Here is a 286898-nt window from a genome sequence, read left to right as displayed (position 1 = left end):
ATAGGGCCTGGACTCCATCTTAGGCCTGTTCATGCTGATCATGCTCAGCCACCTTTCCAATGGACTCTGAACTCTGTGTTTAGTGCCTATGAAAACAAACAGAAGGATAAGACGCCCTCCAGACTGGGGAACCTTGAAGATCATATCTAGGTTACTCATCACCTAAGAGAAAACATACACTAATCACCTCTTCCTCCAGACATGCCATAAATTTTTCTGTATCTATCAGAGTATAACCTTGGGTTTATTGATTATTGGCTAATTGTTTGACTGTTTGAGCACATAGCACGTGAATGATGGGGTTATTGGGATTCCTTGGTTTATGTAAGTCTCAAGGAATTTGGAGTGGTGGGTTCAGACACGTACACATGGGGTATAAAAGATTTTCACAAATGCTGGTTGGGGTCCTTGGCTAAGAGGAGACTCTGCCTTGGGCCCGCCGGTGTAATAAACTGCACTCCACTATCTGCATTGTCCTTCTGAGTGAGTTTGTTTCCCGGGACGCGTGGCTACAACATCCTTACTATTCTTTCATATATGTATATATAAATACACATTAATGTTTATTTGGCTGCATCGGGTCCTAGTTGAGGCACGCGGGGCCTTCGTTGCAGCAGGCAGGCTTAGTAGTTGTGACATGCAGGCTCTCTAGTTGTGGCACATGGGCTTGGTTGCCCCACAACATACAGGATCTTAGTTCCCCAAATAAGGCTGGAATCCACATCCTGTCCATTGCAAAGCAGATTTTTAACCACTGGACCACCAGGGAAGTCCCTGTTCTTACTGTTCTTGATTGAAATGTTTGCCCTCCTTCTCCATTAACTCTCCCCAAATATCACTGAAATTCCAAATGGTTTTTGCCACTATGGAAGTGAAGAGGCACTTCATTTTAGAGAACCCACTCACTTTAGCCTCTCTTTTCAGGGAAGTCATTGGAAAAATTATACTTCAAAGGTCCCCATTACTCTAGTAAATCAGATGTGTAGGTACCAGAGTCTGTAAGTACCTAGTCTAGATATTTTAGATACAAACAAAGGAAAGTAATTCAATTATGTAAATTAAAGCTATAGATTTATGAAATTTAGGAACTGGAAGGAACGCTAGCAGTCCCTCAACCAGCGATTTCATTTTTATCAATGAGAGTGCTCAACCCAGGAGATTCATGTGAGCAAGGCCACACAGCTGGTTTCTTGCAGAATAAGCCTGGATCCCAGCACTGCTGGTTCTCTACTGTCACTCACTGATCTGAGCAAACCCAGCTCAGCAAACATCAGGACAGTTATAATTTCAAGAGCAAGGACTGCATCCATACACACACCAAGCAAAGAGAAGAATGAGATGATTCTCTGGATAATTCCTACCACAAAACTGACTCAAGTCAAAACCTAAACCAAAGATTGTGAATTGGGTACCCGAGAACTGAGCCTAGCTCATAGGTTTTTTTAGCTTAGGCCACGTGGTATTTGGGGCTCGCACAGAGTCGGACACGACTGAAGCGACTTAGCAGCAGTAGCAGCAGGTGGCACTGATGGTAAAGAACCCACTTGTCAATGCAGGAGACATAAGAGACATCGATTTGATTTCTGGGCCAGGAAGATCTCCTCCTGGAGAAGGGCATGGCAACCCACTCCAGTATTCTTGCCTGGAGAATCCCATGGACAGAGAAGCCTAGTGAGCTACAGTTCATGGGATCGCACACATTCAGACACAACTGAAGTAACTTAGCACACACACACATGGTATTTTAAGGTTTTTTAAAAATAGTTGCCAACTCATAAAAATGAGATTTCACCTCCCCGCCCCCCAAATCTATTAATATTGGGTCTGTGGTTCCTGCAACAAACAGGCTGGAGTTGAGCAGAACCACTCAGTGCCCATCCCAGTGGGCTCCATTCATCATGCAGCCTGCCTTGTTCCTGAAAGTACTTGAATTGAGGGCTCTTAGTCCAAGTAACTGAGACCTATGTGAGGCCTCGGTGCTTTTGCTGTCTGCAGGAGTTCTCCCACTCTGCATGGGACCCTGGTTAAAGAGAAAAGATGCACACCAGACAGCCAGCCAAATACTGGCGGGCAGCTGAGATCTTTGCAGGACTTTTCAGGGGATCCGACAATCAAAACGGGAACACCAGAGTGCTGGGAGAAGCAGAGTCGGGGATGGGGGGGCTTCGGGGCCTCCTTTTTGCCTCAGTTCATAAAATAAGCAGCAGATGCTGCAAGGCCGCCACAGATTTCAAAGAGAAATGGAGATGGTATGTAGCCTCAGAGCAAGAGAAACTCTTGGGAACAGCAGGCCATCTCGTGAGCTGGGGCCCTTCACCACCCCCAACCCCCTAGGTTTGAGGCGCTGGGCTTTGCTCATTTCCAGAAAGTGCCATCTAGTTTGCTCTGCAATGCAGCACTATCCTCTCTTCTAATCAATTGCTAACTGGTGACCCAGGGAAAAGAATACGCAGGACCCTAAAGGCGATTCCGAAGACTAAACAGAAGAACGCTCTGGGCACCAGACAAGCACTTTGCACTGTGTCTGGAGCCCGGAAAGAACACAAGCAGTGTTGGTACTGTTATTACTGGTGAACTCCCACAGTGCATTTTAAAAAACTGATATCGATACATCTTCGTAAAATCACAACTGCCAAAACCTGAGAAGACCATCCCTGCTTTACAGGGAAAGCAGTTTCCTCCTCCCTCAGAAGAGGCGGTGGCCCCGATTCGTGTGTGGTCCCTCAGTCTAGGGTTCCATCAATGCCCCTATTGTGTACAGCGAGGCGCACCTGTAGACTCCAGGGTCGACTTGCCCGCGGGGTGGGCCCCACTGTTATGCTAAAGACTCACCTTTCCTGGCAGTTTTGGCTCACCACTTAATAGTCAGAACTTAAGAGGCCCCTGGGTGAGGCTCAGAGACAAATGAGCCAGGAACACATGTGGGAGAGCATGATTTACATCCTTCCCCTCTTCACTGGGGTAGCCCAAGTGTGTGAGCAGTGGGATGGACAGCTCGGGTGGGAGTTCAGCACAGCTGTGAAAACAGCCCGTCCCCCTGGCGGCCCCCAGCTCTCTGGCACAAAGAAGCCATGGAGTGGCTTCAGGAAGTAGGAGCATAGGAGGAACTGCTCGTCAACAGAGAGAGGAAAACAAAGTATTCAATCATATGACCTCATCACCAACCAGGTCTTTCTTCCTTTCTTTGAAGTTAGGTGGAATTGGAATCATGTGGGTGTTAAGTAATAAAAAATAAATGTAATAGATTGAAACTGTCTAAAGATCTTGTTGTGCTGTTACCGAGTCCAAGCTCGCTCTGCTCACTGCACAACAGGCCAATGAATCGAGAAACAAGGTGTTGGGGCTAGGGAGAGACTTTAATTGGGGAGCCGGCAGACTGAGAAAGTGGCAGGCTAGTGCCTCAAAATAGCCATCTTCTTGGCGTCTGGATGCCAGGTTCTTTTATAGGTCAGAGAGAAAGAAGCAATGAGGAACTAAAGTCAAAAGGCAGAATAAAGAGGGAGATGCGGTGGGGAAGTAAAGCGAAAGAGTCTTGAGTCTTGCAAAACATCTCAAGGGAAAGGAAAGCCTTCAGAAGGGGTGTGCAATCTCTTTGATCTCTTCTATTCACAGGTGGCAGGGACAAACTGTATCTCCAGGAGCTGAACAAAGGCACTTTATTTACAGTTAAGCAGAGGGGCAGGGTCCTCCTGGCAAGCCACTGAGTATGATTATAATAATAAAAGCAAGTCAAACAGTTTCCAACTTGAAGTCAAAATTGGCTTCCTCCCTGCAACAGTGTGACATGATCACCTGTCTACTGCAAACAGGATTTGAAAGTCTAAAAACCTTAAGCTGCTGCTGTCCTGGGCAAGGCTCTGTCCAACGCTCCACCTCACTCTGGGCTCCAGCCTCCCCATCAAGTTCCTCAGTGGGACCTTCCCTTATGCCTCAGGACCTTTGCACATGGTGAATGCTCTAAAAGGCTGTAAGTTCCCTGGAGCAGCAGCTGTGTGTGTGTGTGTGTGTGTGTGTGTGTGTGTGTTTGGGGGTAACAGAGGGTGGGGGACTGGCATGGCACTTAAGGAAAAGGAGATCCAAGTGACTTCTCAGAGAAGCAGAGGAAGAATTGGAAGGAGAAAGTGTCTTTGGAGACCTGCTTCTGTCAATTGCTGAACTGTGTGACCTCAGCTCTGTAATATGGAAGATCGGATGTCCTTCAAGCCCTGCCCCTGCTCTAGCATTTGGTGACTCTAATATCAAGTGAAGAATGGCCAAGATATTCCTCTCCTAAGTCTGCACAGCCTACAGACAGACAGACATATGTTCACCAAGAGGCACATACAAATGCAGCACTGTTTATTGTAGCCCCAAATCAGGAACTGCCCGCATGTCCATAGACAGTAAAGTGGATAAATTGTGGTATATCCATACAATCGATGGAATAAAGCCACGAGAAAGAGCAAACTACTGCTCATGCACAACATGGATGATTCTCACAAACAGGACCCAAACATCTAAAAGGTATTGTTTGAATCTGCCTTTATAAAGTTCGATAACAGAAAAAACTTTTTTGTAACATTAGAAGTCAGGTTAGTAGTTACCCTAGAAAGAGAGCAATGGGGACAAAATGTGGCTTCCAGGGAATGGATGATGTTATTTCTTGATCTAGATTTTTGTTCACGGATGTGTTGACTTTGTGAAAATTTACAGAGATGCACTATTACAACTCACACAATTGCCTATAAGCAAATTAGTGAAAATTTTACTTAAAGGCACTTTCAGAATAAAATCCAAAAGACTGTCTTTAAGATCTTAGGGTAAGGACAGTTTCTAAAATAAAACACAAAGAACACAAGTCTTTAAGGAAAAATGATTAATCAATTACACAAACATTATCTAAAGAGGGAAACAGAAACAACAGCAATGAACATGCGGACAGCTTCAGTCTAAGGAATAACATCATGAATGGGTAGCATTTATTTTGTCATAAACTATGCCACACCTTTTGCAAACATTATCCTTTGAATATCCATTATACATATAATTACCCTATGAGGTCACTGCTATTATCACCCCTATTTTGCAGATGCTTAAACTGAGGCTTGGGGCTTCCCTGATAGCTGGTAAAGAATCTGCCTGCAATGCAGGAGACTTGGGTTTCATTCCTGGGTTGGGAACACCTCCTGGAGAAGGGATAGGCTATCCACTACAGTATTCTTGGGCTTCCCTGGTGGCTCAGCTGATAAAGAATCTGCCTGCAATGCGGGAGACCTGGGTTCAATTCCTGGATTGGGAAGATGCCCTGGAGAAGGGAACGGCTACTCACTCCAGTATTCTGGCCTGGAGAATTCCATGGACTGTATAGTCCATGGACTCGGAAAGAATTGGACACAACTGAGCCACTTTCACTTTCACTTCAAACTGAGGCTTGGAACTAAATTATGTGGCTACTGAGCCAGTACTTGAATTCAGGTGGGCCTGACCTCTAGGCTTACCCCACTCCCTACTCTGCCAATGAGGTTTAGGGGTCAGCTCATCAGACATCCAGGTTGTAGAGAGAGGGAGGTCACAGGTCCAGATTCCCATCCTAGTCCATTCTCAGCAGTCGTTTTGAAAAGAGCAGATGACTAGAGTTATGATGCCAAGATGCCCCTCCCCTGAGATTAGCAGCTAGGGTCCAGTCAGAACCCTCTCCCCCTGAGGGGGTAGAGTGAGTGTGAAGGATGGCATCTGGGGCTGAGAACTGAGAGGAGGTGGATGGCCTTGTCCCTTCCATTCTCACACTGGGAATCTGTGCTGATGGCTTCTGCAGTTCCTCAAGAGGAATTCTGTGTTCCAGCTCATTCTCTCCCCCCAGGTGCCGCCCCAAACTCTCAGGTTCACTCCAACCTCTGAGCACAGTCTCACAGTTTCTCCCACTTGGAAGACCTTCCCCTTCTCTTCTACTTAATTCTGCTGTCTGTCCCAGCCCAGCCCAAGCCATACCTTTCGAGTGAAGTTGGTCTCTATTAATAAAGGCCAGCCTTACCAAATAGAACTTTCTGGAGAGGAAAAATATTCATTTTGCTCAGTCCAATATGATGGTCACTAGCCACATGTGGTTACGGAGTACCTAATCTAGCTCTTACAGAGAAGTACTTACCGAGTACCTACCCATTTAATAAGTAGTAACTCCAGAGAAGCAACCTGTATGTATTCCTAATACTTTGCTCACTTGCATTTGAGTTTAGAATAAGCCCCAAGTGAAACAGTGGACCAGATGGACGGGTCATAGTGGAGGGTTCTGACAAAACATGATCCACTGGAGAAGCGAATGGCCAACCTCTTCAGTATTCTTGCCTTGAGAACACCATGAATAGTACTCTGGCTGGTATGACTTAAAAACTGAGCTAATTTTATTTAGTTTTACTTTACATGTAAATAGCCACATGTGACTAGTGGCTGCCTTGACTTAGGGTTCCCCATGTAACTCAGCAGGTAAAGAATCTGCCTGCAATACAGGAGACCCCAGTTCAATTCCTGAGTTGGGAAGATCCCCTGGAGAAGGGAACAGCTACCCACTCCAGTATTCTGGCTTGGAGAATTCCATGGACTGTATAGTCCATGGGGTTGCAAAGAATCAGACATGACTGAACAACTCTCACTTTCACTTCTTTATTCCTCAAAGAACAGAATACAATGTTGATTGGTTCTCTGAAGATTTTATTTGCCTAAGTCTTGCCATTAGCATAAAGAGGGAATTAAAAGTAGAAAAAAAATCTACTTTAACTGCCCTACTATGCCATGCGGTTGCAAAGAGTCGGACACAACAGAGTGACTAACACTTCCATTTTCATGCTCAAGCTAAGCAAGATCAGATTGGTCTCTTGCTAAAATAAGTTGTCAGAACAGGCAGAGGCAGAAGGCAAGGCCGGAGCACTTGGAACCCAGAGTAGCTGATGCTGCACTACAGGGGGAGGTGCAGGGTGGGGGCCATTCCAGGGAAGAAGCTAATAGCTCCCCTGACACACGAGCAGCGCCCAGTGTCCAGATGAGGGCCGCTTTGGTGCCAGCCAAGGACTTCAACTCCTCTGAGGCCTCCTGGGTTTCCTGGAATCCACTTCTTGCACCTCAGAAGTGGCTCGCGCTTCCAGGAACTGCCCAGGTCTGAGGCCAAGTGCAGAGATGATTGCAAAGCAACGGGACGGCAGGCCCTTCGAAGAGCCTGGTAGCAGACTGTGTGCAGAAGCCCCTCTGGTTGCTAATTAAAGGTGTCAAGCATGGCATTCCGTGAACTCCCCTTCCCTTCTCCAAGTCTCAGAAACACCCTGGGGAAATTTTCTCTCTGACTCTCTGAAGTGCTGACTGACCAGCATGTCCCAGTCCCCGTAGCTTGAACTTAGGCTCTGCCCACCTGCCTAGGGTGTCTTCCTGGGGACAAGCAGGAAGGAAGGGGGTCACAGGGGCATCAATAGCAAGAGCTAGAAAGGAGAAGGGCCTGTGAGTCCCATGAGACTGGAGGATGGAAGACACAGGGGCTAATGCCTATTGAAGAGTATTTGTCAGGTGCTGTGTCCCGAGGCCCAGGTGCTCCCAAGCTCAAACAGGAACTTTGAAACAGGTGTAGGTTGAGTAGCAAGATGGAGCTAGAAATGAAAGGGAGAGGACTGGGGAAGCTTGGACATCCTGGCAAGTAGTTTCCACATCAATCTGGGAGGTCTTTGTATGGAGTTGGAGGAGCCTCAGGACTTCCTTTGGTGGCTTCCCTGGTGGCTCAGAGGGTAAAGAATCCACCTGTAATGCAGAAGATGTGGGGTCGATCCCTGGGTCGGGAAGACTCCCTGGGAAGGAAGTGGCAACCCACTCCAGTATTCTTGCCTGGAGGATCCCATGGACAGAGGAGTCTGGTGGGCTGCAGTCCACAGGGTTGCAAAGAGTCAGACAAGACTGAGCAATGAACACTTTCACTTTTACTTCAGTACTTCCTTTAAGTGGAGGTGGAGAGGAGTACAGATACCTTCTACCACCTAGAATGCCCAAGCTACCACTTGAAGATGCCCTTGGGCTGTTCCAGGTGGAGAGGAAGAGCAGGAAGTTACCTGGGTTCCTAGACGCATTAGAGATCACTCTGGGGCACCATCAGCCCTTACCTAGTCTAGGAGAAGGAAGGATTTGGGATCTGCCATCTGTAGAAGACTCCAGCCCCACCTCCTATGCCCACACATGCCCTCCTGTCCAGAGAGAGGAACATCAAAAGGTTAAACAGCCTGAGACAAAAAGCACTAACCTGTGTAAGACCCTGTCAGGAAAAAGGTAGTCTTCTCTGAGTTTTGCCCTCACTCCCTTTGACCTTCTGAGACAGGTTTACAGGGTGAGGAGCCCTGTCACTGCCTTGTCCCCTCACTTGCCCCTCTCTCCTCGCTGGCTCTCTTCCACCCTCTGCAGACCTCCCGGCTGCCAACCTGAACAGACACTGTGGAGGCCTCATCTAACTCGGCTTCTGAGATGATTCCTGCCTCCTTCATGCACTGCTCTCCTCCAGCCCTTCTTGAAACAGTGCTCTTCTCACTTTCTCCAGCCCCTTGGGTCCCCTTTCCTTTTCCCACTTCTATAGGTATCAGGGTTCCTTCTCACTCACCCTGTACCACCCTAGATGTTGGTGCTGAACCTGCTTGCCTCCATGGTCATGTCCTTAACCACCTTATCTAAATCTCTAGCCCAGACCTGATTTTCTGGTTTTGTTTTTATTTGGTTGCTAAGTTGTATCCGACTCTTTTGTGATCCCATGTACTGTAGCCAGCCAAGCTCCTCTGTCCATTGGATTTCCCAGGTAGAAATACTGGAGAGGATTGCCATTTCCTTCTCCAGAGGATCTTCCCAACCCAGAGATCGAACCTGCATCTCCTGCATTGCAGACTAATTCTTTACCACTGAGCAACCAGGGAAACTCCGATTTTGCAGGTACTGGGTCCTTATTAACTCTCTACTCGACAATATTGCCCAAATATTCTGCAAGCACTTAAAACTCATATGCTCCAGATTAAAATTATTCTCTCCTCTCTCCTTGAAAATTGATTCTCCTGTTGTGTTTACAAATGTTCAATACCTTTCTATTCATTAACAAAAAGCCAGCCCGTAATGAGATGCATTTTATTCCCCTTACTTCTATTGACAGTACATGGAGTTCCATTCAGGCAAGAACCCTGCCCACGCTCACCCCCAACCCAGCCCATGTTATCTTTCCCACTATCTGGGGAAGAGCGAGTCAGGCAGGACCTTGCTTACCAGCATATCCCATCCTCCTGGTCACAGGGTTTGGTTCAGGAATAAGCAGTACATGTCCCAGTTTGAAATAGTGAAATGTGGGGAAAAAAAATGCCTCTGGGGAAAAAAAATGCCTCACCCTTATAAATTCCTTGGACAACTGGTTTTCTTCTGATATAAGTAAATAAGGAAATATGTAGCTCTCAGAACATTCTGGCAGCTATCCTTAGGGTGAAGCAGGACAGCCTGGAAGTCGGAGAAGAAACTGGGTCTTTGTGAAGTTCTGAATCAAGCTTCACCTAAAGGCCACCTTAGCACTGAGCTTAACAATAATTTTTTAAGACTGTTGGAGCTGGATTTTCTTTTCCTTGCGACCAAAAGCACCCTAAGCAATACAGCTAGTAATAAGTCCTCAATAATGACCTGTTGAATTGAACTGACCCCTCACAGCATATTAATTATGCATTGGCCTCCAGGCAGTGTAATGCCCTGATGCTGTTAAACTACACACATCTCTTAATGAGAGCATTTCAATGACACCAAGTGCTTGTTTAGAGATTTCCAGAAATAGGAGGCCTTGAGAAGTACCTCAATCATAACTCTGGGAGTAGCTAGTCATGTTGCCTACACATAAACCTGGTTTTCTCTCTCTGTTTCAATTTCCTGACCTCTAAAGTCAGGTGATAAAACGCACTTCCTTCTATGGCTCCTGGGTATGAAATAGTTGGGAAATCAGAGGTATTAAATTTTGTGAGATCTTCTTCCCACAGAAGTACAGGTGCTGTCTATATACAGGAGACCTTAGCCATCTTCTCACCTTTGGAGGGACAATTTCTTTCTTGGAAATGTGAGAAGAGCCTTTAGGTTGGCTCCTTATGTTGAGAAAACCTTTAATGAGGTGTCACAATCACACGTAAAACTTCAACTCTTTATGCTTGAAACAAACTTGTTAAAATACAAGAAAATCTGGAAAATGAGAGGGTTGAACTAGATCAGAGGTTTTCAATCACACTATTCTAACACACTGGTAAATCGCAAACAATTCATATTGTATGTTGTACTTTCTTACAACATGATATCATGTTACCGTAGTGAACCTCTATTGGTTTTGCCCACCCAGTTCAGTTCTCATTTCTAACAACAGCCCCTCAATTTTCCTTCAGGAAATACCGTACATCCACTCTTAGTCTACATGGTTCAGCAAGACTGACCCCACCTCCATCCCCCATCCTGCCACAGCAGAGAAAGAGGGAGGCAATATAGTCCCAGCCAATCAGCACATCCCACTGGCCAGAGCCCAGTGGGTGATTCAGGGGCAGCGGAAAGTGCTTCCAAGTCAACCCAAAGAGTCTTAATCCTAGGATTTGTGATAGGACTACAGAACTGAGAACATAAAGCTCTCTTTTCACAGAGGGTGCTAAGCTTTGAGAATACAAACCTAAGGCTGCCAGCAGCCATTTATCACTCATGAAGAGATTCTGTCTGAAAATGTCCATACAAACTAAAGTAGAACCTAGAGATGGATAAATAGTCTAAGCCCTGATTAAACTGCTGTGTCTCTGAATGCAGCAGAAGCCTCTGTGCCTGCTTATTCTTTTTCTTTTTTTTTAATATCTGTTTATTTATTTGGCTGCTCTCGGTCTTAGTTGCAACATGCAGACTCTTTAGTTGCCGTATGTGGAATCTAGTTCCTGGACCAGGGATGGAACCCAGACCCTCTGCATTTGGGAACAGGGAGTCTTAGCCACTGGACCACCAGGGAAGTTCCCTCGCATATTCTTATATGATACAGGTCATTGCATTTGATCTTTTGCTCAAGTCAGTTTGGGTTAGGCTTCTTTTACTTACAGCAATCACGAGTTTGCATCTATGGAAAAATAAATGGAAAAAAAATAAATTGAGTGAAATCAAGGTTACTCTCATAATAACACCTCTCTTGCTTACATTCTGATATGCTCTCCTGAATGAGAGAGAATGAGGTGGAGAAAGAGCCAACACAAAGGCATTTGACCTATGGTTTAGGTATCACTTGAAGTGAGAGAGCAAAAATCTGAATCTACAAAAGTAATGTGTCCTGTTCATGATCACCATTCATCTGTGGGTCTTCACAAGAGAAAGGTTGAAAAACCCTCATTGTTTTATTTCTAAAGTTCTTTCGAGTGTGTTAATGACTTTTATCATGACAGCATATTTCTGTCTGTAAGAGATATTTTGGATTTGGTTCTAGACCACGGCAATAAAGTGAATATCACAATAAACAGAGTCACGGATTTTTTGGTTTCCTGAATAGAAATATTATAGTTGTAGTATATTATAGTCTGTTAAGTGTGCAATACCATTGTCTAAAAAATGCACATACCTTAATTTAAAACTATCCTACTGCTAAAAAAAAAAGTACTAACCATCATCTGACAACACAGGGGTCGCCACAAATCTTGTTTGTAAAAAAAACGCAGCATCTGTGAAGCATAATAAACTGAAGCACAAGAAAATGAGATAAACCTGCAGAGCTTTTAGGAGTTTTCCAAAGTACTTCCCCATTCAGATCATGGGCACATTTGCTTATCCAACTACAAGAACCCAACAGCGATCATGGTACCACTTTACAGATGGGAAAACTGAACCTGAGAGAGGCAAAGTGACTTGCCTAGACCCAGAGCAGGAGAAACTAAGGTTTGCTGGTCCCAACCACCTCCTTTTCCTTTTCCTCCTCCTGTGAGGGCAAAATGAGGTCATAAATAGGAAAGCACTTGGAAAGAAGGAAACTCTATCGATGCCAGATGTATTATTATAAAGCCAAACCTAAGTACAGAATGACCTTGTTATCACCCCTACAGTGGGGATGCTTACAGATCAGGCCTGCTTAATCTCCTGGTACCCTGGGGAGAGCATCTGGGGCTTTCTCCAACAGGGTTAAGTCTTGCATGTTTCTGACATTATTTTCTGCAGTGGGAACCCATCAGGAAGAAAAGAGTGACATCCCCTTTGTTCCTTAAAAACGTCGTCTCCAAATTATGCCCAAGTCAGGCCAATCCAAACGTCAGAGGGTTATAACATCAGGATTCAAAATTTATAGACACTGTGGACATGCATGACGGTTTGTTTGGGGAAATGGATTCTTCATGTGCAAGATATATGGCACCAGATAAAACATCCTGACAAGATTACACACTTGGGGGAAGTGAAGGGTGCACGAGCATATGATTTTGCAAGTACATTGTTATGACATTTAAAAAATTCCAGAGTGAAGGCTGAGCAGATCCAGAGGTTAATGCAATGCGGGAACATGCAGCTGTGCGGGACCATGAAGAATCTTTCATTTTGAATCACAATGTGCATTTTTCATTTTCTTCTCTCTCAAATCATGGAGTTCGGTGTATTTTAAGCAAATTTGATTGGAGTATATTTAAAAGTGCACAATGTGAAAGTAACAATAAAGACTCATTTTTTGAAAATACCCTAAAATTTAAAATCTGTTCAAAATTGCAAAATTTTTAACTCAAGAGCCCGGTGAATTGGAAATTCTGCTTATTCTCTTGCCAGCTGGCCATCATGATGGCTACCATCCTCTGCCAGGAAGAGTCTTGCATCATGAGACTTGTTTTTCACTTACATGAGGTCTTAAAAAGTACAACCCGCATATAAAATGCAACTTCCTAATACTCAGATGCACTAAATGTTTTTAGAGAGCTTATTACGTACAGGCATTTAACACATCTGTTATTTTAAACTTCACAACAGCCTAAGAAGTAAATAATATCGCCCTCACTTTACAGAGAAGAAAATGGAGGCTTAGAGGATTCTAGTAACTTGCCTAAGTTTATACCAACAGGAAGAGGCAAAGCCAGAACTCACAGGCAGGGCATCTAACTCCTCCTACCACAGTCACCTCAACCCAGAAGGGACACAGAACATTCATGTGTGCGTCCACTGAACTCTAGCCTTGCACCAGGCGCTGGGCTAGGCGTTAGGTCAATGGATGCAGGGTGATGCCAGGACCAAGATTTCAGAGGGGCAGGCAGGGGTGCAAGATGTGGGGAGCAAAGTTCCAGGCTGAGTCCAGCAGGTTTCAGTATCTGGAGATTCACATGGCAGTAAGACCTGAGGGGTGGTGGTGGGAGGCTGTTCCTCCTACCAACTGACTCAACCTTCTCTTATTGAGTTCAAGAAGGTTTAGTCGTGAAGTCGTGTCTGACTCTTGTGACCCCGTGGACTGTAACCCACCAGCCTCCTCTGTCCATGGGATTTCCCAGGCAAGAATACTGAAGTGGGTTGCCATTTCCTTCTCCAGGGAATCTTCCTGACTCAGGTATTAAACTTGTATCTCCTGCATTGCAGGCAGATTCTTTACTGACTGAGCCACCAGGGAAGCCCTGAGAACTCAATAAGAGAGAACATCTGATTTGTTTACTTCATCACTGTCAATCCTCTTGTGCAAAACTTTTGTATTGATGCTTTTGAACTGTGGTGTTGGAGAAGACTCTTGAGAGTCCCTTGGACTGCAAGGAGATCCAACCAGTCCATTCTAAAGGAGATCAGCCCTGGGTGTTCTTTGGAAGGAATGATGCTGAAGCTGAAACTCCAGTACTTTGGCCACCTCATGTGAAGAGTTGACTCATTGGAAAAGATTCTGATGCTGGGAGGGATTGGGGGCAGGAGGAGAAGGGGAAAACAGAGGATGAGGTGGCTGGATGGCATCACCCACTCCATGGACATGAGTTTGAGTGAACTCCGGGAGTTGGTGATGGACAGGGAGGCCTGGCGTCCTGTGATTCATGGGATCGCAAAGAGTCAGACACGACTGAGCGAATGAACTGAACTGAACCTTATAGACTGTGGGCTGGGAACCCTTCACTGACAAATGTAAGTTGGTGCCAATACATCAGAGTAGGAGGAAAACCACACTGCTTGGGGCAAAAGGAAAGATTTCTTGGTTTTTCTCCTAGAATGGAGGCAGTTGAGCAATGATGTCTTAGGAGCAAGCTGGTAGGCCCCTGTCTGGAATGCCAACCTAAAAACAGCAGTGAAACCTCATTATAAAATCGACCCTGCAAATATGAAAGGAAAGGGAAATTTGAGATTACCAAAACTTCTCTCAGATATAGAAAAGTAAGTTTATGACAGATACTCTGATAAGCCATGTGGGTTGGGAAGAGCCACCAGGAACATGATTGTATAAAAACAGATAACTGGTTTTAAAACAACCTTTTAGGAGGATGGGTCAAGTTACACACAATATGTTTATTTTACTCAGTGAGCTGTGCATCTTCGGGACGAGAGTGGAACTGATCAGGATGACGAAGCAGAGGCTGAGTGTGCTACTCCTCCTTTGCTCTGCCCTCTTGCACCCAGGCAAGTCATTGCCTCCCCTCCACATACCCATTTGAAAAGGCATCCAATTCTTTTTATTTTATTATTGGAGTCTAATTGCTTTACAATGTTGTGTTAGTTTCTGCTGTACAATGAAGTGAATCAGCTGTATGTATACACATATTCCCTCCCTCTAAAACCTGCCTCCAGCCCTCCCATCCCACGCTTCTAGGTCATCACAGAGCGTCGAGTTAAGCTCCCTGTGCTACACAGCAGCTTCTCACTAGCTATCTATTTTATACATGGTAGTGTATACATCGGAGAAGGCAACGGCACCCCACTCCAGTACGCTTGCCTGGAAAATCCCATGGACGGAGGAGCCTGGTGGGCTGCAGTCCATGGGGTCGCTCAGAGTCGGACACGACTGAGCGACTTCACTTTCGCTTTTCACTTTCATGCATTGGAGAAGGAAATGGCATCCCACTCCAGTGTTCTTGCCTGGAGAATCCCAGGGACGGGGGAGCCTCGTGGCTGTCGTCTATGGGGTTCACACAGAGTCGGACACAACCAAAGCAACTTAGCAGCAGCAGTGTATATATGTCAATACTACTCTCCCAATTTGTCTCACCCTCCTCCTCCCACTCTGTGTCCACATGTCCATTTTCTACTTCTGCAAATTCCTGCCCTGCAAATAAGTTAATCTATATCATTTTTTAGATTCCACATATAGATTCCACATATATGTGTTAATATACAACATTTGTTTTTCTCTTTCTGACTTACTTCACTTTGTATGACAGACTCTAGGTCAATCCACACTACTACAAATGATCCCATTTGTTCCTTTTTCATGGCTGAGTAATATTCCACTGTGTGTGTGTATGTACGTGTGTGTGTATATATACATATATATATAGGGTATGTGTGTGTGTGTGTGTGTGTGTATACATCTTCATTATTCATTCATCTGTCTATGGATATTTAGGTTGCTTCATGTCCTGGCTATTGTTAACAGTGCTACAATGAACATTGGGGTGCATATGGAAAAGACATCCAATTATCAGTCTTCCCAGGGTGCCAAATTGTTAATCTGTCCATTGCATCCAAGAGCTTTTGTCTGGCTCTTGGTATAAAAAAGAAGAAAGAGAAAGAGGGAGGGGGAAGAGTGAAAACTAAAGAGGAAAGTTCAGGCTAGGTGAACTGAAGGGCTAGTGAGGCTCACCAGGGGTGGGTGGTTTAAGAATGGTGACACCTACTGTTTCATTGAAGGTTTACACTTTGTGGTTGTAAGCTCTTCCTCCATTTTTCCTCACCAATTTCTCTGTAAAGTTTCTCATGCTCATAAAGAATTTGTGTGAATGAGTGGTGTGTGTGATGTATATGTGTAAGTCAGAAAAGGGTTAAGTTTCATGTCTGATTACTGTGGAACAGAACAAAGACCATTTGAGCTGCGGAGCTTCACAGGGAAAGGAATCCATAAAAACAGCAGTTTCACTGGGAATTTAGAGCTATCTTGGGAAAGTCTTTGGATATTGATATAACAAGAAACTTAGGGTCCATTCCAGTTTCACCTAGAACTCAAGGAGAAGAGAAGCTTCAGCTAATATCTGAGTTACATACAGAAGTGCAACGAAAGCCCATCTTCAGAGAGAAAAAGGGTTGAGCAGACACAGAGACCATTTTGCTTCTTGTATTAATTAAGTAAGCTAAGCTGGAGTGACAAATACACAAAATTTTATGATTGCTCAAAAACAATAGCAATTTATTTTTTTGCTTACTCAACAGTCTGAAGACAGCTCGTTTCCATGTGATGATTAAGAAACCCAGCCTCTTTCTAGCTTGTGGTTTCACTATTCTCCAGGGTCTAGGAGCTCATCATTATCTATATCCAGGCAACAGTAAAGGAACGAAGCAAGGATGGGACATATGACCTTCTTGGCCTTGAAATGGCTTACATCACTTCCACTCCCTTTCTTTTGGCTGAACTCACTCATGTAACTGTTCTACTACATATGTAGCCCAGGAAGTATGGTCGAGCTGTGCATTCAAGAAGAAATGGATTTTTAGTAGATAGCTTCAATCTATCATGGTCCACCCTTCCAGACACTAACTATCCACTTGCACCCTTCTTTCCACATCAAGAGCCTACACTTGTGCCCTCCTCAAGAAAGACAACCAAAGCTCCATGTAGTCACTACATTCACCTCAAAGTATGGGATTCCCAAGGAGGCAATGTTTTCTCAATCATATCTGTGGGTGGCTCCTCATATGCCCATGATATATTAACTATCAATAAAAGACAAGTTATCTGGCCTGTAACACACATCCACTATAACATGATGGAATAGGACTTGATAACCTTGGCAAGACCCCAGTTCAGAAAAAGGAACGCTAGGAAAAACAGAGTCCTTGGTTAACAGCATGATGGAACCCTGCTAGGTGGATGGTATGGAGACCCTTTGGTAAGAAGGAATAAATTTCCTGCTTAGTCCTTCAATCTGCTCTTTGGGATGAATTCACTCTCTATTTTTCTCTAGGGCCCCTTTCTCCATCCTCTCAATATCCTTCCTTGCTCACTATGCTTTTGGGCCACTTCTGAAGTGCCCTCTTTGAAGACTCCACAGCGTTCATAGTCCACTTTATACTCATGCAAATTTAGGACAAAAGGGTAAGATTTGACCAATCAAAGATTATTTCATCCAGGTTTGTGACTCTTTTAGTAATACAATCCCCCCAAAAATTTTAGTCAGTTTGTCATTAATTTGCTTCTAGTAAATTCCCAAGGCCCCAAGTTCTTTCCTGAATGTGGTTCTGAGTCTCTCTAGATTTCTCCCAACTTAGGGACAGATACAGAAAGGCCATCTGAAAACCTAACTCAAGTGGAAAGGCTTGAGTAGAAACCCTTAATCTGATCTTAACTGCAGAGACTGAACTGCTATATTTAACTGAGAATTCTTAATGGGCTTTTGTCCTTTTTCCAAGTCTGGGGTTTTAATTTTTTCTTCTAATCTTATTTCTTATTGTTTGAGATCCAGAATCAAGAGGCGTTTCAGAGTTGGAGGCCTTCTTCGGTCCTTTCTATTTCTGCTTATAAACTAGTCAAGTATTGCCAGGGCTCATATTTTTCTAGTAGTAACTTGTTTTAAGTAGCAAGGAACTCAACTCTAACATACACTAACATTCTGTATCTTTCTAATGGCTTCCCCTAGAGATACAGGTTCATACTGATCTGTATTCCAAATGACTGCTGGCAACAGTTGAATATTCTGCCACTGCATTACATGGGTCATCATTTTTGCAGCTCACTCTATATTCTTGTATCTCACTGCACATCTGCTAAATGAGTGCCATATAATGTAAGTGTTTCTTACTTAGCAGTCCTTTTTGAACACCAGTTTCTGCATTACTTAAGGTAGGTAAGCTCTGTCTGCTAAGGTGCTTCAGTCGTATCCGACTCTTTGCGACCCTATGGACTGTAGCCTGCCAGGTTTCTCTGTCTATGGGATTCTCCAGGCAAGAATACTTGAGTGGTTGCCATTTTCTTCTCCAGGGGTTCTTCCCAAACCCCTGTCTCTTACATCTCCTGCATTGACAGGCAGGTTCTTTACCACTAGCGCCTCCTGGGAAGCCCAAAGGTAAAATGATTTGAGCAAAATTGAAATTGATTTCCCACTTGCCTAATAGTCTAAGGCAGGTGTTCGTGGCCATTGAATGTCTCCCCTCCACACAGTGATTCAGGAATCGGACTCCTTTATCTTGTGGTTCTGCCACTTCTGGAACTTTCTCGTCCTCTGTGTCCAATCCCAGAGTGAGGCAGGCTGGGACTCCAATATCCTCTACCAGCGTGCTCTGCACCTGGACAAACGTTTCCTTGAGCAATAAGATATAAATAAACTTTAAGAGACTAAAAATAACTGCATGCATGTGCAGTTGGGGAAATCACGAGCAATAAAATATAAAAAGACCACCACAGGCAAACTTCCATTTTTGAGATGCTGGGGGCAAAAGCAGGGTGCTGTCCATGATTGCTACACACAGAGCCACCAAGAGGTGGACAGACCACCTAAGTCACGACTCCTGCCCATCCCACAGATACACCCTGTTACCCCATTTAAGGACCCAAGTTTCTCCTCTTACGAAGCGGGCAAGGGGACCTGTTTCTTGGTTTTGCTCCCTTCAGCTGCAGCATGAACCCCAACAAAGCCTTGCCTGATCTCTATGACAGTGGGGGAGGAGTGGGGGTCCAATTGAGGGAGCAACATTAAAACATACACATTGCTTAGTCACTCAGTTGCTCAGTTGTGTCAGACTCCATGGACTGTAGCCCACCAGGCTCCTCTGTCCATGGGATTCTCCAGGCAAGAATAGTGGAGTAGACTGCCATCTCCTTCTCCAGGGGATCTTCCCATCCCAGGAGTTGAACCTACATCTCTTGTGTCTCCTGCATTGTCAAGTGAATTCTTTACCACTACGCCACCTGGGGAGCCCATGAAGGGGTATGCTGCTGCTACTAAGTCACTTCCGTCATGTCAGATTCTGTGCAACCCCATAGACGACAGCCCACCAAGCTCCCCTGTCCCTGGGATTCTCCAGGCAAGAACACTGGAGTGGGTTCCATTTCCTTCTCCAATGCATGAAAGTGAAAAGTGAAAGTGAAGTCGCTCAGTCGTGTCCAACTCTCAGCAACCCCATGGACTGCAGCCTACCAGGCTCCTCCGCCATGGGATTTTCCAGGCAAGAGTACTGGAGTGGGGTGCCATTGCCTTCTCTGATGAAGGGTATACTTGCTTTTAAAAGCTTTGACCCAGAAGTGGTCCACATAACTTCCACTTGTGTTGCGTTGGCTAGAATTCAGTCATGTGGCCACACCCAATTATAGGGAGGCTAAAAGGTCTTGTAGGTCTTCATAGAACCATTCAATTTCAGCTTCTTCAGCGTTACTGGTTGGGGCATAGACTTGGATTACTGTGATATTGAATGGTTTGCCTTGGAAACGAACAGAGATCATTCTGTCGTTTTTGAGATTGCATCCAAGTACTGCATTTTGGACTCTTTTGTTGACCATGATGGCTACTCCATTTCTTCTGAGGGATTCCTGCCCACAGTAGTAGATATAATGGTCATCTGAATTAATTCACCCATTCCAGTCCATTTCAGTTCGCTGATTCCTAGAATGTCGACATTCACTCTTGCCATGCCCTATTTGACCACTTTCAATTTGCCTTGATTCATGGACCTGACATTCCAGGTTCCTATGCAATATTGCTCTTTACAGCATCAGACTTTGCTTCTATCACCAGTCACATCCACAGCTGGGTATTCTTTTTGCTTTGGCTCCATCCCTTCATTCTTTCTGGAGTTATTTCTCCACTGATCTCCAGTAGCATATTGGGCACCTACTGACCTGGGGAGTTCCTCTTTCAGTATCCTATCATTTTGCCTTTTCATACTGTTCATGGGGTTCTCAAGGCAAGAATACTGAAGTGGTTTGCCATTCCTTTCTCCAGTGGACCACATTCTGTCAGATCTCTCCACCATGACCCACCCTCTTGGGTTGCCCCACGGGCATGGCTTAGTTTCATTGAGTTAGACAAGGCTGTGGTCCTAGTGTGATTAGATTGACTAGTTTTCTGTGAGTATGGTTTCAGTGTGTTTGCCCTCTGATGCCCTCTTGCAACACCTACCATCTTACTTGGGTTTCTCTTACCTTGGGCATGGGGTATCTCTTCACAGCTGCTCCAGCAAAGCGCAGCCACTGCTCTTTACCTTGGACGAGGGATATCTCCTCACCGCCGCCCTTCCTGACCTTCAACATGGGATAGTTCCTCTAGGCCCTCCTGTGCCTGCGCAGCCAGGGCTCCTTGGACGTGGGGTTGGTCCTCCCGGCCGCCGCCCCTGGCCTCGGGCATGGGTTGCTCCTTCCGCCCGCCACCCCTGGCCTCGGGCTTAGGGGCGTGAGGTATCTCCTCCCAGCCACCGCCCCTGACCTTGGACGCAGGGTAACACCTCTCGTCGCCGCCCCTGACCTCAGACGCTGGGTATCTCCTCTCGGCCGCCCCCTGACCTCGGACACGGGGTAGCTCCTCTCCGCCGTTCCTGCGCCGTCACAGTCTGGTACTCTCGGCCGCTGCCCCTGACCTTGGACGTGGGGTAACTCCTCTTGGCCGCCTCCCTTCAGGCAAGGGGTCCTCCCAGCTTCTGCCCCTGACCTCGGACGTGGGGTGGCTCCTCTCGGCCGCACGCCGGTCGCAGCACAAGACCTTTTAGAACTAACACCCAAAAAAGATGTCCTTTTCATTATAGGGGACTGGAATGCAAAAGTAGGAAGTCAAGAAACACCTGGAGTAACAGGCAAATTTGGCCTTGGAATACGGAATGAAGCAGGGCAAAGCCTAATAGAGTTTTGCCAAGAAAATGCACTGGTCATAACAAACACCCTCTCCCAACAACACAAAAGAAGACTCTATACATGGACATCACCAGATGGTCAACACCGAAATCAGATTGATTATATTCTTTGCAGCCAAAGATGGAGAAGCTCTATACAGTCAGCAAACACAAGACCAGGAGCTGACTGTGGCTCAGACCATGAACTCCTTATTGCCAAATTCAGACTTAAATTGAAGAAAGTAGGGAAAACCACTAGACCATTCAGGTATGACCTAAATCAAATCCCTTATGATTATACAGTGGAAGTGAGAAATAGATTTAAGGGCCTAGATCTGATAGATAGAGTGCCTGATGAACTATGGAATGAGGTTCGTAACATTGTACCGGAGACAGGGATCAAGACCATCCCCATGGAAAAGAAATGCAAAAAAGCAAAATGGCTGTCTAGGGAGGCCTTACAAATAGCTGTGAAAAGAAGAGAAGCGAAAAGCAAAGGAGAAAAGGAAAGATATAAACATCTGAATGCAGAGTTCCAAAGAATAGCAAGAAGAGATAAGAAAGCCTTCTTCAGCGATCAATGCAAAGAAATAGAGGAAAACAACAGAATGGGAAAGACTAGAGATCTCTTCAAGAAAATCAGAGATACCAAAGGAACATTTCATGCAAAGATGGGCTCAATAAAGGACAGAAATGGTATGGACCTAACAGAAGCAGAAGATATTAAGAAGAGATGGCAAGAATACACAGAAGAACTGTACAAAAAAGATCTTCATGACCCAGATAATCATGATGGTGTGATCACTCACCTAGAGCCAGACATCCTGGAATGTGAAGTCAAGTGGGCCTTAGAAAGCATCACTATGAACAAAGCTAGTGGAGGTGATAGAATTCCAGTTGAGCTATTCCAAATCTTGAAAGATGGTGCTGTGAAAGTGCTGCACTCAATATGCCAGCAAATTTGGAAGACTCATCAGTGGCCACAGGACTGGAAAAGGTCAGTTTTCATTCCAATCCCAAAGAAAGGCAATGCCAAAGAATGCTCAAACTACCGCACAATTGCACTCATCTCACACGCTAGTAAAGTAATGCTCAAAATTCTCCAAGCCAGGCAGGCTTCAGCAATATATGAACCGTGAACTTCCTGATGTTCAAGCTGGTTTTAGAAAAGGCAGAGAAATCAGAGATCAAATTGCCAACATACTCTAGATCATGGAAAAAGCAAGAGAGTTCCAGAAAAACATCTATTTCTGCTTTATTGACTATGCCAAAGCCTTTGACTGTGTGGATCACAATAAACTGGAAAATTCTGAAAGAGATGGGAATACCAAAACACCTGATCTGCCTCTTGAGAAATTTGTACGCAGGTCAGGAAACAACAGTTAGAACTGGACATGGAACAACAGACTGGTTCCAAATAGGAAAAAGAGTACGTCAAGGCTGTATATTGTCACCCTGCTTATTTAACTTCTATGCAGAGTACATCATGAGAAACGCTGGACTGGAAGAAACACAAGCTGGAATCAAGATTGCCAGGAGAAATATCAATAACCTCAGATATGCAGATGACACCACCCTTATGGCAGAAAGTGAAGAGGAACTCAAAAGCCTCTTGATGAAAGTGAAAGTGGAGAGTGAAAAAGTTGGCTTAAAGCTCAACATTCGGAAAACGAAGATCATGGCATCTGGTCCCATCACTTCATGGGAAATAGATGGGTAAACAGTGGAAATAGTGTCAGACTTTATTTTTCTGGGCTCCAAAATCACTGCAGATGGTGACTGCAGCCATGAAATTAAAAGACACTTAGTCCTTGGAAGGAAAGTTATGAACAACCTAGATAGTATATTCAAAAGTAGAGACATTACTTTGCCAACAAAGGTTCGTCTAGTCAAGGCTATGGTTTTTCCTGTGGTCATGTATGGATGTAAGAGTTGGACTGTGAAGAAGGCTGAGCGCCGAAGAATTGATGCTTTTGAATTGTGGTGTTGGAGAAGATTCTTGAGAGTCCCTTGGATGGCAAGGAGATCCAACCAGTCCATTCTGAAGGAGATCAGCCCTGGGATTTCTTTGGAAGGAATGATGCTAAAGCTGAAACCCCAGTACTTTGGCCACCTCATGCGAAGAGTTGACTCATTGGAAAAGACTCTGATGCTGGGAGGGATTAGAGGCAGGAGGAGAAGGGGACGACAGGGGATGAGATGGCTGGATGGCATCACTGACTTGATGGACGTGAGTCTGGGTGAACTCCAGGAGTTGGTGATGGACAGGGAGGCCTGGCGTGCTGCAATTCATGGGGTCGCAAAGAGTCGGACACGACTGAGCGACTGATCTGATCTGATCTGAACAGATTAGCCCCTGGCTGCGCAGCTATTTTTCCAGTACCAACTTAGTTCCAGGGATTTGCAAACTATAGACCACAGACCAAATCCAGTTCACTGCATGTTTTTCAATAAAGTTTTATTGGAACACAGTTATACTCATCATTTACATACTATCTATTGCTGCTTTTACACTCTAAAAGAAGAATTGAATGGCTGCAACAAAAGCTGTGTGGCCTACAATGCCTAAAATATTTCCCATCTGTCACCTTTAAAGAAACGTCTTGCTGACCCCTGACCTAATACTAAGGAGGCTAGAACTATTGCAGCCACCTTGCCACCACAAGGGGGAGTCTGGAACTGCTGGGGCCCACCACCTGACCACTGAAAATGAAGCCAATCAAACAGAAGGCAGAACCTAGAGATGGAGAGAAACCAAGTCTTGCTGACCTCATTCAAGCCATGAAGCCAGCCACCCCAGAAGCCAAGCTAGCCTTGGGCTTTTTAGTTACTTGATCCAATTCATGTCCTGCTTCATTTAAACCAATTTGAACTGAGTTTCTATCTCAACAGAAAGGGCCCTATCTCATAAACTTTTCCACCCCAGAGCGGCAGTCCATGGGGAAGAGAGTGATCCTTCCCTTACAACTAAGAACAGTGATGAAACTTCAGTCTGACTTAGCACACCGATGGATCAGACTTGAACTGTGGGCAACAATTACATGTTATAACCACCAAGTGACACATCCCTAATTTAAACCCTGAAAACTGTTGAGACACCAGCTGCTGGAGCTTCCTTTGAATATTTCATGTCTCTGTCTGAGTTGATCAAATTTCTCAAAACAGGTGAAGTGAAAGTCAAGGGTTCAGTGAGGCAGTTGCTTAGTGATACCTCAGCCCTAGGAGACCTTGGATAAAACCTGGCCAAGAAACAAAGCAGAGATTTTTCTTAGTCCAGCCTGTCTTGTAAAGGCCCAGTGTCATCTACACAATGAAACATAATAAGCAGCCTCTCTTCCAGGCTGAGCCCTCAGAGCTCTCTGCAGGTGTACTGGCAGAGCATGGAGGGGTTGGCAAAGGGCAGGTGGCTTTGATCCCCCTGCTGCCTCCTCAGAAATTGCTCATTACAGAGTGAGATGGGGGTATTATATAACACTAACTTGGCCTAATTCCACCAGAGTCCAAAGGAATGCAAAATATATAATGTCTAAAGGACACAGCATACTGGGAGACCATATAGAGGGCCCTTCAGACTCCGACAGACAGGCAATGCATTGAAGTCAGAATCTGCCCTAGACTTCCTGCAAGGTGCCACTTAGGAAGGCAAACACTTGTTGTATGATAAGAGTCTTCTAGAGCAGAGTCAACAACAGCAAAGCCTGTGCTTCTAGTAATTCTTGGCCTTGGCCAAGCAATCTCCCTTCATGGATCTCTAAGAGCTCTGCAAATATTTACTGTCAAATAACTTTACACACTTGCATGCAACTATGCTTACTTTTTAAAATCTCTCTTATGAGTAAACAAAAACTAATTGTACACACTCCCTTTTAATTAACAAATATGTCCTTCTAGAGCCACATAGTTCCTATGACATGAATAAGAAATACACCCCCCCAGGAGATGGAAATGAGTTGGGCTGCATTTTAACCCTTTGTTAAAGTAGAGGGGCACTGTGGAAAGAATACGGCTTCTGAGCTTCTGTTTGTAGGTCAAGAACACCATAAGCCACTGAAGCACAAAAAGGCAGAAGCCCTGGAGACTGTGAGTATGGGCACAATGGTGCATGTACCGAGCTGATTTCAGTCATACCTGTTCAGGTCTCTCAGGGTCAATCTCTGAGGTCTCAGAGTTGGAGGCAGATCTGAAGATTTTATTGAAGGAAATAAACAGTAACTGTGCCAAAAAGAAAGTTAAAATCTTGGTCATCTAGGAGAAAGACACAAGGATGGAACTAGAAATGTAGAGGTGAGAGGTGAAGCAAGTTCCTGTGTAGAAAAACAAGCTCAAAACTGAGACGGTCACATAGGAAGGTCAGGTGCAAGGTGAGTCAGCGCAAATGGTCCAGTAGGAAATAATTCATATCAAGAGAAAGAGGAGATAGAGAGGTTTATTTTCAGAAATTGATTCATGCATTTGTAGGGGCTGGCAACTCCAAAATCTATAGAGAGAGCCAGCAGGCTGGAAATTCAAGTAAGAGCCAGTGTTGCAGGCTTGAGTACTAAATATGTGTGGCTGGTCAATAAAATTTCAATTCAGGCAAAATTTCTCTATCATAGTCTTGAGACAGAATTCCTTCTTATCCAAGAAACCTGAGTTTTTGCTCTTAAAGTCTTCAACTGATTAGATGAGACCCACCCATATTATAAAGGGTAATCGCTTATTTGCCATGCCCTCCCCCAGGGAATCTTCCCAACCCAGGGATTGAATCCTGTCTCCTACATCGCCTACACTGGCAAGTGGGTTCTTTACCACTAGCGCCACCTGGGAAGCCTTACTTAAAGTGAACTGATTGTAAATGTTAAACACATCTATCTTGACAGCAATATCTAGACTAGTGTTTGACCAAACAACTGGACACCATAGCCTAGTCAGCTGATACATAAAATTAACTTCCATGTGTTGTTTAGAAGTACCCAGCAGAAGGACTTCCCTGGTGGCCCAGTGGCTAAGACTCCTCGCTCCTATGCAGGGGGCCCAGGTTCAATCCTTGGTCAGGGAGATCCCACATGCTGCAACTAAGAGATTGCATGCCACAACTAAAAAGATCCTGTGTACCACAATTAAGACCCAGCACAGCCAAATAAACAAATAAAAATACTTCTAAAAATAATAATTAAAAAATAAAGGCTTCCAGCAGAACCAAGTTCCTTACATCAAAAAGATTCAGGGGTAGGAGAGACACTATAGGTGAGAAATCTAAGAGCCAGAGAATGGTGAAGAGTGACCTTGGGCCCAAAATAGAGGCTTGGATTGATGTTTCTTAAAGCCCAGTCATTGCTTTTTCTCAAACTCTGGAGCGAAGCATCCTAAGTGAGCCCTGGTGCCAACTCCCACGCAGTTTCTTTTTTCTGATCAAACTCAGTTGGGTGTAAAAACAGACATGTGCCTTTAAATGAATGCCAGCTAGATCACATTCTAATCATCCAAGTATCTATTTCTTCAATAACTTCAGGAGGAAGTTAGGGATCGCAGAAGGCTAAGGACAACAACAAAATGCAAGAGTTTCCAAGAGTCTGGAAAACATATGTGGACTTGGAGTCTTGCCCTTATGGGTTTTAATTTTGAGTCAACTACATCTAAGCAGTATTTACTTTGGGAATTCTCATTTGCACTCATGTTCATCTATTTGCAAAAGTGAGTTTCTTCAACATGGGCCTGGCTTATCAAGATAGAGTTGTTCACTTTTCCATTTGTTAGGGCTAAAAGGGAAAAGTCAGCTTATTTCTGACTTTTGTGAATGAAATAACAGTGCTTGCTGTGTAGAGCCATCTGGCCCAGGCAGAGCATGGATTGTTTGCATCAAATCCTGCCTGGCAACCCTCAGAGGTCAGAACCCTCCTGTGACTGGGGTGCCTCCAGGAAGGGCTTAGAGCAACACAAATTTGGCAAAAAATAACCCACAAGAGCATCATGAATACAAAAACTCTCCCCACAACAGAACAATTACCAGACAAGCCAAGTACTTGTCTGTGGGAACCAGGGTGTACTGGAAGAAACAAAGACCAAGGCAGAGAGAAGTGATCTGTTACCATTCTCCTAATTTGGCCCGCTTCTATTTCTCTGAAATCACAGTCTGCAGTGTGTGGGCGTTACCATGCTGTTTTTTACCGTAGTAGAAATGACAACCATGAAAAACTGTCTACCCTGTGTTTGAGAAAGTATCTATCAATTAGAGTGGTGTATATTGAGTGTGTGTGTATGCACGCACACTCAATCTTTCAGCCATATCTGACTCTTTGCGACCCCATGGACTGCAGGCCACCAGGCTCCTCTGTCCATGGAATTTCCCAGGCAAGAATACTGGAGTGAGTTGCCATTTCATACTCCAGGCGATCTTCCCAATCCAGGGATTGAACCCGCGACTCTTTCGTCTGCTACATTGGCAGGCGGATTCCTTACCACTGAGCCACCTGGGAAGCCTGTGTATCGAATATAATAATAGCTAATTCAGTGCTTCTTATGTACCAAGGAATGGTCTGAGCATTTTAAGTGAACCAGAATTTTAAGTGATTCAGCATTATCACTGAATCCTCACAACAATCCCAGGAGGTAGGTACCATTATTATTTTTATCTTTTAAGTGGGAAGATGAAACAGAGAAAGGTTAAGTGAGAAAGATTAAATTTCCTAAACAAGTGCCACAGTTCATCAATTCAAAGACAAATTTTTGTCATATTTTAACATCACTGAAATTAAGGTATGCCCTACGATTGACAGCATATTAGCATTGTGTCATAATTTAGTTGGCAGCTCTTTTTCTTAGTGATGCTTAAAATAATGGTGTGCCCCCTGGAGAAGGGAAAAGCTACCCACTCCAATATTCTGGCCTGGAGAATTCCGTGGACTGTATAGTCCGTGGGGTTGCAAAAAGTCAGACACGACTGAGTGACCTTCACTTTCACTTTTACAGTCAATGGCATCTTAAATGTAATAAGATGTGCAAGGTGAGAGAGCCAGCATATAGTCCAAGCAGTTTGGTTCTGACATCTGTGTTGCCAGGCCGTACAGTAAGAGATTCCTACTGCCCAGAGGGGGAGGGGGAAAATACGCTTTGATTTCAACTGGGAGTTCTGAAAGTGCTCTGAGAAGGATTTCTAAGAAGATCACATCATTTCCCTAGTTATTCAATTGGTCATTAAAAAGCTAAACCTTACTTAAATGGTTTTAAAATAGGGGGAAAAAAGCCAAAGTAGTCTAAGTCAATTTCTCAGTCTTTTTTATTTCGTTTAATCCTCAGCACTTTTTGATAAACACAAACCTCATATCAGTTCCCTCCCTCTGACACCCCCTAGGAATTCTGATATGCTGACCCTGCCGTCACCCCACTCAGAGTAAGAGTCTGTGGCCTGAAGATTACCCCAAAATGTTCTTGCTCTGTGTACAATTATGCATGGGATTTGACCCACCTTTCTACTTCCCTGTCTTCTTGAGCAGAGTAATATTCACACAGGACTAAACTTAAATTTTTAAAGAGTGAGGCTGAGTCAAGGGTGTGAGGGAAAGTTAAGTTTATATGAGTTTGTGTGTGGGTTGTTTAAATTTTTTGTGTGCTTTTTGGTTTGTTTTATATTTTGGTGGTTGGGGAGGAAGTCCCAATTTTAAACAAAAGAAGAATATCTGCAACGTAAACCAATTTATTGTTCCCAGTTTTTCTATCAACAACACATTGATTTTGTTGCCCCGGAAACTAGAGGGAGTTTCTGGAGAATTAATTACCTCATTCCAAACCAAGGGCTCACTAAACATGCTCTTTTCAGCTCTGTTTTCGTAGGAAACAAAGCCCATTCCTTGTAGCTCACCTGAGTCTCTCTTGAGTCTGAAACCTGAGCCTCTAACTCATTCCTGGGATTTTGCACTTCCTGCTGCAAACCATATGTTAGGTTATGACAGGAAAACGCTATACTTACAGTTTAGGGCCCGGCAGTGGAGGGGGAGGGGAAGAGAAAGGATGAGGTCACAAATCCCTGTAGGGAGGCAATCACAGCTCTAACCCAAAGCTCCTAGAAAAACATGTTCCAATAAATTAGATATATTGTTTTCATAGCCCTTCAACTTTAACATTCAGCTTTTTGTGGTTGGAAGTGTCTTTCCCTCTGCTCCTCATCACAAGTAGGATCTTTCTAGACATTTGTAAAACCTGGGGGTTAAAACCCACCCTGGCCTGTAATCAGCCTGGATTTTGGTCCTGCACCTGGAAAGTTATTTTAATTAAATGCATTTTTATTCCTCACCTTCCTTTGGTGGCGGCACCATATACTGAGGATCTGAGAGGAGGTGGGGTCTCTGGAGTCACTAAGCCAGATGGAGGCGTTTTAGGGGGCTTCCATGGTGCCAAGAACCCCCCTCAGATTCTAGAAAAAGATACCTAAGGGATCTGGATCACAGCGCCATGGAAGAATTTGCCCTCCCAAGCACACAAGGATAGGGGTGAAGACATACGGACATGCCGCATCGTCAAAAAGAAGACTTGAATATCCGGGAGTAATCTAGTTACCAGTCTGAGCCAAAGACATCATTCACTGGGAGTGAGAACATAGTCGTTGTCCTGGAAGTGAAGGACGAGAGATGGCAGGTTTGTTTCCTTTAAAATGACTGGCAGAGAACTGACTCATATCCAGGTGGTAGAGGAGAGAGGGAACAGGATTGGAAATCTGGCAGACGTAAATCTGCAACCTGGCTCTGCCACTTGCTAGCTGGGTGACCTGGAGTGAAATATCTGAGCTCTCTGAACCTCTGTTTCTTCTTCCATAAAGTGAGGATTACAAGAGAAAATAGCATTCCTATGAGAATTAAATTGTGCCTTGTATTCCACAGGCATGCCTGCTCAGTCATGTCTGACTCTTTGCAACCCCATGGACTGTAGCCTGCCAGGTTCCTCTGTCCTTGGGATTTTCACAGTAAGAATCTGGAGTGGGTTGTCACTTTCTTCCTTCAGAGGATCTTACCAACTCAGGGATCGGAAACTGCATCTCCTGTATTGCAAGCAGGTTCTTCACCCCTGAGCCAGTGGGTCGTATTCCACAGGCACTGACTAAATGCTCTGCCCTATGCAATGCATCATGGGATCTATATGCAGAAGGTCCTCACTCTCTGCAGGAGGGAACTAAGCCGGCACCTTTGCTTGTGAGGGAGCATCTTTCCAAGATAGCAGTTATGCTCTCCCCACCCCTCCACCCTCCCCGCCCCCAGCAAAAGTCAGATCGCTCCTGCTCTTCAGCACATCTCAACTTCTTTTCTCTGGGGCCTAGTGGGGCTCCAAGGTTAGACCTTGCTCATTTCACTTCTTCTACTAACAAGAGACCAGGAAGGTGGATACCTCTGGCCTCACAGAAACTCTTCTTTTTGAACCAGTCTGGATCAGTATCATGGACAGCTTCCCAAAACAACTTAAAAGGACCACTCCCTTTCTTTCAATTCTATTCTGTGAATTTATTTCCAGACAGAGGATGAGATGGTTGGATGGCATCACTGACTCAGTGGACATGAGTTTGAGCAAGCTCTGGGAGATGATAAAGACAGGGAAGCCTGGAGCGCTGCAGTTCATGGGGTCACAAAGAGTCGGACATGACTCAGCGACTGAACAACAAGAAAGGCACATTTTAGAAGCCACTTGGTCTATTGCTGCTTCCATTAATCCTTTCTTTGGCCTTTAAGTCTTTTAAAATGCCCATCCTGACTTATTTGGGAGCCCCACCTCCTCTGTGAAGCCCTCTCTGGTTGCCCAATACCGAATCTGCCCTCCTTTCTCAGGACTCCTGCAACACTACTAATCAGCACCATATGTCTGGGCAGGGAGCACGCCTCCTCCTCTGTAGTGCCGTGGTCATCTCTCTTGATTGCTGTTTCAGTCCCTCGACAAAGGCTGCCAGATAAAATACAGGATGCCCAGTTAAATTTGAATTTCAGAGAAGCAACAAATAGCTTCCCAGTATACGTGTGCTCCATGTATTGCATCTCATATTTTTATTTGCCCCATCTGGCAACAATAAGGTCAGTCTCTTATGCTTCCGCATCTACCACTGCACTCAGCATCATAGTAAGACTGTTCTGGGCTAGACAATACATAATTGCTGGTAACAAAAACAACAATCATAATATCCAACATTTATTGAGTATCCAGCCGCTGTATTGGCCAGACACTGCACTAATTGATTTTACGTTGCCAATGTTAAGGAGAGGGCACATGTACACAAACATGTTGTTGACACACAAAGTAGAGTATGGTGTCTTTAAGGCAAAACAGCTTAAAGAGGAGGGGAGGTCCTCTGAGCCCTGTGACCCGGCTCTGTACTTACTGTCCCTGTGCCCTTGGCTGTTTACTCACTCTCTCATTATTCCCCTCATCTCTAAAGGGTGGGCTTTCTTTTTTTTTTTTCTTCCTTTCTGGAGTTGTCTAGTTGAGATAATACACTAAAAGTAAGTGCTATACTCTAAGGATGAAGCACAATGCGGGGCACATAGTAAGTTCTCAGAAACGGTCAAAGACACCCTGGGGGTGCAGATGGTGTCACTCTTGTCGGAATTTAGAGAAGGAAGCTCTTTGGCCTGAGTGATCAATAGAACCCTCAAGGATAGGTAAATCTGACAAAATCCTGTGATTCTCAGGACAGCAGGAAAACGGGAGGCAATTTTAAGAAATGTCAAATAGACATGCTTCAGTTTGCATGGGATAGATTAGAATTTTTCTTTACTATCCAAAGTGCTCTGTTAAACCTGAAATCCTTATAGCTAAAAATTCTGCTATCCTTGACTAGAGCAATTTATAGGTCTAAGGATGCAAGTTGAATATTCAGTTATATGAAGGATTTTTTTTAAAAGAAGAACCACTAGATAACGGTTCTACACTTGATTTCTAAGCTTATCACAATGTGATAATATTCACCAAGGCACTGAGATATTTATTAACTGTAAATCTATCAACTGGCAATAGAGTTGTAGTCTTTGGTAATGAAGCTTGAGAACACTCTCCAAAATGCCCTTTTGGCCCCCTCTTTTCTACAGGAAAACTAGGGTACCAAAACACAGGCCCAGCACTTGGGACCTTTGCAAGATCTGGGCTTCCGCTAAGGTTTCTACTCAGGACGGGGGCTGTGGGAATGAAACCAGAGAGGGTGCCAGATGGCAGAGTGTGGGAAGTCTCAGGCTGGAAAGGGATGGCCAAGATAAACAAGCGACTGGAGGTCTGAAAAATGAATGGATAAACATCCAGACCAAAGTCAACAGTGCTGGGGAATCCAACCCGGTCTCCGCAGCCAGCGAGGTTTGGACACATGAATTCAGCCTCAAGTCCTTGAAAGAACTTTTGTGCATCTGATTCTTAAGCATCCTTGCCTTGGGGTGTTGGGGGTGAGGGACAATTACACAGTTCCTGTAGCAGTGCAAGAATTGTTAGATTTTCATCAGCATGACCTTCTGTAATATTTCTGCTTAAAAATCAATAGATGAATGGATACTGGTTGATATTAAAGAGATAATGTTAATTTTGATACTATAATAATGACATTGTTTATGTTTTTAGAAGAAACTTTATCTTTTAGGACTACATACTGAACATTTACAGATGAATGATATGATGTGAATTTGCTTCAAAATAATCTGGGAGCAGAGGCTGGGGACTGGTCATAAACTTAGAGATCATTATAATAGTCTCTCTACCTTAAAATTTTCCATAATACAAAGGTTTAAATCAAAGTTATCACAGATATTTATTTTATATTGCAAAAAAAATACAAACTAGGATCTAATAGAATTTTTTTTTTTTTCTTAATCATAAAGGACATTGATCTCAGGTATACACAGAACAAAATGAAATGGCACACTGGCAAAATTAAGCCATTTAGAGCTACAGATTAAGCATCTTATATCTCATTATATTTCATGGCAGAATGCCTACGTTTTCCTGTAAATTCACAGATTAAATGTTTATATTACCGTTGGTTTTCTCACTTTCTGGGATAATTGGATGGTGTAGACCTAATTTGAGGGAACGAAAAATTCAAGGAGTAGGATTTATGGTGTGGACCTAAGAGATGCTTCCAACCAGCAGTTATTCCTTGGTCAACTGGTTGTCCTGCTTGCCATTCAGAGGGGTCTTGACAGAGACTAGGACAAAAGAGGAAACAACTGCATGAAAGTAAGAAGTCTAACACGCCGACCAAAAAGTCCCTGCTGGAATTCTTCTCTGACGCAACTCATTTCCTCCCAGCCTTCTGGTATGATGGGTTATTTTTTTGTGTGTTGTTTATTTGGTTTGTCTTTTCAATCTCTGATAAATTAGAATTATAGTCAGTCTATGATGTGTGTTATGGAAAAAAACAAAAATGCAAACTGTTTAGAATCCTTGTTTAAACTGGAATAGCAGATTCAACTTTGGAAAGTAATACACGATCATTTCCTGACCAGCAAAAGACCCCAAATCCTGTGTGACCAGAGTCAGTATTGATGCAACGGCAGTGTCTGTAGTTCATTTGCTGTCGTTGGGGGCTGAGTAGACGTGCCCTGCTGCTCCTCTAAAGTGTAGTTGGCACAGTCATTGACTGTATAATCTTACTTAGTTTGTGAATGTTGTTAGGAAACCAGCACATGTCATATCGCATTGTTTTTAATGCGGTGAAGAGTCAGGTGATCCTGCACAGCTTGCACTGTGCGGGAAGGCCATGTGCAGGCCTGCCTGCTCTGCTCGCCGAGTCCAAATCAATTATGCTCTAATCAGGTCTGTTTCCGGAACTGGTCAGATGGAGGTTCAGAATGAAAAGGAAAAATTGCTATTTCTCTCCAGATCCTGTTTGCATCAATGGACTCCATCTGAGACACATCCTGTTTGACCTCTGGTATAGCAGGGGAGGGGAATTGTTCTGTTTGACGTTTGACTGTCACAGATAGCAGGGCCTCCACTTTTTTGGCTTTTTTCTTTTTTCCAGGAAAAGTTTGAATTGTACTAAAACTCAGTCATCATCCTGAGTTCAGTGTGGACACGTAGTCTGAACTATTTATGCTCCTCAAATAGCAATCCATCACAATCCCCAGGATGCTTGTTTAAAGTTCAGATGTCTAGACCTACTTCGAGACACAGTCTCTAAGAAGATGCTAGTCTAACAAACTACCCAGTTGATTCTGAAGTGTAGTCAAGTTCAAGAATTTGCAACAAGATGAGAACTGCTTAAATCCAGCTTCCTCATCTCAGACCACTGACTCCAGCAAGGCTCAATTTCCCTATTTTTGCTCTAACGTGGGGGAAACTGTTTTGAATTTGGGGTACCCAGAAGGGAACACCATTAGAGATGTCTTCACTTGTGGGTCAGTTCAGTTCAGTCCAGTCACTCAGTTGTGTCCAACTCTTTGTGACCCAATGGACTGTAGCACGCCAGGCTTCCCTGTCCAACTCCCAGAGCCTACTCAAACTCATGTCCATCATGTAGGTGATGCCATCCAACCATCTCATCCTCTGTCATCCCCTTCTCCTTCTCCTTGCCTTCAGTCTTTCCCAGCATCAGGGTCTTTTCTAGTGAGTCAGCTCTTGCACTAGGTGGCCAAAGTATTGCAGCTTCAGCTTCAACATCAGTCCTTCCAATGAATATTCAGGACTTATTTCCTTTAGGATTGACTGGTTGGATCTCCTTGCAGTCCAAGGGACTCTCAAGAGTCTTCTCCAACACCACAGTTCAAAAGTACCAATTCTTTGGCACTCAGCTTTCTTTATAGTCCAACTCTCACATCCATACATGACTACAAACCATAGCTTTGACTAGATGGACTTTTGTTGGCAAAGTAACGTCTCTGCTTTTTAATATGCTATCTAGGTTTTTCATAGCTTTTCTTCCAAGGAGCAAGCGTCTTTTAATTTCATGGCTGCACTCACCATCTGCAATGATTTTGGAGCCCCAAAAAATAAAGTCTGACACTATTTCCACTGTTTCCCCATCTATTTCCCATGAAGTGATGGGACCAGATGCCATGATCTTCATTTTCTGAATGTTGAGTTTTAAGCCAACTTTTTCACTCTCCTTTTTCTTCATCAAGAGGCTCTTTAGTTCCTCTTTACTTTCTGCCATAAGGGTGGTGTCATCTGCATATCTGAGGTTATTGATATCTCTCCCAGCAATCTTGATTCCAGCTTGTGCTTCTTCCAGCCCAGCGTTTCTCATGATGTATTCTGCATAGAAGTTAAATAAGCAGGGTGACAATATACAGCCTTGACGTACTCATTTCCCGATTTGGAACCAGTCTGTTGTTCCACGTCCAGTTCTAACTGTTGCTTCTTGACCTGCATACAGATTTCTCAGGAGGCAGGTCAGGTGGTCTGGTATTCCCATCTGTTTCAGAATTTTCCACAGTTTGTTGTGGTCCACATAGTCAAAGGATTTGGCGTAGTCAATAAATCAGAAGTAGATATTTTTCAGGAAGATTTAAAGACAACAACTCCATACATGATGTGTACAGAGTGATCAGTGAGAAACAGGGTCAGTTAGAAGGCTACTGTCAGATCCCAACCAAGTTTTCCCCAAGACATATCAAAAAGAGAAAAATAGGGCTTCCCTGGTGTCTCAGTGGTAGAGGATCAGCCTGCCAATGCAGGAGGCACAGGTTCAGTCCCTGATCCAGGAAATCCCACATGCCAAGGAGCAACAAAGCTGGTGTTTTTGTTTTGTTGCAAAGCAGCAAGGCCATAACTATTGAGCCAGTGCTTTAGAGCCCAGGAGTTGCAACTACCGAGCCTGCGTGCTACATCTACTGAAGCCCAAGTGCTCTAGAGCCCACGTTCCACAAAAAGAGAGGCCACCCGCCACAATGAGCAGCCTGGACACTGCAACTAGGGAAAATTCTGCACAGCCGCAAAGACCCAGCACAGCCAAAATTAAATAAATAAAATTAGTTTTTAAAACAGAGAAAAATAAGGATAAAGTTAAATTTATTCAAATTATTCTGTGATTGTGTTAGCCACATCTTTCTGAAGATGTTAAAATACCTGTCTTAGTCTATTTTGGGCTACTCTAACAAAATACTACAGACTGGGTAGCTTATAAACAACAGAAATGTATTGTTCACAGTTCTGGAGGCTGGCAAGTGTAAGATCAAGGTACCAACATGGTTGGTTCTGCTGAGAGCTCCCTTCCTAATTCATAGTCTGCACCTTCTTGCTAAGTCTTTACATGGTGAAAGGAGCTAGGGAACCTCTTTTATAAAGCCCTGGTCTGGGAACTCCTTTGGTGATCCAGTGGCTAAGACTCCATGCTCCCAATGCAGGGGCCCTGGGCTCAATCTGAGGTTGGGGAACTAGTTGCTACACGATGCAACTAGAAGATTCCACATGTCACACCTAAAACCTGGTGCAGCCAAATAAATAAATATATAATTTTTAAAATAAAAAGCCTTAGTGCCATTCATGAGGGTTCTACTCTGATGACCTAAGCACCTCCCAAGGTCCTACTTCCTAATACCATCACCTTTAAGGGTTAAGATCTCAAAATACAAATTTTGGAGGGACACAAACATTCAGACCATAGAAATATATTTTCTTTTAGGGATTTATTTTGCATTTATTTACTTATTTTTGGAATAGCTAATGCGTGATGCCCCTTGAACAAAATTCAAAATGTACAAAAACTTCTAATATTGATTATGTAGGCCATTTCTCTCCTACCCCAAAGTTCCAGTACCCAAACCCAGAAGCAGCCACCATTACTGATTTCTTATTCTTCAAGAAATGCTGTATGCATACACTAGCAGATACATTTATAGAAACTCACTTTTAATTAGCAGGCAGCATACTGCATCTTGCTTTTTTTTTCACTTAATAACATTGTAGAGATATATCCATAGCAGTACAGTTGACAAGATGTTTTTAAATTAAATGACAGTGATGATATATTGTGATTGAGTATTTCTTAAATGTCCTAAAGAGTACACACACATATACACACATGGCAGACCCAAAGAAGCTAAAAATTTTTTTCTAGGCCACAAAATCTGAAAGCTGAAACCATTGGCATGATAATAAATATGTAATATATAGCACTCATATAATAATTATGGTATTATAATACTTTATAATAAAACATTTTATAGTAATGGTTTATTAAACTATTTACTAAATAATAATAATAAACATTTCAGAATCAAACAGTTCTAGGCGTAAGTCTTACTTCTGTCATTTTCTAGTTCTAAGAACTTAAATTACCAATGTCTCTGAGCCAGTTTCCTTATTTTAGCAAAACTGAGAGTGAGGTGGGAAATAAAACCTCCTTCCTGAATTAATTGTGAGGATTAAACAAATAATAAATAGAAAGTGTCTGCAGCCTTGAACTGAGGATTCTTGATGTATGGGACACGGCTATCAAGAATCGGCAACAGACAAATATTACAGAGGTTACGTAAGTAAAAGCTGAAAATGTGCATTGACTTTGGCAGTTATTAAAATAAGATCAATGAAGATTCAGGCAGGGCTCAGCGGAGTGTTGAGGACCAAAAAACAGAGTTAGCGAGAGGGGAGCGGCAGCTGGTGGTGAGAGCAAGAGGTTGGTGGTGAGTGAGTGCGTTGTTGCTAAAGCTGGATGCTGTGTGGTTCAGGAGCAGGCAGGGTCCTGGTCAAAGAAACACTGTCTCTCAAATAAAAAGAAAATTCAACTCTCTTGGTCCTTTATCTGCACTTTATGAACACTTAGAAAGGAAAAATAGTATAGAGTGGTAGTTCTTTCCTTTTTCTCCCCCACCCAAATCATATTTGTAAATGGGAAGAAGTGGAAAGTGGGTCTCTTCTGCAACTCCCCTGGAAAGAGAAAAAAATTGGATGGGTGCTATTGAAATAAGTTTTAAGAAGTGACTTATATCATCTTGAAAAATGAGATACTGTAAGCTTTTTTTTCAAACAATAATTACAGGAGTGATACATCACGTTCTCCTGGGTTTTGTTGTTATTGTTGTTTTGCTTTTTTGTTTGTTTGGATTTTTTTTTTAAGGAGAATTTCCAACATATATTAAAGTAGAAAGGCAACATAATGAACCCTGTGATGATCTTCAACAATTATCAACTCTTGGAATTTCCCTAACATATTCCTCTCACTCCTGCTCAGGAGTTTTATATTTTCTAAAAATTGAAAATTACCTCTGAAGGCTTGATGAGATTCAGGTTTGATTTTTTTTAAGATGATTTCATAGTGTTTGTTTTAATCAGAAGGGACTTAAAGTGTAGTTTTTTTTCTTTTTTTCTGCTGTTAGCAGCTACTGCTGTTCAATGTCAAGTCTCTTAATGTTTTTGGTTTTTCCATCTGTTCTGCTTACTGTCAATTTGGAAAGCTGTTTCTTCTGGGCAAGGTTGAGTCACAAGTTGAAGTCTCCCAGCTTTGGATCACTAACAATTTTCAGAGACCCATTACCTCAAAGTTACCTTTCCAGAATGATTTTTTTCTGGTTTTATCGAGATGTAATTGACATACAGCATCGTGCTCATTTAAGATACAACTTAATTATTTGGTTTATGTATTATGAGGGCTTCCCTCATAGCTCAGTCGGTAAAGAATCCGCCTGCAATATAGGAGACCCCAGGTCGATTCCTGGGTTGGGAAGATCCTCTAGAGAAGGGAAAGGCTACCCACTCCAGTATTCTGGCCTGGAGAATTCCATGGACTGTATAGTCCATGGGGTCACAAAGAGTCGGACAAGACTGAGCAACTTTCACTTTCACATATTATGAAATGATCACCACAATAAATGTAGTTAACACCCATCACCTAGCATAGTTATAGTTCTTTTTCTTGTGATGAGAATTTTTAAGATCTACTCTCTTAGCAATTTGCAAGAATCTAATACAATATTGTTAACTGCAATCGCCACGCTGTACATTACATTCCCAGAGCTTGTTTACCTTATAATTGGAGATTTGTACCTTTTGACCACATTCATTCATCTCCCCACCAGCCCTCCCTGCCTCTGGTAACCACCAATCTGTTCTATTTTTTTCTGAGTTTAGTTTTCTTTATATTCTACATGTAAGTGGAATTATAGTATTTTGTCTTTCTTTCTTTGATTTATCTCACTGAGAATAATGCCCTAAGTGTCCATCCATGTTGTTCACGGATGACAGAATTTCCTTTTTTATGACCAAATAATGTGTATATAGTAACATTACATATATGTTTTATATAGTACATACATATATAAATTTATATGTGTGTGATATATATATTACATATTTATATATCTCACATTTTCTTATTTGTTCATCAGCTGATGAACACAGGTTGTTTCTCTGTCTTGGCTACTGTAAATAATTCTGCAATGAACATGGGGGTGCAGATATCTTTTCTAGATAGTGATTTCTTTTCTGTCAGATATATACCTAGAAGTCAGATTACTGGGTCAAATGATAGTTCTGTTTTTAATTTTTTGAGGAACTTCCATACGGTTTTCCACAGTGGCTGTACCCACTTACCTTCCATCAACAGTGCACAAGGGTTCCCTTATCTCCACATTCTCACCAACATTTGTTATCCCTTCCCTTTGAGGACAGCCATTCTGACAGATGTGAAGCGATAGCTCCTTGTGGTTTTGATTTGCATTTCCGTGATGATTTGTGATGTTGAGCAACTTTTCATGTACTTGTTGGACATTTGTGCATCTTCAGAAAAATATCTAGCTCCTCAGCCCATTTTTAAGTTAGGTTTGTTTTTTTTTTTGCTAGTGAGGTATATAAGTACTTTATATATTCTGTATACTAACCCCTTATCAGATATATTCTTTGCAAATGTTTTTCTCCCATTTCATAAGTTGTCTTTTCATTTTGTTGATGGTTTCCTTTATTGTGCAGAAGCTTTTTTAATTTAAAGTAGCTCCACTTGTTTATTTTTGCTTTTTCTTTTGGTGTCAAAAAAAAAATTTGCCAAAATCAATGTCAAGTAGCTTACCACCTATGTTTTCTTCTAAGAGTTTTATGGTTTCAGCTTATACCCAAGACTTTAATCCATTTAAGACTGGTCCTTAATTTGTATTTTTCTAAACACCAAGAATGGAAAAATAGTGTAGATGGTATTTCTTTAAGCCCCAGTTCTTTCTTAAGGGGCTTAAAGACTGTTACTGTGTTTCGTTCACTAAAACTGCCCCACTCTGCAGTCTTCTTCAAAAACCTTTTCTTGCTGGTTAATATGCCTCTTCCTACTCTTCCCCTTTCTTTCTGATTCTGTATCTAGAAAGACCAAAGAACCATTCATCTGGCAATGACAGCATCCTTCTCAATGATTCACAATTACACAATCCTCTGTGGCTGTCAAGATAGGGGAAAGGGTGGGAACTCTGCTGTGTAATAATTTTCGTTTCTTCATAAATGAATGAGTGATGGATGAAATTGGGCCAAACTCCAGCGGGGTGCACAGACCCATGAAATGTGTCAAGGGATGTACCTGAGCAAAATAGTGAGATGCTGTGAGAAGAATGTGTGCCATGACAGCGTGCTGCATTTAACATGAATTAATTGATCACAGGCATCTTGCTGGAGCAGTGGGAGTGATACCTGGGGATAAAGACAATTCTATGGCTTCTCCAATAGCTGTGTTAAGCAAGCCAGTTCTTCCCTCTGCATACAGAGCTGGCATTCTTGACCCAGGACCATGTGTCATACTGTAGCTGGCTAACTTTTTCCATTTCTGAGTAAACCATCTATGTTCAAAGCCTGACTGAAAAGTGTGAGAAGAACTCTGGGCATCCGGCCCAGCATCTCAAGGTGAGCACATGATGGGCAAAGAAGAGAGGAACCAAGGAGAAAGGGCCTATTGCTTGGATCTGTGAGCATCCCAAGCTCCTTGAGATAGATGCCTCACTCAGCCTCTTCTCCCAGTCCCTCCTCTGGGAAAATCAGAGCCCAGTTTAACAAAGCAGAAAGGTGGACAACTTTACTGTGTGTTAAATTTGGTTACTTTCAAAATGATACTCTGGTTTGCTTAAAAGTGCAGTGCAAGTAATTGGGTTCGTTTCACCAACTCAAATAAAAGATAAGTGTCCATGTGAATAAGTGATAGCTTTCCTTTACACAGAGAAATTCAAACTAAGACAGGCAAAAAGGTGGAGTGGTGGAGCTGCTGAGAGCCTAGGCTTCAGGATTAGACAGAAGACAGAACTTGTTACATGCCGACTCCATCCATTTTTTTTTTTTTTTTCTTTTTTAAACTGTTTTATTAACTTCACAATATATAATGAACATTTCTCCATGCAACAGTTAAAACCTTCCTGCTGATAGAAACTTACAGATTGGGTCAAAAACACAACATTCAATTAGAAGCTGGTAATAGGAAATGGGCAAGAAACAAGCTTAACACCAAAACCTTTACAACAAAGGTAAGTCAAGAACATCTAAGTTTAGGAAGTAAGAGTCTCCTAACTTCAGGGAAAACATCAGGATTCAAGGCATAAGGCAAAAGTCATCAAGATGCTCATGGTAAGCGGGGTCAGTGCTAACTGCCCGCAGACTATGACTCAACTGCTTTTCCCTCAGCTTTTCCATCAGCTGCCTCACCTCCTCCCCAATCCTTTCCATATTCTCTTCTCTCATCCTTGCCTGTGGCTCGCCAAGTCTCTGAGACACGTCCCATCTATAATGCAGGATGGGCTGCCTAACACGGAACCGCCTAGGATTTCCTCTAGGTACATAATATTCACTAGCACCCGAAAGGAGGGCCATAGGTTCTCTTTTATTAGCATCTTGATCCTTTCCATCTTTCTTTTTCATTCTTCTGGTTGGCATCTTCCATGTTTCGATGTTTTACTGCTTGTTCCTCTTTGGACGCCATTGCTCCTGGGCCTATCCTTGCTGTCTCCTGCTCCTCCCGACTGTTGCTGCACGTGTGCCGCTGCAACACTTCTGCTCGCAGACCTGCTCCCCTCGCGCCTGCCATTCTTGGGGCCGCCCCGGCCCGCACTCCCCTCAGTGCCAGGCGGAGCAGGTACCAAGAAGCAAGCAGGTGACCGTCGGGTCTGACTCCATCCATTTTTGACACACACACTTTGTGTGTCTTTGGACAAGTTTCTAGAAAATTAAGATAACCGACCATACCTACTTCACAGCATTTTGTGAAAACATAGGAGGGGCACTTTGCAATATGCCAACTGTTATATGGGTTCAATAAACAGTTTCTCTTGTTGCTACTAGGAATTCTTGGGGAATCAGACTTCACGAATGTACAATATTTCTTTAAATGAACTTGAAAATCCTGTAATAATTTTATATTTATAGAAAAGTTACAAAGATAGTCTAGAGAATTCTAAAGCACACTTCACCCAGATTTTTCTGTGTTAACATTTTAATGTTGTATGTGTGCCAACATTGGCACATTACTATTTACTATTACTGTTAGCATATTGGATGTGAGAGTTGGACTATAAAGAAAGCTGAGCACAGACGAATTGACGCTTTTGAACTGTAGCATTGGAGAAGACTCTTGAGAGTCCCTTGGACTGCAAGGAGATCCAACCAGTCCATCCTAAAGGAGTTCAGTCCTGGGTGTTTATTGGAAGGACTGATGTTGAAGCTGAAACTCCAATACTTTGGCCACTTGATGCGAAGAGCTGACTCACTAGAAAAGACCCTGATGCTGGGAAAGATTGAGGGCAGGAGGAGAAGGGGACGACAGGGGACGACAGAGTATGAGATGGTTGGATGGCATCACTGACTCAATGGACATGGGTTTGGGTGGACTTTGGGAGTTGGTGATGGACAGGGAGGCCTGGGATGCTGCGGTTCATGGGGTTGCAAAGAGCCGGACACGACCGAGCAACTGAACTGAACTGAACTGATCTATTACTATTAAACTAGACACTTTATTCAGATTTCACAGTTTTTCTATCCCAAGATATAATCTAGAATATCACATGGCATTTATAAGAATGTTTTTAATTGGCACAACAATCAACATAATTAATCAACTAGTGACTCCATGGTCAATACCTAAATGTGGTTTTCTAAAACACTTGAGAAGTTCAATAAGTGGTGCTGGGAAAAGTGTATAGCTATTTGTAAAAGAATGAAGTGAGAACAATTTCTCACACCATACCCAAAAATAAACTCAAAGTGGATTAAAGACCTAAATGTAAGTCCGAAAACCATGGAGCTCCTAGAAGAAAACATAGGCTGAACGCTCTTTGACACAAATCGTAGCAATACTTTTTCGGATTTGTCTTCTAAAGCAAAGGAAATAAAAGTAAAAATAAACAAATGTGGCCTAATCAGACTTAAAAGCTTTTGCACAGCAAAGGAAATCATTGACAAAACAAAAAGACAACCTACTGAATGAGAGAAAATATTTGCTAATGATATGGTAGATGAGAGGTTAAAATCCCAAAAAAATAAACAGTTCAACATCAAAAAAAAACAAACAAGACTTGATTAAAAAGTCTTGGAAATCATTTATTCTCTTCAGTAGCATTTTTGCAAACTTATTGACCTATTATTGACAAAGTAAATCCTTTCACATAGTTAGTAAAATAATCAAATGCAGGTTAGCATCTGCCCAAATTATTACAGTATCCAATTTATTCAAGTTTGAACGTAGTGAGATTTTACTGTGTACATAATCATGGCCAGCAAAGTGTCTGGCACTTAGTAGGTGCTCAAAAAGTGTCTGTTGTTAAGCTACATATAAAAAGGACCTCAGATCTCCTGACAGCTTGATTTGTGTATGGACAGTTAGGTGTACTTTGCCTTGAGCTGTGCCTTGTTTTGAATAATCTCTTAGAGCATGACCTTACCTTTGTGCATAGAACCTGTTTGTTCAAGACTGTACATGATCTGAGCAAACAAGAATTACTGTTCGGCAAACCATTAACTTCTTCAGCATCTCTCACTCAGCAAGAATTGTCCCTTGAGGGGATCAGTGCTGATGTAGAAAGTATGTGTTTTTACTTTTATCTGTGAAGAAAAAAGTATTCATGTGTGTGAATTCAATTTCTTGGAGGTTGGTTGTGGCAGTTGCTATTTTTTATAAACAGTATTAACCAGAGATGATGAGAATCAACAGGATGGCTCTGGCAAGGAGGACAAAGATAAGGATGTCCAGCCAGCTGTGAGCTTCCAGATGTGACCAGGTGGGTCTGCTGTAACCACACAGGGACCTCAGGGGTAAGTGATTAGAAGATAGGTGTGACGAGGGCATGGCTTCCTCCACCAGTGTCAACAGATGCAGCATTGCACCCAACTTGTTCATCTAATCATTCTTTTATTCAGCTTAAAATACCTATCAAATGACAACAATAACCAATTACTAGATTTCTGCTACTGAAAGTGTGGCCTCTGGAAGATCCATTTACTCAAGGACTTGTTAGAGATGCAGAATTTCAAGGTCCACCCCAGTTCTCTGAATAAGAATCTGCCTTTTAACAAGATCTGTGAGTGATTCCCATGTGAGAAGCACCGGACCAAATGACAGAATGAAGAGCCAGGATCTTGTCAAGAGACAAAGGATGTATTTATTGGAAGGTCTATTAATAAAATCTCAGTCGGAAGACTTAAATAGATATTTCTCCAAAGAAGACATACAGATGGCCAGCAGACACAAGAAAAGATGCTCAATATTGCTGATTATCAGAGAGAAATGCAAATCCAAACTGCAATTAGCTATCACCTCACACAAGTCAGTATGGAGATCATGAAAAAGTCTGCAAATAAATGCTGGGGAGGGTGTGGAGAAAAAGGAACCCTCCTGCACTCTTAGTGGGAATGTAAATTGGTGCTGCCACTATGCAGAACAATATGGAGGTTCCTTAAAGAAATTAAAATATAGTTACCATCTGATCCTGCAATCCCACTCCTGGGCATACATCTGGAGAAAACTGTAATTTGAAAAGACTCACACACCCAGATGTTCACTGAAACACTATTTGCAATACCCAAGACATGGAAGCAACCTAAGTGTTCATTGACAGATGAACGGCTAAAGAAGATGAGGTATATTTATTCATGGAATATTCAGTTCAGTTCAGTCGCTCAGTCGTGTCCGACTCTTTGCGACCCCATGAATTGCAGCATGCCGAGATGGCACCCCACTCCAGTACTCTTGCCTGGAAAATCCCATGGATGGAGGAGCCTGGTAGGCTGCAGTCCGTGGGGTTGCTAAGAGTCGGAAACTACTGAGCGACTTCACTTTCACTTCTCACTTTCATGCATTGGAGAAGGAAATGGCAACCCACTCCAGTGTTCTTGCCTGGAGAATCCCAGGGACGGGGGAGCCTGGTGGGCTGCCGTCTATGGGGTCGCACAGAGTTGGACACGACTGAGGAGATTTAGCAGCAGCAGCAGGCCTCCCTGTCCGTCACCAACTCCCAGCGTTCACTCAGACTCACGTCCCTCGAGTCAGTGATGCCATCCAGCCATCTCATTCTCTGTCGTCCCCTTCTCCTCCTGCCCCCAATCCCTGCCAGCATCAGAGTCTTTTCCAATGAGTCAACTCTTCGCATGAGGTGGCCAAAGTACTGGGGTTTCAGCTTTAGCATCATTCCTTCCAAAGAAATCCCAGGGCTGATCTCCTTTAGGATGGACTGGTTGGATCTCCTTGCAGTCCATGGGACTCTCAAGAGCCTTCTCCAACACCACAATTCAAAAGCATCAATTCTTCGGCGCTCAGCCTTCTTCACAGTTCAACTCTCACATCCATACATGACCACTGGAAAAACCATAGCCTTGACTAGACAGACCTTTGTTGGCAAAGTAATGTCTCTGCTTTTGAATATGCTATCTAGGTTGTTCATAACTTTCCTTCTAAGGAGTAAGCGTCTTTTAATTTCATGGCTGCAATCACCATCTGCAGTGATTTTGGAGCCCCCAAAATAAAGTCTGACACTGTTTCCACTGTTTCCCCATCTATTTCCCATGAAGTGATGGGACCAGATGCCATGATCTTAGTTTTCTGAATGTTGAGCTCTAAGCCAACTTTTTCACTCTCCTCTTTCATTTTCATCAAGAGGCTTTTGAGTTCCTCTTCACTTTCTGCCATAAGGGTGGTGTCATCTGCATATCTGAGGTTATTGATATTTCTCCCGGCAATCTTGATTCCAGCTTGTGCTTCTTCCAGCCTAGCGTTTCTCATGATGTACTCTGCATAGAAGTTAAATAAGCAGGGTGACAATATACAGCCTTGACGTACTCCTTTTCCTATTTGGAACCAGTCTGTTGTTCCATGTCCAGTTCTGTTTCTTCCTGACCTGCTGAGCCATAAAAAGAATGAAATAATGCCATTTGCAGCAACAAGGATAAACCTAGAGATTATCATGTTAAGTGAAGTAAATCAGACAGAGAAAGGCGGATATCATGTATCACTTATACATGGAATCTAAAAAGAATGATATAAATGAACTTCTTTACAAAACAAACTCAGACTCACAGACTTAGAAAACAAACTTATTGTTACCAGCAGGGAAGGGTGGAGGGAAGGGATAGTTAGGGAGTTTGGGACTGACATGTACACACTGCTATATATAAAATAAGTAAACAACAAGGACCTACTGTATAGCACAAGGAACTATACTCAATATCCTGTAATGACCTATAATGGAAAAGAATCTGAAAAGAATATATATACATATACATATGTGTATATATATGTGTACATATAACTGAATTACTTTGCTGTATACTTGAAACTAACACATCATTGTAAATGAACTATACCTCAATTTTAAAAACATTTTTTTAAAAAAGTCACATGCTCTGGGCAGAGAACACAGGAGGAAAAGGTAGAAAGTGTCTGGTGGGGCCAAGAAACACACCATATTTAATGTTAAACACACCGTGTTTTTCCAGTAGTCACATATGGATGTGAGAGTTGTACTATAAAGAAAGCTGAGCGCAGAATTGATGCTTTTGAACTGTGGTGTTGGAGAAGACTCTTGAGAGTCCCTTGGACTGCAAGGAGATCCAACCAGTCCATCGTAAAGGAGTTCAGTCCTGAGTGTTCATTGGAAGGACTGATGTTGAAGCTGAAACTTCGATACTTAGGCCACCTGATGCAAAGAGCTGACTCATTTGAAAAGACTCTGATGCTGGGAAAGATTGAGGGCAGGAGGAGAAGGGGACTACAGAGGATGAGATGGTTGGATGGCATCACCGACTCAATGGACATGGGTTTGGGTGGACTCCAGGAGTTGATGATGGACAGGAAGGCCTGGTGTGCTGCGGTCCATGGGGTCGCAAAGAGTCGGACACGACTAAGCGACTGAACTGAACTGAACATCATGTTTAAACACACCAACACACCATGAAATACAACTTCTGTTCTCAATGAGTTTGGTCTGTAGAATGCCTATGGGTTGGGGTGATGATAGTCCCTATTGTTACAACTTAAAATTGTTTTCAAAGTGACCTTGAATTTTATATTCTGTTATAGGATTCTCCTATTAATAGATCAATCTTTACCAAGCTAACCATATTTCTGAGTAACTATTATGTACTGTGCGTGCTTAGTCACTCAGTCGTGTCTGACTCTTTATGACCTCATAGATTATAGCCCACCAGGCTCCCCTGTCCATGGGGATTTTCCAGGAAAGAATACTGGAGAGAGTTGCCATGCTCTCCTCCAAGGGATCTTCCCTACCCAAGGATCGAATCCAGGTCTCCCACATTGCAGGCAGATTCTTTACCATCTGAGCCACCAGGGAAGCCCAAAGGCACCCAGCTAGAAACTAAGAAAGACATAGAAGTGTTAGATTTGTTCTGCCTTCAAGGAGTTTGTGAGTTTAGATAATCGATGCTTCTTACATAAGATCTTGCAAAGGGGCTCAATCAGCCAGAATGCAATGAAGCAGTACACAAAGCTGAGACTCAAACCACAATGCCAGTTTTGAGCCTCAGTCCTGACACTTACAAGCCAGGGGGCTGTGGACACTGCTTAAATTCTGTTTTTCCGCTCCTTATTCTGTGAGGTTGGGATGATAAAAATAGTTATCCGCCTAACAAGACTTTCTAAGGGGACAGCTTCCTACAAAGCTTTCTGGCTTAGAGGAAAATAAAATGTAAATATGAAAATAGGAGTACTTTTAAGAAACTGAAGTTGGTTCGTACTCAAAACTTATCGAAAGAGCTCTGAACACATATAGGGGTGCAGCTACTCTGGCTATTGAATGTTCTGTGCAGCTGTGCAGATGGAGTCCCTTACATACTAAGGGCAGAAGTCAGCTCTTGAGATTTTGTTTAGTTACCTCTTTGTCAAAATTTCCAAAACTGTAGTCTCCTTATGTTAGAGCCAGCACTGGTTTTTCTTTGCTTTTTGATGAACTTTTGACCTAAATTGCTTTTCCAATCTCCAGTCATTTAGTGGAAGACCATTAGTGACTGGTTAAATACACAAGTACCCCCCTGCACACACACACACACACTCATATATTACATTTCAGGCCAAATTGAATTACAGAAGGAACCAATTTGAAAAGTTATTGAATTAAAACCCTACAAGAGAGAGATGGATTTTATGTTAGTGGTTGGCATGACAACTTAATATGCTGGAGAGTAATATGTGCTGAGTTCACATCGTTGGAGACTCTGACAAGTTCAAGGCCAGGATTGTGCCTCTAAATCTTGTTGCCACGGTAATACAGCATACGGCCAGAGTCCACTGAAATGAATACCTCTGACAGCTCATGCCAGCAAGAGCTATCTGATTAAAAGGGATCTTTTCATTAAAAAAAAAAAAAGAAAGAAAGAAACAGTATTTCAACAAGATCAGGAGCAAAATGCAAAGGCAGGACATTGAAATTTGGGCAACAGAAAATCTAAAAGGAAAGCAGCCATTGGATGCCAAGAAGTAACTAATAAAGATCTGTTTTATTTACAAGGGGTTGGTGATGTGTGAAGGTCTGCATGCAGGGAGTCCAGCCTGCAGGGCCATTTTGTAAGTGAAATGATACTGCCCCAGTTTGATTCCCTGGCTCAAGCTCAGGAGAATGATTTCATTTGACTGGTGGTTACCCCTTTCCCATGGCAGATTTTAATTTGACAGATTTTCTTCTCTGATAATACATGGAAGAAAATGGTTTCTGAGCAACTTTATAGGTCACATATATGTCCCAAGATGAAAAGCCAGCCCATAAAAACCTCATCCCAGAGTTGAGGTCACCAAAATGCCACTGCCTTTAGCCACTAGAATCACCTTTCAGATATTCTCCTGATTCATGTCCCAGGGACTTGTTAACAGGATAACAGTTTTAGGATCATGATCTTAGAGGCTCCTCATTTCCTCATTTTACATGCCATTTATCTTGGATTAGTCCATGACGAAGCTGTGGTTCTTGGAGTTTCTTAAGCTCTTAGAGTGGAGAAGAAGAAAGAATCCTCAAGTTCATGATCATATTTCCCATAGGGATTTGACCCAGTCTCCGTGGGAGCCAGCTCTCTTTTACATGTCCAGGGATGTAATGGGGATAATCAGTAAATGGGGACACACAGGTAAGAATGTAAAAGGTACAATCTAATAGGAATTCAGAATCCTAGATCATCAGTTCTAATTTAAAGATCAGGGTCTTCCCTGGTGGTCCAGGGGTTAAGACTTCACCTCGCAATGCAAAGAATAGGAGTTTAATCCCTGGTCAGAGACCTAAGAACCCACATGCCTTATGGCCAAAACACCAAAAAAGAAAACTGAAGCAATATTGTAACAAATTCAATAAAGACTTTAAAAAATGGTCCACATCAAAACAATAATGAAGTTCAGATCAGAGAGTATCATTTCATAAGCAAATGAAAATTTACTATGTCTATTCCTCTCTGTGCAAATAGCCTCTACAGTATGAACTGTAGTGGAGAGAATATTGACCTTAAAATTACTGACCAAAATCCAACTCCTACCTCTGCAAATAATTTGCTGAGTAACCTTGGCAAAGTATTTAACTTTGGTCTGTTTCTTAAGACATAAAACAAGGTAGATTATCCCAGCCATCACCTGTAACAGTAATCTGGAATGTATAGCCAAACTACAGAGAGAAGCTTTTAGAAATTCAGATTCCCTAGCCCCTCCCCCCAATCTCTACTGAGTCGAAATTTGTAGTTTTCAAGAGCTCTACACGTGATTCTGATTTGCCTCTATGTTTAAGAATCACCAAAGGGGGCTTCCCTGGTGGTTCAGTCGTAGAGAATCTGCTTACCCAGGAGACATGGGTTCGATCCTTGGTCTAGGAAGATCCCACACGCCACAGAGCAACTAAGTCCCTGCACCACACGACTGAGCCGGTGCTCTAGACTCTAGAGCTACAACTAGTAAGCCCACACTCTAGAGTCCGTGGTCCACAAGATGAGAAACCACTGCAATGAGAAGCCCATGCGCCATAACTAGAGAGTAGCTAGCCCTCACTCACCACAAGTAGGGAAAAGCTTGTGCAGTAGTGAAGACCCAGCACAGCCATAAATAAATACATGAATAAAATTATTTCTAAAAAAATGAATCACCAAAATTATGTATAACTTGTAAATATGAACAAGCTAATATATTAGCTGTCTTAAGCTTCTTAATCAGTCAAAGAAAGGTACTGCTAATATTAGCTTTTTCTTTTTCCAGCTTACGTGTTTAATATTGAAAACAGAGTAAAGAAATCAGGAATGCTGGAAAGTTGGCAAGCATAAGGCGGTTATAGTTTCTCTACCATTTAAAATATTTGGAGATGTCCAAGCTTGAAATGAAAAGCTCTTTGAAGTAACTCTCTTTGTTCACAGTTTGCAATATTCCCCTCAGTCTTTATTGATTTGGACAGAATGATACTTGATGTTTATCTAATGCTTACTGGCACTGTTCTGAGTGCCTTCTAAGTGTTAGCTTATTTGATCTTTCCCCCTCTTACACACATGATGTGGAGAGATTAAGTAAGTTGTCTGAGACCTCATGGATAAAAATAGGTAGAGGTGGGCTTTGAACTCAGGAACCCTGCTCCAGAGCCCCATTCTTAATCACAGTGCTATTCAACCACTTTGTAGATCAAATATTTTCAAAGTAAAATGTTAAACTTTCTTAAGTAAAAGCAAAAGCCTAAAAATAAAAGTTTTCTAGGCTTTAGATCATCATTTCTTAACGTATGGTTCTTAGACTTCTTACATTTGAATCATCCGAGGTACTTTTTTAAAATGCAGTTTTTGAGCATGTGGAGTAAAGGGAAACCTAGTATGCTGTTGGTGGGAATGTAAATCGGGGCAGTCACTATGGAAAACAATAAGGAGGTTCTTCAAAAAACTAAAAATGGAATACCATATGATTCATCAATTTTGCTCCTGGGTGTATCTCTGAAGAAAACAAAAACACTAATTTGAGAAGATGAGTACACCTCAGTGTTCATCTAAGATAAGAGAGCAACCCAAGTGTCCATAGACAGATGAATAAATAAAGAAAATGTGAAACACACACACAAACACACACACACTGGAATATTACTGAGCCATAAAAAAGAATGAAATTCTACCATTTGCAACAACATGGATGGACCTAAAGGGTATTATGCTTAGTGAAATAAATTACACAGAAAAAGACAAATACTCTGAGCTATCACTTACATGTGGAATCTAAAAAATAAAACAAATGAATGAATATAACAAAACAGAAACAGACTCACAGATATGGAGAACAAACTAGTTTTTACCAGTGGGAAGAGGACCAGGGTAGGGGGTTGCTGCTGCTGCTACTAAGCTGCGTCAGTCGTGTCCGACTCTGTGCAATCCCATAGACGGCAGCCCACCAGGCTCCCCCGTTCCTGGGATTCTCCAGGCAAGAACACTGGAGTGGGTTGCCATTTCCTTCTCCAGTGCATGAAAGTGAAAAGTGAAAGTGAAGTCGCTCAGTCATATCTGATTCTTCGCGACCCCATGGACTGTAGCCCACCAGGCCCTTCCGTCCATGGGATTCTCCAAGCAAGAGTACTAGAGTGGGTTGCCATTGCCTTCTCTGTGTAGGGGGTTAAGAGATAAAAACTACTTTGTATAAAATAAATAAGCAGCAAGGATATATTGTACAGTACAGGGAAATATAGCCATTATTTCATAATAACTTTAAATGGAGTATAAGCTATAAAACTATTGAATCACTGTGTTGCACACCTGAAACTTATATTCAATTTTTAAAATGCATTTTCCAGGGACTACTCTGAGACCTACTGCACTGGAACCTCAGGTATGGGTAGGTGCTGGGAACTGTTTTTTGTTTTTTTTTTCATTCAGTCGCGTCTGACTCTTTGCGACCCTATAGACTGTATAGTCCATGGAATTCTCCAGGCCAGAATACTGGAGTGGGTAGCCTTTCCCTTCTCCAGGGGATCTTCCCAACCCAGGGATCCAACGGAGGTCTCCCTAATTGCAGGCGGATTCTTTACCAGCTGAGCCACAAGGGAAGCCCGGGAACTGTTATTTAGAAAATATCCTCCTTAGTCGATTATTACCTCTTTTTTTTTGAGCTTCATTGAAGTGTAATTGACAAGTAAAAAACTGGATATATTTAGGTTGTACAATGTGATTTTTTAAAAGTATACATCGTGATGACTTAATGTAAATGTATACACTGTGAAATGATTACTATAATTGAACTAATTAACACATCCATCACCTCACATAGTTACTTTAATGTGTGGGTATGATGAGAACATACAAGAATTAGGTCTTAGCAAGGTAGGGGATAATTGAGCCAAGAAAAGTTTAAGAACAGTGGCCTGGATTAACATTTGTGGATCACCATTGTTGGGGATAAGGGTGGGTAGAACATTTGGGAGTCATTGAATCAAAGCTGTTTGCTTTAGAATCAGATGTTCGGCGCTGCCTGGGGTGGAACATTCTAGTCTTGTGACTAATGGATGGTCTGCACAAGGCACGGCTTCTGGCTGTTATCTGCCAAGGAGCGAAGCCAGCAAAATGACAGTTTGAATTTGCCTGCAGGGCCTAGGTCTCCTTTCCCCTCAATGGGTTCCCACTTGTTGGTAACAGAGTTAGCACCGGCCTGGAACTTTGAAGTTTTCCTTTTCAATATCTAAATGCCAGGGAGGCTCTGTGTCACGGCACACTCCTTCTCAGGCACAATGGCAGAGTCAGGGAGCGGACTGCTTGGAATGCAGTCTGGCCCCACTGGGGCTTTGAAATGGATTGGAACTTGCAGACTCATAAGAGTTCATCCTGGTGTCTTTTACAGATGGGCAAAGAAAAGGAAGCCAAGAGTTTGTTAACCCAGAAGGGTTGAGGATTTGTAGATTGGAAGAAGTCCATGGTGATTCTTTTAGGAATTGAAAAATTTTTATGTGAGGCTTATTGAGGTATAGTTTATATTATATTGAGGCATAATTTAATTTATGCAGTAAAGTTCACCTTTTTTGAGTGTATGGTTTGATGAGTTCTGGAAGCTAAGCTCAGTGTCATACCACCAATGCCAGTTCTTAGTTTAGACTAACACAGTCAGGTGTGTGCTAAATTGCTTCAGTTGTGTCTGACTTTTTGTGACCCTATGGACTGTAGCCCACCAGGCTCCTCTGTCCATAAGATTTCCCAGGCAAGAATAGTGGAGTGGGTTGCCAGGCCCTCTAGGGGATCCTCCTGACGCAGGGATTGAACCCGAGTCCCATTGTCTCTTGCATTGCAGGTGGGCTCTTTACCACTAGCGCCACCTGGGAAGCTGGGAGTAGGTACTGACTGAACATGCTATATGCATGTTAGACCCTGAAAAATGAGGTAGTTTATGCTTACAGCCTCTGATAAAAAATAATCATCACACTGGAAGTTCCAACAACACCTAAAGAAGAAGGAGCTTCCTCTGTGGCCCTGGAAACCAATGGGAAGGAAGAGAACGTCGTTCAACAGTGTTGGAGTGACTCAGAAGAGCATTTTTTTGCACCTTGAAAGCCCCAAAGTGATATTACCACACTGAGACACATGAGGGCGCTCTAACAAGCCAGCATTACAAACACTTTTTTTTTTTTTTCTAACAAAGGTTGTTTGTTTTTTAATTTATTGGAATGCTTTGTTGAAAAACCCTGGTGAATTCCCACTCCCACCCTTGGTCTCGTTGGCCACTCTTGGATGAGAGAAAAGAATTTGGCATCAAGTGAATCTGTCTTTGACTAAGTCCTCCGCGGTTTATTGTACCCAACCACAGCTTCATGGTGAGGCTCCAGTCAGCTTCCCTATTTAAACTCACGTGGAGAGGCTTCCAAACAAACCCGAGATTAGAATACCTTGTAAATCACAAAGAGACCTGAGATTAGCCCTAAAATTCTTTTTTAAATTGTTGTTTTCAGGCCTTCCTGGAACAGAGCACACAAGTGTTAAAAAATAATTGCTGGGCCACATTTTACAAAGACTTGTGAGGCGTTTCTTTCACCTAGTCAACAATTTGGCTGGTTCCTTGTCAGCAGAACCATGGTGATCCATTTAGAGGAAAGCTCTCTTTACAGCAAAGCAGCAGGGAGACAGGACAGGGTTACTGGTTTTGGCGTCCAAGTGGCTGTTCAAAACAAAAACCAAAAAAAAAGGTTCTGGATACATTTAAAATTTTTTGAAAATCAATGACTCATTTGTTACAGAAGAACCAAGTACAAAATAAAAGACACTTCATAAAAATTGCATTAGAATGCTCTGATGGGACTCTAATGAATTTAATGCTAGGGGTGCACGATTTCCTTGAAAGGTCTGGGAATTCTTAGGGATCACTCTCTTAGGGGAAGTGTTAGATTCTATCATTTGCAAAAATGTCTCTGCAAAGACTTTCTACAATTAACAGAATAAAACGCTGACTTGAAGAAAGAAGTCTTTTACTTAGTCAAACCTATCCAATAAAAAATATAATTGTTTCAAGCAGAAAGTTATCTCTGGCTGTTATGTCCAAATTATGTAATAGCATGGCCTTAAAACTAGGAAAAAGAAAAGAGAGGACTCTAAAGACAGGGTTTGGCCCTGGCCTGGATTCATGGATGCTTGGCACCAGTCAGGAGGACCACCCCAGGGTACTCTGTCTCCACACAGAAGTAAAATCCTGAACCACTCAGCCAGACCTGGACACCTTCACATAGTCCCACTGTAGACGTTCTCAATCACCTTGTTCAAAAGTCATTCTCTCATTCTATCTTAACCTTAAACCTTGGATCCGAAGTTCATCATCATCATCACCATCATCAATATTTGTAGTTTCTCCCCTCTCAATTATGATCTGAACCCTCCATCCTGCCATCTTCAGACAAATGTGGAAAGAATCTTCTTAATTAACCAAGCCCTTACCCTCTTCCTCCCCTGCAACTCTTCCAGGAATGTCCTTCCCTCTCACCAGGGCTCACAAACAAAATACAGCCAATGCCAATAATCTCTCTAGGCCCATCACCTATCAGAGTTGTGTTAAGAATGCCAGGAATGTCAAGTGGCCATCACATTAGCTAACCATCAATTTGGGATGGATTTATCTTCAAGGTGACATACACTCCATTTTATTATAAATCCCTAGACTGTTCATTCTGGAGAAGGCAATGGCACCCTACTCCAGTACTCTTGCCTGGAAAATCCCATGGACGGAGGAGCCTGGTGGGCTGCAGTCCATGGGGTCGAGAAGAGTTGGACACGACTGAGCGACTTCACTTTCACTTTTCACTTTCATGCATTGGAGAAGGAAATGGCAACCCATTCCAGTGTTCTTGCCTGGAGAATCCCAGGGACGGGGAAGCCTGGTGGGCTGCCGTCTATGGGGTCGCACGGAGTCGGACATGACTGAAGCGACTTAGTAGCAGCAGCAGCAGCACACTGTTCATTCAGGGCAGAAATGTGAGTTCAAGAGCTATTCTGTATGTCAACAATCATCTTCTTACAAGTGAGATGCATGAAGAATACAATGTGAGAGGAAAGGTATTCTGTTTATGGAGAGGAAATGCTATCATTTAGCATTTCAGTTATGTCCCCAGCAGGCAATAGAGTTAAGGGCCAAGCTGACAATTATAACTCCAAGTTTCTCAAGAAATGGAATGGAGGAAAAGGAAATCCAAAGAGACAGTGACCTGAGTTGGTGACCAAGTTCTGCAAAAGATGAATGAAGACAAGCAAAGTGCCTCAAAACAGATCTGTTAACATTTTCTTTGAAGAATGGGAGGGGGAGTTTCCCACATGCAGTTCAAAATAACTTAGAGACAAGTTGTATTTTAAACAAGTTTTCTTGATTAAATGATGTAGTGTTTAGGGGTGTAGATTCTGGATCTGTCTAGCTGGGCTGAAATTCTTCCCTGCCCCTTAAACTCCAGAATCCTTGGTGTCCCCACATGTAAGATGGGGATAACACCATTGTCCATCCCATAGCATGGCCATTAGAATTACATATTAATACAATAGTCTGTCTATACCACCAAACCCAGTGCTAGAAATGGGATATGAGATGAAGGAGAAGAAAATAGAGTGAGATTAAACAGAGAAGGGCCTTGTCCAGACTAACAATCGAAACACTAACGATGTCCAGACTAACCATCAAAGACGAGTTGACCCTTGAGTATGGTCAGATCAACTCTGTGCACCTGAGGTCCCAGGAAAGCAATAAGGTGAAGGAGCTTTAGCTTTGGTGTCATGCTTGTCCATTCCTCACCTTTCGGCTTATTTCTTCATTTTCCACTGTATCTGATTAAGCGAATTTGCTTAATAGCCGAGTTCCAGAGAAAGTAAGTGGCAAACAAAAAGAAGCTGAAGCAATTATAAATATGCATAGAATTAAATCCACAAACTAAAGGGATTTTAGAGGCTCTTTAGGTCAACCCTCAAAGGCTGGAGAGGTTAAGTGGTCTGCTCAACTCACAGGGCTGTCAAGGTATAACCAAGTCAGTACTAGACGCTGAAGGCATCTCCCTAGCACATCAGACTGCAAGAGAGATGGAGATAATAATAATAATGTTACCTTATTTCATATCGTCTGTCCAACAAAAAAATGAAAGAGGAGCTTTTATACAGGCATCTTTTGAAGTTCAACCCACAATAGGCCTTACACTCTAAATGGGTCACTCCCCATCACCATGGTGATTCTTCCAAGTTTTCCTGGAATCATCAGCTGTTTTCTAATGAGAGCGCTCCCTAGAACTTGCAGCTCTACCAAACAGATAAATATTTCCCAGCAGAAAATACTTAGATCCTTAAGCAACTTAGTCAGCAATTGCTTTCCCTTCTCATCTCAGGGAAACAGTCTGGAGCATACTCTTACATTTGCTGTGGGATCAGAGATCTTTTAAAAAATCTTCTAGATTTTACTGATGGCAAGGCTACTTCCCTGGATGTTGTGTGGTTTATATGTTGAAAAACAGCCACCCTCTTGCCTTCTATATTTTGAATCAAGCAGTAAGTATAGAACAATTTAAAAGCCTTGTATCAGTATGGCTGCTCCTCAAAAAAGAATTACATGTGATTCAGCAATTTCATTTCTGGCTACATCTCCAAAAGAGTTGAAAGCAGAGTTTTGAAGAGATATTTGTAAACTCATATTTGTTCATGGTAGTATTTTTCACAATAGTCAAAAGCTGGAAGTAACCTAAATGTCTACCAATGGATGAATGGATAAATAAAATGTGATTTACATATATATGTATACACACACACACACACACACACACACAATGGAATATTAGTCAGCCTTAAAAAAGAAGGACATTCTGACACGGATTACAACATGGATAACTTTTAAAGACGCTATACTAAGTAAAATAAGCCAGGCACAAAATGACGAATATTGTATGAGTTCACTTACATGAGTATCTAGAGTAGTCAGATTCATAAAGACAAAAAGTAGCACGGTGGTTGCCACGGCCTTGGGGAACTGGAAAATGGGGAGCTGTTGTTTAATGGAGAGTACAGAGTTTCAGTTTTGCAAGGTAAAAAAGTTCTGGAGGCTGGTTGCAAACAATGAGGGTACTGAACAGTGCTGAACTGTACACTTTAAAGTGATTAGGATGGCTATTGTTAGGTGTATTTTACATAGTTCATTTTTTAATTTGAAAAATTAAGAAAGAAGAGAGGAGACTGAGAGAGAAAGAGAGAAATGGTAAGTGTCTAAGTCCTTAACAAACTGTACACAGTTTGTTACAAGCAGACATACAGTTATTATAGTCTCGTTATCAGTCAGTCATTTCAGTTGTTCAGTCATGTCTGGCTCTTTGCCACCCCATGGACTGCAGCACGCCAGGCTTCCCTGTCCATCACCAACTCCTAGAGCTTGCTCAAACTCATGTCTATCGAGTCAGTGATGCCATCTAACCATCTCATCCTCTGTTGCCCCCTTCTCCTCTTGCCTTCAATCTTTCCTAGCATCAGGGTCTTTTCCAGTGAGTCAGTTCTTTGCATCAGGTGGCCAAAGTATTGGAGTTTTAACTTCCGCATCAGTCCTTCCAATGAACATTCAGGACTGATTTCCTTCAGGATTGACTGGTTTGATCTCCTTGCAGTCCAAGGGACTCTCAAAAGTCTTCTCTTACACCACAGTTCAAAATGTGAACACAGTTCAAAATGTGACCATAGTCTCATTATACTACAGTGTAATTGTGAGGTTCACTGGTAAAATCTGAGAGCACTGAGGCAGGAAAAAGCATCGCTTTAAAACAGAGTTAGTCAACAACAAATGAAAGAAATCCAAGACCAAGTATTTACCTATTGTTCCTCTGAATTTCTCAAGCTTCCACTCAGCTCATAGTGATCTTCAATCAGCTAGCGATAATTGTTTTTCCGGTTTCGTCAATATTCCCAGAGTTCCCTTGCATAAAATGTGATTTTGACCAAAACGTAAAAACTAGTATGTTGATTATTTCACAGGAAAAATTTGGTTTATCTCTAAAACAGAGAAGTCCAAAATCTTAAAGTTCAAATCTTTGTACATGACACAGATCATAAACACGTTAATATCTGTGTGTGTCAACTACAAACTGACACTTACCAAGAGCATCGCCAACGACTGAACAACAAAAGCATTTGCCATCTGCCTCTGCGGAGATTGAACCCCATGCTGCTATAGCTGTTGGCCTTCAACAACTTCTGAGGGAGTTCAGGGTACAGTGAGGTACTCTGTGCTCCAGGGAATCTGGTGGGACAGGTCTTTAGATAGTTGGGTGTTCCTAGGAACAGATTTTATGATCTCAATCCTTGCATCTCCTCATATCTAGAGAAGCTCTAAATCCCTTTATGGTGACATCAGATCTTCCTGACTAACAAAAATCTTTTGTAAAATGAGTGCTTCATGGCATTGGACTCCCCCTTTACCAAAACCTTATATATTGACTTTCCCCACTGCCGCTTTAGAGCAGTCTCTCAGAGCTATCTGAGATGCTCCCTGCCGGGCTGTAGTCCTCATTTTGCTCCAAATAAAACTTAACGCACAACTCTCAAGTTGTATCTTTTTTTAGTCAACATCTGCTTTCATGGGTTGAATTGTGTTTCCCCCCTCCTGGCTGAAACATGTATCTGTTGAAGCCCTAACTAACTCCCAAGACCTCAGATGTGACCTTATTTAGGAATAGGGCCCTTACAGATGCAATTAGTTAAGCTGAGTTCACACTAGAGTAAGATGGGTCCCCAATTCAATATGGCTCGTGTTTCTATAAAAAGAGGAAATTTGGACACAGGCACACACCCGAAGAGAATATCGTGTGAACATGAAGGCAGAGATCTACCGGCCAAAGAATACCAAAGATTGCCAGAAGCTAGGGAAGAAGCATAGAATAGCCTCTTCCGCCAAGCCCGAAGAAGGAACTAACCCTACTGACACCTTGATTTTGGACTAGTAGTTCCCAGAACCATGACACACTACATTTCTATTGATTGAGTCAATAAAATGTAAAAAAACAAAAGCCTTGGCATGAGCTTCCCTAATGCTACCGTTTCCCCTTTCCTTGATTCTTTTCTTTTTTTTCCTTGATTCTTTTGCCTTTTAGCTCCTTCTGCTTTTTTTCAACTCCCTTTCCAACAGCTTCCCTGTCCCTGAAACTTTTACTTATCCATGCGTCATGATATATTAAAAAGACTTTATTTTTATTTAATTTAGTAACTTGTTTTCTTTTATTATGAAAGTAATACACAGTCATGTCTTAAAATTTACTTTCACATAGTTTGTAAAGAAAATAAAGTGAAAAAAAAAAAGGAGAGACCTCTCTCTTCATTCCCACCTGAGCAGAATATCACAGAACCTCCTCAGAGGTAATCTCTGTTGGTGATTCTCTCCAGAATTTTTGGTGCCTATATACGCAAAAGGTGAAAGGTGAAGTCGCTCAGTCGTGTCTGACTCTTTGCAACCCCGTGGACTGTATGTAGCCTACCAGGCTTCTCCATCCATGGGATTCTCCAGGCAAGAATATTGGAGTGGGTTACCATTTCCTTCTCCAGGGGATCTTCCCAACCCAAGGATCAAACCTGGGTCTCCCGCATTGGAGGCAGATGCTTTAACCTCTGAGCCACCAAGGAAGCCCGCCTATATACGCAAGCATATATGATTTGTGCATTTGTTTTTTTTAAAAGGTAAAATGTAATCAAATAATATAGGCTGTTCTACACTTGCTTTTCTTTAACTACTGATATATCCTGGAAAGTTTTCCATAGCAGTATACACAGTTACGCTTCTTATGGTCCTTAAGTGATTCAACCAAACGACTAGTAAAGGATTGTTGGCTCAGAGGTGAAAGCATTTGCCTGCAATGCAGGGGACTTGGGTTCCAACCCTGGGTCAGGAAGATCCCCTGGAGAAGGAAATGGCAAACCAATCCAGTATTCTTGCCTGGAAAATCCCATGGACGGAGGAGCCTGGTGGGCTACAGTCCACGGGGTCGCAAAGAGTTGAACATGACTTCACTTTCACTTAGATAATTTTCAGTATAGTGTTATTGTAATCAACATTGAAATAAACATTCTTGTATTTTTATATTTAACCACTAATTTCAGAATATCTACAGGATTAAGAATTCTAAATCCAATTTACAATGTAGAGGAGGGCAGGTGTTCACCATACCACCAAGCAGTTCTTTGGCACTAATCAAGTTCCCTACAATTCGACTCAATTCTGATACCTTCTGCCTAGGCACAGCATCAAATTCTACAGGTTAAAGGGCTCAGTCCTCTACTTCAGACACCAGTCACAATTCCAAATGCTTCTGACCTATGCTTCTGACTGACCACTGTAGATTCAAAGTTACAATGACTCCCTCCTTGGGTTCAATTTATTTGCTAGAGCGGCCTCACAGAACTTAGAGAAACATTTTACTTACTAGAATGTGAAGTGAAAGTCACTCAGTCGTGTCCGACTCTTTGCAACCCCATGGACTATACAGTCTATGGAATTCTCCAGGCCAGGATACTGCAGTGGGTAGCCTTTCCCTTCTCCAGGGGATCTTCCCAACCCAGGAATCAAACTGAGGTCTCCTGCATTGCAGGTGGATTCTTTACCAACTGAGCTATCAGGGAAGCCCACTTACTAGAATACTGGTTTATTATAAAAGGATACAGATCACTAACAGCCAGACTGAAGAGGTGCATAGGGCAAGGTCTGGGGAAAGAGCGCAGAGCTTCTATGCGCTCTGAAATCTCCAGATATCTACATGTTCACCAGGCAGGAAGCCCTCTGAACCCCATCCTTCTTGAGCTTTTAGGGAGGCTTCTTTACAGAGGCATGAAGATCACTGTTGGCTAGTGATTAAGCCCAAGGCAGGGAGAGGAAAGGGGCTGTGACTCACAGGCCTCTGATCACGTGGTCTGCTTCATTGGCACCCAGACTGCATTCGTAGGTGTGGTACAGGAGTCACCTCATTAACATAACAAGAGACATCTTTATTTCTCCCATCACTCAGACAATTCCAAGAGCTCCAGGAGCTATGTGCCAGAAATGGGATGTAGACCAAATATATGTTTCTTATTATACATCACAGTATCAGGAGGATAAATTCCTCTAGAAGTAGAATTACTGGGTCAAAGGGTATATGCGTTTTATACTTCCATAAATGTTCTCCATAGACTTTAGCATCAGACAAAGCTGGGATTGAATCTGTGCTCTGTCATAGCTGTATTACTTCAAACAAGTTACCCTATTCATTCTCAACCTCAATTTCCTTGGCTATAAAGTGGATATAATGTATAGTCTATCTCAGAGTAGTTCATAGGTGAAACAATATGTGTAATTCATAAAGTTAGCGGTTAGTTCACACATGCTTATCCCATTTTCTCTCTTTTATTGTCTCTCTCCTAATTCCTCCTCAGATTTTTGCAAAGATCCCATTTCATTTAACATCCACAAACAGAACATCTGATATATGCAAGATCTGACAAATGTTAAAGTTTGTTTGTTTGTTTTAAGGCACAGTCCTTTTTGGAGCTTATGATAGTATATAGGAGAAAAACATCTCTCAGCTCCTGGTGTGTGGTAACCTCTTACTTAATATTGTTGGAATGAATGAGTAAAGGAAGGAATGTTGTTGAATGAGTAGCAACACCCAGTCTGGAAAAGAGCTCAGTGGAGGTCCTAGCATCGTAGCATGGAGCTGGGAGTGAAGGAGATGAGGGTTTGTGTTTTTTTTTTGCTGCTGAGATGAGACTTGTTAAAACTTCTCCTCTAAATTTCATGTACTGAATGGAAAGGGGAACACTGGGGTTGAATGTGAAAGCATTTTGGCTAAAAAATTATTTAAAGTCTGGTGTTTTATTTTGATACTTCACATAAAATTTATATTCTACTCCATAACATGTTGTTTACTTTTATATACGTGGCGTCCTTCTCCTCAACCCTGGGGACACTCCAGCAAGATGTACCATATTTATCAGGTGACTCAAGTTCCTCCTGACAAGTTGTCAGGGTTATGCATTCCTGAGTTTGAGAAGCATGACCAGTAAGACAGAGGCTCTCACTGCATGCTTTGCCAACTATCTCTCCATCTCTTCACCCTACACACCCATCTCACACCCTCAGCCGTCTCATTTCTCCCAACATTCTGCTGAAATTCTCCCCTATTTCTATTGTCTCTCCAATCTTGATTTTATTTTTCTAACTAATCTATATTTTATATTGAAGCTCCATGGCTCAACAGAAATTTAAGAAAAATAGCTCAACTGCAAAACTCCTCCAATATCATTTGAGGTCACTAACATCTCAAGGGACAGTCTTCATTTATCCACATTGTTTTGGCTTTTGGTCTGTCTCATTCCTGTCATCTATGACAATAGAGTCTTAGAGGGATGTAGCTTGTTTCATTTAAGTCTTGACAAGCACACAAACTAATGTCGTAGTCAATTAATGTTGATCTGATTCTGAGCACTCTCCTCTGTGTTTGAAGGACACTGTATGGAACATATGTTTTGAATTGCTTCTCTGGAGCCCAGGGTGACTATGATCTGTCTGCCTCTTGTCCTTTCCCACTGCCTGAGCTCTGGGTCAAGCCCTCATCATCTCTCACTTAGATTATTGCTCTAGATCCCTGCATGGGACTTGTCTCTTATCTTATCCACCCTCCTCCAAGCTGCTAAAGTGATTTTTCTAAAATAGAAGTCAGGTCAAGCCATTCCCCTGCTTAAACTTAGGTGGCAATGATCCATGACTACATACAATGATGTTACATTTCACTTACTAACATGAGTAAAAGAGCCAGACACAAATAGTACATACGTTAAATAAAGCACAAAACCCAGTGAAACCAATCTATGGTGTTAGAAGTCACACTGATGGCCAACAGGTATGTGAAAAGGTTTTCAACATCATCAATCTTGAGAGAATGCAAATCAAAAGCACGAGATGTCACCTCATACCTGTTAGGATGGCTATTACAAAAAAAAACAAAACCCCTAAGATAACAAGTGTTAGTGAGAATGTGGAGATAAGGGAACCTTAATACACTGTTGGTGGAAATGTAAATTGGTGCAGCCACTATGGAAAACGGCATGGCAATTCCTCACAAAGTTAAAAATAAAACTATTGCATGGTACTGCAATCTCACTTTGGGTATTTGTCCAAAAAAAAAAAATCTGAAATCAGGATTTCAAAGAGTTCCTGAGCTTCCATGTTCATTGTAGAATTATTCTCAATAACCAAGATAAGGAAATAGCCTGTTCACCTGTCAACAGATGAATGATAAAGAAACTGTGATATATACATATAATCAAACATTATCCAGCCTTAAAAAAAAAGTAAATGTTGCCTTTTGTGACAACATGAACAGACCTGGAGAACATTAGTTAAACAAAACAGGCCAGACACAGAAAGACAAATACTACACAACTTCACTTATATGTGGAAGCTAAAATAGTGAAGCTCATAGAAGCATAGAGTAGAATGGTGGTTGCCAAGGAAGGGTGAAATGAGGATATAATAATCAAAGGGCACAAAGTTTCAGTTCTGCAAAGTTAAATAAGTTCTAGAGATCCACTATGGGGCTTCCCAGGTGGCTCAGTGGTAAAGAATCTGCCTACCAAGGAGGAGACACAAGAGATGCAGGTTTGATCCCTGGGTCAGGAAGATCCCCTGTAGAAGGAAATGGCAACCCACTCCAGTATTCTTGCCAGGAAAATCCCATGGACAGAGGAACTTGGTGGGCTATATAGTCCATGGAGTTGCAAAGAGTTGGACACAACTGAGCAACTAAACCACCACCAGAAATCTACTACATAATGTAGTTCCTAGAGTTAACAACGCTGTTTTGTACGCTTAAAATTTGCTAAGGGAGTGTGCCATGTTAAATTTTCTCACGACACACACACACAAAGATAATTATAAAAAAGGAAGTGGGAGGAAACTTTGGGAGGCAATGGATATGTTTATGGCTTTGATAGTGGTGTATACTTATATCTCCAAACTCATCGAGTCACATTCATTAAATATTTTAGCTTTTTCTATGTCAATCATGTCTCAATAAAGTTGGGAATCATTGTTGGGACTAGGAGGGATCACAAAGAGGCTTTTGGGATGTTGTTAATGTCCTATCTCATGATCTGGGTGCTAGTAAAACAAATGTGATCACTTTGTGAAAATATATCAAGCTGCACACTTATATTTTAGGCACCTTTCTTTATGTCTTTTCTGTCAATACAAAGCAAAAAGAAATAGCCAGCATTGGTTGCTTCCCCTTAGCATGATCCACAGTCTGTCGTGTATCTCCCACTTTCCCCTCCCCCCACCATTCCCAATTATCTTCCCCAGGATCCAGCCACACCAGATGACTCAATGTTCTCCAAACATCATGCTTCCTATTTTTTTTCCTGATGCTGCTCTCTTTGACAGGAAGTCCTTTAGTTGAAAGTCAACTTATCCTTTGAGGCTCCACTAAAATATCACCCACTCCATGAGACTCCTTCCTGAGCACTCTTGGCAAAATTAATGGTTCCCTTCTCTGTGCTTTCGCAGTACTTTGTGGTTCCTTTCCCACAGTTGCAGTGACCATCCTTTCCATATAAAAATATTGGATTCTTGGTCCAAAAAGTATGAATTATAGATCCATAGAATACCAGGATCACGAAAGATCTGGAACATCCAGGGTGTGTATGAAACCTCGTATTACAGTAATTTCTCTAAATTTGTGTCTCCACCTAGACCAGAGATTCTTAATTTTTTTCTGTGTTGTGAATTCCTTTGGTAGCCTGGTGAAGTGTATGGTAGCCTGGTGAAGTCTATGGACCCCTCCTTTTATTTTATCTTTTATTTTCTAAAAGATTTTTTGATTTGGACCATTTTTAAAGTGCTTATTGAATTTGCTACAATATTACTTCTGTTTTATGTTTTGGTGTTTTGGACCCAAGGCATGTGGGATCTTAGCTCCCCACAAGGAATTGAACCCAAACCTCCTGCATTGGAAGGCAAAGTCTTACCCACTGGACCACCAGGGAAATCCCTGAACATCTCTTTTTCAAGCAAATGTTTATCAAAGTACAACAACTATAAATAAGTGTATAACGTGAACACACTGACATTGCTAACATCTGGACCAATAAATTATCCTAAAGCCCCCCACACCAGCCCAACCATCACCCCACAAAAGGATAAACACTATCTTTGATGTCTAACTCCAGATATTAGTTAGCCTGTTTTTCAGCTTCATATAAATTGAGTCATATGGTATGTTCCATTTTATGTCAGATTCCTTTTCCTCAAATCACGTTTATGAAATTCACCCATGTTGCTGAATGTAGCGATTGTGTATTCAGTCCTACTGCTGAATGGTATCTCATCATATGAATATACTGCCACGGGTTTATTCATTCTTCTATTGATGAAGATGTAGTTTGTTCTCAGTTTTCTGAATAGTGCTTTTATGGACATCCTCAAACATTTACCATATACTCATATATGGTAGATGTATGTTATATACTCATTTCAAAACACTGTTTTAAAATGCATAAGATAAAATACATAGGACCACAAAATAAAGAAACTAATATATAGCTATCAAGTTACCAAATTTGAGATATAGTTATGTATATGCTTCTTTATTAACACAATTCCCAGAGCCAGCAGTGAGTCAATAACTATTATAATTTTGAAGCAATGATGTGTGTATATAAAATTTCATTTCGATATTTGACAAAACTAACACAATATTGTAAAGTTTAAAAATAAAATAAAATTTAAAAAAAATAAAATTTCAAAATCTCTGCAAAATTACAATGTGTTATGAAAATGTCCATGATTTCTGTGGATGACAAGGTCACATACATTGTGACTACGTCTGTAATTTATTGTATAAATTTACAGTTATTGTTTAGTGGCTAAGTCGTGTTCTACTCTTTTGCGACCCCATGAAGTATAAAGCCTGCTGCTGCTGCTGCTGCTAAGTCGCTTCAGTCGTGTCCGACTCTGTGCGACCCCATAGACTGCAGCCCACCAGGCACCTCCGTCCCTGGGATTCTCCAGGCAAGAACACTGGAGTGGGTTGCCATTTCCTTTTCCAATGCATGAAAGTGAAAAGTGAAAGTGAAGTCACTCAGTCATGTCCGACCCCATGGACTGCAGCCTACCAGGCTCCTCCATCCATGGGAATCTCCAGGCAAGAGTACTGGAGTGGGGTGCCATTGCCTTCTCCGATAAAGCCTGCTAGGCTCCTCTATAAAGAAAGCTGAGTGCCAAAGAATTGATGAGCTGGGTGTTGGAGAAGACTCTTGAGAGTCCCTTGGACTGCAAGGAGATCAAACCAGTCAATCCTAAAGGAAATTAGTCCTGAATATTCACTGGAAAGACTGATGCTGAAGCTGAAACTCCAATTCTTTGGCCACCTGATGCAAAGAACTGACTCATTGGAAAAGACCCTGATGCTGGGAAAGATTGAAGGCAGGAGGAGAAGGGGATCGACAGAGGATGAGATGGTTGGATGGCCTCATGGACTTGATGGACGTGAGTTTGAGCAAGCTCTGGGAGTTGGTGTTGGACAGGGAAGCCCGGTGTGCTGCAGTCCATGGGGTCGCAAAGAGCCGGACACGACTGAGAGACTGAACTGAACTGAGGCTCCTCTGTCCATGGGATTTCCTAGGCAAGAATACTGAAGTAGATTGCCATTTCCTTCTCCAGGGGATCTTCCTGACCCAGGGATGCAACCTGCATTTCCTGTATTGGCAGGCAGATTCTTTATCACTGAGCCACCATGGAAGCCCAAATTCATAATTAAAAGGATGTTAAAGTTCAGTTGGAAGTTAGTTAAAAATAAATATGGATTGTTGTTGTTTTTTTTTCCTATCCAAGTTCATGAAACCCCTGAATTCACCTCTGATCTAAATTTAACCCTCTTAAAAGCAAGGATCAAATCCTAACCATATTAAAAATTCAAATTCTGAAACAAAATTTGGCATACCATATGTACTCAATAAATAAATATATATATATATATATGTTTTAATGACAAACTCATGAATGATAGTTGTAAACTTTGATTATGCATATGATATGTACCAGGTATTGTGTGTGAGTACTCAGTTGCTTCGGTCTTTTCCTATGGACTGCAGCCTGCCAGGCGCCTCTGTCCATGAGATTTTCCAGGCAAGAATACTAGAGTGGGTTGCCAGGATACAGGGGATCTTCCTGACCCAGGCATCTAACCCGAATCTCCTGCATTGCAGGAAGATTCATTACCCACTGAGCCACCTGGGAAGCCCCACCAGGTACTGTGTTAGGCTCTTTAAATGTTCTTCTAAAAATCCTCACAGCAACTTTTTGATAACTGCCCTTATTTTATAGATCAGGAATGGAGGCTTAGATAGTTATGTCATCTGCCAAGATTCTACAACCAGTGTCAGGCCAGGAATTCAAACCCAAGAATTTATGACTCCAAAGCCACCAGCTGACTGCTAACTACTATGGTTTACTGCTGACAATGAAGAAATATATGAATAAGTGAATGAACAAACTGATAAACGTAACCAATCACACCCTCTAGTTCTCTAACTCTGACAACTAGTGGAGTAATTTCAAGATGCAACCAACTGGAATTAGTGATGCAGTCTGGTTGTTGAAGAATATTTTTTGTGTGGAAGGCAATTTGGTTCATTGGTGAAAAAAATCAACCCAAGTGCTCATTAACATTGTTCTTTAATCAACTGAACTGTCATCTGGAAAATAGTAGATGTTTCCAATGCTGACCTTTAGAAAGCAAGTTTCTGGGCCGCAGAGCTTTATTCATAGTGACCAGCACTTAACCCCAAGTACACTCATCAGGTTGTGGAAAGCTATCTGATAACCAAATCTCATTTCCTTTCAAGAAAAGCACTCACACTTTAGTTAAATTTTTTGTGTTATCTGAAGTCCAAAGGAAGCAATGGAGAGGTATGAAGAAACCTTGGGATGTCAGGGGTTCCAGACTCCTCCTTTGTCTCCAGGGCTTAGGAGAGTGTATTTTGAGAGAAATAAACAAGATAGGTTTTCAATTCTGAGACTTTTTTCATCTTTCATCAAAGGGAAACAGATTAACTTTATCAATTTCCCTTGAAAACATGGTTTTCTGAGTGATGACTCCTAAAACTTAGGAAAAGGTAACTAAAAGCTTAAATATATGTTTCTGAATTTAGCTATTCTCATGTCATCGTTTTTTCAAAATGATGCGAATAGTATGTACACATGTAAAAGCACTGAATATATAAACATTTATAATCAGAAATTAAAGTCTCTCATCCTCCTAGTCCCACCCCTCAAAAGTAACTACAAGTGCTAATATTAACAGTTTCATGTATATATTCCAAACTTTTTTCTAAAATATGTAACCTGTGGGGTTTTCCTGGTGGCTCAGCTGGTAAAGAATCTGCCTGGAATGTGGGAGACCTGGGTTCAACCCCTGGGTTGGGAAGATGCCCTGGAGAAGGGAACGGCTACCCACTCCAGTATTTTGGCCTGGAGAATTCCCTGGACTGTACAATCCATGGGGTTGCAAAGAGTCAGACAAGACTGAGCGACTTTCATTTACCCTTCCCTGGTAGCTCAGCTGGTATAAAATCCACCCTAAATGCAGGAGACCCCGGTTCAATTCCTGGGTCAGGAAGATCCCCTGGAGAAGGAATAGGCTACCCACTCCAGTATTCTTGGTCTTCCCTGGTGGCTCAGACAGTAAAGAATCTGCCTGCAATGCTGGAGACCTGGTTTTGATCCCTGGGTTGGGAAGATCCCCTAGAGGAGGGCCTGGCAACCCACTCCAGTATTCTTGCCTGGAGAATCCCCATGGACAGATGAGCCTAGTGGGCTATAGTCCATGAGATCACGAAGAGTTGGACACAACTGAGCCACCAAGCAGCCATAACTATTTACACATGCAAATATGAATTCATTCACATACATATGTATGTATATATACAAATATGACTTTACTCTCAGTCCATTATTCTACAGCCTACTTTTTCCCTCAACAATATATCATGGGCATCATGCCAGATTAGTATATCAAGGTCAATATCATGCTTCTTCAATGCTACAGAGTGTTGTTTTACAGATCCATTATAACTGGTTTTACTGTTCTCCTGTTTAAAGATTTAGATTGTTGTTTCTTCTGTTTGTTATTGGAAACCACGTGGCAGTGGACATCCTTATAACTATCTCATTAAAATGCTTGTACAGGATTTCTGTAGGGTAGTGTCTTTTAGGGCTTCCCAGGTGGGGAACCCACCTGACAATGCAGAAGACATAAGAAATGTGGGTTCAGTCCCTGGGAGGGGAAGATCCCCTGGAGAAGGGCATGGAAACCCACTCCAGTATTCTTGCCTGGAGAATCCCATGGGCATAGGGGCCTGGCATGTTACAATTCATAGGGTCTCAAAGAGTCAGACACAACTGAAGCAACTTAACACAACACACATAGTATATTTTAAGTGGATTTACTTGGTCAAAGAGTCATATGTTTTAATTTTTGACAGTTAAATGGCCAAATTCAAGAGGAGACACTTTGAAGCTTCTGTTCCGAAGGAAACTTTCTAGAAGTTTTGATTGACTGTGGGATCCACGACTCTGGGTAATTCACTCCTAAATTCACAGAAGTCCTTTCACCTCAGGAAAGTGACCATGTTCTCTGTTTTGCCACAATCTCTCCTTCTGGTGCACATTTTAGCAACTATGCTTTATTTCAGAAGCAAATGATTCCTTTACAGCTTGAAACTCAAAAGCTTGTTATGTTTCAAAGTAAAGATTAAATGCTACCTCTACTGTGGATTTTTTTTTCCTAATTGGTCAGCATACATGCACATACAATTTTAATTTCATTAAGGCCACATTCAAGCTCCTTCCTCCTTTTCTAATCGTACATAGAAGAGAAGATTTATTGAGAAGGGAAATGCACTGAAACATATAGGAAGTGCTTGCTTTTTTATGACTGGAACAAGGGGGAAAGCTAAGAAAATTTCAGAGCAAACCATTGTAACAAGGGCATGAAACCATGCCACAAACTCTTCAGGCTTCAGTGAATATTGATTTTATTATATTCTAAGAAAATAATCCTTTTAACAGCCTTTTTAAAAAGCACTCTCAATGTGAAGGCATTTTACATAAATTATTTCTAATTCCCCCAACAAACTTGTAGGGTAGGTTGCAATTTCTCCATTAGACTGGAGTTCCTCATAAAATAAGATAACTTTGGTTAAGATTTCACAGCTAGGTAAATGCTCGATATGGGGTCCAGGCTCAGGCTCACCTGATTCTCTTTCCACAGCACTGTATTATCTCTGTAGCCATCAAACTTGCCAATTCACAACTTCAAAGAAAAGAACCACCACCAGTGAATGGAAGTCCTGATGTAACTCCTGACTTCCACAGAACTTAGCTCAGTATAAGGAGAATAAAGTGCCCTTTCATGGGAAGTTGGGTGATTGGTTTTCTGTCAAAAATACTGTAGAAAAAATTCTTATAGTGGATCAGAGGCTGGATCAAATGACCTCTGAGTCCCTTTCGAAGTCTGCAAATGTATAATTTGACTCCCACACCCATTTTAAGAGAAGGAAACAGAAGCTGAGACTCCTTAAACTAGTGTAGAACCCAAGCAACATGCTGATCCTTCTACTGACCTTTCCATTGAACACAGCTACTTCCATGTTTGTGGCCTTTTGAGCACTTTTTCTACATAATTTTGAACCCCTTTGCAGACATACTTTGCTTTATTGCACTTTCCTGATACTGAGGTTTTCCACCCGCACCTCCCCCCCACAACAAATTGAAGTCTGTGGCAATCATGCATCAAGCATGCCTATTGGTGCCATTTTTCCAACAGCATTTGTTCACTTCAAGTCTCAGTGACACATTTTGGTAAGTCTTCCAATATTTCAAGTTTTCTCAGTATTATTATATTTGTTACGGTGATCTGGGGTCAGTGACCTTTGATGTTACTTTTGCAAAAAGATTACTATTGAGGCTCAGATAATGGTTGGCATTTTTTTAGCAATATGGTAATTTTAAATTAAGGTATGTACTCTTTTTTTTTTTAAGACATAATGCTATTGCATACTTAATAGATGGAGGTATAAGGTAAACACACTTTTATAGGTATTGGGAAACCAAAAAATTTGTGCAACTTGCTTTACTGTGGTATTTGCTTTACCTTGGTGGTCGGGAACAGAATTCACAATATCTCTGAGGTATGTCTGCACTCCTTTATTTGTGCCTTTGATATTCCACAACAAATACAAGATTAGAGGCAAGGAGTCATGCCTTTGTTTTCTGCTCCCATCACTTCCTTTTTTCCCCTCCTATCTCTTCAAAGAGCAAAGGCACAAAGGGCAGGACCATTTGTGGTCACCCTACATTCTCTCTCTTTTTTAATGCCTTGGATTGCTAATCCAGTAATAAAAGTGCTAATGTTGTACATAAAGAAAGTAATAACATGAGAGAAGAGGGGCTGGCATACTCCCAGAAAAAAACAAAAGCCACGCCCAATTAGAGGTACATCCTGCTAAAATTCTGGTACTCCTTTAAAAAATTGAATCAATTTTTTAATTGATCCAGGATTGGATCAATTCATTTAAAGGAAAAAAAAAAAGAATCTGAGAGAAACTACCCACCTTCTGGGCTTAAGCATGCTGTGTCATGGTCAGACTGCAGGGAGACGGGCTCAGGAAATTACGTTGTATCTGCAGAGCCTCTGAATGTCTGAGAATAAGCTGTTTAGTGTTCTTCACTCTGTACCCAGGTTGCCTGGAGATGTATGCCCCAGTCTGGTCTCTCAATTATCTCTCTGGTAAAGAAGTAAAACTCACACATCAGAGAAAGGACCCCTTTCTGTGAGAGCTCACCACCCATCCCCCCATCCCAAATCAGCTCTAAGAACTTAGAAACCTAGGGAATTTGAAATCTGAAGATTCTGCCCATGCATTGGAGACTTGACTTAGTTTAGAGCTTTAAATTTATACTATTTTACTTAATGTAAAATCTGAGTTAATTTCTGTCCAGGCTGCTGGAAAGGCTTCAGTTCAGTTCAGTCACTCAGTGGTGTCCGACTCTTTGTGACCCCATAGACTGCAACACGCCAGGCTTCCCTGTCCATCACCAACTCCCACGGCTTATTCAAACTCATGTCCATCAAGTCAGTGATGCCATCCAACCATCTCATCCTCTATCGTCCCCTTCTCCTCCTGCCTTCAATCTTTCCCAGCATAAGGGTCTTTTCCATGGAGTCAGATCTTCGCATCAGATAGCCAAAGGATTGCAGTTTCAGCTTCAGCATCAGTCCTTCCAATGAATATTCAGGACTGATTTCCTTTAGGATTAACTGGTTGAATCTTCTTGCAGTCCAAGAGACTCTCAAGAGTCTTCTCCAACACCACAGTTCAAAACCATCAATTTTTCGACGCTCAGCTTTCTTTATAGTCCAACTCTCACATCCATACATGACTACTGGAAAAACCATAACGTTAACTAGACGGACCTTTGTTGGCAAAGTAATGTCTCTGCTTTTTAAGAAGCTGTCTAGGTTGCCATAACTTTTCTTCCAAAGAGCAAGCGTCTTTTAATTTCATGGCTGCAGTCACCATCTGTAGTGAATTTGGAGCCCAAAAAAATAAAGTATGTCACTGTTTCCATTGTTTCCCCATCTATTTGTCATGAAGTGATGGGACCGGATGTCATGATCTTAGTTTTCTGAATGTTAAGTTATAAGTCAACATTTTCATTTTCCTCTTTCACTTGGAAAGGCTCACCATTCAGTTAATTAACATCCAACCAAATTGGCATCTGGAAAGTCTATTTATTTTGGTTACTTGGTTCAGGTAGTTCTCAAAATGTAGTTTTAAACATTCAAAATGAGGGCTAGAAGGGCCTCGAGTACAGGCAGAAGGAGAAACCAGGTGCTGTTTCACTAATTGGCCAAGTAGTGTTGGAAGGTGGTGAGAGATGGGATTGAGAAAACAGATTTTGGGGTCCTTTCATTGTCTGGATTTCAAACCCAACCTCTGCCATTTACCAACTCTGTGATCATAGGCAAATTACTTAATTTTTCAGTTCCCTTGTTTCTAAACAGGAAAATAATAGAATAATATCTCGTGGGATTGTTGTAAAGATTAAATAGATATCTATATTATAAAGCACTTTGAATCGTACCTGGAATATAGTAAGTGTTCAGCAATTTAAAAATTCAAAGTTCAGCAATTCAAAAATTACAAGCAAAAATGCTTGTAATACTGTTTTATGTTTTAATAATGAAAGTGGTAATCCACTTCCTCCCATTTAAGAGGAAAATGATTGTCCACGCAGACTATACAGATTTAGAGCCATATATTGTTATGGCTGCTTTTCACAAACAGCAACCAGTATTAAAATTAAAAATGCTTAAATTAACAATACTGTTCTTTACATTTGAGCTCCACTTATATTGCATATGGGCTTCCTAGGTGGCTCAAACAGTAAAGAATCTGTCTGCAAAGCTGGAGACCCAGGTATGATCCCTGGGTCAGGAAGATCCCTTGGAGAAGGGAATGGCAACCTACTCCAGTATTCCTGCCTGGGCAATCCTATGGATAGAGGAGCGTGGCAGGCTACATAGTTCATGGTGTCTCAAAGAGTCAGACACTATACATGACCGAGCAACACTATACTGCGTATAGTCTGCAAGTGATTAGATTTCATTTGTATTAGCCCTGTAAACTATAATGTGTTTTTAAAAAACTTTTTTAACTTTTTATTTTATATTGGAGTGTAACCAGTTAACAATGTTGTGATATTTTCAGGTGCACAGCAGAACTCAGCCATATATATACATGTATCCATTTTCCCACAAACCCCCCTCCCATCCAGGCTGCCCCATAACATTAAGCAGAGTTCCCTCTGCTATACAGTATGTCCTTGTTGGTTATCTATTTTATCTTATCCTTCCTGGGTGTGGTTCACACTCAGCATGTGCTTGGCTTTGTTCAGCATCCTATCTGTTGTGGCTTAATCTCAACAGTCAGTAAAAATGAGATTGTGAGAAACTTTGTTCCAAAAAATTTGCTTACAATACAAAAGTTACTCATTTTTTCAGCGTCTTAAAGAGTTATAGGTCTTTTTTTAAATGTGGGGAGGGGAGAGGTCAACAAATGACTGGGATTTAACCCAAATGATTAAAAGGACAGGATGTTCTTTTTTCCCCCTAGAGGGCCACAGAAGGAAATGAGAACTAAATTTAATATCATGAGTTCTCATGTTCATAAATTGATGTTTTAGGTTTATGTGTCCCAGTAATTGTGCCCTGCTTTGGAAAGAATTGCTCTGAAAGTTTAGTTTGAAGACAGAAATTCAGGAGCTGGTAGAGCTGAGTAGAAACCATGAAATAAAAATGTTGAGAGTTTCCAGCAAGGTATTTATCTCATGTGTAAATTCAGGGAAAATTTGTAAAGTGGAGTTAATGAGTCATGTCCCTGCCATCATTTTCTTTCTTACCTCAGTGGTAGAAGTGATGTCAAGCCACAGAGAGCTTTCACTCTCATCTGCTTGTTCAGACTCTGCTATCAGACATTTAGATTTTGGTGAAAACTTGGGTCAATGTGTTATTGTTTTCAGGAAGGATTTGGTTTGAAGGCTTTACCTTGAATTATAGATCTCAAGGTTTTTAATTGCCGTGTCATGAGTTATATTGCAAGCAACTGAGACCAGTCTAATTAACTTAGACAAAAGGAATTTATTGGAAGAATAAGCTCACGGCTCATAAAATTGAAGGAAAGCTGTAGAATCAGGTCTTGGGAAGGACAGGAGCCAAGTCAAGCAAGATCTTTGCAGCAGTATCTAATCACACTCTCCTCAGGGACCTCCTTCAAGATGAACTCTGATCTCCTTAAGTTTTTGTGTCATTCTACTCAATATTTAAATGCGAGGGAAAGAACATCTGGTTGGTCCAGCTTGAGGCCAATTCCTTGCTCAGGGAAAGGAAAGGGTGCCAAGACTGCAGCAATGGGGTGAAACAAGATTCCACAGAGGACTGAGACATTCTTAGAAAAGGGAACAGATGCTGTGCAGGCAAAAACATACATTTACTATAATCACCAAGTAAAGGCATTTCACAAGCCCGTAAATGGGTGTGGGACATGCCTTTTGGAGACGTGGTGGAAGAGGATTGTCCCCACATTCAGGTCACCATCTTTCTTCACATGAAGGACCCTCCAATGAGACCATTTCCTGGTCTCCAATGAGAGCATATAAGCCAAGTGAGGTAAGAGTGACTCCATGAGTCTTTCAATGGTTTTCTCTCAAAAACCTTTAAAGTTTAACTTCACTTGAGAAAACTATTGAATTCTTAAAGCCATACTTTTCAGTCTTTTGCAATGGTGCTGAAATGTGGTTTCTAAGGTAAATATTTGAATGAATGCTAATATATCTCAACCACTGGTTTAGACTGTAGATCTCTGCCCATCTATGCTGCTGCTAAGTTGCTGCAGTCGTGTCCGACTCTGTGCGACCCCATAGACGGCAGCCCACCAGGCTCCCCCGTCCCTGGGATTCTCCAGGCAAGAACACTGGAGTGGGTTGCCATTTCCTTCTCCAATGCATGAAAGTGAAAAGTGGAAGTGAAGTCGCTCAGTCGCATCCGACTCTTAGCAACCCCATGGACTGCAGCCTACCAGGCTCCTCCATCCATGGGATTTTCCAGGCAAGAGTACTAGTGTGGGTTGCCATTGCCTTATCCCACTGCCCATCTATAGTCCCGACTAAATATGCAGTTTCTTGAGTGCAATCCCAGAGTTCAGGTGGGGAGACGTTCAGGTGGGGACTAATAGTAAACTTTTTCTAAGCTTCCCAGGTAATTTTAATGTTTGTTTGAGAACTACTGAACCAGAGTCAACAAATCTCAATAGCTGTTGAGCATCTACTCTGCATCAGTCAGTGTTCTGACTCTAGAGATCCAATAAATAATGAACAAGATATAAAGTTCTTGCTCTTTGGAAGATTCTTATGAAGAAGAAGAAGAGAGCATCAGAGGATGAGATGGCTGGATGGCATCACTGATGCAATGGACATAAACCTGGGCAAACTCTGGTAGATGGTGAGGGACAGAGAGGCCTGGCGTGCTGCAGTCCATGGGGTCTCAGAGGGTCAGACACAACTGGGTGACCAAACAACAACAATGGAGAGGAAATTAATGATGAACAAACAGAAAAAATAACTGTACAGGAAAATTTTAGATCTCAAGCTTAACACGACCAAATAGAAGTGTTCACTTTTCGCCTGTCATTTTCTTTCTTCTCATGTCTCCTCTGTCTTAGATATGATGCCCTTCTCCACCCAGATTCTCAGGTCAAAGTTTTGGAGATTATTCTCGGTTGATTTCTCTCTTTCCCTCCCTTCCCTTACCCGCCACATGCACTCTGGCCTCAATCCATGTCAAGTAGTAGTAGTAGTAGTAGTGTTAGTCACTCAGTGGTGTCTGACTCTTAGTGACCCCATGGACTGTAGCACACTGGGCTCCTCTGTCCATGTGATTCTCCAGGCAAGAGTACTGGAGTGGGTACCAATTCCTTGCTCCAGGTGATCTTCCTGACCCAGGGATCAAATCCAGGTCTCCTTCATTGCTGGCGGATTCTTTACCATCTAAGCCACCAGGGAAAGCCCCTCCTTAGCTTGAAACCTCCTAAAAGTCAAACTCACCCTGATCTACCAGAACTACAAGATTCAGCCGCCCTCCCCACCCAAACACTCCCGCCACCTATTGGGTGCCTTGTCCTTTGTTCTCAATCTCCTAGGCATACCAAGATTGTCCGGCTTCATAACCTTTGAACTGGTTTTCTCCCCAGCTGGGAGCTTCAGGTCATTTGGGTCTCAGCTCAAAGGTTACCTCCTCAAAGAGGCTTTCTTCATCCTTCCGAACAAGTCATTGTCAATGATCTGTTTTATTTCCTTTCTAGTCTTTAGCATCTGAAATAACCTGACTTGTCAACTTGTTTACACGTTAACATCTGTGTTTTCTCAGTACAATGAAAGCTTCCTGAGTGCAAAGATATTTGCCTGCTTTATTCATTGCTCTAACCCTAGCATCAGGTGTCTGGCACATAATAGGAGTTCAATAAATGCTATTGTCTCAATGAATGAAAATAAGTGAGTGTATTAATGGAAAGTAACTGGTGGTGTGTACGTGAGTGCTAAGTTACTTCGGCTGTGTCCAACTCTATGTGACCCTATGGACCATAGCCCATCAGGACCCTCTGTCCATGGGATTCTCCAGGCAAGAATACTGGAGTGGATTGCTGTGCCCTCTTTCAGGGGAGCTTCCGGATCCCAACTGGAGGTGGGGCTACTTAAACCGGTTATCTGTAAACAAAGGCTGAGTTTTCAGAGTCACGTTTGGAGACTACATAAATTCTAACTTTGCCCCACACAAACTTTTCATTCCAGGCAGAGAGGTTTACTTGCTGTTTGGCCAACATTCCTCATACTCTCCTGTCTGCTCAGTGAAGAGACCCAAGTCATGCCATCACCATGAGCATGGCCTGAGCAACGTGTTGGGTGACCTGTGTCAGGAAACTCACTACACACCTGTGCTCCTTCCACCTCCATCACCAAAGGCCCCCCTGCTCCATCCTTTCCCCGTCACAGTTCTGGCTGTTCATACTTCCTGTTTTCTCCAGCAGAAATTGATCTCTCTCTTCCCTAACTCTTTGTGGATTCTCCAAGTATACTGTTTACTTTGACTCTGGAGGTGGCACCAGCGGTAAAGAACCCGCCTGCCAATGCAGGAGACATGAGACATGGGTTTTATCCCTGAGTCTGGAAGATCTGCTGGAGGAGGGCATGACAACCCATTCCAGTATTCTTGTCTGTAGAATCCCATGGACAGAGGAGCCTGGTGGGCTACAGTCCACGGAGTTAAAAAGAGACAGACACGACTGAAGCGACTTAGAACATTTGCACGCACTGGAATACATATCAAACATGTGCCTTGGGCAAGTTATTTAAACTTTCTCAGTCTCAGTTTCCTCATTTAAAAAATATAATTCATGGTACTTATTTAGCAGGATTGATTAGACACACATATATATATATATATATATGACACCAAGCACAAAACTTGGCACATAATCACTCACTAAATGGTAGCTATAACAATTATTGGGCTTCCCTGGTGGCTCAGACAGTAAAGAATCTACCTGCTTAGCAGAAGGCCCAGGTTCAATCCCTGGGTCGGGAAGATTTCCTGGAGAAGAGAATGGCTACCCACTCCAGTATTCTTGACTGGAGAATTCCATGGATAAAGGAGCCTGGCGGGCTACAGTCCACGGGATCTCCAAGAGTCAGACCCAAATGAGCAACTTACACTACTACTACTATAACAATTATTATTTCTTCTTAGTGTTAATAAATAATAGCAATTAGACCAATAATTATTGAAAAAGAAAATAATATTATGGATAATAATTGATAATATATTATTGGTGATAATATTTATTGATTGTTTACTATTTTCTAGTAGCTTCACATTTATTATCTCATATGTGGTGATTTTACAATCTGGTTGCTTCATGCATTTGTGTTTCATTTCCCAGCTAGATGTTTAGGGCATAGGCTAGCTATGTCTTTTTTTTTTTTTTTTAAATAATCCTCTAAGTGCCAAATTGGTGCATAGTTCATCACAAGTGCATTTGTTTGTTGCAAATGGTAAGATTACTTGTAGCTCTGAAATTTAGTGACTTGTGTTATGTCAGAATATAAGCTGATCTAGAAATTCTGGAAAATTTAAAACTTGGGCTTAGAAATGTCAGCTTCTTAAATAGTATGCTGATAAAAGGTCTGTGTGTGTGTGTGTATTAAGTAGCTTCAGTCATGTCCAACTCTTTATGACACTGTGGATTGTAGCTGCCAGGCTTCTCTGTCCATGAGTTTCTTCAGGCAAGAATACTGGAGTGGGTTGCCATGCCCTCCTCCAGGGGATTTTCCCAACCCAGGGATTGAACCTTCATTTCTTATGTCTTCTGCATTGGCAGCTGGGTTCTTTACCACTAGCACCATCTGGGAAGCCCAGTGAAAGGTCTGCCTTACATCTATTTAACACTTCTGAACACCTCCTAGGTGCCATGCTCTGTTATAGGCAACTGGCAAAGGCTTCTAAGATAGGCAAAGAATGACATTCATTTGCTTGTATTTCTGGGAGGTTTATAAACTCCATTTTGCAGTTGCTTATTCCTTCCAAGAGATTGGCTCCTATTTTGGAATCTAAGCCACTTAGAGAATATACAAAACATACAGCATAATGAACAGTTAGGCTCTAGAGTCAGAATGCCTGGGTTTGAATCCTAGCTCTGCTAATTCGTTGCTCTGAGATTCTGGGCATGTTACTTATCCTCTATCAGCCTCTGTTGCTTTAACTGAAAATAATAATAATAATCCTTATATTTAAGGATTATTGTGTATATGAAATGAAGTAATGCATATAAAGTATTTAGCACTGGCACACCATCAGTACTGGAAGTATTAGCTCTCATTAAGCTACTAGCTCATATTACCCTACCAAGCATACTAAAACACTGGACAAGAAGAACCACCTGGAAACTCATTTTTGAACAAAGAGAGAAGGAATAAATATATATATATATATATATATATATATATATATATGAAGTTCCATTCCGGGTCAGGCTCTAGAATAGAAACTCTGCCTGTGTTATGTCAATCCTCACAACAACATGGTCAAACAGGAATAATTGTACAGATGAGGACTAGGATCTAGAGAGATTAAAATTTTTGCCCAAGTTTACAGTGTAGAAAGAGTGGAGCCAGGGTTAGTCCTTCTCTGAATCCTTCTCACATAATAAAAAAGGAGCCACCTGTGTTTCACTCATCCTATCTCAGAGATTCTACATTGTCTTGTTTCTGTAGGGTGCTGCTGCTGCTGCTAAGTCGCTTCAGTCGTGTCCGACTCTGTGCGACCCCGTAGACAGCAGCCCATCAGGCTCCCCCGTCCCTGGGATTCTCCAGGCAAGAACACTGGAGTGGGTTGCCATTTCCTTCTCCAATGCATGAAAGTGAAGTCGCTCAGTCGTGTCCGACTCTTCTCGACCACATGGACTGCAGCCTACCAGGCTCCTCCTTCGATGGGATTTTCCAGGCAAGAGTACTGGAGTGGGGTGCCATCGCGCTCTCCGTTCTGTAGGGTAGCAGTACTCAAATTTGGTGTACATGGGAATCACCTGGAATGCTTGTAAAAACCCTCAATCCAGGGCCACAGCCTAAAAGATTCTCATTCAAGGATAGAGTCCAAGAACCACATTTTAGGAAACACTCTAAGTCATTCTGTTGCACATAGTTCCTGATCACATTCTAGAAATAGTGCCATAAGGATTAAAACACCAATTTAAAAAAAAAACTAATTTATTTATTTTAATTGGAGGCTAATTACTTTACAACATTATAGTGGTTTTTGCCATACATTGACATGAATCAACCATGGGTGTACATGTGTCCCCCATCCTGAACCCCCCATCCACCTCCCTCCCCAACCCACCCCTCAAGGTTGTCCCAGTGCAGTGGCTTTGAGTGCCCCGTTTCATTCATCAAACTTGGATTGGTCATCTATTTCACATATGGCAATATACATGTTTCAGTGCTATTCTCTCAAATCATCCCACCCTCGCCCTCTCCCACAGAGTCCAAAAGACTATGTCTCTTTTGCTGTCTTGCATTTGCTGGGTCACTGTTACCATCTTTCTAAATTCCACATATATGCGTTAGTATACTATATTGGTGTTTTTCTTTCTGACTTACTTCACTCTATATAATAAGGCTCCAGTTTCATCTACCTCATTAGAATTGATTCAAATGTGTTCTTTTTAATAGCTGAGTAATACTCCATTGTGTATATGTACCACAGCTTTTTTATCCATTCATCTGCTGATGGACATCTAGGTTGCTTCCACATCCTAGCTATTGTAAACAGTGCTGCAATGAACATTGGGGTACACGTGTGTCTTTCAATTCTGGTTTCCTCAATAAAACACTCAGTTTTAAGATCATGTAATTCAGATATATACATTAAAGACTGGTCCCGAAATCTTAAGGCATGTGATGATAATAAACAATGTATTTTAGGTTTAACATAGCAATTGCATACTTTGTGCTAATTTTTAAATAACTATTTATTTTTGGCTGTGCTGGGTCTTTGTTGCTGCATGGGCAGTGGCTACTCTTGGTTGCAGTACCTGGGCTTCTCATTGCAGTGGCTTCTCTTGTTGCTGAGCACTGGCTCTAGGGTGCATGGGCTTCCGTAGTTGCAGTTCCCAGGCTTGAGCACAAGTTCACTAGTTGTGGCACAAGGGCTTCGTTGCTCTGAGACATGTGTGATATTCCCAGAACAGGGATGGAACCCATATCTCCTTCATTGGAAGGCGATTCTTTACCACTGAACCACCAGGGAAGCCCATATTTTGTATTCATTTTGTGTTCTCTACACAGAAACTGGTAAGTTGATTTTTTGTGTAGGTTGATTTTTTTTTAACCTAACTATGTATGAGGCTCTTATTGGAATATCTTATTTACAGTAGTTGTTTATTAGTTTTTTGTGTATTACAGTTATTTGTTTAGCCATTGTGTGTTAGCAGTTATTTGTTTAGCCATGATGACTCCCTGGTAGCTCAGTCGGTAAAGAATCTGCCTGCAATTCAGGAGACCAGGGTTCGATCCCTGGGTCTGGAAGATCCCCTGGAGAAGGAAATGGGAACCCACTCCAGTATTCTTGCCTGGAAAATCTCATGGACAGAGGAGCCTGGCAGGTTACAGTCCATGAGGTCTCAAGGGTCAGACACAACTTAGTGACTAATCGCATGATAATCTTAAAAGACTCATCAAGTGGAGAATGAATAAATGACAATAAATACCTTTTGGGGAAAAAGGGAAGACTCTGAGGGTGATATTTTATAAACGTTACAGAGATGTATCAGGCCTGGTTACTTAAGCAGTTGTATAAGAAACTGTCAGGCATTTAACTGAGGCAATTCCTTTAAAATAAACCATATGGTCACATAGTACTATTAAAATATGTTGATACATCCTTGAGTATCACTCTGATTATGTCTCCCTGGGGAGTGGGGAACTCATTAGCATGAGTTCCATGTCAGTCCTTCCCCCTCTGTTCCCTGAATACTTTCCACACTCTCTTGGCACAAAGGGGTGATCAAAATGTATGTAGCATGGCCAAGTTTCCGAATGAATGGTTCATCTAACCCCACGGACAGAATACATGACATAAAGAAGTATGAAAAGACTGTTGCGCTTCTCTGAGTTTACTTTTCTGTCTGAGAGCTTTAAAAATGTGAATTTTGGGGGAAATGATGGTGGAGGGCTCTCTATACAAATTATTAGCTCTTCATTTTACAGATGCTATTTCCCAGCCCAAGGGAAAAGCATCAAAACTGAGAAGTTGTTAAACTGGGAGCAGCAGGGTGCATACGTGTGTGTGTGTGTGTGTGCACGCACATACAGGAAGAGATAAACCTGTTTGCTTTCCGAACTAGTAAAGTAGTAAAACAGGTTGTTTAGGGTAAAGTCCCTTGAACTAGATAATTGATTTTAAATACATCTGTCTATAATAACACCTTTTCTTTACAAAGTGCTTTGAAAAGTTCAAAGCATTTTTTCTTTTATTATCATTTGAATTCTATAACCACCCTATGAAGTAGGGACGGCAGGTCTTAACATCCGCCACCACCATTTAAAAGATGGTTCAACTTGAGGCACAAGCATGTCCAGAAACTTGTTTGAGGTCACATAACCAGTTGGTTTCACAACTAGAACTAGAGCACTGGAATTCTGAAATTTAATCCTCTGTTCTCTTGGCAGAGAGTGTCTTGGCTACTGCTTGATCTACCCAGAGTTCATGTAGTGATTTGTGGCTACAATTTAATTGGAGAATGCAAATCAGGCATGCCTAAAAAGCTCTACAGAAAGGAGATTGTTTATCTTAGATCATGACTGTGTTAGAGAAAAAGGAGGTAGAGAATGGAGTCAGTTGTTTTAGACAATGCAAATTACAAACATACAAAAACACTTTGTAATCAGTTTCTGGATATTTTGGGGGGCTATTCATTTCATTAATTTGTGTATTCATTTTTTAGAGTATCTATTAAGTGCCTTTATATAAGAGACTATGCTCAGTACTTTGGGGAAGATACAAAGAAATGCATTTAATTTTGAGGGGTTGCTTTGAATTATACAAATAACAGCCATTTTATTCATTGTCCATTAGCACCTGATAGACGAACTGCCTTCCTTGCAGAAGAGCAAGATAAAAAGAGATGAAGAAACTGGGCAACTAATTTTCTTCAATTCTCTATGTTGTTGTTTAGTTGCTAAGTCATTTCTGACTCTTTGCAACCTCATGTAGCCCACCAGGCTCCTCAGTCCATGGGACTTCCCAGGCATGAATAGTGGAGTGGGTTGCCATTTCCTTCTCCATCTCTCCCCATGGGAGGCTTAAAAAAAAACATGTAAGTGATAAATTGTCTTGCTAAGTACACAAAATACCAAGTTTGCTCTGTCAGCTAATATAAGCTAATATAAGCTAACATACCCCCCTTGAAACTAGGGAGGTATGCCAGGTTTCTTACGAGGAGCATCAGATGAGGATTTAAGGAAAAAATGCTAGACTCTAGCCCCAAAAGCAACTTCCAAAAAGCATCTCTGAAGGTCAGAACTAAATTTCGACAATACTTTCCCCTCCCTGGCTCCAAAATGAACTTTTCCTCTTCACAGGCATTCTTGAGGATCTAGACAAAAGGGAACTGAGGCACCAAAGGATGCAAGAAAAGAAGTGCAGGGACCTATCATTTGGGTGGAAGATGAATCAGAGTTTGCAAATAATTGTTGTGAATTTCCTTAGAGGTCACTTAAAAAAAATTCCCTGGGGACAAATTTCTTTACTTTCCAGCATAAACACCTCCAAGCCTGAAGGCAATATTTGTGTTAATATTCACACACATTACGAGCACTTGTTTGATATGTCTTTATACTACATGAACACAAAATGAGTGAAAGACTTTGTTGTTGTTGTGACAGGTCTTGCTCAGGCCCCAGGGTGGGTCTGTGAAACAGTGTATGTTCATACATGTTGTTTATTTGCTGTGTGTGTGAAGGCTCTTCCTGGTGGTTCAGACGGTAAAGAATCTGCCTGTAGTGTAAGAGACCCAGGTTTGATCCCTGGGTCAGGAAGATCCCCTGGAGAATTCTTGACTGGAGAATTCCATGGACAGAGGATCCTCATGGGATACAGTCCATGGGGTGGTGTATGTGAAGAGTAGAGACTGAGTTAACTTCCCTGAGCCCCCATTTTGCTTCTCTGGGTTTCCATTTTCTCCACTTGTGAAATTACAGAGTTGGGGTCGGTGAGCTCTAAACTCAGTTCCAACTCTACCATCTGATGATGTACCAGTTCTTTTTAACGATGTTCCAATTGTTATTAAACATATATTTTGTATTCCAGTCAGTCAGTATTTTTAGCAATATTGTAGGATTCTGCTGCAGGAAAATTGGTCATAATTGGGTACACAATCATAAGTCAGATAAAATTAAGTTTTTTCACTTTACAAAAACAATATGGTGATTTGCAAAATAGTTTTGGAATAGTTGTAAATAATAAGCTCTGCTTATACATTTAAAATAAAGACATTTTTAATCTAAGTTTTCAGGAGAAGCAGAGTGTGGAGTGAAATACACATGCATCAAATAACAAAAATATAAACGTTTAATTGTCATAAAAATCATAGTATTTTGGGATGCTAAAGGAAAATTTCAATGCAACATCCTTATTCTAAAAAATAGGGGACTATGGAACAAAAAAGTTTACTTACCTGCTCAAGATCACTGGTAGTTAACAAAAGCTGTGTAAAATCATCAATCACAGAATATTTTTCATATTTTTCTCTATTCATATTTTGGGACCACACCTCCTCATTTACCACTGAAGAAAAAAAATCTCAGATGTTCAGTGCTTAAATTGAGGAATATTATTTGAGATAAAAATTAAAGTTATAAAGCAGACTCATTCTCCTCCTGTGTGGACACACCACATTCTAATAGTGTAAATAGTAAATTTGGACGCATTTAAAGTAATCTACCTATGAGTTCCTTAATTTTGCTGAACTTTGAATTGCCACTGAAATAGCATAATAGCCAGCTATTATTTTCTTACATTAGATTTTTATTGTTTTTTCTATAAATAATATTATAGTTTTTATAAGTACAGATTGATCTGTCAATAGTATATTTTCTTTTCTTTTTTTAATTGAAGTACAATTGATTTACAATATTTTCTAATACTGATATTCACTGAAATAGCAGATATGCGTGCATTAGTAAGACTTGACTCTTGTTCCCAATTGTGTGTTTTATTTTTCTTTTCATGTTCTTGTATTAAATATGAAATAACCTCCCTTTGTAGAGTTATCAGTTTAAAGCAATGATTCGAAATTAATTATTAACACAAAGTACTAGTCAGTTTCAAGGCACATCACTTTATTTTTGCCATGGACCCCAGAGCTTGAAGTTAGCAGGGCTCTTTAAAACCAATGCTTCTAGCATTTCATTGACTCACACTAAATCGGTCCCTCGATCACCCAGTTAATTTTAACCTTGACCTCCCACAGCTGTACTGCCATACTCAGTCCAAAAAAACTCCCTGCTTCCACCCTTTCAGCCTCTCATGAAGCAATAGTGGAGAGGAAAAACACTACCCATTCCTTTAAGAAAGATTCCGCCTCCTCTCTCATAAGCAAGCGCCTAATGGTAATTGTGGAGTCTCTACCAGAGTCACACACTTTACTACTCGGCGTTGGGAGAAGCCGCCGCTGCCGCCGGTCTGAGGCTGCAGTGGGTTTCTGTGCAGCACTGCAGAATCCACACCTAGAAGACGCACACGTCTACTGCCCTGGACACAAGAAAGCCTTGCATCCTAAGCGGGTAAGCAAATCTTTTATCCATTTTGTCCAGAAACTGTGGGAAATGGAGTGATCACGGGAAGGATTGCTCATCAGACATGCTTAAAATGGATTATGTTAATTTGTCTTCCTTTGGGGCGGGGGGAGGTCTAGATCTGTGACAGGCAAACGTCCTGTGCAGTGGAGACTATTGTCTGATATGTACCCCTAACACACTTTTGGGGGGCTATTCATAAACAGGCTAACCTTGATGCGTGCCAAGCTTTTTTTCATTTCTTGCTTTCTAAATGCAAAAAAACATCCAGCCACTCCCAATATCTCTCTCAAATACTGCAGATATTTTAAAATGCCAAATAAAATGACAGGCCAAGCGTTTTCTAAATATTTTCTCCCCAAAGCCAGGAAGCCTTCCCCACCGCCCTTTAGGGGTATTTAAAAACCATGAGGCATGGTTAGATTTTGAGCATATGGGAGATGGTGGTAGACTAAAATTTCTATAGCTTTGGTCCAGTGGAGAGAGAAAGCGAGGATAAATGAATCACAGTTTTTGCCAAGACAAGATTCATTTTCCACACTTCATATGTGGGAAGAGGAAACTACATTTTAATTAGCACATTTTTAGGGAAGAGGGAGGGGATGAAGATGAGGGGGATGGCACGAAGTATTTGAGGGGGAAGAGAAGAGTCTGCAGAGGAGGAAGGAAATGAAGTGGCCTGTCGCCAGTGCCTTGGAAAAGAAGGGAGATAAGGGTGGGGAATGAAGTTTGCTGTTGTGTGTTAGGGTGGGGTTGACCCAAGAGACCGTGAATAACCAGAATGTCGCTCAGAGGGTGGGCTTGGGAGTGGATTTGTGCCCGTGCAGGACACGTATGCGGGAGGGGTGCAAGCCGTGGGTGGTAGAGAAAGGTGTGCGTTGCTGGGAGGTCTATTTCTAGGGTAGGTCTTGTCTGGGCGGCGGGGGGTGGGTGGCCCAGTGTCACCTGTGGATGGATCCACATCCCTGCAAAGTTTACCCGGCCCCGAATTCATTTTCAAGGCTGGCAGTGACTTGACTTTTCACCTCCAAGAGATGAGCTCTCATAAGGTCTCAAGGCCAGGGGCCAAATTCGGGGTGAAGACCCTTGAGGCGTACATGTGGAGCTGATAAAAGAGAGCCCCTGTCCCTCTGTGGAGGTGAGTAGGGGGAAAGAGGCGCCCCCATAAGCAACTATGCTGAGAACACCCAGGCCCCTCCAGTGAGGGGCGTGCGGAGGTTGAACCTTAGCAGTGGCCTCCCGCTGAAGACCCAACAGCCAGTGTAGGCGGCCGAGGTTGACTCTGAAAGCTGTGGCTCAACCTTAGGAGTGTGGCCGGCGGTGGGGGGAGGGGGGCGCCTTGCTCAGATTTGGGCGGGCGGCATTTCCAAGGCGCCCTTCCTATCCCTTGTGGTCGAGCTTCCGTCGGGGTCTTTTACTCCTCCGACCCTCCCGCAAGGCACGCAACGGATCGAAGCTGTAGAGCTGGAGGAGGACGCTGAAGAGATGCCAGACAGCTGCCCCGCACCAGGCCCTCCCAGAGGCCAGGCCTGTAGGGCCCCGCGGCCGCGGCTTTAGAGACTGGGTACGGGCGGGAGAGGAGGGGGCCGTGGGGGGCGGTACCAAGGCTCTGGAGGGGCCCGAGGGGCCGCGTTGGGGGCGGGGCCTTGAGGAGGCGGGGTCAGGAACATCCTGTGATTCCGAGGGGCGGGGCCAGGACGCTCGGGGACCCGAGGGGTGGGACCAGGGGCGTTCGGGGGACGCGAGGGGCGGGCTTGTGGGGGTGGAGCCAGAGGCGCCTGGGGGCCTAAGGGCGGGGCCTTAGGGGCGGGGCCAGGGGACGCTCGAGGGGCTCTCGGCCAGTCCCGCCAGAGCGTGAGCCGCCCTGCCGGTAACGGTCGCGGGGGCGCGGGGCGGGAGGGGAAAGAGAGGGGTTTAAATTGTATTTTTGAAAACGGAGAGCGAGAGCTAGAAGCATCGTGACCCAGGTGTCGCGGCTTCCTGCCTCTCAGGGCTCGGCGCCCAGGTCCCTCCCTCCTCACGCCCCCTCCCCTTCTGCCCTCCCCTCTGGAGCCGTGCGGCGCTTAAGAGGCGGCGGTGGAGGATCGCGCGGCCGCTGCAGTCCCGGCGGCCGCGGAGAAGGAGGGAGGGAAGCACAAAGCCGGCTGCGCGCTGCGAGGTAATCCTGAGGGGAGAGAAGGCGCGGCCTTTCCACCGCTTCTCGCGGCGGGGACGGCAGGCGCCCGCGCGGGCTGGGCTGCGGGGACCCTTCTAAGGGGGTCGCGCGGGGGTTGGATTGCGGCGACTTGCAGGGCCGAGGGGACTTTCCTATTGGCTGCCCTTGCGGCCTCAGGTGAACCCTTCTCCCTCCGGGACTGGAACGGGAGCCTCGGGCGAGGAAAGTGGACCTGAAGGGGAGGATCTCCGGGCGCCGCGGGGTGGGCCCGAGTCTTTCGGGCGTCCTCTGATTTCTCCCAGAGGACGGGGAGTTCTAAAAACCAAGAACTGGCCGAAGCTTCGGGATCCGAGGGACCTTAAGCTCTGAAGGTGCGCTCCAGGAGGGTTGGGAGGTTCCCGCGCTTGGAAAAAGGTGGAGGTAAGGGAGGAAGTGTTGGTTTGTTTTCCTCGTTAAAAAAAAAAAACACTTCTGTTACCAAGTTGAGAGTATTCAATCAAACCTTTCTCCTGTAATCTGTGTCCCCATCCCCCCGACACACACCCTCCCACCCCACCCCTACAAATGTATACATGTTAGGTTGTGCTTCCTGCCCGGGGTGACAGGCAAGAGTTGGCTGCAGGTCCGGTTAGCTGGTGTTTGGGGGCGTCCAGGCTGTTTGGAAGTATGCCATTATGGCTGAGGCAAGACCACAGAGACAGGTAGAATAAGCTAGGCCTCTAGTAAACTAGCAAGAATGGCCTCAGGTAAACTTTTTGTTGGAGAGATTTAATTGCAAGTAGGTGCCCGTTTAAAATGGGAGCGTGAGTAAAACCACTAATTTCTTTGGCACATGTGCTGTTGTAATTGACCTGCTGGAGTGGTGTGGAGAGAAAAGGAATTTAAATCAACCAAGAGGCTTTGAGTGGGAATTTATATGCAAGTTTGGTGAGGGAGTTGATAAGATTTGGGGGGTAGGAATCAGCTCCATTTGGAAGGTGCATGAACTTTTTATGTTATGACACTAGATTTAGTAGTATGAAATGGTTGCTTTTCTTGGAATGGAGTGCATCAGCACCATGCTGGGTTCATCCTACTTTGGGCTTTGGAGGACTTCTAATTAGATTGTTAAAGGGAGTAAAATAAGAATACTTCATAATTTGTCATTTTTAAATAAGATGCTTGAGTATTTTGTAAAAAAAAAAAAAAAAAGTAAGCTATAGGACCCATTCATTTATAGGGTTAAGTTACTTTTGGAGCGAATGTATAAAGTTTGTATATCTAAAAGTCTCCACTGCATTGTAATTGCACTGTAACTCATTTTCCTCTGCTTAAATTGAGCAGATTACCTTTGCAGAGGGAAGACCAGGGGGAAAAAAGGCCACTTTTGCTATATTTAAGTGTTCCTTTTTCCAAAGAGTTCAGTCTCTGCTCTTAAAACTCTTAAGTGACTGAAAAATGTTGGCAATAGTTGCTTTTAAAGAAAAAAAATTGGTATGTCTATTTTGAATGTTAAACATAATTTGAGCTCTTGAGATAGTTGGTTATGAGGCATTCAGTAAGTTGCAGCTTTTTTACATATATGTTATAAGGAAATGTTTGTTGGTAGACATATGACACAGGTGATCATAAGACATCTAGGAACTATTTTGCATGATAGATTGTATTTTCAGAATATGTTTTACATTCTGAAAATGAATGAGAAAATGATATTGCACACTTTGCTATTTCTAACCCCCTTTTCAATAATGTTACACCGGTATGAATGCAGGTTCTGCTCAGTGACGTTTAAAGTGTGGATGTGGTCTTTGTAAAACCAGAATGTCTTTTGAGACTAAGAGGACATAGCATCAGCCCACCTCCTACACACCATCCTCAAACCCAAATACAGGGTAGGGCCCAACCTCTGAGATTGTGAGCCCTCCTGAAATAGGTCTCTTGTGCCTGAGTGTTTTTGTTACACTTAAGCCTGTGCAGGTTGTTAGCTATTTAATCTCTGCCATCTCAAAGTAGTTGGTTAGCAGTACTGGGCAGCACTTTTGTGTGTCATCAGAGTACAAGAAATTTTATTTCTATTCGAGAAAGAAATCATATAAAATCATAAAAACCCAACTCTGAACAAATTGGGTTTGTAAAATGTTGGGAATAATACTATCAGAACCATATGAGTTTTTATGTGTAAAGTGCTTAGAATATAGTTTGGTCCTCAGTCTTTTATGTGTTTATCAGCATCACTATAAAGTTACTTTTTTTGAAGGTGGCTATATCATGTGACCCAGCAAGTGAAGACTCAGCAAATATTTGTAACAGCCAATATTATTTGCCAGGCACAGACTTTTATATGATTAATCCTCATAACAACCCAATGCCTAAACAGACAGAAAGGTTTAAGTATTTTGTATAGCTCGTAGGCACAGACTGGCTGGTTCTGAACCCAGAGCTTGATTTGAAAGTAAGTCCGCATAGCCAGTAACCCCTGCTGCTATGAAACTTGGGGTAATACCTGCAAATGAATGAAGTATCTTCACAGGGTCTCCAAGACTGCAGCTGTGCATATGCCTTGTTTAGCAACATCCTCCTGTATTCATATCACGAAGGTGCGTTTAAATCTGAACGGCAGTAACCAATCTGCATAAAGTAGAATCACTTTTTGACTTTGGAAGAGGATTCTCTTTTCACATGACATACATGTAGCTCGAATGCTAGATTGTGGGCTGTACCATGTTATCTTTTTAATTACTGAAGATTCAAGTCTTTTTTTGTTGTTCTTTAAGCTTGCCAGATGTGTAGGGCCCCAGCTGGTCCAACAGGCTCTTTGTTGATTCTAGTTCTGCACTAAGTCTTGATCTTCTGATTATCAACACTGCATCAACCTGAGGTGAATATTAACTTCAGTTTGTTCAAAATTCCACCTGATTTACCTTTTACAGTTAGCTATAAGTGGCTTTTACTTTGTCACTCCCATTCCTCTGTGTTGATGCTTCACCAGTGTCATTGATAGGTCAAGCCAGTTAATTATAACCTAAATTAGTAGCTGTTTGAAGTAATGTTTAGGATTACTATTGTAGAGATCAAATATGTCCTTTGTTGGCAATTTAGTGAAAGGTAATATTAGGGAGCAGTGTTTAAAAACAGCATCCGTTGAATTAAGAAAGCTCAAACTGTATTGAAGACACAGGTTACTAATACGTTTCTCACACTAAATACTCATTTTTCTGATACTAAAATTCAGTGCTGTTTCAGACTCCTTTGGAAACATTAAACATGTAGAATTTGAATAAAATACATTTAAGATGTTTAATCAAGAGTACTTTCTTTTAAACATAAACACCCTATTTGAAATTAATTGAGCAGTCGTAGACTGTGGCTAGTCATTGAGATTCAAAATGGGTGCCCTAATACTTTATTTCATGTCTTCTGTTAATGCTTTATCATTTGATCTTGGGGTATGTGCCCTAGTATTTCTAGATGAGATTGTTATGAGGTATTTCAGGTCTTGCTAGTGACTGAATTCTTTTGGCCAAAAGCCAAGACAGTTTCAAATTTTTACTGCAGTGGGTTGTGTATACTAAGAATCCTCTCTAAATCATACAGGTTAGCAGTGTTTCATTGACTATGGCTTGAAAGAAAAAGTTTGTTATCCCTTGTATATCCCTTATGTCTAATAAGTTAGATGAATTTGATTAGTTTTCTTTTCTTTCTAGCAGTAGCTAGTTATGGACACACATGTGTAACCATACTACTTGGAGGATGCTCTTCCTTTCAGGTGAATTACAAAATGATTCACCTGGCATTCATGTAGTGATTATTTGAATATCAACTGCATGCATAGAACAGTTTTAATTGAAATTAACTGAAAGTTTAAAATGTTAGAGAAAAAGACGTGTGTGTGTTTTTTGTTTCATAATGTTGATCTTTTATATGTGGACTAATCACAAAATCAAGCTCAAAAGTAAGTTAATTACACAATTGAAAACATACTTGAACGTTAAAGTGCCATTTAACTTACTGTCAAGTCTTAGATGATAGCATAGATAATGAGAATCAGAGTCTTTTGTTTTCTTTAAATTATTTTCTTTTTGTGTATCTTTGAAAAGCTGCATCAATAGTAGCTTTCAGGTTTCTAGGACATGACTTACTACACTGAAGGAGCAATTTAAAAGAGTATCCTAGAAACCTTGAAGAATAAATGTGGTTTTCATAATTGTCTAGCATAACTTAAAAAGTAGTTGCATGATCACCAAAAAGTATAAAAATGGATGAAACTCATCCTTGATGTCTAAAGGCTTTTTGTTTTTGTAAATTTCCTTCTTAGGAAGATTGTATAGACTGGTTTTTAACTATGCCAGAGCTGAATTATTATTATAAAATATGTTTGCTAAGTCGCTTCAGTTGTGTCCAACTCTGAGTGACCCTATGGACTGCAGCCTGCCAGGCTCCTTTGTCCATTTCCTTCTCCAATAAAATGTGTTTAGTCTTTGACAAATAGTTATATCTTTATAATGAGGTGAGATATAAGTTGATTTTACCTAATGTCAGGCTGATCTGTCTCACCATCGTATATACTTTACAATTACTTGTTTTAAAAGTTGGTTTTAGTTAAAGCTTAATTGGAAATGGGTTAGGGTTAACCCTAACTCCCTGATATAAAATGAACTTTGAAACCTCTTGTTTTAAATTGCCTGAAACTGGACCTGAGGATATTGGTATATAGCAGTACATTAACTAGCATTTAAGACTGCTACTGACTCAAACAAGGCTAGAGTTTGAAGATTGGGTTATGAAGCTCACTTTTTCTGCCATAGACATACTGACCTCCATAAGATAAAAAACTTCCCACAACCAGCCCGCCAGGGGTTGAAACACTTTTTAGAAACATAAGGGCAGTAATAACAACTTACATTCTTAAAACCAGTGTTTTGAAGAAGAACACTGTATATATTAATAAAACAATTTTCAAAATTTAATGCTCACAACGTTCATTAAGGGAAGTAATATGAAAACTTAACTCTAAGTAACATACATGGAATTCTTACTTTATTCTTTTTGCTAATTCTCATACCTCTTTGAATTTGTTCTTGTAATTTTTCACTCCCCCATCCCCCATCAAAGAAGGGCTTACTTCAGATGGAAGAGGAAGGGACGGTGCAGGTGTGAGTTCAGGAGCCTGTTTAATTCAGCTCCCAGGGCTATTGTTGGTTGCTTGCTAGGGGAGCTGGAATTTCAACAATGTAGAAAGCAGTCAGGTTGGAGCAGTGCTGAGCTTTATCAGTATCTTGGGGACTTAGTCTGTGCCTTTAATTTGTCACCGTCAGCAATGTTTCTGTGAAGTTCTTCCACAATGGCTTAGCTCATCCAGTGTGAGAACAGCATTTCCTTTCTCTTTTTCCATACAATATTCTTGTCCTGTCATCTTTTGATCCGCTGGAATGACTCCATGCTATAGCAAAGAGATAGGTTTCCTCAGTATCCTCGTGGAGAAGGTAATTAGGCTTATTTGGTACATCTAAAGAAGTATATTTTGGGATCAAGGCCTCCCCAGGGATCCCTTTTTTAATCCTTCAGAAATTAAGAGCCAGCAACTGTTAGCTGCATTGTTACCTCTAATCTCATTTGTCTTATTAGTACATAAGGAAAAGATTCTGTAAGGTCAGCCTTTTATTATCTGAGGAAGTGTTTGGGGAAGGGTGATGATGGTCAGAGCTCAAGTGGAGTTGTGAATGGGCTTAGGTGCATAGGGTGAAAGTGGACAGGGCAAAGAGATGGTTACTGAAATTGGTATGTTTTTCCCATTTCTTATCCCCACTCTCAGTGCTTTTGTTTTTTCCTTTTTAAAATTTAAAAACCGTGTTCCTTTTACCTTACCTTTCTCCTTTGACTTTTTTTTGCCAGGACTGAGTTTTAGCTCAACTAGAAAAGGTGGAATTTTTAAGGTGATTGCTGAAAAGTTTGGCTTTCACCTGGAGGTTGCACTAAAAAGAAATTTCCTTCTATTCTGTCCACAACTGTATGCTTTTTATTTTAAAAAGTCTCTGAAACAGAAGTGTGGGAAACCTTGCTTATCATTAATAACTGGGAACTATTATGTGTTAAAGTAAAAGACAGTTTAATGAATCAGAAATATGTATTTGTTTTTTGGAAAACTAGGTGTACAGTAATTTTGTATTAGGATGTTTGATTCTTTTTAAGTGGGTATCAAAAATTATATGAATTTTTTCAACCAAAAATGTTGAAAGTAATATGAAAGTAATACATCTTTCATTAGTCTTAGTGAATGTTGATAATGACAAAATCATAGTTTTCCAAACACTGTGCTACCTTGAATACCTTAATGAGATTTGATAGACAAGATCTGATCAGTAGCCACTGAAAGGCCATTACCTCTGTATTAGGGAAGGAACATTTTATGCCTGAATAAAAAAGTATACAAAAGGCTCTGAGAAGCCGATTACTTGGTAATCACTTGTTAGGTGATTTTATTAATATTGTGGTTGATGTTTTATAATCTGCATTTCCCTGGGCTCTTTAAAAGTGTCTGGTTGGACCATCAACTTTTGATGAATGAGTTTCTGGAGGGAGCTTTGAAGAAAGAATCTCTGCTTTGTATCACACCTGAATGTCATAGAACATGCTTCTTGGCGCTTGTGTGATTTGGGCTCAAAGGGAAGAGTGCCATCTACTGAAGGGATGGCCAGCATCGAGTTGAGCAACCCCAAGTTTTTGTTGCAGAACTTTCAACTGGCTCCTGGAGAAACCAGACTCGGCTTCATCAAAGAATTTGACAGACTCTTAACAGTAAGCGGAATTGTTGCTTGCTTAATTTTAATTATGCTTGCCAGCAGGAGGCCTGAACACACGATGAACTAATTCACTGCCTGTTGAAATGCATGGGGAAGGAAGAAACTTGAAAAAGTTGCTGAGACATCTTCTTAAAAAATAGTCTAGCAACGGTTAAATGATTATTAAATTAAAAATGGTAAAGAATTGTTTTAGTGAGGCATGTTTCTTTAGTAGCACTGGTTCTTGATGGCTCCTGCAGACAATAAAGCTGTTGTTTAAAATTTGGGCTTCAAATCTTCAGTCATTTGTTTAACTGGAGGTAAGGGTTTTAGAAGTATTTGAATAATTTGGTTAGTTTTTCTCTCTTGCCTTTCTCTTTGTCTCTGGTTCTAAGGCAGATTCCTGCTTGAGTGAATTCAGTGTTTCGAAGTGGATTTTGTTGCTGTTTTAGCTTACTCAGGTGGCCTCCTGTTTTTTTTTTTTTGTCGTGTGTTCCCTCACTTCCAGAAACTGCTTATGGTCATAGCCAAGGGTAGAACTGGAGGTAGTAGAACCAGGTATAGGTCAGGGGTGGAGGTTTATGATACCTGGGACAGACCTGTCAGAGCCAGACAAGAGGGAATTGGAAGGAAGCTTTGAAATTGTTATGATAAGAAGGATATCTTTGTTATGTATCTATTATATATAATTACTTAATCAGTAACCACTTTTCTCAGCCCTTAAAACCTGCCAAGGATCCTGTTAAGCACTTTACGTAAATTATCTGAAGTTTAGTTAAGTAACTCGCCCAAGATCATACAGTTAATAAGTGACAGAGCCAAGACTTGAGCTCAGAGCTAATTCCTTTAAACGCTCTGCTCACCTGCTGTTTATTTAAGCTCATTCTTATTGGTAACTGCACAAAAGACTAGAACTGAGATCACAATGATATTTCTGCCTTTGCTGGAAAATACTGGTGGTTTTTGCTTGTTTGTTTGAAGAAGGTGGTAAAATGGGTAAATAGGATTGAGATTTCAGTAGAATCAGGAAATATGTGAGAGACGGACTGGCAAATATTTGACTTGTCTATAATGTTCAGTTTTTGGTTCCTTTTGCTGTAATATCAAAACCACAAGAAAAGTTCATTATTGAAGCATTGAAGTGAATTGTTTCACGTTGCTAAAAATCTGCTTCTTGGAAAGAAAGATTGAGTTAATGAAGGATTTTATGTTCGATTTGGGAGAGGGAGTGGGATGGGGATAGGTAGGGATTTGTTCGTCTTTCTGTATTTTCGGTTCAGTCACTCAGTTGTGTCCGACTCTTTGCGACCCCATGGACTGGAGCATGCCAGGCTTCCCTGTCCATCACCAACTCCCGGAGCTTGCTCAAACTCATGTCCATTGAGTCACAGATGCCATCCAACCATCTCATCCTCTGTCATCCCCTTCTCCTGCCTTCAGTCTTTCCCAGCATCAGGGTCTTTTCAAATGAGTCAGTTCTTTGCATCACGTGGCCAAAGTATTGCAGTTTCAGCTTCAGCATCAGTCCTTCTGTGTTTTGCTTGCTCCTAAATAGTTTTATTGGAGAAGAAAATGGCAACCCACTCCAGTGTTCTTGCCTGGAGAACCCCAGGGACGGGGGAGCCTGGTGGGCTGCCGTCTATGGGGTCACACAGAGTCGGACACGACTGAAGCGACTTAGCAGTAAATAGTTTTAGGTTGTAGTACTTTTTGATATGGCAATAATATTGCATGTCCACAGCACAGTGAAGTTCAATCATGTGCAGTCTGAGGTCCTGGGGTAACCTCAACTTCTTGTGCACATCAGGTAAGCTCTGTAGACCAGATAAGTACCATCTTACATACCATTGTGTAGTTAGACTTTTGAATGCATGTATTCTCTGTTAAAAGATATTTAACACCTGACTAATATTGAGTATGTTTTTGGTACACAAAATATATTTTAACTTTAAAATATGTTTTGACCTTAAAAGACATCCTTATTACTTTAAAAGCATGGGAATCATTATTTTGGTATAATACAAAGCTTCTGAAATTACAGTTCAGTGATGGTTGTGCTGTGTATTCTAAAACCCAATTGCTCTTTTAAAATTTCTGACTCTTTCCCTTCATATGTAGAAAGATTACCCTTTATTGTCTGGAAAATCCCCTTAGGAATATCAATTATGTAACTCTTAGATTCTGACTCTTTATCCAGTCAAGCATAAGAAAAAAGCCAGCAACAACTAAGATGACTATACAAAAGATGTTACTTGCTGGTGTGTGATGAATGCTACAGGTACAGATAACAAATGCTATAGGTCATCTGATCAAGAAAAAAGCACCAATGGATAAAACAGTCAGAAAAAGGTCCCCAGGAAAGAAGAATAAAGGTGGTCCTTTAAAGGCATGGTAGAGTTTCACTAGATGCAGACCATGGAAAGGGTTTTGGCAAGAAATTTTTGACCACGAAGAGAGTAATCCTTTGGGACTTCCCTGGTGGTCCAGTGGCTAAGACTCCATGATCCTAAAGCAGGGAGCCTAGGTTTGATTCCTAGTCAGGGAACTGGATCCCAGATGCCATAACTAAGATCCTGCGTGCGGCAACTAAGACCCGGTGCAGCCAAATAAATAAATATTAAAAAAATAGTAATCCTTTTTCCTGTAGCACGCTGGAGATAGTTTATAATCATGGTTCACAATCTCGTCTCACTGTAAGGCACTTGAAGGCTATCACATACTCTATCGGAAACAGTGCCAAGGACACACGGCCGAGGAAGCGTGTGAGAATATCGCAGGGCGAGGAGGAGAGGGTGGCAGGCGTGGTGAATATCAGGTACCTTTTACAAATTGTTCCCTCTGGACCTCACGTGAAAATGATTGATTCATAGGAACATCTTTATACTGCTATTTGAAGCCGGTAATGCTTAGGAAAGTTGGTACTTGCAAAAAGACTTTAGAAGTCCTCATCATTCCCAACACTGGACAATGAAAGCCTCCTTTGGGGAGAAGGTATATATTTTTCTTAAATCTAAATTCATCCATCGTTTAGTTTGTTTGCTGAATACTGGAGTATGGTTTTGCTGATGGCTCTGTTGTAAGTTTTGAATCTAACATGTGGATAGATGGAGTTGTTGATATTATGAGATTTAATGATTTTGACTTAATTTTTGTGACTATCTTGTTTTGGATACTAGAGAATTTGTTCCAATTGTCTCAATTCTCTTAGATTTGGTAACATTTATCACTTACTATTTGAAAAATACTTAGTATAATTAACTATTCAAGTTATTTTGGGCAAGTCACCGTTTCTTTTTCACTGTAGTTTTTTAAATAAAATATGTGAGGGGTTGAGATCATTTTAAGATCCATTTTAGTTTGAAGAGGCTGTGATTGTAGTTCTTAGAAAGGTGAGTTTAGCAATTAGTGGTTTTAGTTGAAAGGTGGCTAAGAAACATATGATTGTACTGTGTGAAGATCCTGGGACTAGGTCTGATAGAAGGCTAAGACAACCCCTTGTCTCTTTGTGTATGTGGTAGCTGAGAAAAGGACATCATCATTTTGGGAACTTGTCCATTCCCAGAGTTTCTTTCAGTTCTTCAGAAGCTAAGGGCCCTTGGCAATGGACAGTGGATAGATCCTCTTTGAAAACAATGAAATAGGCAAGGATAGTAACTTTTCCTAACGCCAATTAGGCTTTACGAAACACTGAACTTTCGTTTCAACTAGAAACGTTGACCTTTTTTTTTTTTTTTTTTTTAAGAAATGTACTTTCTTTCCCCATCACAACTTTATTATGTTTTGGTATATTACTTCCTCATAAATATTTCTCTGACCTCTCTTTAGCTTTTCTGAGCACCTTTATGCTTCCTTTTGCTTGTTCATTTATGCATTCAACAAATATTTATTGAGCATTTACTATGTGCTAGACCCACCCCACTCCAGTACTCTTGCCTGGAAAATCGCATGGACAGAGGAGCCTGGGAGGCTGCAGTCCATGGGGTAGCTGAGTGTCGGACACAACTGAGCGACTTCACTTTCACTTTTTACTTTGATGCATTGGAGGAGGAAATGGCAACCCACTCCAGTGTTCTTGCCTGGAGAATCCCAGAGACGGGGGAGCCTGGTGGGGTTCTGTCTATGGGGTCGCACAGAGTCGGACACAACTTAAGTGACTTAGCAGCAGCAGCAGCCCCTCTTCTAAGTGCTGGGAATACAGCAGTGAGCAAAACAGATAAACTCTCTTGCCCTAAAGGAGTTTATATTCTTGGGGGTAAAGAAAAATAAGTAAAATATATATTGTGTTGATATAAATATTTTAGAGAAATATAGAAGGGGGAAGGGAGATAAAGGAAGTGTTTGGGGGCAATGACAAATCTAAGTGACCAGGTGAAGTCCTTACTAAGAAGCTGACATGTATGCAAAGACCTAAAGAAGGTAAGGGAGTGGGTACAATTGGTACTCTGTCTGTGGGTTCTGCAACTGCAGAATCAACCACAGACCAAAAATATTTGGGAAAAACAATTTCAGAAAGTTCCAAAAAACAAAACTTGAATTTTCTGTTTGCCAGGGCTTCCCTCCCTGGTGGCACAGATGGTAAAGAATCTCAGATGGCAATGCAGGAGACCTGGGTTCAATCCCTGGGTTGGGAAAATCCCCTGGAGAAGGAAATGGCAACCCACTCCAGTCTTATTGCCTGGAGAATCCCATGGACAGAGGAGCCTTGTTCAGGGGGTTGCAAAGAGTCAGACAGGACTGAGTGAGTAACACTTTCACTTTCAGAGCCTATTTACATATCATTTACATAGTATTTGTAACTATTTACATAGCATCTACATTGAATTAGGTATTATAAGTAATCCAGAGATGATTTAAAGTGTATAGGAGGATGTGCTGGGCTATATGCAAATATTAGGCCATTTTATATAAAGGACTTGAGCATCCACAGATTTTGGTATCACCAGGATCCTGGAACAAATCCCCCTTGAGTACCAAGAGGACTGTGTATACCAAGGGGAAGGTCATGGCAGACAGGGAATGCCAAGCAAATGCCTTGAGGCTCAAGGGTGTCTGGAATGGATGAAACAAAATGGGGCATGAATGTTGGGAAGCCACTGATGACTGTTAGAAGTGGGACATAATCTGACATACATTTTACAAGGATTATTTTGGTTGTGTTTTGACACTTGATCATAGTGGTACAATAATCTTGGTGAGAAATTGCTCTGGTAGAGGTGGTGAGATTTGAGTGGATTCTGAATGTAGTATTTAGACAATAGAACCAATAGGATTTACTGACTGGTATGTGGAGTATACGTGAGAGAAAGAAGTCAAACTTGACACCAAGGTTTGGGATGTAGGCAAAAGTTTGCAGGAGGAATAATTTTGGCCAGGAGGGATAATTTGGGGAAGTAGAAAAGAGTAGAAATTTAGTTTGAGACATAGTAAGTTTGAAATGTCTATGAGAGATGTTGGAGTAGAAGATTCTGTGAGTGGAGATCAGTGCATAGTTATTGACTGTATAAAAGTGGGAGTTATTTTCCTCTGTCATTTAAAATATTTGTATATTTAATCCCTTTGATGACTAGACTTTGCTGTAGTAAGGGTTTGATGTGTTGTTATACATCTTTATTCTTTGAAGGGGTTTAATCTGTTGAGCTATTTCAAATCCTGAAAGATGATGCTGTGAAAGTGCTGCACTCAATATGCCAGCAAATTTGGAAAACTCAGCAGTGGCCACAGGACTGGAAAAGGTCAGTTTTCATCCTAATCCCAAAGAAAGGCAATGCCAAAGAATGCTCAAACTACCACACAATTGCACTCATCTCACAAGCTGGTAAAGTAATGGTCAAAATTCTCCAGACCAGGCTTCAGCAATACATGAACGGTGAACTTCCAGATGTTCAAGCTGGTTTTAGAAAAGGCAGAGGAACCAGAGATCATATTGCCAACATCTGCTGGATCATGGAAAAAGCAAGAGAGTTCCAGAAAAACATCTATTTCTGCTTTATTGACTATACCAAAGCCTTTGACTGTGTGGAAATTCTGAAAGAGTTTTTTTTTTTTTTTTCCACAATAAACTGTGGAAAATTCTGAAAGAGATGGGAATACCAGACCACCTGACCTGCCTCCTGAGAAATCTGTACGCAGGTCAGGAGGCAACAGTTAGAACTGGACGTGGAACAATGGACTGGTTCCAAATAGGAAAAGGAGTATGTCAAGGCTGTATATTGTCACCCTGCTTATTTAACTTGTATGCAGAGTACATGAGTATATGTATACAGAGTGCAGAGTATCATGAGAAACGCTGGGCTGGAAGAAGCACAAGCTGGAATCAAGATTGCAGGGAGAAGTATCAATAACCTCAGATATGCAGATGACACCACCCTTATGGCAGAAAGTGAAGAGGAACTAAAGAGCCTCTTGATGAAGAAAGAGGAGAGTGAAAAAGTTGGCTTAAAGCTCAACATTCAGAAAATGAATATCATGGCATCCAGTCCCATCACTTCATGGCAAAAAGATGGGGAAACGGTGGAAACAGTGTCAGACTTTATTTTTGGGGGCTCCAAAATCACTGCAGATGGTGATTGCAGCCATGAAATTAAAAAATGCTTCCACTTTGGAAGGAAAGTTACGACCAACCTAGATAGCATATTCAAAAGCAGAGACATTACTTTGCCAACAAAGGTCCGTCTAGTCAAGGCTATGGTTTTTCCAGTACTCAGGTATGGATGTGAGAGTTGGACTGTGAAGAAAGCTGAGCGCCGAAGAATTGAAGCTTTTGAACTGTGGTGTTGGAGAAGACCCTTGAGAGTCCCTTGGACTGCAAGGAGATCCAACCAGTCCATCCTAAAGGAGAATAGTCCTGGATGTTCATTGGAAGGACTGATGCTAAAGCTGAAACTCCAGTACTTTGGCCACCTCAGGCGAAGTGTTGACTCATTGGAAAAGAGTCTGATGCTGGGAGGGATTGGGGGCAGGAGGAGAAGGGGATGACAGAGGATGAGATGGCTGGATGGCATCACTGACTCGATGGACATGAGTTTGAGTAAACTCTGGGAGTTGGTGATGGACAGGGAGGCCTGGCGTGCTGCAATTCATGGGGTCACAAAGAGTCGGACACAACTGAGCGACTGAACTGAACTGAATCTGTCTTGTAAAACCTTGGATTTGCTCTAACCTCTAAGGACCCTGAATCCCAAAGGAAATCTTTTCCTCTAGGGTAGAACAACTTACTTATAAACAATATGTGAAAATAAAAACCGTTGTTACTGCCCTTAAAAATATGTATGTGAATGTAATGAGTAGCTTGTTCCTCCAAAAGTTACTATGGTTTAATGGTTAAAAATAGTAACATATAGGTTCCATTATGACCCATCGGTTCTATTCCTACATTATATACTTAATTGAAAACACATGTTCCCACAAAAACTTGTACACTGATGTTCATGGCAGCGTTACTTATAATAGCCAAGAAATGGAAACAGCCTAAATGTCTGGCAGCTGATTAATGGCTAAATAAACATGGTATATCCACACAAAGGAATATTATTTGGTCATAAAAGGGAATGAAATCTTTCTACTACATGGGTGAACCTTGAAAATGTTATGCTAAGTGAAAGAATCCAGACACAAAAATGCCACATATTGTATAGTTCCAGTTGGTGTGGAATGCGCAAAATAGGCATATCCATGGTGACTGAAAGCAAATTGATTAGTGGTTGCCAGGGGATGGGGATAAGGGAAATAGGGAATATTTGCTTAATGGTACTGGGTTTCCCTTTGGGGTGATGAAGAAGTTCTAGAACAGATAGTGTTGATGATTGCACAACATTGTGAATATGCTAAAAACCACTGAATCGTGCAGTTTGAAAAATAGTGAGTTTTATGGTGTGTGAGGGGCTTCCCAGGTGGCTCAGTAGTAAAGAATTCCCTGGCCAATGCAGAAGACTCAAGAGACCCATGTTCTATTCCTCCGTCGGGAAGATCCCCTGGAGGAGAAAATGGCAACCTACTCCAGTATTTTTGCCTGGAGAATTCCATGGGCAGAGAAGCCTGGCAGACTATAGTCCATGAGATTGCAAAGAGTTGGACACAACTTACAGACCGCACAACAACAACAGATTGTCCCTTTTGCAGTAATAATTTATATTATGGTGTGTGAATTGTATCTCAATTTCTGAAGAAAGATACCAGGAAAAAAGTGTGTGTGCGCATTCATATGTACACAAGAATAACTGAGAAAAACTTACATAGATCTTACTTCCAAAATCAAACTAGTTTCCCCAGTTGATGAAGCAGGAATTAGCATGCTAAACTTGGTTTAGCTTGGTTTGCTTAAAGAGGCAGAGTGAAGATACTTAGATCATTCAGGTAGAAATCAGGAAGCAGTTTGTGATCCTGTCTTTGGCAAGTCATGGATGAATCTAAATGTTTTTAAATGCCCAGTTTCATGGAGATGACCTAGATAAGCAAAAGAAGGCTCTGTAATAATCAGTTTTGTGGGCTTCAGAAAGCAGGAGCTCATTTATAAATAACTTTATTAGGTCTTAAGTCTGTAAGATGGCTTATTTTTTTCTCCATACCTATAATTAAAAAGTATGGCGATCTCAATTCCCAGTAATTTTTTTAGCCAACCCAAGATGATATTTACCTTCTTAAAAATATTACCATCAGAGTTGCCTGTTGAGGAAGTACATGAAAGGATTGTCTTCTTTAACTTTCATGTACCACCCACCCTAATGTTTTTTTTAAATTAAGATTACCATAAAATTCACCCCCTAATTTTATTAGAATACATATACACATATGTATTTTCATGACCTTTCCTGGTGACTCAGTGGTAATCTGCCTGCCAATGCAGGAGACTCAGGTTCGATTCCTGGGATGGGGTCTCCCTGGAGAAGGAAATGATAACTCATTCCAGTGTTCTTGCCTGGGAAATACCCATGGACAGAGGAGCCTGGCAGACTACAACCGTGTCTCAAAAGAGTCACACATGAATGACTTAGTTCTAAACAAAAGCAACAATACATGTATTCATATATTCCTCTATTAGAATAATATTTTTGGTGGCTTGATATGTTTTCAGCATTTTAAGAAAGCATATGTGAACCAGACAAGAGCTATATTGGGGAAAATAGATCCTTATGTAACTGACTCCAACACTAGCCTGAGAGCAGTGCTATCGCAACATTTATAGGAAGTGCAGATGGGCACAGAAAAGGGAAATGTTTATCCCACTGGAGAGTAATAATTCACAGAGGAGATGACATTTGAGTTGAGCTTTAGAAGATCTCTTAAATGTTGAAGACGAGACTAAGTTACCGACTGGAATAATAGGCTATGCCACGGGCATGTGGGTCTGTGGATGGATGTGGTGGAAGAGAAAACAGGAAAGATAAGGTTGAGAGCACTAGGTCATGAAGGCCTTGGGTGCTATTTTAAGAAATTTAGGTTTTATTCTGTGGCACTTATTTTAGCTAATGAGAGGCATAATCAGATGTGTCTGAGATTTGGTGTTGTGAAGAACGGAGTGATAAAGAGTGTTGGCAGAGAGACAAGTTAGAAGGCATTTAGAGATAAACAGATGAACTAAGGCAGTGGCTTTGAGATAGAAAGGGAGGAATGGGACATCTTGGACACAGAAATCCATACAACTTGCTGAACAATGAGGATGTTGAGGGAACATTTGATCACCAGGTGTAGACATTTAAATGTTGTATTTTACTCCATTTCTGATACTCTGATTTATGACAGAGGGAAAATACACCTGTTAAACTAGAATTTAGGTAGATTCAGCAAGGCTTGAATGTATCTTTTCCTTACTATACATAAAAGACTTTAGAAATGTGACTGTTTCATAATCTTCTTTAATTTTTAGTGCATGTCAGTGATTAGTCAATTTTCCAGTCTTTGGCGATGTTTTCATTTGTGCATTTGGAAATGGTTGAATAATCATCATTTTGGCAAAAGGACAGTATTTTTGTTTCCAAATGCAACTGCCTTCCTGTGCTGTGCTTTTTGTTTCATTTTATACTTCTGTGTGCCATTGTGCCATCTTGAATTTCCCCCTGATTTCATTTAGTGATTTATCTTGTAACCTATAAAATAACACATGATAAACACCTGTAAGAAACAATTAGAAATGTCAAAATCAGCTTGCAAAATCATTTATTTTTTCTGTGTAAATGTAGTGGCAAATCCAATCCAGTAAGTTTTTTTACATTTTTGCTTAGTGAAACAATTAAGATTTGGCTCCTCTGATGTTTTTCATTGCTCATTTACAGGCACAACTGACCATTCTCTTTGTAGTTCCCTTTAATAAAACATGTGCAAAGAGCGTGTTATATTAGGACACAGTGATTTTATAAATGGGTAGAAGAAAATACCAAATTTGACAGAACTGACTACTGAGTTAGTGTAGTGTATGACTTGCTTTCGTGCTTAAAAATTCTAAGTGTTAAATGTTTAAAATAACTTATTCAAAAGCAACTCAATAAAATTAAAAACACTTTATGGACATCCAATACAATGAAAGTTTAAAAATCAGAAACGTAAAGGCACTCTCGCTGATTTTTTTTTTAAAGCAAGAAATATTTTGTTAATTTGATTCTAAGGTAAACTTACTGTTTGAGTCACATTTTTATAAAATCAATTTCATTTTAAAATATTTGAAATTAACTTTTGAGTATGAAATATGAGATCATGAAGCAAGATCCAAAAGGCGCAAAAGAGTATACAGTGAAAAGTAAGTTGTCACCCCATCCCTGAACTACTCTACTCTCTCTCTTCCTTGTATATTATTCTAGAGATATTTTTGACTGTTTATTTTTAAATTCCTGAATCAAGACTTTGCCTGCCTATACCTGGTAGATAAATTGCTCTATAATATTGCTGCATAAAATACAATTTTAGGCTTAAAACAATCTGAGGAAATAGCCAGCCCTCTTCTTTTCCTTGGTGTGTTTTCGAGATTCATTGTCTCTTAATTAAAGAGTGTGCTTTCCTAGCTTACCCTCCCCTTCAGACAAAGCTATGGAAAGTGGTCATTGTCATCATCTTTCACTCATATTTTACCCTAGGCAATGACGGGTAACTTTTATGAAAGCAAAGCAAATTCCAGCTGAGAAGTGCTCTCATGGAAAACGTCCTCAAGTAGGGAGGGGAAAAAATGGTCAGCCTTTCCCATCGTGTGCATCTGCCCTGTTAGGCCAGCTGGACTGGACTGCTTCGAAAGCTTGACTTTTAATTTTTTAGTACTTGGCATTATTTTGTTGATTCTGCCTTTGGCTACCCACCAAGTCATAAGATTTTCCTCCCAAGCCTTGGGATTACCTGACTCAAAACTTTTCGATACTAGACTTGGTTTCTTTTCTTCTTTGGGTGGTATTTAATAGAACATCATTCCTATGCAGATACTGTAAATAATAGTCTCATATTTGTGTATATGTGGAGGGGTCCTTTAAAAAAAGTTTTCCAATGTATTTTTTCATTTCTGTACTGGTTATCTTTTATTGGTCATTGTTGCAAATTAGGATATTCAGCAGTGATCATGTTCCTCAGGGAGGAGTGTTGGGCAGAGGTCATGGTCAGGGAAGCAGAGTGTGTCCCCTGCACTGGGCCCTCTCCAGTGGTACTCGCTTAGCTGCTCATGTTTGAGTTCCTTCTAAGAAAGGCAGTAGTTGAAAAGTTTGTAAGCTGCCAGCATGGTAGAAACCCCAGCAGTGCTTCCTTTCTTCACGTAGACATACTTGTCATACCACTAGTAACCTCTTTGAAACACTCCAGCAGTGCCTTTAGGGGCAAAATCCTACCTCATATCCAGATTGGCAGCTCCCCTGTTTTAACATCCATGAGTTTCTTCTTCACTGATGTGAGTGATGCCATCTTGGAGTCCTGGGTATCTGCTGTCTTCCAGTACTTTTTATTGTGGTAAAATACACAATATAAAATTTACCATTTTTAAGTGTACAGTTCAGTGGTATTAAATACATTCATAATGTTGGGTAATCATCACCAACATCCATTTCCAGAGCTCTTTTCGTCATGTAACTCTGAAATCTGATACCCATTCAACAATAACTTCCCATTCCCCTCCTATCTTCCTGGATCAAAAAAATTATTTTAAGATCAAAATTTTGGGTGATACAAAGATCTATTATTCCTATTCCTAATCAAGATTGTAATTTGAAATCCCTATACAGGTCTGTATTATGCAGCAAAGATTATGATTGACATTCAGGGCCCTGGAAGATTGAGACAAGGGTTACAGAACCTGTGGCCTTTGATACACATTTCAAAGTGAAGAATTATATAGCCTCATTATAATTAAAAGAGACCTCACCCCTCAGCTGTGCAAATTATATGTTAGTGGATGGGAGAGGGAGGTTGTTAATTATGGGAGAGGCAGAGATCAGCAAACTGGTGCTAGCCAACCTCTGCCCCCATGACCTAATAAAAAGGAAGTTTTCCCAGTAATAGATACAGAGACTCCACAGGTTTGCACATTTCACTGGATGCTAAAATTCTGCCTTTGTTGAATCATTCAGACCTTCTATTATGAGTCAAAGTGTGAATTCTCTGTTCGCTTTAACATTTGGAGAAGCAGAGCTCAGTAGACTGAGGAGGAGGATGAAATCTAGACCCATAGAATTTTGGAAACCTTCGCTTCATTTTTATGGATCAATGACCTTGTTTGATTAAGTGAAGTGACATCTTCAAAATGGCTGATCTAGACTCAAAACTGTTATCTCTGACTCTCGGGCCAGTGCTTTTTCTACTTTATTACATTCTCAGCCATGTTAACCCATTCATGCAATTCTGGGGTGAGGGAGTTCACCAGAATTTCACTTAGCCTTAGGATGGGAGACCTTTGTCTCTTAGGGATTTGAAGCTGCTTTTCAAGAAAGAGTTGGTACCTGTCTTTGTTTGTTTTAATCTCTTAATGAATTGGGGAGTATTTTGTAAAGCTTTTTTCTAAAAATCTGGACTTTGTCATGAACTTTCTTGTTATCTTAACAAAAAGCTTTGCTGACCTTCTGTATATTGTTCCCGTTTAAGCATGCTCCCCACTGAAACAAGTCATGTACGTGGTAAATGTTTCTGACATGTTTAGGAACATTATATTGAAAATTCAAACTGGATGTATTTGGCTGCCTTGACTTTTTTTTTCTTTTGGAAAAGAACATGTTTAAATGAGAAACAGTTCCATCCTCCAATGAAAAGGAAAAGTTTTAGGTCATTCGTTTGAGTAAAATAGATTATAGAACTTCTGGCCTCAATTTTCTATTATTTTCAACTAAGTGGCACATAAGGCATAGTGCCTTACATAAGGCACAGTGAAGGAAGAAATGGGACATATTAGAAATGTTGATGTAATAGTATAATTTTGTGATTAAACTCTTTATCAAATAAGGTTTTTAGTCACCATTTGTTGCATCATACAAGGACTTTGAATGGATTCTGTCAGATTTTTTTTTTCCAGTGTTTTGCTGTGACAGTTGATTTCATGACAACAGTTTCAGGAGGCATTAAGATAACCAAGTCTATGTGTGAAAATAGCTAGTGGGAAGCTGCTGTATAACACAGGGAGTCCAGCCTGGCACCTAGATGGGTTGGGAGGGAAGGGATACACACACACACACACACTTATGGCTGATTTGTGTTTTATGGCAGAAACCAACACAACATTGTAAAGCAGTTATCCTCCAATTAAAAATTTAAAAAGATAACTGGGTTTTTTTTCAAAATACTTCGTATGGTCTTCTATAGTACATCATTCTGAGGAACTGAAAAAATTCATTCTTATGGTGGGGGAAATAAATAAATAAAATAGAAGTGCTTTTGATTTTACTGTGAGTGTGAAAGATGTATTTTGGTCTATTTTAAAATCAATTTTAAGGAATAGATACAAAATCAAAGTACTTGGACATGAATCTGAGCAAACTCTGGGAGACAGTGAAGGCCAGGGGAGCCTGCAGTTCTCAGGGTCTCAAAGAGTCAGGCACAACTTAGCAACTGAACAACAGCAACAAAATACTTACTGGAGAACTTTGAGTTCAGTATTTTATTAAGTTGATTTAAACCACTTGGGGGCTAGCAGTGTTTCATGGTAATTACAGGCCTAGGAATTCCTTGGTAGTCCAGTGGTTAAGACTCCACACTTCCATTGCAGGCACAGGTTCCATCCCTGGTCAGGGGACTAGTATCCTACATGCCACACAGCCAAAATACCCCAAACCTTTATAGATCAATTATTATGAAAACCATGTCATATCTCTTTTAATTATGATTTTTTTTAAAAAAAGCTTCTATTGGTGCTTTCCCCTGAGATTTTGGTATATAGAAGATAAAATGCCTTTTAAATAGAAACTTCAATTACCTGAAATTCCTTGGATCCTTTAATGGGAAATAACCAAATGATTAAGCATACAAAAGGGTGTCAGGGATGTATTGGAAGCAGTGACTTGTAGGTGGGTGTATTTTCACTCCTGTATCTTGTGTGATCTACTGTACTTAGAATGATCATTCAGAGGGAAGACCGTAATATTTGCACAGGTCTTAAGCAATAAAGACAAATATGTTCACAGATATATATGAAACCATAAGTTGGAATGATGGCTTTTTAGATTTTGGAGGAGCATGGATGAGAAGGCTACATGTTTGGCTTCTTACTATAAGACTTGACAATTATTTACCATTTATGATCAGAATAATTAATTATATAGGTTTCCCCAAAGTGTTTTGATAGCCTACTACTTTTTAAGAGTTTAAGAGTTTGGGCCTTCTGTTCAAGAATGGCTTTTGTATAAAGTTTGATTTGAAGCCTCATATGGAGGCCCTAGGCTAATGCTGTTTCCTTCCTCAAAATACAAGTGTAGTTTAAAATTTTCTACTATCCATGTTGAAAAAACTACAAAGAAACGTGTGAATTTTATTGAACACAGTTTAAAAATATTTTTCAACATGTAATCAGTATTAATGAATTATTTTCATTGAAGTATTGATTCAGTGAAAAATTAATGAAATATTTTGCCTTTTTTTAATATACCAAGTCTTTGAAATCCTGTGTATATTTTACACTGTAGTACCTCTCAGTTCACAGTAGCCACATTTCAGGTACTCGTGGTCACACGTGGCTGTTGGCTACCAAATTGGACAACATAGCCTTAGAACATCTTTCTCTTTTGTCCCATATCAGTGGGGCAGATTCTTCCACTAGAAATTTATTCCAGGGGGGCTAAAGTTTTGCCATCTATCTGTGTGTTTGATCTTCTGTAACAAGAAGTTCTCAATCATATTTGGTTTGATCATTTTTTGCCTTTATAATGTGATAACCAAAACCTAGTATTGCTAAAGAACTGTCAGTGTAACTGAATGAGAACTTTAGAGGGCAAGTTCAGTTGGTTGTGGGCAAGTGAAGAGAGCTGGGATCCAAAAGGAAGGGTCAGCACTGGGTACCACAAATTGAACAGAATCCTGCTGTCCTTGAGCAAGTTATTTCACTTCTCTGAGCCTTTTTGCTTTATTCATATGTGAAATCAGAATAAAAATACCCATCTCTTGAGTTGCAATGAAGATTAAACAAGGTAACACATGTGAAGTGTGTACCTATGTTGCTCAATAAATTTGTGGTAAATAATTGTTGCTTGCTTACGTCTTCCACTCCACTCCCAAATCCTGCTTGTGAGAGGAATAAGAAAGAGGAGGTATACCTTAAATAAATGTTGTAATATAGTCAAGAAACCTATGCATTTACTAAACTGACTAGGATTCAGTGTTTGTCCAGAACAAACTAGTCCCTAAGCATTGTGATTGAGATTTTAATTTAGGACCATTATCTGGAAGGTTCACAAAGTAATAATGTGAAATAGTTCATCCTCCGCATTGTTGAAATGAATAGTATCAATTTTATTTCAGTAATCAGTAAAAATAGCACCTGCTGCTGCTGCTACTGCTGCTGCTAAGTCGCTTCAGTCGTGTCCGACTCTGTGGGACCCTATAGACGGCAGCCCACCAGGCTCTGCCGTCCCTGGGATTCTCCAGGCAAGGAGTGAGTTGCCATTTCCTTCTCCAGTGCATGAAAGTGAAAAGTGAAAGTGAAGTCGCTCAGTCTTGTCCGACCCTTAGCGACCCCATGGACTGCAGCCCACCAGGCTCCTCCGTCCATGGGGTTTTCCCGGGAAGAGTACTGGAGTGGGGTGCCATTGCCTTCTCCAATTTAAGAGAAAAATCTCAATTATTAAAATACCTCTTTTTATCTTTTTCTAGATATGATAGAAATGCATCATTATCCGTTTCTTTAAAAGTTTTATCACAAGGGTTATTGCAACTTGGAATTTAAATATGTTTGCATCTACAGAAGGCTAGTCTTCAGAGTACTAGTATACTGATGATTTAAACTTGTGTAGTACCTGGAATTAAGGAAATCTCTTCTAAATGAAAGGAAAGCTGTCAGTTGGTGACTAAGCTTTATGTTACAATGCAAGTGACCTATTGTTCTTGCTCAGACATTACCATCAATTTGTATTTTTAGATAGAAAGGAGACTTGCTGTGTCATTAGCCGGGTAGCATGTTCTGAATCTATTTGGAAGGAGGGAGGTTTCAATTATACGTGTATTTCTGATTTTCTATGCGTTTTGAGAAATTTATTTATAAATTTGAAACACCATTGAAATGTGGGAAAGCGTGGAGTGTTTTGAATAGATGATTAGATTAGATGTGAACTTTTCAAAGCTTTGTATGCACCCAATGTGTAGGCCACATTGCTGGTAATGTTCTTGGAAATTGGTCACATCTAAAGAGTCGGTTCTTTGCCAATAGCATCTGGTTGCATTTTACGTACTTTGAAAGTACTTTTTGAATTGTAAAAGAGCAAACCACATGACATATTTTCTTACCTGATTGAAAGTTGTTTACAGTTATAGATGAACTTTAACAAACAAAGGCATAATTGTCCAAATGCATGGATTCCTAACACTGATACCTGAGATTCTTATAGTTACCAGCTTTTCAAATTGTCCAGACTTCTACATTATTCTAGTGACCCTGTACAGAGGTCGTCTTATTGAAAGTTCTTTCAAGTTTATGGAATTTTGAAGGTACTGACCTGATTGAAATACACTGTGCTGATTGGCGATTAAGAAATGGTGTTAAGTGACGTGATTGGCATTCCTCTATCCATTGCTTACAGCTCCCTACAGGTGTTACTTGTTACATATATAGATCTTTGTCATACCTAATTGTGTGAGCTTTTGATGTAATAAGAGTAATCTAGGGCTCGGCCACTTAGAAAAGATTTGTAAGATGTATTAAGTGGCCTAAATCTAGGCTAATTTGTGAACTGGGCAAAATATGTCCTTGGTTTCCTTAAGATCCCCTTCTCAGAACCCCTTTTTTGCTTTCTTACTCTTAACTTTCCAGGTGCTGACTTGTCTCAGATAATCTCTGTTGAAGTGTTAGCTGATTAGTTCACCGCTTTTCCAGAGATGTTTACATTTTAAAAGTGAGGTTTTTAATAACAAGGCTTTCAAGGTCCCTAGTGGGATAGTGGGGCTTCCCAGGCGGTGCTAATGGTGAAGAACCTACCTGCCAGTAAAGGAGACATAAGAGGTGGGGGTTCAGTCCCTGGGTCAGGAAGGTCCCCTGGAGGAGGGCATGGCAGCCCACTCCAGTATTCTTGCCTGAAGAATCCCATGGACAGAGGAGCCTGGAAGGTTAGAGTCCATAGGATCGCAAAGAGTTGGTCATGACTCAGGTTACCTAGCATGCATGCACACAGTGGGATGGTGAATAATGAGTTTTAAAAGGGTAGAGTCTTCGGACTGGGCCCAGGCTTGGGATCAGGATTATAGAGCCCCACTGCCCAGTAACTCAGGCACTAGCTGTGTATAGCTACTGACTGCTTGAAATGTAACTAAGACTTAATTGAGATGTAGTGTTAAGTGGGAAATACATGCTAGATTTCCGAGACTTTGCACAAGAAAAAGACCGTAAAGAAACTCAATTTTTAATATTTATTACATGTTGAAATGATGATATTTTGATATATTGAATTAAAATATATTGTTAAAATTAAGTTCACCTGTTTCTTTTTACATTTTTAATGTGACTGCTGGAAAATATAAAAGCAGTTGTGGCTCACATTTTATTTCTGTTGGACAATGCTGTTGTAAGAGTTTACATTGTGTTCTTACTGTTGGGAGCTTGCAGAGATTCAGGGAAATGCCCCTCAGGACGCCTCAGCTACAGCTCTTCCGGCTGACTTGGCTGGGGCGCTTCCTTTTATGTGCTCTTCTAAGAGCCATTGCCCACAAGCAGCCACTCTTCTCCCCGCTTCTTCTCTAACTCTCCCAGTGAGAGAGTTACTCTGCCCACCACTGCAAATGATTGCTGGTTCCTGACCAGCTTCCTGAAGCTCAGTTCAGTTCAGTCGCTCAGTTGTGTCCGACTCTTTGTGACCCCATGGACTGCAGCACGCCAAGCCTTCCTGTCTATCACCAACTCCTGGAGTTTACTCAAATTCATGTTCATTGAGTCGGATGCCATCTAACCATCTCATCCTCTGTCATCCCCTTCTCCTCCTGCCTTCAGTCTTTCCTAGCATCAGGGTCTTTTCCAATGAGTCAGTTCTTCGCATTAGGTGGCCAAAGGATTGGAGTTTCAGCTTCAGCTTCAGTCCTTCCAATGAATATTCAGGACTGATTTCCTTTAGGAAATTTCTTGAAGCTAGATGACTAAAAAGATAGATTTATAAGTACCATATATTGGGTACCTGCCGTGTGTCAGATAGTGTGCTAGGTACTTTATATAAAGTCTTGAATCCTCCCATCAGTTCTTTAAGATCGATATTACAAATGCCAAAAGAGATCCATGTATATTGTTCTTTGCCCTGGGTTAGCTAGTGGCAGCTATGTGGCAAAATCAAGATTCTGTCCCAAATCTCTCTAATCCCAGAGCCATTGTTCTTTCTCCTTTATTATGCTCTACTCATGTTTTCCATTAACTGTGTGTGTGTACTTTAGTCTGAAAAAGAATGTTCAATATGAAGGGGTCTCTGGCCAAATAGTGTTGACTGATCTTTGGTTTCCTTTGTCTTGGTGAATGACCTCAGTGCTCCTCACTCCAGGTTGCCTTCCTTCCCTGTCTACTACCTAGCAGTAGCCCAGACTTTAATGGAGAGACTTAAGTTATTGACAGTGTGTGGAGCAGGATAGATAATCTTGAGGCCTCCTGGGAAAGAGCATCGCTTCCACCTTGAAAATCAATCAACAAAGAATGTTTCAGATGCCTTCAGGAAGAGACACAAGAGGAAAACTTCTCTGAATTCCAGGGCTATCAAATCTTAGGCTTCAGAGACTGGCCATATAAGGAAGGGTTTTTGTTTTTAACAAAGTTTTTTTTTTTTTTTTTATGGGTTGAAATGAAATAATGGGATAGAATAAGCGTATTGAGCTGGATAAGTCTTGTATAACCCTAGGTCATCTCTTGATGGCTGTGTCCTTGACATTATTGCATGAAGAATGAGAACAAGAGAGAAATAGTCCATGTGTTGGCCTGTTTGTCTATACATTGGAGTAGATGTAGTCATAATCCATGAATGCTCTGGAAGGCTGGATGTGGCATTTACTCTGCTGCCTTCACTTGGCTCAAGCAAGTGGTAGTGACTTTGAAAAAAAAATAAGGGGAGAAAAGGAAGATCAAAGAGGTTCAAGGAGTGAAACTAGACTGGAGGTGGGCCACAGGGAGGTTTGGGCAAGTTCAAAATGCAAAGCCCTTTTATTCATGTATACACATATATATTTATAATACTAGAAGCCACGTAAATATAAAATACTGTTATTTCAGGGAAGAAACTGTGATATACTAGAAAGAAAACTGAATTTCTAACTAGGTGATGTGGATTCAAGTCCCCCAGCTCTACCATCCCTACCCCTGTAACCCTAGGAAACTACAGAATCTGAGATAATCATTGTCTTTCTCCCTCTCTGACTTTGCCTTCATGTTTTAATAAGATCATGATGAGTTTGAAAACACTTTAGATAGGCTCATGTGCTGTATTCACGTTGTTAGTGTTTTTATACTGTTGTTTACTCTGCATCTGAAGTGTTACTTACCTGAAACACCATTGATAGGAAAAAATGTGTACCCGAGAACTCTAACACGATTAAGGGAAGTTAGAGTTAAATGGCCAGCAAGTCAGACTAATTTGGCTCTCATCCCTAGGCTTTATAAAAAGGACAGTGGCAGCCTTGTGGGTGAAGGGAATGTAGACCTAATTGCTTATTTAATTCAATCATTCATCCTTTTAACCCCTTTTAAAACTTGACTTTTGTAGGTCGATTATATAATGCCTGAGTGTGCAAGCACACACAATGTTCTCTTTAAGTGAAAAGCCCGATTCAATGACTTTAAAAAAAAAAAAAGATTTTGATATATTCATAGTAATAAACCTGGTTTGCATTTCTCTGAGGCTCATGGTCTTCAACTTCCGATCACGTTAGTAAAGGGTTGCTGTAACTACCAGATGGCAGTCTTTCTTAATCCAGTCTTAGACACCAACAGACTTACACAGAATGAATGTAAGCAGAATTCAAGCACAGAATTGGAAGTATTATTTAAACTGCTCATCTTGCAAATTTAGCATAAAGAGGATAATATATTAGCATAAAGAGGATATCTATTGAATATATTCATGTTACCATGCAGTTTTTTGGTTCTCAGGGCAATCCCGGAATGCATCTTTAATTTGTATTCCATGTAAAATGCTGGGTACAGGGATATTTTGCCAAATGCCAGTTTGAACTTTACTTGAGATCCATCCAGCTGGCAGATCAGTTGTGCTAATCAGATGAGCCCATTTCTGGGGAATGGAATTTCATAGCGGGAGCAGTGTTCTTGAAGTATAGTTACTTTAAAAATAAGTAAATTTTTAATTTTAAAAGTCTCATGTGCTCTATTGAAATGTATGTAGTATAAACATTGTAATATATGTAGTGCAAATACTTCATGCATTTTTATAAATAATAAATAGCAGGAACAATAAGTTCATTGTATTGTACTCATTTGTTTTTCATTTCTATTTTGAGTTCTTAGGATCATATCTTGTTTCCCCCTTAATCTCTATGAACAGGAAAGATACTGAAGTGCAGATGGGTTAACCCTAGAAACTGTGGGCAGCTAACTTTCTGCCTAGTGTAGAATAAGCTCTACACTAATACTCTGCTTAAAAGGTGAACTGGTAGAGAGGCTTAGTCAAAGATCACTTGGTGTAAATGAAAAGGAATTCAAACACCGTAGATGGGGATTAGACTTGAAGAACTAATACGGATCCTTTTAAACTCCAAAGTTACCCTGCGTGTAAGTGTTAATATACACTTTCATGATCATGTTAGAAACCTCATGTCACAGAGTAGCATTTCCCACAGCATATTCTATAGATCGTTAGTTCTAAAAGATTTCCCAGGAAAAATAGTCCAAATATGTTTGGGAAACTGTTTTCTGCACTCTCTTAAAGGCTCATAATGCATATTAGCGTAAGCAAAGACTGAGAAGTATTGCTAAGTACTGGGATTACCTTTTTTTAAAAAGTCTGTATTGCAAATTGAATATGTCACATAGACCAGGGAAAGCAGTCTCTGTAGTAAAATGTATTAATATCCCAGGGGACTCTTGTTTTACAGACAATACTGGGGGAAAATAATGCCTTAAATTATATATTAGCAGATCTCAGAGCTTGTTTTTGTGATTATTCCCCTTTTTAAAAACTGTATTTGGCAGTTACTGATATCTTAGCCTAGGGGAGACATGGTTGTGCTTAAAACTTGTTTTAAAATGATCTTACAGGACAACTTTACATAGAAATTTTGTAATTTTACATAGAAATGTTCATTTCTATGAGGTATGTCTTTACATTGATGTTGACATTATCTTTTGGGGGCATTTGGATGTTTTTTATAAATATAATTTTATTATACTTTAAAATTTACATATACTTTTGGTAGGCCAGATAATTTAACATGCTATTTTCCAATTATATATTTTTTCAAGAATAAAAGAAAATATAATTGTCTTAAATTCAACTATTAGGTAAAGAGATGTTTTAGTAGCAATTAAAGTAGTCTCTGGGCTTTACTGGTAACTCAGTGGTAAAGAATCCACCTGCAGTGCAGGAGATGTGGGTTTGATCCCTGGGTCAGAAAGATCCCTTGGAGAAGGAAATGGCAACCCACTTGAGTATCCTTGCCTGGGAAGTCCCATGGACAGAGGAGCCTAGCAGGCTACAGTCCATGGGGCTGCCAAGAGTCGGACACAACTTAGTGACTAAACAACAGACCAGACTGTAATTGTTTTTATTTGAACTGGGAGGAGAACCAAAGATTTCAGTAACCCAAGATACTGCCATGTAATTAGTTCTATGAAATGAAGCTTTGAGACTGTCAATCTAGACAATGACACTCTAAGAATAAACAAATAACGTACTGTTTCAAAGCCTACTATTTCTATTCTCTAACCAGAATATACATCAGGGATTTTAACCATTTTTTGCTTTTCATGAATTTCTTAAATGACATCTGAGAATTTTTTAAAATGTTACAGCTAAATGTGGATCTTGAATCATCCCCAGGTTGGAAAACTGGAAAGTTGTTTCATATCATGAGTAATAGAAAATACTAAATATATTCAAGCTTCCCAGTGTGAGCTAGTGCATACATTAAATTAAACCAAAAAAGCTTAGGCAGTCATGTTTCAGGTTTTGGAATATGTAATGTATAAATATAACCTACTACAAGAAAAGAAATAGCTCTTACCATTAACCACCAAACCAAACCATGAGACAGTATTTTATTTTCAGTTGTATTTGGAAGACCATGTATTTGTTAGCTTTGGCTTGCCATTTGCTGAATAACTAAAAATGGCATTTATGACTAGACCATCAAACCCCAAATGGAATTGAGGGAGAGATTCTTTTACTGAAATATAAAAAATGAAATTTCCCTTTAGTATTATGTTAGTACAAGATCTTTAAACTAGCTCTCTTGTGGAACATAAGGTAATTAGTTGTCTTATCCACAGTTTCCTTTCATCCATAAGATACTGCTTGGTGAGAAAGCCAAAAGATTAGAGTGATAACTCACTCCACCAGAAAGGAACTGCTCAGCAACAGAAACGGTATCGAAAAATTTCAAGCCAAACTAGACAAGCTGACTAAAAGAGAGACTCACTTGTGGAACTAACCATCCTAGCTACCTGGGCAGGGACTCACTCTCTTACCATCAGTGACACTGTAAAGCCTTTTTGACTAGTGGTTCTCATATGTTAGCCTGCATTGGAAGCAGCTGGTGGGCTTGTTAAACCACAGCTTGCTGGGCCACACCCCCACACTTTCTGATTCCGCATTTTGGAGTAACACCCAACAATTTGCACTTCTAACACATTTTCAGGTGATGCTGCTGTTCTGAGACCAGATTTGAGAACCACTGTTATTTTTTTCTAGACTAGGGAATCTTTTTGAATCTTTCTTTTCCTTTCATTCCTTTTCTTCCCTCAGGCCACCCACTGTCCCCATCAAAAGCCAACCATCTTCTGTTATGGAACTATTCCAGAAGCCTTCTTTTCTTATTAGCTTTTACTACATTGGTTTCCTTCATTTTTTAAAACTGTCAACAGTGAGACAGGTTTATACAGTGGAGTCAGTTTATAATTGTACAGTATTTTTACCAGTCTTGGAATTCTTTATACTTTCTCCAAGCTCTGATATTTCTCACGTAAACATCCCCTTTCATAATTTAGAAAATACATCTTTTAAAGTTGTCTTGTTTAGGGTGTTTTTTGTTTTTGTTTTTGTTTTAGGTATTGAATGTGTTTATTACCTGGATTGTGGTGCTGGTAAAATGAGTATATGCATACATCCAGACTCACTTAATTCATTATGTGCAGTTTTTAAATAACAATTATACCTCAATAAAACTGGGAGAAAAATAAGTCAGATATCAAAAATGGAGTCAGACCCTTTATTTCAGGGGAAGGTTTAAACTCCTGTGTCCTTTCTTAACTCAAAGACAGCTCTGGCTGCTCCTCAGTGTAGACTCCACCAGAAAGTCTTTAGGCAGAAGTCATGTAAGTAGCCTTCCTGAGTCATGTATATGCAGCATCAACAGAGTTCTTTGTGGCTTAAGATGCTTTACCCCCACTTGAGAAAAAGCGAAAAAGTTAGTTGTTGAGAGGTAGGTCGGAGCTTCTAGGTCTCTGAGGTTGACACAGAGGTGGATGCTGCTCAGCCTCCAGGGTTAGGCCATGCTTGGAAGCATGACTGTGTGCAACAAAAAGCTAATTCCATCAAGCTGTGGTAATGACTTGTTAGGGAGTTGCCACTGAGTGTGTCCAAGGAGATTGATGTTTGCTCCATTGCTAGGGAAGGACTCTCTGTAGCACCACACTGGGGCCTTAGCTTCCACTGCCATGCCCAGGCATTAAGCTTCAGGGACAGCCTTGTCATTCTTACCTTCTCGTGGACTGCACGAGATTCACGAGCAGCTTCAGATCACCTGTGTGGCTTCAACTCATTACTCCTTGTCCTTTCCAGAGAAACCTATATTTCTTTTTTTGTTATGGTGTATGACATAATTTGACATCTGTATATACTATGAATTGATCACCACCACAAGTCTAGTTACCGTTTATTTCAACTTTTAAATAGATGATTCCCGCTCTCTGGGGTACTGTCATATATGTGATCTTCTCAATTCATGCTGGCATTTTAGGGCAGGAGGATACTGTGTCATAGCAGGGTGTGCAGATTACTGCCTAGCAGTCAAAAGTGGTGTCACGACTAGCCTGCTGGAGTTAGAAGTTAGGCGAAGAAAATCAGACTCTCTCTCTTCAAGGAACTGTTCTTTTGTTATCTCAGTCCCTTCCTGGCCTGTGGTTAATCAGACTAGTGCTGTCTTCCTTTCCAGAAATAGCCAGGTACTGAGTTCTGAGAATGAGCAGGTGGGTTTCTGGAGGATGGACAGTTATAGGAGCACTGGGTACATCATAATAAAAAAGTGAGAAAATGCTACTTGTGACTAACTGTTCATAAACGTTAGAGGTCATCTAGTCCACCTTTCTCATTTGGCACAGTAAAAATGGAACTTTTCCCAGACTTTCCCAAAGTCACAGAGCCAGCCATTTACAGGTCACTTGACCACTGGTTCCATCTTGCCTCAGGGCTCTTGGCTATTCTTTGACACTGGCACGAAGGGAAATTTTGTGGCACAGTGGGTTAGTAACTAGCCACATGGTTCAACTTCTTAAAAATTAATGGCACACATATTTATTTTTGAAATTGTAATGTTTTTGGTGACTTAAAAATCTATATAAATCCAAAGAAATTACTGCCATTTCATGGCATATATTGTGTGCATGTGTGTGTTTCATTTTTTAAAAATGTTTGTTTCTGACTGTAAGAATAATATAAGCCCATTATAAAATGTTTAGGAAATATAGATACAAGTTAGTAAATAAAAACCAAGAATAAATCATCCCCCAGAGAGAGCCTAATACATTACAGTCCCTTTGGTACTTTGTTGTTGTTCAGTCGCTCAGTCATGTGCGACTCTTTGGGACCCCATGGACTGCAGCACGCCAGGCTTCCCTGTCCTTAACTATCTCCCAGAGCTTGCTTCAACTCATGTCCATTGAGTCAGTGATGCCATCCAACCATCTCATCCTCTGTCACCTGTCACTCCCTTCTCCCCCTGCCTTCAGTCTTTCCCAGCATCAGGTTTTTCTACTGAGTTGGCTCTTCGCATTAGGTGGCCAAAGTATTGGAGCTTCAGAATTCAGTGACTTAATGTAGCAGTTTATGTGACCTTCAGTGTAAATGGGAGAGGGGTGGTTTTGAGATCCAGGCCCATCCAAATAATGCTTCCTTCCCCCAGGTCTTCAGATCCTGCACTAGATCTTGAATCTTTTGCAACTGGCAATTATAATACAGTGCAGGACTACACAAGAGTGTGAATACCAGGAGGTTGGACTCACAGGGGGCCATCTTAGAGGCTGCCTACAACAAATACCAATGGTGTTTTAGGTAAATCATTAGGGAAGTTAATGTTTCCACAGATTTCCAACCTTTATCTTATAAGGAGATGTTAGACATTGCCAGCAATGCTTGTTTGAGTGAGGTTTGGATGAGAATACACTCAGTGGAAAAAAAGTGATGTAGCTTTTATTCTCTACCTGGTGAAGATAGATCATGTAAAACATTTGCCAAGATTGAGAGGTGATTAATGGGCCAAGTTACCTGAAACATAATTGAACAAATTCACACTGGCAGGATTATATAGCACACATCCAAAACTAATTAATACATGTACTAATTGATACATGTGTACAGTAAAACAAATAACCCCACTCAAAAAAATGGGCAGAAGACTTAAATAGACATTTCTCCAAAGAAGGCATACAGATGGCCAACGGGCACATGAAAAGATGCTCCACATTGCTAATTATTAGAAAAATGCAAATCAAAACTACAACAAGGTATCACCTCATATCAGCTAGAATTGCCATCATCAACAGGTCTTCAAATAATAACTGCTGGAGAGAGTGTGGAGAAAAAGAAACCCTTTTGCACCATTGGTGGGAATGTAAATTGGTCTAGCCACTATGAAAAGAGTGTGGAGGTTCCTTGAAAAAACTGAAAATAGAGTTAACCATATAATCCAACAATCCCACTCCTGGATATATACCCACACAAAACTGAATTCAAAAAGGTACATGGACCCCTTTGTTCACAGCAGCAGTGTTTACAATAGCCAAGACACGGAAACAACCTAAATGTCCATCAACAGATGAATGGACACAGAAGATGTGAAATAGATAGATAGATGTATATGTATATCTGGTTGTAAAGATGGCGCAGTGGTAAAGAATCTGCCTGCCAGTGCAGGAGACTCGGGTTCGATTTCTGAGTTAGAAAGAGCCCCTAGAGTACGAAATGGCAACCCACTCCAGTATTCCTTCTTAGAAAATTCCATGGACAGAGAACCCTGGTGGGCTGCAGTCCATGGGGTCTCAAAGAGTCAGACAACTGAGCATGAACACATACTTTATAGTAATTTTTTAAATGGTTATCCACAGTTAGTAGTTATTGCAGATTTAAGTACTCTTTATTTCATTGCAGTAGTAATTTATAGTAAAGATTTTATCATGGTGAAATTTCCATGTGAGGGAATTTAGACTTCATTCTTTGGAAAATGGGGGAGCCATTGAAGAATTTATGGGGAAAGGAGTGATGGGGTCAGATTGGTTTAAAAAATCTCATTTTGGCAACAATATTAAAAGTAGATTGAAGGATGAAAGATTGAAGGCAGAGAGATTGTTGTAGTATTCCAGGAGAGAGAGAATAAGCGTCTGAAATGAATTAGTAGTCTCAGGGATAAAGAGGAAGAGAGAGGAAGAGTCCTGAGAGGAAAAATGGTAAAATCAGGAGTTGGTTATTAACCCTGATGTAGGAGGTAAAGGTCCAGTTAAAGAAACTCCTGGGTTTCTGGCATAGAGAAAGAAAGCTGTGACAAAGATCTCATCTATTTCTATAGAAGGATGTGTGGGAAATATGAGTTTGATTTTTCAGCATGTGAAAGTTGAGAGACTTGGACAGCAGTAGGAGATATCAAGTGAGCAACTGAACATTTTGTATAAAGCACAAGGAGTTTGACAGGACTGGAAATACAGATTTGTGAATGGGAGAGGAGGATGATAGTTGAGGTTGTGGGAGGCAGATGAGGTTGTCCAAGGTGAACGTGCAGAGTGAAAGAAGTATGCCAAAGGTGAAACTTTGTCAGATACCAAGGTATAAAACAATTCTTTTTATAGTTACAATCCAGACCCAAAAGATACCATTGTAGGGATCCATTCTAATCCCAGCCCTGCTTGAGATTACATAGATAGAAGTACCAGAACTCCTCTGTGACTTTGAAGAAATCACTTCAAATCTCTGAGCCTGTTTCTTCATCATTAAAATAAAGAGGTTGTTTCAGATCAGTGGTTCTCGAGGTTTTTTTTTCTGCAGGGTTATGTGTAATGTTCATAGGCATAGCACATTTCCACTTGTGTGCTCAGAATTATGGGCAAATTCATTGCTCTGATTCTGTCATACAAGAAATGGCAAGTAAATGAGTTATGTTAATATAAAGATACTTTAGGTCTGTTCCATTATATATTTCAAGAAGCAAATATTTTGCAAACTTGAGTATTTAAATCAGCAAGAAGCTACTTACAATAGATAACCTCACAGTTGATAGGCATGTGCCAAAGAAACCATACTTAAAACTCGCAATCTAGTTAGGTCACTTCCTAAACTCTTTTGGGGTCACAGGCCATTTTGAGAATCTGGTGAAAGCTATGGACTCTCCCCAGAAGAGAATACATATAATTTTTGTATTTGATTTGAGGGAATCCAAATTAATTTTTCTGAAGTTATTCATTCCAGGAAGCTCTTGGAATCCATGAGTCCTGCATTAAATTCCTTATCTTAGAAAAATCTTCTCCTGGAAGATTTTATGATTTTATATGTTGTAAAAGGAGTCCTCATTCTTCAAAAATATACTTAGTGATTAGATAATTATAGGTAAGGAATTCTGTAGTTGTTCTCAAATAATGTTGTGTCTTAAAGGCATTATTTATATCAGAGCTTGTCATAATTAGAAAACAGTTCCTTATCTGGGGGCAAACTAGAAACCATATAACATTAAGAATAAGGTGATTTAAGACACAACTTTATTGAAATGTGCTGTGTGCTTAGTTGCTCAGTCGTGTCTGACTCTGCGACTCCATGAACTATAGCCCACCAGGCTTCTCTGTCCATGGGAATTCTCCAGGCAAGAATACTGGAGTGGGTTGCAGTGCCCTCCTCCAGCGGATCCTCCCAACCCAGAGATCGAACGCAGGTCTCCCGCATTGCAGGTGAATTCTTTACTGTCTCAGCCACCAAGGAAGCCCATTTTATACTAACATTCTATATTGTCTTCTCAGGAAGAGGGCAGTGAGGGCAGTGGTGGGGAAGACAGCCAGGAGGTTAGAGAGAGCCCAGGCCTTCAGGAGGTTTGACGAGTACACAAGTGTTTTGCTTATTTATGACAACATGTTTGTCAAATTCAGTCTTGCCCAAGTGGTTTGGAAATGTTTAGGAGTATATGATAGGTGAACTAGAAAAAAAAATTCTTTAAACAAAATAATCCTATAAGAATAATCCTATGTGAGAAATAATCCTACAGATATTTTTACCAAAAAGCCTCATACTTTTAAAAGAGAAAAAATAATTTATTTCAATTAATGCTATTTTTAATCAGGGAATATTCTGGAATTACATATAATATGGATTTTAGTTTAGCTTTAGCATATTTAGTTTAGTTTAGCTTTAGCTTTATTATATGATACTAATAATCTTACTCATAGCTGATTGTACTTTTTCCCATCAAGTTTTTCACATCTTAAACTCAGGGACCAAATCTAATTATCCTGGTAATTACAAATAAGTACTTCTTCAACAGTTTCCATCATCCAGTTATTTCATAAGAAGGTTTCCACTAATGGTGAAACAATTTGATTTTGTTCTTTGTCTAAAAATAAATACCTACCAAAGAAAATTTAAATTAATTTTGATCTAAATTAATATTTAAAACTTTGAGAAAAAGTAGAATGCATGTTTTTTCACTTCAGAATTTTAATGGGTTACCTTTTATTTTGTTTTTCATGAATCATTATGTATTTCAGCTTTTTGGCAAATTGCATGCACTGGGCCAGTAATGATTAATCCTGGTTCAGTGGTCAAGAATGTTGATTTAAAAAACTTATTTCCAGGCTGTGGAACAGCCTAGGGAGGACACAGTGATTTTGTTTGCATTTCAATTGTGCTGGAGACCTTGGTCTGTATGGTTGTTAGGCCAGTCCAGTTTTTAGTCAGTCTGCTTGCTCTTTACAGGTGAACATCTCTTTCTGCTCTGGTAGTAACTGTAACTTTACTTGAGGTTGTCTTAGTCCTTAAAGCCAGATGAATTTTTTTCCTGAAATAAACTTTAAGCACTAATAAGATTAATATATTCATCAAGTTTTTTGGTATTTTAAAATCATATAATAGAAACTTTTCAAATCCAGGCATGTATATTTTTGAAAGAAGTAGAATTTATTTTCAGATGTATCCGAATAATGTTTTCAGAGAAACTCTTAACATTATCATGTAAAGAAATTGACTCCCACCTTAGTATTTGCTAACAATTCTATTTTTAAAGTATAGCTAGTCTTTCCTTGGTGCTTCCCTAATAGTTCAGTTGGTAAAGAATCTGCCTGCAATGAAGGAGACCCTGGTTTGATTCCTGGGTCGGGAAGATCCCCTGGAGAAGGGAAAGGCTACCCACTCCAGTATTTTGGCCTGGAGAATTCCATGGGTGGTTCTTATGACTTTCTACCTTTACTATATAAGTTCTATTTAGATATTTCTAGATATTTTACTTACCCATTTGCTGTTACTCCATTTTTATGGTTGAATTACTCAGTCCAATTTTTAATTCTTATGTTTCAACAAAGGATGACTAGTTTGGGAAGAATAACATGGTGAGAAGAATCTTTCTTTCTTTGAGGGGAAAAAAATATCACTATTGGAAGCCACATTTTTCCACTGAATAAGTTCTCTCAAGACAGACTGGGAATTTTTAAAAGCTACATTAATCCCTTGAAACTAAGATGTTATTTTCAAATTACTTCATGGGGTTCTAAATTCTTCATTTGATAAATATTTTAATCCTTGCTGTTACTAAACAAGATAAAGGATGCAAAGATAAACCAGAAATAGATCCTTTCCTTAAGGAATATCAAATTGCTTCGAGAGAACATGCTGTATACTTGTATGTATAAAGTGGTGAAGAGGTACACATCAATGACTGTGGTAGTTCAAAGGAAGGGTTGATTTTTTTGTGTTTGGAAAGAGAATCAGAGATGATATTCTTTTGAATCTTTTATAAGAAAATTCGCTAAATACTTAGTAGAAAAAGAAAATTTACGGTTGCATTAATTAGACTTCATAGGTATGAGTATATCCTATGGGAGACATTATGTGAGAATTTAATCACTGTATTATTGTGTCTTCTGGCCTATTAGGTAGGTCATTGGCTCCTTGACAGTAAGAATCGTGTATTTTTATGTTTTTATTTCTGGAACTTCATATATATAGTGCTTGATGAAGCATTATAAAGTACTGGTTTGAAAATATTGGCTTAAAATTGGAAAAGAGAAAAAAACAAATACTGTCATAATGCAAGACAATTTGTTCCTTTTTTTTATTTGTTTTATGTGCTGAAATCCAGTATGATTCTAATATTTACAATATGCCTTCAGGTTTATCCATGTGTGACAAATTCTAAGATGAAGTATTTGTCTTCTTAAAGACAGTGGAATTTTGGGTGTTTACCCAAAGACAAAACATGAATTCAAAATATATATACAGCCCTGTGTTCATTGAAGTTCATTATTTATAGGAGCCAGTATAGATGCAGCCTAATGAGCGACTGAAGTATACCCATCAATAGATGAATAGATAAAGAGGATGTGATTGATAAATTGATATATATATCATTATGTATAACATAACTAAATTATTATATAACATTATATATGTTTATATATATATATGTTTATATATTATATCTTATATATTTTTGTTCAGTTGCTCAGTCCTGTCTGACTCTTTGCAACCCCATGAACTATAGCACTCCAGGCTTTCCTGTCCTTCACTATCTCCCAGAGTTTGCTCAAACTCAGGTCCATTGAGTTGATGATTCCATCCAACCATCTCATCCTCTGTCACCCCCTTCTCCTCCTGCCTTCAGTCTTTCCTAGCATCAAGGTCTTTTTCAATGAGTTTACATTACATATAATATTCATGCATTATATATGTAATATATAATGTTTATATAATGGAATATTACTCAGCCATATAAAAGGATGATCTTACCTTTGTAACAATATGAATGGACCTAGAGGATATTATCCTAAGTGAAAGAAGTTAGAGAAAGACAAATGCCAATGATTTCACTTATATTTGGAGTCTAAAAAAAACAATGAGCAAAACAGAAACAGTCATTGATACAGGAATAGAGTCTTATAGCAGGAGCAGTGTTCTTGAAGTATAGTTATTTTAAAAATAAGTTAATTTTTACTTTTAACACATTATTGACCAGGGGATTTTTGTAGAAACTTAACACCAGTAGCATTAATACGTCTCCAGTCAATAATGTGTTTAAATCCTCAGGGGAGCTCATGGTGTAAATCTCAGTCTGAGAGCAGGAGATGAGATGTCCCAGCTCAAACAGTAAGGCAGAATGGCTTAAAAATGAGTTCCTCCTTCCTCCACCTTTTGTTCTGTTCAGGCCAAAGAATTGATGCTTTTGAACTGTGGTGTTGTAGAAGACTCTTGAGAGTCCCTCGGACTGCAAAGAGATCCAAGAAGTCAATCCTAAAGGAGATCAGTGCTGAATATTCACTGGAGGGACTGATGCTGAAGCTGAAACTCCAGTACTTTGGCCACCTGATGTGAAGAACTGACTCATCGGAAAAGACCTTGATGCTGGGAAAGAGTGAAGGCAGGAAAAGGGGATGACAGAGGATGAGATGGTTGGATGGCATCACCTATTCGATGGACATGAGTTTGAGCAGGCTATGGGAGTTGGTGATGAACAGGGAAGCCTGGCATGCTGCAGTCCATGGGGCTCGCGAAGAGTTGGACACAGCTGAGCGACCGAACTGAACTGAGGCCTTCAAAGGATTAGATGATGCCCATCCATATGGACATCCCTTGGGGAGGGCAGTCTATAAACCCACTGATTGAAACACTATCTTATCCAGAAACACCCTCACAGACAAACCCAGAAATAACGTTTAATCTGGACATCTGTGGCCAGTCAAGCTGATACATGAAATTAACTATCACGGGCACTAAGACCCTTTCAGCAACAGGGTTGCTAGAGAAGTTGAAGAGAGGAATTTCCTTACAGCTTAAAGAAACTGATGTTCAACTGTCATGCAGAAACAACCATACTATGAGGATAGTATATTCTGTTAATAAATAGTAATGAGACCTTCAAGAATCTATTCTGAGGTGGTCAAAATACTTGGTCTAGCACAAGGGAATAACTGCAAACACAATAGGAAAGATAGAACTTTTACTTTTGTTAGTGAGCAAATACAACTTCCCAGTAGTACAGTAAATACAATCCAGATGGCTGAGAGCGTAAGATCATAGCAGAAGGGGGGAAGTACGCTCAACAATTTACTGTTAGTCATCTTTCTTCATTTTCACATTTATTCAATAGTAATAAAAAGGATGCTGTTAGATTCACTCTAAAGTAGGTGAATGTAAATAATGCCAGTTTCTGTTTGGACTTAATGTGAAAATTTCTTTTTTGTGGCAGATGATAATGGAGTATGAAAGCTTTTCACTTCTCAGTGAGCATTGCTCAATATATTATCTTTTGGGTTATTGTTAGAAGCTAACTGGATTCTATGAGGTCACTGTTGGGTGTTTAGATATATCTTAAGTCAGCATTTCTAGTAATACTCATGCTGAATAATAGAATAGCATATGTACAATAGAATCAAGTGCATATGCTCTGATACCCAATACTATTCTTCTGTGAACTTAAAAGTAGCAAGGTTTATTTCACAGAATGTACTTGAGTTATTATTTTTTTTTAGCTTGATTTTTATTTTTTAACTTAAAAACAGTAAATGGAACCTTCACTGGTAATTAGTAGTCTAATCTTGCAGGGAAGTTAATAGAACCGCTGATTCCTTTTCCTTGATCATTAATATTTTCACTGAGTAAAGAAATGAGTAAGAGTCTCCTGGGACAGAAATCGTAAATGAAAATTTAATTATAATGTATATACTGATTGGCATGATGTCAAGCTGGAAAAAAATACCAGAAACAAACAGGAGAAAGCTGTAGTGATAAAACATTCAGACAGATATATTAACAATATTTGATTGAACTGTTGAACTTCTTGCCTAAGTGTTCTGAATTATTTTGGTGATGTGTGGATATAGAATATAGTGGTAAATCAGCACCTTTATGTAGACTACTCAGCTAATTATCACTCTTACCCTTAATTTCAGAAATACTACATGTGGTACTTCCTGAACATTACTTTGCTTTAAAATATGCATATTTTGGGCTGAGTGCTGAGTAGAGTGCTCCATATTGGGCAGAGTTAATAAAAAATCTGGTTTGCTCCTAAGTGAAGGAAGTGGGCTTCCTTGGTGGCTCAGCTGGTAAAGAATCCACCTGTAGTGTGGGAGACCTAGGTTCGATCCCTGGGTTGGGAAGATCCCCTGAAGAAGGGAGCGGCTACCCACTCCAGTATTCTGGCCTAGAGAATTCCATGGGCTACACTACAGTCCATGGGGTTGCAAAGTCAGACAGGACTGAGCGACTTTCACTTTCATGCTTTCAGGTGTGCATGTGTGGATGAGTGGATAAACTTGCTGTGACATATAAATACAATGGAATATTATTCAGCCTTTTAAAGGAAGAAAATTCTGACATATGCTACAACGTGGATGAATCTTTGGGACATTATGCTAAGTGAAATAAGCCAGTTAAAAAAGGCAAATACTTGATGACTCCACTTATGTGAGAATCTAAGATTTTAACTACTTGAAGTGACAGAAAATACAATGGTGGTTCACCAGGGGATGGGGAGGGGAAATAAGTTATTTCTTAATAGGGTCAGTCCTGGGTGTTCATCGGAAGGACTGATGTTGAAGCTGAAACTCCCAATACTTTGGCCACCTGATGCGAAGAGCTGACTCATTTGAAAAGACCCTGATGCTGGGAAAGATTGAGGGCAGGAGGAGAAGGGGACGACGGAGGGTGAGATGGTTGGATGGCATCATTGACTCCATGGGTTTGGGTGGACTCAGGGAGTTGGTGATGGACAGGGAGGGCTGGCGTGCTGCGGTTCATGGGGTCGCAAAGAGTCGGACACGACTGAGCGACTGAAATGAATAGGGTTGGAGTTTCGGTTTTATAAGACAAAAGGGCTATGGGGGTGGACGGTGGCGATGGTTGTGTGGCATTATGAATATATTGAATACCAGTAAACTCTACACTTCAGCATGGTTAGGATGGTGAATTCTATGTTGTGTGTACTTTATCACAATAGAGTTGATAATTTTCACATATTAATTATTGAGGTGATGGAATTATCTAAAGTTCAAGTCTTTATAAATGCTTACAATGTTAATAACTTATTATTTTTACTTGATTTTTCATGTCTGAGAAAACCCTAATGAAAAAAACTGATATGCTGAAAGTTTGTTTCTAAAGTATACCTAAGAATAAAGACACAGGTGTCAGAAGACTTGGATTCCAGTCCTAATCCTGACATTATTAACTCTGTGTCCTTGATAGGTTTTTGTCTGTTTAATGAAAGTATAATTTTTCAGAGTTGCTTTAAGCATAAAATGAAACAATAGTTATGCAAGTGTATTGTAAACTAGAAGGCACTATGCACATAGAAGGGGCTATGTAATCTTTTGTAATCTTTTTGCAATCTGGACTTTCTTTGCACAGTATGTTTTATTAGATGACATAAAAGCCCATCATGCCAATTTTCTTGATGGAATTAGACAGTAATGGTAAAATGGAACACTTATTGTAAATTCAGGCTAACCACTATGAAATCTTTTGGCCTAGTTAAACATGCAGACTATTATAGTGCCTGTGGTAGCATATGAGCTTATGACCTGAAGGCTGTTGAATTACAAACAGATTTTTATAAATCAGCAAAGACATTAATCCAAAATCACATCACAATCCCAAGTGTTCTTAATGAAATAACTAGCTGCATAACTGTTACCCTCCTTCATCGCGAGGCTTAGACTTGAAGGGGAAACCTTAATCCCTGAGCTGACATAATTCAGAACGGTTCTGATGAGCCTCAAATATATAATTTGTTTCATGAATAAATTGCATATCAGAGTGACTTCCATTTTTGCATTTGCAGAATGTCCCTAGATTGAATGGTATGTCTAATAGTCAGCTGGTTCCTTTAATGATCAATTTCAGGAACAAACTTGTATATACTTGTGTGTGTGTGTGCGTGTGTGTGTGCGTGTATATTTATGGGCTTCCCTAGTGGCTTAGGTGGTAAAGAATATGCCTGCAGTGTGGGAGACTGTGTGGGAGATTTCCCAATCCCTGGGTTGGGAAAACCCCTAGAGAAGAGAATGGCTACCCACTTCAGTATTCTTGCCTGGAGAATTCCATGGACAGAGGAGCCTGGCGGGCTACAGTTCACCAAGTCTCAGAGTTGGACACAACTGAGTAACTAACACTTTTTTATGTGCTTATATATACTTATACTTTAATATTTATAAAAAGCAAGAGAGTGCAAGTAAGAACTACTAAGGATTTAAAAAGTTAGTCTTGACCTCTTTTTATATTGAGAATTAAAATTAATTTGAAGATTACAGCTCAGCTGAAGTTGAGGGTTTCCCCCTTCACAAACAGTAGTAGATATAATTTTTAGAAATAGGGGAATACCTTTCCTTATGCTTTGGAAAGAAATGGAATTTTTTTGTTAAATAACTCCAGATTTGGGATAGAAAGTGAAAAATGAACTTCATGGTTTAGGGTGCCAAGAGTTAACAGAGGCAGTGGGAAATGGACAAATCAGATTTTTCATCTAGTCAACACTGAATAGATTCACGGAAGTATTGAACTTAAAACCACTGGCATAGATTTAAGATATAAGATCCTTATCTCCAATCCCTCCCAAGTGTACTTGATGAAGTTACTTTATAGCCGATCTTCCTCAGAGGTACCCTCATCATATATCTAGAACAAATGGAGAAGTCGTGATGGGTTTTCTTCAGCTTCCAAAGGGACTGTTTGGACAGTGGCTATACTAGTGGGAAGATGGAATTATAATTAGATTACTTTGCTTCTTTCCAGAGCCATGTCTTTATTAGAAAGTTGTTTAGATTCCTGTGGTCAGTGTTATAAGGAAACACTAGGTTATTAACAGTTTCCAATGGTTTCCTCAAGAGTTCCTTTGGTTGCAAAATCTTTTGATGCCTTTGTTGATAAGAGGTGGGGTAAGGGTAGTTACTCAGTGACACAGATTCTTAAGAAATCTGTGATACTTGCATGTTCTTTTCTCATAGCCCCAGTTCTCCCCTTCACTACCCCGTCCTGCTCAACACTTTTCTAACTGCTTATTATGTGACAACTAACTTTATATTGAACATTTTACATGTGTCCAAAAACAATTGCCAGTAATTTTTCCTAATAGTTTGCTCTGGAAACTTTTTCCTTTGAAAAGATGTGGGACTTAACCAAGAGTGACTTTGTTTTTAGCCACAAGATCTATTTATCTCTCTATTCATAGATGAGGGAAAGATGTTTTCAACTCGGAATACATTCTTTGTAACATGGGGTGATAAACATGTCAAAAGATATTAAATGGATCGTTTGGTATAATGAATGGTTCTGCCATCTTAGAAATGGTGATTTTGTGGTGTCTGTGAATGATGTTACTTTTCCAATATGTTACTTTAAAATCATGGACTATTACCAAGTGCATTCTTGGGACATACTAATGGGACATGCTTAAAGCATTTAGAATATTTACTTCAAAGAGAAAAGATATATACTAAAAACTGATTAGAGTGGATATTACAACACATGGTATAAATACTGAGAAATGCTTGTGACTCACATGTGAGATGAAAATAATCAGGAGGGGATCAGTGACTTGCCTGAAGGATTTGGCTGTAAAATCTAATGGGAAGGCGGCTTTTGGATACAGTGAACTAGAAAAGCACAAAGATTTATAAAATAGGTAATGACTTTCAGTTAAAAGATGTAACTTTTGTGATATCATGAAGCATATTCTCTAAAAAGTTCTGTGCAGATGGAATTTTATAAATCAGTTTTTAATTTTTTTAAATCAGCTTTTGATTTTTAATGAGATAGTTAAGTACAAGGAATGACCTTTCATGGGGAAAAACTTAATTCAATTTTGCTGTTAGTAGTTAAATTGCTTTTTAAATAAACATATAAAAATATGAAAATTAAAGGGACTATATTTTGCTTTATAAAGGACTTTAATTTTTGTCTGTCTTTTCTGCCCTTTAATTTTGTAACATTGTTAATAATATCCATTTTGGATTTGGGCAGTTCCTAATGATTTTGCATGTATTCTTCTCACTGAGAACCAAAACATCTTGATTTTGGGTTATTTTACTTTTCCCCTGAACATATATTTGCATTAATGGTGCGTAACCCCTTCCTGCTAATTTGAACCCCGGTGTGCCTTTTTGATCCTAAGATTTAAAAAAACAGTCCAGGAACTTCCCTGGTGGTCCAGTGGCTAGGACTCCACACTCCCAGTGCAGGGGGATAGGCAGGTTCGTTCCCAGTCAGGGAACTAAGTAGATACCACATGCCAGAACTAAAGATCCTATGTGTCACAGCTAAGATCGACACAGCCAAATAAATAAAAGGAAATAATAAAAAAAAATAAAAATTAAGGAAAATAAATAATCCAATTAGCAGAATTTTTAAACAATACATTTTATGCTACGATTATTGCATTACAGAGGCACCCCTATATGCTTCCTGTGTGTCAGCATGTCCAGGACGACTGTTCTGTCCCCAGTCATCCCAGGTGTCCTAGCAGTAGGCAGAAATAGCAAGTTCGATAGCCGCCCCCTGCAGGGTTATATCTTGACTAGGGTGAGGGGTGGAAGAGTTACTGATGTAGATAGAAAGTAGATTTCACCTTCTCACTAAGAAAATTGTCTTGTACTCTAAATAAACCTCCTTAACTTTGGGTTGGTAGGATTGGGAGAAGAACATGGAAGAATCTATTTCTAGGCATCCTTTATTTTTATCTTCATTTCTTCAGAGACTCAAAGTTGAGAACTAATGCACTAGTTCACTAGTACACAAATATGACTGTTCTTTGAAGTTATCTAAGAAGCTTAAAAAAATACTGATGTTTGGGTCTCACCCCCAAGATTCTGATTTAAATGGGATGGGATGCATTTAAATGGGTATTGGGATTTTTTAAAACTCATGTAATTCTGTTTTGCGGTAAAGTTTTAAAATCACAGCTGCGATTGAGTACAACACAGCTAGATGAAGCGATTTTTAAAATGCGTCCTTTACAGTTGTGGGTAGTATAACTTCATGGAAGGCAGGAAGCTTGTGCTCCACTGTGTATCAAATAGGTAAACAAGTATTGGGTGCACAATAGGCACTCAGAGAATATTTTTTTGTTGAATGAAAGAATATGCTTCCTAAGAATTAGTATGATTTATTTAAAGAATAAAGCATTCAAACACCAATTCTTTGAATTCTGAACTATAAGAACTACTGATAAGTTAGTGATGAAACATGGATCCTTTGTGTGTGTGTGTGTGTGTGTGTGTGTGTAGAAAAAAACAAACGAAGTTAATTTTTTTAAAATATAAAAATTCCTGCATGAATATAAAGTGCAAATATGTTCTTATTCCACTGAAGCATATTTGCACTTGAGATAAACCCATTGGGGCAAAATGTTTATTCCACTAAGGCTAACTCCTATCATAGGAAATATTTCCTTGACTTAGTTGTTTTCTCCTTTATCTCTTGAAAAAGATTTTTTTCTGCTTACTGTTTTCATGTATTTTGCTTTTCCTGTGTGTGTGTGCATGCGTGTGGGTTTGTTTTAATAAAGGCAATGCTCTGTCTCCTTTCTTCAGGAAACACCTTTTTTTCTGTGTGATACAGTCTTTTTTTTTTTTCATTTCCACTTTCATGTGAACTAAGAAGTCATCCTTTTCCTGTGAAAAGGAAATTTCCCAGCTGTTCATAAATTGTGGAGCCTGCTGTGGTAGAGAGCAAAATCTCAGAAAGAGTTCCTTCTCTCCATTCCACATGTTCTTTTATTACTTTTTCCATACAGCTGACCTTTGCGTATCTAATGTGTACCATCTAATTGACAACATGTTGACTTCCTGTTTGAGAGTGAGTTCTGTTTTTGTGTGTCAGATCCTGTGGCAACATTGGTGTGCTCTCCTCTGATTGATTTAAAAGGTAAGCTGAGAACATCAAGCGAGTAAAAGGAGTATTCTTTTGAAAGTAATTCTATAATGTTTTCTTGGTTAAGATGCTCACCACTTCCTCCCTTCTCTAGACACACCCATTTGAGCATATCACTATTTCCTTTATTTTGAGCCTCTCTTATTTATATGGGTTCCCTCATAGCTCAGTCTGTAAAGAATCTGCCTGCAATGCAGGAGACCTGGGTTCATTTCCTGGGTTGAGAGGGTCCCCTGGAGAAGGAAATGGCAGCCCACTCCAGTACTCTTGCCTGGAGAATCTCATGGACAAAGGAGCAAGAATCCCATGGATTTGCAAGAAAAGGACATGACTTAGTGACTAAACCACCATTTTATTTATATACACAAAACTACCATTTGGAATATAATCTCCTGTTGATTCACCTGAGCACCTCTAATCAGCATCCAAATACCCAGCTAACTGACTTTTTCAGTAACAAACCCATCCTGAAGTGGAGCTATAGGAAGAATCTGCTGTATTTCTGTTAAATTATCATTGGTCCCAGATATACCATTGCTTTTGCTCAAGCTGCTGCTAGTGCCTAGAACATTTTCTCTCACTGCTTCTTTGCTTGACTAATAACTTATTCTTTTAAATTATAGTTTATAAATCTAATATATACAATTTATAAGTCTCATGTACATTGTATACATTATAATCACGTTAGCTCCATTATGAAATGCTCCCTTTCCACTTTTGTTGCGCAGGGCCTGGGTGAGGTAGTCTTGTTTGTGAGCTCACATAGTGTCTTCCTGCAAAGGATATAAAAGGAAATTCTATTTTTTAAAAATTCTATTTTGGTGCCATGGAAACAACTTTCAGAAATGGGAAACTAAAGATCATTCATACAAGTATGAATTTCTTAAGAGCTGAGACTGGGTTTGTCTTTCTTACTACAACCTCTTTCCTCAGAAAAGTGCAACCAACGTAGATTTTTTTTTTTGGAGATGTCATGATTAAAGGTTATTCTTTGTGAACACTCAAAGCGCTTGTCATCCATAGACCACTGACACTTCATCAAGGCTATTTGAATGGGTGTGTTCAGCACAGGCCTGGTCAAAGGGTGAGTGTGTACTGAATATGTGAAGGGAAAGGAATAGAATTGAGGCTTAGAAACATTTGTAGGTTTTAGATTGCTACTTCCTGTTGGACTAAGGAGACTCCTGTAACTTTGCTGTTAGCTAAGGAGATGGTCCCATAAGCTTGACAGATCACAGCTGTATCCTGTACTTTGTGTGAAAATGTATTTGCTTTCCCTGCTGTTCGTCTTTCTAATTTCGTAATACATCAAAGTTTATTCCAGTGTTTTATGGAGCAAGGGGTTGGATATATGCCCAGATTACAATGTGAACAATAGTTAAATACTAGGTTAGAGGCAGAGTGAATTAAATATGGGATATGTGTGCTGCAAAAACTGAATGACAAGGAGAAACCCCCTCCCTGAATACATTTTTAAAAGATGGTCCCAGGAACATAAACCACTCAATTCCTTTACAAAGAACTAAATACTTGCTCTGTATTGTAACCATTCTACCACGTTATTCTCTCTCAAAGCTTTAGAACAACCTCAGGACGTTAGTTCTTTCATCTTACCATCTTTGTTTGCCACTGGAACAATACTAATTACCCAGAGCTCTTTGCTTCTTTGGGATTTCATTTTCTAATGTCTGTTACACTGCTTTCATCAGCGCCAGTTCATTTCTTCACGTGAGACAGATAGCTTGGAAACGTTTTTTAGTATCTCATCTCAGTTGGGGTGGAATGTTTCATTGATGATTCAGCGGAATGACAATAAACAATTCCATAGGAGAGAGGATTCCAATTTGAGCATTCTTTCCTGAATGGCAACTTTAACGTTTATGGTAAGAGTGGAAAGAGTACTGGCCTGAAGTCAAGAGATAAGTACTCTGTGCAACCTTAGGTAGCAGCCTTAGGGAACAGAATTCTCACAGTTGAAAAGAGAAGATGGGACTAGATGAGCTTAAACATCCTTTCAGCTGTATTTGACATTCTGGGAGCATGAGTTTCTGCTTGAACAAGATTCAGTTGTCTCGCTCGTTATATTAATGGCTGTTTCTCCAAACACCCACTCTGTAATGTGAAAGATGAAAAGAAAGTAAGCCAGTTGAACTTTCTGATTTAGAAGGATGAAGCCACAGTGCTCCAGATGGTGAGACTCATCCAGCAGAGCCACAGACTACAGCCAAAGTAGCCACACGTAACGCTGATGGCCTCCTGGCAGTGCAGGTAGTGGACTGATGGTGGGGCTAATGGATTGACTTGCTCACTGACACTCACTTTTATTGGTACAGCACAGTCTAGAAACATTGTCTCTTTTTTTCTTTTACTGCTAGTGGTCTTGGGGAAGTCTCAGTGACAAAATTGACTGGAGTTAAGTCTTCCTTGGGAGAAGGCAATGGCACCCCACTCCAGTACTCTTGCCTGGAAAATCCCATGGATGGAGGAGCCTGGTAAGGCTGCAGTCCATGGGGTTGCTGAGGGTCGGACATGACTGAGCGACTTCACTTTCACTTTCCACTTTCGTGCATTGGAGAAGGAAATGGCAACCCACTCCAGTGTTCTTGCCTGGAGAATCCCAGGGACGGGGGAGCCTGGTAGGCTGCAGTCCATGGGGTCGCACAGAGTCGGACACGACTGAAGTGACTTAGCAGCAGCAGCAGCAAGTCTTCCTTTGGGAACACAGAATGAGAGCATCTTCAAGTATTTTTGTAACAAGTGAAGCAAATGGGTGCTACACTTCACACAGAGTAAACTTCCTGTAGTGTGCTGTGATGCACAGATGAAATCCAGGTACTTGTAGAGGAATAGGAATATCCATTTGTGTGGAAATCTACCGTAAAAAAATGGACTGGCTAATGAAAGACTATTTGCTTTTAAAAATATTTCTATATATTTATTTTAATGAGGTATAATTGACATAACAACAGTATGTGTGTTTTATTGAAGTATAATAGATATACAACAGTACGTTAGTTTTAGGTATACAACATACTGACTGAATATTTGTATATGCTTTTTCTTACAGCAGAGAGGAGGCTTTTCTCTTTTAAATTGTTGTAATTTTTTTCAGGTAAACCTTTAAATATAAGTTTAACATAATGCATAGGAAAGTGCACAAATCATAAGGTATGGCTTGGTGAATATACACAACATGAACACCCTGTGTACCTCACCTCAATCAAGAAATGGAGCACGAGGAGCACAGTGCAGTGTCTCCTCAGACATCTCCTCCTACTACTGGCTTCTGAGTTTTGTGTAAATGGAATCATTCAATATCTACTGGCTTCTTTTGCTCAACATTTTCCCCCCAAGTTGTTGCATGTAAAGGTAGTTTGTTTTCATTGTGTGTATTCCATTTTATGAATACCCAATAATCTACCCATTTTGTTGATGGACATTCAGATTTTGTTTCCAGTTTTTGATGTTCATATGTATGCATTTCTGTTGAATGTGTTCCTGGGAGAGGAATGGCTGGATTCCAGGGCTGGTATGTGTCCGGCTTTTGTACATAATGCCAAAAAATCTTCCAACATATTTATACTAAATGCACAAGGACTTGTAGTGTTCCAGATGCTCCACACCTTTGCCAGTACTTGATATTCACAGTTTTTTGTGTTTATTTTTTACATCTTAATCTTATTGGTAGATAGCCATATCCCATTATGGTTTTAATTTGTATTTCCTTGATGGCTAATGGTGTGAACAATTTTTATGTATTTATTGGTCATTTAGATAGTCTCTTTTGTGAAGTACCTGTTCAGATCTCTTACCAGTGGGCAGAATTAGGTTGTCTTGTTTTATTTTTATTGATTTTAGTGGTTTTGAGAATATTCTAGACAAAGATAATAGCTCTGTCTCTCTCCCCTTCTGACCAATATAAAGATCTTAAAACAGCTTAACTTTCCTTCTCATTCCCATCGTATGTGATGGCATTTCAGTTCTACCTTGTTTTTAACCCCCCTACACTTGTTATTGCAATCGTTTTATATAGCATTGTAGAAACTACTCATTTACCAATTTCTTTGCTTACTCCTTCTTCCATCTCAGCTCTTCCTTCCAGTTTTCTTTCTGAAATTAATCCTTTGAAAGTTCCTTTAAGTTCATAGAACATTTTAGTGAGACTGTTTTATTTTACTTCCTCTTGATAGTTTTGTTCAACGTATAGTTCTAGACTGACAGTTCGGAGAAGGCAATGGCACCCCACTCCAGTACTCTTGCCTGGAAAATCCCATGGATGGAGGAGCCTGGTGGGCTGCCGTCTATGGTGTCGCGAAGAGTCGGACACAACTGAAGCGACTTAGCAGCAGCAGACTGACAGTTATCTTCTCTCAGCACTTTGGAAATATTTTGGTGTCATACAACTATTTTTTCTTTCAAGTCCACTGCAGATTTAATTGTCAGTCCTTTACAGGTGATTTGTCTCTGGGCATTTCTGGAAAACTTCTAGATGTGATCTCCTCAAACATTACCTCTTCCCTATTCCATTTCCTCTTTACGAATTCCAGTATGTTGAACTTCTTTATTGTCTGCGTCTCTCAGCCTCTCTTTACATATATATATATATATATATATACACACACACACACACACACACACACACACACACACACATATTCTGTCTTTCTGTGCTTCAGTCTGACTAGTTTTTCCAAATCTGTATTCCAGCTTATTCTCTTTCCACTTGGGTCTTTCTAATATCTTGTTTCTTTCTCATACTTTTAATTTCTGTCTTTAAGGATTTTGAGTGTGGTTTTGACTCATGTTATAGTCTGTGTCTCAGTATTCCATTGTCTGCAGTTCTGGGGGTGGAGGATGTATCAAATTCTACTCTGTTGTTTTCTGCTGACTTTTGTTTAATGTGGTTTGTTTACTCATGTGCTTTGTAATTTTGAACTTGGCAGGATTTTATCTGTGGGAATCCTTAGGTATCCTGTTTTGAGAGTAACGTTCTCCAAGCCTATGTTTCTTTTCTGCCAGGTATCTGGTGGGGATGGGGTAGGGGCTACCAACCTAAGATCACTTTAGGTTACTCTCTTGGAGTAAGGTTTTGTGGACCACTCTGGTGCCTGGAAAATCCCATGGACGGAGGAGCCTGGTAGGCTGCAGTCCATGGGGTCGCAAAAAGTCAGACACAACTGAGCGACTTCACTTTCACTTTTCACTTCCATGCATTGGAGAAGGAAATGGCAACCCACTCCAGTGTTCTTGCCTGGAGAATCCCAGGGACGGGGGAGCCTGGTGGGCTGCCATCTATGAGGCCGCACAGAGTTGGACACTACTGAAGCGACTTAGCCGCAGCAGCTGGTATGTAAATTCAGATCCCGAGTTCTTGGGGGGATAGACCTCCAGTACTCTTGCCTGAAGAATCCCATGGACGGAGGAGCCTGGTAGGCTATATAGTCCATGGGGTGGCTAAGAGTTGGACACGACTGAGCAACTTCACTTTGACTTTTCACTTGCATGCATTGGAGAAGGAAATGGCAACCCACCCCAGTATTCTTGCCTGGAGAATCCCAGGGACAGAGGAACCTGGTGGGCTGCCGTCTGTGGGGTTGCACAGATTCGGACATGACTGACACGGCTTAGTGGCAGCAGCAGACCTATTGTTACAGATTCTCAGGAGAGATTTTTCTCTTGCCACTCAGTGCTCTGGAAAAGACAGATAAGACTGTGTGTGTGTGTGTGTGTTTTAAATTCTCTCTGTTTGTGGACATATGTTTTCTTTTTTCTTGGTCTGCCTTTTAACTGAGGGTATTACCTTTGGGGTTTCTGGCTTTTTGAGATGGGAAGTGGTAGAGAGGTCTAATAACAACTCCCTACTTTCTGGAAGGAACTCTATCTACCTCTAAGTTGTGACTTAGAAGATCTGATTTCTAATTGAGCAATTTTTTCTTTACAACATTGAGCTCATTTTCAGAAGATCAGGCAACTTCTATTTTTTACTTTTGATCCTATTCAACCCTCGTAAATTGATTGGAAATTCTTTCATAAGTTTTAAGCTGTTTATACTGCTTTGTATTTGTAATTAAATGTTCAGTTTTGTTTTGTTTTAATTATTGAAATAAGAGTTATCTCCATGAGTGTTTCTTCATAGTAGTATGATCTATATAATGACTTTGTTTTGAGAAAGGTTTGCTCCTTGGAGCACATTTTTGTTGTAAAACTGATGAAAGTCCTCAAATTGTTCTCACTGTACTGAAAACACTGGCTTCCGTGCACTTATGGCTTAGGATTTATCTGGTATATCCTCTGCGTCATGGCAAAGACAAATGGTTGACTACACAGTATCCTTTTTCTAGTTCCTGTAGTAAGGTAGCCATTAATGCCTAGAAGAATGAACAGATGTAATTAATGTGGTAAATCATCTACAGAAAGCTTGAAATATCTCTTATCAGGGGGGCATTGTTTCACCTTTCATTTTTGAGAGTGTAGCAAATGTAAAAATAACTATTAACCTTGAAGTTGAAGCAGCTGATTTGCTTTGGGTAGAAGGCCTAACCAAAATCCTTGCTGTAATTTCTAGCCACATGATTGAAAAATATAGTGGTAAATGTGTGTTACCTAATTGCTTCCCACTTCCAGTTATTTTTTTGACTTAACAGGAGCTCCAAAGGTACTAGTTTGGGCCTTCTTTCCCCTCTCCTTCTCCCCCTTTTATTTAAAACATCATATCATTTATTACATTGGAGCAGCGGGAATCAGTTTAAAGGACTTGAGAGCTGTGTTAGATAAATGACTTGGCAACTTGGAAATAGCCCAGTGGAGTCACAATCCTGCTTATCTTGGAGTAACTTTTTAAAACTCAACCATTGAGGATTGTTTCTATAAACTGCCAAATTGAAAGTTGAAGTGAAAAAAAAAAAAAAACTACACTGATCCAAAACCCCCCAGATTCTTGTCAGTATGCTTTGTCAGGATCTTGTTTGAAAGATGATGTAGTCCACAGGGTAAAAAACTGTATCATGACAATCAATAAATATTGCAGCTCTGTATTTACATGGACTTTAGAGTTTTTCCTCAAAGGTCTCAATTTTTCATTTTCATATATAAGGTATTTACTTCTCTTTTTTGTTTGTTAGTTTTAAAAATGATAGTGTTGTTATTATATCCTAACATCTTCTATAAAATTGCCAACATTCGCTGGATTATAGAGAAAGCAAGGAAAATTCAGAAAATCATCCATTTCTGTTTCATCCACTCCACTAAAGCCTTTGACTATGTGGATCATGACAAACTGTGGAAAGCTCTTAGAGAGATGGGAATACCAGACCATCTCACCTGTCTCCTGAGAAACCTGTATGCAGGCCAGGAAGCAACAGTTAGCACCCTGTATGGAACAACTGATTGGTTCAAGATCGAGAAAAGAGTATGACAGGGCTGTCTGCTATCACCCTGTTTGTTTAACCTAAATGCTCAGCACATCATGAGAGATGCGAGCTGGATGAGTCACAAGCCGGAATCAAGATAGGCGGGAGAGACACCAACAACCTCAGATATGCAGATGATACCATTCTAATGGCAGAAAGCCAAGAGGAACTAAGCCTCTTGAGTGTGATGGAGAGTGAAAGAGCCGGCTTAAGACTAAATATTAAAAAAACTAAGTTCATGGCATCCAGCTCCAGGACTGCATGGCAAATAGAAGGGAAAAAGGTGGAAGTAGTGACATTTTCTCTTCTTGGGCTCCAAAATCACTGCAGATGGTGACTGCAACCATGAAATCAGAAGACGATTGCTTCCTAGCAGGAAAGCGATGACAAACCTAGACAGTGTGTTGAAAAGCAGAGACATTACTCTCCAGACAAAGGTCTGTATAGTCAAGGCTATGGTTTTCCCAGTGGTCACATACAGCTGTGAGAGCTGGACCGTAAAGAAGGCAGAATGCCAAAGAATTGATGTCTTTGAACTGTGGTGCTGGAGAAGATCCTTGAAAGTCCCTTGGATAGCAAGGAGATCAAACCAGTCAATCTTCAGGGAGATCAACCCTGATATTCACTGGAAGGACTGATGCTGAAGCTGAAACTCCAGTGTTTTGGTCATCTGATGTGAACAGATGATTCATTGGAAAAGTCCCTGATTTTGGAAACGATTGAGGGCAGGAGGAGGACAGGGCATCAGAGGATGAGATGGCTGGATGGCATCACTGATGCAGTGAACATGAACTTGGGCAACGTCTGGGAGATGGTGAGGGACAGAGAGGCCTGGAGTGCTGCAGTCCATGGGGTTGCGAAGAATTGGACATGACTGGGAGATTGAACAACACTTTCTGTATTAGAAAAACACCCCTTCTTTTTCCTGCTGCCATTTGTAGGATTGCTCAATCTTTTAGTTAAACAAAACCAAAATTGTTCACTTCTCAGTGTTCCACCCCCTTGAAATAAGCCACATAGCTCGCTGTGGGTGTGCCGGCCTCAGACTGCTGCTACAGTCACTTGATCTTCCTTATCTGGCGTCACTCTTGGCTCCTTAGTTGTCTCTTCATCTACTACCTTAGCTCCTCCTTTTTCCTCTTCTACCCAGTTTTTTCTGCTGCTCTAGTCACCTCCCTTCTCAGAGGCTCAAAAGCTGTTCTCAGGAGGATTTTTTTGGTTTTGTTTTTCCTTTTCTCAAAATATTCTAAGGAAGTTACTTATATACCATCCAAAGATACATGTTTCATTGACAAATTTCTACACTAGGGTTAAATCTCTCAGTTTGAACTTTTTTGCAAGAGGTTTTGTTTTGTTTTTGCTTTTTTGTCAGTGCTTAGATATTACAGGTGTGAATTCATGAATATAAAGTGCATAAAGCTTGTTTTATGTAAAATATATGCTCTAAAAAATTGGCTATGTCCTAATATAATGGGGTTCCCAGGTAGCTCAGTGGTAAAGAATCCACCTGCCAATGCAGGATTCGATCCTGGATCAGGAAGATCCCCTGGAGGAGGAAATGGCAACTCACTCCAGTATTCTTGCCTGGGAAATCCCCGGGACAGAGAAGCCTGCAGGCTCCATGTGGTTGAGAAGGAGTCGGAGATGACTCAGTGACTAAGCAACAACACTAGTTGTAACTTGGTCAAAACGGGAGATCTGTTCTCAGCAATTTAACATGGTATTCTTTTCACCTTTCATTGGATTAGCCAAATTTGCCAATTCATAAAAATAATCTTTGTCATATGTATAAGCATCTTTCTGGGTCAGTGAGTTTGAGCATTTAGGTGCCTTTCAAACGCAATGTTTGTGATCAGTTATGGCATTCTGTTTTTTTTTTCTTGTACGTGTTATTAACTCCGTCATGTCCAACTCTTTTCTGCCTCACGAACTGCAGCCCACCAGGCTTCTGTGTTCATGGGATTTTCCAGGCAAGAATACTGGAGTGGGTTGCCATTTCCTTCTCCAGGGGAATCTTCCCATCCCAAGGGTTGAACCCAGGTCTCCTGCATTGCAGGCAGATTCTTTACTGTCTGAGCCATAAAGTCTACCATACTTGTACTAGATAACCATTAAGGCTTTGAGCCCGTAGGGTGTGGTATATCTGGGCCAGGTTGACCAAATTACTGTTTACTGACCTTTGTATTAACCTAGAGCATTCTTAAGTCTCCTTTCATGGTGATACAGTGGCAGATTGCAGTTTGACTGGCTCCAAGATAATTTCTCTTAATTATTCCTAAGTCTTTGGTTAATGCAGTGTAAGAACAAGCATTGTTCCAAGAAAGGATATAAATGGCTTTTGAGTTTCTTTTCTTAGCATGCAAGTCAAAAGATCAGGGTGAAAGCAAAAGCACATGACACAAAAGTGTGTGGTTTGCTAGTAGATTATAGGGTTCCTCTGGCTTAAATTATACAAACCACTGTAAGCTGTTAACTAGTGACAATTTTTGTCTCTTTTTTCTATTAGTCTCTATTTTCTGTTAGTTTTCTATTAGTTCTATTAATTTTATTTAGAATAAAACCATGTGATAAATTATAGGTTTATTAGGTATGTTGCTTTATGTATCTTTCTGCTCCCCCCACCCCCAATACCTACTCATCCTTTTAAGATCCAACTCCAATGTAACTTCTCAAGAACTTTTCAAATTGGCTCCTTTCTCTGGGTTTGTAATGCATCTCTAATAACAGAGTGTACTGTATAATTTTTAAAAGAAACTGTCTCCTTTCTTCCTCCCCCAACCCACTAAGTTGCTAGTATGTTAGATTCAAAGGTGATATCTCATTCATTTCTTCATTTTCCAATTGTACTACCTCCTTAGATGTATGACATAATAGGTGTTGAATGAGTTGTTAAAAGAATGAATGAATTTAAGCAGAAAAGTAGAAAAATTAGTTGATATTAGTTGATGAATTGACTGACCAACTTAGAATTTAAAGATAATTTTTTGAAATATAAATTCAGAGCAGATTAAAAATCAGTACAGCTATAGATTTGACAGAACAAGTTGATATTCTCCAACTTTAATAATATTTAGGGGCAGAAAGTATGATGCAGTAAACTGAAATGCCTCTAAATGCAAAGAAGAAATGTGTTTACGGGCTACTTTTGTTTCTGTGTTTGTTTTAATTTTAATTAAACCCCTTATGCTGTCTCTTTGGCTGAGGAAACATCTACCAACCACAGGAGATACTTTCCTGAAGTCACGCGGAACTGGAGGGATTGAGGAATGGAAGTGAAGATAGGGAGAAAATTCCTAAACCTGTCTCCTGCCCTGTCTTGGATACAACTTATGATGGTATTTGGTGACTCAAAGCTGTTTTAGTTTTAAAGGATGGGGTGTGGTTCTTGCCGTGGGTAGGCAGCACGTGTTCTAGAGCTTGATCTTGGAGAAGTAAGATTGTTAGTCCTCTAAGTGCTGTGATTTGTTAGCTTGGCACTCGCCTAGCTAATTAGCACTCTTTGAAGGTAAATACTTGAATTTGGGGAAGATAATTTTTTTTTTAATTGGTATGGCTTTTTTCCACTGGGTAAATTATTTGAAATATGACACATTTTTCCAACTAAATAGATTTTTAATTCTGTTTTGGACTTTACTCCCAAGCAAAAATTATTTGTGAATGCAGGTTTCTTAATACCACATGAATATCATGAATATTATTCTTCACTTTTTTTATGTAGGGTTTTTTTTTTTTGCGGGCTTCTCATAATTTGTTCTTGTTCATTTGCTAAGTTGTGTCCCATTCTTTGTGACCTCATGGACTACAGTACTCCAGACTTCTCTGTCCTTCACTCTTTCCCAGAGTTTGCTCAAACTCAGTAGTCAGTGATGCCATCCAACCATCTCATCCTGTCGCCCCTTCTCCTCTTGCCCTCAATCTTTCGCAAGGTCTTTTCCAATGAGTTAAGTCTTCGCCAAATTATTGGAGCTTCAACTTCAGCATCAGTCCTTCCAATGAATATTCAGAGATGATATCCTTTAGAATTAATTGGTTTCATCTCCTTGCAGTCCAAGGAATTCTCAAGAGTCTTCCCCAGCACCACAATTTGAAACCATCAATTCTGCAGCACTCAGCCTTCTTTATGGTCCAACTCTCATATCCAAACGTTGACTACTGGAAAAACCATAGCTTTGACTAGACAGACCTTTGTCAGAAAAGTGGTATCTCTGTCTAGGTTTGTCATAGTTTTTCTTCCAAAGAGCAAGTGTCTTTTAATTTCATGGCTGCAGTCACCGTCCGCAGTGATTTTGGAGCCCAAGAAAAGAAAATCTGTCACTGTTTCCAGTTTTCCCCCATCTATTTGCCATGAAGTGATGGGACCAGATGCCATGATCTTAGTTTTTTAAGTGTTGAGTTTTAAGCCCTCTTTTTCACTCTCCTCTTTTCACCCTCATCAAGAGGCTCTTTAGTTCCTCTTTGCTTTCTGCTGTTAGAGTGGTATTATCTGCATACCTGAGGTTATTGTTATTTCTCCCAGCAATCTTGATTCCAACTTGTGCTTCATCCAGCCCAGCATTTCACATGATATATTCTGCATGTAAGTTAAATAAGCAAGGTGACAATATACGGCCTTGATGTACTCCTTTCCCAATTTGAAACCAGCCCATTGTTCCATGTCTGGTACTGACTGTTGTTCTTGTCCTGCATACAGGTTTCTCAGGAGCCAGACAATGTGGTCTGACATTCTGTCTCTTTAAGAGTTTTATAGTTTGTTGTGATCCACACAGTCAAAGGCTTTCGTGTAGTCAGTGAAGTGGAAGTAAATGTTTTTCTCGAATTCCCTTATTTTTTCTGTGATCCAACGGATGTTGGCAGTTTTAACTTTGGTTCCTCTGCCATTTCTGAATCCAGCTTGTACATCTGAAAGTTCTTGGTGCACATACTGCTGAAACCTAGCTTGTAGGATTTTGAGCATAACCTTGCTAGCATGTGAAATGAGTGCTATTGTGCGGTAGTTTGAAAATTATTTGGCATTGCCTTTCTTTGGGATTGGAATGAAAACTGACCTTTTCCAGTCCTGTAGCCACTGCTGAGTTCTCCAAATTTGCTGGCATTTGTACTTTAACAGCATCATTTTTTAGGATTTGAAATAGCTCAACTGGAATTCCATCACCTCCACTAGCTTTGTTTGTAGTAATGGGCCCACTTGACTTCACACTCCAGAATGTGTGGCTCTGAGTGAGTGACACATACCCATCTTTGCATAAAATGTTCCTTGGTATCTCCAGTTTTCTTGAAGAGATCTCTAGTCTTTCCTATTCTATTGTTTTCCTCTGTTTCTTTGTATTGTTCACTTAAGAAGGCTTTCTTATCTCTCTTTGCTATTCACTAGAACTCTGCATTCAAATAGTTATATCTTTGCCTTTCACTTCTCTTTTCTCAGCGATCGATTTGTAAGACTCCCTCAAAAGCCACTTTGTCTTCTTGCATTCATTTTTCTTGGAAATGGTTTTGGTCACCACCTCCTGTACAGTGTTATGAACCATGGTCCATAGTTCTTCAGGCACTCTGTCTACCAGGTCTATTCCCTTGAATCTACTCGTCTTTTAAGAGATGGTTAATAAAATGCATTGTTTTGGGAAGTATTATGCCATGATTGAGTCAAAGTCACTTTTTTTCCCCCCACTTGTAGTTTGACAGCCTTCAGATAACAATACAAACTCATAAGTTTGATTATTTTTTGTTTTTAATTGGGATAATGCCTGATCTTTAGACCTACTATTTCACTGAATTTCAGCTTCAGCTCTGTTAGACTTGACTCATCAATCTTTTAATCCAGAAAAAAGCTATTTTGAATATTAACCAAATCTAACTTATCTTCAACCTTTTTATAATATGACTTTTCTATAACAGCTTCCTCTGTAAATCCTGTATTACGTCTTTTAACAAATAACCATCTATCAAGTATTAAACAGGTGAAGGACATTATTCCTTTACCATTCATATTTTTTTAATTTGCCTGTGTTAGGTCCTGAGGCAACCTGCCTTGCTGTTTCTCACAGCACATGTGAGAACTGTGTCAGTGACCAGACAGTTGTGGGTCAGTGTAATGAGTGCTGTATTGGAGGTGAGCCACAGGGACTTGTGGCTTTAAACTTCAGGCTGGAGGCTTTCCTTCATAAATCCATCTTTGAAAGGGAGCCAAAACTAGGGTATTCCTAAAGGAGAAATTATGGAGTGTAGTCAGAATTGCCCACAGATAAGAGTTCATGTCACCAACTTCAGGAGGCCATCATCATCTTCTTTTCCAAAAAATTGGAGTTTAGCTGATGTACAAAGTTGTGTTAGTTTCATGTGTACAGCAGAGTAAGTCAGTTATACATACGTTTATATCTATTCTTTTTCAGATTCTTTTCCCTTAGATTATTATAAAATACTGAGTATAGTTCCCTGTGCTGCAGTAGGTCCTTGTTGTTTACCTGTTTTATATATTGTAGTATGTATGTTTTAATCCCAAACTCCTAGTTCATATTTGTTGAGCGTAATATATGTTGAACTATCCCCCAGATTTAAACCCTCAAGCTGTTCTAATATTATAAGGAACCTGTCTTATTATAAGGAAAAAGTCAGTACCCTTTTCCTGACTCAGAGCATTGTAAATTCTCAGGAGGAGGTAGGATGTTGAGTCAAAGTGAATAAACAGTTTTGATCCTTGGTACCCGAACACCATGGTCACCATTTTAATCAAGGTTATCTATGCTGTATTATCACTTCTGAGAACAATTAGTTTGGGGAAGACAGGCCATGCGGAGAGTAAGAGCTCCTCTTCAGCACTCCCACACATTCCAGGGCCATCTCTGACTTACGTTTCATAACTCTGGGTGGCGGACTGTTCTGTGAAGATAACTCCTGCATAGAACTCACACACCTCTTACTGCCTCAGCTTTGGTTTGTTTTTTGTCTAGGCCTTTTTTCTCCCCTTGACTTTTGCTCCTTCTGTTGAATCTCTTGTACTGTTTGGTTGCCCCTCAACATCTGGGTTTTCTTTATTGCAGAGCCTCCCCATGCTGTGTATATAACTGTCTTATATGAAAATGACTTGTAATGAAAAATCACCACTCTGCTTTTTATCTCCATTGCCACTGATTGTATGACTTTATTTGCTTAACCTCCTTGAGTCTCAATATTCTCATCTGTAAAAGGAGCCTGATAGGGTTGTTGTGGGTGGTACATGAGATAAGTATATAAAGCACACAACAGCCTGAATTATTCTAGTGGCACTTTAGCTACTTGGTGGCAATCACTTTTCTTAAAACACAGAAGTTTACACACGCTTGGCTTTTAATCTTTTTGAAAAAAAAAATTTTTTTTAATCTTTTTGAAATTTTGTGCCATTTCATATGCCCTGTGATTATCTCCCGGCCCCCACCCCCCATTTTTCTGGCGCTTTGCTTTCCTTTTTTGCTGAGTGTTCAGCCGTAGTTGTTTTGCTTCTTTGATCATACCAAGTACCCATTTACCCAGGCATGTCCATTCAGCAGATACTCATGGATGGTTTCAGTGTGCCAAGCTCTGTGCTAGGTTTTGAGATAGAGAGGTGCTCTCATTCAAGGAGGGGAAAACACAGGGAAGCAGCCAGCTGGTAGGGGGAGTTCTGTAATGCTATTACTTTAAGCATTATGGAAACCCAAACCCACGTGAAGGAATTTTAAATTTGTTTGATAAGATCAGAAAAGTAGGTTAGCTTTTAGCTGGACCTCATTTGGTAAAAGAAATTTCATTTCAGACAAAAGGAGCTGTTATATACAAAGACGGGTAAAAATGTAAGGTACATATAGTCACTAGGAAGTCAAAAGAAAAGGAAGAGCCTTTCTTTCAGATGTGAAAAACTGCTTGCGGCAGTGCTTACGTTATTTTCTTTGCATATATATGCAAAATGAGAGCAAATGTAGGGGTTGGGTAGCACACGCACTTAGAGACAATATGTGGAAAGTGCATGTTGTTGAACTGAACTTCGTTCTGTCAATTTTCCCTCCATTTGCTGTGTTTCTTCCCTTTAATCATTTACTGTATGTCAGGCACTTTACCACAGGTGTCTCTCTTAATCCATACAACTTTATGAACTAAGATTTTCCTCATTTAACAGATGAGAAAACTGAGACTCAAAGATGTTTAAAAAAACTGAAACTAAAAAATTTGTTTAAGATGTATAGCCTTTAAGTGGTTGAACTCTTCCTCCGAACCAGTGTTATCTCCAAAGTTTCTGTTCTCTTCACCCTTAAAATGTGGAGCTGCAGCCAAAGAGCCTTAGACTAGGTCCACCCAGTAAACTGCTGAGCAGTTGGATGACTGGTACAGGCAGCCAAACTTTCTAAGTTTTATTTCCTTCACCCAAGAAATTGAGTGATTGGAGCAGATGAATCTACACTTCCTTTTAACCTTATGATTTCTTCTTAGGCTCCTTCCATCTCTTTGGTTCATATCTGATCATTTTGTTCAGCCAAGTATAAGTTACGTGATATAGTAGAGATAAGTTCTGATCTCCAGGTTGCAAAGACATGGCTACTTGGAGTTGTTTAAAATCACTTTTTTAAAAAATTCTATATTTATTCACAAGTTCTGTGAACTTTGCTATCATCTAGCTTTTTTTTTTTTTTTTTTTTTTTTGAAGGCAATGGCACCCCACTCCAGTACTCTTGCCTGAAAAATCCCATGGACGGAGGAGCCTGGAAGGCTGCAGTCCATGGGGTTGCTGAGGGTTGGACAGGACTGAGCGACTTCACTTTCACTTTTCACTTTCATGCATTGGAGAAGGAAATGGCAACCCACTCCAGTGTTCTTGCCTGGAGAACCCCAGGGATGGGGGAGCCTGGTGGGCTGCCGTCCTTTGGGTCGCACAGAGTCGGACACGACTGAAGCGACTTACCAGCAGTAGCAGCAGCAGCAGCTTTTTTAAAAATATTATTATTATTATTATTATTTTACTTTACAATATTGTATTGGTTTTTGCCATACATCAACATGCATCTGCCACGGGTGTATACGTGTTCCCCATCCTGAACCCCGTCCCACCTCCCTCCCCATACCATCCCTCTGGGTCATCCCAGTGCACCAGCCCCAAGCTTCCTGTATCCTGCATCAAACCTGGACTGGCAATTCGTTTCTTATATGATATTATACATGTTTTAATGCCATTCTCCCAAATCGTCCCCCCTCCCTCTCCCACAGAGTCCAAAAGACTATTCTATACACCTGTGTCTCTTTTGCTGTCTCGCATACAGGGTTGTCGGTACCATCTTTCTAAATTCCATATATATGCGTTAGTATACTGTATTGGTGTTTTTCTTTCTGGCTTACTTCACTCTGTATAATAGGCTCCAGTTTCATCCACCTCATTAGAACTGATTCAAAAAATCACTTTTGAAATAAAAACAGTGATTGCCTCTGGGAATGTGGGAGAAGGAGATTGCCTAGGAAAAGACATGACAGAGGTTTTCTGGGATAAAGAAAATGTTCTATATCTAGATAGGAGTTGGGGTTATACAGGTGTACACTTACATGTTTCTGCAACTTCATTGTATGTACATTTTGTACCAAAAGAAAAAAAGTTATAAGCAAATACTGAACTCTAGCTAATGATATGCCTGCTGAAGTATTTGAATTAAGTATACAGTTCAGTTCAGTTGCTCAGTTGTTTCCAACTCTTTGCGACCCGATGGACTGCGGCACACCAGGCTTCCCTGTCCATCACCAACTCCCAGAGTTTATTCAAACTCATGTCCGTTGAGTCGGTGATGCCATCCAGCCATCTCATTCTCGGTAGTCCCCTTCTCCTCCCACCTTCAATCTTTCCCAGCATCAGGGTCTTTTCAAATGAGTCAGTTCTTCTCATCAAGTGGCCAAAGAATTGGAGTTTCAGCTTCAACATCAGTCCTTCCAATGAATATTCAGGACTGACTTCCTTTAGGATGGGCTGGTTGGATCTCCTTGCAGTCCAGGGGATTCTCAAGAGTCTTCCAACACCACAGTTCAAAAGCATCAATTCTTCGACACTCAGCTTTCTTTATAGTCCAACTCTCACATCCATACATGACTACTGGAAAAACATAGCCTTGACTAGACGGACCTTTGTTGGCAAAGTAATGTCTCTGCCTTTGAAGAAGCTGTCTAGGTTGGTCAGGCTTCCCTGGTAGCTCAGAGGGTAACTTTTCTTCCAAGGAGCAAGCATAATTTAATTTCATGGCTGCAGTCACCATCTGCAGTGATTTTGGAGCCCCAGAAAATAAAGTCTGTCACTGTTTCCACTGTTTCCCCATCTATTTGCCATGAAGTGATGGGGCTGGATGCCGTTATCTTAGTTTTCTGAATGTTGAGTTTTAAGCCAACTTTTTCACTCTCCCCTGTCTTTGACTTTCATCAAGAGGCTCTTCTGTTCTTCTTTGCTTTTTGCCATAAGGGTAGTGTCATCTGCATATCTGAGGTTATATTGATATTTCTCCTGGCAATCTTGATTTCAATTTATGCTTCATCTGTACACTTTAATTTGTACAGAAAGTGTACAATTGCCTGTAATTTACTTTAAAATGCATGAAAGAAAAAAAAATAAAATGCATGAAAGGTAAGCTGTATTAATGGATGGAAAGAGAAATGGGTAGTTGAAGACATACGTGATAAAGTATGAAAGTGAAGTTGCTCAGTCGTGTCCAACTCTTTGCGACCCCATGGACTGTAGCCTACCTGGATCCTCTGTCCATGGGATTTTCCAGGCAATAGTACTGGAGTGGATTGCCAGTACTCCAGGGGATCTTCCCAACCCAGGGATTGAACCCCAGTCTCCCGTGCTGTAGACAGACGCTTTACCGTCTGAGCCAGCAGGGAAGTGATAAAGTATAGTACAGTGTTAACAATAGAATCTAGCTAGTGCATGTATGGCGCTCACTGTAAAATTCTTTCTAATTTGCTATCTATGTAAAAGTTTTAAGAATAAAATAAATACATATATGTTAGTATTAAATACAATAAATTCTTGAGGAGAAAAATCACTTTAAAAATGAGCTGACAAAATTTCATATCTCCAGCCTCCTCGTTTGAATGGTCTTTGTTAGTACCACCCAAGGCTCTAGTTAGACTGTCATGAGTTTAAGTGACCTGATTTAAACAACTGAGGGAGATGTTTGCTTTCCTTAGCCAATCTTGTAGGTGGGGCAGGTTCCTTCCCTTAGACATTTCAAACTAGTCTAAGTGTCCCTCAGAGCTTAAGCTTGCCAAGCAAAGCTCATCTCTGTGGCTGTTTTGAGTCAGTAATAGTTATACCCTATTTCTAGAAGCTAGTGTCACCAGCAGCCAAAGGTTAAACTTTTCTTCTCCTCCCCTTTCCTACCCCAGATATAGCCTCGATCAGATGAGGTTTGTTAAGGAAAAAAAGTTCTTTGGTTTTGTGCTTTGTTTTCAGGCTACCACTTGTTTGAGATGCCTTATATTTCTTTCACAAATCACACTTCATGCTTTCACAGCACTTTAGTTGGAGACAACTTCTCATTGTGCTGGTTTGAGTTCTGGCACTTCAGAGCATCTTCATTCTGAAGATTATTTGGAGCAGAGAGCTTTTCTTCTCTTCGTTGGTTAAGCCTTAGCTCCTCCCCGTGTGTTCAGTCACTCAGTTGTGTCCAACTCTTTGTGACCCCATGGACTGTAGCTGGCCAGGCTCCTCTGCCCGTGGGATTTCCCAGATAAGAATACCACAGTGGGTTGCCATTTCCTACTCCAGGGGGTTTTCCAGACCCGGGATCCAACCCACATCTCCTGTGTCTCCTGCATTGGCAGGTAGATTCTTTACCACTATGCCACCTGGGAAGCCCTAGCCCCTACTGGTACCCAAATTGAGTATACCATCCAAGTTGTGTTTGAAAATACTGGCATTAGGAGTGTATGAACTCTTGTGCAGCAAAAGAAGAGAGGAGAGGTGCTTGGAACAATGAATTCAATCATGGGATACCTGGTTTATTTTTTTTAAATACAGTTAAATAGGTAAAATATGTTTTGAATTATTTTGTTCTTTTCTATAACTGATGACAGTAATTAATCACAAGTCATTTTACATACTGAAAACACAAGTTATTGACATGCTGTATGTTTGAAAATAGAGTATAACAAAATGACATTTTACAAAATTTAAGTGAAACAGACATTTGACATAAAATTGGAGTTGGAGGGCAATGGAGAGAGGGGGATAGAATACTTCTTGAGTTTCACGTGAGTCTCTGGCACTCAATAGAGAGTATTTTTATTTAAAACCCACAAAACTGATGGGCAGAGGAAAGGAGAAATTTGATTACTTGAGAGTTATCCTAGAAATTGGATCTGTAAATTTACATGAATCCCTGAAACGGGCAGGTGTATGTGAGTGCCAAATAATGTCTGAACTAACGCAGAAAAATTCACTTTTCTGCATGACTGTGTGAAAGCATTGGTTCCCAACAACTTTCACGTTTATAAGGATTTTTTTTTTAAGGACTCACTACACATTGGGCAAGCAGCTCTGTAGTCCAAAAAGTACTGGCTGGATTTAACGTACTGGGGGCATGTGGATTCTGAAAAATGTCGCACCTTGTCTATGCCAGTAAATCAGAGTGTCTATTCTTGATACTGAATCTGATGTCATTGGCAAATTTTCCTCCTTATTGGTAGGGTGATACTCAGAAGGGAGAAATTTTTTCCCTGTATTTTGCGCTCTCTCTGAGGTGTTCTTACGATTTCCTTTTCTTTTCTTTCTTTTTTTTTTTTTAAAGCTATGAAATAATACTGGCAAGTCCCAAGAAAACTAGCTCTGGATTTCATTTTGTCTCTTCAGCTCTGTGTGATCTTGCGCACATTCCTGACATGTTACAAACAGCTTGTGTCTCTGCATGTGCAGTATCCATTTTCAGTGGTGAAAGCCCCAAAAGGAAACAGACTGATTCTTCCATGCACAAACAGCTGGGCAGTTGTGGATGGAATTAATTGCTGATATGTATTGGCTGTGTTTTTCTTCTCTTGTCATTTCCTTTGCAGCTGTGAAAGTGAAATTTGACTTGAAAACAGACATTTCCAACAGTGCAAATCCAAAAAAGTATCAAGATGGCACTCTTCTAATAGAATATCTAACCGCTACCTTTAAGTTGCTCAGTTTAGGGGTTAGATGGGGAAGAGCAAGGGATGGCAGCAGGTGATTCATAATTATATATATGGATGAAAAAATAATTATATCCGGCAGTTGGACTATGAAAGGAAGATTTTAGAATGGATTGACTTATCATATGGGAAGAGTGACCTTATAATCCAGCAGAAGGTTAGATCAGTCAGCACCTACCTCCTGAAAGAGGGTGTTCTAGGCCATCTCTCAAAATATTGAAATTTCAGTACTCCAGACTGATTTGTTGTTCCAGTGTGAGGGAGTAGCAATTGGAGAGGGTAATGTGACAACATTAAAAATATTTTCCCAGTCTTCTCCCAAAGCTTTTTCCGTTGTTTGTTTTAAATGCTATATAAATGATTATATAGCTTATTTTTTACATGCTGAGGTATTTTATTGAGAAACCTATTTTTTTTATTTCATTGGTTATAGGAGTTCAGTTAATAATAACTGGTTGTGTCTCTGAATATGCATACAGAAAGTAGTATTGATTAAAGTCATTTTGAACAATAATCATGTTTAATAACAGTTTCAATGACTGAAATTTTAAGCTCTGTTAAAGGTTTTTAGACAGTATATATGCATCCTATTGAATATCTTATTTGGAAATAAATCAGAAAAAATTAAAGCATGGAGTTATTTGAAAAAGTGAGTGATTGAAACTTTTTTAAAAGCCCAGTGTGCATATTAATGATTTTCATCAAAATAATTTCCCCTTTTATGCATTTATTTCAATATCATATCAAAGCATAAATCAAATCCCTTGTTTTTGAAGGCAACTCTTGCTAATTAGTTGATAAGAAAATGTTTTTTTTTTTGTTTCTGCATTGCCAGGAGAACTGGAGCATTAGTAGAAAAGGATAGGTAATGCTTGAACGTGTTCAGGTCCCCTGTCTTAGCCAAATAGGCCAAAGTCAAGTTCTAGAGCAGTATTGCTGACACCTTGAGATATGCAGAAGCTGCTGTTGCTAAACTTAGAAGTTGGCATGGTTGGACTTCCTTTATAGTAATCCACTTCCACCTAACGTTCTGTTGGCTGAGCTGCATGATCTACCTTGCATTTTATCTTTACTTTCTTCACGAAAAAGCAGTGTCTGTATTTCATTTTGTGGCAGGAAAGCTGATCTACAAACCTGAAAATTTCCCCCGTTTCTTTGAAGACAGTTAACCAATTAATTTTGACTCTGAGGCACTGCAGAGTGTTGTGGCAGCACTAACGTGCAGTTTGCCCTCACTGAAGTCGGTCTGGGTGTGTTGTTTCCCCTAGAGTGTGGGCTCCACCCTTGCTCTAACCGCACGGTGTGGATATCTCACTGTTTAAAACAAAGTTCATTTTTAGGGCAGCGTTGCATCAGAGTTGCCACACAAAACCCGGCTTAAGAAAATTACAGCAGCTTCCATTCTTTTTAATAAGTAAGTACAAAATTGTCCATTGTAATCCTGAGAGCTCACAGCTTTAGGGGGAAGCAGAGATAAGATAGATGGTTAATTTTGTGCCAGTTGCTACCAACGTGCAATATTCTTCTTGGGGAGGAGCCTGTGGCTTTATCAATCAACTAAATTTTTCCCTGTTAGTTCACTTGTCTGCTTTTTGGCCCTCTTGAACAGTTTACTGAACTGTTCTTAATTGTTTGGGGGGATGACATTGACTATTTAAGGAAAATACTGATAGTCTTTCATGTGCTAATTGTTAAGAGTAAAATGCTTAAAGTCGTGTTTTACACTGAATATATTGGACTCATTAATAGCATAATCTGGCAATACTGTATTTCAAGACATCATAGCGTGAACTTTGTGTGTAAGAGTGGGTTCATTGAATTAAAAAAAGGCAGCATCTAAAGAGCCTTTATTTCTGTCATAATGATGCTTTGTCCTCCTGCTATTGGGTGTTTGTCAGAAGAGTTGGAGAAGGCTGAAGCCCAAAGTTCTGCTCCATGCCTTGTCTATGCCTCTGTGTTCTTTCTAGCGTTTGTGACGTGAACGGTAAGTTGAACTATAGGAGGTTTATTGTTATTCAGTGAGGGCCACATTCAGCAATAATTCTTTGCAAATGGGGGCTAACTTTTCTTTTTCTCACACTGGAGTTCTGTTTGGAGTTGGGTTTTAAATGCCTGTGAGTATGTAATTCTGCACTGCCCTACGAGGGCACAATCGAAGAGAGGCTGTGCTGTGTGATGTCTCCACTGTTGTCTTCCTCTCCTGCAGGTTCAATGTGTCCCCTTGTGGGGCAGACGCACCCATTTGATAAAGCAAGTTGAATCATATGCCTAAGTTGAAATCTAAAGCTGTGTGCTGAAAACAGATTTTCTGTAAAGCTTGCAGGGGTGACATTGTGTCATCCTTTTTGGACTTGGATTTCCTAGCATTTCCTGCTTCAGCTTCCTCTTGGTTGAATTACTACTCTTTAGTAGTAGTAATGTGTTTAGCTATTTTCTAACATCACAAGGATACAAGAATAAAGTAAAAGCATGGTATCATAGAAAGAAACACTAGCCTGGAAACCAAGAGGCTTTTACTTTGGACACTAGTTTATCTGTGAAATTAGGAATTTGCGTTAGCTCTCTAAGACCTTTTCCAGCTTAGAATACTCTCATTCTCTGGGTAAAAGAACCATGCCTATTCCAGAGATGCTAAAGGGAATGCACTAGATTTGAGAAAAAAAAATGTTTAGATGTTAATCCAGAAACATTCTTACAAATGACGTTAGAACTGAAGCTTTGCTTTAAATAAACTGTATGTTCAGAAATTTGGGGAATTTGCTATTTATTATCTGAGGAGTAGAATTAGATATATAAATCATCCCCTCAACAAGAAAGTAAATTTTCAAGCTGTAACTCGGTGAATCTCTTGCCACAGGTGTTGTGTAGAAATTTTATTAAATGTTGCCCTGATTCATGGGGTCGCAGAGTCGGACACGACTGAGCAACTGAACTGGACTGAACTGATACTCAATGTGGGCTTCCCTGGTGGCTCAGGTGGTAAAGAATCCTCCTGCTATGCGGAAGACCTGGGTTCAGTCCCTGGGTTGGGAAGATCCCTTGGAGGAGGGCATGGCAACCCACTCCAGTATTCTCGCCTGGAGAATCCCACGGACAGAGGAGCCTGGCGGGCTGCAGTCCATGGGGTTGCACAGAGCTGGGCTGCAGTGACTAGGCGGCAGCAGCAGCATGCTCAATGGACAGTTATTAGTTCTATAGCCTTGGGTAAGTGGCTTTCAATCTTTTAAAAATATATATATTTTGCATCATGACCCAATACATGAACAACATACATACCACTTAATCTCCAAAATAAATTTTTCTTAGCACAAAAAACACAGTGCTGTGTTTTCTGTTCTGATTCATTAAGAAAAAAGTGTGTTTCAATCCACTGAGCTAGATGACCTCTGCTGTCCCTTTGAACTCTAGGAGAATATAGTTACTCCTGGACTTTTATCCTTGCTCCAGAGCAAAACTTGGCAACTAGTTTCCTGTTAAATATTGAAGTTAAAAGCTTTTCTAGATAGATTTTATTTAGAACAGTTATAGAAAGTCAGTAGGTGATATCTCATACTCTCTTATTTTTTTCTTCTAATTATTATGTAATGTAGAGAAAATGGTTTTTTTTTTTCCCCTTAGTCCTATTATATAGCTGCCATCAAATCCCTTCCTCTTTACCTCCAGTGTGCTGTACAAATTTTATTTATGCCTACTGTATTAGTGAAAACTAACATACCATGACATGAAAAGGGTTAGAAAGTCTTTTCCAGAGAAATAAATTGTGTCGTGTAGATTAGATACAGAGTATCAAATTAGCCTTGATAGACCCTATCTTTGTTTTCCTCAGAGTTGTCCCAGGGCTCAGTATAAGTTACCTTCTAAAAAGTATTAGTTTTGTACCTTAAAAAATGTACATGGAAAAAGGTGAGACCATATAAAGGACATATGACAGAATGTCTCTTTGGCACCCTAATGTTTGAGCCCTGTGCCCCGGTGGGTATTTTCTTCTCTATTTTTTCCAGAAAATTTCTATGAATATGAGTGGATATCTTTTTTAAAAATCCAAATAAAATTATATTACACATAAACCATTGTGTATCTACCTCATTCTTTTTAATGGGTGTGTCTCAGTGGATGGATGGATGTACCATCATTTATTTAAGCATTCATCTTTTGATAGACACCTGGATTATTTCCATGTCTCCCTTATCAGATATACTTATCAGTCTTCTCTCCTGCCTCCATTTTGGGACAGAACCTAGAACCTAGGTGCTTTTGGAAAGGGGTGAGAGTGCTGTGTGGAAATGGAAAAACCCCTCACTTTTGTTCCTCTCGGTAGAACACCAAAGTAGGCCCCACTGTCCCGACTATCATGAATGCCTAAAACTGCCCTGGGAGTCATTTTTCAGCAGATTAATGAAATGACATTGGGTTCAAAGTCTGGTAACTGGAGTGTGAGATTGTAAGTAGGTCACTTAACCCCCTTGATCTTCAGTTTTACCATCTATAAAATGACAGATTGAAATAGATGAGTCTTAATGTCCCTTCCAATTGTAATAGTTACATAGTATTTTTTAATATTGGCTTAAGCTCTAGAACCCAAATTGTATGAAGTTTCTGTTATTTAAATTAAAAACATCTTTTGTGTATATTGTGTGGTCTGTAATTTGTTTGACCTGCCATATGGTCTAAGCTATTTGAAAGTTTAAGAATGTTAAAAAAGAGAAGTTGAATAACATACTGTATTTTACATAAACTCTCCTTTTCTAAAAAAAGAAAAATCACTTTCAGAAGTATAAAACCCTTTCCAGAAGTAAAAGCAAATCTTTTTATCAAGCTTTTGAATACTTGAGGAGAAGATTCTGAGTGAGGTGATGTTTGTTTTTAAAATGGATCTTTGTAATTTTCAATGAATCCAGCCATTCAGAGTTAATCCTAAGGGCTTTGAAACTTGGCTTCAGTCCGCTTGTTTAAATTGTTTTCACATTCTAGCCCTCTAATCCATCTCCTTGTTTCATTGAATGCTAAAATTGATGTTGCTTGACATAGCTGAAGTTTTCTGATTTGGTGCTGAGGAAGCAGCCTTAGAGGTGAACTGTGCATTCCCATCCTGCCAGCAGAGTTATCAAGTTACACAGCGAAGTTACAGAGTAACAGAAGCAGGAGTTTTTGCTGTATCACATGTAGGATGTTTCAGTTCAGTCCAGTCCAGTCGCTCAGTCGTGTCCAATTCTTTGCGACCCCATGAATCGTAGCACGCCGGGCCTCCCTGTCCATCACCAACTCCCGGAGTTCACCCAAACTCCTGTGCATCGAGTCGGCGATGCCATCCAGCCATCTCATCCTCTGTTGTCCCCTTCTCCTCCTGTCCCCAATCCCTCCCAGCATCAGGGTCTTTTCCAGTGAGTCAGCTCTTCACATAGGATGTTTAGCATTGCCTATTTCACAATTCTTGTAATTCTGTCAAATGAAAGCTATCCTGAAAGCAGAATGGAATAAGAATATCTTCATTTGATTTATATCATTACAACAGGGAGATAAGAAGACATTTTCTTGGCATGAAAGTAGAGGAGTCTGTGTGTGTGTGTGTGTGTGCGCGCGTGCTGGTGACCCTAGCTTCTTAGCAAAAAGCTTGACATACCTTGAATAAGTGTGCTTCCCTGAAACCTGAGAGATTGTTATCCAAATAATGCTAGTGTTGCATGTTAGTTTTCATGTCAATTGTTTGACATAGTTCAGTTTATCAAAATGTATTGAGGACCTTCTAGGAGCCAAGAACTGCATTAAATAGTGGGAATGCCAGGTGACAGACAGGCTCACCAGAATCTACTAAAATGACAACTGTTATTTCTTCCATTGTTGCAGTTTTCCAATATCCACTGGTAAGTAGAACTGGGCAGAGAAAGTTCTTCAAGTTTGAGAAAATAAATGAAAACAAAGTATATTTCCGGTATTTAATAAGGGGTATTAATATCTTCTTAGGGTAGTGTCAGTTACTCTTCTGAGTGTGGGTCTGCTGGTGACATCAGTGTCCCACTAATCAAATTCTAAATGAAACACATTTGTGATACGTAATTGAGCCCTCATTTTTGCCTATTGTTGCACTTATTGTACCTTGTATTTTATAATGGCTTAAACAATTGCTTGTATGAAACTAGAAACTGGTCACACCATGTCTTGATGACATATCGCAATATCCTTGTCAAGTTACTTCATCCATTGTGGCATTTACAACTAAGGAAATTCTCCAGAGTTTAGAAATATACAGGATACTTCTGCCTACAGGATGTTGAACAAACTTTGTCTGAAACATTTGAAACCATTGTAGAAAAATAGTCCCAGGATAGCAAAATCAGTCAAGTAGATTGTCGTTTGAGCTGAAGCAGAAAGCTTTTTAAACAAGAGAGAAATAGTCTAATCATTACTCTGGTCTGTTATGTATGCAATCCCAGAAGGGACTGCTTTTTCTACTTTGGAGCCCAGCTTTTGGCCAGGGTCCTGTGACACTCAGTGGGAATTCACTTCCTATCAGGAAACGCTGTTTTTCAATGTATTATCTTGTTGAGACAACCACAGTGGACAATAGGCTATTAATGTATTAGAACAACAAGTGTCATAACTAAGCCAATATTTGCTTTGTTTTGAGTGTTACCCTACAAAAAAAACTTTGGCCAGGCTTCAGAATATGTTTGACCATCAGTAACTGCTGGACATTTTTCATACTCTCAAAAACGTAGCTGAATAATTTATTCTTCTCTCTCTGTTGATAGGAAGTGAGTAGAGTAAACCTGCAAAAGTTCATCTCCATTATTAAAGCACTTTTTTCTTCTTTGTTCTTTTTAACTGTCATGGCTTTTGTACCCAGCAGTTGGTGCTGCTGCTGCTGCTGCTAAGTCGCTTCAGTCGTGTCCGACTCTGTGCGACCCCATAGACGGCAGCCCAACAGGCTCCCCCGTCCCTGGGATTCTCCAGTATTCTTGCTTGTATTTATCTCTCATTTGGCATTTGTCATAAACTGGCTTGTACTGTCAGTCTCTTTCCATGTAGTTGATAGAGAATTTTGATTCTCGATAGTTAAACTAAAAAAGTCTTCAAGGGCAGGACCTAGATCTGTGCTTTATATCTCTTTATACTCAATCTAACAGCTGGATTAGTGGATAAGTAGGTTTTTTGGTTATATTAAGATGATATTTTGTAGCATTATTTGTATCTGGCCTCAGAACACAGTGGTTAAGTATAGATTTTTTTAAATTGCTCTTTTTATACCTTCACAGTTTTTTGTGATTACTTTTCAGTCTGCTACAGACGTTTCACACGTCTCATTACCTCAGCCATCTTGGGTGCCTGGCCATTCGGATCAAACTGTGATTAGCCCAGTTTTCAAGAGTTGTTCTAGATTCTCTGCCCTAGTTTACTGGGGAATGGGATAAGTCAGTAGCCCTACTCACCTCACTCAGTTTAATAAACCCTTATTGAGTAAATGTAAGTGGATAGTGAAGAAAGGGAAAATGTTGGCCCAGTTACTGGAGCAAACAGACATAAACAATTCAGAGGCAACACAGACTATGATTAAGTGCTTTGGGGAGGGGGAATGGGGAGGCTAACTCTGATGGAGGAGACTGGGGAACCATCATGGAAGGAGTTGGTTTTCTAATAGACCGCAAGGTGTAGATTAAGATTCGGCTGGATGGAGATGAGCAGGGAAAACTTTCCAAGTGTGTGAGAAATAAGGTGATCAGAGCATTAGTTAGGGAAACGGCTTTGTTTGGGAGAGCCATCATTTTCCTCTAAATCTGTGAGAGATCCTAAAACTTTTTCCATCCTGTTTTCAGACCCTGAATTTTAGAAACCCCTAGTCTGATTCTGAATAATTTCTTTTTTATAGATGGGAATCCAGGATGCTTTAAAAAAAAAAAAAAAAAAAAAAAACACTTTAGGGAATAACTAAGAAAATGGTTATGTTTGGAAAATTATGGTAGGTAACTTTGTGTTAACTCAGATGTAACAGTGAACCCAAAGGATTGTAGTATCCGTATTACCTTTTAGATGTTTAAAATAATACTTTACAACTTTATAGAATACCCTCCCCTGACAGTAGAGATCAAAAGTAGACACAAAGCATTTACCGAACTCTGGAGAGCTACTTAAGTTACCAAGCTCCATGAAGATTGCTTTTTATTTGACAATAAAGTCTTGATGCAGGCTTTAAATCCAGCTAAATAGGCTGTATAGAACTAAACTGTGAGTCTAGTCTTTGTGAGCATCAGAAAAACAAGAATCCTACTCCAAGCTTGAGTGTAAAATATAGCAAGCAATTTAAGTGGACCCTTCAGGCATGTATGAGTGGGCACAAAAAGCTGAGTCATAAAATACATTCTCCCTAGTGAATTACCTTGAAAGTTTAAAAAAGAAGTGTTCTCATTATCTAAAACAGGTATAAATGACTCTAAATTCTTACGAAAGCACACACCAAGAAAGTCTGTTTTGTGTGTTTTTAACCCTGGATACATACCTGCTGCTGCTGCTGCTAAGTCGCTTCAGTCATGTCCGACCTTTAGCAACCCCATGGACTGCAGCCCACTAGGCTCTTCCATCGCTGGGACTTTCCAGGCAAGAGTACTGGAGTGGGGTGCCACTGCCTTCTCCGGGATACATACCTACAAACCCCTTAAACTCAAGAAACTGATGCTTGAGGCACTAGCTGATTTTTCTTTTTCATGAAAGTTAACATTTAATGTACAGTAGCTTTTAAAATTAGTTTATTGCCAAAACCTTTAGTTAAAATATTTTTTAAATGTTGTTCATATTTAATCTTCTCTTACATTGAGAGATCGTGTGATCAGCATTCTTTATAGCATATGCTGCTCTAGATAAGGAGAAAAATCTTGAGTCAGATAAATTGAGGGACTGGGGCAAGTCACAGTCTCTCCTGGGACCTGTCTCTTCCTATGGAGACATGAGAGGGTAGTACTTTGTAATAATACTCTTAACACCTTTAAATTCTAGAGATGCTCTTCCTCTTTTGGTTGTAATTAGATAATATTAGGGAAGGCAGTATTTATTTCGTGGAGGAGTTGTCATTTAGATTTATAAATGCTGGTTGTTTCTCTGTTATCCTTACAAAGGTATTTTTCAGCCTCTTGTTTTTAATAAGCTTGCCTCCATAAATTAGAGATGTTGTTTTAATGTTTTCTCTTTTCCACTGAATTTGACATTAGATTTTTTAGATCTTCTTTAACATTTTTTTTAAACTTTTTATTAAGACTCTGTTTCTAGCTGTGGATTAGAGGTTTCGGTGGTAGTCTCTTTATCTTCCCATCATCTTCAGTCTTCTCAATGTTCATGTCTGAAAAGAATCTCAGTCTCTTTTCTCTTCTATGAATTGTCATAAAATACCAAAATGTGTGCACACACATTTTCAGGATTCTTACTCATACTGACTAGGCTTACTTCTCAAGGCTAAATCTTATTTTATACCAGGTCAGAATCTAGACCTCTTTAAATGAATTGACAAGCCTATATGGCAGTAAATCGGAGAAGGCAATGGCACCCCACTCCAGTACTCTTGCCTAGAAAATACAATGGACGGAGGAGCCTGGTAGGCTGCAGTCCATGGGGTCGCTAGAGTTGGACACGACTGAGCGACTTCACTTTCACGCATGGGAGAAGGAAATGGCAACCCACTCAAGTGTTCTTGCCTGGAGAATCCCAGGAACAGCAGGGCCTGGTGGGCTGCCGTCTATGGGGTCGCACAGAGTCGGACACAACTAAAGCGACGTAGCAGCAGCAGCAGCAGCATGGCAGTAAATAGCTAACACAGTTCTAGATGAAATAATGAAGCATATGTAATCTAGACATTAGGATCCAAAGGACTCCCCTCACCTCTTTCTAAAGCTCACAGTTACAGTTTTAGATTATACTTTGCAGAAGATAAAATTTAGTTAATTGAGGGATTTTGCTTATTTATTATTGACTTGATAATCAAATTCCTGAGAGTCACACTCTGTACTTCATGCTTTTACACTCCGGTAAACTTGATTGTAAGAAAATACAATCTATGAAAACATATATCTTATCAAAGAGTTCACGCTAGAGGTGGGGACTTGGATTTGGAGCTGAGTAGATAGAGGAGGAGTTGGAAACATTTACCAAAGGAGCTTAACTAGGTATAAATTTGAAATGACTCAAAATCTGAAAACCTTGCAGTTCAGTGATGGGGACAGGTATAGTAGAAGGTCAAGATGCAACATAGTGTAGGTTCTGGAGCCCATATGCTTGAGTTTATATCATAGCTACATGCTCACTGGTGTGTGACCTTGGACATGTAACTTCAATATGCTATTTCTTTGTTTGTAAACTGAGTGTGGTAATAGCATCTACCTGCCTAAGGTTATTACGAGGATTAAATGAGTTAAAATATGCCACCTTCTTAAAACAATGTTAGGTAATACAAGATGCTCAGGAAGTGTTGACTACTGGCCATTACCCCTCACCTCCTCATAAAAACATTCAAAAATTGTGTTTTTAAAACTTCTGGTGTAATTTGTTTAATGGGAAAATGCAAAAGCTAAATTACTAAGAAGGATGGTGTTAGTAACAGAGTTGGAATGGCTGAATGCCATTCAGATTTGGAATCCAGGCAAGACCCTTGAGGACAGGACAGATTCCTCGAAACAGGCAGTAGGAAAAAGCCCAGGTGTAAGATTATTAGTGTAAGGGAGGTTGGACAGTAGGTTTCAAACCCTGGCCTGTAGGCAGAGCATAGGAACAGGGTGATTTGGAAAGGGTGGCCATTGGTAGAAGTCTGGATGGGAATTAAAACCGGGGAAGTCTGCATGGCATCAGCAGTCCCCTGCTAAAAGTCAAGATTTGTGCTATTAGGTTACCTCAGGGAACAGTAGAACTGATAGAAGGATCTAAGACTAAAATCTGGGAAAGAGGGTCTTTAGAAATACTTAAAATACTTTTGAAAGTATTTTGGAGTTACCTGATAGAAAAGCAAGAAAGAGATTCCCTGGTAGTTCAAACGGTAAAGGATCTGCCTGCAATGCAGGTAAACCCAGGTTCAGTCCCTGGGTCAGGAAGATCCCCTGGAGAAGAGAATGGCAACCCACTCCAGTATTCTTGCCTGGAGAATTCCATGGACAGAGGAGCCTGGCGGGCTACAGTCTATGGGGTGGCAAAGAGTTGGACCCAACTGAACAACTAACACTTTCACTTTTGAGTGAGTGGAATGGCTAAGAGAGAACAGAGTTTGATTATTAATAATCCGATAAAAGTATTGCTAAAGTGAAAGTCAAACATCAGAGTGAGAGCAGCAGCAGCAGGTCTAACCTGATGCTGAGCTGCTAAACTAGTTTCTTAAGGTTTCTTGTACTCCTGTGGGCCCCCAGAGCTTGGCATAATGCTGAATCTACAGGTTAGGGTTTAGGGTCTAGTCAAGGCTATGGTTTTTCCAGTGGTCATGTATGGATGTGAGAGTTGGACTGTGAAGAAAGCTGAGCGCCAAAGAATTGATGCTTTTGAACTGTGGTGTTGGAGAAGACTCTTGAGAGTCCCTTGGACTGCAAGGAGATCCAACCAGTCCATTCTGAAGGTGATCAGCCCTGGGATTTCTTTGGAAGGAATGATACTGAGGCTGAAACTCCAGTGTTTTGGCCACCTCATGGTTGACTCATTGGAAAAGACTCTGATGCTGGAAGGGATTGGGGGCAGGAGGAGAAGAGGACGACAGAGGATGAGATGGCTGGATGGCATCACTGACTCGATGGACGTGAGTCTGAGTGAACTCCGGGAGTTGGTGATGGACAGGGAGGCCTGGCGTGCTGCGATTCATGGGGTCACAAAGAGTCGGACATGACTGAGCAACTGAACTGAACTGAATGTGGGGAAAAGGGCAGAAATGCAGCTTGTATGTACACATGACAGGAAACCTGATGAAAGTGAGTGAATGCCTTTTTAAATTCACTCTTGCTTAATGAAAAGACATTCCATCAGACTGAAATGTTTTATAACTTGATAACTGCCTTAACTGTTTCAGCTGTGATGGAACCAGTAGAGCCCACTGCATCTTTCACTTGTGGTTGATGTTCATTGTGAATCTTCATGGAGTTTTACAAAGAAATTTCTGTTCAGAATCTGACATAACAGGAACATTCTTATCTTTTTGCTTCAGATTTTCTCGGGAATGGTGTTTCTCTGTCTAACATTGTGATAGTTTGTGAAAATCATGCCATCGTGGAAGACATTTATGTTGCATTGCCCTTATATCAAATGTCATTTGGCTTGCTGTTTTGATTTCTGTCATTCCTAAAGAGCTGACTTTGATTTTGCAAACGTGTGCTGTCCTCCCCCACTGTTGTGATGGTAAAATGCCTCCTAAAATAGGTGTTATTAGGATGGAAATTCCATTGGAACAGTATGTATGTTAGTTTCCTAGGGCTACCATAACAAAGTACCACAAAATGAGTGGCTGAAAACAACAGAAATTTATTCTCATACGGTTCTTGAGCCCAGAAGTCCAAAATTAGGGTGTCAGCAGGATTGGTTTCTTGTGGTGGCTCTGAGGGAAAATCCGTTTTGTGTCTGTCTGCTAGCCTGTGGTAGTTGCTGGCAGTCTTTGGTGCTCCTAGGCTTGTGGCTGCATCACTTCAGTCTGTTCCTCCATCATCACGTGGCTTTTTCCCTTGTGTGTCTTTGTGTCTACATCTCAGTTTTTTCTTATAAAGACACTAATCTTTATGACCTCATTTTAATTTGATTACAAATTAAAACCTTATTTTCAAATAAAGTCACAGTCTTAGGTAATGATATGAATTTTAGGGGATACTATTCAACCCAGTACAGTATGTAGTAAAAATTTGTAGATTTAAAGCATAATTCATTTGAAAATAATAGTTCCACAGAAATAGATTTAAAAAATTAAAAAAAAATTTTGTGGTTGATAAACATCTCTTTTCATGGACTTCCATTTAAAACCATTATCGGAGTTCTGAATGACAGGTTATGACCAGTATTTTTGGAAATGATTTTCAAGTACTCTTACCTGTGTGTGCTCAGTTGCTCCAGTCATGTCTGACTCTTTGCGACCTCATGGACAGCAGCCCACCAGGCTCCCCTGTCCATGGGATTTCCCAGGCAAGAATACTTCTGTGGATTTCCTCCAGGGGAATCTTCTTGACCCAGGGATTGAACCCGATCGAACCGAATGCATCTCCTGCATTGGCAGGTGGGTTCCTTACCACTGAGCCACCTGGGAAGCCCCATTATTACCTGTGCTTAATAAATTACATTTTCATGACTCAGTCTTAGACTTTCCATAGAAAGAAAACAGATGAGGTTGTGATGATCTTGAAATCCTACTTAACCATCCAAAATCTGGTGGGAGGAACTTCTTCAAATCAGATTTCTTTGCAGGAGCTATGTATTGAGTTACCTACAGCTTTTGAATTGACTTTTTACAGCTGTATTTTATAATTTATAATCATAAAATTCATAAATCCTTAGTTGAGATACCTGAAATAGTAGAACAAAATGAATTCTTGGAACTAACTCATACTTTGGGTTCTTTAACATTTTCTGTATATTTTCCTTTCAATTTTTAAAATAAGAAACCTTGCCTCATATTTTCTGTGTCAGCCTTCCTCCTGTCTCCACTGGTCACAGTGATGACATTAGGAATGGACATTAGAAGCACCATCTACAATAACAACTCAGTTTTCTAGACCAGCCTTTTGGGTGAATGTTTTATTTTGCAAATTCAACTTGTTTTTAATACTGTAATGAACTTTTGTAGGACCGTTTGCATCTCTTCAGAATGAGGAACTAGAATTTCTTGAGTTCAGAATTTTTTTAAAAATAGGTATATGTAAGGTTGGAATTTGAAGGAGTTAAGTTTTATATATAACTTGTATTCTGATACTCACTTTGGAAAAATTTTCCTGAGGTTTCAGAGGAGATATGCAGAAATAGGTAAGAGTGAATTTTCCTCAAACATTCCTCTCAAGAAAATGTCAAAAGTGGCAACTTTAAATTTTTCAAGCTCAGTGCTGCACGAATAAATTTTTTTTTTTTAAGCTTTTTTCCAGGACTAAATAGTAAAGAGCCAAAGATTTAAGGTATCTCCAGAAACTGAGAGCAGTGCCTCTTTCTTTAAAAATCATAATCTCCAGTGATTCCACTTTTTAAAACCTCTCATTTATCATGAGCTGTCAGGTTTTGGATAGTTTCCTGGATCTCAATTTAAAAATTTTCACTGATACCAGGGGACTTAATAACAGAAACTAAATGTCTTAGAGGCACATTTGAGTAATCAATCCACTAGTCTCTGTCAACTTTCTCTTAGGGGGAAAAAAAAAATCCACCTTATGGTTTTTTCCTAACCATTTCCAAATACACTTCATGTTGAAGACAAATGATGACTGAAGGGACAGATACAGAACGTTCATCATATTTTGTAGAAAGGAGGGTATAGGCACCGAGGCCATGTGTTTTTGAATTCTGTAAGATACTTAAGAGAGTTCCTCTCTCTCTGGTTGTTTTACTCATCATTTTACAGGAATATATATATATATATTTATATTTAAAATCAGTTTTATATTTGCTTTTTCAAATGATTCATGTTGGGAGCAATTTGAGCTAAGCCTAAAAAGTGATTTAAGTTTAGGCTTCAGGAAATTACACTTCTTCTGAACTTTTAGTTCATGTCTTCAAGTTTGTAACTCTGTCCCTTGCATGCCCATTAGAACTGGTCAATTTGACCTATTTATAATGAGTTTGTTTTTTTTTTTTCAGTTTACTGACGAACATTTTTTCCAGTCCTAGCAATGTCTAGGAGAAGGCAATGGCACCCCACTCCAGTACTCTTGCCTGGAAAAGCCCATGGACTGAGGAGCCTGGTAGGCTGCAGTCCATGGGGTCGCTGAGGGTCGGACACGACTGAGCGACTTCACTTTCACTTTGCACTTTCATGTATTGGAGGAGGAAATGGCAACCCACTCCAGTGTTCTTGCCTGGAGAATCCCAGGGATGGCAGGGCCTGGTGGGCTGCCGTCTATGGGGTCGCACAGAGTTGGACACGACTGAAGCGACTTAGCAGCAGCAATGTCTAAGCAAGTGACTTTCTCTCTTTTCCACAGCCCCTACTCTTCAAATACAGAAGACCAGCTCACTGTTCCTTTAAACAGGTAATGTTGATCAATGAAATATTCTTCATCAACTGTTAATACCTTAGTGAGAAAGAAATTAGATTCATTTTGTTTGTCCAACAGTGAATGTCTTTAGTCTTTGAATCACCCTGCTCAGTGTAACCCAGCAAGGACCTACTTGAACAACATGTATTATGATTATATAGAACTACTCTGTGTTCCAGTTATTCAAGCACAGGATATATTTTTCATGTTTGCGAAAATAGTTTATCTTAGTTAGAAGTATTACATTTATTTATAAAACAGTTTGAAGCCAAAATACTCCCATAGCTGTGCTCTCCAACTGATACGTTCCTTTTGTCGGTTTTTTTAATGTATGCTGAGCCAGCTGTCAGTTTCCATTAAGTACAAGACCCTTAGAAACATGAAGCGTTGTTGTTACTGTTATTAGTTTGTTTTATTATTGTTGGCATTGTTTTCCTTGACTTTAAGATAGATTTTTTTAAATTGATGTATAGTTAATTTACAATATTTCAGGTGTGCAACATAGTGATTCCCTATTTTTACAGATTATACTCCATTAAAAGTTATTATAAGATATGACTATAATTTCCTGTGCTATACAATATAATTGTACAAAAATACAATTTTTACAATTTACAATTTTAAAATTTTGCAATTTACAAGAAGTTAAACAAAATCCCTTGTTGTTTATCTGTTTTATACATAGTAGATGGTTACCTCTTAACTCCAGTCCCCTGATCTGCTCCCTCCTCCTCTCCCACCTTTGGTAACCACTGGTTTGTTTCTACATGTGTGAGTCTGTTTCTGTTTTGCATGTACTTTTTTTCTTTAGATTGCACATATAAGTGATGTCGTACAGTAGCTGTCTTTCTCTGACTTATTTCACTAAGGTTAATATTCTCCAGATCCATCCATATTGCTGCACATGGTAGAATTTAATTTTTTTTCCTCATGACTGAGTAATATTTCATTGTATATCTATGCACCACATCTTCTTTATTCATTTGTCTGGCACTTGGGTTGCTTCTGAATCTTGTGTGTATAAATAGTGCTGCTTTGGACATTGGGGTGCATGTATCTTTTCAATCAGTGTTTTTGTTTTTCTGGATATATACCCGGAATTGGAATTGCTGGGTCATATGGTATTCTATTTTAGTTTTTTGAGTTAAGTTGAATTTTTAACTCAGGCCCAAATCAATAGTATCTTTTCCTGATCAACTGTAGATTCATTGTTTCCTAGACTTTTGTGTTGAAGCTTAGAGTTTATAGTTTTATTTTAAAGGTGTACTCAACAGAAGTAAGGTTTCCCAGGTGGTTCACTGATGAAGAATCCGCCTGCCAATGCAGGAGACACCAGTTCAGTCCCTGAGTCAGGAAGATCCCCTGGAGAAGGGAATGGAAACCCACACCAGTATTCTTGCCTGGAAAACCCCGTGGACAGAGGAGCCTAGCAGGCTATAGTTCATGGAGTCTCAAAGGAGTTGGACACAACTTAGTGACTAAAAAACGGCAATAGGAGTCATTTCAGAAGAACAGAAAAAGGATTCAGAAATTTAAGAATGATTTGGATCAGTTTTAGGATTTTGGCAATAGGCCACAGAGAATTAAATTTATACCAGTTTTTGGTAGCCATACAAGACTTTTTCACTTTACTACTTTGAGAATATTATTTCTGTTTTGGAGCTGAGTATTGTAATTCTAGAATATATTTTCAGGTGCCCAGTAAAGAAAAACAATAATTAAGTTTGTAGTAGCTGTATGTACTTCTAGGAAATGAGATGTTCCATCTTTTTGGTCCATTCTTCCACACCTAATTAAGATCTATAACTGTGAGTTAATTCCTTGTTTGGTAGTCCAAAGCAAATTGCTAAATCTCAGGGTTGTTTTTTTTTTTAATCTATACATTGGAATTACTGCCAACATAATTTTTTTCTGAGGATGGATTTGCTTCATTATACATCAGATGAGATGGTTAGATGGCATCACTGACTCAATGGACATGAGTTTAAGTAAATTCCGGGAGTTGGTAATGGACAGGGAGAAGCCTGGCGTGCTGCACTCCATGGGATCGCAAAGAGTTGGACACGACTGAGCAACTGAATTGAACGCAGTTCAATTCACTGAACACTGAACACAGTTAAAGGCCCTCAAGTTTTTTTCAAGTGATGCTAAATTAACTTTAGAGATACAAATGTAAACCTGAACATAATTTATTGTTAACCCAGGGCACAGTCAATGTCATTCTGATAATTCTAATTACGACATAACAGTTATCTGTTAGGTAACAATTACAACTTCCAAAAGAGTAATCATTGCCCAGGTGGTGGTATTCTCCTATGGACTTGAGCCAGTTTAAGGACCCTTACCCCACATGTGTTAATTAGTTCCTCTTTGTTTGAAAATCAAAATTGTATGGAATGTTCTGTGATATTTTATGATACTACTCATCTTTGCCTATCTTATTAAACTTCTTGGTCTGCCCATCTCCTAATACTCCTTGTTCTTATGTATCTTATTTATCTGGGTTGCTGAGTACTGATAGAAAAGAAGGCCAACTAATGAGGAAGCAATATTGTGTTGCATAAAGAGCTAGGAGAACTTAGATCACCCTGATGGTGTTAGGTGTATAATCTTGGGCATGTCTCTGAATGAAGACCTCTTTCATTAGTTATCTAATCTAGAAAACTAGAGATTTGGACTGGCTGTTCTCTTAATTTTTGCTTCAAAGCCTGTAAAGAATTAAAGTGAAAAAGAGCCTTAATTTACTAGTAATACGTTAGTAGATACTTCTTTTTTTCCCGAGTTAAATTTTTTTTTAAATTTTATTTTATTTTTAAACTTTACATAATTTAATTTTTTAAAAGTCTAGTTATTTTTAAAGAAAATGTGTTAGGTCATTTCAGTCATGCAAAGCACCACTATACAGCTACCTCATTTGTGCATCTACTTTTCTGTGCATGCTAGACAGACAATCATAATATTAAGTCCATTTATAAGCACTAGGATTTTTAGGCTTTCTTTATAGCCTGTTGCTCTCAGTCAATAGTATTTATAAAATACTTGTATATGGTGGGCCTTGTTTTTTTCTTATATTTCATTTGAGGCATAAATTTTGACCATGGGGCTCTCTGTGATTGATATGGTATTACTAATGTTAATATAATTTTATAGCAGTATCTCATACTTGAGCATTGTAGCTTTAGAAAAATTGCTCAACACTTCTGCGTGTAGTTTCCTCTTATCAGTAAAATGTGTTCATTGATTCTAGTCTGAAATACTCCAAGAGAACTCTCAGAATCAGTAGCCATTATAGCAATAAGATCACAATGCTTCATGGGCTAATTAAATCTTCTTCCATTTGGGCATTTAGAAAGTGCCATCTATTACTCAGTGCCACTCAATAGCTTTTGTTTTTTTTTTTTCCTTGGCTTTTATCTACTTCTAGTTCAGTTTTCCATATCTATCAATTTCCATGTCATTTGTATATAAAATTTTGGCTAGCAGTTGAAAGTAATTCATGTATTTTACAGTGTAAGATGAATAAAAACTTCACTGGTGGATCTGATGTGGCTTGTCATAGTTTATGCAGAGTCTAAGTTGTTTTCTAGAACTATAAATATGTTCACAATTTTATAGTAACTTTCATCAAGAAAAACTAAATAAACCAGCATTTGTTATTGTTGTTGTTAACCAAATATGCTGCTTTGAAGTCTTGGCATATATTTGATTGTTGTTTTAAATATGAAACAATGGGCCTGGTACTTGAAAAGTACACCCATCTTTTTGCTTATGTTCTGGAGAAAGCTGTTAAAAGTACCAAGAATTTCAAGTTTGGAAAGACTTTTTATAAGTAATAACTTTTCATAGGATTGTTTTTACCGTTCCCAGCCTAGAAGTAACACAAACCAGATTGATTTGGAAGGAGTTGTGATATAGTAAAATAATTCAATTCAGCCGCTGCTGTGGAGTACTCTGTCCTTGTGGGGACTACAAACATAAGCAGAGAGATCTCAAAAAGTGAAGTGGAAGTAGCTGTGAGTCAAGAAAAAATGAAGGGAAAAAAACCCCTGTTATTAAATAACACGGACAACACTTTCTAAGTATTCAAATGCAGGAAAATTTAGTTATTCCTCAAAGCACTAGTATCTCATTGCTATAATCTGCCATAAATATTATTGTTAAAAAAAAATCAAAGAATCACTTCTTATTCCCTTCCATCTCTCTAGCACATATTCTTCCCCCGATCTCCCTCCCTCCTCTCTCTCACACACACTTTTCCTTTCTATTTCTTATCCGACCATGACTTAAGAGTGCCTAGGGCAGTGTTTTTCAAACTGTAGATTACAACTTAATAGTAGATCATGAATAAATTTGACCAACATTTTTCTAAAGGAAGAGATTAAGATAGAAAATATCAGAATATACCACATATCCGGGAGTTGGTGATGGACAGGGAGGCCTGGCGTGCTGCAATTCATGGGGTCGCAGAGTCCCGACACGACTGAGCGACTGGACTGAACTGAACTGAACTGAAGGGAAAGTATTAGTATCATGTCCTGAATTTGTTTCAGTTATACATCTCATGTATTTGTATGTGATTACAATATAAAATATATTTCTTATTGTAGATCGCCATTTTTTAAAAGTTCAAAAGCCATCATTCCAAAATGTTTCATCTAATTATGACTTGAACCTAATGTTCTTTAAACATACATACTAGTTACTGCATAAATATTTGGATGAGATTTTTAAAGCTAGAACTTTGTTTATATTTGATATATTGTTTCTAATCTGCATATCCAGAGGAAAACCCATAGTGTTTTATAATATTACCTTTTTAAAATCTGTTTTCTGCCTCATTTTCAATTCGAAGAACATTGTTGAAAGACTATTTTTCCCATCAGTGGAGTTCAAACTGGTTTGTGCTGTCATATTGTTCTGAAGTGGTAGAAAACATGACTGTGTAATAGGATTGGTTACTTTTAAAGAAAAGGAGTCCTAGAACTGAGTTGTTTTAAATATCACCCAGCAGCAGAAACCTTTATGCTTAGAATTAGTTGTTCAGAGTTAAGAGAAACTAGAATCTACTACTTACTTCCCTTTAAACATGCTTCCTTAGGGCTCCATATTGGTGAAGATGCTGACTCTCTTCTAAGCCATGGCAATTCTGGTATTTCTTCTGGGACCTGAGTAAAATCTTTTCAACCCCTCAGTGCCACTGAATAGTGGCTTGAATTAGCATTTGAAAAGAAACTACTAGTTACCCCTGCCTGAATCTGACTTGTGATTAAGACCCTGGGCGTTAATCTTCTCTAATCAACAAACAGACATCCTGGAATGCGAAGTCAAGTGGGCCCTAGGAAGCATCACATAGAACAAATCTAGTGGAGGTGATGGAATTCCAGTTGAGCTATTTCAAATCCTAAAAGATGATGCTGTGAAAGTGCTGCACTCAATATGCCAGCAAATTTGGAAAACTTCCCAGTGGCCACAGGACTGGAAAAGGTCAGTTTTCATTCCAGTCCCAAAGAAAGGCAATGCTCAAACTACTGCACAGTTGCACTCATCTCACACACTAGCAAAGTAATGCTCAAAATTCTCCAAGCCAGGCTTCACCAATATATGAACCGTGAACTTCCAGATGTTCAAGCTGTATTTAGAAAAGGCAGAGGAACCAGAGATCAAGTTGCCAGCATCCATTGGATCATCAAAAAATCAAGAGAATTTCAAAAAAACATCTATTTCTGTTTTATTGACTATGCCAAAGCCTTTGACTGTGTGGATCACAACAAACTGTGGAAAATTCTGAAAGAGATGGGAATACCATACCACCTGACCTGCCTCCTGAGAAATCTGTATGCAGGTCAAGAAACAACAGTTAAAACTGGACATGGAACAACAGACTGGTTCCAAATCGGGAAAAGAATATGTCAAGGCTGCATATTGTCACCCTGCTTATTTAACTTATATGCAGAGTACACCGTGAGAAGACCTCGACTGGATGAAGCATAAGCTGGAATCAAGATTGCCAGGAGAAATAACCTCAGATATGCAGATGACACCACCCTCATGGCAGAAAGTGAAGAGCTAAAGAGACTTTTGATGAAAGTGAAAGAGGAGAGTGAAAAAGTTGGCTTAAAACTCAACATTCAGAAAACTAAGATCATGACATCTGGTCCCATCACTTCATGGGAAATAGATGGGGAAACAGTAAAACAGGGACAGACTATTTTTTGGAGCTCCAGAATCACCACAGATGGTGATTGCAGCCATGAAATTAAAAGATGCTTGCTCCTTGGAAGAAAAGTTATAACCAGCCTAGACAGCTTCTTAAAAAGCAGAGACATCACTTTGCCAACAAAGGTCCATCTAGTCAAGGCTATGGCTTTTCCAGTAGTCATTTACAGATGTGAGAGTTGGACTATAAAGAAAGCTGAGCACCGAAGAATTGATGCTTTTGAACTGTGGTGTTGGAGAAGCCTCTTGAGAGTCCCTTGGACTGCAAGGAGATATAACCAGCTCATCCTAAAGAAATCAGTCCTGAATAGTCATTGGAAGGACTGATGTTGAAGCTGAAACTCCAGTACTTTGGCCACCTGATGCGAAAAACCAACTCATCTGAAAAGACCCTGATGCTGGGAAAGATTGAAAGTGGGAGGAGAAGGGGACTACCGAGGATGAGATGGTTGGATGGCATTACCGACTCAATGGACTTGAGTTTGAGTAAACTCCAGGAGTTGGTGATGGACAGGGAAGCCTGGCGTGCTGCAGTCCATGGGATTGCAAAGAGTCAGACACAATTGAGCGACTGAACTGAATCAACAAAGTAAATTTAAATCCCTGATCTACCACTTGCTAGCTCTTGGACCTGAAACAAGCTACTTCTCAGTGACTTTATGTCTCATAGAAAGCAATAATATTAAATTGATCCGACCACACCAAGATTTTTTACATTTCCTTAACAGAACCAACAGTTGAGTTAGTATTTCCACTCGCTATGTCCCCTGGTTTATAAAGACTAGTAGTGAAATCTGAACAGTATCCATTAAATGCTTTTTACAATATTTTATTTTCTGCTGGGGGCTTCATATTCTGACTGACCTTAATTTGAGTAAATTACTATGTAACCAGATGATAAATTTCAAAGTTACTCTAATCATCATGAGAAGTATTTTTCGGTGACCAGTTGATGCTAATGGAATGTATGTGTTTTTATTCATATTCAGTTTAGTTGTATTGACAGAACTGCTTTTAAAATACATTCTGGTACAGAAAATATCCAAAAAATGACTACAATGTAAGGTTTATTCTGCTGTAGAGTTGATCACATTTTTATGTGAAATAGAAACTAGCAATTTGACTTTTTCCATCATTATGGAATGGCCTTTTTAAACTTAAATTTTCAAAGTTTGAGATAATCATAGATTCGCATGCAATTATAAGAATTAATACAGAGACCCTGTGTACCCTTCATCTTGAAGTAGTATTAATCGCTCAGTCATGTCCAACTCTTTGTGACGCCATGGACCGTAGCCCTTCAGGCTCCTCTGCCCATGGAATTCTCCAGGCAGGAATACTGCAGTGGGTAGACATTCCCTTTTCCAGGGGATCTTCCTGACCCAGGGATTGAATACAGGATTTACTGCATTGCAGGCAGATTCTTTACCTTCTGAGCCAATGGGGAAGCCCCACCCTTCATTTACTTTCCCTCAGTGGTGACATCTTATAAAACCATAGTGTAATATCACAGTCAGGATATTGACATTGTGGTAATCCATTCTTCTTATTCAGATTTTCAGTTTTGCTTGTAAGTCACTTGTATGTATGTTTGTGAGTTTAGTTCTGTGCAGTTTTATCTCATGTGTATGTTCACGTATCCACCACCGTAGTCAGGACAGAAAAGAGTTCCATCACCACAAGGATCTCTCCTTTTATAACCCTGCATGCCTTCTTTCCTCCTGTGTACTCCTCTCTCCCTCCACAGCCACGAATCTATCCCCCACTCCTATAACTTTGTCATTCAAAGAACATGATATAAATGAAATCATGCTGTATGTAATCTTTTGGAATTGGCTTTTTTTTTTTTAACTCAATTGTGATTCACTAGAGATTTATTCAAGCTATTATGTGTGTCAGTAATTCATTCCGTTTTATTGTGTGTATAATATTTTCTAGTATGGATATACCACAGTTTGTTTCATCATTCATGTGTCAAAGGATATCTAGATTGTTTCTAGTCTTTGATTGTTACAACAAAAACTACTGTGAACATTTGTATACAGACTGTGACATTGTGTGAACTTATGTTCTCCTTTTTTTTTTTTTGATTAAATGACCAGGAGATCAATTGTTGAATCATTTCATAGTTGCATGTTTTGTTTTTTAAAATACCAAACGTTTGCTGAAATTGCTTACCATTTTATGTTCCCACTATCAAGGTGCAAGGGATCCAGTTTCTCTGTACCCTCTCCAGCATTTAAGATTATCATTATTTTTTGTTTGTTTTAGCCTTTCTGGGACCAGGACCTGTGTAGTTGATTTTAATTTGTGTTTCCCTAATAACTACTGGCTTTTCAGGTGGCTCAGTGGTAAAGAATCTGCCTGCCAAAGTAGGAGACATGGGTTCAGTCCGTGAGTCTGGAAGGTCCCCTGGAGAAGGAAATGGCAACCCACTCCAGTATTAATTGCCTGAGAAATCCCACAACAGAAGAGCCTGGCAGGCTGCAGTCCATGGGGTCGCAGAAGAGTTGGGCACCTCTGAGCACACATTTCTCACTCAGTCCTGTATGTGGTCTACTATCAGTAATAACTAATGATGTTAAACATCTTTTCATGTGCTTTTCTACCATGTATCCTTTTCAGTGAAATGGCTGTTCCTGTCTTTTTGCCCATTTTCTAATTGAATTGTTTGATTTCTTTTTACTTCTGAGTTTTGAGAGTTTGTTATATATTATACATTCTAGTCCTCTGTCAGATGTGTGGTTTGCAAATATTTTGTCATGGCATATAGCTTGTCTTTTCATCTTAACGGTGTCTTTTGCAGATAAATATTTAAAATTGAGGGGAAGCTCAATTTGTCAGTTTTCCTCTTATGGATCATGTTTTGGTGTCAAATCTGTGAACACTGCCTGGGCCTAGATCCTGAAGATTTTTTTCCTAAATGATTTATAGTTTCTGTTTTGAGTTAATTTTTTATCATGGTAAAATATGTATAACATAAAATTTGCCATTCAAAGTATATAATTCAGTGGCACTAAGTACATTCATAATACTGTACAGCCATCCCCACCATCTAGATCCAGAACTTTTTCATCATCTCAAACAGAAACCCAGTACCCATTAAGCAGTCACTCCCCATTTCTCCCCCGACTCCCACCCCTTCCAGTCATCAGTCTGCTTTCCGTACCATGAATTTGCCCATTCTGTATGTTTCATATAAGTGAAATTGTAAAACATGTGGCCTTTTGTGTCTGGCTTCTTTCACTTAGCTAATGTTTTTGAGGTTCATTCATATTGTAGATGTATCAATACTTCATTTCTTTTATGGATAAATATTCCATATATGGCTACACTACAGTTATTGTTTATCCATTCATCAGTTGATGAACATTTGGAGTGTTTTCACCTTTCGGCTATTGTGAGTAATACAGCTTTGAACATTTCATGCACAGGTTTTTATTTGAATACCTGTCTTCAGTTCTTTTGGGTAGATTCTTACAAGTGAGTTAATTTTTTAATAAGGTATAAGACATAGGTTGCTCCTTGGAAGAAAAGCTATGACAAACCTAGACAGCATATTCAAAAGCAGAAACATTAAAAAAAAAAAAAGCAGAGACATCACTTTGCCAACAAAGGTCCGGACAGTCAAAGCTATGGTTTTTCTAGTAGTCATGCATGGATGTGAGAGTTGGACCATAAAGAAGGCTGAGCACCAAAGAATTGATGCTTTCAAACTGTGGTGCTGGAGAAGACTGTTGAGAGTCCCTTGGACAGTAAGGAGATCAAACCAGTTAATCCTAAAGGAAATCAACCCTGAATATTCATTGGAAGGACTGGTCCTGAAGCTGAAGCTCCAATACTTTGATCACCTCACTCCTAACGAGTGAGGAGCCGACTCATTAGAAAAGATCCTGATGCTGGGAAAGACTGAGGGCAAAAGGAGAAGAGGGTGACAGAAGATGAGATGGTTGAGTGACATCACTGACTGAATGGACATGAGTTTCAACAAACTCAGGGAGATAGTGAAGGACAGAGAAGCCTGGCGTGCTGCAGTTCATGGAGGTGCAAAGAAGTCAGACAAGACTGAGCAACTGAACAACAGCAAGACTCACGTTGAGGTTTTCTTTTTCTTTTTCTTCCTTTGCCTATGGATGTACAGTTTCTTCACTATTTTTTGAAAAGGCTGTCTTGCAAGGGCCATTTTAAACAATTATTTTAAAGCTTTCGGAGAATCCTTATCCCTAGAGTTTCTGTATATACACGTTAATTTTGAAGAAAAGCTAAAGAATTCGTAATGTGAGCCTGTAAGGATAGTTTGGTGGTTTTACTGGGGTTTTCTTTATATTTGTGAAAGTTTAGGCTTGAATATTTCTGTTACAGACAAAGCGATTGTATTTTCTATGAAAGAAACATATAGGTGATGAGGGAAAGATAAAACAAGTAAGCCATAAAGGGTTTTATCCCATGGATGACAGGAAACCATTCAAGGTTCTAAGAAAGATAGACATAATCAGATCAAATTAAAAGATGGACTTTAAGAAAGATAACTGGGTAGAATGGAATATAGGCTCTAGTCAGGCAAGACTGACATAAAGGTGTGGAAAAGTGTTCACACCCAATTTGAGTGGACTCACCTGTGTTTCCTGTGACATGTCTGACTCAGTAACTTGAAAAACAAATGGAGAAAAATCAGCTTCAGATTCATAAAACTGGGGACATTTTACATATGCTGCTTATAAATTGTTAGGGTTTTTTTGGTTGGTTTTTTTTTTTGAATTTTTTTAAGCTCAAGGACCTAAAATCTTACTCCTAAAACTGGCTTGAGGAGAAAACTTTTATTTAAAGAAGACAACTTAACTGCTGTCTTTAAAGGTCTATTATTATTGCTATTTTAGACTACTTTATTCCTCAGCTCCCAGAAAAGAATATTTTAACATGGGGTTACATGGGCTTGATTTCCTAGTCTTAGTAAAACCATTGAACTTTGTTACAAAATACTATGAGAAAACTTCTGGGTCAACTTTTCAGTGAAGGAGAATAGAGTATATGCATTAAGAGGTAATGATTACTAATGGCTTTGGGTGGACTCTGGGAGTTGGTGACGAACAGGGAGACCTGGCATGCTGCGGTTCATGGGGTCGCAAAGAGTCGGAGCAACTGAACTGAACTGACTTCTTTCAAGTTTTCACTTTGGAACCCTTTTTTTTTTCCACTTCATACTGTGTACAAAGTGCTGAGAAGCGGTAGGAATCACTTCTTTGCTTGCTTTATTAGTCTGTAAGTTTGCATTGTAAGTTTGCATTGCTTTCTAAGCAAGCATGAAATTCACCTGTTTCTTCAAGTCATGTAACTTTTTATTATAAAAATAATCGATGTTAAATGGTTTAATTTACCTGCAGGAATGATTTTTAACCAAATCTTTAAACAATTGCTTCTGTAAGTTGCACTGTTTATTCCATTGCTAACTTTATTCCCTGACACGTTGCTGTTTGCCTGGGCTTACCCTCCTTAATGTGAGAAAATGTTATGTTCTCTAGGAAGGTTCCCCTTATTCTGGCTGGAATCCTTTTCACCGGGTTATAGAAACCTGTGAACTACTCTCAGAGGGTTTGATTCAACGGTCCACCAATACCTCTGGCATAAGGCCTGGAACATAGAAGATGCTCAGTAGATACTTGAAGGAAAGAAAGACCTGACATGTACTTCCCTATAGCAGGTTATTTAACTGTGGCCTGTTTATCATTATTTCAGACTAATTTAGGAGTTCTCTCTAAGCATAGAAATCACTTAATTTTATATTAATATGAGCAAAATTTATTAGGTTGAGTAAAAATTATTTAGTCTTTAACATTGGTATCATAATCTTCCAGAAAGGTATTTGGTGACATGTGTCCTGTGGGTAACTATATAATTGAAATATAATTGACAGTACGTTGTATATATTTAAGGTGTACAGTGTGATGATTTGATACATGTATAGTGAAATACTTGCCGTAATATGGTAAGCTAACAGCAGTCATATCTCACATACTTACTTTGTTGTTGTTGTTATGGTGAAAACATTAAAGTTGTACTTTAATAGCAGTTTTCAAATATATGGTATTGTTAACTAGTCATCCTACTGTACCTTAGATCCCTGGAACTTATAACTGAATGTTGTACTTTGTTTTTATGTGCAACTGAGTGTTGTACTTTGACCCGTACGTCCCCATTTCCCCCACCCCTCAGCCCCTGGCAACTGCCATTCTACTCTCTGTAAGTCTGATGTTTTTAGATTCTTCATGTAAGTGAGATCATATCATATTTGTCTTTATCTGACTTATTTCACTTAGCATAAGGCCATAAAGGCCCATCCATGTTGTTGCAGGTGGCAGATTTGCCTTCTTTTTATAGCTGAATAATTTCATTGTATGTGTGTGCGCGTCACATTTTCTCTGTCCATCCATCTCTCTGGATGGACACTAAGGTTGTTTCCATGTCTTGGCTGTTGTATATGATGCTGAAAGCTTCTCTCTCTCTCTTTTTTTTTTTTTTTGAATTCTGTTTATTTCAGATCATCTTGTGGATCCTAGGTTTTTTCCAGGCTTGAAATAGCAGTTCTGTCCATAGTCTGTAAAATTGCAGATAATCAGTTTTTGCTTATGATTGGCTTAAAAATCTGTGTAAAGCTTTTACTGTTGAGCATCTAGGTATAGAAGAGCACCTGAATGACAAACTACTGCCCTTATTCCTTATTTCTATATCCTTCTTGTTAATTTCCAATCCTTACTCCAAGTACATGAAACTTTGAAACTTCTTTTATCAAAAAGCTGTGGTAAATAATGAACTTTTTAAAAAAAATTTATTTTGTTGAAGTGTAGTTGATTTACAGTGTGTGTTAATTTCTACTGTTCAAAGTGATTCAGTTATACATGTATGTACATTCTTTTTCATATTCTTTCTCATTATGGTTCCTCATAGGATACTGTATATAGTTCCCTGTGCTATATACAGTAGGATCTTATTGTTTGTCCATTCTGCATATAATAGTTTGTACCTGCTAATCCCAAAGTCCTAATCCATCACTCCCCCTCCTCTCTCCCCCTTGACAACCACAAGTCTCTGAGCTTTTGGAGTTTTAAAAAGATCACAGTGTTTTGAGTCATTTCTAATCTTATTTCCCCTTTTTGGTGTCATTTCCTTAATTTTGACAGATTCTGTATATTCTCAGTTGCCTAATATTTAGGACAGAATGTAGACTTAAAGTCTCAAAATTTTAGCCCTCTTGTGTTTTATGATATGTTTCATTGTAAAGTGAACTAGGAGATGGAAACTGTGGCTTTGAATATTGTCTGACATAAACAGTGGGATTTTTGGCAGTATATTTAATCCATGGAATCTCTAGATTATTAATCTCTATCTCATTGTGTAGTTACAAAGATGGAATAAGATAGAAAGATGTAAGAGCATAGTATAAATGATATAAAGTGTTAACACATATATAATATGTTCTTTTATTACTAGAATGAGTGGTGAGATGTATTTTCCTTTTTACCTCACTCATTTAAAAATGCATTAATCAGAAGTTCTTTAAACTCTTAAGCTTTTACTTACCAGTGTTCTTATTATCAGTTTCTTAAGCCAGTGCTGGGACAACAAAATAAATCTACTACCACATTTCCTTGCTTTTTGCTGTGTTTTTAGTAAAATTAGTTTATAAGCATCAGCAAATTCAGTTAGACATAGGCTTATTATCTAACTCTGTTCCTCCATTAGGCTAAGTAGTGCTCTAGGGGTTGAGGAATAGGTTAAAATCCAACTAAAGGCAACATTTATGGGATTTCTTTTTTAAAAATGGCTTATTCATAGTCAGTGACCTAGTGTGGTAAACTAGAGAATTGATTTCTTTGTTAACTGATGTCGCATATATTGAGTACCTACTTAGTCTGTACTTGGCCAAGGCAGCATGACATTTACTAATATATGTGAGTTTGTTTGTTTCTCTAAAAACTTTCTTCTTGGAGTTTTTATCTGCTAGCTATAAACTATTTTAAGGAGTTCAAATGGCCTTGTTACAAACAGCTTCTAAGAAAACTAGGTTCCAGAGATTGGTTAGACCTTTAGATTGCTGATAACTCAAATGGGTATGAAAAAGTTTTTTTGGAATAGGTGCTCTGTGCACCACATTTTTGGATAAAAGCAAGATGATGAAAAATACTATAGGTTAATGTCAATCTGATAACAGTGTAGCAAAAGCTAATTTTTGGAAGAGTATAATATGGCCAGGGTCATTCCATTAGTAGTGAATGTTATATTAAAAAGAAAAAAAAAACACCTTTTTTTTCCTGGGGAGAACACATATAATGAACAGATATCCATTCTTTAGTCTTTTCTTCCAATTTTTAAATTAATGAATTAGGATGTGGAAGATTCAATTATAAAAAAGCTTATTTTTTACATTTCTTTCACTGATATTAATAAGTTGCTTTCTAGTAATCAGATCAGAATTTCATTAAAGCCATATGATATGAAGTGTTTTAACCATATTTCATGAATTTGAAGGGTTGAATACTAAAACAATTCAGGTAGCTTGTAGAATGTTGAACATGGGATTGATGTTTTCAAGTAAAAGAAATCAGTTTTAGCATGTTTTGCAAAAATTTATTTTTAACAAAATAAGTTTACATTTCCGGGACCAGAATTTAATGCAAGAGTTTTTAATGTCTTACAGTGAATTTCCTTGGGCTAAGTTGGGTCAGGGCAGCTTTAGAAATGAATTCTGTCAGAGAAGACTGTTATTAGAGATAAGTACAGAAACCTCACTAGCTGTTAATTGTGTTCAGGAGATGAGATCAGGTATCTTTGGTCTTTATCAGGGATTCAGATCCCTAAGAAAAAGGTAGCCCTTGCCTTTTCCCTTCTGGATCTATCTAGGAACTGTTCTGCACTTAACTTCCTTTATTATGAAGTGATTCTTCTTACAGGCAAATAATCAGTTAAATAAATACCATTTGTAGTGAGGATGTATTTTTCTGTTACCCAATCATTTATATTGAACAGATTGCATTTGTTACCACCTGCAGAGAAAACTGTGCTACACAAAACTGTCTTTACAATTTCTTTTTTAAAATTGTTTCCTTTTCTTCTTCCTTGTTGCACATTTTTGCACTTTCTATATTCAGTTCAAAAGAACAACTGGGTAAAGGGATACACTAATCAATCAGTGGTGTCCTTTTCTCATGGTTTAGCCTGTGCTGCATCACATCTAAAAGTGAGAGGAAGCATTCCTTTAGCGTGCAGTGACTGTTCCTCTCTGCTAGGTCAGTAATGTTCTAAGTGTGGTCCAGGATCTGGTGCCAGTCTGCAGACAGAATATGATAGTAAGCATTTAGAAACATTTTGTAGTTTGACATTGCCATGACATCGGAGTGCATTTTTTATATTTTACAAAAATACTAGTCCACGGCAAATTGGAGAAAGTTCTTCACCACAGACAATTTGAGAAGCACCAGGTTAGATGGCTTCCTCAACTTCTAATACAAGCCATCACAGCCTGGGGCTGGGGGATGGATGTTGAATGACTGTCCTGTTAGTCTATCTACTGTTGATTGATTACATGCTCAATTGTAGCAAAGCCCAAATGAATCGTTTCCCTGGCATAAAACCAAGGATTATCCTGTCAGTAATAATTAAATGAATCAGCTGTCCCTGTGGTTTCTGAATAGCTTTTTATTGTTTCTCACTGGATTTAAAGTACTATCTGTTGAAGTTACAGAGTCTGGCAGCCTTAATAATTCCTGCATTTTCCCTGGAATTTACTGAATCATTTGAAAAACTTATAGCTGTTTCTCTCTCATATGTTAATAAGCTACATTCACTATAAAATGTAGTGGTTGTTAAATGTGGCCCGAGTTTGGTCTAACATAAAAGCATGAATAAGAGAGAAAAGAGAATCTCCACTAACAGTAATCACTAATGAGGAAATTTTGCTGTCTTAAATGTGACATTTTACTTTTGGATATTTTGATTGTTGCTTCTTTAAAAAAATCTGTTTGGCAGTTGATGACATTATTGTAATTGAACCACAGGTTTCTACTAGCTCTGAAAATTTCAATCTACAATTTAGCATTATAATCTATTTTTACCCTAATAAAAAAAAGTGTCCTAATATTTTTTGAAAAGCTACTTTTTAAAGAAAATGGCCACTGTTACAGGGTAACAGTTCTGCATGACCAATGTAAAATTCAAATTTAATAATGAATTTATTATTAATATGAGTGTCCTACTTTGTGTTTATTAATGCAGATAACAGGGAGACTCGGCAGACGTGAAGCATGAGTTCAGATGCTAGCCAAGGCGTGGTCACTACTCCTCCTCCTCCCAGCATGCCTCACAAAGAGAGGTATTTTGACCGCATCAATGAAAATGACCCAGAATACATAAGGGAGAGGAACATGTCTCCTGATCTGCGACAAGACTTCAATATGATGGAGCAGAGGAAACGAGTTACTCAGATCTTGCAAAGTCCGGTGAGTCAAAATGATTCAGAAGCATTAGTTTTTTTTACTCTTTGGAAACCATGATACAGTGAGGTAGGAGATATCTGCTTTTGGGTAGAAGAGTGGTGTAGGAACAGGGACTGGTTGTCCCCAATTTTTCAGAGGCAAAATAAACACCTAGTATATAAATTTAATTTGCAACACTTTATGGATAAACTAGCATCATCTTGGTGATAACTTTTCTTGTGTGATTTCTGAGTGTAATGTTTCATTACAGGGAAACAAAAGATGCTACTAAATTCAAGGATTCTCATTTCAGACTGAGTATCTGTGAAGAAAAGAAAGGCATGAGTAAAGAGTTAGGAACCAAGAAATGAGTTAGATACACCCCGTCCACATATTTTCTTCCTTTGGGTATCTTGACAATCATAGGAAGACTTCAGGTTTATGAAAATATCTGTCATTTGGCAGCTTAATATTCCATGCACCTAATGTAGGTGCACATATGTGCATGCACACCAAACTAACTAGATTAAACGTAGATTCTAACCTTAACTCAAGCTGAAAATTCTGTCTGCACAGTCATATCCAGACTTTGTAAATCACGTTCAAATGATATAAGTTTCCTACATACCTTCAGTGAAATTGTAAAGGTCACATGTAAGTATTGGAAAATGACTGAACAACTTGATTTAACACGCAGATTGAATTCGTAACTATATGTATAGGGAAGATCATGGGCCCCGTAAGCTAGAGTTCATCATACATAGACACACGATGCCCAGGATAGGGTTGTGTTAGATTTCCAACTTAGGTACTAAAATAAGCACCAAGACATAGAACTGCCTGAGGTGGCCCTGGTAAATCATTTTTGTTGTGCCCTTGTGGATTTAATCCCAGAGATTGAGTCCAAAGCCAAAGGGGAATTCCATTCCTGACTAATTCTCCTGTATCAGTGGCCTAGATAAAAGCAAATAGAAGTTATAAAAGCAGTGCAGGCTTTCAGGAATTTAAGTATAGCTTAAATATAAAGCTATCCTTTAAATAAACCCTTAAAGAAATCTTTTCCCGATGGAAAGGAGATTAACCAGAAAATTTATCATGAGAGAGTAAATGTTCAGTGCCTTATTTTATGCAAACAAGTTTCTGTGTTTATAAATACTTGAAGGGCAAACTCCACTTTGAAGAACTAACTAATTAGCCAAAGAATTACGGTAATATATAGGATAAAGTAACTGAAAGAATGAAATGAAGTTCAGATTTTGTTCAAGATTAAATACCAAGATTTCTTTGGTTAATGCTCCAAAGAGAATCATTCAATTCTAAGTAAAGCTTTAAAGGAAAAAGTACCAAACTACATTTTTATGCCAGCGTTTTTTAAAAATAATTTTTCCATTAAACTAAGGCAACATAACTGAGATTACCTAACTTTTTTTTTTTAACTTGTGTATTGCCACTACAAGATTGGCTTAAAAATACGAATTTTACTTATGCCTTGGGGAACTTAATGAAAGAATGGTAAAGGGCAGGTATATAGATTGTCATTTCCATGTTTATATAGCAAGAGTGATAATTTTCAGCCCAGAAGGAAACAAAAGAATTTTAATTCTTTTTGTACAAAAGAAGATTTAAAAGAATTGTGGATAGGTCATTTTTTCCTTAGTTCTTTGCTAGTGAATTTAAAATCTTGTTTGTGAAAGACTTGGAAAAGTATATGTATTTTGTCTTTCTGCCATGTTTTAGGACATGGCTTTCAAATTTCTTTTAATACAACAAACTTTTCACCAAAGGAAATGATATATGGTGGCCTGTATTACTAAAAAACAAAACTTAGCAGCTTAAAACAACAAGCTTTTATTATCTCATCATTTCTGTGAGTCAGGAATTCAGGAGCAGCTTAGCTGAGTGGATCTAGCTTAAGGTCTCTCATGAGGTATCTGTCAGGGCTGCTGCATCTGAAGGCTTGACTAGAGTGGAGGTTTCCACTCTTTTAAGATGGGTCACTCACCTGGCTGTTGGCAAAAGGCTGCAGTTTTTTGCCACATGGACCTTAAGCAGAGGCTGTTTGAGTGCTCTCCCCATGAGGAAGTATCTCAGAGCAAAGAGGAGCCTGCAGTACCTTTTATGACCTGATCTCAGACATTTCACACAATACTTCTGCCATATTTGTTAGTTAAGAAGTGAGTCGCTAAGTTTAGCTCATACTTGAGAGGAACGAAGCTTCACCTTTGGAGGGGAGGATTGTCCACTCTGTGATCACAATTTATTTTAAAAGCACCACAGTCTGCCATAATTTATCCACCTTCCTCCCACATGCAAAATGCACTCACCATCTCCTACTACCCCTGCAAAAATTTCATCCCATTACAACATTAGCCTGAATCCAAAATATTGACTTCTAAATCCAGTCCAGGTATAGGTGATCCATCTCAAGTGAAATTCCTTAAATATAGTGCCTCTCAATCTATAGACCTGAGAACTGCCCTCACACACATTCAGTGCTGGGACACACCCGAAGCTAACTGCTGTGGACATTCTTGTTCAAAAAAGGGAGAAAATTGAGGGTACAGAGGAGTCACTGCTTCGTAGTAATTCTAAAATCCATCTGGGCCAATGTTTGAAAGTTCCCTTGATAAGAACTCAGTCCTTCTTCTACTTAGTAGAAATGAGTCTCCCTGGCTCTTGGCTCTGCCCTCTGGGTTTTTGGTTCCATTCTCTGAATTACTCTTCCTTTTCCTTAAAAAGTAGCCTGTGTTTGCAGCTGTGTATTTTTCTCACCCTGCTTTCTTCTTGTAGAGGTTTTGGAGTTCAAAGACCTCTTTTCTTTTTGTACTCTCTTTGTTTCTTTAAGTCCAAGATTATAATGTTTCTGTGAATATAATTTTCTTAAAAACTGTATGTGTCTCGTGTGAATATTGAGGTTCATTCTGTTAGACAAAACCCATAACCAATGAAGATCAAAATCAAAGGTATTACTAGTACATGTTTGTAAGAAACAAATTTGTAAGCTTTCTATTTAAAATGCTGAGTTCAATATGACAAACCCACAGCAAACATTATCCTCAATGGTGAAAAATTGAAAGCATTTCCTCTAAAGTCAGGAACAAGACAAGGGTGCCCACTTTCACCATTACTATTCAACATAGTTTTGGAAGTTTTGGCCACAGCAATCAGAGCAGAAAAAGAAATAAAAGGAATCCAAATTGGAAAAGAAGAAGTAAAACTCTCACTATTTGCAGATGACATGATCCTCTACATAGAAAACCCTAAAGACTCCACCAGAAAATTACTAGAGCTAATCAATGACTATAGTAAAGTTGCAGGATATAAAATCAACACACAGAAATCCCTTGCATTCCTATACACTAATAATGAGAAAACAGAAAGAGAAATTAAGGAAACAATTCCATTCACCATTGCAACGGAAAGAATAAAATACTTAGGAATATATCTACCTAAAGAAACTAAAGACCTATATATAGAAAACTATAAAACACTGGTGAAAGAAATCAAAGAGGACACTAATAGATGGAGAAATGTACCATGTTCATGGGTTGGAAGAATCAATATAGTGAAAATGAGTATACTACCCAAAGCAATATATAGATTCAGTGCAATCCCTATCAAGCTACCAACAGTATTCTTCACAGAGCTAGAACAAATAATTTCACAATTTGTATGGAAATACAAAAAACCTCGAATAGCCAAAGCAATCTTGAGAAAGAAGAATGGAACTGGAGGAATCAACCTACCTGACTTCAGGCTCTACTACAAAGCCACAGTTATCAAGACAGTATGGTACTGGCACAAAGACAGAAATATAGATCAATGGAACAAAATAGAAAGCCCAGAGATAAATCCACGCACATATGGACACCATATCTTTGACAAAGGAGGCAAGAATATACAATGGATTAAAGACAATCTCTTTAACAAGTGGTGCTGGGAAATCTGGTCAACCACTTGTAAAAGAATGAAACTAGAACACTTTCTAACACCATACACAAAAATAAACTCAAAATGGATTAAAGATCTCAACGTAAGACCAGAAACTATAAAACTCCTAGAGGAAAACATAGGCAAAACACTCTCTGACATACATCACAGCAGGATCCTCTATGACCCACCTCCCAGAATATTGGAAATAAAAGCAAAAATAAACAAATGGGACCCAATTAACCTTAAAAGCTTCTGCACATCAAAGGAAACTATTAGCAAGGTGATAAGACAGCCTTCAGAATGGGAGAAAATAATAGCAAATGAAGCAACTGACAAACAACTAATCTCAAAAATATACAAGCAACTCCTACAGCTCAACTCCAGAAAAATAAATGACCCAATCAAAAAATGGGCCAAAGAACTAAATAGACATTTCTCCAAAGAAGACATACAGATGGCTAACAAACACATGAAAAGATGCTCAACATCACTCATTATCAGAGAAATGCAAATCAAAACCACTATGAGGTACCATTTCACACCAGTCAGAATGGCTGCGATCCAAAAGTCTACAAATAATAAATGCTGGAGAGGGTGTGGAGAAAAGGGAACCCTCTTACACTGTTGGTGGGAATGCAAACTAGTACAGCCACTATGGAGAACAGTGTGAGATTCCTTAAAAACTGGAAATAGAACTGCCTTATGATCCAGCAATCCCACTGCTGGGCATACACACTGAGGAAACCAGAAGGGAAAGAGACACGTGTACCCCAATGTTCATCGCAGCACTGTTTATAATAGCCAGGACATGGAAGCAACCTAGATGTCCATCAGCAGATGAATGGATAAGAAAGCAGTGGTACATATACACAATGGAGTATCACTCAGCCATTAAAAAGAATACATTTGAATCAGTTCTAATGAGGTGGATGAAACTGGAACCTATTATACAGAGTGAAGTAAGCCAGAAGGAAAAACACCAATAGAGTATACTAACGCATATATATGGAATTTAGAAAGATGGTAACAATAACCCGGTGTACAAGACAGCAAAAGAGACACTGATGTATAGAACAGTCTTATGGACTCTGTGGGAGAGGGAGAGGGTGGGAAGATTTGGGAGAATGGCATTGAAACATGTAAAATATTATGTATGAAACGAGATGCCAGTCCAGGTCGATGCACGATACTGGATGCTTGGGGCTGGTGCACTGGGATGACCCAGAGGGATGGTGTGGGGAGGGAGGAAGGAGGAGGGTTCAGGATGGGGAGCACGTGTGTATCTGTGGCAGATTCATTTTGATATTTGGCAAAACTAATACAATTATGTAAAGTTTAAAAATAAAATTAAATTAAAAAAATAAATGTCATGTTTTCAAAGGAAAAAAAAATGCTGAGTTCATTTGGGAAGAAAGTAAATCAGGAAAGAAACTAATAAAAACAAAGTATAATACTTTTTTTTTAATAACTGCTTACTGTGTACCAGGCAACTATTAAGTATCGAATCCTATTTAATCCTCAAAACAACTCAGTCAAAGAAGTATTACTGTCCCCTAGTTTCCACATGAATAAACTGAAACTTAGAGCCATTAAATAACTTGCAGAAGTTTTTATACCCTTAGTTAAATAGAGGGGTCTGAATTTAAACTTGAAACTCACTCACTTTCCTGCTAGGCTTAAAGCATTCAATTACTATGAAAGAGTTCCACCCGTGTTTTATTCTTCTTCAAATTCTCTTGCTCAAGAGGAGTTTCAAATCATAAGACATTTCGGTGTCTGTAAATTTGGATGACAAACATATTGCCTTATTGCCTTGAGCTGGGAAAATAGGAGAAGAGAAATTTGTCTCATCTCAACTCCAAATACTATTTCTTCCTAGAAATTTCATGGCCTTTTGATATGATTTTTTTAATTTTAATAAAGTATTTGTCTTAGAAATTAAGTGCTGGTGAATAAACTTATTTAGAGATTTTGTTAGTGCACTCGAGAGAATCTACAAGTTTTCTTTGTCCAATATACTCCTTGTATATATGTCTTTGGAGACATATATATGATTGCCCTTGTCTTAGAATGAAATATCCAGGGCAGATGGTTAGAATTTAATGATGGGCCTCATCAAAGTTAAAGAAAGGTGTAAGTTGAAAACTTCAGAACATGGTAGATATTTAGTAAATTCTGAACACTTGGATGGATGGATACGTGAATGGCTGAATGGGTTTTGAGTCATTAAACACTTGAATGTTGCCCAATAAGTTCCTACTGAACTATACTGCTTAAATGAAAAACAGTTGGCAAGTTTCAGAAAAAAGAATGGAAGTTCTTAAAGTCTTAATATCATAAAGACTTATTGAAAGAAGTGTTTAATGTTACTCTGAAAGATAGGACAACAGCAGTGTAGATGTTGGTTGGTCAGGCCCATGACACACCAGCACCTTTTTTTTTAACTTTTCATTTTGTGTTGGGATATAGCCGATTAACCTGAAGGGACTTAGCAGCAGCATAATCGATTAACAATGCTGTGATAGTTTCGAGTGTACAGCGAAGGGACTCAGCCATACGTATACATGTATCCATTCTCCCCCAGACTCCCACCCAGGCTGCCACATAACATTGAGCAGAGAATTCCATGTTCAATACAATAGATCCTTGTGACACACTAACCTTTCTTAATAACAGGGCAACGTGTAATGCTTCAAACTTATTTTAAAGATAGGAGAAACTTAAAAGTCATATTCATGTTAAAATTTCCTATCACTATAATTAAGCCCTAAAATTTTAACAGGTCACCTTAGTTAGAATAGGTCAGAATTACCATGATTTATCTGGTCACTTTGGAAGTTTCAAATGGAAATATTCTTTATTAACTTCGTTTGCAATTTTATTAAAATGCCAGCTTTAAGAAAAGATATTATTCTAACCTTTAGCTTTATATTAATTACACGTAGATACAGGAGAAAGATCATCCAGAAGAAAATTTGGTTTATGTGTTTTTTCTCCTTTCAACAGGACCAGTGGTAATCTATTTCCAAATGAATACATTTCTTAATGGAGAAATTCTAAGTAAGTTTGTTATGCTCCTAATTCCACTTGAGGAGAGATCTAATAACATAATTGCAGGGTGCCCTGAGAGCAGCAAGTCTGTAATCTGTTTTTCTTTTTGCTCCAGTTTTTCTTTCTAGTAATTATTATGAGGTACAACACCCAGCTGTGGGTATTTAAAATCCAGCTCTGAGATTTATCAGTATTCTGTTAACCTGATTTTTGTAAGTTAGACATTACTTATAGGTCAATCTGTATAATTTTTTTTAACCTTAACCAAAACTATTGCATCATCTGTTTGTTTTATAAAATAGCTTCTTTTCTGTGATTTAAAAATAAAAATTCTTTCATTTATTACTACTTTCTTCTGAAAGTTCTTAAGGCAGAAGCCTTAAGATCTGATATTTCAAATTACTACTACTTTTGGCTTATAATATACTTGAATATATTAGCTCAGTCAGTAAAAAAACTGCCTGCAGTGCAGGAGACCCGGGTTCAATCCCTGGGTCAGGAAGATCCGCTGGAGAAGGAAATGGCCACCCACTCCAGTATTCTTGCTAGGAGAACCCCATGGGCAGAGGAACCTAGCGGGCAACATACAGTCCACGGGGTCGCAAGAGTCAAACATGACTGAGTGACTAAACCACCACCACATGTGTATATACTCTGAGTATACTCTTACCTTACATGAATCTCAAATCTCTGAATCCTTTATGCTTTTACAAGTTTATTTTTATCCATACATTTATGAATTCAGAGTTATAGGATCACTCCCTTAACTGACAGGAGATGTACCCAATAAAACAGTATGAGAGTCAGAGAAGCCTTTAAAGTCACCCTCTAACTTAAACATTTTGTTTTTCACCTAGTGATTTTTTTTTTTTTTTTTTTAACCACACTTTTTTGGACATGTGTTTGCTGAGAGAGCTATCCCAACTAATAATGTTCTGGGGACAAACCAAGTTTTCAAGTAGGATTTTGTTTGAATTGAATTAAATGACTTTCCAAAAATTTACAACTTTCTGTGAAGATTCACTTCTTAGTTTTAAAAAAAAATGAATTTCTTCCCGTAGATGATGGACAGGCCTAATTACACAGGAGGAATTTCTCATTCAAGTGACAGACTGATAAGACTATTTTCTAGAGCTTCAGATTCCAGTGCTAATCACATGTGAAATGGATCTTTCCTATCACTAACTCAGTTAAGATGAGATCAGATTCTTTGCTTTCTTTCCTTATATCTAGGAAAATGCAAAGAAAAGAAGCTCTAACTTATCAACTATAATAATTCAGCACTGAACTAGCCACTCAGGGATTCTCTAGAAATATGAAAAACACAGTCCCAGCCATCAGATATTTAACTGTATAGTAGAGTAGGAAAAATAAATCACAGTTCTGATAAAGCCCTAAATGCAGTATAGGCAAATGTTAAAAGAATTCAAAGTGGAGTGGGAAGAGAAGAAATACGGAGATCCCTCCTAACTGTGGTGATTAGAGAGACTTCAAGGAGAATGTGGCATTTAAAATGAGTGTTGAGTATAAAGGGTAAGAATTCATCTGGTAGAGGAACAGTAGAAGCCAGCTTTTCCGTTTGATGAAATACAATGAGCAAGGATAGAAAAGTACATGTTGTGGATCAGAGTATGAGGTAGTAATGGGAGATACAGCCAAAAACTGACCTAACAGATTGTAGAGATCCTGGAGTACCAGACTGTTGTGACCTAAGTTAGAATTCAGCCCATTTTCTCATCATTTCTAGTTTTAATCTGTTTGTATCAATTTTTTGTACATGCATGTAGTGCTTTTTTTGGATCTGGGCTCACCACCACTTAATTGCACTATGACATTAGGAAACTCACTTAACTTGAGCTTCTCTTTCCTTGTTGGCAAAAATGGACCTCACATGATGATTGTGACAGTTAAATAACAAAACATACCGTGCGGTGCCTAGCACAGTTTTATGGAAGTGTATGTACATGGGTTAAATATAATACTGCTAACATAAAGCAGTTTTATGCCTTCATGACTACACTTTGAAAATTACAATCATCATTCATTAGACTATATTTTGGCATTTGAAAGCCTTAAAGAATCTATCACTCCGTTGACATTCTGCCTTAGCGTGTTCATGTCTTCAGGGTATAACAATCCCCAATACCTCCTCTTCTCTGTTTTTCTCCATGTAAGAAGGAAGATGGTTTATGCTGTAAAACCACATATGTGTGTGTGTCGTTTGATCTTTTAACCTGACTCTGCTAGCAGAGACCCTAGGGAATTGTTGGTTTAATCTGACTTCAGAAGCCCAGCATGTGATCTTGCTGCCCTACTTAAAAGTGAGTTTCTCATTCTGCTTTGATGGAAGAATTTCTAGCTATAATAGGGCAAGTTTTGGTACTCCAAAAATCTGCTATATAATTTTTATTGCTTTATCTATCATTTTAACCTAATGCTCTAATCTAGCCTGAGAGGTTTGCTCATGCTTCTGACCACAGCACACCTGCTGCCTTAGTAGCTGTACAGACATACCTAAGAGATATTTCAGCTTCAGCTGCAGACCACCATAGTAAAACAAACATTGCAGTAAAGTGAGTCACACAGATTTTGTTTCCCAGTGCATGCAAAAATTATGTTTATATTATACTACAGTCTATTAAGTGTCCAAGAGCATTGTGTCTTAAAAAAAAAAACAATGTACATACATTAATTTTAAAATAATGCTCTTGGATAAATGGCACTGTTAGACTTGCTCTGCACAGGGTGGCCACAAACTTCCAATTTATTTAGAAGAAAAAAGCACAGTATCTAAAAAAGCGGAATAACTGAAGTGCAGTAAAACAAGGCATACCTGTAACTGGATTCAGCGACACAGCTCGTCTCTGATACAGTTAGGCAGATATCCTATACCCAACTGAGACTTTGAGATTTGAATCACTATTCCATTTATTTATTAGCTATGCAACCACAAGCAAGTAATTGCCTGTTTCAGGACTTTATTGTGAGATTCAAATGAATCAACTGTAAAGGATTATTTTATTAATATTGAATTTTAGTAGGAACATGATTAACTATCCACCATAAAGACAAACAAAATTTTTATTTTTTAACATAATATTTTAATGAAAGCTTAATATGTTTATTGATAAAATTTTAAAGCCAGCTGAAACAGTTTTATATCATTAGTAAGTTTTATACTAACAGTTTTATGACTGAGGTAATTATCTGAACAATATTTCAAAAATATTTGCAACATTAAGAACTGAGTTATAAATGTTCATGACAAAAAATATTAAATCTTCTGGAATAAAAGAATTCATATCTGTTGAAGCACTGTCAACTATATAAAGAGGCTGGGAACATTTCATTTACTTTTAAAATTATTTTCTTCTCCTGTACTGCATAGAAGCTATTCACTAGCCTGAAAAGGGAAATTCATATATTTATCTTAATTTCAGAAGGGCTTACGCATTCCTCTATGACACCATGGATCATCTCAAAGCTTTAGGATGGTACTCACTATCTTATGGGATAAATGGAAGTTTTTTTAAAAAGGCATTTTCACTGGTGAAAAAAGCATTTGACCTGAGTCCTTGTCTCTGACATTTACTAGCTCTGTGACCTTGAACAAACGTTTCAACCTTTCTTATTTAGCTTTCTCAATACACCCAGCAGAAATTTCTCATCAGGATTGTAAATAATTGTGATTCTCTTGAGCAACTACTTGGTTTTGTTTTTTCTCTTAAAACCATTGTAAATCAGCATACTGAGCAATTGTCTTGATTCATGTTGGCTGCTGGAAACTTTAGATAAAAATTGGCCCATCTCTAGCAAATGATACAATTTTATGTGTGCTCTTTGTATCTCAACCTCATTCCTGGCTCAGTCTAACTTCCATATGCTTATTTTCTCTTTAGCTTGATTTTTCTTACTGATCTTTATTTTTGTGTCATTTTAATCTATGGAATCTGCCTTAAATTCTTGCTGAAACAACGTAAGGTGCAGTATTCAATAAAATAAATAATGCCTCCTTCTCAGAGCTATTGTGATACACATAGTAGGTATCATTTTTTTTTTCTCACTGAATCAAAGAATGTTGGTTATAGCTTCTTTGAATTGAAGCAGGTTAAATAGAGTTTGATTTTGAAGGGAAGATAAAGTTTCAGATTGGCCCATTGCCAGATGTCTAGAAGTTTTTTGTAGTTTATATAAAGATAAATGAGTATGTCTGGGAGATTCTTTTCCTTTCAGCCTTAAACATGTTAAAACACTCATGTTAGCCATCAGTATGAAGGTGTCCATCCATCTTATATGCAGCTCACAGCCATTTTATGTTCACAAGGTCTTAGAAATATATTAATGGAGTTTTCTGATAAGTGTAATGTGTCTTTGTCAAGGATATTTTATACGATAGTATCTCTGGTTTAAATCACATACTTAAATGAACTAGATAAAAGTCAATGGAATTAGATGGTTAGAATTTTTTTTGTAATTATGCCAAGGATTTGTGTTTAACAAGCCTTGCATTTGTAAAAGGAAAACCATGTTTAACTGGTATAAACTGCACTATGAACTCAGAATTCAAATATGGTCACTAGTATTTTTTAAATTAATCATTCAAGCAGCATCTTTCTCTTGGAATTTCTGCTTTCCCCTAAATTGTCCCAAGAACTTAAAGTAGTTTACATAGTCCAAAAAGGTTCATCGGTGATTTCCATATCCAGGCTGTGGTGTGTGGTACACATGTCTGCGTCTATGACAGAGCCACACCAGAGTCTGTTCAGCCCACCACTGACTGCCATTGCCCCTGCCTCTCCCTGCCACATGGCGGTGTCATTGAAACCCTTGCCCAAGAGGAGATACAGGTTTACTGCTGACCCAGATGCCTCTACAGGCCACCACGGTGCAGCGGGGAAGAAGGACCTCCTACGCTCTTGCTGCGCTAAGCTCAGTTAAGGTGTGCTTTGATGCTCCATGGTTGAGCTCCCAAGATTACAGTTATTAACACTTAGATCTTTGAACTCACATCACAGATGCCTTTCAACTGTTTTCTAAAAACAATGCAAGCATGAGTCAGGACTGGTTCTAATATGTACTACCACCTCGTAGCCTTACAACCACATTTCCCTTTCAGCAGGAGCTTCTATGCCATTATCTAAAATTTTTAAAAAGGTTCTTCCTTCTGAAAACCTCTGAGATGTATTCAGCCATCTCTAAGCAAGGCTCCACCTAAGCAGCCACTCCAGGAGATTGTATTCCCAGCCTTACAAGGAAGACTACTCACAGGGACTCGAAGGAGAGTCACTCTTCTCGGGAGAATTTCCCAGTGATCTCTGGTGTTTATACCTGCTCTCTTGGAGGAAATGATTACAAAGCAGTATATTCTGCCTTCTCCTTCTTAAGTGAAGTCGGAACAAACTGAATATACTTTCCAGCAGGGCATTCTGCTACACATGTAACTAATCTCAAATGAAGAGCAAGGTCTGGATAATTTACATTGCAAGAGCCTTCCTGTTTAAGGTGAACGAATATAGACATGAGCAAGAGAATATATGATTAATAAACTAAGTGTTGGTTGAGTGTGATAGAAATATAAAACCAGCTAATTCAACTAATGTGAAGGGTTGGGGGATTTTTCAAATGATGAATTATATTAGCAACTCAAAGCTTACTGGAATAGAAACTGTTGTTTTAATATTCAGTATTTTTATTTGTATAAATACTATCTGCCACACTTACATCCCCCTTCCCAAAAAGAAGAAAAGCAGAGCTCCAAAACAGGAACATTTAGTACCCAGAGTTGGGAGAAAAGTTCTTTCTTTAGCACAGTGTTGCAGAGGGGAGTAATCAGCTCCCTGCTCTTTATGAGTTTGTTTTCAGAGTTTATAGAGCTAAGGAATTGCCATGGAAATCATAAAATGGAAGCCTTGATTTACTATGTCTTAGTGAAGACTTTTGCTGGGAGTTGTTATAGTCAGAGGCATGTTCCATTCAGATAAGGAGTCTATCCTAACCTGATAATGAGCTGCTGGGCAAGGAATGGGTCTCTTTACATCAGGCTATATGGGTGCTCTATTTGCATATTATTAACAGAGTTGCCTTTACCCGTGCCTTTGTATTGTGGATGTTGTAATAGCTCATCTTCTTAGAGATTAAGAACGCCTAATGATTTTCCATCCCCTTGAAACCAAGCTTCTTGCAGCTGCTTCCAGTGTTTTAATTTTCTTATTTTGTGCTTTATATTTGTTTTTAAATAGTGTAAATGAAAGTTATTCCAGAGAGGAATGGGGGAAAGACTGATTATATCAGAGCAAGTTATGTTGGGGTCATTCTGCTCCCCGTGACATGCATGTGCTCAGTGATTATTTTTGTGTATTACAGGCCTTTCGGGAAGACCTGGAATGCCTTATTCAAGAACAGATGAAGAAAGGCCACAATCCAACTGGATTACTAGCGTTACAACAGATTGCAGATTACATCATGACCAGTTCTTTTTCGGGCTTTACTTCACCTCCCCTCAGTACGTCAGTTTTGTAAAGTTTGAAAAATTGTAATTTCATCTCCACTTTGAACAGTGTACATTTCTAGCAGCATGTTCTGATCTGGTTCAGTACTTCAGTTTGTAACATCTAATACTTAAAGTAACATAGTGTTAGTGTCTCTTACTTCTTCATACCAACCAGACATTTACTAGACTTTGTAAGGATTACAAAATAGTTATAAAATGTGGTCCATGCCCCAGATAAACACATATTTGAGTTGAGACATACACTGAATGCACAAAAGATTAAAACTGCAAGATAACTGTAGAGGGAAAAAATTACAAAGCAACTTAAAAAGAAATTTTCTACTGACTTTTTCTAAGTCATCTTGCTATGAACTCAGAGTTGGAATTGATTATGGAATGAAGTGGACCAAAAGAACTTTATGAAAGAAGAGAGCTCAACTAACCAGACTTTAAAACAAAGGAGCAGTAGCAGTTAGAACTTGGTGTAAAAGAGGTGTTAGCATATTTTATCCATTCAACAGGCCTTTACGGAGAGCGCCAGTTTGGTGGACTAAACACTGTAAGGATGCCAAGAGTTATAACTTGTCATAACTACATCTCAGAGAGAGGCATGCACAGAACTGACTGCTGTACCTGGGCAGGTACAGAATCCTAGACCTCAGGGACTTTTCTTTTCCTCCTCTTTCTTTCTTTGTTACTTCCTTTTTTTCTTTTTTGTTAAAGATTTACAAGTAGGAGTTCAATGAATTCAAATACTTCCCAAATAGAGGAATAGCATGCAAAGAGACATGATGGTGGGAACGCATAAGGTGTGGGTAGAACTCAAGTGGATCAGTATCTTGGCACACACACACTGGTTAAAGAATCTTTGAAAGAGTCCCAGAGTGAGTTATAAGTGCTTGACTAGAGTAGTGGAGAAGGCAATGGCACCCCACTCCAGTACTCTTGCCTGGAGAATCCCATGGACAGAGGAGCCTGGTAGGCTGCAGTCCATGGGGTCACTAAGAGTCGGACACGACTGAGTGACTTCACTTTGACTTTTCACTTTCATGCATTGGAGAAGGAAATGGCAACCCACTCCAGTATTCTTGCCTAGAGAATCCCAGGGATGGGGGAGCCTGGTGGGCTGCCATCTGTGGGGTTGCACAGGGTCGGACACGACTGAAGCAACTTAGCAGCAACAGCAGCAGCAGCAGCAGTGGTTGTGGGAATGAGAACGAAGAGAGCAGTGAGAAGGGCATTATAGCCAAGGAAGGGGAGAGAAGACTTATCAACAGGTTTGAATGTGGTGATGGCGGGGGTGGCAGATCAGTGGTGAGAGGAACAATGAGTTCCAACATCACTCACTCTTCCTGCTTGGGAGAAACTGGAAAATTGAAAAATTGAGCTAGTTGGTCCACTTTTTCTATAATACTGATTATCTGACATGTGCCATGTACCCTAACAAGAGTATGTAGGGCTAAGGGCCAAGAGGCCCACAATAGTACCACACAGGCCTGGAGAAGAAGTGTAGGAAAGAGGCGGGTAATGGTAGCCAGGGGAATGAAGACAGTAATTTAGCGATTGGGTCATTAGAGATTAAGACTAGTTTTTGTTGCTTGGTGAGGGCAGAAACTAGACTACTGTTTGATTGCATTCTTAAATATTTTTTGTTTGAATAAAAGTCAAAAGAGGTAAAGCAGCTTGTTTTAGATCTTATCAGCTGTTACCATTGGGATCATCTGTCCATATCTGCACCCCCCCCACCCCAACCCGTGGTATGAGCCTAACTTCCTAACATCACTCCCTACCAAGTACTAGATGAAACAGCAAGGCGATAGCTGATGCGTATTTTCACTCTGGGTGTACTTCCCTAGAGGAAGATAAGCTAATGCAATGTTGTGTGGGCTGGTAAGTTTCAGATCATTTGCAGGCTGGGACACTCCCAGACTCAGGCTGCTTTCTGCCAACTAATTTTCAGGTAAGGAATTATTTGACCTGAGTCTCTCTCCCCAATTTTTCCTCTTAGGTCTCGGCATGGTCACACCTATCAATGACCTTCCCGGAGCAGATACATCCTCGTATGTGAAGGGAGAAAAGCTTACTCGTTGTAAACTTGCCAGCCTGTACAGACTTGCAGACTTGTTTGGATGGGCCCACCTGGCAAATACATACATCTCAGTGAGTCCTTCAGCTTTCAATTCCTTTTTTTAAAATCCCAACTTGAAGGCAACTATGCTCTCCTACCTTTACTCAGAAGTCCAGTTTTCAGACCTTGTTCTCTGAATGTAGCATGCTGGACCACAACCTCATCCTGATTTAAACCTTATCTTTGAGAGGCTACAGTTAACCCCAACTTTCTTCTCCATTTATTACCTGTGTTTCTTTAATTCAGACCAGTCGCAGAACCTGTCTGAAAAGAAATCCTCCTGGCAGGATTTTCTCTCTGTGTATTAATTATATCTGAGAGTCAGTGATATTTTTTTTTTTAAATGCTTTAAAAAGCATTTGGGGCAGGGAGAGTAGAGGAGGCAAAGGAGATTTCCTCCTTGGTCTTTATTTTTTAAATATATTTTCCCCGTTCTTCATCATTATCTTGTTTTCCTGTTGCCACACTTGGAAACAATACAATATTTGGAAGAAAAGGTATGAAAATAATGTGTGATGAAAATGGCACAGATATGAGATACAATCTTCCTACAACTTTTCATTCCTTCCTCCAGCTGTTCCTTGGTTTCCCCTTTCTTTTCCACCTTAATTTCTTCCTAGGAAGAGATTTTTTTCTCTTTCCTTTGCCTATTTCCCCTTAATTTCCATAATGTAAGTCAAAATTATAGTCATATCTCATTGGCTTGAATAATATTGGCATTCATTTATCCTGAGATGAGCTGACCCTAAACAACCTTAGAACTCCCAAAATAACACTTTAGGTAAGTCCAGTAAATGAAGACCTGATGTCAGAATTTTTTAGCAAGTATTGAAGGCTTGAGGGAAGAAAACTTTTCAAGGCAAGTTTCATGTTGCACGCCTTTAATTTCTGCTTTGTCCACCCCCCCACACACCCAGATATCTTATAGTTATTCATTATGATTATATTCTTAGTCATGTTTACACTGTGAAATATAAACACCTCATAGTAATTCTGTTTTGTTTTGTTTCTCCCAGGTAAGAATAAGTAAGGAGCAAGACCACATAATAATAATTCCCAGAGGCCTGTCTTTTTCTGAAGCCACAGCCTCCAATTTGGTACAATTTTCATTCTTATGTTACTTTTTCTGTGCTTCCTTGTACTTTTTTGACAGCTTTTAGCTTTTAGTACTGGACAGAACAAGAAGAGGTATGGATGGGAAAACATTTACTAGTGAACAGGGAAGAATTTGGAAAGTTAATGTTGATTTTTTAAAGAAGAGCTTTAGGGTTCAAGAAAAACAGGGTGGTTGAAGAGCCTAATAAATGAATTGGTCTAATGATTAAACCTAGTCATGTTTTGAAGAGAATCTTTTGATTTTTTTTCTGTACTCTGTAATTTGTTTAAACACACACACAGTCTGTATGTTTTATAGGTAGATTTAAACAAAGTTCAGTTGGTGTGAGTATAGGGTGTGACATTCTGGCATTTATTTCTTCATAATTGTACTCTGGAGCACTGTCACTGGCCTCTAGAGCAGAAGGAACTTTGTTGATTCTAGTGCTATAGTGTTAATTAGCAAATGGATGTTTTCCAGGGAGTTCAGTAAACGCCAGACCTTCAGCGAAGAGCTGAAGTTACTCAGTTTCTTAAAAACTGTACTTCTTGCTAAATGCTATTTTGTTGCAGACTACATGTTGTAAATAAAATTCGGTGGGAACAAAGCCACACCCATTCTTTCACAGTAGTTTGTGGCAGCTTTTCTCCTATAGTGGCAGAGTTGAGTAGTTGCAACAGAGGTCCACAAAATCTAAAATATTTGCCTTCTGGCTTTTGACAAAAAAGTTTGCCACCCAACCCCCACTCCGACCCCACCCCCCAGTTTAGCTTGTGGAACGCTGGAAACTTAGATGCTTGTGTACCAATTAAGTATGTCTTTCTGATTTTTCCAGGTGAAAGTCAATATAATAGGAGAAGTGGTTGATCAGGGAAGTACTAATTTGAAAATTGACCATGCAGGCTTCAGTCCCCATGCCGCGATATATTCAACACGTCCTGATGTTAAGTGTGTGATACACATCCATACCCTTGCAACGGCAGCTGTAAGTCACTGAAGGCCAAAACCAACAATGATCCTGGGAAGTGTGTTATTTCCGTGGCTTTCCTTCCATGATACTTTATAATCATTCTTTCAGACCCCACCATTTGAAGTCATTTTCAAAGTATTAATCCTCTGCATAAGAAAGCAAAAGGCCCTTTGGACTAAATGCTACTGTTCTAGGAAAAAATTGGAGACAGCATTTGCACTTTTAAATAAATCAGTTTAATAATTGCGTCATTGAGTTCTTTAGCGCAAAGCTTCTTTCCTAATATCTGGCACAGCATATAAATAGAATTTCCAAGTTCTTTTCTTCCTCTTGAAGAAGCAAAGAACTAAAACGGGAGGAGTCTGGAGTGCTGAGCACGGTGAACAGGCCAGTGCTGCCTGAGCTGACTGAAGAATCCCGTTCCTGTGAAGGTGTGATCAGTAACCAAATGTGTTATCTTGGCATGAACCCGATCAAATAGGTGTCCTCCATGAAGTGCGGGATCCTTCCAATTTCTCAAGAGTCCCTGATCCTGGGAGATGTCGCCTATTATGACTACCAAGGGTCACTTGATGAACAGGAGGAGAGAATTCAACTGCAGAAAGTTCTGGGGCCAAGTTGTAAGGTGTGTAGTAGAGTCTCTATCAAAGGAGCTATTTTTGTTGCTGTTACTGTTGATGAAAGCAGTGTGAGCTATGCCAGTTATTTAAAGTGATTGCTTTGGGATTCTATTTTAGGTGCTGGTACTCAGAAATCATGGTGTGGTAGCACTTGGAGAAACAGTCGAGGAGGCTTTTCATTACATTTTTAATGTGCAGATAGCCTGTGAGACTCAAGTAAGAAAAACGTTTACCCCTCCCCCTGCCTTTTTTTTCTTTATTATCTGTTGGGCTGGGTATTGTGTTTACTTATTTCCAGAGTTCTATCAGTTGGTGGCTTTTTGTTTTGTTTTGTCTTAAGAGAAGTTGTGCTTCACTTGAGTAAAAAGGGTCAACTGAGTATCTCTTGAATTGAAAACAGGAGGAAAGAAAATTAAAATTCATGTACAGACACATACACCAAATCTAAGGGCTTCATAAACATAATTTTCTTCATAAGCCTACTTTCCAAGATGGTATAGTCGCACATTTCTCCCTTTTCACCCTCTAGCAGTGTGGTGCTAATTGAGGAACAAAGATGACTGCCATTTATCAAAGATCGGCTGTGTTGTGGTCACTTTTATAAAAAAGGGTAAGAGCAGCACCAGAAATTTTAGGAACTCATGCAATTTCCAGAGGTTCCACAGCCTCAGCCTCATTATTATAATGGATTAGATATTTATTAACCCCAGAGAAGCTGGGTGTATTTAACAGCCCTAATTTCCCCCCTTTTAGAAAAACCAAGCAGATTTCTCTTGAAGCAAATGGTAAGAATCTGAATTTATTGGAAAGGCTGCAAAAAGGAGGGGAAAAGGGGGGTGTACTTTTCCTACCAACTTTAACTTAACAACCAACTTTTTTTTTTTGCTTTAACGGTCAGTCTTCTTAAATGAGGCTATGAAAAGCTTCATTATATTGAAACAACGAGGTGACTTCTTCAGTATTCTTAAATTCACAATATGGTGTTTTTATTCCTTTAAAATTATAACTTTCAACAAAAGTTTAAACTGGACGGCCATGGGAAAACTGCAAGGAAAGAACTTTAAAATTTGGCAAGAGAATTCAGTTTCTTGAAATATGTTAAAGGGTATGGCTCTAAATGTGTTTTCCATCAGGGAGGGTCAGAGCCCTGGAAGGTATGGATAGATGGAAAAGCTCCTAAAGCTGCCTGCTTTCACAAGTTTCTTTGTTGGTATCCTGAAGACATGTTACAGATACTTGCAGAATCAAACTTGTGCCTTTTGCAAAGTGAAGTGCCCGTTCCAGTCTTTGCAGTCGTGTGCCTCTAATACTGTGCCGTGGATTACAGGTGCAGGCACTGGCAGGGGCAGGTGGGGTGGACAATCTGCTTGTGCTGGACCTTCAGAAGTACAAAGCTTCCACTCACACTGTAGCGGCATCTGGAGGAGGAGGAGTGAATATGGGTTCCCACCAAAAGTGGAAGGTTGGCGAGATTGAGTTCGAAGGGCTGATGAGGACTCTGGACAACTTGGTAGGTAAAAAATTGACCATGAGCTTGATTTCATGTTTCCAGATTTAGGACCAGATGTCCCCTCCTCCCTGTGGTTTGGGAACATGCTCATTACTCCTCTGAGAGCAGTGTGACCCTAGGAAGGAACTTGGTGTATTTTAAGAATTGGTGAAATAGGCAACTGTCATCTTATCTTAGATTTTTACCCTCTTCCGCTAAGAGTCAGAAAGCAGATTGCCTTCAGACCCAGGAACAAAGACTTAAATGAGCACTGAGATTTGGCCTCCAGAAAACCAGTTTATATCTTGGAAAGTGTTTCTGGTCAGCAGTTTTGAAATTACCTTTGTCAGAAATAGTTGTGTGAGTGGAAATTGCTTTGTCAGCTGAAATCAATTTTAACTAGATCTTGAAATTTGCTTAACTTCAACTCTAGTGTTATGTGGCAGTTATGTGGAGTTTTGGAAGGATTTCCCCTTTTTGTTTTTCAGCGAAAGAATCATTTGTTTAAAGAATTAGCCTCTAAATGCTGCGTTTGGGACAAGTTTGATTGCTTCAAATGTGGTTTCTCCCTCCCCCAGGGATATAGAACAGGCTATGCTTACAGGCACCCTCTCATTCGAGAAAAGCCGAGGCACAAGAGTGATGTAGAGATCCCAGCCACTGTGACTGCCTTTTCCTTCGAAGATGATACAGTGCCCCTCTCACCTCTCAAATACATGGCACAGAGGCAGCAGCGTGAAAAAACCAGATGGTTGAACTCACCAAATACCTACATGAAAGTGAACGTGCCTGAGGAGTCTCGGAATGGGGAGACGAGCCCCAGGACCAAAATCACAGTATGTCCCTACTTAACATGGTTTGCCTAGTTACTGATGAATTGAATGGTCTGTGTTGAAGATATTGGGCAAGTAGAATATAATATTAATAATATGACTATAACTTATTAGATAACATTTATGCATGGCACTTTGTTCCACGTGCCAGACACGACTGAAGCGACTTAGCAGCAGCAGCAGCAGCAGCAATGGTACCAAATTTTGTGAATTACTGCACATGCTGCCCTTAGGCAAGATCTTGTAGATAAAGAAACAGGTGATCTTAAAGTTTTCAGCGTTTTGTCTCAGATTTGGTTTAATTTTGGAGTGCTTATCATTAAATATTCTCTGCTGCTGCTAGGTCACATCAGTCGTGTCCGACACTGTGTGACCCCATAGACGGCAGCCCACCAGGCTCCCCTGTCCCTGGGGTTCTCCAGGCAAGAACACTGGAGTGGGTTGCCATTTCCTTCTCCAGTGCATGAAAGTGAAAAGTCAAAGTGAAGTCTCTCAGTCATGTCTGACTCCTAGCGACCCCATGGACTGCAGCCTACCAGGCTCCTCCGTCCATGGGATTTTCCAGGCAAGAGTACTGGAGTGGGGTGCCATTGCAGAATTAGTTCATCCTATCATATAAATCAGTAGTATTCAGTATGGAAATACCTAGGCATCAGTGTTCTCTAGTCAATATGATTTCTTATCTCCTAGTAAAAGAACATATGTTTCCTAGAATGAATTTTCTTGAAAGGAACTAATGGCTGGTCATCATTAATCTTGATAAATACTATCCTTCTTTGAGGGATGTGATGGATAAATGAGAATTATATAAGGCTCTTCCACCCCTATGGTGCCATTATACTATAGATTACTACCAGATTATCCCCTTTGCAAAATGCTGGTTAGGGGCTTGGCCCATTCTGTCAGCCAAAATTTAAAAATGCAATCTGAAAAACTAAATCCTAAGAGATTTCTTGAGTCCTTTTTGATGACTTGTTAGCCATCGTCACATGATAAAACTTCAGTGCAGGTGGCAACTCTAAATGTGAGTTAGTGTGAGAAGCTCTAAATGCCTGAAATATTTTCACCAACATGTTTAAAATGCCAAAAGGAGAAAATTTAAATAGCTGCATAATTTAGTGTTCTTCATGGTACCGACATTTGTTTGTTTTTAAGTGAATGCTAATTCTAACTAGTATGGGAGATAAACTAATTTACCACTAAAAACTGCTTAGTGAAATTCTTTAACATATTAGCAGTGTATGCCCCCACCCCCTTGAGTCAATAAACAGTTGTCAAGAACCTACCATATTTCCTTAATACAAAGCTTCATTCTAGAAAATTTTTGATTTTTTTAGTGGATGAAAGCCGAGGACTCTTCTAAAGTTAGTAGTGGAACACCTATCAAAATTGAAGATCCAAATCAGTTTGTTCCTTTAAACACCAACCCGAATGAGGTACTAGAAAAGAGAAATAAGGTAAGATGTGGTCTTCTGTGGCTGGAAGAGGCATTTTATTTTAAACATAAAACAATGTTTAAATCACTAGTAACTAAATCTGATTAATGCTAAGTTTAGAGGTTTGCATACAGAAGAATTTGCAATTTAATTCTGTATAATTTTAGCTTGTATGGAATACCTCCAGCTCTTTTCTGGTTTCTGATAAGAGGGCTGTATGGGGAAGAAGTATTAAGACATATTTCTGCTGTATTAGTGAAAAATGTAGCTCTCTAACACTGAAAGACAATAGGAAATCTCATGTCAAGAGGAGTGGAGGAGATTAATGTGAGTTGTTAGAATGGTAAAAGAGAGCTTTATGGAGGGGGAATTAAAGCAGCCCTTACCCGGGGTGGTCAAATAGTAACCCAAAGATCACCTGCAGAGTTGCCCCCAAGAACTTACTGTTTTTCAATTCAGATTCGAGAACAAAATCGATATGACTTGAAAACAGCAGGACCACAGTCTCAGTTGCTTGCTGGAATTGTTGTGGATAAGCCTCCTTCTGTAAGTCCATGAAGCAGTATGATCTTTGTTTTCCCAATAATTTCTGCTTTTTAAATATGAGTAATTGTTTTTACTAAAGTTAGTATAAACACAATTTAAATAGTCAAATAATTCACAAGACTTAAAATGTCACTTTCAATTCCCAATTTCTAGGGGCAAGGACTTTATTCTAGCATTTACTTTGGTTTCTAAAGAGCATCTTTATTCTCCTTCTTGATTTTTCAGTTTTAGACTTCAGTTTTATTTCATCAAATCTACTTCATCAGCTATTAGAAGTACCATTGTTTTATATATCACTAAACGAGATACAAATGCTAACATTTATAATTGTTAAGAAACCAATCATAAGATGAATCCCGATTTCAGAGATGAGAAATTGTGAGAGAAAAGCACATCTTAGAATTAATGAAAGATAATAGTGGCTTCTTTTATGGATGATGAGGATTTAGCCTATTTACACAAGGCTTCCCATTTGCATTCTCCCAGTAAGGTTGTATCACGATGTTTTGTCTAGGTAGCTTTCAGTGTTTATATTTTTAAATGCTTACTGCTGAGCCAGGTAGTATTCCAAGATGACATTTCCTTTCTTAGACAACTTTTCTGGCCCCGGAGAAAAAGCTGCCTCCCTTATTCATTGACTTAGTATTTGGGATATATTAGGCTTAGTTCTTCCCAAACTTTTCTTAATATTATTTTCCATAGAGTCAAAAGTAACAGGTAATCTCTCAGGTCCAGCTCTTTGTCATTGTCATTAGGGTCCAGATCTCAGCTAGCTGCTCTTTAGGCCAGATATACTGGCTCATCCTGAGGTTCCTGTGCTTCTCGCTATGTGGTTCTGTTTCCTGCATTCTGTTTATGTTGGTGTGCTTTGTAGTAGATTTCTTTTTTGTTTCCATTTTTAGCATTTAGTAACCCTTTTCAATCTGCAAAGTCTTGTCCTTCAGTTCTGGGAATTTTTTAAAGTATTTCTTCAGTTAAGTAGTCTTTTCCCTTCAGTTTCTTTTTCTGTCAGGTTATATATTGTTGTTGTTCAGTCACTAAGTCATGTCCGACTCTCTGCCACCCCTTAACTGCAGCATGCCAGGGTTCCCTGTCTTTCACTGTCTCCTAGAGTTTGCTCAAATTCATGTCCATCAAGTCGGTGATGCCATCCAACCATCTCATCCTCTATCACCCCCTTTTCCTCCTGCTCTCAATCTTTCCCCACATCAGGGTCTTTTCCAATGAGTCGGCTCCTTGCATCAGGTTGCCAAAGTATTGAAGCTTCAGCTTCAGCATCAGGCCTTCCAATGAATATTCAGGACTGATTTCCTTTAGGATTGACTGGTTTGATCTCTGTGGAGTCCAAGGGCTCTCAAGAGTCTTCTCCAACGCCACAGTTTGAACGCCTTCAAATTCTTCATCTCTCAGCGTTCTTTATGGTCCAACTCTCACATCCGTACATGACCACTGGAAAAACCATAGCTTTGACTAGATGGACCTTTGTTAGTGAAGTGATACGCTGTCTAGGCTTGTCATATCTTTTCTTCCAAGGAGCAAGTGTCTTAATACCAGGGCTGCAGTCACTGTCCGCGGTGATTTTGGAGTACAAGAAAATAATATCTGTCATTATTTCCACAATTTCCCCTTCTACTTGCCGTGAAGTGACGGGACTGGATGCCATGATCTTAGTTTTTTGACTGTTGAGCTTTTTCACTCTCTTCTCTCACCCTTATCAAGAGGTTCTTCAGTTCCTCTTCACAGGATATATACTAATGTACTGTTAGTTGGATCTCTGACTAAGCCTCTGATTTTTTTCCTTCCTATTTTCTCTTTGTCTTTTATTCCTACTTTTTGGAAGATTTGCTTGACTCTATTTTCTAAGCCTTCTATTTAATTTTCTGTTTTGATTTTTTTTTTAATTTTAAGACTTCTTATTCCCTGAATATTCCGTTTTTTTCCTTATAATATCTTGGTCTTGTTTTCTCTTTACAGTATTTCCTATTTTCCCCTCTTATTCTGAGGATATCAACTTTAATTTTTCTTCAGCTCCCTTTATTGTCTGTTTCTTCTGAGTTCCCTTTTTCTTCTTAATTCTGGTCTCTTCCATGTTGGAAACTTTTCTTCAAGTGTCTGGAAGTCTGTGGTAGTCCGTCTGTATTTAAGAATGAGACACTGAAAGCCAGTCGGAGCTCAGGTGTGTGCAGAGCTTGGGAACTGGTGAGCTCCTCTGCAGGATGCCTGGGTGTGGACCAGATTGTTTCTTTCAGGAGTGCCCAAGCACTAGTGTCTGTAGTTCTTCTATCTGGGGTCATTTAATTTATCCAGAGAGTTCTCTATTCTCTTGCCAGTCTGCCTCCATCATCCTGGGAGCCCTTAACTGTGTTCTGTGTCCCCAGATCAGTCGTTCTGAAGAATAAGCCCCTGATCTTCTGCAGAGATGAGAGAGAGATGTGTGTGCTCATGTGTGTGGAACAGGAAAGGGGGCCTGAGAATCTATCTGTTCCTCCTTCACACTTCTAAGTTGTCCCTTTTCAGCTTTTCTTCACGGCGACTTTCTGTGGTACTTGAGCCTTAACAGACCTCTACAGCACACAAGCAGGCTTCTTTTTTGCATTCTTCTTTGCAGGGCTAAGGCTTCAATTTTCTCATCTCTGCCACCTGCTCTTCCCACCTGCTTTCCATCTTCCGACCATGTGTTACCATTTCTCATCCTGTGTTGTCTCCTCTTCCGTTCTTTTGTCCTTAAAAGTTTATACCATTTTTGCTACTGTTCCTTTACTATCATTTTAGTAGGGTTTTGGGAGGAATTTTCTTTTAATGCATGGGTTCAATCTGCCAGATTTAGCTCAAAGTCTCATTAATTTCTTTCCTAAGGCAAATAGGTACAAGTTTATTTTCATAGCAGATTTTAAAAGTTTTCTTGGTACAGTTTAATTTTTCTAAGCCTTTTTTTTACAAAGGCTTTTTGACATTCTTGGTTTTTAAGATATTTCTTAGTTACATAGAAGTTTCTAGAACTTGGTTTAGTTTTCTTTTTTTTTAAGAGTTATTAAATTTGACCTATGCAGCCTTGAGGAAGCATCATTGGCAATTTTAGTCTATTGGATCAGTAGTCTATAAAGTCATTAATCTGGATATGAATATTTTAAAACATGTTACTTTATCATTTCTTATGGGTGTTGTGAGTTGAGGTGTCACATACATCATATATACATTTAAGTGGGTGTATATGAAGTTGTAGGTATATATATATGTAAATAAATAAAAATAAATATACATATATGAGTATGTATGAGTAATATACATATATGAGTATGTTACTCTTGGTAACAAGTCAGTGTTTTTCTTCGCAAGACCATGCAGTTTGAAGATGATGATCATGCCCCACCAGCTCCTCCCAACCCCTTCAGTCATCTCACAGAAGGAGAACTTGAAGAGTATAAGAGGACAGTCGAACGTAAACAGCAAGGCCTGGAAGGTCAGTTCACTTTGAAGTTAAGCCCCAGCTAACCACACTGCTCACAGAGCCCCTTGAGTTGGATGATAGAAGGCAGTCAGGATTTTTTTTTTTAATGTTTCTTTACTATCAGTTGTTCCATGTGCTCTTTCAGTCTTTACTTGAGTGTAAGTAGGATGAAAATGTGAAGAGCTCCCACAGACCATGTATGTTAACATGTAGAGAAGGCTGTTTTCCTTAGAAAGCAATCTGATTGCTAGCAGAAAGTCTTCTACAGTAAAGTGAAATCTCCAGATGAGTAAACAATCACTAGCTAAAGTAAATGTAGATAAATTAATAAATTTAAACATTTCAGAAAATGTGGCTTTTTAAAAAATTTTGTTTTACTTTGACATACTTGTAGATTCACAGGTATGTGGCTTTAATGTTTTGTAAAATCTCTGTTGCTCCTGGATGTCTCAAGATGTCATTACTGTAATTTTCAAATCTAAAATAAAGTGGGACACTAGAATTTTTATGTGACTTTACTTAAGCACATGGGCACTCTAGTGAGGTTTCTTTTTCTGACTTCAGAACCCTAGGTAAGGGTTGCATTTAAGAACTGTTCATGAAAACACCAATTGAATACTAGCTCACTTTTACTCAAGAATAAGAGATTCTTTATAGAGAGGGTTCTCAGTCTTGGGTCTTTGGATAAGCTTGAGACAATCTATGAGCCATCTGAAAAATATCTTAAATATGATATAAAATATTTGCTTAATTTTATATTTGAGGAAGTCAGGGGTGCAGGGAGGAGGACAAGAAGTCTATGACCCCAAAAGAGGGTAAGAGCCTCTGCTTTAGAGCATCTTCAACATATAGTTGAAATTTTTACCCAAAGCAAAATAGAACCACTAGTTAAAGAATCTTTGTGCCTGTTTGGTATCATGTAGAAAGAACTAATGACATCTGGATCATCCAGGAAACAGTTCTCATCAATGTGATAGTGTCTTTGTCACAAAAGGGAGTCATCCTGACTCATTAATATAATCACATTAAATGTTCTAAGTGGTATTCTTCAACTTATGTTCATTCTAACATAAGATTGGAAACTTTATTTTTGTATTTTGTAAAATGTCCCTCTTTAATCTCTTATTTTTTGAAAGCCTAAAGATGCCAGGTAACAAATATAGCACAATAGAACCATCTCCTTGTGTATATATATATATATATATATAACTTTATAAGTAGTTTCTTCCACATTCATTGTGACCTGAATTAGCTCACTAATATTGCTCCAATAGGAATCACTAATTGGATATTGTTCAAAAATTCAGTGAGGCATTTTGCCTCATTAATGTAGCATCATTGGTGAGGCTTTCAGATTTCCATTCATTTGGCTGCTCAATGTATTTTTGGTTTTCTAACACTGTAGCAAAAGCTAAATGCTTGTATTATTTGCCTGGGCTGCCAGTAGCCATGCTTCCTTAAAGCATGTATGTCAAATTAGCAGTAGCAGCCGGAGTGTTAACACATTAACCTCCTCTTTTCCACACATAATGATTGATGTGTGGGATAACTGTGAGCATGCTCAGCTCATGGCTGAAGCGTTTATCATCCCTGTGTATGCAGGTATTTGATGTATGCACTAACCTTCCTAAAATCTTAATGCTTTTTTGTTTTGCATGGCTTTTAACTAAACTCTTATCCAACAGATGCTGAGCAGGAATTACTCTCAGATGACGCTTCATCTGTTTCACAAATTCAGTCTCAAACTCAGTCACCGCAAAATATCCCTGAAAAATTAGAAGGTATTCAATGTAATTTCCCACAGCCTCCACCCAGTTAATCTTTAGAGTCTGTCCCTCTGTCGTTTGTCTTCATATAAAGAAATTGAACACCTGATACAGTAAGTTTCTCACCATGCACTTTACTTACAGCTCCCAGTGACTTTATTTTCTTTTATTATTATGGGGTGCTACTTTTGTTCAGCATTTATACCGATTTACCTTAATCTGGATTTTGGCAACATAATAGTTCTTAAGAATTTGTGAAATTAAAATTGGTTTGTCATATGTCTTCCAATCAGAAGCATGAAATTTTTCTCAACTTTGATTGCCAGATGACTCCAGAATTAAAGAAAAATATATGTATATTGTCTTCCTCATTTATACTGACTTGATTTACAATGAAACTGTCAAGTCATCAAACTGGACTTATCTAGCCTTCATTCTTTGTTCTAACAACTTTCTTCCCTTTATACCATTTAAGAGCATTAGCTTCATGCTAATAGGCCCATAGTCTATTAAAATAATCATCTGTCTTTATTGGGATCAAAGTAATGCCTTAGTACATTGCTTAAGCATTTCAGTTTTGTAAAATAAAGCAAAGATGTTGACTATATAAAATAACAAAAAAATCCTCTCCTTTTATAGAAAACCATGAGCTATTTTCCAAGAGCTTCATCTCCATGGATGTACCTGTCCTGATAGTGAATGGCAAGGATGACGTGCATGGTGTTGAAGACGAGCTTGCTCAGCGAGTAAGCAGGTTAACCACAAGCACCACCATAGAAAGCATCGAGATAACCATCAAGTCTCCAGAAAAAATTGAAGAAGTCCTGTCACCTGAAGGCTCACCTTCAAAATCACCATCCAAGAAAAAGAAGAAATTCCGCACTCCTTCTTTTCTGAAAAAGAACAAAAAAAAGGAGAAAGTTGAAGCCTAAATAGAGTCTTTTTATAATTGTTACTACAATGTGACGTTGCACATTTAAAAACCACATATAAGTTGATCATTAATATGCAGTGGTAGATCAGATTGGGGGTCTGTAGCAAACTGGACTTTTAAGAACTGGAAAGAGTTTTACTAAAAGAAAAACATATTATGAAAACACTTTCAAAGTCATCTCTCATTTTCTATGTCCAAAAAAGGTTTTGAATTTTTAAACAATTGCTAGTTTTGATTAGCTTTGCCCTCATGAAGTATTATAATCCCCACAAACAGATATCTGTCTGAATTACTTCAGGCCTTCTACATAATATCTGTTGGAAAGAAATTACCAGTGAACAAGTGAGAGAATTTTTGTTTCTCAAAACCTGCTTCACTTGGTAATGAGATTATAGTTTTTTATCATGATTATTGACTGTAACTGTTGGGTTCCCATTGTTTCAATGGGCATTAACAGAATGCTTTAAAAGCTTCTAAGATAAGAATCTATAGCATTAGTATACACTGGCACATAATTGTTTTTTTAAAATTTAAGAAAAGATTCATTTGGAATTTTATTCATAGTATGAAATTTCCTCACCTGAAGTAACTTTGTTTGCAAAAAAAAAAAAAAGGTCATTTTAGTAAACTATAATTTTTGAAAAGTTCCTTTTTTATTAGTTTAGAAACCCCCTTATTTTTCAGTGAAGGGGATTTTATACACATAACATGGGTTATTTAGTTTAACTCTGGCAAAAACGATTTTTGTATGTGGAGGCGTTTGTATACCATTCAGTATAAAAATGTCATAAGCATATTAGCCAATCATTTAACAGTAGAGCACATTTGAGGCTGCTTGGTACTAAGTATACTTTAAATATAATTAAAGAATCCAGGGACTTAGTATCAAAAGGGGATTAGAGCATTTAAAGGCATAACAAGATTCATATTTGAACCTTATAATGTATTTTTCTCTTAGTATTGCTAATGAGTGAGAAAGCCCTCACATGGTAACCACATGGAAAGGAAGAGACTGAGAGAGGAAGTGAGCAGTGACGGGAACAGGAGAGGTGTCATGAGAAGAGTTCTAGGTTGATGCTGCATGGCCACGATAGGATTTGAAGTGTCATTTATTTACAGCATGTCCCCGATGGCTAACATTTTGTTTCTCTGCCAAAACCATTGTATTTCTTAGTTGACATTCAAGTTTTAAAAGGGTGAAATCCTTTTAACGTTACGTATTTTTAGAAGGCGGCGCAAAAAGAAAGCAGTGGGTCTAATCCCCACCCCCCACCATGAGAAAACTACCACTTCTTAATTTTTACCAATTTTTCTTATGTTTTCAGTTAACTTTCTTTCTAATGTAAATACAAATTTAAACCTAGACTTAATATAGTTTTTTTTTTTTTTTCCCTTTCACCCAAGTAATGTCACAAATCAATGTAAAATCAATGATCCAAAATAGTCAATGGGTAAAAATAATCCAAAGTATTTCTGGAGGGTGAGTTGGTGTGTAAAAAAAAATTCCATGGATTATAGTGTGTTGCGGGGCTGGTTCTGTTTGACTGTGAGTGTTTGATGATGCAAAGTTGAAACGGAGCCTGGAAAGTTCATTCTAGATCTCACTAACTACTGGAATCAGTGTTTTAATCTTAGTGGAAAACTTCAGTTGCTTAATTCTGTGTTTGAGGATTCTTTTTTGTTCTACATCATTTATGTTGTATTACAATGTATGTAGAAACAGTAACCTGTGAACTATGCTTTTCCATAACTTTTTAAAAATATATATATCTTAAATGAATGCAATGTGCATAAGTATTTTTTAAATGCAACAGTGAACTATTTGCACCTTTTGCTAATGCCTCTATTTACTTGCTTTGGCATAAAGAATGAGCCAATGAACCTCTGTGTCCTGTGGAAAATGTATAAATGTTATCTGATATTGCTCTTAGATGTAATGCTAATTAATGTAAAATCACAAATAAACAGTATTTTAAATAGATGGACTTGGTATCATGAGCTTTCTATTCATGAGTGGTTACTTATCCTGAACTAACTACTCTGTGGACTGTTGAGTTTTGTACTGCAGTGAGATTCTGAGTAAGACTGACACTTCTGAATAAGAAATGTCCTGATACATTTATTTTCAAATTAGTTGAAAATGAACTAATAAGCTCTTCTTGTTTCAGCTCATTTTGGAGGAAATATTCCCCAAGTGACCTATTTTTCTTTCTTGATAGGATGTGACAGTCTTAAATATTTTTCTGACATTTATAGAGATCTTTGAAGGATTTTAGATTCTGATTCTCAGTCTCAGTGCTACATGGATGTAGAATAGAAAATGTTGCAGTGTATATGTCGAGTTTATACCTTCTCTTTAAATTTTATATATGTAATAACATAACATTAAAAAGATAGTAGAATAGAAAGGTTAAAATTATACCACAATATTCAACAAAATAGTTTATTCTCTTCCAGCTCTTGTTATGTATGTACTTCCTGTGTATTGGTTATCATGGTATGGATGTAATTTTATTCAAGATTTTTTCCTACTTACTATAGTATATTCTATCTTAATGATTTTCAAACTAAATCACTCACATGACTGATGTCTTATGATTTTTTTCCACCACTTTGTCCTAAAAATAGAGTGCAAGAGGGGAAATCATGTTAATTGAGGGTTCTGGTTAATTGAAGTTTTTACTATAATTACCCATTATAAAAATGAAGGGTTTGGGCAGAGAAAAGATTCATAGTCTTGGGCATATTTAATTATTACCTTGTCTTGTAAATAGCCCTTTGGTGAAAAAATTGCTGTTTTAGAAAGATGCTCATTTGAAAATTCCCTTTCATAAAGCAACAAAGGCAATTATCTTCAGTCCTCACTTAAGAGTCCATAGAGCATGAAAGGTAGCGTTGCCTGTGCCTTTCCCTCTATTGATTAGTATTTTCATTCAGCAGGGAATAAAGAGAACAAATGGATCAAATTTTGACAGCATTGGCTTTTCTTAATATTAGGTTTTGTTTTGTTTTGACATAGGCAGAGAACACATAAAGGCAAATTGGTTATTTTTTAAATTCAAGGGTGATGTATATTTATGCATCAATATTGCAATTTCGACCAAACTAGGATTTTAAACAAGCAATCTTCTTTGTGGCCACTAGAGGGTGCAGTAGACCTAACAATCCTGTGTATTTCTAGCCCTTGAACTTTCCTTTTCTTAAAGGCTAAGCACCACCATGTTTATTGTCAAACACCCAGAACTTACAAAAGTTTGTTGCTTATCATTCTCCTCACTAGACTGTTCTCAATTTTGTTGTCTCGGCACGTCCATTTCACCAATGCACATACCACCAGCAGGGACTCTAATGCCTGTGGAGAACACACTGAAAATTGTTGAGGTGTGATCTCAGGAAGTAACCGTGGTAGACAGTAACTCGGAGGAGGAGTTTTCATGCCTGTGAGTGGCAATATAATGCCTGCTTCCAAAAAATAACTGACATTTTTTTGACTGGGGAGATAACAGATAGTATCTGTCATTTTTTTGGTGCCTTCTGTGTTATCAAAAACTATGCTAAATGCTTTTCATGTAATACCTCCTCTGGCCTTTCCAACATCCTAAGAAAGTAGATGATATTATCCTCATTTTGTAGATAAAGACTAAGGCTTGCAGACAACAAAAAGGAGGTGCTAGTGTTTCACTTTGATATACAAATTTTTACGATTCTACTGCTGTGTGTGTGCCAGGTCCTGAGTGTACGCTTCCTGGGGGAATAGTAGCTTACTTAGTGTGAACTCTTAAGTCCACCCATCCTGAATTCATGTTTTGATATAAGACGGGCTGTAGATTTGGGATAAAACATTAACTTTGGATTTGGAAGACTTAAGTTTACCCCAAGAATTAAGAAATTGATGAATGCCTGAAAAGTGGGAACAACCTGTGGTAATTCAGTCCTTTAGGATAAAGAATCAGCTCTTGAACCTTCATCATGACACCCAGAAGACAAGATATCTATACTTTTGCATAAGATGCAAAAAAGAGTTGGGCAGAAGCTCTTTGCTTAAAAAAAAAAAAATTTCCAAAGTTGGGAGCAAGGAGAGACATTCTAAGGAAAGTTATTTTTAAAACCTGGAAAGACTGTTTAGTTATAGAAGTATTTTTAAAGATAAATAAACTGTAACAACTTAAATCTTATTTAAATGGACATACTTGGAGATGATCTTCCTTGGAGAAAAATGCTAGAATATATGCTGGAGATCAGAACAAGAAGCCAGCCTTTGGGAGTTTTCAGAGATTTCATTTCTAAGAGATGACCATTAGGGGGCAATCCTGGGTCTAAATTTAGTTTTAGTTGATGGAGGCCAGAAGGAAATGGCAACCCACTCCAGTGTTCTTGCCTGGAGAATCCCAGGGGCGGGGGAGCCTGGTGGGCTGCCGTCTATGGGGTCGCACAGAGTCGGACACGACTGAAGCAACTTAGCAGCAGCAGCAGTTACTTCAAAATGTCTATTTGGGGCTTGGATTTGCATCTGTTTTCTGATTATGAATTACTGGATGCAGAATCAGTTCAGTTCAGTCGCTCAGTCGTGTCCAACTCCTTGTGACCCCATGGACTGCAGCATGCCAGGCCTCCCTGTCCATCACCAACTCCCCGAGCTTGCTCAAACTCATATCCATCGAGTCGGTGATGCTATCCAACCATCTCATCCTCTGTCCTCCCCTTCTCCTCCTGCCTTCAATCTTTCCCAGCATCGGGTCTTTTCCAGTGAGTTAGTTCTTTGCATCAGGTGGCCAAAGGATTGGAGTTTCAGATTCAGCATCAGTCTTTCCAATGAACATTCAGGACTGATTTCCTTTAGGATGGACTGGTTGGATCTCCTTGCAGTCCAGGGAACTCTCAAAAGTTTCAACACCACAGTTGAAAAGCATCAGTTCTTCGGCACTTAGCTTTCTTTATGGTCCAACTCTTACATCCATACTACTAGAAAAACCATAGCTTTAACTAGATGGAACTTTGTCAGAATAAGGTTGAGGAAAGTTTATAAACACTGAATTACTTCATGCATTCCTCCAGCCTAGTTATCTTGTTCTGACTTAGGAAGAATTAGTCCTCCAGAGAAGTTGCGCTTGCCTAACACTAGTCGTTCAGAGACGACTCAGCCAGAATCCAAGCACAGATCTTCAAGTCTACATCTCAAACACTTGTCTGCTATACCGCAGTCTCCCTTGGAAGCCCATTGGATCATAACCTAGGAACAGATAAATAAACAGTATCTAAAATCCCCTGCAAATTAATGTTTAGGACTTTATTATAGGGATAGTTAAACATATTGCAGAACAGAGCTCGTGTATTATTTATCAATAATTAAGTCAGTTAGATGCTCTGTGACACTCTTCTGTTTCCTCTCAAGTGAATTAAGATACTGATTGCTTTCCTACTACAACCTGTGATATTTAAATGCCATTTATACCTTAAATGACAAACTGATATGTTTTAATATTCCTTCCTTAGCAAATGTTATATGTCTTACCTAGCAGACAGGTGGACATGTCTCCAGTTATTTTTAAGGCCTGTATGATTTATAGTTGGTTAAGTCTTGATAATGAAGCAATGGTGAAAGTTACTGATTATTTCTGCACAAACTACTTTAGGTTCTGTCATTCTTGGGCCAGTGCTGACCTTGCTTGTAATAGTAAAAAAAATAAAAAAGAAAATTCCTTATTTTCAGTCCCGAGTAACTCCTATCTCTAGGCAAAATACTACTGCTGCTAAGTCGCTTCAGTCATGTCCGACTCTGTGCGACCCCATAGACGGCAGCCCACCAGGCTCCCCCGTCCCTGGGATTCTCCAGGCAAGAACACTGGAGTGGGTTGCCATTTCCTTCTCCAATGCATGAAAGGGAAAAGTGAAAGGGAAGTTGCTCAGTCGTGTCCGACTCTTAGCGACCCCATGGACTGCAGCCTACCAGGCTCCTCCGTCCATGGGATTTGCCAGGCAAGAGTACTGGACTGGGTTGCCATTGCCTTCCCGGCAAAATACTAGTTCCTGGCTAATCTCTATACCTTAAAATCAATAGCATTGATTTTATTAATCCAGTTTGTATGTTCACAGGAAAATTATTTTTCTAAGAAATCATTCAGGCTCTCACCTTCTGAATCGGACTGGATTCTGCCTGTGGAATGTGTACCTCTCTAAATAAACTTGCTTTTAAACACACAAAAGTAATAATAAATTCCTAAGAAATGATTCTAAAATGTTTAATATGCTTTTAAAATAATAGACAAGCAATTAGTAAAAAATATTGTAAGAGTCCGTATTACATATTATTTCAAACTCTTATAGACAAGGTTTTTCCTCATTGTTTGTCCCTTTATATTCGACTTTCACTCCAAAGGGTCAGTAGAATGAGCCCTGTGGAAGGACCAATTTGGAGTGTTAATTATTGGACGTCTTAGACCAAAGAATGTCCTATTGGGCTGATATTTAGACTTGAGATTTTTCAAGAAAAAAAAAAAAAAAAAAACAAGTTTTCCAAAGCAGTAATATCCTAACAGACGGGGATGGAAATGAGGAAGTGGTGTGGTTATAAGAGGCAGACTGTTCTGTGGATTTCCCACTGGTCCTCTTGACTTAAATGATATTTTCTGGGTTAAGAAAAAAAACCCTGACAGTCCCAGCCTGGACCTCGGACTGCGGTGCTGCCAGACGCTTTCCAGTGAGTTGCCAGACTAGCGTGTGTCCTTACTTCATGTACGGGCACTTTGTTTTATAAGCAGGATCTAAACTAATTGTTTTTTCCAAGAGCAATAGCTTCAGAAGATTCTTACTGAGCAGGAGCTATGGAGGAAGTCGTTGCAGTACTCTATAACTCACCCCTTTCCTGTTGAGTAATGCTCTGGGGGCTGGATTTCAGCGGTGGCTGGTTGGGCAGACTTTGACTTTAGAGTAGGTGACCTCCTCAGTTTTATGAGAGAACATGTAGATACAGCCAACTTGCTGGCAGGCACAGGCTTACTCTTCCAAAGGTGTTTACTGGACTAACAAGGTTAAACATTACTTCTTACCTGATTTCTATTTTGGAAATGCTGGCTTCAATTGTTTCAACTGAAATGAAGGTCATTTGGGGCTATTAAGACAAACCAAAATGTATTCCAAATATTATGCACCAGGCCATGGTGCTGGGAGGAGGAGGGGGAAGAGGGGAGGGGTGAAGCTCCCACTGCACTTGGATGTTTCGGTCTATCAGTGTGTGTTAGTCACTCAGCCATGTCCAGCTCTTTGCAACCCCATAGACTGCAGCCCACCAGGCTCCTCTGTCCATGGGATTCTCCAGGCAAGAATACCGGAGTGGGTAGCCATTCCCTTCTCCAGGGAATCTTCCCAATCCAGGGATCAAACCCAGGTCTCCTGCATTGCGGGCAGATTCTTTACCGTCTGAGCCACCAGGGAAGCCCATTAAGCCCTTTAAAACACATTGTGCATGATAACTGAGGTGTTTCATTTTAAAAATAATCTTTTAGGTAATTTTGTATTATAGAACCAAGTATGTGAAGTAACTTCATATAGGTATGGTCTCCTGTCTCCATTTTGACCTTTAGGTTAACATTGAGCAAGAATACATGCACATACCCCTGCTGAAGTCAGGCTGAGCATGGCTCAATTAACTGCAGAAGAACAGGGCAGACTGGGTGGGGCAAGCTCTGGAATTCTACCCACTCACTGAGCAAAGCCGGGCATTGGGGCAGCAGCTTGAGCTGAAGCAGGTAGTAGGAAGTCCAGCCCAGCGGGTGAAGCATGGAATCCGGAGGACGTGGCAGTCGACCAAAAGCGCAATCTGGTACAGTGGTCCGTATCCGGGAAGTTAAGTCCCAGTCAGGAACCTGGAGCAGAGCAGGAACGCAGGAACCGGGTAGCCGCGTAGGAGCCCCAGCCCAGGGGCTGAGCTTTAAGAGCAGCGCTTCCTCCACTTCCTGTGGGGCAATGGCAAAACCAGGGAAGGACCTTGGGCCTGGGGGCTCTTAGTATAGTTCTTCAGAACAGAAACTCAGATGGAAGGAGAATGACAGACGGATCCTGTGATCAGAGCTGAGGTACACGGTAATGGCTAGGGTCCCAGGAGCAAAGCAGTGCTCGGGGCCAAGACACAAGGTTATGACTGGCCTGCAAAAGGCGTGACTTCTTGCTGAGTGAGTCCCGGAGCCACCTTAGTTCTTCCTGTCTCATCAGGACCATCCTGAAGCCCACTTGAGGGGGTCAAGTGGCTCCAGCCAATGGGGGCGAGGAGTGCTGCGGAGACAGGAAGGGGCCTGGCCTGCCGCTAACGATGGAAGCAGCCGCACGTGGGAACAGACTCCGCCGGGCAGCCAGGACGGGTTATTAATATTTCACCCTAGAACTTACCTGGGGGACAAGGGCCAAGCACTGCCAAGACACTAGCTGTTAGAATGGCCCTGTGTTCTTCAGGAACTCATTTTCTCTAAGAAAATAACAGAGTTTACCCCAGAAAATGAGCCCTAGTGACAAATCTGGCCCCCCCTTCTGGAAGTCAATATAAGCTGCTCATCAAGAGTGCCGGTAATTGGGGATTTCCCTGGTGGTCGAGTGGCTAAGACTCTGTCCTCCCAGTGCAGATCCCTGATCAGGGAACTAGATCCCACATGCTACAATGAAGATCAAAGTTTCCGTGAGCTGCAAATAAGACCTGGCTCAGACAAATACATAAATATGTATATACTTTAAAAAGAGTACTAGTAATTGGATAGAAGAGAATCAGAGGGTGGTCTGTATTTCTCCCCCTCCTGGAGTAAATGAGGCTATGATTTTAGGCAAGCAGAAGTACCTTAATTCTATGTGATATGTCTCCAGACCCTTGGGTGATGGGTAACAACCTTCTGCCCTGGGGCAAGAGGCCTCACCAATTTGTCTTGCCACACTTGCCCGAAGAATGATCGCTCAGTCCACTCCTCCAGCCTGCTGCCAAGAGGAAGACTTCCTCGGGGCCTTACCTGTCAAACCTCAGGTCTGTCATCATCCTCTGTTTAAATCATTCTGTCCTCTACTCCAGGAGCTGCCCATAGAACACCTGTTCCTACTCCCTGGCAAACAGAATCTCCTCACACCCATCTCCCTTAACCTGCTTACCTAGCAGAAGGCTTGCAGCCTCTCCGGTGTCTTCCTAGCTTTCCAGGCATCCTCCACCTGGCCCCGTTGATGAAGCATGTTACTCTCATTCAAATAACTTCCTTCTTTATCAGATTCCAATGGCACTTTAGGGTCATACTTATCTCAGTCTGTCTTAAATTAACATTGTTATATATTCCCCCCTACAAGATTATGAACTATGGGAAAGCAGAGGTTATACCTTGTTCTTCTTTTTGTCCTCCACATAGAACATAGATGCTGAATTTTTGTTGCTTATGATGGACACTATTGTTCATGTTGATGTCATCTTAACAATATGTACATAGCAAAACATGTTCTTGTGTATCTTAAATAGCCAAAATCAGGAAGGGGCTTGAAGTTAAAACCATGGTTAGAGTCACTAGTTTGATCTGCACAGCAAATGATTGCCACAATTTACCAAGTGCCCACCCACCACACGCAGGCATTGTCCCGCGTGTTTTATGACATTATCTTAATTCCCTTTCCTGCAATGAAGGGAACCTGAGGTTTAGAGAGAAGCTAATACATTGTTTCATATCATTACATGCTGCTAAGTCGCTTCAGTCGTATCCGACTCTGTGCGACCCCATAGACAGCAGCCCACCAGGCTCCCCGTCCCTGGAATTCTCCAGGCAAGAACACTGGAGTGGGTTGCCATTTCCTTCTCCAATGCATGAATGTGAAAAGTGAAAGTGAAGTCGCTCAGTCGTGTCCGACTCCTAGCGACACCATGGACTGTAACCTACCAGGCCCCTCCGTCCATGGGATTTTCCAGGCAAGAGTACTGGAGTAGGTTGCCATTGCCTTCTCCCATATCATTACATAGTAAGTCGTAGATCCAGGATTCAAACTCCAAGTCTGTTTCTTACTCTTTGCAGATTATTCACCAAATGCAGCCCTCTTGACAGTTGGTAGAAAAATCAAGTGTTAGAACTTGCAGCAATAACAGAGAAGCCTTCCCCAGGCTGTCTCTCCCGTGGCCAAATTGGCTTCTAGGTGAGGAAGAGTTAGCCCAGGGGAGACTTCCTGGGCAGCCCCACTGTAATCACTAACTCAGAGTAGGGGAGAACGTCCTGTGCACATACGCAATATAGTTTTGTTTAGGAACCCAAGGACAGCTTAGAGGATCTGTATAGAAAAGAAGACTGGGTGTTGGTCTTTTCTTAGCAAACACTACTATAGCTGTGCTACTAAATTAACAGTAATATGGTCACTGCGTCCTGATCAGCAGCGTGGTTTTTAATGCATGTATTGCCCAACGTTGCCCACTGAATCTCTGCAGATTGTTTAACTGAAGGCTGCTGTCATTGATAGAAGTTGTTGGCACATTATCTCTCCCTGGGTAAAGTGTAATAGCTAGAATTTACTGAGCATCATGTGCTTTAAATGGATGCAATAATTTACTACTGCAAACTTCCAGATAAATAATATTATCCCCCATTTTACAGATGAGAAAACTGGCTTTAGAGAAGATGCCTAAGGTGTCAAAAGCTGGGGTTGAAACCTACATAATCAAAGTTGGGAGCTTATTCTTTTACTGTCTTTGATTCCCAAGGATAACTGCTGTTTTGTTCATCTTTTTCACTTACATGGATCTCTGGGGACAGCAGACATTAATTAATAAGCTATTACATTATACAGGGTTCTGGGTTCAAGTTTTCTTTCACTCTCAGTCACTTCTGTGCTAGAATACTCTTTTGTTCTAGAATGCTAGTTATGGCACATGATACATTACATAGAATCTAATTCCAACTGTTGCACCAATAATATTCTGAAATTTCCACATTTGAAATCATTGTAGCCTTTCTTTCTTTGTCCAGTAGTGGAACATTATAGTCTAGAGCTTGTGCTCTGGAGTCATAGAGACCTGAGTTTGACTCCTGGCTCTCTACTTTTCTATAAAATGGGTAGAATAATTGTACTAACCTCTTAGAATGGTTATAAGAATTAAGTGAAACTGTAATATGCACAGAACTTCACATGGAACTCAGAATCAATAAACCCTCAGGTAATGTTGGTATCGTTAGTATTATCACTTTCTTTGGTCTCCTTTATTTGCCAGGAGAGAATGCATATTAGAAAAAAGATTAAACTATAAATGGCTTATCCCTTTCAACGTTATCTATCTGAAATGTTGTCATTCCTGTTCTTTTTAAAATTCTCTGTACAATAATGACTAGATTTCCAGTCTTTGAAAGAGGGCAGGCACTTCCCTGGCCATCCAGTGGTTAAGATTTCACCTTCCAATGCAGGGAGTGCTGGTTCGATCCCCAGTGAGGGAACTAAGATCCCATATGCCCTGGGGCCAAGAAATCAAAATATAAGACAGAAGCTATATTGTAACAAATTCAGTGAAGACTTTTTTTTTTTTTTAACTTTACAATATTGTATTAGTTTTGCCAAATATCGAAATGAATCCGCCACAGGTATACCTGTGTTCCCCATCCTGAACCCTCCTCCCTCCTCTCTCCCCCGCACCCCCTCTGGGTCGTCCCAGTGCGCCAGCCCCAAGCATCCAGTATCGTGCATCGAACCTGGACTGGCGACTCGTTTCATACATGATATTATACATGTTTCAATGCCATTCTCCCAAATCTCCCCACCCTCTCCCTCTCCCACAGAGTCCATAAGACTGATCTATACATCAGTGTCTCTTTTGCTGTCTCGTACACAGGGTTATTGTTACCATCTTTCTAAATTCCATATATATGCGTTAGTATACTCTATTGGTGTTTTTCCTTCTGGCTTACTTCACTCTGTATAATAGGTTCCAGTTTCATCCACCTCATTAGAACTGATTCAAATGTATTCTTTTTAATGGCTGAGTAATACTCCATTGTGTATATGTACCACAGCTTTCTTATCCATTCATCTGCTAATGGGCATCTAGGTTGCTTCCATGTCCTGGCTATTATAAACAGTGCTGCAATGAACATTGGGGTACACGTGTCTCTTTCCCTTCTGGTTTCCTCAGTGTGTATGCCCAGCAGTGGGATTGCTGGATCATAAGGCAGTTCTATTTCCAGTTTTTTAAGGAATCTCCACACTGTTCTCCATAGTGGCTGTACTAGTTTGCATTCCCACCAACAGTGTAAGAGCGTTCCCTTTTCTCCACACCCTCTCCAGCATTTATTATTTGTAGACTTTTGGATCGCAGCCATTCTGACTGGTGTGAAATGGTACCTCATAGTGGTTTTGATTTGCATTTCTCTGATAATGAGTGATGTTGAGCACCTTTTCATGTGTTTGTTAGCCATCTGTATGTCTTCTTTGGAGAAATGTCTATTTAGTTCTTTGGCCCATTTTTTGATTGGGTCATTTATTTTTCTGGAGTTGAGCTGTAGGAGTTGCTTGTATATTTTTGAGATTAGTTGTTTGTCTGTTGCTTCATTTGCTATTATTTTCTCCCATTCTGAAGGCTGCCTCAGTGAAGACTTTTAAAAATGGCCCACATTAAAAAAAAAAATCTTGAAAGAGAAGGGCAGGCGATGACAAGGGATGAACATATAATTTATAACTGGCCCTTTTCCAGTAAGAAAAAATTCTGTTGTTGGGAGATAAGGTTTGTAGTCTGGGAAGGTGATGGATAAAGGAATTACTACGTTGATTACTCCCAGACAAGGATACTCCAGAGCAGCAACTTCAAGACAAGAGGGGATGCCTAGACATAAGGCAGCTCCATGGAGAATCCCATAGGTGCCAAGGTGTGTTTGTGGAAACAACCGCCTTTGGGGCTCTTGTTGGAAAGGATTTTCCTAGCTCTCTTTGTTCCCTTGAAAATTGAGTGCCATCATGTAGGGGGGTGGCCATCTGCAGCCTTTGTGGCTCATACTATCTGATCTTGAAAATCTAAGAAAGTCCTTTATGAATAAGCTTAAATGATGCGTCACAATTTTGGTTTTCCCTCTGGGGAATGCTCTGGTGACAGAGGTTAACCAAAACTGTTCTCTGAGCATCATGATGAAGTCCCAGAAAAAAGCAGGTTCTCGTCAGTCCTGGGCTGGGTAGAACATTAGTAAGAAAACAAATATGCTTCATAAGAAAAACCTGCCTAGCTCAAAATCTGATTAAAGGTAGGGGAGAGGAAAAGGGTTGTGTAAAAGTAAATGGGAAGGGGGCCCAGAATGTAAAATTCTTTGGACGGTTTGAATAATTAAGCACATTATACACTTTCATATTCATAGGGGAAAGACAGGAAAGAATACACCCAAACAGAATGTGTTTAACAGTGGTGGTCTCTTTTTTTTTAATTTATTGAAGTAAAGTTGATTTACAATGTGTTCATTTTTACTGTACAGCAAAATGATTCGGTTATACATATCCATTCTCTTTCATATTCTTTTCCATTATGGTTTTCCACAGCTTATGGAATATAGTTCCCTGTGCTGTACAGTAGCACCTAGCTGTTTGCCCATTCCCTGTGTAACAGTCTGCATCTGCTAAGCCCAAACTCCCAGTGCATCCCTCCTCATTCGCCCTCCCCTCCACAACCCCGAGTTTGTTCTCTGTGCCCTGTATGTCTGAGTCTGCTGCTGCTGCTGCTGCTGCTGCTAAGTCACTTCAGTCGTGTCCGACTCTGTGCGACCCATAGACGGCAGCCCACCAGGCTCCCCCGTCCCTGGGATTCTCCAGGCAAGAACACTGGAGTGGGTTGCCATTTCCTTCTCCAATGCATGAAAGTGAAAAGTGAAAGTGAGATCGCTCAGTCGTGTCCAACTCTTAGCGACCCCATGGACTGCAGCCCACCAGGCTCCTATGTCCATGGGGTTTTCCAGGCAAGAGGACTGGAGTGGGGTGCCAATGTCTGAGTCTAACAGTGGTCATATCTTGGTAGTGGGATTACATGTGCTTTTGATTTATTTTTGACTCTTTTTAGATTTCCAAATTTTGAATAATGAAATATTAAAAACACAGAGAATCAAAAATTATGATAATTGGGGGAAATGCTATTTTTAAGTCATATGTCAATACGGAATGACAAGCACAGAGCAGAACAGTGCCAATTATATGCTACCATTCATGTAATAAAGGGAGCAAAATATATATATTATTTATATGTGTATAAAATATGCCAAGAAAATTAAACCAGAAATCAGTTGCACAGGATTGACCATGGGAAATGGAAGTGCCCTGTGGGAGATTTTTCACTATAAATGCTTTGATACTCTACTTCTTTAATTGAGTGCCTATATAAAAAGTTTTTAAAATGCAGTATATTTTCCCCATTGTAACGTCAAGAGGTCCTGAAAATTGTACAAAGCATATCATTATAAATGAACTACACATATATTTCAAGCACACTCTGTATGATCTACAGGAGGTAGAATGTCTGCAAGACACCAGGATATGTTGCCCCACGTCGTGTGGTGTTATTTATCTGAAGGCCCACATGTCAAATGCAGATCCTCATTGAGAACCAAAAGAAAAAAAAAAACTAGCCTTAATATGAGTCATCAAGTTTCCATTTTTGCCTTGACTTCCAAGAAGCCTAGAGCTATGTTTTGCCTTCAACCAGATTTTCTGGTTGAGGGGGACAGTCAGACTCTTACCGAGACACACCCCATTTATTACTCCACTCTCATCTTTTAAATCTTGTTCTAATAGCTTTCCATTTGGTTAGAGCTATGCCTTCCGCTAGATGCAGTTTCAAAACTTCTTTGAAGGGCAATGGATACGTATTGGCTATCTATTGCTAGGTAACATGCATATGTGCCGCTGCAATTGTGTCCGACTCTTTGCGACCCTATGGACTGTAGCCCACCAGGCTCCTCGGCCCATTCTCCAGGCAACAATACTGGAGTGAGTTTCGTGCCCTCTTCCAGGAGATCCTCCCAACACAGGGATCAAAGCCACATGTCCTGTGTCTCCTTAACTGCAGGCTAATTCTTTATCCACTGAGCCACCTGGGAAGCCTCTATGTCACTCTAAGATGTAGAAGCGTAAAACAATAATATACATTCATTTATCTCACAGAACATGTTTCATGAATCAGAAATTCAGAAGCTTGCAATCTTTCAAGAGATTGCTGCTGAGACATTAGCCAGAGCTGTGGTCATCTGAGGGCTCAACTGGCGCTGGAGACCCTAATTCTGGGAAGGTCAGCAAGCTGGTGCTGACTGTTGGTGGGAGGCCTTCAATCCTCCCAACACGGGCCTCTGCACGTGCTGCCTGAGTGTCCTTGGGGCAGGGTGGCCCACGGAGCAGACAACCCAAGAGAGAACAAGGGGGAAGCCACATCCTCTTATGACCTTGCTCCGGAAGTCACATACCTTCACTTCTGCCACAGCCTCTTCAGAAATGAGTCACTAGTCCAGCCAGTCTTCAGGAGGAGGGCTATTTGGCTTCACCTTTTGAAAAGAGGAGTGTCAAAGAATTTGTGGTCATATTTAAAAACCACCACAGGGTGTAATAAAAAATCCAAATAAATCAATTAATATCAAATTAGTTAAATGAGATGGTAAGGACCGCAAGAAGTAAAGGAAGGTCACTTTTAGGAGGACACACCCATTGAGCACCTGCTCTATCCTGAGCTCTGTCCTTCACAAACGAGATCGTGTTTAATTTTTACAGATGAGGAAAGCGAGACTCAAGGAGGTTGTACAACTTGTCCACGATCACGTAGCTAGTAAGTGTCAGAGGAACCTGTCAAGCACACATCAGTCTGAGGTCATAGCTGAGCCATCACCCTTCCCAACAGGAAATGGAAAGCATTCTCAACTATTTGCCACCTTGATTTCCCTAAGCCATGGCAACTGGGCCACCAGAGAGAAATGTCGTAAATACTCCAAGTTGAATGAATTCTAATAGAGCTGTTTAATTGATCTCTAAGTCCTCTGGAGTCAAATGTGTTAATTCTCCTTCAGGAGCACCTCCCCTGCCTTCTGCCATTGCCGGTATGTGCCCAGGCAGGGCAGAGCCCTGCCTCTCCTCACCCCTGACTTTGAAAGTCAGCCAGCTTCTCTTCCCATTGCAGCTGGCTGTAACACGGAGGCCAGTGGGGTCAATGGAGTAGGGTGACACAGCACCGTGGTGTGTGAGGACAAGGCCCTCCTTCTGATGGGGACTGAACCAAGCCCAGTAGGGTGGAGATCAAACAGGCCATCTGCCCTGGTGCTACGCTAGACTGTGGGGTGCTGATAAGGCCAGGGCATCACCCACCCAGTTCAGCATCCTCTTCCACATATAGACTTCTCTTGACGCTGCCCTCCCAGACATTGATTGTCACATGGGTACTTCTCTCTGCAGGTACCTGGCAGCCTCTTTGCTGCTGTGAGGTGGGACCTGATCCAGGGCAAGACCAGCTCCTGCTTGGAGGGCAGTGGAGAAACACTGAACCCTTATCTCTCCTCCTCCCACTTTTTTTTTTAATGTGGACCATTTTTAAAGTCTTTACTGAATTTGTCACAATATTGCTTCTGCTTTATATTTTGGTTTTCTGGCCACATGTGGTATCTTAGCTCCCCAACCAGGGATCGAATCTACACCCCCCCTGCGTTGGAGGTGTGGAGTCTTAACCACTGAACTGCCAGGGGATTTCTTCTACCCCTACTTTCCTTTCCAGCATTGCCCACTCCATTCCTCTTAGGAAATAATCTTCTCTAATATTTATTCTGGCTGCCCTGAGTCCTAGTTGCAGCATGTGAGATCTGGTTCCCTGACCAAGGACGGAACCCAGGCCCCCTGCATCTTGAGCACAGCGCCTTAACCACTGGACTACCAGGGAAGTCCCACAAACTCTCTTCTGATAGATCCTCTGTCAATAGTCGTTTCTGCTGAGAACTCACCTGGGGAATCCCCGAACTTCTGCTCCACTGATATCTCGGTTCTTAAGTCACATTTCCTCATACAGAGAATTCTCCTTGGGTTTGGAAGCCAAGGAACCAGTGCTGTGGTTAGAGGCAGAGCTGGAGTAAGAAGTAGGTCAGTTGGGCTGTTAACCGAGGCTCTAGTCCACAAGGGCACTGAAAACCATCCTTGTAGATAAAAAGGATGAAGAATGTCAACTTCTTAGGAGGTATCTTTCAACCGTTTATGACTGAAAGAATACTATGATGAAATACTCCGAGGCAGGGGAAGGCTTTGAGACCTCTCACATCAGTTAATTGCCAAAGGTGAAGATCTGGTGAACAGCAGGGCTTTCTCTCGGGGATGTGGTCTGTGCATTTGAAGCCCATTGCTGCTCCCACCCCACCCCGCTTGGTCCTCCACCCTTCTGTGTTCAGCCTCCTCTCCAAGAAAAGGAGCAACAAACACTGAGAGGTTATCAGCAGAGAACCACCACCAAGCTGTCAGCACATAGGCAGGGACGCAGGGCTTGTCTGCCCTGGTTGGAGCAGTGTGTGCAAGGGGGCAGCCAGGGCCTCTGGGGTGGATCAGAGCTGTCCTCACTGGAATAGAGGGAGACCGGGAGGAAGTGAACCCACACACTAGCTGTTGGCTGTCCACCTTGGTCACAATTAGGTTGAATTTTCCCTTTCTTTATAGCTAAGGCAGATCCCTCACTTGGAAACCCCCAATGAGGGGGCTGACATCTGACATTGATGAAAGAAGCAGGGTGAGCCCACAACGGTGCCAGGAGGGCAGCTTCAAGTTAGGGCCAGACCATGTTACAAGCAGGTGAACAGAACTTCTGCCACGTTGTCCTGAGAGCCCAAGTGAAAATGTTACTTGTTCAGTCATGTCTGCCTCTTTGCGACCCCATGAACTGAAGCCCATCAGCTCCAGAATACTGGAGCGGGAAGCCATTCCCTTCTTCAGGGGATCTTCCTGACCCAGGAATCGAACCTGGGTCTCCTGCACTGCAGGCAGATTCTTTACCATCTGAGCTACTAGGGAAGCCAAGAGTGTATGGTTGGGCCCTGGGAGAGGTTGGTCCAATCTAAAAAGCACAGGAATGATAAACTCTGCTAGTATGCCTAGTGCCCCTGACCTGTCCAAGACAGTGCTCTGGGCACTTTAAAAGGATGGTTGCGTCCCTGAGGATGCCTCTGGGGACAAGCTTCACTATTACTCACCCTGTTCTGAGTGAGGAACCTCAGGCCCATAGAGGTTACACTACCTGCCCAAGACAGAAGTCAGTGAGTGGGAGTAGGGATTCAAAGGCTGGTGTCTCTGACTCTCGAGCACCCCCCAAGCCACCACGTCTCTCCTGAGAGAAGTCACCTCTTGGGTGCTTGGGACCCCCAACTCTTGCCTCTTTGAAGCCTCTGCTCTGCTCTGCCCTCCTCCAAGCACGCGGGCCGGGCCCTCTAACCCTGGGAAGTGCCCGTGACCCTTGCTGTGAGACTGGCTTTTCCAGGACATATCTGGGGCCTGAAACTGGGCCAAGTGTATTCCTGGAGAAGGCAGGGCCCAGCCTGGCGAGGAGGTGCTGGGTCTTGGCTGTGGGCTCCACTCCAGGGGTGGAGGGCAGAGGCTGAGCCGCTGAGAAGGAAGCAAACACGTAAACTCTGGTGTCGGAGTCTCTGCTGAGGATCAGCTGAGTGAACTTTACAGATTTCTTCTCTGAGCTCAATTTTCCCAGCTGTAAAGTGAAAACGAGCTTACGTGCCTTGTGGGGTTGATATTAGGGATGAAACGGCGGGAGCCCAGCGCCCGCCCTGGAGCTGACCACACCAGGATCCAGGTGTCCCCGAAGTACATGTGAGACCCCCCTGGACCCCCCACCCCTCCGCTGCACCTCTCTCCTCTTCCTGTCTCCTTCCTCTTTCTCCTCCTCTATCCTCTGTCTCCCTCTTCCTTCTTTGTGGCTGGAGGCCTCTGTGTGGCCCAAGAGATGTGCCTGAGTGACTGGTAACACCAGAAGGGGTCACTGGACACACCTGTTGATGTCCTAGAACCTTCCAACGGGAAGGGGTTAACTGAGCCAGGCCTGAGTCAACCAGGGATCACGTGACCTGTGACAGCCACACCCCGTGCCCCTGAGCCACCCACCCACCCGCCCCTCACTCACAGGCACCTGCTGGCCACCATCCCTCCTCACCCCAACCTCCACCCCAGGAGTTCCAGCTATGGTCCAGGGGAAAACATTGACTGCAAAGAGACAATGGCCATGGTCACTTTTAGCTGGAGAGGAGACTGACTTCCTCCCCGCCCCATAGTCCCCCAACCCAAAGGAAAAGAGAGGCAAGGGAGGGGCTGCAGGGTCGCCACGCTTGGCTGGCTGGCTTTCTGTGTACAGGGTATTGAGGCTGCCTAATTGACAGATAGTAAACACGGATAAAGACCCAGGGGGCAGAGAAGAAGCGGGTGATTGGAGTGAGGCAGACAAGGCACTAGGGGTGGGGTTTGAGGGTCTTGGGAGAAGACCAGATGGCTCCCTGCCGTGTCCCCATCTGGGCCTCTGGGACAAAGGCTGATGCCCACGTGAAGAGGGCCATGGGGGTAGGGTCTGGGGAAAAGTAGGAAGCAAGGGGCTCCCCCTAGTGTGTGAGGCTCGGCAGCTCGGGACGCCCCTCTAGGTGCCCCTCCCTCATCCCCAGCTCAGGCGGGGGCATCTCATGTCGCGCCTACACTGGTCCTCCGCGGCAGGCCTGGGACAGCGCCACGCTCTGTGAGTGTGCACATTTTCTGCAGGGTGGGGGTGGGGGTCTCTGCACCCCTCTGTCAGGAAGAGGCCCCAGGCTATCTGGGAGAGCCTGGCCATAGCCGCCAGCCCCGTGACCACCCAAGCATGGCCCCAAGCCCAGGGGATCTCAGTCTGACTCCGGGATGGCATTCTGGAAGGAGGAGGTAAGGTGTTCTCCTCCGGCCAGGTAGCATTCTGGAAGGAGGAGGTAAGGTGTTCTCCTCCGGCCCAGGTAGCATTCTGGAAGGAGGAGGTAAGGTGTTCTCCTCCGGGCCCAGGTGGCATTCTGGAAGGAGGAGGTAAGGTGTTCTCCTCCGGGCCCAGGTGGCATTCTGGAAGGAGGAGGTAAGGTGTTCTCCTCCGGCCCAGGTAGCATTCTGGAAGGAGGAGGTAAGGTGTTCTCCTCCGGGCCCAGGTGGCATTCTGGAAGGAGGAGGTAAGGTGTTCTCCTCCGGGCCCAGGTAGCATTCTGGAAGGAGGAGGTAAGATGTTCTCCTCCGGGCCCAGGTAGCATTCTGGAAGGAGGAGGTAAGGTGTTGTCCTCCGGGCCCAGGTAGCATTCTGGAAGGAGGAGGTAAGGTGTTCTCCTCCGGCCCAGGTAGCATTCTGGAAGAAGGAGGTAAGGTGTTGTCCTCCGGCCCAGGTAGCATTCTGGAAGGAGGAGGTAAGGTGTTGTCCTCCGGCCCAGGTAGCGTTCTGGAAGGAGGAGGTAAGGTGTTCTCCTCCGGCCCAGGTAGCATTCTGGAAGGAGGAGGTAAGGTGTTCTCCTCCGGCCCAGGTGGCATTCTAGAAGGAGGAGGTAAGGTGTTCTCCTCCGGCCCAGGTGGCATTCTGGAAGGAGGAGGTAAGGTGTTCTCCTCCGGCCCAGGTGGCATTCTGGAAGGAGGAGGTAAGGTGTTCTCCTCCGGGCCCAGGTAGCATTCTGGAAGGAGGAGGTAAGGTGTTCTCCTCCGGCCCCAGGTAGCATTCTGGAAGGAGGAGGTAAGGTGTTCTCCTCCGGGCCCAGGTAGCATTCTGGAAGGAGGAGGTAAGGTGTTCTCCTCCGGGCCCAGGTAGCATTCTGGAAGGAGGAGGTAAGATGTTCTCCTCCGGGCCCAGGTGGCATTCTGGAAGGAGGAGGTAAGGTGTTCTCCTCCGGCCCAGGTAGCATTCTGGAAGGAGGAGGTAAGGTGTTGTCCTCCGGGCCCAGGTAGCATTCTGGAAGGAGGAGGTAAGGTGTTCTCCTCCGGCCCAGGTAGCATTCTGGAAGAAGGAGGTAAGGTGTTGTCCTCCGGCCCAGGTAGCATTCTGGAAGGAGGAGGTAAGGTGTTGTCCTCTGGCCCAGGTAGCGTTCTGGAAGGAGGAGGTAAGGTGTTCTCCTCCGGGCCCAGGTAGCATTCTGGAAGGAGGAGGTAAGGTGTTCTCCTCTGGCCCAGGTAGCATTCTGGAAGGAGGAGGTAAGGTGTTCTCCTCCGGCCCAGGTAGCATTCTGGAAGGAGGAGGTAAGGTGTTCTCCTCCGGCCCAGGTAGCATTCTGGAAGGAGGAGGTAAGGTGTTCTCCTCCGCCCAGGTAGCATTCTGGAAGGAGGAGGTAAGGTGTTCTCCTCTGGCCCAGGTGGCATTCTGGAAGGAGGAGGTAAGGTGTTCTCCTCCGCCCAGGTGGCATTCTGGAAGGAGGAGGTAAGGTGTTCTCCTCCGGGCCCAGGTGGCATTCTGGAAGGAGGAGGTAAGGTGTTCTCCTCCGGGCCCAGGTGGCATTCTGGAAGGAGGAGGTAAGGTGTTCTCCTCCGGGCCCAGGTAGCATTCTGGAAGGAGGAGGTAAGGTGTTCTCCTCCGGGCCCAGGTAGCATTCTGGAAGGAGGAGGTAAGATGTTCTCCTCCGGGCCCAGGTGGCATTCTGGAAGGAGGAGGTAAGGTGTTGTCCTCCGCCCAGGTAGCATTCTGGAAGGAGGAGGTAAGGTGTTGTCCTCCGGGCCCAGGTAGCATTCTGGAAGGAGGAGGTAAGGTGTTCTCCTCCGCCCAGGTAGCATTTTGGAAGAAGGAGGTAAGGTGTTGTCCTCCGCCCAGGTAGCATTCTGGAAGGAGGAGGTAAGGTGTTGTCCTCCGGCCCAGGTAGCGTTCTGGAAGGAGGAGGTAAGGTGTTCTCCTCCGGGCCCAGGTAGCGTTCTGGAAGGAGGAGGTAAGGTGTTCTCCTCTGGCCCAGGTAGCATTCTGGAAGGAGGAGGTAAGGTGTTCTCCTCCGCCCAGGTAGCATTCTGGAAGGAGGAGGTAAGGTGTTCTCCTCCGCCCAGGTAGCATTCCTGGAAGGAGGAGGTAAGGTGTTCTCCTCTGGCCCAGGTAGCATTCTGGAAGGAGGAGGTAAGGTGTTCTCCTCCGGCCCAGGTAGCATTCTGGAAGGAGGAGGTAAGGTGTTCTCCTCTGGCCCAGGTGGCATTCTGGAAGGAGGAGGTAAGGTGTTCTCCTCCGGCCCAGGTGGCATTCTGGAAGGAGGAGGTAAGGTGTTCTCCTCCGGGCCCAGGTAGCATTCTGGAAGGAGGAGGTAAGGTGTTCTCCTCCGGCCCAGGTATCACCCCTGCTCCACCCTTGGGGGACCTGGATCGTGGTCTATGCTGCACACACTTCTTTCCTTTCCAAGGTTTCATGTAGTAGGCAGCCCCTGGGGGAAGAGAGGGGATCAGAACCACCTCAACTCCTTTGGAGCGAAATCTCTTATTTCCCACTTTGTCTTGCTCCTTGGAGAGGCCTTCCAGCCCTCAGCCTGCCCCACCTGAACTCTGAGTTGCCCATCAAGCCCTCGTTGAGCAGCACTGTCCTCCCCCCGCTCTCCCCACCCATCCAGTGCAGCCCAGGTTTTGCTGTATAGCTAAGCGTCACCCAGAGAGACACCAAGATAAAGAAAGCAGGCAGACCTGGGTTCAGGTTATAGCCCTGTGCTAGGACTTTAAGCAAGTGACTTACTGTCTTCCAGCCTGTTTCCTAATCTGTCACTGGGAAACCGGGTACCTCCTTGAAGACTTGTGAGGGTTTAGCAGGCGAGATCTACGTGTAGAATGTTCTGCCATAACAGAGGCCACATGCCTATCCTATCCACTGGTGTGCTGTGCTTAGTCGTTCAGTCGTGTCCAACTCTTTGCAACCCCATGGACTGCAGCCCGCCAGGCTCCTCTGTCCATTGGGATTCTTCAGACAAGAATACTAGAGTGGGTTACCATTCCCTCCTCAGGGGATCTTCCTAACCCAGAACTTGAACCCAGGTCTCCCATATAGCAGGTGGATTCTTTACCTACTGAACCACCAGAGAATTTCTTCCCCTTTAGGCCACTCTTTCGATTCCCACTGTTGTGGCTCTAGCCTACGCTCTTCTATTTTCACCTACATTTCTTTACATAGCCCCTCACTGGTCTCTCTGCTCCAACCTCACACTGCTGGACAGGGAGCTCCTTCAAATGCAAATAGTGGTCCTGTCACAACCTGCCCAGAATCAATGACTTACAGGAAGGATAAAATCCAGCTTTCTTTGCACTCAAGGAGCCCACTGTGGAACCGGCCAGCTTTATTTCCTCTCTCCAGCCACTCACCAGTCTCCAGCCACTTGCTCTCACACACGTATCACTGCACCTACTCCTTTTTTTTTTTTTTTTAATTTTTTTTATTTTATTTTTTAACTTTACAATATTGTATTGGTTTTGCCATATATGAATATGAACATGTACACCTATTCTTTCCTCATTGTGGTGTGTCCTTCCCCACCTCACCTGAGAGCCAGCTCCTCCTCCTCCTGGGGAGAAGGGGTCTCTCCCGACTCACTATCTGCCAGGTACTGTGCTGAGCATTTGATTTTCATTATCTCATATTCAGTTCAGTTGAGTCACTCAGTTGTGTTCGACATATTGCAACCCCATGGACTGCAGCACACCAGGCTTCCCTGTCCATCACCAACTCCCGGAGTTTACTCAAACTCATGTCCATTGAGTCGGTGATGCCATCTAACCATCTCATCCTCTGTCATCCCCTTCTCCTCCCGCCTTCAATCTTTCCCAGCACCAGGGTCTTTTCAAATGAGTCAGTTCTTTGCATCAGGTGGCCAAAGGATTGGAATTTCAGCTTCAGCCTCAGTCCTGCCAATGAATATTCAGGACTGATCTCCTTTAGGATGGACTGGTTGGATCTCCTTGCAGTCCAAGGGACTCTCAAGAGGCTTCTCCAACACCACAGTTCAAAAGCATCAATTCTTTGGCACTCAGCTTTCTTTATAGGCCAACTCTCACATCCACACATGACTACTAGAAAAACCATAGCTTTGACTAGATGGACCTTTGTTGGCAAAGTAATGTCTCTGCTTTTTAATATGTCTAGGTTGGTCATAGCTTTTCTTCCAAGGAGCAAATGTCTTTTAATTTCATGGCTGCAGTCACCATCTGCAGTGATTTTGAAGCCCTAGATATACTCTCACTGTTTCCACTATTTCCCCATTTATTTGCCATGAAGTGATGGGACCAGATGCCATGATCTTAGTTTTCTGAATGTTGAGCTTTAAGCCAACTTTTTCACCCTCCTCTTTCACTTTCATCAAGAGGCTCTTTAGTTCTTCATTTCTGCCATAAGGATGGTGTCATCTGCATATCTGAGGTTATTGATATTTCTCCTGGCAATCTTGATTCCAGCTTGTGCTTCATCCAGCCCGGCATTTCACATGATGTACTCTGCATAGAAGTTAAATAAGCAGGGTGACAATATACAGCCTTGATGTACTCCTTTCCCAATTTGGAACCAGTCTGTTGTTCCATGTCCAGTTATAACTGATGCTTCTTGACTTGCATACAGACTTCTCAGGAGGCAGGTCAGGTGGTCTGGTATTCCCATCACTTTCAAAATTTCCCACAGTTTATTGTGATCCACACAGTCAAAGGCTTTGGCATAGTCAATAAAGCAGAAGTAGATGTTTTTCTGGAACTCTCTTGCTTTTTTGATGATCCAATGGACTTGGCAATTTGATCTCTGGCTTCTCTGCCTTTTATAAATCCAGCTTGAACATCTGGAAGTTCGTAGTTCATGTACTTTTGAAGCCTGGCTTGGAGAATTTTGAGAATTACTTTGTTAGCATGAGAGATGAGTGCAATTGTGCAGTAGTTTGAACATATTTGGCATTGTCTTTCTTTGGGATTGAAATGGAAACTGACCTTTTCCAGTCCTGTAGCCAATGACTTGTCCAAATTTGCTGGCATATTGAGTACAGCACTTTTCCAGAATCATCTTTTAGGATTTGAAATAGCTCAACTGGAATTCCATCACTTCCACTAGCTTTATTCATAGTAATACTTCCTAAGACCCACTTGACTTCACATTCCAGGATGTCTGGCTCTAGGTAAGTGATCACACCATTGTGATTATCTGGGTCATGAAGATTTTTTTTGTATAGTTCTTCTGTGTATTCTTGCCACCTCTTCTTAATATCTTCTACTTCTGTTAGTTCCATACCATTTCTGTCCTTTATTGTGCCCATCTTTGCATGAAATATTCCCTTGGTATCTCTAACTTTCTTGAAGAGATCTCTAGTCTTCCCCATTCTATTGTTTTCCTCTATTTGCATTGATCACTGAGGAAGGCTTTCTTATCTCTCCTTGCTATTCTTTGGAACTCTACATTCAAACGTGTATATCTTTCCTTTTCTCCTTTGCCTTTCGCTTCTCTTCTTTTCTCAGCTATTTGTAAGGCCTCCTCAGACAACGATTTTACCTTTTTGCATTTCTTTTTTTGGGGGATAGTCTTGATCACTGCCTCCTGTAAAATGTCACAGACCTCCGTCCATAGGTCTTCAGGCACTCTGTCTATCAGATCTAATCCCTTGAATCTATTTGTCACTTCCACTATATAATCATTAGGGATTTGATTTAGGTCATACCTGAATGGTCTAGTGGTTTTCCTTACTTTCTTCAAATTAAGTCTGAATTTGACAATAAGGAGTTCATGATCTGAGCCACAGTCAGCTCCCAGTCTTGTTTTTGCTGACTGTATAAAGCTTCTCTTTGCAAAGAATATAATGTCTGATTTCGGTGTTGACCGTCTGGTGATGTCCATGTGTAGAGTCTTCTCTTGTGTTGTTGGAAGAGGGTGCTTGCTATGACCAGTGCATTCTCCTGGCAAAACTCTGTTAGCTTTTGCCCTGCTTCATTCTGTACTCCAAGGCCAAATTTGCCTGTTACCCCAGGTGTTTCTTGACTTCCTACTTTTGCATTCCAGTCCCCTATAATGAAAAGGACATCTTTTTTGGATGTTAGTTATAGAAGGTCTTGTAGGTCTTCGTAGAACCATTCAACTTCAGCTTCTTCAGCATTACTGGTTGGAGCATAGACTTGGATTACTGTGATATTGAATGGTTTGCCTTGGAAATGACAAAAGATCATTCTGTTATTTGTGAGATAGCATCCAAGTACTGCATTTTGGACTCTTTCGTTGACTATGAGGGCTACTCCATTTCTTCTAAGGGATTCTTGCCTACAGCAGTAGATATAATGCTCGTTTGAGTTAAATTCACCCATTCTGGTCCATGTGAGTTCACTGATTACTAAAATTTCAATGTTCACTCTTGCCATCTCCTGTTTGACCACTTCCAATTTACCTTGATTCATGGACCTAACATTCCAGGTTCCTATACAATATTGTTCTTTACAGTATCAGAATTTACTTCCATTACCACTCACATCCACAACTGGGTGTTGTTTTTGCTTCATTCTTTCTGGAGTTATTTCTCCATTGTTCTCCAGAAGCATATTGGGCACCTGTTGTCCTGGGGAGTTCTTTCAGTGTCACATCAATGATAGACCCAAGATGGCAGAAGAAGGACACGCACTCATCTTCTCCTGCGAGAACTCCAAAATTATAACTCACTGCTGAACAACTGTCCACAGGAGAATGTTGGATCCCACCAAAAGAGATCTGCCACATCCAAAGGCAAAGGAGAAGCCCCAGCAAGATGGCAGGAGGGGCAAAATTGCGTTTAGAATTAAACCTCATGCCCACCAGAGATGCTTGGAGGACTCAAACAAAACCTTGTGCTCACCAGGAGACCCCACAGAGTCTGAGCCAGACCTGCCTTTGTATATTTGAGTATCTCCTGCAGAGGTATGGAACAGCAGTGGCCTGCTGCAGGGGCAGGGCCTCTGAGTGCAGCAGACCTGGGTATGGCATAAGCCTTCTTAGAGGAGGTCGCCATTAACCCCACCATAGAGCTGCCAGAGCTTACACAGAACTGGGGAAACAGATTCTTGGAGGGCACAAACAAAACTTTGTGTGCACCAGGACCCAGGGGAAAGAAGCAGTGACCCCACAAGAGACTGACCCAGACTTGCCCGTGAGTGTCCAGGAGTCTCCAGCGGAGGCATGGGTCAGGAGTGGCCTGCTGCAGGGTCAGGGGCACTGAGTGCAGCAGTGCAACATGGGACCTTTTGCAGGAGGTTGCCGTTATCTTCATTACCTCCACCAGAGTTATCATCCCTGCTTAACAGGTGGTAGAACTAAAGTCTCAAGTGGTTAATCCTGTCCCAAATCCATGCTCTTTGATACAATGGTCTTGCAGCTTCAACGCTTCCTCCTCCACAAAGCCTTCCCCAACTCTAAGCATGGAGGCTGGGTCTGGCTTAGTGTTTTGAGGACAGAGTGGGTAGATGAGTTTCAAAGAAACAAAAGGTTTGTTCAGGAAAAAAGCACATGATCAGCCCAGCAAACATGGATTCAGCAGTTCCTATATTCAAGGGTCAAGTCTTATCCCATAAACCAGCAATTCCACTCCTCAGTTGGTCTCCCAAATAATTGAAAAATATGTCTCCATAAAAACTTGTACACAAATGTTCATGGCAGCATTATTCATAATAGCCAAAAAGTATAACAAATCAAATGTCCATCAACTGATGAATACATAAGCAAAATGTGGTATTACCCATACAGTGGGTTATGATTCAGCGACTGAAAGACAGTGCCGATACACTATACAACGTGGATGAAACTTGGAAACACTATGCTAAATGAAGGACGCCACATATTGTGTGAATCCATTTGTAGGAAATGGCAAGAACAGTCAAATCCATGAAGAAAGAATGTAAATTAGAAGTTCCAGGGTCTATCGGTACAGTGACTGCTAATGGCTATGGAGTTTCTTTTGGGAGTGATGAGAATGTTCAAAATTAGACAGTGGTAATGGTTTCAGAATTCTGTAAGTATTCTAAAACCATTGAATCGTTCATCTTAAAAGGATGAATTTTATGGTATGTGGATTATATCTCAATTAAGCTATTAAAAAAAAAAACTAGATACAACTTAAATGCCCAGCCATAGAAGACTGGTTGAGAAAATTGTGGTACAACTCTCAGATAGAACACTCTGCCATGATTGCCAATAATATAAAATGTTGATAGGAAAATGTCTTAAGATTATTGAACAGGCATAAAAGGAGTTACAGAACTCAAAATAGAATATATGATTCCACTCTAAGGAAATGTGTAATGTGTGTGTGTTGCCTTGCGGGTGTGGTGGTGAGGGGGTGGGGGGAGGCAGCAATCTGCATAAGAAAATGGAAAGATCACTGATACATTACAAGGCTCTGTAGATAAATCTTATCTTTTTTTTTATTTTGGAGGGAAGGCTCTCTGGATTTTCTAGTATTTTCACACAATAAACATATGTTAATTCTGTAATTTCTAAAAAGAGTGACTAAGAGCTTACCCATGCCCTTTCACCAGCTCATAGTCCAACAAGGAAGACAGATATGAGCATTGCAAAGGGAGCTAAGAGACCGGGAGCGGGTGGAGTTGAGACTCATCTCCTGGAAAGTTTGGACTTTGAAATTATGACTGGAAGAAGCATTTGGGGGTAAATCAGGTAACTGGGCCAATGGTCTCTGGTTTTCCAGGGGATGAAAGGAGAGGAGTAAAGGGCGTTTCTCATCAACTCTGCCAAAGACCCGGTGTCCTGTGGCCCAGTCCTCCCCTAAGCTCCTTGGAAAACATAATTCCAGCCAGCCTTCCAAATCCCCACAACACTCATGGGACCATGGGGACGTTTGTTAAAACTAGTGGCCAAGGTTCATCTAGGTTGGCCCTGGCAGCCTTTCAGTTAGGTCTGGACCAGAGTTCCCAGGAGCAGCCACACTCATGGGTGGGAGGGAGGTTTGCACTTTCCCAACAAAATGGAAGAACAGAGGCAGGGCCTCTACACTCACTACCCTGCTGTTTCTCACCTTCCGTCTTCTCTCAGTCTTTCTTTTTTTACATGCTGTTTCCTCTTAAGCTGGGGGAGTGCCCAGTAGGCTGAGAACAGAAGTCAGAGGCTGTGAAATAAAACAACTTTCAAGATCAACAGGAAGCAGGGAGATAAATCACAAGGAGAATGACTTGGGGAGGGTGTATGTTGGGTTTGGTCTCATTTGTAGTGGTCATGGTGGTAACGGTGGTGGGGAATTGAGGCCAGAAGCAGGAAGCCGGGTGTCCCAGCCTCAGCTTTTGATGGTTTCCGGGTCTCCTTGAGTCTGTGAAGAAGGGACTCATCTCTGTGATGAGCCAGATCTTTCAAGTTGCCTTTGTCTTTGAGAGGTGTTAATATGTTCTTGTGAAACTGCTGCTCCTTGGAGGGGTCCCTCAGAGCATGTGCAAAGCAGAGCATGTTAGCCAGGATCTGGGTATTGCCCTAGAACTGAAGCATTATGAATGAGCCCCCAATGCATACACTCACATGGGATGATCACTCACAACATTGGGGAGATAGTTTTATTCAGGGTCTCCAAGGGACCCGAAATAAAACACTCAGGAGTAAGTTTAACAGAAGGAGTGCAAGATTTGTACATTGAAACTGCAGCACATTACTGAAAGAAATTAAAGAAGACCTAAATAAATGAAAGACAGCTTATGCTCATGAATCAGAAGACTTAAAGTTGTTAGGACAGCAATATTCCTAGACTGATCTGCAGATGCAGTACATTCCTATCAGAATTCCATATGGTTTCTTTGCAGAAGTTGATAAACTGATCCTAAAATTCACATGGAAATGCAAGAGATTCAGAATTGCCAAAACAAGTTTCAAAGAAAAACAGAGACTTTCATGGTGGTCCAGTGGCTAAGACTCCATGCTCCCAATGCAGGAGGACTAGTTGCTTGCTGCAGCTAAGATCCAGTCCAGCCAAATAAATAAATTTTTTTTTTCTAAGAAAAACCAGCTTGGAGGACCCACATATCCCAGTTTCAAAACTTGCTACAAAACTACAGTGATGAAGACAATGTGGTATGAGCCTAAGAATAGGCATATAGATCAATGGAATAGAATTGAGAGTCCAAAAAGAAACCCTCACACTTATGGTCAATTCACTCAACAGTGGTGCCAAGACCATTCAGTGGTGAAAAGAAGTCTTTTCAACAAACGGTGCTGATACAGATAGAGACTCACATGCAAAAGAATGAACCTGTCCTCTAACCTTACATCATCTATGAAATTTGACTCAAAGATGGACAAAAGAGCTAAATGTAAGAGCTCAGACTACAAGAGCCTTCAAAAGAAAACATAGCAATAAATCTTTGTGACCTTGGATTTGGTAGTACTTTCTTATATATGGCACCAAAAGCACAGGCAACAAATGTAGATAAACTAGACATCATCAAAATTAAAACCTGTTTTCCTACAGAGGACCCTATCAAGACAGTGAAAAGATGACTTACAAATGGGAGAATACATTTTGCAAATTATATATCTTATCAATCAGGGACTTGTCTCTAAATATATGTAAAGAACTATCACAACTCGATAACAAAAGGTAAGTAAGCCATTTTTAAAATGAGCAAAGGATCTGAACAGAAGTTATCCAAAGAAGATAGACAAATGCCAATAAACACATTAAAAGATGCTCAACATCATTAACCATCAGGGAGACACAATCAAACCACAATGAGATACCACTTCATGCTGGTAGAATGACTATTATTTTTTTTTTTTTAAAAAAGCTGGTGAGTGTTGACAAGGTTATGGAGAAGTTCCTGTACTGGTGGTGGGAATATAACAGGTTGCAGCCACTTTGGATAACAGTATGGCAGTTCCTCAAAATAGTAAACATTGTTACCACATGATCCAACAATTCCACTTCTTGGTATAAACCCAAGAGAAACGAAAGCATATAAAATCTATGGAAACAGAAAGTAAATTAAAAGTTGCTGGGGCACTGGGGAGAGGGAGGGATGGAGAGCAACTATCTGCTTATAGATATGGAATTTCAAACCTTTTGGGGACGATGAAAACGTTTTAGAATTAGATAGGGGTGATGGCTACACCTTTTGAATTTACTAAAAACCGCTGAATTGACCCCTCAAAAGGAATGAATTTTATGTTCTGTGAATTATTTCTTAATTTTAATGGAAACATATATACATGGCTCACATTTTTAATAGACTTTATTTTTAGAGCAGTCTTAGGTTCACAGTAAAATTGAACAGAAGGTACAGAGAGTTCCCATGTACTCCATGTCCCCACATACCCACAGCCAGTCCCACTACAAATATCCCAATCAGAATGGTGCCTTTGTTAAAACTGATGAACTCACATAGATAACTCACTGTTGCTGCTATTTTTCAGTTGTTAAGTCACATTCGACTCTTTGTGACCCCCAAGGACTGCAGTACTCCAGGCTTCCCTGTCCTTCACTATGTCCCGGAGTTTGCTCAGACTCATGTCCACTGAGTCAGTGATGTCACACAACCATCTCATTCTTTGTTGCCCTCTTCTCCTCTCACCCTCAATCATTCCCGGCATCAGGGTCTTTTCCAGTGAATCAGCTCTTCACATCAGGTGGCCAAAGTATTGGAGCTTCAGCATCAGTCCTTCCAATGAGTTTTCAGGATTGATCTCCTTTAGGATTGACTGGTGTGATCTCCTTGCAGTCCAAGGGACTCTCAAGAGTCTTCTCCAGCACCACAGTTCAAAAGCATCAATTCTTTGCCCTCAGCCATCCTTATGATCCAACTCTCACATCCGTACATGTCTACTGGAAAAACCACAGCTTTGACTGTATGACCTTTGTCACCCCAAATCTATAGTTTACAGGTAGGTTTAATTCACTCTTGGTGTGGTACATTCTATCAGCTTTGACAAATGCATAATGACATGTATTCCCCATCATGGTATTATACAGAATGCTTTCACTGCCCTAAAAGTCCTCTGTGCTTCACCTAGTCATCCTTCCCACCCCCTCACCAGTGGCAACCACTGATTTTCCTACTGTCTCCATATTTCGCCTTTTCCAGAATGTCATATTTGAAATCATACAGTAACCTTTGCAAATTGTCTTCTTCCACTTAGTAATATGCATTTAAAGATTCCCCAATGTCTTTTCATGGCTCAATAGTTCATTTCTTGTTAGCACTGAATAATATTCCATTGTCTGTATGTCCTGCTGTTTACATATCCATTTATCTACTAAAGGACATCTTAGTTGTTTCCAAGTTTTGGCAATTATGAATAAAGCTACTATAAATATCCTTATGAAGGTTTTTGTATTGACTGAAGCTTTCACCTCCTTTGAGTAAATACTAAGGAACATGATTGCTGGATCACATGGTGTGAGTATGTTTAGTTTTGTAAGAGACCACCAAACTGTCTTCTAAAGTGGCTGCACCATTTTGCATTCCCAACAGCAATGTCACCAGCATTTGGTGTTTCAGTTTCTATTTTCACCATTCTAGTAGACGTGTCATGGTATGTCTTCCACCAGACTTCCCTGGTGGCTCAGATGGTAAAGCGTCTGCCTACAATGTGGGAGACCTGGGTTCAGTCCCCGGGTTGGGAAGATCTCCTGGAGAAGGAAATGGCAACCCACTCAAGTATTCTTGCCTGGAAAATCCCATGGACGGAGGAGCCTGGTAGGCTACAGTCCATGGGGTTGCAAAGAGTTGGACATGACTGAACGACTTCACTTTCTTTCTTTCATGGTATGTCAATGTTGTCTTTTCACATTATATTTTTATTGAACAGTGTTGCTCTAGACATTGGGATTCAGCAGTGAGTGAAATCTACAACATCCCCAGGCACATGAAGATCCTATTTTTGTGGAAAGAGATAACAGAGACAAGCCACACAGCCTTTCCTAAAGAATAAGACCAAAAGACCTGATCCTAACCCGTCATTTCATAAATGAGACATGTGTTTAGAATGGAGGTAAGACAAGGGGGTAAGAACAGTTTATTGCTGCCCTGACACATCCCTGAGAAATTCAGCAAGAACACCTACCAGAGTCACAAAGAATAAGGAGCTGGTAGACCTTCATATCATGTGTTCTAATGCCTTGATTTTACAACAGAGGGGAAAGATTTGGGTTAGGCATGTGACTGATCTAAGATCATACACCTGGTTTAAGACAGGGCAGAACTATCCTCTACGTTTCCTGAGTCCAGTTTTAATACCTGAAATCAGTCAAGATGAAACAACAAATGAGAAAGGGAAACCCCAAGTCTCCGACTGGGATTGCCCTGCCAGAGCAGAGTCTCAAGGCAGCCCCCAGCACCACCTAAGGAAGCGAAAGTGCCTTGACTCAGCAGTTCCACTCCTAGGACTCAGCCTACATACACACGCACAGGTGTGCACAACTTAGGTATATGATTACTCACTGCAGTATTGTTTCTCAGAGAAAGCACTGGAAGTGATCCATGTTCATCAGTGGGAGGCTAGTTAAATACATTATGATGCATCTATGCAGGGCCATAATATAGAGAGAGTACAAAAGAGTCAGAAAACTCTTTGTGTTCTAAAAGGGAGCAATTTCCAAGATCCATAATTAAGTTAAAAAGTAAGGTGCAGACAGGGTACAGAATATGTTCATTTTACCCTGGAGACTAGAAAGGGATGGGGGCCTTGTCATTGCCTTCTCTCTACCCCTCAATAGGGGTTAAGAAACTCACATACCAATTATGAAGACAAAATAGCCACCCACTGTCCTGACTTTTGGGCTTCCCTGGTGGCTGATTGGTGAAGAATCTTCCTGCCAGTGCGGGAGACCTGGGTTTCATATGTGGGTCAGGAAGACCCCCTGGAGAAGGGAATGGCTACCCACTCCAGTATTCTTGCCTGGAGAATTCCGTGGACAGAGGAGACTGGCAAGCTACAGTCCATGGCATCACAAAGAGTCAGGCATGATGGAGCAACTAACACTTCCACTGCCCTGATTTTCAGCTCCTGTTACTCAGGGAATTTGAGCAGCTCAAGGTTCTACAGGCTGAGCTTTGAATTCCTGGGACACTCGGCACCCTTCCACTGGTGACCCTTTGGGAAAGTAGCCCGTCAGGAGCCATGGGGCTGTCCAAGGGCTCCCCTATCTGATTGTGTCAGGAGGTCTGGCTTTGGCCCAGCTCTGCACCAACTTGATATGTGAAATCAGACAAGTAGGTGAACTGCCTGTTCCAACCACATCCCAATAATACTGGCTTCCTAGGGACAGAGTGAGGTCACAAAGGAGAGTGTGATGCCCCCAGACCCTGACTGGTTTCTGAGGACACCAGCACTCCAGGAAGGAACATGGGCTCTTTGTGGTTAAAGAAAAAGGTCTAGGGGAGACCTTGCCTGGTTAACAGAGGTAATCAAGTCTTTCACTGCAGACCTTCTCAGAGCCTTGAAAATGCCAACTGCATTGTGACATTTGGGTGTGGCTACAGTATGTATCATGTCCCAAACTCTTCTGACCACAGCACCACTTTGGAGGAAAACAACTTTAAAACCTCCTGGAATAAAGGTAATCCATGGAACACAGTTTGACAAACTCTGTTTAGATAAAAGCAGGGTAAACACAAAACACTATTCATAGACACAATGGTAGAGATAATGACCGCAATATAAATTCTTATCATTAACACCCCCTATTCAGTTGCCCTGGCCCTGCTCACAGTATGAAGTAGTTTTATTTTTTCAAACTGTGGATCATAAACCATTAGTAGGCAGTGAAATCAATTTAGCCAGTTGCAATCCCTGGGTCAGGAAGATCCCCTTGAGGAGGGCATGGCAACCCACTCCAGTTTTCTTGCCTGGAGAATTCCATGGATAGAGGAGCCTGGCGGGCTACAGTCCGTAGGGATGCAAAGAGTCAGACACAGCTGAAGTGACTTAGCGCTTGTACACAACCAGCTCAAAAAAAATGAATTTGACTTGAATGGAAAATAAGAGCACACTGCATTTAAGACAGATTTTTTTTTTTTTTCTTTTCCTGAAACACATGTACACATATGCCCATGCTGGGTTATGCCAGCAAACGTGTTTCTCACTGTGGGTTGTGGTAGGAAAGTTTGAAAAATACTGCCATAGAGCAGATGAAAGGAAAAATCAGGTGAGGGGTGCCCTCATCTTCTGACTCAGCCTGTGTGACTCTGGTGAGGGCTGCGGGGACAGCGGCCTCTCACTGGCGGAGCGATTGTGGAATAGATTTTAGGATTAGCAGTGTCACCTTGCCGGACCCGAATAATGACAGAGGCCCTCTTTGTTATTCACCAGGCTCCAGAAATGCAACCATTCTTTCATTCCTTTTTCAAATGCTGCTTATCCTCCCCGACCAGAAAGCACCTTTCTGTCTGGGAAAACAGGTTTGTTGAAGCTCTCGCTTCTTGCTTCAACTTAGACATTCAGAATGCAGCTTAAACTCCGAAGACTCACTTTGATGTCTCTAGCTATTGGATTGTCCTTTTTTAAAACTGCAGTGACTTGGCCCAAGTCTTTTCTTTTTTCTGGTTCTATGTGATGGGGGAGTATTGTTTAAAACGTTGAAGTGTTTCGCACTGACCAATTAGAGCAAACATCCTGTGGATCTTTATTTATTCCTTTATTAAGGTGTGCTTTTTCCAAGTCCCAACTGAGCCCTTAACCAGCTGTGTGGCTTTGAGCAGGATCTGCTCTCTTTGTGCCTCTTTCTTCCCATCTGTCTAATGGGGGTAATGAAATCTGCCTCACCAGGAAGTTATGGGGATTAAATGAGGCAGTCTCTATTAGACCCTTATCACAGTCCTGATGCATGGTAAGAGCTCAATTAAGAACTAATGTAGTCACTGTTTCTCCTCCTGCTTCTTGGAGTGTAACTCATCTGTTTGCTTGAAACTTGAGGTGAACTGGTTAAGCCTCTAAATCTTTCAAGGGACGTTTCAAGGTTTGTAAAAAAGCCTAGAGTATTCAGAAGGGGGTTCCCAAATCTCCAGATACCCCAGCTTTCTTTCACTTCCTCCCTGGATGGGCAGAGCCTAGTGTCTTGAAAAATCCAGGTGGGCTCTTGTGTGCCTTTGGGAAGCACTTGGGACCTTCCGAAGGTGACCTCAGCCTGCCTCCCCTATAGGGTCTGCCCAGGACTTTGCAGGTGGCTCAGTGGTAGAGAATCCGCCTGCAATGCAAGAGACGTAATGAGACTCGGGTTTGATCCGTGAGTGGGGAAGATCCCCTGGAGGAAGGGCTGGCAACCCACTCCCGTATTCTTGCCTGGAGAATCCCCTGGACAGAGGAGCTTGGCAGACTACAGAACATGGGGTCTCAAAGAATCAGACACAACTGAGCAAGCACTTGCAGGACTTTCCACTGAAAGTTCTGCATCCTGGGAACTGCCTCTCTCCCCAGAAAACACGAGTCAGTTACCCTACTTCCCAGGTCCCCAGTGTTTACCTCTACACCCTCAACCAGCGTTCACTGCAGCCTCTCGCTGGGAATCACCTCCCTTCTCCAACACTCAGCCGTCTTGCCCCTGGGCTGGGCTGGGCTCTGGCTCCCAGAGTCCCTTGATTTCAAATGCCCCAGGTTCACTGACATTTCTCGCTTGACTTATTCACCTTCTCAACTAGACTCTGGTCCCTTAAGGCCAGGAACTATGTCTCCTCCTATCAAATTCAGCCTTGTATCCCTCAGTAACTTTCAGAGCAGAGACCTGCGAGGAGGCCTGGTGAGCCCAGCAACTGGTAGCAGTTGCGGAGGGAGGACCAGGGAGTGACTGATGTCAGGAGAGGAGTCAGGGCGGCAGCACCAGGAAGAAGACCCAGGACTGCCCCTTCCTTCCTTTGCTGCTCAGTGTTCAAACCCAGGAGCTCCTAGCCTGCTCCAAGCGTGAGTAGAGTTAACTGAGAGTCCTTCTCTCAACTACAGCTTCCAACAGCAGGGATAATATGGACTCTGACCTGGATCAGAGTCTTGGTCACTGGGCCCTCTCATCAGAAATACTCAAGGCCTTTATTAAAAACATCTCTGGTGGTTTCAATCAGAATCTTGGGTGGGGTCCAGGAATCTGCGTTTGAAGAGTTGATTCTGCTGTAAACTAAAATTTAAGACACCTGTGATCTAGTTATAGCACTTCCTTACTTGCCCCACCCTCCTGGACTTGACCACTGGCTCTTCCCCTCCCAGGAAGGCAAATGTAGGCTCAGCAGTTTCTGGACAAGGGGACTGGTGAGAGATGGAGTTGCCCAATAGCATGGGCTCTCAGAAGAAGGAGTGGCTAGAGCTGACCTTTTCATCTGCCTTGGGGTAGATGCCAGGATCTAGGATTGGTGAAGGGGAAAGAGAGCTGCAGGGCAGCCTGGAGGAAGACACCAGGCCTGTGCTTCCCCACTCTAGCACATGGTCTTCCTAGATGGATAAAGGAGCATCTTTGTTTTAAGCTTTGCTTTTTTTTTTTTTTAATTCATCCATAGTCATTGTTAACCTAGAATTGGTCCCCAAAAGAGGATTTCAGAAGAGCCTTATCTTATATTCCCTAAAATTAAGTACACAGTTTTATGTGTATTGAGGGGGGAAAGGAGTAATTCAGGCAGGCTCTCTCTGCTTACTCTTTGGAGTAAGGCAGAATAGAATAATAGTTAATGGTGTAGATTATTATAATTCAGGGTCAAACTCAATGAATTTGAAGTCTGGCCATCCCAGTTTACAAGCATTGACACAGTTACTCAACCTCTCTGAGGCTCTGTTTTCTCATCTGTTAAATGGGTATACCCTATAGAGTTGTTGCTAGGATGAAATGAATCAGTACATGCAAAGCACCTAGAAGAGTACTCGGGCCACAGTAAAGATTACTGATCATTAGCTATGATGACAAAAGGGCAAGTCTTCCAAAGTCAGTGATCCAAAAGTAGGTTAAGAAACACTGAAGTTCTCTGGGGACTTGAGAGGCCACATGTGGCATGGTGTTTGTGTTAGTCGCTCAGTTGTGTCTGACTCTTTGTGACCCCATGGACTGTAGCCCAGCAGGCTCCTCTGTCCAAGGAATTCTCCAGGCCAGAATGCTGGAGTGGGTAGCCATCTCCTTCTCCCGGGAATCTTCCGCACTCAGGGATCAAGCCTGGGTCTCCTGCAGGCAGATTCTCTACTGTCTGAGCCACCAGGAAAGTACAGTACCCCCCTCACTGAGATCTGAAGGCTCTGTTGGTCACTGTGGGGCTGGGGACAAGCAATCTCACTCTCCAAGCTTATTAACTGGTCTGTAAAATGCGAGCAGTCATGGTACTTACTTCCTGAGATTCTCATGAGGGTTAACAGAGAGGCTGCCTATGGGGAGGCTCGGCAAGCATCCCCATCCATCATTTTGGTCACTCAGAGACTCCTAGAAACAGGACTTCTCATCTCTCCAAAGCCATTTTCCATCCCACCGAAGTAGTTGGGAAAACCGTCCAAGGAAAACTCTCTTCCTCCCTCCACGCTTTCAGATAAGGCATAACTTGTCTGCAAGGGAGCCATTACAGGCAGAACAGGCTCCTAACTGTTGGCCTCAGGGTGGAAAGAATCAAGAATCCCCCTTGGAGCTGGAAGTGAAAGGATGTCTCTCCCTCACCTCCCCCTCACCTCCCCCACCCGCCTCCCACTTGGCAAATGTGGCTTCCCTCTGCTTTCTGCTGGCTCCCAGGGATCCTCCCAGCCCTGTTCCTCATATCTCTGGGGCATCAGGGTGGCTCTGAAGACAGCTCAGGTGCCCTAGAGCCATTAGAAGGTGCCAGAAAGTCTGACACTTTGATTCAGGAAAGACTTGCCTAAAAATAGAACCACAAAATCTCAGTCCACACAGGAGTTGGAAGCCCTGAGATGCATCTGGTCCAACTTTCTCAGTGCTCGCTTAGTGTCTGCTGAAAACAAACCCTGGGGCCCTCCTTGGAGGTTCAACTGCGGTTCTGCGGTGAGGCCTGGGATGCTGGGTATGAAGGTACATCTAGGGTGGTTCCCGCGATCAGGCAGGTTATTTACAGCATCTCTGGAACACCTCTGAGAATAGTGAGCATACCATCACCTCTATGGGGTGGGGGAGAGATGGGTCTTACTGGTTGACAGTGTGGACATGGAGCCAGGTGTGGGTAGGGACTTTTCCCACTTGCTAACTCAGCCACATTCAACCAGTTACTGAACTTCACTGAGCTTAACTCCTCATCCATGGTGTGCTGCTGCTGCTGCTGCTACTGCGTCACTTCAGTCGTGTCCGACTCTGTGCGACCCAATGGACGGCAGCCCACTAGGCTTCCCCGTCCCTGGGATTCTCCAGGCAAGAACACTGGAGTGGGTTGCCATTTCCTTCTCCAATGCATGAAAGGGAAAAGTGAAAGTGAAGTCGCTCAGTTGTTTTCGACTCTAGCAACCCCATGGACTGCAGCCTACCAGGCTCCTCCGTCCATGGGATTTTCTAGGCAAAAGTACTGGAGTGGGGTGCCATTGCCTTCTTCGATCCGTGGTGTAGGGACACTAATTAATTACAGGCATCTACTTCCCAGACGGTCAGGAAGCTTACTTAAGGCAGCCTAGAAATGAGTCCTTAGCATAAAGCTCAACACAGCCGCTGCCTTCAGTAAACAGCAGCTGTGAGAGTAATAATAACAATAACAAAAAAGCAGTCTAACTTATGTTAAGCTGACACTGTCCCCTTAAGATGCACACCCACAGCACTCTTTCTGCCCTCCGTAGTCCAACTTCCTGATCTCGTCTCGTGTTAGGTTTTCAGGTATCTGCAAGAGGCAGAGGCCACACGCCACTTTTTCTTTTCCTTTCTGTTTTACTGAGGTCTGATTGACGACTATAAATTGTGTAAAGTGTACAACATGATGTTTTGATATATATGGACATGGTGAAATGATGACAACAATCAAGCTAATGAACACATAGTTATCTTTGTATGCGTGTGGGTGTGCGGGTGAACACTTAGGGTCTCCTCTCAGCAAATTTCAAGTATATAACACAAATTTCAAGCAACCGTATTCACCATGCTGCACTTTAGGTCTCCAGAACTTCATCTTACAACTGAAAGATGGACCCTTTGACCAAAATCTCCCCCATCCCTCCCATCACCCAGCTTCTGGTAACTGTCATTCTACTCTCTGTGACTAAGTTTGACTATTTTTTAGATTCCGTGTATAAGTGAGGTCATGCAGCATTTGTCTTTCTATGTCTGGCTTATTTCACTTCGCATAATATCCTCCAGGTTCATCCATGCTGTCAGAAAAGGCAGGATTTCCTTTTTATTTATTTATTTGGTCGCTCTCCGCCCTCCTTGGTGCACACAGACTTTCTCTAGTTGCGGCGAGTGGGGGCTGCTCTTCATTGCCGTGCATGGGCGTCTTCTCAATTTTTGTGGCTTCTCTTGTTGCAGAGCACAGGCTCTAGACTCACAGGCTTTTCTGTAGCTGCAGGACATGGGCTCAGAAATTGTGACACACGGGCTTTGCTGCTCTACGGCATGTGGAATCTTCCCAGATCAGGGATCAAACCTGTGTCCCCTGCAATGGCAGGCAGATTCTTATCCACTGTACCCCCGGGGAAGACCCCCCCTTTTTTAGGCTGAATAATATTCCATTGTGTATATATGTATGTGTGTGCATATATTTATACATAAACATAGTATGTGTGTGTATGTATATGTTTACACACTACCCACCATATTTTCTTTATTGTTCATCTGTTGACAATGCTTAGATTGTTTCCATATCATGGCCACACCCCACTTAATCACCCCCACCCCTGCAAAATTTTTTCTACCCTTGAATGTGAGGACCTCAAGGCAAGGTGATAACCTCCCAGGCTTGATTTGAGGAAAAGATAGAGATCTCCCCCTCAGACTTCCTGTGGTGTCACAAAACCCCAACACTTCCCATTTTACCTCTGAAAGGTCTTTGTAAAAATGTTTGTGACTCAAAGGAGAAACAGGTGACTTTGGCAGCCAATAGCCCACTAGCTCAATTTAGCTGTAGAATATGTTGGAGGAGAGTCAGATGCTGAGGAAAAGGGCCCCAGGGCCTAGACTCTGCCTGGGATCAGAGGTCGAGGGGCCTGCAGCAGCTGGCAAGCCAAGGTGGCTGATCCCAGGTGTCCGGAGCACGCACCCTCCCCACTCCCCACCCACTCGCACTCCCTCTCCCAACGAACAAGTGCCCTACGACCTCTGAAGTAAGAGCTCCCTCTTTTCTCAGGAGGGAGAAAGTGAAAAAGTGAAAATGAAAGTTGCTCAGTTGTGTTCACTCTTCACAACCCCTGCAATTCTCTAGGCCAGCATACTGGAATGGGTAGCCTTTCCCTTTTCCAGGGGGATCTTTCCAACTCAGGGATAGAACCCAGGTCTCCCGCACTGCAAGCCAATTCTTTATCAACTGAGCCACAAAGGAAGCCCAAGAATACTAGAGTGAGTAGCCTATCCCTTCTCCAGGGGATCTTCCCGACCCAGGAATCGAACCAGGGTCTCCTGCATTGCAGGCGTATTCTTTATCAACTGAGCTATCAGGGAAGCCCTCAGGAGGGAGAGGTGCCTTTAAAAACTTCCCATTAACTGGTTATCATGGAATGGAGGACGAGATGGATTTTTCCCAACTCTGAGAGGAATCCAGAGTTCCTCTTCGTATAGTGGTTGAGAGCTTAGGCTCTTGAACCAGACTGTCTTGTCTCTACCTCTTAACATTTCTAAGCCTCTATCCGTTCACCTGCAAAATAAGTAAATAACCAGTAATCACCTCACCTGGCTATTTGGGACATAAATATGTGTGTGTGTGTGTGTGTACTTAGTCATGTCCGACTCTTTGCGACCCATGGACTATAGTCCACCAAGAGCCTCTGTCCATGGAATTTTCCAGCCAAGAATACTGGAGCAGGTTGCCATTTCCTCCTCCAGGGGATCTTCCTGACCTAGGGATGCAACCTATCTCCTGCATTGGCAGGCAGATTCTCCACCACTGGGAAGCCCTTGAGACATAAATAAGATCACCCATATAAAAATATATAGCAAGCCTTTGCTACTGTTACTGGTAGAAGAAGCTAAAGCTACTCTCCAGCTGTGTGGGGAATGGTCCAAATGTGAGGTGTCTTTTGCTTTGCTCCTCATGGTTTGATCAGCCACAGCTGCTCTGCCTGTTTCCACAGCTGGGAAATGTTTGGTGTTAAGGTTCTGGGTGTCAAAGCATCATATGGGGTCCCTGCGAGTGGCTGTTTGTCCACAGAGAGAGGGAAATAATCTGGATCAAGGGGTGGGGCTCACATCCCTGAGCAGCTGCTGGGTGAGGCAGCTGAAGTGACGTCGCCCAGGGCTGTTCCTCTAGCTGCCCCGATGCTCTTTGTGACCTGGACTCTGGCATGGCTGCTGCCCCAGGAAGGGGAGGACCAGTCTCCGTGTCCTTTTCTCTGAGCTTATGATAGGCACTTTGGGGGCAGGATCAGGTGTGGGTTAAAGAGTGTTTCTGGTGACTTAGGAGGTTTGGTTGGAGGGGAGGGAGCAGTTGCGGTAGGGGTGGGTTTGAGGTGGGGATCTCTTCTTTTCCTAACAGCCTCAAGCCAGAGGTTTGAAGCCACCCAGGGCTGATTTTTCCTTCTGTTTGCCTTTGATCTCCAGGAGGCTAAGCCTGATGGGTGGTCCCTCCCAGAGAGGATCTCGGCCTTTCTGCGTTCCTCTTAGCCCACTTATTGTGTGGCCACTGTGGGCTGCTAAAGCCACCAGTAGCCAAAAATGTTTTTTGTTTTTTTTTTAAACTACTAACAAAGAAGACTTCCTCTATCCTCTACTGCACTGAGAATCAGTAAACTTTCAAACAGAGATGAGAGATTAGGATCAAAATATGAAACCAGAAAAAAAAAATCTCATCCTGTTTCCTTGGGAGTTTTGCTGCAACTTGATGAAATATTCCTGGCTTTGTAGCTCGTCCATACTCACCTCTTGCCCGGGTCTAAGAGCGATTGCCCTAAAGTCTGGCAGGGGGTGGAGGTAGGGCCAGGGTCCTCTCTCATGAGGACTCCTCTTTGGAAGGCAAGGATCCCTCCTGGAGAGCAAGATCTTCCTTTTCCTTCAAGTCCAGTGGTTTTCCACTTGACGTCTTGGTAGGCTCCTCGGGGCTCTGAGCTGGGAGGACCTCGGGGTCACACGGGGAGCCGGACCCTGTTGTCATGATGAAGAACCTGAGAGGAAATGACTCACCCAAGATTACAGCCAAATGAATCCTAGGGGGAGATCACACCTCACATTTCAGGGTTGGACAGACTTGTGTCCAAATAACCACTGTACGATGCTGTATATACAGCCGATCTTCCTGAGACATACGTTCATCCACATAAAACAATACCTCCTTTTGCAGGATGGTTGTGAGTTTGAAATTACCGTCTTATACAGTGCCTGATCCTTAACTAATAGGCCATGAACTAATCATCTATGAGCTCCACCCCCCGCCCCCACACAGAGTTATTAGTCACGCCCTTCTCTGCCCCAGTTCCCGCAATACTTTATTACTCTCTTGGGATATTTTGTAAATTATTTCAATATAATTATTAAAGTCAGTCTCTATCTGTGAGCACCTTGAGAAAGTTAGAAGATCCAAGAGGCAACAACCACAGTCCCCATTCCACTCTTGTACCTGCCCCAAGGCTGAGCTCCAAAACTCCCACACCCTAATCCATTCACAACAAGATGGTAGATGTCATACACCATTGGCCAGTGGTAGCAGAGATGGCATCAGGAAAATCGGGTGCAAGGGCCTTGGCTTCCTGGTCTCCACCTCTCCCCTAGGGGTGGGAGACCTACCCCCTCTTTGTCAGCATCCTACACCCTTGGGGTCTTCCTTTTTCCTCCTCATTAAGATGTGAAAATGACCCATATGGCTTCAAGGAGGCAAGTGGGGTGGTAAGTCAGGGTTAAGATTTGCATTTTAAAATAAAATCTTTTAGCTCCATGCTTTTCGAAGTATAGCCCTAGGACCATGTGTGTTAGCATCACTTGACAGGCTTGTTGACAAATACTGAAGTCTGTAATCTGAATCAAGAAGGTGGGGCCCTGGAATCTGTATATTTATCAAGCATCTGAAGTTCACCTTAGACTAAAGTTTGAGAACAGATGAGTTAAGTCCCAAACTGTGCAATTTGGGGCACTAACCAGTGGGTTAGAGAAGGTATTTAGAGGGGATACATGCACTGACCTCCCTTTTACCCCCAGAAACATCCTGTATTGAGCATCCTGATAGTAAAATCTAGCTTCTTCGAATCAGATTGGATGCACAGCTCACCTTTTCGCTGCTCATCTTTGTTCTTTCTTATCCTTATGCGGTGCTTGCTATTTATATTAAAAAACAGAACAAAAAAACTCGAATGCAGTTGAGGCTTATCCTCCAAGTGACAGATGAGAAGCAAAGTTACTGATGTGATTTGAAGAGCACTAAATAGACCTCCCTGAACTCCAAAACTCTCCCCAGCACGTTGGCCTTGTATCTGAAATCCCATTTTAGGTATTGCTGTGTGGTATGGCTTTGCATTTCTGAGGGTCTGTGTGTTGGGAACACCAACGCACTGGGGATCCATCATTAAGCCGCCCAAAATTCACAATAATCCCCACTGCTATGCGTTTCTTTAATTCTAATGTTCACAATTGGTGTTTACACAGTGTTCTAGAAGTCAGACATGTGGGTCTCTCTTGCTAGACTCTAGACTTCTCACTGCATATTTAACTTACATGACCAAGCAATTACCATCATGACCATTTACCTTAAAACAACTGCTGTTTTTATTTTATGATGTCTTCCTGTAGTCATTGTCACTGTGCATATATGATTTTACACAAGTGTGATTGCTCAGAAACTGTTTTGCATTTTTTGTTTTACAAGCATTATTTTCCCGTGTACTTTCCCATGGATCTACTTAAACTTAATCATCGTCCTTATTAATGGTAAAGCAATATTTCATCAATTTGATAACAAAGTTTGTTTAACCAATTCTCTTTTGTTGGGCATTTGGGCAATTTTTAGACTTTTAACACTCTGAATCACTCTGCTATAAATATCTTTGTCCAAATAACTTTTAAACTTCTGACAAATTTCCTGGAGTTGGCTTCCCCAGAAGGGCATTTCCCAGGACCCATTTGGATTTCGAGCTCTTGGAGGGTGAAACTGATCTTACAGTTTCACTGACATTTCATACCCCCTGTGCCCACCTCCCAACCTCTGATCTCACTGAGGACAGCAACCCGCCTGTGGGGAGGGAGGGCTCTGTGCACACACTGAGTGACGCTGTGAGGGGTAGCCCTGTCTTTCCTACTGTCCTTCTAGAAATGAGCTGATGGTCTTTATTCAAGAAATACTCTCATCCTTGAAGGTTTCAGCTGCCGGGACACATTGTCCAGTGGTGGCTGGAGAGGATGCTCCAGTGATGATGGAAGAAGGGTCCTCGGTGCAATCGGTTGGCCACCCACATGTCAGCTGTAGAGTTTGGCTTGGATGGTTCTTGAGAACTGCTGTGGGTCCCTTTATTTCCTGGCAGTGAGTGATGAGGACAATGAGAGGTTCTTTGCCTTAGAAAAAAGGTTCCTCAACTAAAAAACCCATAACCTTGGTGCTGAGTCAAAGTGAGGTCTGAGTTGTGTTTTCAGGAAATGAGGAACATTGCATTTTAAGTTATCTGTGTTCAGGAAACAAGAAAGCAGAGGTTAATATCCTATTAGCGGGAACCTTCATGGGCCCTCAGTGTTCCAATAAACTGGTTTACTAGGGGCAGTGTGGGCCCTGGGAGTCCCAGTCCTGCCACTTCTGGGCTGTGTATCAAAGGGCAAAGTACTGACTCCAGTGATATTCTTGGAGGCTGTACAATGGGGACAATGTTGATCCTCAGGGGCTCTACAGAGTGACTGGGAAATTCAACAATGTAATATATGTGAAAGTGCTTTGTAAGCTCTAAGCTAATGCCATGTATTTCTGTTATTATTGGTATTTGGATTATTATCATTGGCTAATGGGAGAAGATTCCTGTTATGCCTTCAAGTGGGGCTATGACCTGTGCCTTCTCTTTGAGCATCAGGTAACTGAGCTTAACAGTTAAGCTCCATCTTGTTAAGAAAATTAGGACTTTGATCATCATGTATTGAATGTTATTTTATGTGCAAGACATTGAGCTTCCTGTGGAAAGAGAAGGAGAGTCCAGGCGCCAGCGTCTTTCCCACCTACTGCTTGATTCAACCCCTACTAGAACCTCATATGATAGACGCTATTATTCCCATGTAATAGCTCAAAATTTACTTGCCACATGTGCTGTCTCTGACAATGCCAGACCTGGGATTTGAACTCTGTCCAACGCCAGGGTCTATGCTCTTGCCCTAGGAACTTGTTATTTCTCTGTCCCTGGGGACTTTAGTCTAGATGGGCAAAAGATCAAGATATATAGACAGGGAGTATGACAGGAGGGAAAAAGTACACTAATAGCTTGCTATGGGTATTAGTTAGCTATGGCTGCATAACACACCACCTCCAACTTCAGTGGCTTAAAATAAAAAACAAATAAATAGCGCTCAAGTCTATGTCTTGACCAGGTGCTTCTTCTGGTCTAAGGTGGCCACACTCATGCTTCTGTGGACAGTCGTGGGTCATCTGCGGGCTGATCATGCCAGGGCTTTCTCCCATGCCTGGGGCCTCAGCTGGGAAGAGAAAGTGAAGTCAGCTCTGCGTCTCTTAACGTCCAGCAGGTTGGCCTGAGCTTGTTCTCATGGCAGGAGCAGGGCTCTGACAAAACAGAAGCAGGTAAGACCTCTTGGGGCCCAAAACGGGCCCACTGTGACTTCTCTCAAAGTCACATAGCCAAGGGCTTAATTGAGGCCATCTCTGCAAGAAATCTACAGTACAATAGTTCTATTCTGCATGCTTTATCTGTATTAAGGCATTTCATCCTCATAACACCTCTATGAGATGGACACTGCATGTTGCCTCACTTTACAGATGGAGACATTGAGGTATGGGTGGATTAAGGAAATTTGCCCAAAGTGGGCTTCCCAGATGGTGCTGGTGATAAAGAACCCATCTGCCAATGCAGGAGACATAGAGACACAAGTTCAGTCCCTGGGTCAGGAAGAAGAAGGTCATGGCAACCTGCTCCAGTATTCTTGTCTGGAGAATCCCATGAACAGAGGATCCTGGTGGGCTACAGTCCATGGGGTGACAAAGTCAGACAACGACTGGGGCGACTTAGCAGTCATACATGGTGCATCTGCTAAGTGACAGAGGGAAGAGTCTCGTGTCACAGTGAGGTGTCTTCACAGCACACTGCTCCCCTGGGGAACGGCAGACACCAAGGCCATGGAGGGAGATGAGACAGGCTACAAGGTGGTCAGTTTAACCACCTTACTTGACCTCCTTCTCTTGAGAAGCTCTGAGGGAAGGGAGGGAAGGTGTTCTGGAGGGAAGGTGTTCCGGAGGGTGTCAGAGTGCAGCCACAACGGCCGGCCCCTGTACCCCTGAAAATGTTTGTTTTGTTGCATTTAATTTTTTAGAAAGGTCCCCTGGCTGGAACTTCCCGTGTCTGGCCCGGTCTGTTTGTCTGGGTTAAGAGCTGGGAAGCCCTTGGACGTCGGAGGCCCCAGCTGCCACGTCAGCTCAGCATTGTCACAAAAATAGCCCTTCTCAGGGAAGGCAGGTACTTCCTCTGCTGGCTTCCCCTCTCAGCCTGGCCCTCAGAAGAAAAGAGAGCAGAACCGACTGCACACAGGATCGGGATGTGGCTGGTAAGAGGGCTTTACGGGGACTCAGCAGTAACAAAGGGAGGAAATGAATATGCAGTATTAGTAATTATACTGTACACATCCCAATTTGTATTTCAATATGTCATTTCCATAATAAAACTGCCAAAGCCAGTAACTAATGACGCGGGCTCATGTCAGGGAGTTGGAGGAGGATTGGTTGGGGGGAGGGGGGACACAGAGGCTTTTTTCCCCCTAATAACAAAATTGCCTTCAGTGAGAAACTCCTGGCAGGCTGGCTTTTTACAAGGCAAATGTATTCCAGGAGATGAGGCTGTGACCCCAGGCTTCTGTGGAAAAGGAGTCAGGGTTGACTGGCCAGCTGAAAGCTCCTGGAGTTCCATAACTGGGGTAGTTGCTCCAGGGTGGAGAGGCAGCCTACAGGATGGTCAGGCCAGAGCACAACAAACTGAGATGGGCTTTGGAAAATCCATAAGATAAAATCATGAGCTGGCAGCAGCCTTGAGAATTGGGCTGTCCTACAAAGGCTCCTAAAGCTGAAGTTCCAATACTTTGGCCACCTGATGCAAAGAGTCGACTTACAAGAAAAGACCCTGATGCTGGAAAAAATTGAGGGCAGGAAGAGAAGAGAACAGCAGAGGACAAGATGGCTAGATAGCATCACTGACTCAACAGACGTGAATCTGAGCAAACTCTGGAAGATGGTGAAGGACAGGGAAGCTGGGTGTGCCGCAGTCTGTGGGGGTCACAAAGAGCTGGACATGACTTAGCAACTGAACAGCAAGAAGAAACAAAGGCTCCTGAAACTATTATATTGTTGAAAACCACCATGCCTTTGCACATGCTATTTCTCCCACTTGGAATGCGCTTCCCCCCTCCTTTGCCTACCTGTTTGTCTGTTTGAACCCAGCGTATGATCACCTCCCTGGAAGCCATTCCTGACCACCAGTCCCCAGCATCGGATTTCATATTCTGGGAGAATCTGGGAGAATCTTTCCAAAGATTCAGATAACATCTGCAACACTTACCAAACAGGTGGTAATTGTCACTTCACTTCTCCCCTCCCTGCCTGGACTGTAAGCCCCTATCCCCTGAGAACACAGAACTCTATGAGCCCCTTCTGGAAAAGAGGAACAAGAGCAAATGGCACATCCCTCTCCATCTCCCCTATGGACAGGTGAGACTGGATTTGTCCAAAGCTCCTTTCCCTTCTTATAGATGGACTAGAATATAATCTTCAGGAAAAATGAGAGAATAAATATCTGGGCATTAAAAAGTAATAATAGGTCCACTGAATTATATGGTGTTCCCTGGTGGCTCAGACAGTTAAGAATCTGCCTGCAATCTGCCTGGGAGACCCGGGTTTGATCCCTGAGTTGGGAAGATCCTCTGAAGAAGGGAATAGCTACCCACTCCAGTATTCTTGTCTGGAGAATTCCATGGACAGAGGAGCCTAGTGGGGTACAGTCCACGGGATTGTGAAGAGTCGGACGCAACTGAGCGACTAACACTTTTCCTTTCACTTTACCAATTACAGTGCTCTTTGTGGACTACTGCAACTGATTTTCTCATAACAACACAATGAAGTAAGTGGACAGGTATTATTATTCTCCTTTCATAGAAAAGAAGCAAGAATAAGTGACTTGTCCAAGGTCACACAGATGCATGGAGCTGAGACTTGAACCTGGGTATTCAATTCCAATTCCAGAACTCTTCCCACTAATATGGAAAGTGTCAGAGGTGGTTTCATAAAGTAAACTGCTCATCAGACTCCGAAGTCATCATAGCCCTGAAAGTGGACAGCTGGAGTTACCATTAGCTGAAATTTTTAAAAGAAGCTAATACAAAAAGGTTTAAAATATATATATACAGGAAGAGCTTGCCTCTTCTGAAATTGACATTGGGTGAATGTTCTTTAGAAATATTCTCTAGTGAATTTCTATCTTAGACCCAGAAGTTTTGGGCAGAATGAAAGAAAATGAAGTAGTTTCCCCAACTGAGAGACCCAGCAAACACAAGTTTTCAAGTTAAAATTTACATACTACTTAGTTTGATCTTCGGAGAAGGCAATGGCATCCCACTCCAGTACTTCTGCCTGGAAAATCCCATGGATGGAGGAGCCTGGAAGGCTGCAGTCCGTGGGGTCGCTGAGGGTCGGACACGACTGAGCTACTTCACTTTCACTTTTCCCTTTCATGCATTGGAGAAGGAAATAGCAACCCACTCCAGTGTTCTTGCCTGGAGAATCCCAGGGACGGGGGAGCCTGGTGGGCTGCTGTCTATGGGGTCACACAGAGTCGGACACGATTGAAGTGACTTAGCAGCAGCAGTAGTTTGATCTTAAATTTCTCAAAATCTCCCTTCTCATTCATCGCCTGGTGCCCACAGCAAAAATATCACACTTAGGCACTTCATTTTATCTTAAAAGATAAAACAATACCAACCAACAAGCAAATACAAGAAACATCTTCCCTCAGCCCTGTCTTCCTTTTCTGTCCTGCACTAGGCTTCTAGGAAGATCTTTCCCAAGTTCTCCACATCTCCTCTCAAGTCCACTATCCACTCCACTTGCTTCATTTGGAGCCCCTTTCTTTCTCCTGGACCATTGATGCAGCCTCTTGACCTAGGCTTATCCTCCCCACTGCCCACCAACACGAGCTCTCCAAAACCCCAGTGTTACAAACAGGGCTCCATCTATGACTCAGCCAGGTCTTAGGCTCTGACATGGTTTCATTCAAAGGCCTGGGGTGGGCAGAATATAGGACTCATCCTACAGGGTCCACCTCCTAGGCCCTGGGACCTGTGATAAGTTACCCAAACATGGAGAAAGGAACTCTGCAGCTATGATGAAGCTGGGGATCCAGAGATGAGGCAAGTAGCCTAGATTATCCAACTGAGCCCAATATAACCACAGGGCTCCTTATATGTGGAAAAGGGAAGCAAGGGAGAATAAAAGAGAAAGTGATTTGGAGATGCTACACTGCCAGCTTTGAAGATGGAGAGGGGGCGACAGGCCAAGAAATGTAGGCAGCCTCTAGAGGCTTGAAGAGTCAAGGAAATGGATTGTCCCCTAGAGCCCCCAGAATAAATAGAGTCCTGCAGGCACCTTGATTTTAGCCCAGTAAGATCTATTTTAGATTTCTGATCTCAAGATCCATGAGATAATAAATGTGTATTGTTTTAAGCCGCCAAGTGCAAAGTGTGATAGGAGAGTAATACAGGGCTGTGGTCTTTCCTGACCTACTTTGCCAACCTCCTCTCCTGGTCATGCCCCCTTCACCTGCCCAGCCCCTCAGTCCTCCAGCCAGTCAGACATTCCTTAGACATGCCATACTCTTTCACACCTCTGTGCCTTTGCAAAGGCTGTTCCCTCTGACTCAAATGCTCTTCCCCTTTGGGCTGCTTGTGAATTTCCCCTTGTCCTTCAAGACTGATCTCAAGTGTTGTCTCTATGTACAGCTTCAGGCTAACCTAGCTGACCCCTCTCCCAGGCTCTGTGTGTCTATCTCCCTTTATTTGAGCTTCTAAGGTAGGTTCTATGCATTTTTGTCTGTTTTGTTCACTGCTGCATCCTTAATACTGGAGTAGGCTCTCAAGAAACAAATGTTTGAAAGGCTGGTCTTTCTTTCCTAATAGAACCAGAGATCCTGGCACCTAAACTTTTCCTTCTTTATATCTCAAGCATCTAGGGCAATGCCCAGTGCCTGGTAACTCCTCAAATATAGTCTTAATTAACTAATTAATGGCAGTAAACCACGGTTTAAAAATAGATTGCTCTAATGGCTCATGTGATTTCAGAGAAGTAAAACTTTGACTTCTCCCCTACTTCCTGGAAAAACTGGACTCCTCCACATCAGGGCAGGACATAGCACAGCTCACCGACATCCTGTCACCTGTTCCAGCTGGTTGCGTGCTGACCATGTGTCTGTGGCTTTCATACACACACTCTCATGGCTTCTGTAGAACAACCCTGTGTGGTCCTTTACCCCTGAAGCAGCTATGAAGTCGGTCTTGGAGGCTGGTATCCAATCTACATTCCTAACACCGAAGCCACAACTCCTTCCACCCAATCTTTCACATGTGGGATGACCAGCACACGCCAGCACTCACATGAACTGTTATTTCTCTCCCTCAAAGCCCTGCCCTCTGCCAATTTGCATGGAGATAGGAGGAGGGAAGAAAGTGGGCAGCGAGGGACTGCTTGTGAATTCCCCCTTGTGGTTTAAATCACAAACAGTCTTGACAGCTATGCTTGTGTGTGTGCACAGAATATCTTCAGAAGGACACACAGGAAACCAAGCGACCGGGAGTGGTGGTCGAGGAGTAGCGGGGGAGACGTCCTTCATGTACTGGGTCACTATGTATCAAATAACATTTTAGGTGTCAGGTATATTTCAGTGGACAAGATAGGCATCACATACATCTCTTTGCACTGTTTGAATTTTTCCATGTATGTATTTCCCTTTCAAAATAAAAATAACCATTTAATTATGAAATAAAACAGAGAGGGTGGAGGTCACATCCATATCACTGAATTCTACATAGCTATTCAAAAGAATGGGCTTCCCTGGTGGCTCAGCAGCAAAGATTCTGCCTGCAATGCAGGAGACATGGATTCGATCCCTGAGTGGGGAAGATCCTCTGAAGGAGGAAATGACAACCCACTCCAGTATTCTTGCCAGGAAAATTCCATGGACAGAGGAACCTAGCAGGTTATAGTCCATAGGGTTGCAAAGAGTCAGACACAACTGAGCGACTGAACACATACACACATTCAAAAGGATGGAAAGAACAAGATATATTTTTATGTGAAGAATAATCACAACTTATATTATTTTGTGCATGAAAAGTACACATCTATAAAATGTAATATATTTATGTTTGCACAGATGAATGCAAATGTATGAAGAAAAACCTGGAAAGACTGTGGTAAGTGATGGGGGGGCATATGATAGTATGAATGAGAATTGTACTGTTTACACTATTTACTTCTTTATCATTTCAAATGTGTTTGAAACATATAACTTTTATGCATAGAAATATATAACTTTTAGATTAAAAAAGGACCCTGAGACCCCCAAGGCTGGTCTCAGAACACAGATCCCGGTGCGGGGAGATTCCATCGGTTCTTAAAGGCTGCTTCAGTTGCAAGTTTGGACTGGCATCCCAAACAGAGCCAGGGCCCAAGCGTGCTCCCTTCTCTTCTCTGCAAATTTGGAAAGCCTGCTGGCCTTGAAAACTGACACCACACCTGCAGATAAGCCCAGAGCCCTTAGGAAGGCTGGAGGGGCTGGGAGGGCCGTGCGCCGATGTGTCACCTCGGCCCCCACTCCAGGAAACAACAATGAAAAGATATTGGCAACTTTGACATGGAGGAAATTGCTTTCTTCTGTTGGAAAGAGGAGTTCTGTTTTGAGGACAAAACACCACTTGCGCTGACAAAATGCTTAATTAGGAGATAAGCCAGGGAGCAGTGGGAGCGGCAGTGTTTGCCAGGGGTCCTGGGGAGCGAGTACACAGATGCTGTCCTGGCGTGCCACGGTCATTGCTAATCATGGCTCCGCGAGCCACTGCAGAAGTGGTGTGGGATTATGCTCAGGGCTCTCCTGGCCCTGGGACGAGCCGTCAGATCTGTCAGGACCTCAGTTTATTCATCTGTAAACCAGCGACTGTCATCCCCACTTCACCAAAGGTGGGGGAGATCAAGTGAGACTCTGTGTTTCAAGTTCTCAGCACTGTGCCAGACACCCAGTGCATCTGCTCAGTGGCTGGTGGCAGTGTGATAACTATACGGGCAGTTCTGCATGGTGGCTAAGAACATGGGCTCTGGGGTCACGCCACCTGGGTCAGATTTCCAGCTCCCTCACTTATCAGCTGTGGGACGTGGGCAGTCTCTTGACCTTTATGGGCCTTGTCAGTAAAATGGGGATAATGCTGGTACTTACCTCTCAGGGTTTGTTAAGATTAAATGAGCTAATTATCTGTTAAGCTGTACGTGTCTGGCCCACGGTGGGCAGCACTTGGTATCAGCTCAGTTTAGTTCAGTCGCTCAGTCGTGTCCAACTCTTTGCGACCCCATGAATCACAGCACGCCAGGCCTCCCTATCCATCACCAACCCCAGGAGTTCACTCAAACTCACGTCCATCGAGTTGGTGATGCCATCCAGCCACTTCATCCTCTGTCGTCCCCTTCTCCTCCTGCCCCCAATCCCTCCCAGCATCAGAGTCTTTTCCAATGAGTCAACTCTTCGCATAAAGTGGCCCAAGTACTGCAGTTTCAGCTTTAGCATTGTTCCTTCCAAAGAACACCCAGGGCTGATCTGCTTCAGAATGGACTGGTTGGATCTCCTTGCAGTCCAAGGGACTCTCAAGTGTCTTCTCCAACACCACAGTTCAAAAGCATCAATTCTTCGGCACTCTGCGACTATTAAGGATAACAATAATAATAAACACAGGATGAGCGCGTCCTGAGGGCTCCAAGTCTGCTTTCTCACCAGCCATTTTCCCATTGTCCAGTCCTGCTAGGTTGCAAGAGACATGAAACAGGACATCCCTTCTCCCAGTTATCAGGATGGATGACATAGAGGGAAGAGGTTTTTATTCCCGACTCCCAGCTTCCCTGCTGGAGAGTTGGGACCCAAGACCCCCATTTCCTTGGTTTCAGAACCAGCGCTCTGGAACTTCCCTGGTGGTCCAGTAGGTAAGAAGCCACCTGCCAACGCAGGGGTACGGGTTCAGTCCCTAGTCCAGGAAGACCCCACATACCACGAGGCAACTAAGCCCGTGCTCCACAACTGCTGAGCCCACTCTCTAGAGACCGAACTCTACAACGGGGGGAGCTATTGCAAGGAGAAGCCCACACATGGCAACTAGTGAGGTGCCCCCACTTGCTGCAGATAGAGGAAGCCTGTGAGCAGTAACAGACCCAGCGCAACAAAAAAGAAAATGAACAAAGAAATAAGATTTTTAAAAAAGAACCAATGCTCTTCTCTCAACACATGGCTCACAGGTAGCCTGGTCAGATTCTCAGGGACGTGGACCGAGTGCCCACTTTGGGGGAGGATGGCAAGCTGCAGATGATTCTGTGCGGAATTGGAAACCAGAACTGGGTTACAAGCAGGTGCTGCCATTCCTGAAGTTGATAATCCTGGAAGTAGAGACAGTATGTGCCTGTCCTGGTCTCAAGGTACCCACCTTGAGAGACTTAGGTTCAGCTGGTTTTGAATGGACTCACTCCTTCCCAAAAGGGGAGGGACAGAGGGGTGCTCACAGCAAACTGCCCTCCAGTGTGGTGAGTAATAGTCAGGGACAGCCCAAAGGTACCTCCTCTGATCTCTGAGTGCTAGAGCAGATGTTACAGAGGCGGGTCCATGAAAGGAGCCACACCACCCACCTCAGGTACCTGCATCTAAAATGCAAATTGCCGTGGAAAGATCTGAAGTTTGTCATCAGCCTAAACCTTTGGCATCAGTTAAGAAATGATCAGGAAACTATTGGCAGCTCCTTGAAAATCAGAATGGCACCCAAGTGATGGTGATGCTGCATGTGTATTGGGGAGAGGGGGTGGGATATTTTCGTATGCAGAGACAGGGAGCAAATTAACTGCAGGGCAATTTGACAAAATCTTTTATAACCTTAAAAATGTGCAAACATATACCCAGCTATTCCCTTCCAGGAATGTATCCTAAGGAAATAATTAAGGACTAAGATTTTGTTCCAGGATGTTTATTGCGACATTGTTTACAGCAGCAAAAAATATTTGGAAATAATTTAAATGCCTACAATTGGGAGGCTGGTTAAATAAATTATGGTACAGTCATACAATGGAATATTGTGTAGCCATTAAAATATTGTAAAAGCGTATTTGTTGACCTGGAAAGATGTTCATGATTCATTATTGAGTGAAAAAGAGGTTACAAAACAGCCTGTACAGTATGATCTCATTTTTTATTAAAATAAAAAGTGTACATATATTTATATAAGGTAGCTTGGGAGAATATTCTTTTAGGGAAGATCTTGCTAGAGGCATATGTAATATAGGACCTTATGCAGGATGTTTCTGCATTATGATAATTTAGCTTTATCACTTAACATGCCCGAGAGGGAAGGGTGGTACAAATTAAGGGCCTGAAGTGGATAGAGTAGGTGTATTTGTGTGTATATATCAACCAAGACTGGAGATGGAAATGGCAACCGATTCCAATATTCTTGCCTGGAAAATGCCAAAGACAGAGAAGCCTGGGGGGCTACAGTCCATGGGAGTCACAAAGAGTCGAACACGACTGAGTGACTGAGCACACAGCACATCAACCAAGATATTGTAAGTAGCAGCTGGGATTTTGATGGGGTTTATTATCTTATTTTCTTCTCTGCATTTTGTGTTATTTACTTTAAGTTTTTTAAGTTGATGGGGAAAAAAAGACCAAAAGCAATTCAAGCCAGATGGCTGGAGGACTGAGAGAGCTACTGAGAGAGCTGGGAAGGAGGAGAGGCAAGTTGAGAGAGCAACCTGGCAAGCTCCACTTCCCTCTGAATCTCATCTGCAATCTGATCTCCCAAGGACAATGCCCATGACCTTACCTGGGCCCCGGGACACACGTTACCAATTGCCAGGCTATCTTTTCTATAATCATGTCTCCTTTGGGCAATTGTCTGGACATGTGCTAGATTCTGATTCTGGGCAGACAGTGTCTCCTCAGCCAGACTGCCATGTGGCCCCCACATTTGACATACGTATCTTTTGTGTTTAAGGATGGGGGACACGGCTGTATCTTCTAAGGCTAACTCTAATCCCTTCCCCCTACTTTTTAATTAAATATTTTATTTTAATACAATTATGGATCCCATTTACTTGTTTATTGTTTCCCCCAATGTAATCAGACACGACTGAGCAACTTCACTTTCCCTTTTCCCTTTCATGCATTGGAGAAGGAAATGGCAACCCACTCCAGTGTTCTTGCCTGGAGAATCCCAGGGACGGGGGAGCCTGGTGGGCTGCTGTCTATGGGGTCGCACAGAGTCGGACACCACTGAAGCGACTTAGCAGCAGCAGCAGCAGCAGCAGCAGCATTTTAACAAGAAACTTGTCCGCGTGTATGTTTATGGTTCTCTTTTCCCAGTTTTATGGAGATGTAATTGACATAAGACTGTATAAATTTAAGGCATGTAATGTGATGATTTCATACACATATGTATTGTGAAATGGTTGCCACCATCAGGTTAACTAACTTATCACCTCACATAGTTACCTTTTTGTGTGTATGTTTGGTAAGTACTTCTAAGATCTGTTTTCTTAGCAACTTTCAAGAATATAATACAGTATTATTAACTATAGTCACCCTGCTGTAATCAGATCCCTGGAACTTATTCGTTTATAGCTGGAAGTCTGCACTCTTTGATCACGTTCACCCATTTTCCCCAACCTTGCCTCTGGCAACCACTGATCTACTCTGTTTCTGTGGGTTCAGGTGCTCTTGGTTTTTTGTTCTGTTTGTTTTAGATCCACATGTAAGAGAGATCATACAGTATTTGTCTTTCTCTGACTTATTTCACTTAGCATAATGCCCTCATGTGATTTACCCATGTGGTTGCAGATGGCAGGATTTCCTTCTTTTTATGACTGAATAATATTCTACTGTATATGTGTGTGTGTTTCACATTTTCTTGATCCATTCATCTGTTGATGACCACCTAAGTTGTTTTCATGCCTCGGCTATTGTAAATAATGCTGCAATGAACATGGAGTACAGATACCTCTTTGAGATAGTGATTTCATTTCCTTCAGATATATACCCAGGAATGGAATTGCTGGATTGTATCATAATTCTATTTTTAATTTCTTAAGGAACTTTCATACCATTATAGTGGCTATACCAATTTACATTCCCCATCAACAGTGCACATGAATTCTCTTTTTTTTACATCCTCACCAGCACTTGTTATCTTTTTGGTAATAGCCATTCTAAACAGCGGCACTAGTAAAGAACCTGCTAAAGAACCTGCCTGCCAATGCAGGAGACATAAGAGATCCCTGAGTCAGGAAGATGCCCTGGAGAAAGGAATGGCAACCCATTCCAGTATTTTTGCCTGGAGAATCCCATGGACAGAGGAGCCTGGCTGTCTACAGTCCATGGGGTCACAAAAAGTCAGACGCAACTGACTTTTAGCACGTATTCTAAAAGGTATGAGATAAGATCTTATCGCGGTTTCGATTTGCATTTCCTTGATGATTAGTGATGTTGAGCGCTTTTTGTGTACCTGTTGGCTATCTTCATCGAAAAAATGTGTATTTAGGGCATTTGCCCATTTAAAAATTAGATTCTTTTTTCTTTGCTCTTGAGATATAAGAGTTCTTTATATATTTTGGGTATTAACACCTTATGGATGTACAATTTGCAAATAATTTCTCCCACTCTGTAGGTTGCCTTTTCATTTTGTTGATTGCTTCCTTTGTTATGCAAAAGCTTTTCACTTTAATGTACTTGTTTATTTTTGCTTTTGTTACTTGCACTTTCAGTGTCATATCAAAAAATCATTGTTAAGGTCAAAGTCAAGGAGCATTTTCCTTATGTTTTCTTCTAGAGTTTTTATGTTTTCAGCTTTTACACTTGCCTTTCCATACAAATTTTAGAATAATCTTGTTTACATCTACACTTTTTTTTCTGGCCGCTTTCAGGATTTTTTTTTGTTTGTTTTTAGTTGTCAGAAATTTAATTATGGTATGTCTTGTCATGGATTTCTTTGAATTTATCCTGTCTGGGATTCACTCAGCTTCTTGAATCAGTGTTTATGTCTTAACAAACTCAGGGAGTTCTCAATCATTATTTCTTCAAGTTTTTTTTTTCCAGCTTTGCCCTCTTTCTCCTCTCCTTCTGGGATTCCACTGACTTTAATCTTCAATGATTTTCTCTAGTCCCATGTTCTGAGTCTCTGTCCTTTTTTTTTTTCCATCCTATTTTCTCTCAGTTGTTCGGACAGGATAATCTCTACTATACCATCTTCTAAATCACTGATTATTTCTCCTGTCCCCTCCATTCTGCTGTTGAGCCCATCTACTGAGCTTTCTATTTTGGTTATTGTGATTTTAGTTCTAAAACTCTGTTGGTTCTTTCGTAGATCTTTGATTTCTGTGCTGAGCCTTTCCATTGTTTAATTTGTTTCAAGCATTTTGATTGTTCCTTAAACTACTTTCATCATGGCTATTTCTCTGTTATCTGGATATTGGCATCCTTTGATTGTCTTTTTCCACTTGATGTGAGATCTTCCTGGTTCTTAGAATGATGAATGATTTTTCTGTTGAAGCTTGGTCATCTTCATATTATAAGACTCTGCATCTTATTTAAACCTCTGTTTCCTGTGATTTTCTTTGACACGGCTGTGGCAGGAGAAGAGAGAGAGGCAGGGCACTGCCTTGTTACCACTCTGCGGAGATTGGAGTCCAGATTCCCCTCTCAGTCCATTTGACACCTGATAAGGATGCCCTTTTGTTAAGCTGTGCAGACAGGAATTCCCCATGTGATCTACACTAACACTGCAGGAGAGGGGTCCTTTTCACCAGCTGGTAGGGGGAAAGTCCTGGCTCTCTGTTCTGCCTTTTCTGGGACCATTTTGGCAGAGGATGTCGGGGAGCCTTGTTACAGCCTAGCTAGGATGGAAGTCTATTCTCCCCAGATGACCTTTACTGGTGTGAGTGTGGGTGTGGTCACAGTTTTTCTGTGGTGTTTGGCTGAAGCAGAGTGGTTATTATCCAGAAGTTTTTTTGTCTTATTAGGCTACCCCTTTCCTGATCATTTGGCTAGAGACGACAGACTTTTGTTTGTCTCTCTCTCTCTTTTTTCTTGTCTGCACTAGCTTCTTCAACTCCAAGTCTGGGATAAACGAGGCAAAAATAAAACACAGAGACTTCACCACTGTGTTGTTCCTTGGGTCCTGAGATCCCTAGCTGGTCTGTCTCTCTCTCTGTACCTCTAAGAGTTTTCTTCTATTTGCTATATACATAATGCCCAAGGATTTTAATTGTGTTTAGTAGAAAGAATAGAGAAGATTTATGTCTACCTCATCTTCTTAGAAGTGGAAATTCTTTCCTCACTGTGTTTACTTACATCTCTTAACAAAAGCAAAAAACCCACTGAAATTTAAGTATCACGCTAACTTCTAGCATAATTTACCAACACTTTTAAGTGATCAAAATCTTTTGCTATTAGAATATCTTCATGAGATATTTCGTGACTCTCTTTCCAAAGGGATAATCAGTCTTGAACTATACAAGGATCCTCTCTGGGTAAATCTGTAATCAGAGTAAAATTAACCCCATCAAAGGATGTTACATTTTGATAGTTCAAAGGGAGGAGGTGAATATAGCTTCATACCCAGGATGGCTGTCTTAAAAAATAACAAAATGACCAGCTACTGAGACTTGCTTCACCATGCCCAAACTGCAAGGTTGCTGACAAAGTCCCCCCAGATTAATTATCTGCAACCACTCCCAGCCTTTTGGGTTGGATTTCCCAGAAACAGTGCCCCAGTTCTTATTTTGTTTCTTTCAGCACAGCAAGTTACCAAAACCAAATCAGGAAAAAAATCTCTGAATATTATTAATAAAGGAGGAGTTTCCTTTGAACTAGAGTCTTTTAAACCATGTTTCCCAGAGATTTCCTGTGCAACTTCAAAAGAAGTTCATGACCACTTTGATTAGGACTTTATCTCAAGTGCTAATGGAGATAGGCGTGTTCTCAGACTATCCATCAGCATGGATGTTAGCCAATTATGTCCCCTTGTAAAAAAGTAACACAACCAATCCTTGGGATCCACACTAATAAAACGATCTTCTTCATCAGAGATGAGAGTCTACTGTTTCTCTAGCTCTGAGCCAAGAAAACTTGGGGAAACCAAGAAGATTTTTCTGTTGTAACTCGGTGTATTTATAGGTCCATCCTGTATTGAACACACATGGACAAAATGCTGTCTGTTGCAACCAGATTTTTTTATTGTACTATTATTTCAGTTATTTAGGGGTTGGAGAAAGACGGTGGGTGGGGGATGGCTAATGGAGACAGATGGCCAGTGCAATTATCACTTGAAAAACAGGTTTGTCCTTTAAAAATGACAACAGCAGTGGACTCTCAGTGGCAGGTGAAATTTGAAAAAGGATTAGTAAGGGATTACCTAAGAGAAAAAGGACAGGTGTATCTAGGGTGTTCCAGTTGGAGGGGGCACTTTAGCTTTTGAATGACACCCTTAAAATCACCCCTTCACATTTCAGTTCTATTTGTACCCGTGGACTTTGGCAACACCAGTGGTGGTGAGTCTGGACTCATCTTTAAAAAGGACAAAAGACAGAATAAATACTGAAGTTTCCCTCCATTATTTGAAGGGAAAATATAAAGAGTATATATTGAACTTTTTAGCGGAGTATGTATGTAGCTAATGAGAAGGCAGGAAGCCCACAACTCAGAGCTCTCTGTCCTGCTTGAACCCTGAATCTCTACTTCAGAAGCCTGGGAACAGGTAAAAAAGAATCTTAACTCTCTGAGGAGAGTGGCTAGGGACTCAGGGCCAGAATTTCTACAAGCAAGCTGATCACAGGGCACTATGGCTAGATGTGACTGTCTGACCTATATCTATTTGATAGGTGAAGAAACTTAGAAATGCAATGACCTGCCCAAGATCATGATTGGTCAGTGACAAAGTCATAAGTGGAATTCAGGGAGTCAGGTCATTTTTGTGCAATCCGCCTTTCTCTTTGGCATGAGTAATCCTATCTTACAAGGCTTGGTTAAGGGCTCAAAGCCAGAAGGCTGAGAACAAGAGGGTCTGAGTTCGTGTGCTGGACTCCTTGGGGAGCTCTAGGTCAGACAGGACTGTAGCCCCACCTGTATGATTTTTTGCTGCCAAGCTTTGGGAGAGGAAGCTCTACAGGCCCATCTGGGAGAGGTAGAAGCTATGAAACAACAGCTACGTTGTAGCTCAGATGGTAAAGAATCTGCAACGCAGGAGACCAGGGTTTGATCCCTGGGTCGGGAAGATCCCCTGGAGGTGGAAATGGCAACCCATGCCAGTATTCTTGCCTGGAGAATCCCATGGACAGAGGAGCCTGGCAGGCTACAGTCCGTGGGGTGGTAAGAGTTGGACACAACTTAGCGACTAAACCACCACTTATTGGATGTTTCCTCCATACTAGGCATTAGGCACTTTACAGGCATTATCTTATTTGAGCCTCACAATGAACTTGTGAGGTAAGTATAATTGTCAGTTCCATCTGCAGATGAAAAACTGAGATTCAGAGAGGTTATGTAACTTGCCCAAACATATATATGAGAAAATGACAGAAACAGAATTCGAACCCATCTCTACTTAGCATTAAACCCCAGGCTTTTAACCCGTGTGATGTGTCACTTCTCACAGGCAGATTATACTCTGAGTTCCTCAAGTCATAGTTGAAATTTGGGTGCCTGCTGAATTCAGATACACACAGGAAATAAAATTTGATGCCTGCTAGCTCTGCTGCATCAGGGTGGAGGTGGTAGAGGGAAGACTGGTGCCTTTGGAGGGCACCAAGCTCCTTGGAAATGGTGCTGGGGCCCCCGGTGTGGCTCTGGAGACATGATGCTGGCTGCACACTCCAGTGCTTGGCAGCTGGAATGTGGCCTGGAAGCAGACCCTTGGGTAAGTGAAGTTTGTCACATGTCTCTACCACTTTCTGCTCAGGGGTTACATACCCTAAGCCAAACCCCACTCCCCCTCCTTTGCCTTCCAGCATATTAGGTCCCTTCTATCAGTGATTCTCAAGTCCAGTTGCACAGAAGAATCACCTAGGAAATCTTTTAAATTATTGGTATCTGAACCCCATTTCCAGAGACCTAATTTAGTTGACTAGGTTAAGCTCTCCAGTTAAGTTGCTGGATAAAACACAAGACACTCAGTTAAAGTTGAATTTCAGATGAACAACAAATAGCATAAGCATGTCCCCCAAACTGGAGCTTCCCAGGCAGCACTAGTGGTAAAGAACCCATCCACCAATGCAGGAGATGTAAGAGATGCGGGTTCCATCAGGAAGATGCCCTGGAGAAGGGCGTGGCAACCTACACCAGTATTCTTGCCTAGAGAATCCCATGGACAGAGGAGCTACAGTCCATAGGGTCGCAAAGAGTCAGACATGACCAATCGACTTCGCACACACACACACACACACACACACACACACTTGTCCCCCAAGTTGCATGGGTCATACTTATACTAAAATATCATTTGCTGTTTATCTGAAATTCAAATTAAAATGTGCATACCTGTGTTTTCATTGCATAAATCTGGCAATTCTATCTCCAGGTCATTCTAAGGCACAAGCCCAGGCTGAGAACCTCTTCCCTACGTGACCAACAATCCTTCTAAGTGCACTTGCATATTGCATTCAGCTTTGCAACCTCTGGGGTGGGTGGCCAATATATGTTTTCTTAGGACCTTCTGTGGCATGGTGTCTGTCCTCTAGCCCAGCAGTGAGGCTAATTGTGGGAAAGGGTGGACAGATCATGAGAAGTTAGCTTGGCCGCCAGTGGAAGCTTGACAATGTCTGATAAACAACACTAAAGGTGCTGCCTGCACCTGATTTGATCCAGAACAAAGTTCCTAGTAATTGAACAACGTGTGTGTGGTTTTTTGGGGGAAGGGCGTGCCACATGGAATGTGGGATCTTAACTCCCGAATGAGGGATGGAACCTGCGCCCCCTGCATTGGAAGCGTGCAGTCTTGGCCCCTGGACCACTGGAGAAGTCCCTGAACAAGGTGTATTGCACAGTTGTTTTATGAGTGATTGTTGCTCAGTCGTGTCCGACTCTTTGCGATCCCATGGACTGTAACCTGCCAGGCTCCTTTGTCCACGGAATTCTATTTTATTATTTTATGCAAGGCACTTACTAGGCACTGCAGGGGAGGCCGTGGAAGCTGTGGAAGAACTCACAGCGTAGGAAGGGAGAATCCAGGTTTCCTTTCCTGGAGAAATGTTCAGTCTATAATCTAATGAGGATTTGCCACAAGCGCCCTTGTTACGTACATAAACCCAGCTAGTGAGACTGCATAAACTCATACCCAACCCACGTGCCTGGACAGAACTGGATGAAGGTAAGTGGGTTATAAACAGGAAGAAGGAGCATCCTGCTGCGTTCGTCGGCTGGAGACCAGCGAGCACCAAGCCCTGGCACTTGCTCGCTGTGCCATCTGAGACAAAGCACTCATTTTCTCTCAGCCTCCGTTTCTTCATCTGTAAAATGGGAGTGAGGACAATAGCTTTTGGAGTTGTTTTGAGGATGAAATAAAATAAAATTAAAAATTACGCATGGAGAACAGGGCTTGAAGCATTCCGTGAATACTAGCTATTATACTTACGGTGTCTCTAACAAAATACAGAACCACATTACATGTATTTACAGTGCACTTAAAAGCGCTCACATCCAAAGTATGAAAAACTAACAGGATGAGCAGACATGCCCTTAACATTCAGACTAAGATCTGACAGAGTCCAGTTCTCCCAGTGAACCAGGAAATGGAGAAAAATGTCCAAATTCTAGCCTCTGTATTTGGGATTTTCTACTCAATTTTACATTAACAATGATGCAATTAAGAATCAAAAGTCTAGGGCAGATTCTTGTGACTATATGCCAACATGTTATTCTCATGTGCCTGCCTGTCTGGGATGGGTGTTTTTAGGGTGTAGTTACATGGAAATAGCCTCTGATTACGTTTCTGACTTTTCCAGGTAACTTGTAATTTTAGACAGTTGTTTTGACGTGACTCTTTGGCAGGTTACACACGACTGTGAGATTTTTTAGAACTCTATGAATTAGAATAACATGAAATTTTTTTTAAATTTAAGTATTCGGATACATAATGTAGTGTGCCTTACTACGTGGAACCACACAAAAGGTCAGTGTATGCAAATGAAAGTCAATTTCCCACATAAGCAAGAGAGAAAGGGTTTCCAGTGAAGGCAAACTCTTCCATAGTCTCTCACGATATTTCTATGATGCATAACAGAATGTAACAGCCCTGCTGTATGAATCTCTGTTACTCTGGCTCCAGCTTGGAGTTTGCCTTTCATTTCCTGAAAAGCATGGGAGTAAAGGGTTTTTGTGCGCCTGATTGTGCCTATATGTATACCTGCATGCACACCCACTGGTCCTATGTCATGTGTATACCTGGATAAGAAATAAGTCCTGGGAGGGTGGGAGTTTGGACTCTGCTCACTGCTGTGTCCCGACACCTTGGAGAAGACTGATGTGTGGGAGACTATGTCTTCTGATGGAATGAAGTCATCTCTATGTCTAGTACATTCTCACATGTCTGTTATCCCTGATAAATACACACACTTCAGTGCCCATCAGCCTTTTCACCCAAGAGAATTGAGCTCTTGGTTAGGAAGGGGAGAGTGCAAACTGCAGGCCTCAGGCAGGAGAGATGAAAAAAGAAGGGAGGGAAAGAAAAGGTTTCAGAGGGGAGAAGAGCATGGGTGGTGGACAGGCATCCAGGCAAAAGGTCAGAAACTAGAAACAGCACCATTCCAGGCTGCTTCCTCCCTGGAGATTTTGTGTAGCCCCCAATGTGGGGGCTGCTTCCCAGATTGCTGAGTCCAGTGGTTCACAGACAGGGCTCCTGTTCCCCCAGACCTCTTTGAAGACAGGAATGGGTCTCTTCCAAGTGTTTCTTGTTTGTTTTCCAAAAAAGAGAATCAAAGGGAGGAAAGTTTTTCCCAGACCTGAGATTGCCAGTTTCTTTACTTTTGGCTAGAATTTTACCAGCTCAGTGTGGTCATCTGCTTCTCTCAAGTTGATCCCAAACCCCCATGGACAGTGACATTCCTATCTGTGATTACTGAACATGGAGGAGATGAATTGAGGATGCTTTTCAGACTGGGGGAGAGAGGTAGACTGAATGCCAATGGCACTCTCCCATTGTAGGGGAGAACCCTGACCCTGCAGATGGTGAGATTATTTCTCCAAAATGACAGAGCCATGCAATGGCCCCGAAGTTTCACATCTTTTTGCCATTGTTTCTGTTTTCCCTGAAAATCTTCCAGGACTCTCTTAGCCCATGACTATCCTGACATGTGCACAATACTTCACAGTTTCCAAAGTTCCTTTATAGATACCCCTTCAGCAAGGCAAAAATTGTTCTTCCCACTTTGCAGATGAGAAGACTGAGGCTTTGAGTGACTTATACAATCAACCAGCTCATCATTAGGGGGAAGCTCCTTTGCCACCTGCATACTGCTTTCCCCTTCCATCTCCTAAAGCCTAACATTTCACCATTAGAGCTGTATTCCTTTAGCTTAAGGCATTGGTCATCTTTTAATTCCAAATGTCTCTGGAAATGATCATATTTGAGCTGGTGTCAGTCACTGGTACCTTAAAGTACCTGAATTTGGAATCTTTGTTAATTCGTTTTAAAAAATATGGAGACGTTAAAGAAAATAGATTGCTGTAGGAATGCCCTCCACCCCCAGGATACATGAGAGAATAAGAAGGTGTGACGAAAGTAAGGTCTGTATGATTCTCACTTTGGTCGCAGGACACTGACTTCATTGCCTGGTGATTCTGGAAGATTCTCCTTTAGAGGCAATTTATTGTTTTGGAGACTCATCTTGTCCCCAGATATGTACAACAGTAAGAACAGGGAAAAGGTGGCTGGGCCACTGCACTTTTGGGGAAGGGAATTTCCACCATCTGGCTCAATGGGTTTCTGGCTACTCTACAGAGGCAGCATTTTGATATTTAAACTTTAATGTGAATGACTCAGGAATAGTTTTGCAGTGTTCAATGCCTCTTCTTACCATGCTGGAGCAAGGAAGCCAGGAAAGGCCAGCACCAAGGTTCAGCCAGGCAAGGAAAGGTCATTCATCTCTTTGACCTTCATGGCCTAAGCCTCTCTTCTGGGCCATGCTTGTGCCATGCTAGGTGCTAGGGGCTGGGGATGGTGGGGGAGCAAGTCATGCTCCCTACCCATGATGAGCTCATAGTCTAGCAAACCCTTTAAGAACTGGGCATTGCATGGGAGAAGCCCAGGAGCTGCCTGAGACAGGAAGGGCCTGTCAACCTCAGAGGTCCAGGAGAAGGGAGGGCAGAGTCCAGAAGAGCAGAGATAATGCCTAGGAGTAGATGACATCCGGGTGAGCTCCAATGTAGGGTGGAGGCTCTTTATCCTCTGCCCATGTCTACACCCACTGGTGAGTGTGTGGGTGGGGGTGGGGGCATGGGGAGTGGTTGAAGGAGGCCTAGTCAGCACTTCTAAGCCTGTGCAGGAGCCAGTGGGAGAGGCAGAGTCCCACAGTTCTAGTTCCTGCTATTCTGCTTGTGCCTAACAGTTCCTAACTTCCCCCCCGACCCCCAACTGCCACCCTGAAACTCCTGGGCTTCCCTTGAAGCCACTTCTAATAGATAAAGACAAGATAAAGGCTCCCAAGGAGAGAGGGAGTCCTGAGCCAGCTCATCAAATCATTGCCAACAATCTCTTTCCAAAGGGAAAGGTGCCCAGGAAAAACTTGGCTAGGGAAGCTCTGAGGATTAGGACTTGAGAGACAATGCAGGGGACAGATCTCTTGATGGTGTTTACCAAGCCTGAGTGCAAAGACCACAGGTCAAAGAGCGGAGAAGAACCTGACTGGTTGTGCTAACAAGGTCCAAGGAAAAGCTAGATGTTGGAGGGTAGCTTCAGCAGAAAGGGCTAGTGAGGGGAGCACAGGTGAGGAGGAAGGGCAGGCTTAAGGAGGCCAGGAGAGCCAAAGTGGTCCAGGCTGGGGAAGGGCATCCCATCCAAATGCAGGATGGGGAGGTCTGGGGGAAGCTCTCATATCACAGCCTCAGTAATTAACCAGACTCTATGTACCTGAAGACATAATTACAGGCAAAACAACTCCTTTGATGTAAGAGTGTAGTGTAGTCTGGGGGCGAAGAAGGACAAATAAAGAATGATTTTGCTTTAATATGCAAATAAGGTTGTCGGAAAAATATTGCCAAATAGGCCAAGCAAAGAAACAGAAGGTTGAGAAAATGTGACCCAGGCTGAGTGGGCACCCAAGACATTTAGGGTCCTTGGGAACATCATGGCTGGCCTGACTGGGCACCACAAAAATTCACTGCTTTCCTTTAACATAGTTCACATGTTCCTACAGGCTGACTGCCTTCTCATTCCCTCCCTGTTCTCTGCAGATATGCTCAGCAAGTTTCCAAAGAGGCCTGTTTATTTATGAAATCAAGGCTCCAGAGAGGGACTTTCCTGGTGGTCCAGTGGTTAAGAATCTGCCTTTCAATGCAGAGGATGCGAGTTCGATCCCTGGTTGGGGAACTAATCCCACATGGCATGGGGCAACTAAGCCCATGCGCTGCAACTAGAGAGAAGCCTGCGTGCCACAACTACTGAGCCTGCACACTATGGACCCTGTGCGCCATAATTAGAGAAGCCAGTGCTCTGCAATAAAGACTCAGTGCAGACGATAAAAGGCCCAAGAGAAAGAAAAAGGGTATGAACAGCTCCTCCTAGGAAGCAAAGGTAATCAGGAATGGCACTGAGCTTGTGACCCAGCTCAGTCTGCCCTGTGATATAACTTCTGAAACACCCCTCTTTACGTTTGGAGCCAACTTTATTAGAGAAATCTATTGATTGGGGAATGGTTAGGGAGGAGGGATGCTCACATGATTTAACACTTGATGGGCTCTGAAAAAAAAATAAGGAAGAGCCTTTGAGCTTTAGCACATTCATCGTTCCAAAGACACGTTACCAAAATGAATGTATGCAACTCTACTGTATGTGAGACTCTGGGGCACAATAGCCTAGATTCTGTGAAACAAAAAGGCATTTCTCCTGCCTCCACTGTGTCTCTTGTGGTGCCATTGTCTGATGCTAAGAACTCACATAATAACAAAAAACAATGCCCCTATGATGGGAGGGAAGACTTGATTTGGCACCAGCAGTGGTGTTTTCCATGGGAATGATGGTGGGGGCTGTGGCTGACTGTGGGAATAGTGCAAATCAGCACTTTTTTGTAGATTTTCTTCAAGCCATTGTTTATTTTGGCTTTGGTCAGATCCGTGGCCCAGCTTGAAGATTCCCACTGGGCTTTCTGAAGCTCACAGACCTATGAGAGATGAAACAGGGATAAATAAATAATGACAAAACACTCTACCCCTGCCCTGGCACTCATGTGTGGGGTGTGCCTATCTTGCTGGGTGTGTATACATGCAGATTGAAGTACAGTATATGTACACATTTGGCCCACACCTCCACCAGGGAATCAGAAACCAAGGTTTTTTCTAGGCTTAGAAGGTTCTTTGTCTCACTTTCACCAGGGGCAAGGGAGATCAATTTTTGCAAAATGACATTGGATAAAACTTGTTTATACTTCCTAAAGTCCTTAGATGTTTATAGACTTTAAAATATGAGTAACTCAGATTGTGGTTCCAACAGAACAAAAAGTAAATAGCTGTTGTGAAGATGGAAAAAAAGTGAAGTGAAAGTGTTAGTGGCTCAGTCACGTCCAACTCTTTGTGACCCCATGGACTGTAGCCTGCCAGTCTCCTCTGTCCATGGAATTCTCCAGCCAAGAATACTGGAGTGAGTTTCCATTCCCTTCTCCAGGGAATCTTCCCAACCCAGGGATCGAACCCAGGTCTCCTGCACTGCAGGCAGATTCCTTACCAGGGAATGAGCCACCAGGGAAGGTGAACTTTTATCTCATAGCTTTTAGGAACTGCTTCTCTACCCTAGTTAAAGGATGCAGAGATCAATCAAGATGGAAAATGAGCAGGGAATATGTGTAGTATGATTACATTATGGTCTAAAATGGGAATATATTGGCTTTAAAATGCCAAATACTGATTCAGCAGCAGGTTATTGCAGTCTAAAAATACACAAGACTTCAGTGAGGGTGCATGTATTTATTTTACATACATGCATAGTGTTTTTTACAAAGAAACACACTTTCCCTCCTTTTTCCCAAAAGTTTCCATTTCCAGGAAAAGTCTTCCTGACAAGTGTGTGTGAAGCTGTCTCTAAGCAGGGTGGCTGGGTTGCACAACTCCAGGGGGCAGCATTCACTGTGTCTTCTGTATAAATGGTTTCCCTGGAGGAAACCTCCAGGAGACCTTGCAAGGCAACGATATTTAGATAGGCTTATTGCACAGATGTTTTTCAACAAAGTGCAGAAGAGTCTTGTTTCCTGTAACTTATTTCTCCTTTTAGCTGCCAAGTAGGGGACTCAGGTTCTTATCTGGGTCTATACTGGAAGAAAAAGATCATACAATGAGCCAGGCAGCGTGCTGACTGCAGATATAATTTAATCAACTCATGAATCTTATCAGAGGTTTCATGGATGGGGAAACAGGCTGAGAGAGGTTAGGGGACTTGCCCAGGCACACA

At 41.0% G+C, this 286898-nt stretch overlaps 1 protein-coding gene and 1 pseudogene across 8 annotated transcripts; one reads left to right on the top strand and one right to left on the bottom strand.

Annotated features, from left to right (window-relative positions):
* Positions 1-41268: 41268 nt before the first annotated feature.
* On the bottom strand, positions 41269-41734 carry LOC102288088 (protein BEX2-like; annotated as a pseudogene).
* A 44713-nt stretch (positions 41735-86447) lies between these two features.
* On the top strand, positions 86448-218860 carry ADD3 (adducin 3). Of its 8 annotated transcripts, none has more exons than XM_070363257.1 (16): positions 86448-86695; positions 171404-171451; positions 187940-188163; positions 201487-201625; positions 203622-203773; positions 204758-204838; positions 205673-205822; positions 206289-206432; positions 206545-206643; positions 207755-207937; positions 208495-208752; positions 210087-210206; positions 210645-210731; positions 214068-214191; positions 215865-215960; positions 216585-218860. In XM_070363257.1, the coding sequence occupies exons 3-16, from the start codon at positions 187969-187971 to the stop codon at positions 216875-216877; spliced, it is 2121 nt and encodes a 706-aa protein (XP_070219358.1). In that variant the 5' UTR covers positions 86448-86695; positions 171404-171451; positions 187940-187968; the 3' UTR covers positions 216878-218860. The 8 variants fall into 8 exon arrangements, with proteins under 8 accessions (XP_070219358.1, XP_070219361.1, XP_070219357.1 ...); XM_070363256.1 differs by lacking the exon at positions 86448-86695 and adding an exon at positions 88569-88865; XM_070363258.1 differs by lacking the exon at positions 86448-86695 and adding an exon at positions 157618-157701.
* The last annotated feature ends 68038 nt before the right edge of the window (positions 218861-286898 follow it).

This window comes from Bos mutus, chromosome 26 (genome assembly GCF_027580195.1).
Source record: "Bos mutus isolate GX-2022 chromosome 26, NWIPB_WYAK_1.1, whole genome shotgun sequence".
NCBI lineage: Eukaryota > Metazoa > Chordata > Mammalia > Artiodactyla > Bovidae > Bos > Bos mutus.
Note: the sequence above shows the minus strand (reverse complement) of the source record. Positions and strands in the feature narration are given on the sequence as shown.

Excerpts from the sequence above, each read along its gene's own strand:
- ADD3 (XM_070363260.1), top strand. The coding sequence starts at position 187,969 with ATGAGTTCAGATGCTAGCCAAGGCGTGGTCACTACTCCTCCTCCTCCC. Across the intron at positions 204,839-205,672 it reads AAGCCACAGCCTCCAATTTG|GTGAAAGTCAATATAATAGG; the intron begins GTACAATTTTCA and ends TGATTTTTCCAG. Across the intron at positions 210,732-214,067 it reads TTGTGGATAAGCCTCCTTCT|ACCATGCAGTTTGAAGATGA; the intron begins GTAAGTCCATGA and ends TTTCTTCGCAAG.